Source organism: Eretmochelys imbricata, chromosome 5, assembly GCF_965152235.1.
Source record: "Eretmochelys imbricata isolate rEreImb1 chromosome 5, rEreImb1.hap1, whole genome shotgun sequence".
In the NCBI taxonomy this organism is placed as follows: Eukaryota; Metazoa; Chordata; order Testudines; family Cheloniidae; genus Eretmochelys; species Eretmochelys imbricata.
Window position 1 is genome coordinate 108,939,411 of NC_135576.1, and position 243,793 is coordinate 109,183,203.

The 243,793-nt window shown below is 41.9% G+C and overlaps 3 protein-coding genes and 1 long non-coding RNA gene across 6 annotated transcripts; 2 read left to right on the top strand and 2 right to left on the bottom strand.

The window, feature by feature from the left end:
* Positions 1 to 10,017: 10,017 nt before the first annotated feature.
* LOC144265390 (uncharacterized) lies at positions 10,018 to 15,994 on the top strand. Its single transcript, XM_077818033.1, has 2 exons — positions 10,018 to 10,153; positions 15,393 to 15,994. The coding sequence occupies exons 1-2, from the start codon at positions 10,018 to 10,020 to the stop codon at positions 15,992 to 15,994; spliced, it is 738 nt and encodes a 245-aa protein (XP_077674159.1).
* Positions 15,995 to 33,040: 17,046 nt separating this feature from the next.
* Positions 33,041 to 171,173, bottom strand: TTC39B (tetratricopeptide repeat domain 39B). Of its 2 annotated transcripts, XM_077817670.1 has the most exons (19): positions 170,980 to 171,173; positions 120,205 to 120,239; positions 73,752 to 73,856; positions 68,696 to 68,827; positions 66,098 to 66,174; positions 63,582 to 63,649; positions 61,599 to 61,663; positions 61,342 to 61,447; positions 59,814 to 59,879; positions 57,796 to 57,904; positions 56,605 to 56,672; positions 56,451 to 56,510; positions 55,362 to 55,523; positions 54,118 to 54,209; positions 53,329 to 53,449; positions 52,238 to 52,349; positions 42,511 to 42,628; positions 35,059 to 35,175; positions 33,041 to 33,858 (listed from the first exon to the last, which is right to left on the bottom strand). In XM_077817670.1, the coding sequence occupies exons 1-19, from the start codon at positions 171,022 to 171,024 to the stop codon at positions 33,762 to 33,764; spliced, it is 1,755 nt and encodes a 584-aa protein (XP_077673796.1). In that variant the 5' UTR covers positions 171,025 to 171,173; the 3' UTR covers positions 33,041 to 33,761. The 2 variants fall into 2 exon arrangements, with proteins under 2 accessions (XP_077673796.1, XP_077673797.1); XM_077817671.1 differs by lacking the exons at positions 33,041 to 33,858; positions 35,059 to 35,175; positions 42,511 to 42,628 and adding an exon at positions 51,892 to 52,026.
* A 6,037-nt stretch (positions 171,174 to 177,210) lies between these two features.
* LOC144265244 (uncharacterized) lies at positions 177,211 to 209,759 on the bottom strand. Its single transcript, XR_013346210.1, has 3 exons — positions 209,562 to 209,759; positions 178,556 to 178,789; positions 177,211 to 178,237 (listed from the first exon to the last, which is right to left on the bottom strand). It is a non-coding gene; the product is annotated as an uncharacterized LOC144265244 (long non-coding RNA).
* On the top strand, positions 209,752 to 236,502 carry SNAPC3 (small nuclear RNA activating complex polypeptide 3). 2 transcript variants are annotated; one of them, XM_077817672.1, is made up of 10 exons: positions 209,752 to 210,006; positions 216,444 to 216,534; positions 223,017 to 223,094; positions 225,797 to 225,881; positions 227,254 to 227,358; positions 228,017 to 228,166; positions 230,266 to 230,348; positions 231,912 to 232,076; positions 232,857 to 232,964; positions 235,467 to 236,502. In XM_077817672.1, exons 1-10 carry the CDS (start codon positions 209,823 to 209,825, stop codon positions 235,612 to 235,614), a joined length of 1,197 nt encoding a protein of 398 aa, XP_077673798.1. In that variant the 5' UTR covers positions 209,752 to 209,822; the 3' UTR covers positions 235,615 to 236,502. The 2 variants fall into 2 exon arrangements, with proteins under 2 accessions (XP_077673798.1, XP_077673799.1); XM_077817673.1 differs by lacking the exon at positions 216,444 to 216,534.
* The last annotated feature ends 7,291 nt before the right edge of the window (positions 236,503 to 243,793 follow it).

Genomic DNA, 243,793 nt, shown 5'->3' on the forward strand with positions numbered 1-243,793 from the left:
TGAAAGTTCAGCACGTGCCTGCTTCTCCTTTCTTTACTGTAAGGGCTTTCATATGCCTCCCTTCCTGTTAGTGTTCTTAAAGGAACCCTTTATTCCACCCTTACTGAACGGGCCTTTCCTATGTTTAAGCTGAAATTCTAGATTGCATCCTTGATTTGGGTGAAATCTACAGCTGGATTTGTAGAGGGTCTGCTCAAGGCCACCTGTTCCATTTGAGCCCTGTGATGAGCCTGGGTGATATGCATATTACTTGGCTGCACACTAGGTCCTTCACGCTCCCTACATGTCATAGATGGCGGGCTCCATATTACCTCAGAATAGATCAGTGCAGAAGGGATAATGTGGGTCAGAGTCGCATGGGCCCACAGGATCTGCATGTACATGAAACAAGTAGACCAAAACACTCTCACGGGGAGTGCAAATGGACAGTGGCTGGTGCACAGACTGGAAGAGTGGCTGTAGCCAAGTTACTATTGAGTTACTCCCAGTCAAGCAAGATTTACTCCTACAGTAAGAGCTGATATACCTGCTCTTGGTACCCTGTTTGCAATGGTTTATTAAGGCCCTGTTTACAGAAAACCTATCTGAGCAAATCCTGAACAAATCCCTAATCTAATAGCAGTGGTCTTTAAAAGATGATAGTCAGTGCTAAGTAATTAAATAGATTTGTACACAGTGTGATTATTTGGCTTTTTTCCTGGTGGGCTAAATCAAATCAAGGAAAAATATATTATGTTTCTGAAGTGAATTTTCAAACAAACAATCTAAAATTGGAAGTAATTTGTCACTGAATGTTCTATAAAAACAGGCACTTCTCCAGCTGGTCTAGTGCTTCATTACATCATATTTTATTTGCAGGCCATTTTTTTATTTCTTCTTTCTAAAACAACTTTGCTAATTCCCTTCAATCTTGTAGGAGGCAGCCAGATGCAGTGCACAGAGCAGTTGTCCTAAAGTCAAGACAGACAAATTCTTTTCTTGCTCCTACCATTGATTCACTCTATCACTATGGTCAAGTCACTTAAAGACAAATTTTCCAAAGTAGCTCCTAAGTCCTGTTTTTGAGTGCTCAACTTGAAACACCTGGTGTAAGGACTGATTTTCAGAGGTACTTGCAAATGCAGCTCCCTATTTTGAGGGCTTGAGTGGGACTTACGTGGTGCAGACCCTCTCCACAGGGGGTGAATTTCACACTCCATGTGTCTCACTTCAAGCTACCCCTAAATGGCCGTATTCTAAGTAGAGATGGATCCTAACTGGAATCCCAGATCTAGAGCTGCTGAATAATTGAAAAAAAAAATCAGAATATTTGTTGAAAATAAATATCACAAAATTCATCAGAAATTATTTTGCAGCTATTATTCAACCAGCTCTACCCATATTTGAAATTACTCCCTCCGCTGTCTCTTCTGCCTCCCCCCGACACCCTTCCCAGCCTTTGGGGAAGTTCAGCCAGATCCAGATACGTGTTTTGTGCGTTGGCTCTGCTTCTATAAGAAACCTGAACCAGGATCCAAAATCTGAACTTGTGGAAAGTTCAGACCCAATCTTGACATCTCAAGTCTCTCTCTCATAATACATAGAAAACTCCATGTACTAGAGATTAGTTTGCTTTTAATAGTCTCTAGATTCATGGGCATCTTTGTACCATACATATAATGCTCTCCGTTCATGTAATTGCTAATATTTTCTACAATATCCTGCCCTCACACTGGATGTTGCTGCTTGTAGCAGGCTGATGCCCTTAAGCCAGCTTCTCTCAGTTAGCCCCTTTAAATTAGCTGTACTCAAGCGAGCAGGGAAGTCTTTCAAGCAGAACATAACTCAAACACACATGGATAACAAAGTCCTTTCCTCTCAGGCATCCCTGCTGGGGTGCAGTCTCTTAGGGTTCACCTACACGGCAATAAAGGACCTACAGCACGGTCATTGCTGGCCCGGACCAACTGACTTGAACTTACGGGGCTGTAACATTGCGGCGTGTACATTTCCCCACCCCCCAGAGCCCAGTGCCACATTGAACTCCTCCAATACAATTTTATAGCCTTGCAGCCTTCAGCCCTGTGAGCCTGAGCTGGCTGCCCTTGGCTTGGGGACCCAGTGCCACCGATTTTTTAAATCACAGCGTAGATGTACCATCAATCTTCCCCTCCACCATCTGGAAGCAAAGAGTCAAACCCCCTCAGTCAAGATTGGATTTTTATTTAAAAAAAAAATTAAGAGATTCAATTCATTAGTTCAAAAGGAATTATTCGAGGGCAGCTCAATGGTGTTGTGCAGGAAGTCAAACTAGATGATCACTTTATATGCTTCACTTCATCCCACACCTTGTCCTCATGAGCTGAAAGAAAGGGGAGTCTTGTACTATTCTGCACTGCACCACCAGGCCTCTCCTCTCCTGTCCTAAAATAAAACAAACAAAACAGTAACCTGGGTTTTTCCAGCTACTAACTATTACCCCAGGACCTCTTCCACTCTCACATTACCTGCCTCTGCCATTCCCTGTGCCCTTATCTGCTCCAAAACTCTTGTAACAGGGTAACCTGGCCTCCTCTGGACTTATGCTTCACATGAATATTTAACTGTTGTCCATCCCTCCCCCCTATTTCTCCCTAGGGTTGCCAATTTTGGTTGGACGTATTCCTGGAGATTTCATCACATGACATAATCTTTAATTAAAGACTCATCTTTAATTCCTGGAGACTCCAGGGCAATCCTGGAGGATTGGCAATCCTATTTCTCCCCCGCCAAATCCCTTCTATATGCAGCCAGGAAGACAATAAAATTTTGCAGCTGGACAGCTTTCGTAATCAGTTATTTGCTCTTTTCTGTATGGGTACAATTTCTCTATAACATGGAGTACTCTGGATTCCCCAGTTAATCAGAACATATTCTCAGTAGCACTGACATGTTTCTCTACTTCAGTTATTCTTTCATATCCTACGCAAGAACATAAGAATGGCCTTGCTGGGTCAGTCCAAGGGTCCATATAGCCCAGCATCCTACCTTCCGACAGTGGCCTGTGCCAGGTGCCCCAGAGGGAATGAACAGAACAAGTAATCATGAAGTGATCCATCCCCTGTTGCTCATTCCCAGCTTCTGACAAACAGGGGCTAGGGACACCATCCCTGCTCATCTTGGGTTAATAGCCATTGATGGACCTATCCTCCATGAGTTTATCTAGTTCTTTTTTGAACCCTGTTATACTCTTGGCCGTCACAACATCTTATGGCAAGCAATTCCACAGGTTGATTGTGTGTTGTATGAAGAAATGCTTCCTTTTATTTGTTTTAAACCTGCTGCCTATTAATTCATTTGGTGACCCCTAGTTCTAGTTCTTGAGAAGTAGTAAATAACACTTCCTTATCTAATTTCACTACACCAGTCATGATTTTATAGACCTCTATCATATCTCCCCATAGCCATCTCTTTTCCAAGCTGAAAAGTCACAGTCTTATTAATCTCTCCGCGTACGGAAGCCATTCTATACCCCTAATCATTTTTGTTGCCCTTCTCTGAACCTTTTCCAATTACAATATATCTTTTTTGAGATGGGGCGACCACATCTGCACACAGTATTCAAGATGTGGGCGTACCATGGATTTATATAGAGGCAACATGATATTTTCTGTCCTATTATCTATTCTTTTCTTAATTATTCCTACCATTCTGTTCGCTTTTTTGATTGCCACTGCACATTAAGTGGATGTTTCAGAGAACTATCCACAATGACTCCAAGATCTCTTTAGAATCTTAGAATATCAGGGTTGGAAGGGACCTCAGGAGGTCATCTAGTCCAATCCCCTGCTCAAAGCAGGTCTGATCCCCAATTAAATCATCCCAGCCAGGGCTTTGTCAAGCCTGACCTTAAAAACTTCTAAGGAAGGAGATTCCACCACCTCCCTAGGTAACGCATTCCAGTGTTTCACCACCCTCCTAGTGAAAAAGTTTTTCCTAATATCCAACCTAAATCCCCCCCACTGCAACTTGAGACCATTACTCCTTGTCCTGTCATCCGCTACCACTGAGAATAGTCTAGATCCATCTTCTTTGGAACCACCTTTCAGGTCGTTGAAAGCAGCTATCAAATCTCCCTTCATTCTTCTCTTCTGTAGACTAAACAAGCCCAGTTCCCTCAGCCTCTCCTCGTAAGTCATGTGTTCCAGTCCCCTAATCATTTTTGTTGTCTTCCGCTGGACTCTCTCCAATTTTTCCACATCCTTCCTGTAGTGTGGGGCCCAAAACTGGACACAGTACTCCAGATGAGGCCTCACCAATGTCGAATAGAGGGGAACGATCACGTCCCTCGATCTGCTGGCAATGCCCCTACTTATACATCCCAAAATGCCATTGGCCTTCTTGGCTACAAGGGCACACTGTTGACTCATATCCACCTTCTTGTCCACTTTAACCGCTAGGTCCTTTTCTGCAGAACTGCTGCCTAGCCATTCGGTCCCTAGTCTGTAGCGGTGCATGGGATTCTTCCGTCCTAAGTGCAGGACTCTGCACTTGTCCTTGTTGAACCTCATCAGATTTCTTTTGGCCCAATCCTCCAATTTGTCTAGGTCCCTCTGTATCCTATCCCTACCCTCCAGCGTATCTACCACTCCTCCCAGTTTAGTGTCGTCTGCAAACTTGCTGAGGGTGCAATCCATACCATCCTCCAGATCATTAATGAAGATATTGAACAAAACCGGCCCCAGGACCGACCCTTGGGGCACTTAGCTTGATACTGGCTGCCAACTAGACATGGAGCCATTGATCACTACCCGTTGAGCCCGACAATCTAGCCAATTTTCTATCCACCTTATAGTGCATTCATCCAGCCCATACTTCTTTAACTTGCTGACAAGAATACTGTGGGAGACAGTGTCAAAAGCTTTGCTAAAGTCAAGGAACACCACGTCCACTGCTTTCCCTTCATCCACAAAACCAGTTATCTTTCTTGAGTGGTAAGAGCTAATTTAGACCCCATCATTTTATATGTATAGTTGGGATTATGCTTTCCAATGTGCATTACTTTGCATTTATCAACATTAAATTTCATCTGCCATTTTGTTGCCCAGTCACCCAGTTTTGAGAGATCCTTTTGTAGCTCTTCGCAGTCTGACCGGATCTTAACTATCTTTAGCAATTTTGTATCATCTGCAAATTTTACCACCTCACCGTTTACCCCAGACCATTTATGAATATGTTGAATAGGACTGGTCCCAGAACAGACCCCTGGGGGACACCACTATTTACCTCTCTCCATTCTGAAAACTGACCATTTATACCTACCCTTTGTTTTTTATCTTTTAACCAGTTACCAATCCATAAGAGCATCTTCCCTCTTATCCCGTGGCAGCTTACTTTGTGTAAGAGCCTTTGGTGAGGGACCTTGTCAAAGGCTTTCTGAAAATCTAAGTTCACTATATCCACTGGATCCCCTTGGTCCACATGCTTGTTGATCCCTCACAGAATTCTAGTAGATTGGTGAGGCATGATTTCCCTTTACTAAAACCATGTTGACTCTTCCTCAACAAATTAGGTTCATCTATGTGTCTGACAATATTGTTCTTTATTATAGTTTTAACCAGTTTGCCCAGTACTGAAGTCAGGTTTACAGGCCTGTAATTGCTGGGATCACTTCTGGAGCCCTTTTTAAAAATTGGTGTCACATTAGCTATCCTCCAGTCATCTGGTACAGAAGTTGATTTAAATCAGGGGTCGGCAACCTTTGGCACCCGGCCCATCAGGGTAAAGCCACTGGCAGGCCGGGCCAGTTTGTTTATCTGGAGCATCCGCTCTTTTTTGGTTCTCTCACTATGTTTTTTAATTTGGGGTATACATTTAAGTTGAGCCTCTATTATGATGTCTTTAAAAAGTTTCCACACAGCTTGCAGAGATTTCACTTTTGACACTGTACCCTTTAATTTATGTTTAACTAACCTCCTCATTTTTGTGTAGTTCCCCTTTCTGAAATTAAATGCTACAGTGTTGGGCCGCTGTGGTGTTTTTCCTGCCACAGGGATATTAAATTTAACTCTATTATGGTCACTATTACCAAGTGGTCCAGCTATATTCACTTCTTGGACCAGATCCTGTGCTCCACTTAGGACTAAATCAAGAATTTTCTCTCCTCTGGTGAGTTCCAGGACCAGCTGCTCCAAGAAGCAGTCATTGAAGGTGTCAAGAAACTTTATCTCTGCATCCCGTCCTGAGGTGACATGTACCCAGTCAATATGGGGATAATTGAAATCCCCCATTATTATTATTGAGTTTTTTATTTTAATAGCATCTCTAATCTCCCTGAGCATTTCACAGGTGATTGGTAATATATCCCTACCGCTATATTCTTATTATTAGAGCATGGAATTTCTATCCATAGAGAGTCTATAGTACAAAGTTTGATTCATTTAAGATTTTTACTTCCTTTGATTCTACGCTTTCTTTCACAGAGAATGCCACTCCCCCACTAACACGGCCTGTTCTGTCCTTCAAATATATTTTGTACCCTGGAATTACTGTGTCGCATTGATTATCCTCATTCCACCAAGTTTCTGTGATGCCTATTTTATCAATATCCTCATTTAATATGAGGCACCCCAGTTCACCCATTTTATTATTGAGACTTCTAGCACTGGCATGTAAGCACTTTAAAAACTTGTCTCCTTTTAGCTGTCTGCCATCACACGATGTAATTGAATGGGACTCTTTTTTATTTGACTGTTTCTCATCAGACCCTGACTGTATTTTAGCATTTTCCATCCTCTTGTCCTTACTAGGACATAAAGATATCCTGAGAGATAACTCCGATAGCATTTAGTGTTAGTATCCCCAGTTTCATTTCACAAAGAACAAAATTCTTTTTTCTCTGGGATTTCACAGTTCTCCTTTGTTGTTTGTTGATAAGGCGAGGAGAGGTCCTGGCAGCCATCAGTATTCCCTGGAGTGCAGAGTCATTCTTTTCCATGAAATGTTGTTTTGATTGTGGAGTTTCTGCATTGCTTTCCTCTCTTTCCTTTCCTTCTTTGTAAACAACTTAACATTTTTATACACATACACACACTTTATAAAGAACTTCATGTCCTACAACCCATCCAGATTTCTTAAGTCTTTCAAAAGGCTGCAGATGTTACTCTCAGTAATTGAGAGATGAGAGTTCAAAGCTCAGTACATTGCCAGATTAAAAGCTACTTTAAATTGGAGTTAAATTATTGATTTGTTCTCAATCTAAGGGCAAAAACATTACAGGGATGTTGTAAGTTATCCCCCAAAAAAGCCGTACAAATCCTGGATCTTTAGATTTAAGCTTCCATTTAAAAGAGAGTGGTTTTGGCCCCAGGTTAGATTAAATTGATTTTTAAAGACAAGTTAGATTTTTTTTTCCTGCTTTGTTTCTCTTATCACTCCAGAGTGGTGTTACAGTTTGCTGTGCATTTCCAAGTCTTAACGTGTTTGGATTTCTTTTAACTTCAGCTCTGAATTTCTTGAACTTAGAATGCTTGTTTAGTTCAACACTTTAAAAAAAAAATTGGATGAATGGTAATTTTTTGCAGTTATTCTTCATAGCTGAAAGTTTCTTCTTCAAAGATGAAACTGAAAGGACTAAAGAATAATGTTCTTCAGCAGAGAATTCCATGAAGAACTGCTCCTCTAGCAAAATTGCTGCCAAGTCTCAATGAGACTTGTTACAGATAAACAGATCATGAGAGGGATACTTCTATGGACAGCAAAGAGAAGCTGTCAGACTACCCAGGGAAGGGTCAGATTGGGGACTTTATTTCTAGAGGTATGAGATTTTCCTTTCTCTATTCCTAAGAAAAGGAAAGCCTGCTTCATTGGGCTTTGGAAAGGATTTAGTTAAGGTATGTTATGCAAACCATTTATTTTGTTTTTATGACTATTCTCTCTCTCTTTGTAATACATCTTGTTTTCAAGAAAATTGCTGTCGTACTGTGTGACTCCATGCAGAAATCTACAAGAGATGAGAATCCCAGAAATGGGTAAGAGATGTGGAGCATGACCTCCTTCCCCCCATTTTCTCAGTCAGAGGGGGCATGCCAAGGTGTTCTTTCTCATTAAATTTACCACAAAGGGCTGCAGGTGGTGAATACAAGAGAGAAGCCTAAAGACCCAGGAGGAGACATGCATGGACGGGGTGAGGGTGACACCTATACAAAGAATCTTCAATGAGAGATTCTCTAACATCTCCTCCAACATTCTGTTTGATTTAAGGATACTTTTTAAATCCTTGGTCAGTTTTTGAATACCGTGAAGAAATGGCCAATGACTAGACCCCTGAGATAGTATGAACTCCTACCCTGTGGTCATTCTGCAAAAGGCCTACAAAGTATTAAACTTTATTTTTACTACTGTCAAAATGGCTGACTTACAAGAGCTTCAAAAAAAAGTCAGTGAAATTGAAATCTGAATTTTTAGTCATAGAGGTTTTCACTATGTTCCCTTCTCTTCTGTGTTTGCTTTTCACAAAGATTCAGGAATGATCGCATAAGCAACCAATTTTAAGTCAACGTTGCAGACTATTAATAAAAAGCTAAAGCTTTTTAATATTATATTATTAATATTATATTATATTATATTATGCTAAATATTTGCACCAGACGTCCGATTCTAAATTATGGTCATCCAGTCAAAGAGCAGAAGTGTATTACATGCCCTAGACATCTAATCAAAACAGCTCAGTTTGAATTTCAGATATGGAATATTTACAAAAACTGCTCATGAATAAGCCAGCCGCAGACCAAGAATTTGTTTCAGAAATTATTTGGCAAATTATTTTGAACAGCAAATAACTTTGAAATAATGAAGAAAATCATGGACAATATGGAAACAGAAAAAGCCACAAAATGCATCTGTTTGATTTATCGCTCCAGGAGATGCCCCCAAGGTGTGTGTGCTGACTTACTGTTTGTGAACAAGTCGCACCAATTGTGAAAAGTGAAATTCTCATTTAAAAAAATCCTCTTAAATGTTTAATCTAGGTTGTTAGCAAAACAGTTAAATACATGTGGTTTGATGGTGTAACTGCTACTTTTGAAGTTTATTGTTCAAAATTCTTTGGCCCGTCCATTCCCCCCAACCCTCCCCGCCAAAAAAGCCTAAGAGAAAAGTTATGTTATACTGAAACTAGAGGAGAGTAAACAGGGAACTGAATGATTCAGGGACTAAGTCAAGGGCCTTTTACTTTTGTGACAATAATTAAGAGTCCCAGCTCTAGTACAAAGTGAAATCGATTGAGTGGTCTGAGGTTCTGACCCCCGGTGGGTAGTAGCTAGCTGTACAAACAATGCATAATATTCTGGAAGGATTTAGGACAACTGGCAGTTTGTGCTCACTAAAGACATGGGACTGAGGTGGAATGCAGAATAAACCACCTCTCATGTGTGCAGAGGGTGGTCTTCCCAAGTCAAGGTTAATGGCATTCGTGCAGGGAGTGTGGGAAAGCATGCATTACTGCTACCGTTGCCACAAATGGCCTGTGAATAGATTAAGGGACTTCCGTTTCCATAACAACGAGTCACTTAAACTAAATGAACAAAACTGTATTTAAAAAACAGAAACAAAAATTCTATACATCATCTTAACAACATACAAAATGCTTTTGTCCCAACAGCAAACCAGGGAGAAAGAAAGAGAGGGAATGTGTGTATGTAGTAAACACACATCCTCCAAATGAAGTCTTCTAGGGCTTTCTGTTTACCAGTAATTAGTTTTCAGGACAGTGCCAATGGCACCAAGTCCTTGCAAGTAATTAACTGCAGTTTTCTGGCTGAGTATTATTACCCCTCTGCAATTATAGCTAGAAGACAAAACACAAGGAGCCAGCAAAAGGCTACATTCTGTTTTTTCGCTAAAACTTTGTTTACTCACAGACCCACCATGAGCATTGTTTCTCTGTTTTTAGGACTCATCTGTGGATTGCTGTTGATGTTTTGTTCTTACTTCCCAGGGGCAGGGAAATGCCAGTTTATCTGGGGAAGAGATGAACAGTTAAGCAAGGCCATCCTGGAAATGCTACATATCAATAAGTTATCCATACCTCTCAGAACCAAACCTCACCACTACATGAAGTTAGTCTATCATCTACGAAATCCACCAGCCTTAAACAGTGAAGGGACTCTTGTGCAGAGTTTCAGGAGAATCCAAGGTAGGAAACTGACCACTATTTATTTGTGATTTACATCATATATTGAATAACTTTAAACATTACCATGATAAACAATTCCTAAGCGGAAAAAAATATTGCCATTTTGAAATGCTTTCCTTTTAAAAACAGGTTATCCAATAGATTTTCTTTTTTTTTTTCCTTCTTCTTCGTATCATTAATGACATTGCTTTTATAAACCTATTACTTTACCATTTCAATATTGCTTTATACATTTTATAAGACACAGCATTTGTTTTGAAGGATCTCTCTGCAGTCTCCAAGGCCGGAGTTAAATAAAAAGGGCTAGGGCATCATTTTCTTTCAAGTGACTGCTTTGAGGAAAGAGCAGTTAAGAAATGAGATGCTACCTTAACTCCCAACCAGCTAAACTTCCGTCACCAGTTGAAATTACCTGCACATGTCAGTCTTATGGAGCACTATTTGTCTATTGCCAAGACAAACCACATCAAAAAAAGTCCTTACTCACATTACTAACAACAGTTGATATTTTAAAAAACGAGTTTTTAAAAATCTCATTTACTTGTCACCATTTATCCAGTCTGTTTACTTTGTGCTTGTCATGCTGCTTGGGCAGTGAAACCAGAACGGCATGTGTATGTTGAGAATATAACTATTAAGGCTGATGGTTCAGAAGTCTGGAGATTTTATGCAAGTAACTTAACACCCTAATTTGCACACTTGATGACTATATCTAATCTTGTTACATGAAAGACAGCAAATGGCATGATTACCAGACAGAAGCCTGGCAAGGTTACAGCATAAAAAAAAGTTTCAGGAATACAGAAATCTCTTCAGAGTGGTTCTGGCATCTCCCTGGGTCTGTGTCTAGATAATTCTGGGGCTTATTTGGCTACTTCTTGTCCTGGGCCAAGTAAAGGTCTGTGGTTGGAGTTACCACTACCCCTTGGTCCTGGCTGTTGCTTGCCCTGTGCTGGGGAGGGGAACTAGATGCTTTCTGCCATCAACTGGGGGATGCTCTGGTTGGGATGCTGGCCCTCAGCTGAGTCTCGCTCTGGCTGCTCTTTGTCCCTTGCGTCCTGGCTATAGGGCGTGGAGGGTGGCTCAAGCCCTGGCTGTGGCTCCTGCTTCCTGTTACAGCTTACAGGCCCCTGTACTCGGAGATACTGGGCAGTGCTCTACCCATCTATCACTCTAGCTATAAGTCTATGGCCATGGTGGATTATGCTGTAGAGTATGTTTCTAGGGTTAGAGTCCTGGAGGACTCCAGACAGAAATCCCATGCAGAGAAGCCCTAACCAAAGAGACACGGCTAAGAGTGTCTCCTCAGGTCTCTAAATTAGGATTGACCTCCTGGGCTAAATACAAACATAGTGCTACCTGGAACGGGTAGGCTGGAGTGGGGCTAGCTCCCACACTACAAGTGCCAATGTCCCAAAAGGGCACGGACATCTAGCGTGGAGGTAGCGGTAGGCTCCAGGTCTCCTGCACACATGCTATTGTCAGCAGTGGGTGGCAGGAGACAGCAAGCACTGCTCCATTTTAGAGCAGCTGTTAAAAGCACCGCTGAGCATCCTATGCCTCATTGTTCTGGGATATTGTGCTCTGAACCAGTAAGGGCCCTCAGGCACCCTAGGTAAATAAATGCTGCAGTGATGAGGTCTGAGTGAATAATCTAAGACAAGTGGGAACCATCTGAACTTAACCTGAGTCATAGCATACCTGGGAAAAGAGAAATGGGATATTTACAGTGCCACATGTCTTGGGCTTCCACATGGATGGGTGAATGACATGGATGAGGGAAGAAGGTGAATTATCTGGCAAGGAGAGTCACACATCATCCACAGTCTTCCACATAGTGATTAGTGTGGGCCCTCTTCAGTTTTGGACCTGGCCAAACTGACTAGTCTGGGTCCAGATAGTGCATCAGTCCTAAAAACTGGGTGGGCTTCTTCTAATCTATGGTATCAGATTGGACCCTGATGACCTATAAAAGGACATCCTTTGTGCTGGTGAGGCGGAACATAGTGTCTACAGTGTAAGACTAAGGTCCTGTCCACACCAGGAGCAGAACTGGGCTCTGAAGCTATTTATTTCCTACAAACTCTCTTCCATTCCTGCTGTTGTATCCTAGAAGTTAACTAACTAATGCTCCAACAGTCCATCCCCATCCTGCTCAGGGTCCAGTGCACTGGTTAGTCCTGGGAGAATGCATTTTAAGTAGGGCTATCGCGCGATAAAAAAAATTAATCGCGATTAATCGTGTGATTAACAGTGCAATTAATCGCAATTAATTTTTTTAAACGACACTAGAATACCATTTATTTTAAATATTTTGGATGTTTACAACATTTTCAAATATATTAATTTCAATTACAACACAGAATCCAAAGTGTACAGTGCTCACTTTTTATTTATTTTTGATTACAAATATTTGCACTGTAAAAAACAAAAGAAATAGTATTTTTCAGTTCACCTAATACAAGTACTGTAGTGAAATCTCTTTATCATGAAAGTTGAACTTACAAATGTAGAATTATGTACAAAAAAACTGCATTCAAAAATAAAACAATGTAGAACTTTAGAGCCTACAACTACACTCAGTCCTACTTCTTGTTCAGCCAGTCGCAAAGAGAAACAAGTTTGGTTACAATTTACAGGAAATAATGCTGCCTGCTTCTTGTTTACAATGTCACCTGAAAGTGAGAACAGGCGTTCTCAAGGCACTGTTGTATCCGGCATTGCAAGATATTTGCGTGCCAAATGCGCTAAAGATTCATATGTCCCTTCATTCTTCAACTGCCATTCCAGAGGACATGCGTCCATGCTGATGATGGGTTCTGCTTGATAACGATCCAAAGCAGTGTGGACTGATGCACGCTGATTTTCATCATCTGAGTCAGGTGCCACTCACATCGGTACCTTCTTTGCGTTTTGTCAAATCTGCTGTGAAAGTGTTCTTAAAACGAACAACATGTGCTGGGTCACCATCCGAGACTGCAACAACATGAAATATATGGCAGAATGCGGGTGAAACAGAGCAGGAGGCATACAATTCTCCCCCAAGGAGTACAGTCACAAATTTCACTGACGCATTATTTTTTTACGAGCTTCATCAGCCTGGAAGCATGTCCTCTGGAATGGTGGCCAAAGAATGGAAGGGGCATACGAATGTTTAATATATCTGGCATGTAAATACCTTGCAACGCTGGCTACAAAAGTGCCATGTGAACGCCTGTTCTCACTTTCAGATGACATTGTAAATAAGAAGCAGGCAGCAGTATCTCCCGTCAATGGAAACAAACTTGTTTGTCTTAGCGAGTGGCAGAATAAGAAGTAGGACTGAGTGGACTGGTAGGCTCTAAAGTTTTACATTGTTTTGTTTTTGAGTGAAGTTATGTAACCAAAAAAAATCTGCATTGGTAAGTTACACTTTCAAGATAAAGAGATTGCACTTCAGTACTTGTATGAGGTGAACTGAAAAATACTATTTCTTTTGTTTATCATTTTTACAGTGCATATATTTGTAATACAAAATAATAACATAAAGTGAGCTCTGTGCACTTTGTATTCTGGGTTGTAATTGAAATCAATATTGAAAATGTAGAAAAACATCCACAAATATTTAATAAATTTCAGTTGGTATTCTATTGTTATAAGTGCGATTAATTGTGATTAATTTTTTGAGGTAATCGCATGAGTTAACTGCGATTAATTGACAGCCCTAATTTTAAGCAATGTGTCCTTTGACTTTCCATGCCCAACTGACAATAAGATGCTACTTTTAATTGGCGATCAGATAAGAAACAAATATTCTCCCCCATCTGGGACGATTTAGTAGATTTATTTAGAGCCAAACTCAGCCTGCAGATGTGTGTGCCAATTGTACTGATCTTGATGCAGCTGGCGTGCATATAGCTGAGTGTGGAATTTGGTTCTCAGGAACCTAAGGCACAGATATAACAGCCAGTTTGTATGAAACAAGATCATCTTAGCTTATCTTAAACAAATAAGCATATGAAATAAAACAGAGAAGAAAAACTATTAGCGAGCAAGAGAGTTGCAGGGAAAACAGACAGAAGAGTTTAGTGAAACCCACTCGGGACCTTAGACCTTGGCTGACATCCAAAGTACTGTCTTAAATGAAATAAAAATTAGGCATACACTGACGTGGTTGGAAATCTCTGTTAAAAAATAATAATAAAAGGAGCCAAATCTGAGCTGGCAGCAAAACCAGGCTGCACATCTCTCTCCAGAACGGTTGAACCAGTGAGATCATTAGCAAGGTAAGACCATTACAGCAATGCCATGTTTCATTAAGGGCCTGTAAATATTTCTGTTTTATCAATTGAGTGTCAGGGAGGTACAATTCAGCCATTAAAAACAAACAAAATATGTTGCAAGTTGAAACTTAAGCCCATGCAAACAAATTTGTGACTTCAAACAATTCTTTTAATAGACGTGTTTACAAATATTCACAAAGGTCATACTAAAGTTACTAAAAAGAAATAAAATATCGTCTGGAAATTTACTGATTTCAAGGTCATAGCATGTTTCTAAATAAATACAGATTTTTTATTTGAAGTTACATTTTGCATCAATATTTTTAAAGTTTTACAAGGGTTGGGCCAGATTCACTGGTACACCCTGACTTTAAGCCACTCGAGTGCCTTAAAATAGGTTTGTGGTGACTTACTGTCATGAGATCAGCGCAAATCAACCAGAGCATACTTGGGTACCTGGCCCTTGGATTTCATAATACAGTTTTACTCTGTTCCCGCACGCTTCAATAATTAATTGGTTTTGTAAAATGCACCTACTGAGAATTTCTAGGTACACACACAGAAAGAAAATCACAGTTTAAAGTAAGTGAACTGACACAACGTCAACAACAAAAATCTCATGATACAACAAAACTCAGTCCTCTCTCCCTTAAACAAGAAACTCATCTCCCCTCCCTGCTCTTTCTCAAAAGCACCTCTTTCAACAAATCAGCCTCTTAGTGAAGCAAAACACAAATAGGTCTTTCACAATGCCCTGAATATCAACAAACTTGGGTTCTGTTGAATTATTGGGGAAAGAAAATTCCAGAGCCAAGGGCCTTCATCCTCTCCTTCATCTCCCTCCTTGCCCTCCTGTCTACCCACCCTCTCTGCTCCACTGAAACCACTACCACCACCACTGCCTCAGTTTCCCCTTTAGCTTCCTTGTCTACATGTTCCATGAATGAAATAAAATTTTACATTTATTGTTCTCCTAGATCCAGATTTTGGCATTCCAGGATGGCTGTGGTTTAATATTTCTTACCTGAAACCTTCCATGAGGCTTGCAGAATTAGTTCTTCTCCGGAAGACTCTACACCCAGAATCGCTGACAGTCAATGTTACTGTGCACAGTATCTCCGTGGTCCAGGGAAATATCACAGAAAGCAAAGCCTTAGATGAAAAAGTGCTGATGTTAGATGAGCTACCACCATCTGGTTATGATGTCTTTAACATTTCAGCCATTTTGAATGAGACCACCTCAGATGTCATAGGCTTTCGGCTACGATTCACGGATGACAGTGGCAGCTTGGTTCTCCATGAAGCTCTGACTAAGAGCCTGTACTGTTTGAACAGATGCACCCAGAGTGAGCCCTTACTGGTGGCTTATCGCTTCCTGGTGACTGAGCTATATGGTGGAAGTAAACAGCAGGCCACTAGAGAATGCCAACACTGCGCTACAGAGAGAAGGAGAAACTTGCCAGAAGATTCCAGGCTACAACAGTGCAGCCGTCAACAACACTATGTGAACTTTCAGACAATGCAACTGAGCCACTGGATTCTGGAGCCTCCTGGCTTCTTCACAAGTTTTTGCAAGTAGCCACTTTTTAAATCTCTTCAATGAAGTAGGAATGTGCAAGAGTTCCAGTAACTGTTGGCTATGGGAAGTCCACTCAAATGATTGGAAAGTCAGTGTGTACCAGGTATGTCCAGCAGCACATTTGCTGGATATACCTGTTACGTTTGGCATTTAGAGTAGGAATTGGGGGTTAAAATGCCACATCTTTTCACCTTGAGAGAACTGGGTTCAGATTTGGTCACAACAGTTCAGTAATATGCTCTCAGTGTGGGGCCAAATGGGCAAATATAGATGTCTTAATGAACCCACTGTTTAGCAGGGTTGTCAGTGTTTAGAAACCAAACACTGGAACAGCAGGGTGTGACAGCAGTGAAGTTCTGATCCGGCTTTAGTCAAGCATCCGCCTACTAGCTGAAACACAGAGTACATGGTATGATTTACTCAAGCGGCATAATTTCTGAGATATAGTGGTCAATGTAGCCACAAAGTGACATGGTTTATAGAGTGGCTGGACATACCAGTTTTGTCTTTAATTTTCTGCAGTAAATCTGTTAAAACTCTTACCTAGGCACATGCATTGTCCTGCAGTAGCGAAAGGGATCAATTAGGCCTAATACTAATCCTATTCATTGCACTCACTTACTGGAAGATAAGAAAAGCAGAAGCTGCCTCTCAGATTTAACGAGAGTATCACAGACTATGCTTAAGCACCTAAATATAGTTCCATTTTATCTGTCCTTAGTCAAAAGACCAAGTGAGTTCACTTCTCTTAACCCAGAATGTTTTAGCTGTCCTTATGTATCTAATCCTAGGTCAATATATGAGCAATGTAGTATAGTTTGTCATAACTGAAACTCTATATTTTTGTGAGGCAAATTCTTCCACTTCAAGGCAGCTGGGGAGAGGGAGGGAGGGAGGGTATGAGGTTCAAGTCACTGGTCAGTCCAATGGAAAGAATTTGACTTTAGGGATGAATGTGAGCCTTTAGTCTACACTTTCAAAAAGTTATTCTCTTGCCCTTACAAATGCTATTTATAAGACTACTTCAGTAAGACAATAATGTCCTCCATTTGGTATATTGGCTAAAACCCTTGAATCATATTATTGAATCTCATGTTATAAAAATACATTCAGCTGCAGCAGAAACTAATATGACTTTTAAAAAACTAACTCTGTATTTGTGGATAATCTAAGCACTATACCCAGATGTACAGACACTCTTTCCCCAACCTATGTATTATATATATATTTTTAATACTAGCTTTAATAAAATGTTTAAATCTTTTCTTTAAGAGGAGAATGCTCTTACGAAGAATCTGGAGAGCTCTCTGAAGCACATCGGGGTGTAATAAATAAAACAGAAAATTGGATGAGGTAATACATTAAATAGGACATAGATACCTATAGCCTTAATAAAAACAACACGGAGCCCAATTCTACAGCTGCTGCGTGGAAGCACGTCTCAATGAAATTAAGAATTGGGTTTATGACATTTACAAATACCAGTCTGTTTGAATAACAGTAGCACAACACAGGGAGAAAAAGTGTTAACTGGCCCCAGAAATAGCTTTAACCTCTAGCTGGAATTTTCAAAGGGGCTCAAGACAGACAAGTGCCCAACTCCTATTGAAAATTAATTGAAGCTGGACACCTAACACCCATAGTTCCTTTTCAAAAACCAGGCTTCAATATTGATAATTCAGAAAATAATTGACATGTGTTTGGACAAACATTACTGAGAGCTGGTAAGAACCAGCAAAGCAACTGGATTTTTTTTTAAAGTAAAGTAATGAGAAACATGTGGGCTATCCTTAAGTGAAGTGCCATTCACAGTAGAAATGGGCACAAACTTCTCAAAGTTTGGGGGGATTCAGTCCACATTTTGGGGTGTGTGGATCTGGAGGGGTTTGTTCTGGTTCAGTTCTAATTCATACATAGGAGCCGACTTCCAATTTTCCGGGGTGGGGTGCTCTCTACCAAAACCCGTCCCCACTCCACCCTTTCCCCCAACGCCCCACCCTGTCCCACCTCTTCCCGCCCCCTCCCCCTGAGGATGCCCCATAGAGAACTGGTGCCTTCCCATACTGGGGGGTATGATCTAAAGGAGAAGTCATGTGTTCCCCCCACATGTTCCACCACTCTCCCTGGGGCCACCATGCTCTCCCCACCATGTTACCTGCAGGGATGGGCGCTCTGTCCTTCGGCTGTGCCTGCCCACCCCCGCCTCTCTCCCTGGCAGGGGAGAGCCACTTCTAATGCCTCCCAGTCACTGCTCTGCAGCCCGGCAGCTGCCTGAGAGAGCAGGGATGGGGAGGTGGCTTCCACTCCCTGCCAGGCTCAGCTGCCCAGGACCGCGGCTGAGCATGCCAGAAACCTGCCCCGGGCGGGGGTGGGTGGGGTGGTTCCAACTCGCCAGGCTGTGATCTGGGGTTTTGGGGGGTGGGAGGGAGCAGGGGAACGATTCATAACTTTCCTTGCTTCTCCAACTGGCAGACCTTTTTTTTTTTTTAAGTAGGTCCTGTAGTGTACAGTAATGTGTGGAAGTAGCAACAGAAATTTCAGGCGAGCTCCTCAGCTAGTGTAACTGGCATAATGCCACTGATGGAATTACACCAATTTAGAGGCCAGATTTTTAGCTGGTGTAATTGCTTGTTTCAGCTCTATAATTTGATATGGCAAATTTGGATCAATATAGTATCTTGAGATTATTTCCCCTCAAATAAAACTAATTTCAGATGTGTTTGGTTTTTTGCTTGCAGTTCCCACTGTGTGCCCCAGAAGCGATCCTCCATTAACGTGATGTACTTATCTCATTCAGAAGACCTTGTGATTGAAAGGCTGAAGGATCTGCGAGTAGAAAGTTGTGCATGTAATCAGATGTTTTGATAAAGTCTAGGTCTCTAGTCATCCCTAAAGATTTGAAGTCTTTGTCACTACAGAACGGGAACTTTATAGTTTCAGGGTGCTAAAATGGAACCCTATAATCTTTGAGATGCCCTGTTCCTCTGTAAAGAGCCAGTTAGATGTGTAGATATCATAGTCTGTACAGCAGATGATACCCAACAAACTAAATGTATCAAAGAATGGCTTGAGATTGCATATAAATTATAGCTAAATGGTTTAACCAAGGAGACCTTCAAATTCACAATATAACATTGTCACTACATCATATTCAGATTACCTTTTGCCTGGATTACTGTGGCATGCCATTGAGAATAAATATATTCCTGGTGACCTTTATCAGTATTTGTTCCAGGTGGAAGAAAAGGACCATGTTCAGGCTTTTTCCACATTAAATTTGAAAACCTCATTATGTATGGGGGAGTAACCACTATCCCATGAATAACTGAAAAAGGACAGGGTACAGCATGTTTTAATATAAAGTGTCATTGTTAAAGTACATCCTTACCACAGGGCCCCCTTTGCAGTGTTGTGCCTTGCAGCAGCCACTTAGCTTCAGTTTCCCAGCTGATCTGCTGCTCCACCCAACCTACCCCACCTTTTGTATCAAAAAGGCTTAGCCCTGAGGCAAGGTCACTTACAGTTCTGACCCTTCTGGCAAACAAGCATGAGCAACACAAACTTTTAAAAACTCTTCCCTTTTCTCCAGGGGGAATCTGCTAAACCCTATTCTCCCCTGTCCCCAGCCCACCTTCTCTCCCACAGCAAAAGCAGCAGCCACCTCCTTTCCCTCCTACCGTCTAGCCCTAACTACTCTCCTCTGCTACAGGTGCCTTCATTTAGGCTGATTGAGCCTTCAGTAGCCCATTAATTCTGTCCAGTGATTTACATGTACAGATTCCCCAGACTATAGGGCCTGATACTGCATCACTTAACACATTGGGAACTCTTCCTATGAATTGAGTCTATTCCTTGCTAGGCAACTCGTTATTAACTCAATTGGGAACTCTGCTTTTCTCATGGTCGATTTTCATAACTAAACTGTGACATGTCTGAGATGTGTTAACAATGTATAGTGTGTATCAGACTTTGTTTAGATGAAATACCTTAAGAGGTATTAAGAAAAAGGAGTGGATTTTTTTTCTGGTGGGGGGTGTCACTTAACTCTGAATATCAGGATAATGTTCCTGTTCATTCTAGAGTTCACTGTAATCCTTTGTAATTACTTACACATAATATTTTTACAAAAACAGGAACAAAACCCAGGGACAATGTGGCTGATGTTTTTCCTTTGTCATACCTGTAGCTCCTCTGACAATGGAAAGGTATTTTTTAAATTAAAGGTTGATTTAGAAAACAAATATAGTCTGATTGGTGTCTGTGCAAGACTGCAAATGACATTTTAGAGATTTGAATGCTGAAGAACCAGGCAGACTTTTAAAAACAAAAACATTCAACTTGTAAACCAGAAGTTAATCTTTTTCAGGAGTATAATAAGATGGTTAAAATGAATGCAGCCATAATAAAATAATTTTATATTTATATAGTGCCTTTCATCCTAAAGGATTCACTAACAGTTTAAAAACTATGGGTCTATCCTGACAACACGTAAGCACAAAAGTAATTTTTACTCACATGAGCAAAATCATTGAAGTCAATTGACCAAACAACAAAAGGCACAAGGGTCCCCCTCCTTTGTTAGATGCTATAAGCAAATTTAAAAAACATGAAAACTCATTCACACTGACCTATAAATCTGAATGTTTAGATTGATAGAGAGATATGATTTACAATAACATTCAAACAAAATACTGCTTTTTGGAATGGAGACAATTTATTACATGTTAAACTTTAAAAATACAATTTACTGTAATTACATCAGCTTGTATAGGTGTATTCAAGTTAAAAATAAAAGCTACTGGAGACTAGAATAAAAGTTAAATGTCAAGACCCAAATAAGTAGTTCTTTACAGATGACAGATACAATTTAACAGAAAGTGAGTTTGAAGTACTGTGGATATAAACAGCATAATAAATGTAAAACATGACTAATGTTTTATGCTAATATTTGTAGGAGACTCTTATTTGATTGCTGTCCTGAACTGATAGAATATTCTAACATCAACCTATCTCTAGTTTTTGCTACTGGATTAAGAGATTTTTCTATTTAAATTGCTGCTAGTGACATCCCTATACTAAAACATACATATTTTAAAATAACTAAATGGCTTTAATTTTTCTAGCAATTTTGTTTAATTCTGCAAATCTTATTCATTTTTTGGTAAGAGGGTGGAGCATAGAAAGGAGAAAAGCACAGGATAAGGTGTTTAACGTTCCATGACTGTGTTACAAAGGCCACTTCCTAAGGGGCCATTTACACTGGAGAGATGTATACTGGCTGCGATTGATGCTTATAAAAATCACATTGATTAGGCCCGCTCTGAGCAGGATTACATGATAATGTTAAAAATGCCAGTTGCAGTCAGCAGCCCATCTACATTAAGACTCCCAATATAGCTAAAATCAGTGAAGCTGAGCCAATGTGAGCAAGTGGGAAAATTTATCCACTGTAGATGGCCCGTATTTGCAGATCTAGATTTTACAGGGAGGGTGACAGGCAAGCGATAGGGTGGGGCTTACTGTGTACATTAATCTGCATGCATAGGTCCCAATCCACAGCCTGAACTAAACAAGACATCTTTTAAAAAATAAACATGCCAATTCCTGCCAAAAATATAATCGTTACCAACAAATAGTAAAGAAAATTGTTTTTAAATTAAACTTTTTCATTTTAATTAGAGAAAAACTAAAATAATTTCTAATTATAATTTTCTTAAAATATTTTTCTGAAAGAGGAACTGTCTCTTTCTGCGAACTCTTCCTCTTTGTGCTCCGGGTGGCTTAGTGAGAAGTCTTCTCACCTGGTGGGGTCTTTAGAGTTCCTTGTGCTCAGATGAGTTTAGGGAAGCTTTAAAGGCCCATCACATGTTTAGCCCTGATTTTACAAGTAGGTCCACACAGGCAGAGAGGTCTGCTCAGGCTGAACTCCTTGCAGGCCTTAGAGGGACAATAAAATAGCCCTTCAGTAAATCCTAAATCCTTGTTCTCACCCTAGTTGGAAATCCCAGTAGAGAAGAGTCAAGCTTACCTATCAACCACCATCAAAGCCCCACCACCCTTTCCCCACAGTTGTCAAGAGACAACTCTCAAAACAAGTTAGGACTCTTTGAGCTTTTAGACTCCATAACACATTTTGGTTGCTTTTAGATTATTTTAATAGCTATAAGTACCACAGCAGCTGTTCTTGTTTTCCTTTCATTTGTCCCCTATAGAAGCACAATCCTGTTATTCACAAACCCCTCCCTGTACAACAGGCCATGGCTTCCCCAATCTAGCTGTGCTGGTAGAAGACCTACTTTCATCTGCTGTTTTTAAGAGGCAGGAGGTAGACACATGCTTTCCTCTTTGAGTTGCATCTTTTCCTCTTGCCCAGATACCCACTACTCTCCTCTCTCATTTCTCTTTTATGTCCCTCTTCTCCTTCCCTTTTGAGGTTTTTCCCTTCCTTTGTCACCATTCCCTTTGGCCCCATGTGCCGAGGTTCTACCAGCTCTAACTTCCTGACATCAGTGCCTGGGTGTTATAGTAATATCTACCCAAATATTTGCTCCCTTCTGTTTCAGCCCCCCTCATTTCTCTCTACTTCCACCCCACTTCCTTTCACCACTTGTCCTCATTTTTTCCCTTTTTTTTTTCTGCCCCCTCTACAGTGTTCCCTTTCTTCCCTCCTAAATTGGGCTAACTGCTGCAGCTGGCAAGGACCAATGGACGGTTCCCTCTGCCACTGCAGCGAGGCATAGGAGCCAACAGTGGACAGTGAGAGCTAGGAAGAGGATGAGACATCTGAAGCCTCCAGTACAGCCTTGCAAGCAGACACTGAAGTTCTGAATACTCAGAACAAAGAGGCAGATAACTGGGACTCTGTCAAAACTCAGGGGAGTTCCAGCCAAATTGAGGCAGGTAGCAAATACGCTTCTCTGGAGAAGGGAACTCAGGTGATGGCCATTTCTTTCCCCGCTATCCCTGAGCCACTTGGCCAAAAAGCTCAGTGGCAACTCATTTATTTCCACTGACTTTTAGCTCTCCTGGGGAGAGCCAGCAATGGGTTGTTTATCTCTCCTCTCATCCCTTTTCTTGGGCAGCAGGTGTAGAACTCAAGCACCGAATTAGGGAGAGCAAGGACAGCGCTGGTGGCCTCCACAGCTGTCTAGAGCATTCCCTATTGTTCTCAAATATCAATTGAGTATCAAAAGTATCTCAGGAGCAGCTTTTATGAATAGAGTCGTTAAACTCATGCATTGAGTGGGTATCCAGGAGAAGAATATATTTTAGGAGTGGAGGAAGAAACTCAAAGAAATTTTGAATGGGTTTGGAGTCATTTTAAGGAAATAAGTACATTACATTTGCATATATTCAAATCTACAAAGCACTACTGGGCTATGATTGACCCAGGCTTTGTATTGGGACACCAGGCCATTCTCTAGAGGCGAATGACTCTTAACCATGCAACTCAAGAAGGAGGCAGGCAAATATGAACCAATGGAGCAAGACAGGCAAATATGGACCAATGGAGCAAGGCAGCCTTTTAAGCTTTGTCTGCATGAGGAAATGTTACCCCCCAAAAATTACTACTAGCAGTTGAACTGGTGTTAACACCTGCACACAGTCTTAGACTCTCCTTTTGTATTTGAAATATACCTAAAGCATCAATTAAATGTGCAGGCAGGCCTCCCTTCAAAATCAATGGGAGCTGTGTACATACATCCAAAGGCAGGAGAGGTAATTGGCATAATCGTTGTGGTGTCAGCATTGAGCAGAAAGGATTTGAGGTCTATTATAGAGTGAACACGAAAACCTTAACATCAGTATCACATGCTCTGCTACAAGACGTATATCAAATAGTTCTTAAAATAAATCACAGGCTTAATTCAGGTTGGTTTGAAAAAAAGTGCATTCTTCACACAAAAATATAAAAGTCAGAATAAATGGACACTTTCACCTAATAAATTTACCTAAAGCATCACAGTTGGTATGTGCACGGAGTGTGATGACACGTGGCCAGATTCTGATTGGCATGGATCCAGAAATGCCACTTATTTCAATGCAGCTATTCCTCATTTACACAAATGTAACTGAGATGTGAAGCCAGTCTATTTATTAGAAATATCCCGAGTCTTTATGTCACTAACTTCTCTTCCAAAGACCCCCAAAGTCGCTACTGTTCAGCAACAATACTCACTATACCTGTTATAGATTCTTCTGCTCACAAACAAACATCAATGAATAAATAGATTTCTAGCAAATTTGTTGTCCTGTCTCCCCAAGTAAATTGACTAGAAGGTTGATTATAAAGTCTCAGTCATAGATAATTGCATAATACAGTATTTCATTGCTTGTTTCTCCATCCACTTTGTCTAAAATCTGTTTATTTGAATTGCCATTAAGAATCAAGTCAGAAAGTATACTATTTATTAGTCTATTAAATAGTGCCCTGTTTTACAAATTACTATCAATTGTAGATATTGCCCCATTAATCCCAGTACAAATGTAACTTCATTCAGCCTTCCTCTCTCCACATAACTCTGATTAAGAATACAGTTTAAACACCTACTGTATGGAAGACTAGCAACAAAAGCCCCTTATGTTATGAGAATAATCCTATATTATTATCAATTCGACAATCATGCAAGTGATGTTTATAGAGGTAAACCCCAAAACTACAGAATCCTTGTGAAACAGAAAAGTGAAAAGAGAACTTGCTTGGAAAATGGAAAACTTAATAGGCTGTCTGCAAAATACAAGGGAAAACACTTTCCCCTTTGGCTTTCACAGGAATCAGTACTTGAACTTTATTTACATGTCAATTTGTATTCTACGCATAGAGATCAAATGTAAACAATTTTTAAATTCCCCCTCTGACCAAACCAATGGAATAATTGATACTTCATGAAAAATAAAACCCCTGAGATCTATTTCTGAAGTGAAGGGTGGCAAGGGGAAATGGAAGTTTTTACTATTATCACATACAAAAAGAATGCAAATTGAATTAGACCATAAAAAGTTTGGATAAGGCCTTTTACAACAACTGCTCTGTCAAAAAAATAAATCTGGATATGGAATTTTTACATAATCTACTTTAAACCATGCATAGGCACCTCTGCACTAGGATGAACGTTATCCATAGAAAAATGGCATATTTTTAATTGAAGCTGAGGTCTACACATACCAATGAATGATCACTGCACTGAAATTTTTATCCTGTTTTTACGAGAACATTCCCTTTAAAATTTTTTGAAACCTTTTTTGGCTAGGGGAGACATATACCGGCTCATCTTTTTAAAAATATGAATGTGTTAAAGGAACACGGCAATTGTATGAATAATAATATAATTCTTTGCTCTTCTATAGCACCTTTAATTCCTAGCATCTCACAGTGCTTTAAAAACATCACTCAATTAAGCCTCAACAAGTAAACTCAACCCCGTTTTACAGACAGGGAGCTATCTGACTCCCATCCCATAGCATCTCAGCATCTTACAATCTTTAATGTATTTATTCTCACAACATTCCTGTGTAATAGGGAAATGCTATTACTCCTATTTTACAGATGAGGAGCTGAGGCACCGAGAGACTCAGTGATTTGGCCAAGGTCACACAGGAAGCCTGTGGCAAAGCAATGACTTATAAATAAATAGCTTCCAAGAGAATGAGGGATCATTTTGATCTAGTCTGAACTTCTGTATAACACGGGCCACAGAACTTCCTCAAAATAATTCCTGCGGTATATCTTTTAGAAAAACATCCAATATTGATTTTAAAATTGCCAGTGATGGAGAATCCAACCAACCCTTGCTAAACTGTTCCAATGGTTAACTACCCTCACTGTTAAAAATTTATTCCTTATTTCCAGTCTGCACTTGTCTAGCTCCAACCTACAGCCATTGCATTATGTTATACTCGTCTCTGCTAGACTGAAGAGTTCATTATTAAATATTTGTTCCCTGCTTAGGTATTTATAGACTATTAAGCAAGTCACCCCTTATCCTTCTCTTTGTTACACTAAATTGATTGAGCTCCTGGAGTCTTTCACTATAAGCTGTGTTTTCTAATTGTTTAACCATTCTTGTGGCTTTTCTCTGAACCCTCTCCAATTTACTTACATCCATCTTGAACCAGTATTCCAGCATTGGTGCACCAGTGCCAAATACAGAGGTAAAAAAACCTCTCTATTCGTACTTAAGATTCCCATTTATGCATCCAAAGATAGCATTGCTCATTTGCCCACAGCATTGCACTGGGAGTTAATGTTTAGCTGATTATCCATCATAACTGCCACCTCTTTTTTCGGAGACATTGTTTCCCAGGATAGAGTTCCCCATCCTGTAAATATGGCCTACATTCTTTGTTCCTAGATGTATACATTTACATTTAGCTGTATTGTTTGTTTGTGCCCAGTTCATCAAGTGATCCAGATCCCTCGCTCTGAATCAGTGACCTGTCCTCTTCATTATTTACCATCTCCCAATTTTGTGTCATCTGCAACTTATATTAATGATGTTTTCATGCTTTCTTCAAGATCATTGATAAATATTGTAAAAGTGAAGGGCCAAGAACTGATCCCTGTGGTACTCCACTGGAAACACATCCACTCACTAATTCTCCATTTATGATTACATGTTGAGATCTATCAGTTAGCCAGCTTTTAGTCCTTTTAATGTGTGGTATGTAGGGCTGTCAAGCAATTAAAAATTAATTTCTATTAATTGCATGATTAAAAATTGTGATTAATTGCACTGTTAAACAATAATAAAATATCATTATTTAAATATTTTTGGCTGTTTTCTACATTTTCAAATATATTGATTTCAATTACAATACAGAATACAACGTGCACAGTGCGCACTGTAAAAAAGAAACAAGAAATAGTATTTTTCAGTTCATCTACTACAAGTACTGTAGCGCAATCTCTTTATCATGCAAGTTGAATTTACAAATGTAGAATTATGTACAAAAATAACTGCACTCAAAAATAAAACATGTAAAACTTTAGAGCCTACAACTCCACTCAGTTCTATTTCGTGGTCAGCCAATCGCTCAAATAAGTTTGTATACATTTCCAGGAGTTAAATTAGCTGCCCGCTTCCTGTTTACAATGTCATCTGAAAGATAGAACAGGAGTTTGCATGGCAATGTTGTAGCTGCCGTCAAAAGTTATTTATGTGCCAGATGTGCTAAAGATTGATATGTTCCTTCATGCTTCAACCACTATTCCAGAGGACATGCGGCCATGCTGATGACAGGTTCTGCTTGATAACAATCCAAAGAAGTGCAGAGCGACGCATTTTCATTTTCATTATCTGATTCAGATGCCACCAGCAGATGGTTGATTTCTTTTGGAGTGGTTCGGGTTCTGTAGTTTCCACATTGGAGTGTTGCTCTTTTAAGACTTCTTAAAGTATGCTCCACAACTCGTCCGTCTCAGATTTTGGAAGGCACTTCAGATTCTTAAAACTTGGGTTGAATGCTGTAGCTATCTTTAGAAATCTCACATTGGTACCTTCTTTGAGTTTTATCAGATCTGCAGTGAAAGTGTTCTTAAAACGAACAACATATGCTGGGTCATCATCCGAGACTGCTATAACGTGAAATATATGGCAGAATGCGAGTAAAACAGAGCAGAAGACATACAATTCTCCGTTAAGGTGTTCAGTCACAAATTTAATTAATAGAATATTTTTAATGAGCATCATCAGCATGGAAGCACGTCCTCTGGAATGGTGGCCAAAGCATGAAGGGACATACTAATATTTAGCATATCTGGCACATAAATACCTTGCAATGCCAGCTACAAAAGTGCCATGAAAATGCGTGTTCTCACCTTCAGGAGACACTGTAAATAAGAAGCAGCAGCATTATCTCCCATAAATGTAATCAAACTTGTTTGTCTTAGCGATTGGCTGAACAAGAAGTAGGACTGAATGGACTTGTAGGCTCTAAAGTTTTACATTGTTTTGTTTTTGAGTGCAGTTATGTCACAAAAAAAATCTACATTTGTAAATTGCACTTTCACGATAAAGAAATGATTAGGTTTTTTTGAGTTAATTATGTGAGTTCACTGCGATTAATCGACAGCCCTAGTGCTATGTTACTTTTATATAGTTCTAGTTTTTTAATCAAAATGTTGTGCGGTACCAAGTTAAACACCTTCCAGAAGTCTAAATATATTACATCAACTCTAATATTTTTATCAACCAAACTTGTCATCTAATCAAAAAGGATATCAAGTTGATTTTGCAGGATCTTTTTCCATAAGTGTATGTTGATTGACATTAATAATATTACCCTAGTTTAATTTTTTATTAACTGAGTCCTGTATCAGCTGCTCCATTATCTTGCCAGGGATCAGTGTAACACGAGCAGGCTTATAATTAACCAATCATCCTGTTTATCTTTTTTTTAGGTTTTGGCACAACATTAGCTTTCTTCCAGTCTTCTGGAACTTCCCCAGTGTTCTAAGAGTTATTGAAAAAGATTCTCCTCAGCCAGCTCTTTTAACACTCTTGGACCTGTTGATTTTAAGAAGTCTAACTTTAGTACCTATTGTTTAACATTCTGATATACTAGTGTAATGGAAAGTGTGTTATAATCATCATAGGCTATGACTACATCATTTGTTTTCCCCCCAAATACAGACCCAAATGAAGGTGTCCTGAGTCTCAGGTTAGTGCCCTAACCATTGGACCATCCTTCCTCCCTCTGAGGCACAGTATGCTGAGATGTTGTAATGACTGATGCTCTATCAATGAAAACAGATTAGAGAGATACATATGACATCAGTTGCACATGTGGCAAAGCTAGAAAGTAAACCCAGATCTGATTCCTAATTTTTATGCCTTAATCATTTTATGATGCTTCCTCTCTTCCTTTCAATGTAATATAAAAGATTACAAGGAGTAAATCATGTCAAAAATATCTTAAACATAAAAAGGAACATATAATAGTAGCTGCCATCTTGACACTCTGCTAAGTTAACAAACAAAAATTCTGAAAACTAATAGAACTTTACTTGTCTGAAAGTCTCCTGCCTTTCTCTTGCATCCAGATACTGAGTAACATTTCTTATGACTCAGGGACTACCTGCTGGGAAGTATCATTAAAATCATAGCTGTCACTGAAACACCAGCATTTTGCATAGTTATGGAGATAATGAACCACACTATGTATAATTTAAAACTTTTGAACATTTATTTTTCTAAAAATATATATTGTCGAAGCCAAATTCTGATTCCATATGTGTGTGAAAAAGATAGAATTTGGCTATTGTTTTATAAGGCAAGGACCTAAAGGAGTCCGGTGCCTAATTCTTATTGAATTTAAGCTCCTTTGAAGATCCTAGCCTAAATTATTTAGCTATCTAAACTATTATCATTAATCAGTAAAGTTTTCCCTTAATTGCACATTTCATAGGAATTCTTTGAAATCTAAATCTACAGCAACTGACGGATTAACTCTTTTTAAAGAAGCACTTTGGTTTTTTTTTACATTCAATATCTCCTCTCCTAAACATGTTTTTTCTCTAGAACATGCACCTTAGTAGGTAGTGTTGGTAAGTAGGAGTTGTGAGCCTGAATTGATGTTTTCAGTGTTGTCTCTGTGCATCAATTTTCTATACTGCCAACGCCCAGCTGTTAGTTTCTAATGCACAACTAATGTCCTGGGCCAAATTCTGCTCTCTGTTACATCAATATGAATCTTGAATAACTCCACAGAAGTCAGAATATGACCTACTATGTCAGCGTGAATTAGTTTATTTCTATATATTTTCAATACCAAAGATACTTCACCTTTTCACCATTCTTGTTCAAACATCTTGAACATGTGCAAACCCCAATATTTTCAAAAGCAAATAAAGAGCACCACCAGTGCAAATATAAACAATCTTTGTTGAACTATGAAGTATAAGAGTTTACAGTAACAAATTACATTAACAGTCAAGACCAGTAGAAAAATAGATGCACTGCATAATTTGGATTTCTGTTACATATATACGAAATTATTATTTTTATCTTTATGCTTGAGTTGGCAAAATGTTCTGAAAACATGCAACAAAATTAATTTTTATATATTTTTCTGGCCATGAGGTATAAATACAGTTGCTGCCCACATACATTACAGCAACATATATAAACATAATTCCTTAATAAGCTTTTTGCTAAAATGTATTTTCTCTTCTTACAGTTTCCATTTAAAAAGTGGTAATCCAGTGCTTAAAAATTATAATACAATATATATAAACAACCCTTCACCGACAGAACGAACACTCAAACAGAAAGCGTAAACACAGTATTTTCACTAATAATTTCAATGCAAAAAATTCCCTACTGAGGTGAAACTTTACCTTATTATTTTGCTCATGCTGATGAACTCTCTCTTCTTTAAAAAAAAAAAATCACACATCTGCTGTCCCTTTAAGGATGAAGATTACTTTATTCATAATGCTACCATTAATGCTGAGCCCTGCTGTCTAAACGTAGGGCCTAATTGTGTTCTAGGATGTGAGTATATATCTCCTACTGTGAATGGAAGCTGTGTCTTTGGAATACATCTCAACTTTGCTCAGAGACATTAAAGTCCCACATTACTATTCAAGAATACCATTGGCATGAGCATTTGAGGGGAAGATCTTGAAAATAATGAGACTAAAACAGTATTATAATTAAGGCCCCACACAGACTTTTCATCATGATTCTCCTATAAATGAACCTCATAGCCTAATTTGGGGAAAATGTACTAACTAACAATGGAATCACAATGGCCTGCATAGTGCCAACTCAACTGGAAGCATTTACGTTTTCTACTATCAATGGGTAAAAATGAACTGTCTAAAATGAAGCTAGGAAGACCTGCTCCTTCAAGATTCTAAAACAACAAGCTAAGAATTTAGCAAGCGACAATATGTAAATGGCAGTTTATTAGAGACTAAGGGCATCAAAAAGTACAAAATTGTCTTTATATGCCTATTCTGTGTGTGCATGCAATATGGCTATCTCCAACAAGAGACTATTAAAAAAAGAAGCTATTTTAATCAAAAACATCATAATCATAATTACAGTGGGGGAAAAAAACTTCTGGTCATGTTGACTTTGGAAGGCTTCACTGAAGAAACTGGGGAAGCTTTCTTGTATTCCTGCAACTGATATTATTACTAATGGGACGTTTGTGCCTAATGTTCTGGAACAGGATATTATCATATTATACACTAAACATTTCAAGAAATGTCCTCCTTCCTGATGTAGCACACTTTTTGATAATTGCAACTTCTGACCTGGGCAACAGCACCAAGGATTACACTATGTTCAATGTAAATTCTCCATAAACTGTACCTACTGAAAACTTCCCAATCTCCATCCTGAGATGCCGTACTCACTTTGCGCAGTTCTCTTTAGTTAGCTATCTAATTGGTTTGCCATAAAGAACATGCCCATGCTTTCCCAGCATTGTTCTCACTTTCAAACAAAAGTTAAGAGATCATGCTTGTCTGAGACCGTTCTGTAGTGCAAATTAAATTGCAGATAATAATGTGTAAGCAGCTTGCAGTTCTTTTAAAATGGATTGTCTTATTCTAATTTCCCATCACTTTTGCAGCTGATTGTGAAAAATCACGAGTGTAAATGAGGTATGGTAAATGAGAGTAGGGGAATAGAGGTTCAGTTAACAGCCATTATGCATACTCTCAATCTGAGTTGTTAATAAGTAGCAGAATTTAGCCCTGGTGTAATTTAGCTGAAATCAACAGAGTTACACAGCAATGACCGTGGTACTGTATATTTCAAGGTAACAGAATGCATTCTGGTAGTAACTACCATTACCATTTTTGGGGTATGATCTGAAAACACCTACATGCATAGTTTTACTAAATTCATACATGTGAATAAAGTTACTCATGTTTACAGGTTCAGACTCTAAGGGCCTGAACCGAAGAGTCCACTGAAGTCAATGGAAGTCTTTCCATTCACTGATTTCAAAAGGCTTTGGATCAGGCCTCACATCTAAGGCCAAGCTCTTAGAGCCACGCTATTTGCTCAGATAGAGGATTCTTTACTGTTGCTGCAGCTCTGAAAATTCCTTTGTAAAGAATACATACATTTATGTTTAACTAAAACTTTACTAACACCCTTAGTTCTTTTAAGAAGGTCTACGAGGAGAAAACTACATCTTAAAAAAATCTTCTATTAAGTCTAACTATAAAATTTATATTAATTACTTACTTTTAATTAAACTTCTAAATGAATCTTTCATTGCCATTAAAAACCACTAACTGAAGAGGTGTAAATTTGAAAAAAGTTTTTTCACCTTGGTTATTTTCTTTCTTCTCCCTAACATTAAGTCACATACAGTGACTTTATTTGTGTATTCATATACTTTGACTGAAACCCAACAAGAGTGGGAAGGACTCCCTGCAATCACTTATTTGGAATGAAACACAGTATTGCAAGGCAACCATAACTGTGGCTGTGCCTAATTTTGTCTTGAAGGAGATTTGTAAAAATATTTCACTGAAGACAAAATTAGTGTTCTTGAGGTGAATTTAAGTCCTTCATAGTTATTTGACTAAAAATTATTGTTTCTTTGATACACAAATTTCCGTTCCAGATGTTTGCCCAATATGTGACTGAGGCTACTAGTAAGCCAACAAATTTGTTCCAAGGGCACAAAGGTCCTAATAAGTGCATTGCAGAAAATCAAGTTCCCATGGAATGCTGAAACTATGACATAAAATCATCAAACAGCTTCACTGCAGAAACAACATTAGTTTTCACATTAAAAAAATAAAGTGTTTGAATTAGACTTTATTGCACCAGCAACTGGCTTTTAAAATATACCCCATTCAAGTTAAACATTAAATTATTTTATCAAACAAAATATAAGATCTTTCTTTAACGTATCACACAGAGATAAGATATATGCACCTTAAGTAAGGCTAAGTTTTTGTCATGGATATTTTTAGTATTTTTAGTAAAAGTCAAGGACAGGTCACGGGCAATAAACAAAAATTAATGGAAGCCCGTGACCTGTCCCTGACTTTCACCAAAAATATCCCTGACAAAAGCGGTAGGTGGGTTCAGTATCCACCCCTGCTGGGGCTCCTGGGTCCTGCACTGCTGCAGTAAGTGGGAGCTCTGGGATCCCCCACCACTGTGGGGAGTGGGAGCTGCAGGGTCCCCTCACCCCGGGGCAGCTGGGTGCTCATGGGGTCCTCTGCCACCCATCATGGCTGGGAGATGCAGGGTCCCCCAGCCGCTCACCATGGCTGGGCAGCTTCGGGGGGTCTCCTGCCGCCCACCACAGCTGGGTAGCTGCAGGGTCTGCGGGCCGCCAACCGCAGTTGGGCAGCTGCTGGGAGTCCCCCACTACCTGCCACAGCTGGGCAGCTGCATGGTCGGCTGGCTGAGGAGTCCCCGCTGCCTGCTGTGGCTGGGCAGCTGCTGGGAGTCTCCGCTGCCCGCGGCTGGGCAACCGCAGAGTGCCCCCACCAGTTCGGGAGCTGCGGGGGAGGGGGCTGGGAGCTCCAACCCGGGGCAGAAAATATCAGAGATAAATGGAAGTCATGGATTCTGTGACTTCCATAACCTCCATGATATAATCGTAGCTTTAACCATAAGAAAAAACAGCCTAAAAGGACGACAAACATCAAATCACAGATGATAGAAAATATAATAATTAGTTATTTCTTTTTCATTCTGTCATTTACATGATTTTTTAAAAACATTCAACCAAGATCATGTAGACACTTGAATTCATGGAAAAAGATCACCCTTCAGCTAAGTCAAGGCGTTGAAGCTGGAGTCACTTTCAGGCTGTCAAGTGCTGCATGAATCCTGAAGTGTAACCTGGACTCCATGGAGTATTCTTTGTAGTTGTTTCTGCAAACACCAAAATTACTTCATCAGCCAAAAAAAAAAAAAGAACAATAACCCCTCACCATAAAACCCCATCCATCATTTAATCTCTCAGTTCTCTGCTCTCTTCCCTTCACTTTATATTGTCCTTTACAACAGCTCTCAGGCCTTTAGAAAAGATGAGTCATGCCCAACACGAAGATGTGAACAAAAAAAACGTATGGAAAAATAGCATATTAGTATACTACTGTCAGCTGAAAAAAAAGTGTGGCCAGCCTCAAAACACAGCACTCAAAGTGTCAGTGTAATTGTACAGAAACCAATCCAAAGTACCCAGCAGGGTACAGGAAATGGCATTATGGGAATCCAAAACCTTTTTAGCTAATGGTGAAATTGATCTTTAGGTCTGAAAGGTTTTTAGGAGGCTGCCATTGACATATACAGTACTTCCAATACCATTTAGACACTGTTAACTTTTTTATAAAAATGTTAAGGGGCAAGTGCTGCCCTCAGCCTACAGACTGAGTGAATGGGCTGTGCTCTGAGAAGATCTGCTCTCTACCTCCCTGCTCTGGGGGATTCCTGGGGAGTGGGGAGGTAGCGGGGAGAAGAGGAAATCGGCAGTGGATAGATAGATACACGTAGCCACAGATCCCGTAGCTGCTCCACCCCATCCTCACTCAGCCCATGAACTCTTCCACTGCACCATATAGGGAGGCCCATTAAGCTGTTCTCTGTGTCACACAGGAGGTATGGATTACATACACTGGCTCTCCAACTCTCCCCGCCCTCCATGCAGCAAAGTCACACCTTTTTTTTTGCTTTCTCTAGGGCCCTCAGCACCCATAAAAGTTTGAGTGGGAAGGAGACAGGATTTGCCCTTCATACTGTACCCCAGCCAGTGTGGTTCAATTCAGCATACCATGTGTGCAACATATGGCAGAGTAGAAGTACTATATCAAAGAATTGGTACACTTTAAAAATTCAACTCTATTGAAAAACATTTTCTAAGTCTTGAATATAGAGTTATAATAAATAATTTATCATTTTGCCAAGTTGCTAGTGCAGTTGTGTAGAAACTGTAATGTTGCTTCAGCTGAATTTTGTAAAATTATTTAAAAAGAGATAGAGAGAGGAAGAATGAGAGATTCCTTTATTGCTTGGAGTGCCTCAGTTACTCTGAGTCTTAATGAGTGCACAGAGACAAACACGAACTCTACTTACTTTGCAGTTTCTATATATCTTATTGCTTTCTCTCTCTGGTCCTGCTGTTTGTATAGAAGTCCCAACTCATACAGAGTGAATGGCACCAAATAGTTATCATATTTTATCTGCTTCTCACTAAGAAAACAGAGAGATATGAAATTGGTTAAATATAACAAACATATGTTGTCCTGAAGTTATATGATTATTAATTTAAATGCAGAGCATACGCCTACCTAAATTCATATTTGACCACTTGCCTGATTTCCAAAAGTGCCGAGCATTGAATAGCTTCCATTGACTTCAGTAGGAGTTTCAGTATTTTTTAATATCAGGCAAGCACCTAATAATGGTTTTAGAAATCTAAATTTAGGCTTTAGTTTTGAAAACCAAGACCCTAGTGGCTAAAAATTTTTCTGTGGCTTAGTCAAGACAGTACAGATAGTAGATTCCTCCTCACTCAATCTGATAGGCAAGAAGACAACCAATCGTCATATAGGACTACAATCACCCATCAATGAATTGATCCCTCCAACTGGATCAATCCAAAGATCACCAGGGTTCACCAGCAAATTACATCAATTAAAACACACAGGCAGAAAACTAGAACATTAGTGGCACAAAATCCTCTTCACATCTGTGATGGGGTGTACTGGCCCCATACTGAAGCGGAAGGGGATAAAGCAGCTGCAGTGTAAAAGGGAACGCCTAGCTCAGTCTGGGCTGGCTGCCGAGGAGGAAGGATGCACCTTGCTGGCTCCAGCCAAGGATCAGCCAGGATCCCAGACCGTGGGAGCAGGAGACGCCGAGGCCCAGGTACTTGCGGATGCCCCAGGGAGATTGCAGTCGCCATCTGAGGAATCCAGAGACTCCGAAGACACCCTGACTTCAACTGCAGGAGTCATGGTAGGAGGTAGCCCTGGGAGGGACTAGCCAGTGTCCCAGCAGCAGCTGGCATGTTTCGGGTGAATTCTCTGCCGACTTAGTGGTGAACCCATTTGCCACTACCAGGGCCCTAGGCTGGGACCCAATGGAGCAAGGAGGGCCAAGGTCCCCCTACCTGGACACCTCCTTTGGAAGGCAGCCCATGGAATCACCTCCCACTGACTCTGGCCATTAGGCCGTGCTTCCCTGCAGTGCAGTGGAATCCTATTGACTCTGGCCAGTGGGCCGTGCTTCCCCGCAGCCAAGGGGAGCCCTATTGACTCTGGCCATTAGGTCGCACTTCCCTGCAGTCCAGGGCAGTCCTATTGACTCTGGTCATTAGGCCATACTTCCCTGCAGTCCCTGGGAATCATATTAGCTTTAACAGTGGACCTGCCCCACCCTTGCTCTGGTGTACTGGCCCTGCAACAACATCTATCTTTCAATAACAAAAGAATTTTTATTTGACTACTCTACTGCAATACAAGAAGCAGTGAGAACCCTCTACTCCACTGCCACCATCAAAGCTGGCTGACAAAATCATGGCTGGCAGAGCTTTTTGGTGTAGTGAACTGGCTAAATTAACCTAAATTGCATACTGCATACTCTGGACCCAAGGACTGAACCCTGAGACAATTCTCACCCTATGTTGCAACTCCCATCTTCTCATGTACTGTAATATTTATACTGCTTTCTATATTTTTCACTCCATGCATCTCATGAAGTGGGTTTTAGCCCATGAAAGCTTATGCCCAAATACATTTGTTAGTCTCTAAGGTGCCACAAGGACTCCTCATTGTTTTCACTGACAGAAGAAACCTGGAAATGGACCAGATGGCACTGATCACTCCTCCAATCCTGACAAAGCTCAGACCCGGAACAGACAATGAAATACTACAAGCCTAAGGAATATTCCAGATACTACTGGTGAAACACAAAAGTGCCCCTCAGTCACAGTCTGGCTGGCCCTTTAAGGGAAGAAGGGATCAACTTTGTGCATATAATGGAGACTTAATTAGAATGACCTACTCCAACTGCAGGGGATTGGAACGATGATTAAATAAGCCAAACTGTGAACTCAGTCTGGGGAGAAGCCCCAGGAGAGAGGGGCAATTGGAGTTTACCTTCTCTGGGAAGTGTTTGGTAAAGGCAGGATGGAGAGAACCACAGGGAGCAGACCAGGCTCCTGTGGAGGGCCTTAGGATATGACCAGTAAGAAGCCAGGGAGATCCCTGAAGGAAGCTGCTGGAGTCCCCAAGGAAGGTAGGCAGTGGAGAAACCTTCTGGGAAGAAGCAGCCTACAAGAACACTGCAGGGCCCAGGAGTAAGAGCAGAGAACTTCAGGGTAGCACAAGAGGGGTAGAAGAATTATTGGTTTGGATGTTTATTTCCATTTACAGTTAGATTTTTGTTAGCTCAAAGGGTGACTGACCTTAAGAGGTGGCCTGGCCACGGAAGATGCAGACAGAAACAAGACAGCACAGGGCCGAAGAAGTGGTCAATAGGGGGCATTAGAGCTGAAGCCTCCTGCAATGCCCCACACTGACACCAGGGAGTATACCTGTGTGAGTACAACTGCTTATACCCTGCTGGTTGGTGAAAGCCAGCAAAGGACAACTGTGCCCACTACTAATGGAAATCATCAACATTTCCTTACTAAAAAAAGGTTTTGTATTCATCAAAAATACATTTATTGAAACAATAGAAGAAACCTGAGAATTAATCCCTCAAACCCTTTTAAAGTATCTCTCGGAGGAGAGGTTAATGGTCTCCTGGCAAGGTTATGCAACCACTCGATAATGTATTGATCCATTTCTGGGAGGAAAAAATTGGGGTACCTCTTCCTCAGAGTCCAAAGCTGCCTCGAGAAAATCCTCTTTCCCCATGGGAGAGCGTCTCTCCCTTGATGGGGTGTGGTTTTGCTTTTCACAGCCCCGGAGTCCATCTCAGCTATTCTCTAATTTTGCTGTTGCTTTGGTGAGAGCCTCTGCCTATATGACAGGTTTCAGAGTGACAGCCGTGTTAGTCTGTATTCGCAAAAAGAAAAGGAGTACTTGTGGCACCTTAGAGACTAACCAATTTATTTGAGCATGAGCTTTCGTGAGCTACAGCTCAATCGGATGAAGTGAGCTGTAGCTCACGAAAGCTCATGCTCAAATAAATTGGTTAGTCTCTAAGGTGCCACAAGTACTCCTTTTCTTTCTGCCTATATGGATGACCTTCACTTTCCCTTTAGGCAAGTTAAACAGCTGTTTGACTGTCAACACTTCAGAAATGGTTTCAACTGCTGCCTTGCTCTGCTAAGGTTGTGGAAATTTCCTCTCCGTGAGAGCAATAAGAGACCACAAGGACCACACTGGAAAGGTCTACTTCAAGAGATACAACTGATGTGTATGGGTGTGTCCCTTTCATTTTTTCCCTTTCTTTTTCTTCTGACTTCTCTGGATGAGAGACAAACAACATCCTGACATCGCCATGGAGGTTGCTGTGAGCTAGGCAGCAATCAAATGGAAGAAGCAAAGGAGGGAGCCCTAAAGAATGGGAAAATCCTGGACAGAGACTGGTTATCGGCAAGTGAAGAGAAACCCAGTGTCCTTGCTGTTGTAAACTTAACCACAGAACCAGATGCATTATTGTCTGGGTAATTCAAATGTTTAAGAAAATTAATTTCTTTTTCATAATGGATGAAGATGATCCGTAAAGACACATCAGTTAATCATCATAACACTCCTTTAAGGTATCCAACATATCTAAAGGGCACCAGATAAGTGCAAATTATTATGATTAGCTCACTAAGTCATAGAAAATTATAAAATGGCTTTAGAACTGTCCTTCTAGACTAATGTATTTTAAAAACAGCTGCTAATTGCTCTTTGGACTTTATATATTACCAATATGTTCACACTAAAATCACCACTACCACACAAATTCTAAATTCATTTTCCACAGCTTTGATTTACAAAGCAAGCAACATAACTGAAAAAAGGAAATCAAATGTACATTCCTCTCCCCCCTTTAACTAACCACATTTTATTTTATGGAGACTGTTAGGAGATGCTGCAGATCAGTGGTTCTCAACCTTTCTGGACTACTGTACCCCTTTCAGGAGTCTGATTTGTCTTGCATACCCCCAACTTATACCTCACTTAAAAATTACTTGCTTAAAAAATCAGACATAAAAATACAAAAGTGTCACAGCCACACTATTGCTGAAAAATTGCTTATTTTCTAACATATGTGATGAAGCGGGACTGTTCTTAATGTTTCCTCTGAATAGTGTGGAGGTGCCTCAGTTTCCCCTATGCAGTTCTTAAGTATCTAGGTGGTGGGATAAGGGTGTATGATCGTTGAAGAGCCCTAGAGGGCAGGTATGCACAGGGGTCTGGACACAGAGAATGGCCAACACCCTGTTTCCTGGCAACTGATGGCCTGGGCCCTTCCCCCTGCAAGTTGAGAGCTAAAGGGTTGGAGAACAAAGGAATCAGGTGACCTCCTGACCCGGAAAGGGACAAAGCCCAGAGGATGAGGGGCTGAGAAGGAGGCAGTTTGGGGCTGGCTGGGGACATGGAGTGAAGTGCAGACGTGGTTGTCTGGCTCACTGCCCCCCAAAATGGACCCAGCTGTTCTCTGTACCTACAAGCTCTGTGTTAGACCATGTTCCTGTCATCTAATAAACCTCTGTTTTACTGGCTGGCTGAGAGTCATATCTGACTGCGGAGTTGGGATGCAGGACCCTCTGTCTTCCCCAGGACCCCACCTGGGTGGACTCGCTGTGGGAAGCGCATGGAGGGGCAGAGAGGATGCTGAATGCTCTGAGGTTAGACCCAGGAAGCTGGAAGCTGTGTGAGCAGTGTGTCCTGCAGACAGTCTGCTCACAGAAAGGAGACTTCCTCAGAGTCCTGACTGGCTTCGTAGGGAGCAGTTCCAGTGCCTCGCCCGGGGACAAAAATTACTTGCTTACAAAATCAGACATAAAAATACGAAAGTGTCACAGCCACACTATTGCTGAAAAATTGCATATATTCTTATTTTTTACCATATAATTATAAAATAAATCAATTGGAATATAAATAGTGTATTTGCATTTCAGTGTATAGTATATAGAGCAGTATAAACAAGTCATTGTATGAAATTTTAGTTTGTACTAACTTTGCTTGTGCTTTTTATGTAGTTTGTTGTAAAACTAGGCAAATATCTAAATGAGTTGATGTACCCCCAGGAAGACCTCTGTGTACCCACCCCCCTACGGGGTACACATATCCCTGGTTGAGAACCACTGCTGATGATTAGAGAGGTCTGAACTTTATAATTAATGTATTGCACATGGGGTTAGGTTCCTATCCAACTTACCAGTTTCCTGGAACTGACCTTCATTGTGTTACATCAGTGGCTTAAACTCAAAGCAAAAAATGTTGTGGGAGAACTGTATTTCCAAACAGTTGAATATCACACTTTGTACCTAGCTTTTTCTTAGATGACTGCTATCACCGTATCAAGAGAAGTGCACCTAGAGTGGAACACGGAGAGGGACTACAGAAGTGTCCAGACAGCAGTCACCTGTCTCGGGGCAGGGATCCTTGTCCCATTTCTTCTAACTGGGGATTTTAAGGCTGCATAGCACCCTGCTGTACACTGTGGTATCTCCAACAAACCAGTCTGCCTAAAGTCCAGTGCCTGTGCTTTGATTTCTCTCCAAGGTGTATTGCCAGCAGTTACCAATTACCACACAGATCTTTCTAAGTTAACACACCTATCACTTTTATAGGGCCTTATTAGGCCAAAAGTCTTTCCAACTCTTCTGCAAGAGTTGGAGGCCTCCCTTGAACAGAAGGTCCTGTTTGTTTGCTGGATTAGAAAGAAGGGCCAGAGTCAGTTCAAGATCACCTTTTTATACCAAAAGCCCTTTCTTTGTCTCATAGTCTCTATAAAACCCAGCTTGAACCAGTATATGCAAACCGTTCCACCAACATCGATCTTTTCCTGCAGAACATTATTTTATTTCAATGAAACCCCATTTTCCAAAGGGAAACTGTTTAAAATTTTTCAACCAGTCCTAGTCCTAAATCCTGACAGTATGCCACAAACACTGCACCCAAGAGAGAATTTTAAAGACTACATTCCTTGAAATTGGTTACAGCCTAGAGACAATTATGGTACACCTTACATACTCTCTGTCTGAGATATGGTAGCAGAAGGCCGTATTCTGAGATATGGTAGTAGAAGGCCAGATATCACAGAGAAAGGTGGCAGAGATATTAGAAGCAAACTTATTCACTGTTCCTTTCTTAAATGTGATTATTTTTCAATTATCATTTGATCTTTGATCTTTATTAATTAGAACTGAACAACAAAGATATTTTCTATTTCTGAAAGTATATGTGGGTTTTCAAAACTACTCCTCTACAGCATGATAAATCTCTTTGGGTGAAATCTCTCTACCCCACACACCCTCCTTGAGGAATTCTATTTCATGAAGGAAATGCCATGAGTTTTCTGAAGAGACAGAACTGACTCTTCTCCCCAAGTAGTAAGTAGGCCATGGAGTTACATATGTAGCCACTCCATAGCTTCAGCCAGCACTCCTCCATGTCCTTTTGGGGAGCATTTGGACACTAGATCTGCATAAGAGGAACCTTTGTAGGCACTCGCTGGCTTGTCTTCAACTGCCCTCTCTATACTGACCTATTCAGGACCTACACAGAGCCCACATCTATCCCACACAATGGGTGAAGTGGATCGCAGTAGAGTTTAAGTGGGGTAAAAGCCCTTGTGTGGGCCCTGTACATGTGGGTGAATTTCATCATGAGGCCTTTTAGATGAGGTAATAAAGTAATTAATGTAGTTTAAAAGATGATCTGATATCCTGTTGTTGGATTTCTCATTCTTCCGGTTATTATTTGCATTACAGTAGAATCAGTGCCACATGTTCTCGGTACTGTACCGATATGTACCAAGGAGCATACAATCTAGCCTAATGATAACACACAAAAGGTGAAAGGAACAGGCTAAGGGGTGTGAGGGAGCAGATGAGGTAACAGTAAAATGAGCCTGTTTTACACAATCAGCACTAACAGTTCCCCACCTGCCTAGCCTTGTGGAAAGAAATAACACTGCTTTAAAAGCCTATTTCTATTCCACAAATTTATTTTTGAGTTTTATTGTTATTTGAAACTCTAACTGAATTTGCAGTTAGCACCTGTGCATTTGCACTCAGTGGGCTAAATTCAGCTCTAGGTGTAAATGAGTATACCTCCATTGGATTTGACTGGGGTTTTGTCTTCCTACACCAGGAATGAGAGCTATTCTGTAGATTAAGATTTCTTAAAGTTGCTACCACTTTCACTGGCAAAATTAAGAATCCAATGTTTTCTTCATTTTACTAACTACTATGAATGTCAGCTCAACGCTTATCCAGACAGATTTTCTTTAATTTATAACATTAACAATCAACTGCTTATCATTTGTTACTGCTAGCCCATCAGTATTTTATTGTTAACGGTATATAAAGCTAAAATATAAGGTTACTATAGCTTTGTTTTATTTTTTTACCTTTGGATAACTTGATTAAAACACAGTTCAGCTTGCAAGAGTCTTCCTAGGTGTTTCAAACAAAGGCCTTTTAGTAACTGCAGCAAGCACAAGTCATCTATAAAATATTCAGTGTGACCTTTAAAACAAAAAAACAGACAAATTTCAGAGATACATGGAAATAGAAAGGAAAAGGCTACAGGGATTAGCAGTGAGGGATATATCCAAACTTCAAAAGTTTTGCCTATCAAATTTTGCAGCCAAACAAGAACATACATAATCCTCTAAACAAATTTTGAATAGTGCCTAATAAAGAATTGAAGAGCAAATTCCAAGCATATCAATAGACTGATTCTTGAAAATAAGAAATTGAAACAGTGGTCCTGATTCTCCACGGTCCTCCATGTTGTGAAGTCATTTAAATCTATGCAAAGTAAACACAAACTCTTATCTAATCAAAATGGAAGCATTTTACACAAACTTTATATTGGGTACAAGAAACTGCAGAATCAGCCCCACAGTTAATAAATCTGAAACTCTGCACACACCACAAGTTACTATGCAGGAATCCAAGGTATCAATCTATTGAACAGCAGACTGCTGTACTGTAATGTACCATGTGAACACTGCTACAGTGCAGTGAAAGTCTATGGGTGCAGCCTAACATAGAATCATAGGACTGGAAGGAATCTCGAGAAGTCATCTAGTCAGTCCCCTGCACTCATAGCAGGACTATTACCTAGACCATCTCCAACAGGTGTTCGTCCAACCTGCTCTTAAAAATCTTTAATGATGGAGATTCCACAACACCCCTAGGCAATTTATTCCAGTGCTTAACCACCCTGTCAGTTAGGAAGTTTTGCCTAATGTCCAATCTTAACTGCCCTTGCTGCAATTTAAGCCCATTACTTCTTGTCCTATCCTCAGAGGTGAAGGAGAACAATTTTTCTCCCCCTCCTTGTAACAACCTTTTATGTATTTGAAAACTGTTAGCATGTCCCTCCTCGGTCTTCTCTTCTCCAGACTAAAAAAAACCCAATTGTTTCAATCTTCCCTCATAGGTTATGTTTTCTAGACCTTTAATCATTTTGTTGCTCTTCTCTGGACTTTCTCCAATTTGTCCACATCTTTCCTGAAATGTGGCGCCTAGAACTGGACACAATACTCCATTTGACGCCTAATCAGCACAGAGTAGAGAGGAAGAATTCCTTCTTGTATCTTGCTTACAATACTCCTGCTAATACATCCCAGAATGTTTTGGGTTTTTTGCAACAGTGTTACACTGTTGACTCATATTTAGCTTGTGGTCCACTATGACCCCCAGATCCCTTTCTGCAGTACTCTTTCTTAGGCAGTCATATCCCATTTTGTATGTGTGCAATTAATTGTTCCTTCCTAAGTGGAGTACTTTGCATTTGTCCTTATTGAATTTCATTCCATTTACTTCAGACCATTTCTCCAGTTTGTCCGGATCATTTTAAATTTTAATCTTATCCTCCAAAGCACCTGCAATTCCTCCCAGCTTGGTATCGTCTGCTAACTTTATGAGTGTACTCTTTATGCCATTATCGAAATCACTGATGAAGATATTGAACAGAACCAGACCCAGAACTGATCCCTGCGAGACCATATTAGATATACCTTTCCAGCTTGACTGTGAACCACTGATTACTACACTGAGAGAATGGTTTTCCAGCCAGTTATGCACCCACCTTATAGTAGTTCCATCTAAGGTTGTATTTCCTTAGTTTGTTTATGAAAAGGTCATGTGAAACAGTATCAAAAGCCTTACTAAAGTCAAGATATACCACATCTACCACTTCCTCCCTCTCCATAAGGCTTGTTTCCCTATCAAAGAAAGCTATTAGGTTGGTTTGTCATGATTTGTTCTTGACAAATCCATGTTGACTGTTACTTATCACCTTAATATCTTCCAGGTGTTTCCAAACTGATTGCTTAATTATTTGCTCCACTATCTTTCTGGGTACTGAAGTTAAGATGACGGGTCTGTAATTCCCCAAGTTGTCCTCATTTCCCGTTTTTATAGATTGGCACTATATTTACCCATTTCTAGTCCTCTGGAATCTCTCCCATCTTCCATGACTTTCAAAGATAATTGCTAATGGCTCAGATATCGTCTCGGTCAACTTCTTGAGTATTCTAGGATGTATTTAATCAGGCCCTGGTGACTTGAAGACATATAACTTGTCTAAGTAATTTTTAGCTTGTTCTTTTCCTATTTTAGCCTCTGATCCTATGTCATTTTCACTGGCATTCACTATGTTAGATGTCCAATTGCTATTAACCTTTTTGGTGAAAAAATGTAACATACTACTACTTCAAAGCTCAGCATGCTCTGCTAACCCACACTCCAGGACATTCACTGTGCTGTAGCTGGGTCCACATGAATTGGTACTGTGTGTCCAGTAGATTCACACCCTGGCTTGCTGCGCAGTAATTCACCACGTGGATACGTTTTTTCTTAAAATCTCTCACCATTCCAAACTATTGGTGCAACTCTACCAGAGCCAACAACAGGAGTGTTTGTGTATATTGGCTGCCATTGTTTTTACTATCCGCTCCTCTAGAATTCTAAGCAGGGTGACAAGATATGGTAGTTAAAATGCTGGAAGCCATTATTAGTGCTCCCACCATTACCACCACTGGAGGAGCTGCATTAGCAGAACTCCAACAGCGAGTAAATTTAACAAAGAAGATTTATGCAGACGCAGCATCTGTGCAACAGGACCAAAGACATCACATGAAGGAGTTTTGTGAAGTGTTTCATAAGTAAAGTAATAACAAGTGCAGTCCCCTTTCTTGTTGCCTTGGCTTATAATATTTGTTGGCTGCAGTGAAGAAAAGGAAAGAAAACACACATATGGACAAACAGATGGCTGCACATACATCAATAATTCAGGAGACAAAACACACTCCTTTCAGATCATCTTGTTTACAAATAATTACCAATTCTCTGAGGTTACATCAATTTCTTAAAAATGGTCTGCCAAATAAAACTATACAAACAGTTCTGAAAACATGGAAGACAAAAGCAACTTGAAATAAAATATTTTGCACTGTAAGATTATTTGTCTGCTTTTAAATATGAGTTTTGATTCCTTTATATAATGATGCAAAAGTCCATGTTTTTCACTAGCAGGTACATGTAGGTATGGTGAGGTGAGTTGGCTATTTTGCATTCCTTTGAAAAACTGAGCAGTGATCAAATGTCAAAATCAGGTCAATGTCTCCTACAGGGACTGATTTCTTGCAGTTGCTGGGGGCAGATACTGACTGCTGTCAGTCTTCACTGTCTTTATTTCAACTGCTCTGTTCCTGAAATTTCCTCCCAGATATAAAAACTAGTAAGTCAAAGTGCTACCATTATAATATCACTTGAAGATTACATTAAGTTAATACCGACAGTATGGCAATAAATGGAAGACAGAACCTTCTTGCAGTCTGGCTGTATCTATGTGAATTCTATTCTGAGTATATAATAAAGCTGCCAGACCATCACCCAAAATATTTCAGATTTTCTTTTAAATTATGAATACATTATTTTCATTTGAGAAAGAATACACGGGAATGATGGTGGATTGGTAGAATGTCTCTGCAAGCCATTTCACAACTTCAGAAATTATATTTTCTTTTTCTCTGTCTGCTCCTTCCTATGAATTTTAGTAACGTTTTGTTGTGCAAACAGAACTGCATACAAATATTCAAATAAAACTTTTATATATGTTATGAAACAAAGTACTCTGACAGACCATATGCTTTTCTTTTCAAGAGACACGTTCTCTAATTCAATTGATTATGAGGGACACATCTTGTCTTATAGCTTAGTGTCCAGGTCTGGATAGTGAACAAAAAGATTGTACAAAAGAATTCATCATATTAACATCATTTTATCTGCAAATGTCTGTCTTAAATGTATTTGCATTTTGGTTGTAAAGTGGCATGCAACAGTAAATAAATCACTTAAGATCTGAGTGGTCCGAGACTGATTTGGTAGAAGATGAACGTTTTGACAATGGATGAAGGCGTAACAGTGGGCCACATTCAGACTGTGTGTAGTCAAGTCAAAAAACTATATTTACTAGATTTTATTGTTGAAACTTACTAAGCATGTTTTTAATCTTTAAATTATATACTTTAATAGCTATATTAATTTCCTAATGGTTACAAATTATGAACTTTCATGTCACACTAGCAGATTTATGGAATGTATCGCATTTGTCTACAATATGCAGAGGGTTCTATTACCCACTGAATGATTCAGGTGACTATACATATAAAACAATCCAGGCTATCTGTGTGATTTGCCTGCTTGTCCTTCACCCCATCCTTCACTGGTCAGAGCCCTGCTGAGAGCTGGATGCCAACCCTTGCCTTTCACCTACACAACTCTTACTTCATAGATAACATCCTAGGCTGAGCCAAGACAATGGGTAAAGGGTGTCATGCTAAGTGCTTCCAGGAGAAAGAGAAGAGACTGAGGCATAATGTTATAAAGTAAGCAATACAGGAGGCAGTTTACCTGGAGAGAAGGCTCAACACAGAGAAGGAACACCTCAGCTCAGGGAGAGAAAGACATTTTAAAATAGTAAGATGCAATTGAAAAACCACAGAAATTGGCAGGAGGACTCAAGGGCAGGTGTAAGACTTGAAATTTCTTTTAAATCTTTAATTGTCCATTTCTAGGTGACAAGGTCCCTTTATACACTAACATACAGTCTACATTTCAAATGTGGGCAAGTCATAACTGGAGACTCTTGAGTCATAACTCTGAAAGACTTTGGGGAAGCAAAAAAATAAAATTATAGTTTCATATTTGCCATGCTAAATCCGTAGGTTTATGGTAGAATTCCAAATTTTAGGGGTTTATGTCAGTAAAAGAAAAAAACAGAGCACAGGATCATAGAAAAGTAGAGCTGAAAGGGACTTTGAGAAGTCATCCTGTCCAGCCCCTTGTGCTGAGGCAGGACCAAGTAAGCCTAGACCATTCCTTGCTGTATGCAGTGTTGTTGTAGTTGCATTAGTCCCAGATATTAAAAAGAGACAAGGTGGGTGAGGTAATATCTTTTATTGGACCAACTTCTGAGAGAGAGAAGTGTTTGAGCTTACACAGAGCTCTTCTTCAGGTCTGGGAATTGTACCCAGAGTGCCATACCAAAATACAAGATGGAACAGATCGTTTAGCAGAAGTTAACATGTATTTCAAGGGACGCTTCAAGGTGAAGTGGCCCGTTAACACCCCTCCAGTCATAAACCATAAATCCAGTGTCTCTGTTCAGTCCATAATTTTTAATGTCTAGCAAAGTTATTAATCTAAGCTCACAGGCTCATCACCTGTGGGTGAACACTTTTCACTAAGCAATAACTCTATATCAGTCCTCATCCCCAAAGGAAATCTGTACAACACTTTCAAAAGACAAGCCTGTGAGCTTAAATTCATAACTTTATTAGACACTAAAAATCATGGACTGCAGAAAGACACTGGATTTATGAGTTATTACAACAATCTATAACTCACTAACAACAACCCCAGCTGCCTTTCCCCGCTGTGACTGGAGGGGTGTTAACAGCCACTTCATCTTGAATGATCCCTTGAAATATGTGCTACGATCTGGTCCACCTTGCATTTAGCTGTGATTCTCTGAGTACGTTTCCCAGACCAGAAGAAGAGCTTTGTAAGCCTGAAAACTTGTCTCTCTCACCAGCAGAAGTTGGTCCAATAAAAGATATTTAGTCCTGCACCTTGTCTCTCTATTGTAGACCATCCCTGACAGATGTCTCTCCAACCTTTTCTTAAACCTGGAACCTCCCCGGAAGCCTATTTCAGCGCTTAACTATGCTTATAGTTAGAAAGATTTTCCTAATAAATAACCTAAATTTCCCTTGCTGCAGTTTAAGCCCATTACTTCTTGTCCTACTGTCAGTGGACATGGAAAACAATAGATCACAGTCCTCTTTAAATCAGCTCCTAACTTATTTGAAGATTGTTATTAGGTCCCCCCTTTATCTTCTTTTCTCCAGACTAAACATGCCCAGTTTTTTTAACCTTTCCCCACAGATCAGGTTTTCTAAACCTTTTATTATTTTTATTGCTCTCCTCTGGCCTCTCTCCAATTTATACACATCTTTCCTAAAGCATGGTGCCCAGAATAGGATACAGTACTCCAGCGGAGGCGTCAACAGTGCCAAGTAGAGCAGAACAATTACCTCCTGTGTCTTACATACTACACTCCAGTAAATGCACCCTAGAATGACATTAGGCTTTTTTTGCAATTGCATCACACTGTTGACTCATTCAGATTGTGATCCACTAAACTGCCAACATCCTTTTCAGCAGTACTACCACTTAGCCAGCTATTACATATTTTGTAGTTGTGCATTTCATTTTTCCTTCCTAAGTGTAATACTTTGAATTTGTCTTTATTGACTTTCATCTTGTTGATTTCAGACCACCTTCCCAATTTGTCAAGGTCATTTTGAATTCTAATACTGTCCTCCAAAGTGCTTGCAACCAGTCCCACCTTGGTGTCATCTGCAAATTTTTATAAGCATACTCTCCACTCCATTATCCAAGTCATTGATGAAAATATAGAATACAACCGGACACAGGACTGACCCTTGTGGGACCCCACTACATACATCCTCCCAGTTTGACAGCAAACCATTGATAACTATTCTTTCAGTAGAGCCTTTCAACAAGTTTTGCACCCATCTTACAGTAATTTCATCTAGACCACATTTTCCTAATTTGCTTAAGAGAATGTCATGTGGGACTGCATGAAAAGGCCTACTAAAATGAAGATATATCATGTCTACTGCTTCCCCCATATCTTTAACCCTATCAAAGAAGAAATTAGGTTGGGTTGGACATGATTTGCTCTTGAGGAATGCATGCTAGCTATTCTTTATAGCCCTATTATCCTCTAGGTGCTTACACATTTAAAGTTTAATAATTTGTTCCAGTATCTTTCTAGGTATCAAAGTTAGACTGACTGTTCTATAATTCTCCAGGTCCTCTTGTTCCCCTTTTTAAAGATAGGTACTAAGTTTGCCCTTCTCTAGTCCTCTGGGACCTCACCTGTTCTCCATGAGTTCTCAAAGATAATTGCTAATGGTGCTGAGATTGCTTCAGCTAGTTCCTTACGTACCCTAAGATGAATTTCATCAGGCCCTACCTATTTGAATACATCTAACTTATCTAAATATTCTTTATCCTCTTCTTTCCCTATTTTGGCTTGCATTCCTTCCCCTTGCTGTTAATACTAATTGTGTTGAATATCTGGTAACCATTAACTCTTTTAGAAAAGACTCAAGCAAAATAGGCATTAAGCACCTCAGCCTTACAGATCATTAGTTATTATCTCTCCTTCCCCACTAGAAGACGTACATTTTCCCGTGTCTTTCTCTTGCTCTTAATGTATTTAAATAGCCTCTTCTTATTGCATTTTATGTCCCTTGCTAGGTATATTGCTAGGTATAACTCATTTTGTGACTTCGTCTTTCTGATTTTGTCCGTACATACTTGTGCTATTCATTTGTACTCTTCTTTAGCAATTTGTTCATGTTTCCACTTTTTGTGGGATTCCTTTTTGATTTTCACTTCGTTAAAGAGCTCCTGTTGGAACCATATTCTTCCTATTTTTCCTTCACATTAGGAGAGTCTGCACTTGTACATTTAATATGGTCTCCTCTAGAAACTGCCAGCTGTTCTGAACTCCTTTATCCCTTACATTTTCTTCCCAGGGGACTTATGTAACACTTCTCTGAGTTTGTTAAAGTCTGCTTTTTGAAGTCTATTGCCCTTATTCTGTTACTCTCACTTCTCCCTTTCCTTAGAATCATTTAATCTATAATTTCATGATCACTGTCACCCAAATTGCCTTCAACCTTCAGATTTGTAACCATAGTGATGGGTATTTCCTCCACTGCATTAGAGTTATTTTGTTGAAAATACAGTATGATATTTAGGGACGGAAACTAGAAAAAAAATCAACCCTCAGGCAGAAAGTCAATGCTTTACTTTGGTTAAACTCAGTGAGAGAGAGGCATGTTTGGGTTTGCTTTGTCTGAAAGAGAAGTATTTAGAGATGGGATAGTGGACTTGCCTTTAATATTGATTTCTGACCTGTTGTAGATGGATTTTTGTTTGGGTGTCTTTTCTCTATTCATTAGGGATTAAAATCTCATAGGAACAGGTGGTGTAATTATTGATACCATTATTTAGAGTATAATTAGAATTTGGGTTCACATGCTGTCCACTTACCTCTTTGGTTTTCTTTACTACCCAGGATATTATATTCCTTCCATTTCCTGCTTTCAGACTGTTTTGCCATCTCTCCCTGGCTATTACCTGTAGCCCAGAGTTCAAAGGACTGTTTATAGTTCTACAGGTTAGCTTCTCCAGGTTGGGGCTTCAGTGCTTTTGGCTGCTTTACTAAAGCCTTGGCCTGGCTGAAATTTTATACCTTAAGGTGGAGGTATTTTGGCATTATTTTTTTTAAATGTAGGGGATTTTATTACTAGCAGCAATTAGAATGGGCTTATACGATAACTGAGGATCCTGAACACCTCTGAACTCTGAGGGTTTTACGGTTCAGGTACAAACTTTGTGACCCTATGTCTAATAATATTATTAGTTAGCACATCTATAGTGCTTTGTATTTTCAAAACACTGTGCACACATTAACTAATGATATATTACTTAATCACAGACATTTTTATCTGGGGGTGGATGGGGGATTTCTATTATAAATGACTGGAAAAAGTGTGGTTAAAATCTTGGTGTTAAACAAGGATTTTTTAAAATAGAACATTAATGAAGAAATAAACAAACTTTTTATTTGTTTGAGTAGCTAAGGTTCATGAGAAAACTGATGTGGGGTACTTATATTCTCCATACAATTCATTTTAATACTAGAACTCAGTAGAAAGGTGTACTGCTGAGGCAAAACAGCAATGGGTGAAGCTGTGTTGCTTGCCTAACAGGCAAAAGTGTCCATCGGAGAAAACATGAGTCAGGGAAAGTGAATACAGCCATTAGCTTTTGAAGTGCATGTGTTATTTTTATATGCCTTTCTTTTCATCTTATATAATTATTATTAATTTATGAACCAGCTGTTTGAGTCTGAAAGTATTTATTTTGAATATTCACACTTCCAAGAGCCACAAACTCTCTCTACAGTCAATAGCTAAATTTTATTGTCTTTTAGTACTCATTGCAATACTACTATTTTTAGCTTTCTTGTGGGTGTGGCAGGTGACTCCATTGATACTGCCATGTCATTTACTATTAGTCAAGTTCCACTCATCATCCATCAGTGTCCTCCACAATGCAGTTACACTATGGAAGAATGTCTTGAATATGAGTTAAATATTTTCAGACTTTTCCAGGGAGATCAATTTGGTTCCTTTTCTAGAGATCACTCCTCAGAGATAGAATTCTCTCTCTGAGACCAAACATCATCTTGCCAAAATATACCCAAGTTCCTCGGTTTTCCATGCTCTCCTTTTGGAGTCAACCTGATTTTGAAAGACATTTTAGAAGTACCAGTAAGTAAAGATACTACTGTGAACCATAATTACAGCAAATATTACATTCCATGAGATCAGCCGGGGAGTTTATATCCAGAGCCAGTTCTTTCCTTGCAAGACACATGAACATGGTACAAAAAACTTAACTAACAAGGTTTCTGAATAGCTTTTTACTTTCTTACCCTAAATGACTACTTACTAGTTTGATTCTGTAAAGCAGTTTCTTCTTTCTCAATTGTTATCAGTAAACTTTCTGTGAGGTCAGCCCTTTTGCCTACAATTGCAAATCCATTCCAGACATACATCATTTCCTGACAAAAGAAACAAGAACAATCCCTTGGATCAATATGTACATTTAGCCAACAGTATAATTTGGATGGCTGCTAATGATGTCTTTTTCAGCACACATGCCCACACTATATATATAATTGTAAAGTTAATAAGTGCCAGAATTAAGGTTGCCTGGACACATCGTAAATATGGAAAAAATACTATATGATCATGTAATTAAAGACTTTATCATAACACTTACACACAAGAGAGGCAAATCAAGGTTGCACAGGCAACCTTAATTCTGGCAGTTCCTAAGTTATGAGTGCTTGACATTGCAACCTTAACAATGTTAACACAGTTTGTGTGTGTCGTTCCCTAGATTTTTTTTTTAAAAGGAAAACTAAAAACCCAGAAATTCCATCATTTGGGATCATATGAACACCCAGATGATTCATCAGCAGTGTCAGAACCCGTAGATTCACCATGCAGATTTCCCCTCAATTTGGCTCTTGTTCCCTCTGTATTTGAATCAGTCAGCTTCCTCATCCACAGTGAGTGGGTGCTAGCAGAGGGTCGCTGAGAGCGACTGTCTGTGCTCTCAGTTCCAGTGACCAGCCTGGAGCAGTTATGTGGGGATGGAACATGCTCAGTCCAGTCAGACATGGAAGTTGTGAGGGACTAGAGTGTGCCCAGTTAGGGTGGAATCTTCAGAGGTTTTAGATGCTGAATTCTAAGAAGTCACTACTGAACATATTTGAACTGAGATTTTTCAAAGGTTTATAATTTGGCCAGTTTTTGGTGGATTTTCACATGGATGGCAATGGCCACCCCCACAGCCAAATGTGAAATCCTTTCTCCATATGATGATGGTGCCAAAGGTTCTCAAGAGAAAAGATAACCAGAATTTTAACAACACTGAAAAACAACACTTTCCCTGAAAGTTTGTTCTTTTTCCTATTTGATATAAGTACTTATTCTGTTATTTAAACCAAACTGAAAGAAGGCAGCTTTCAATACCAGGGCAGGTAGTATGAGCTTCACCGGCTGAGCACCAGTATAGCGTCGAGCTTTCCTCACTGCTAACTTTTCTGTTGGGATAGATTTTCCTGCAATTCTTTGTCTTAGACCATCCACTTGTCTGTATGGGGAAAAATAGATAACAAACAAAGTAATAATTATAACATGTTTCTCTATTTATAAAATAGAAACACTCCAATTCAACACATGAAGTAGTTTCTATTCCCGTGTCTTTGACAAGTGGTTTCCAGCCAATGATCAGGATTACTATGGTAAAAGTGTCTCACCTAGAAAGCAACATCCAAAAAAAGTCGTAAAACATATAAATTAAACAAAATAAAATATATGTAAATAAAAATGCAAGAACATGAGTGATAATCACTTCATTTAATCTTTAGTTGATCTTTACTTCTTTTCACTAGATTTGCTAACTTTTGTATTAAAAGTTTAAGCATAAACCTTTACACCAAGTTTAACACCACTTAACCAACAGATGCTGGCTAAATGTTTGCTAATATTATCCCAATTAAACAGCTGTCATTCGTATTCACTATGATTGAGAAAAATCAGTTCCTCAAAAGGCGTTCCAGTTAAACTGATTTCCCAAATAAATGAATCCTGATTAAGCCCATCATACTATATTAGCCCAGAGCTTCAGCCTTTTGTCACTGGTTTTCTAGGCCTTCCACACCTTAACAATGAGCATCCACGTGGGACCACACTATGGCACTCACTGTTGCTATATATGTCCAGCTGCTCTACCCGTTTAGTAAGAATATAAAAGTTTACCTGAACAAAGATACAATATCTTCTCCAGTTGTTTTCACATCCTCATCTGGAAGCATACACAAAATTGCAGCTTTCTGGAATACATATATTGCCTACCCAAAACAAACAAATCCCACCCCAACATTATATTAGGAAATGATTTGCAATATTAGATCAGAGCATTGGTTTATCAAGCGTGGCATCCTTCCTTCAGCAGTGAGGCAAGAGAACAATTGTAACACACACCCACACACACCACGCCGCAGGTTTCCTTTTTCTTTTGATTTATACCAAATTCCATTTTCAACAAATTCATCAATGATTAATATTGACAAATTAAAATAAAATATTTTAAGAGAGCTTTTTCTTCCAAACATGTAGATTAATTTATTATGTAAACTCATAAATTAAAGAAAACAGCCTCACTCCACAGATGACAGACCAGCCTATTCCATAGTTTGGGGGTGTTTTGATTCAAGGATTTTGTTAGGCCCATCTCTCAACATACCCCCATGAACCCATATCCAAGCAGGTTGTCTGTCTAAGGAACTTCACTGGAAAGAGCAGTAAGTGGAATTTGCAATGAAACTTGTGGAAATTCATAAGTCTCCTATTCACTTTCAAAGGATGAAACTTGTAAGCTTCACTTAAGTATCAACTGGATATAGTATTCTCTTCATTTTTCTTGGCAAAAGCAAGACAGACACCCCAAGCAGAAGATAGTATTCAGTTTTGACAAAAATAAAAGACGTATGTTCAAGTATTTTCTGAATGTTGGCTTCATTTTTGGTTTTCATTTTGAGGTGTCTATTTGCAAGGAAAAGGGTAAGAGACTTTTTTTTTCTTTTTTTGTGCTGGAGCTTCTTATTTTAAGCTCATTGACGCTGACTAGATGTTTGGATAGTACTATTTGATTAACTTTTTAGTAACTTTTAAAATAGGAGTTTAATCAACTAACTTTTGTTCTTGTACATTAGATCTTGATTAAATTAATCCAGTGAACTTTGTTTTTCCCTCTCTCTTTTTTTGGTCTCTGGTGAACATCTCAATTTATATGGTGTTGAAATTCACAAACTCGTTGTTTACTAGTTTACTTCAAATTTGAGAGCAAAAGTCTACCTCTGCCACACACTGAACCTAATATTTTTAAGGCCAATGTTCTTTTGTTTATGGATTTAAATTGGGCTCATTATGGAAACTGAAATTCACCCTTAACTACGGAGTGGCTACTGCCATGTCATCATAATGTCCACCTGCCCATTTACCTTAGACCACCTGCTCTCTTTGCAGAGCAGGTCTGCATACCGATATGCTTGAAGCCATTTCTGCTGGAATGAGTAGCACCACATCAGTTCCCAATAACAGAGGTGATGAATCTGTTTCCACTCTTGCTGAGCAGCAATGCATTCTTGAAATTTTGACTGTGCCTACAGTTCATTTCAGTAAAATAGAATAATGACAGAGGGAAATGATAATTTTACTAATTACAGTACAACATGAGAACTATAGCTACTTAGCTAACTAATGAGCCAAATTCTCTCCCCAACATCTTGGACAAATAAATGGGCTAGATACTAGAGAAGTCACAAAGGCAAGGCAAATTCATTCATCACCCAGACTGTAAAAAGAATACAGACCTAAAAGTGGCAATTCTTCAACAAAAAAACTTCAAAAACAGACTTCAACGAGAGACTGCTGAATTGGAATTAATTTGCAAACTGGATACAATTAACTTAGGCTTGAATAAAGTCTAGGAGTGGATGTGTCATTACACAAAGTAAAACTATTTCTCCTTGTTTATTTCCCCTCCTACTGTTCTTGTAAAGTGCTGGAAATGGCCACCTTGATTATCACTACAAAAGGTTCCCCCCCCACCCACCCCTGCTGGTAATAGCTCACCTTTCCTGATCACTCCTGTTACAGTCTGTATGGTAACATCCATTGTTTCATGTTCTCTGTGTATATAAAATCTCCCCACTATATTTTCCACTGTATGCATCCGATGAAGTGAGCTGTAGCTCACAAAAGCTTATGCGCTAATAGATTTGTTAGTCCCTAAGGTGCCACAAGTACTTCTTTTCTTTTTACAGATACAGACTAACATGGCTGCTACTCTGAAACCTGTCACCCAGACTGTGAAACTGTTCCACCACAAGGGCTGGAATAAACTCTACTGTACCATCGTTTCCCAAACCCAAATGGAGAGAAAACCAGAGAGATCTATCCAATTAAAATCAATGGGACGACTAAGCTGAGCAAGGCAAGCACTGAATTTATCCCAAAGTCTTACATAGTACACAAATCTAGAACTACGATAATAAAAAATTAATAATAAATGAATAACAATTAATTACCTTTTCAAAATTTCCTTTCAGTATATCTATTCTGGCATCATAAAACAAAATGATGGAACCCTTGAGAGGAAAAGAAAAAACAAATAAATAATCCCTACTTTAATCATGGGAGTATTTATTACTTGTTTTTGTAAAATATATCAAGAGTACGCACATTTGGAAACTTCTGGAGGTAGGGTTCAAGAAGAGTCTCTGCTTCCTGAAGGTTGGCTTCCCCTATACCTACAATCATCACAAAAGAAGCTCAGTCTCACCAGAGCAAAGCAGATTTTTACAGATTAATCTCCAAATTACATTACAGTTTGACTAGAAGATTTGTGAACAGTCTTTGGCTATATAAAAGGGGAAATTATTATTTTATTATATTGAGTTTCACTAAAAAACAAAATCACATCCTCGAACCATTAATCACCTTTAGGGTAATAAATGTCCCCAGTACAAATGGAGCAGAATAAACAAACAAACTGTCTTAAAATGAATTTCTTCATTAGGGCTTTTTTTTTTTTTAATACAAACAACAATCCTAGTTTAATCTTGTCAGAAAGTTAGGAAAAACTTCTTCATTCCCCTCACTTCCTAATTTTCATCTCAATAATCAACAGCAGATGGCGAAATGACAAATTTATAAATTTCCTGACAAGTCTAGAAAAATGGGAGGAATATTCACAAGTTCAAAGATGCAAATATACATCGGGAACACAGGTAAACCTAATTGTGACTTTAAACCTAAGTGACCTGACCAATTTTATAGGAGCCTGAAGTTCTAAGGGCTTCATACCACATACATTCCTGACCTTCTAGCTAGAGTACCACCCCAAATTCCCAGTCTCTGGTCTCATCAGGCTCTGCCTTTTGGTTCAGCATCTGGCTTGTATGCCCCAGCAATCTTTGTGAAATGTGTGTGTTTGACAGGTATGAGCTTGAAGATATACTTCATGGGGGGCAGGGGGAGCGAATACAAATAAAAGGTAATCATCTTTGTGTTTCTTCCTCTCCATCCCTCCTGTATTTTCCCTTCAGATCTAGGGAGGCCTATAAACAGACAAAAGTATACACATATACACAAATATGTATACATGTGTGTGTACACACACACACAGAGAAAGAGGCAAGCAGATAAATGTTTAATATAGTAGTACACATTTGTTCCCCTACTTATTTTTCAATATTTTCAGCATTAAACTATGTAATGTCCTAATATAAATTTAATAATCCCATTATTCCAGTTTTTTTCTAAACAGTGAGTCAATAAAAATTTACAAAAGAGTATGAAATATTTCACATTTCATATTTCACAATATGTTTACAATGTCACATAATCCAGGAACTATATTCCAGTTCTTACCAAGGATTAAAGAGACGTAAGTATGATATACCAGCAGGGTAAAAGTACATAGTATGGCCCTCAAACTGGTACCAGAGGCACCTTCCCGCAGCTGATGGAGGCCCAAGTTCTATAGAAATCACAAATATTTAGAGATTTAGCTATCAAATAGATTAAAGGTGATAATTTAATAAAAATGATATAATTTTAAGCAGTCAAATTTCAACAGAAATTTCAATCATTTCATTTTTCCTTTTAGGTATACTGATCTCTTAATTTATTACCTGGCACAAATCCTGAATGACCCACTCTCCCAATGGGAGGAACAATGGGATAAATCAATGGGACTAGTCCCCTTCTTAAAATTAAGAATGTGCTTAAATCCACTAGTAGAATGGGAACAGAGCACTCATTGCCTTGCAGGATCAAGCCCTTGGTGTCCTTTTCCTTTCTCGGCCCCATCCACTGGCTGGGGACCTCCCCCAACATTCCCATTCACACCTGTACCCCATATGCATTCAGATAGGAATCCCACACACAATGAAATACTTCCCCTTTTCACCTCTATCCCTAGGCAGAAACCTTCCACTCATGTTCACCTTTCTCACTGACACACTTTGGCAGAGACCCTCCTCCTATCCACCCTTTTGCAGCAGATCCTCCACAGACCCCTGAAATATTCAACCCTCTTCCACCATCAGATAATATTTTGGGAGGCCCTCATTGAACTGCTATCCCAATAGATTACACCCCCCCACACACTTCTATGCCCCATTTGCAGCAACTCCCAATGTCCTGTGAATGCTGAAGAGAAGTATTATAATCTATGGAGACCATGTCAGGGAGGTAGGGAGGTCATTTATATAAAGTCTCTGCCCCACCTGCAGTTTCCATGGTTCTGACTGTAAAGAGTCTGAGCAGCTGCTCCCTGCCCATTCCATGCCTGCTCAACTCTCTTTAGGAGCAGTCAGGCTAGCTCAGGGCTTTTCCATACAATAAAGGGCTCTTAGAATATGAAATCCAGCATCCGTGTGCACAAATTTGACTTTAACAATTTTGCTTTTTGAACTGGTGTTCGTTTAAAAGGAGTTCTAAACATCTAATGTTTCGATGCTTGGTACAGTGCCTAAATTTGTTCTTAACAAGTTGTGATGATAATATGTCAAAAGGGTTCAGCTTTGATTCCTTCTGGATTATCAATTAATTAATTAATTAATTAATTATTCTGATAGGACCCTAGGGTGTACTTTGTCTTTTTATCTGTTGTTGTAAAAACCAATTACCAGTCATGAATAGCTTACATTCTCATTTTACATATCACAAGCAATAGCTGTGGGAAAGGTAACAGTAATACGATCCTGCAGTGACTCAGCTGTGTCCCATGCACATTTCAAAATTTAGCTACCTGATATTTTTTATATTGTTTATTTAACCCATTTCTTGTAGATAGCAAGGCAGAAGGGAGTTTTAAAAGGAATGTACATGAGGAGAGGATACGTACATAAAGGGCTAGATGATGACTTGGAGTACTCTCCCACATGGGGGGAAAGGAGTAAGAACCTTCCTTATGCCTCTGAGTAGGCCCCATACTCTTGGGATTGGGCACACATGAGTAAGGTAGAGCTGTGCACTCACAAATCTTTCCTCCCAGAGCAAGAGGGATGGGAAATAGACAGGGCCTGGGCTACACTTCTAATGGCTGGTGGGGAAGATGTAGGAATTTGCTGCTAGTTTAGGCCAGCAGAAAATTACTACCCTCTCCTTGAGGGCAATGGGGAAGTAGGAAGGAAACTGTGCCTCAAAGGCAACGTCTCCAAGGGCTAGTCCTGGAGTGGTGGAATTTATGCACCATCATTTGTTCAGTGTGTACCTAAAGGAACAATTTTTACCTATCATTAATATTTTTGATGGGCATTTAAAAGACCAAACGTAAAAAAGCTGACTTAAATGTACCGTACCTTTCACTTTACACATTTAAAATTAAATCCTTCCACACTCCACCAGAGAAAGCACTAACATTTTAAAATCAAATTTAATACCCTATTGCCAGAAAACCCAATAAATTCCAGAAGTCGGAGAATCCTTCCTGGTAAAAGGGACAGCATCTGCAATATCAAACAAAGAGAAAAAAATGAGAGTTTAATCAAATATACAAACCTTATGTGCAATATTCAAAAGAAAACAAATTCTAAAAACTGCTATAAATCTACAACCATTTCAATAGCGTGAAAAATATCAAAATACAAATATAAATACACTTTTAAAAAAATCTTGAAGTATACATGCATGATCAGGCATCATGCAACCACTTTACATGTGTGACACCATTTCAGCTCCCACTTGGTCTTGCATCATGGAAGCCACAAGACCACACCACACCGTGCTTTCTCAAGATGATGACTTCTTATTTCAGGCTGATTTGCAATGTCAATAAATTGTGGGTTATTTTGGTGAAATATTTTAATATTGACTATAGTGCCTATATTATTCTTTCTATTGTGGTAGCACCAGTATCTAAATAGTCTTTTTTTTCATTCCTCCTTTAAAAAACATTTTTAGCATTTCCAATCAGATAATTTAACACTGTCACCTTGGAAAGTTCCCTTTGTGCCTATTTTGTAAGGATGGAACTAGCTGTCCATCTTTGCCCCACATGGAACACAATGGAAAACTTTTAAGGTTAGCAAACAACTTTTTAATAAACATATCAAAAGGAAGGTCTGGTTGATGACCAGTGTTGGAGAGGATCAGTTCAGTTTAGTTTATAATTGGTCTGTTTGTCTAGATAAGACTTTTTTTTCCCCTTCAAATTTCCTACTGGGGAACCTCCACTGATGGTAACAACAAGGAATGCTAGTATAATCAGGCTGCCACTGGTTTCTTGTATTTTAGGACTATATTGTCTAGTCCTGCTTTAAATAGCATTAAATGACATAGTGGTTAACATGGGAGCAACTAGTCTACATTAGTACTCTCACTGTTATTACCATGAGTGGTAATGCAATGATCAGACATTTGAAATAAATTACTAGTGCAGACACTTAGATTTATAGATTGTAAGGCCAGAAGGGACCATTGTGATCACTGCTTAACTCAAAAGGAGGGCATCTAAGGACAGGATACAACAATAAAAATATTAAAATACAGATGTCCATATTAGCTTATCTAGTGATGGCTGCAGTATATTGCTTTTATATATTGTCAGAAATAGTATTTTTTCTTTAACAGTAGCTTCAGCACACAATGCAGACACCGGAGTTTCTATGTTCAATATGTTTTTTTTAAAATAGGTTAGGAAGTTGTAAAAAAATAGCAGGCATGCAAGAAGAAGTCACCACCTACTACTGCCACTTTGAATAAAGGTTCTACAAGGTCACCACATGAGCCTGCAAAATCCACCCATTCTGCACTACAAGACTGTCTCATTTATAAAGTGATGGCACTTTAGACTAAACTTTCATTTCCGCAAAGTAAGTAACCTAATATAGAACATTATGTCCACATAAACTCCAGTAAATTAGATTCTACCTAATGGTCTTTTTACAGTTTCAAATTCTAAAAACATACCAAATTGAATGCTCCTATTCCAAGTTTTACTCCTCCTTCAAACTGATGGTAGGTTTCATTTTTTTTTTTATTGCCCTGAGTCATCTGTAGCACCTGATGGCATTCTCTTAATTCAGAGAAGAAAAAGAAAATACAAGTGAGAGGTGATGACAACAAAAATTAGACCAATGTAATTTTTTAAAAAGAATATGGCACTAATGAAATTGCACCTGCTTACCCCAGGGCTAAATGTGACCACATGTATTGTAACAACTTACTTGTATATTTGATAACTTGTCCTAATTTTGAGGCCACCTTTGATAAAGTTGATCATATTTTCATCCTGGAAAAAACAATTTGTGTGTGCAAAATGTGCAATTTGTTTTCCATTATGAAGTTGTGCACAACATATTTCTAAGAAATTGTTTCCTTTTAAGTAAATCTTTCTTTTGACAACTAATAAAGATAATAATAAATATATAAAAATAAATAATAAATATATAAAATTTAAAAAGCAAAAAAACATTTTTCAGTAATTAACTTTAGTCTTACAAATGATTACACAGTATATGCTGAATTGTCCAGGAGACATTTTTCTGTGTATTTTGAATGACATGCTTTAAATAAAAAACAAGTTAAAAAGAAGTGAAAATCAACAAAAAATAGGGCTAAGAGAGAAGAAAGCACTTCAGCAACATATTGACTGAAATAAGAAATTCTCCACCAGATGGTGCTACAGGAACTTTTTAGAAAGAGTTTCTAAAGTGTGCGCTCTAAAATATGTATACATGAGCAGAGAACAATACAGAGGAGATCCCAAAGCGTCCCCTAACCAGATGAATTCCACGGGATGATCAGTAGCAACTCCAACTTGCCTTGGGTTGCTGTAGGACAGCAAACAATAGATATTTCCCAAAACATTATATGTTACTTTCTGTAGAAATGTAACTATACCTACTCTTTATTTTGAATTTTCCCACAGAAAAATTTCATTCTATAAAGGCTTAACATCCAAACTCATTTAGCTTTTTAAGATTCACTCTTCAGTTAAATCCACTGATGGGTTGCTGGGTGTTTTGGTTTAGTTTTATCTTTTTCTCCTTAATTAATATTTATTTTAAGACCTTGAGCCTGCTAACAGTAATCCCACTGGAGTTGGGGGAAATGGGGCAAATAGGCTAATGGAGAAAATGTGAGAATTTTAAATCACTCCCTCCCCTTAAATGTGTGGCCCTTTCAGCCAACTTAACTCATTTTCTAGTGCAAAAACTATATTAGTACAAACTAATTTATATTAAACAAAGCTAATTAATGTTGGCTTCTGGGTGAAAAAATTGCTTCTGAAATAGCTGCTGAGCTTTCGGAGAAGGGCTAGGGGTCCAAATGGAACCCGATGACGTTTAAAAAAAAAAGAGAGAGAGAGATGAATCTACCCACAGCCAAATATATTCAAAATAGTAAAAAGAAGGTATTTACAACCTCTCCCTTATTATTTTCTCATCATTTTACTAGGAATTGCTTTTCATTATGGAAAGATAGAACCTAAAAGTGTTTTTTACAAAAGACTTATGAGCCATTTTCTAACAGTTATAAACCACTTCAGGGTGGGTATTAGTAGACTAGTGATGCAAATTGCAGTTGGTGAAGTCACTTGGCTTCAGGATATACACCTCATAATAAACCCAACATGAACACAAATAGCTTATGATTGTAATACATTCCTATAAGGTAGCTAGCACTGTTTCAGCTGTATATGAACCAGAGAACAAAAAAGGAAATGCTGCTATGTGATCAGCACCAACTGAAATACTGCTAGTCAGAAAGGAAGTTCCCATCTGCTTCATCTATGTGCAGCAATGCACTGTTGATAGGTGAATCACAGGAATGCTCCACCCTCCTGATACTCATGAGTAGTGACCAGTGTCCAGTGACCAGTATACTTAACGACGGTCCATCAGTGTCATGAACTGATATAACAACATGTTTTAGACCACAGGACAAAGGGATATGAGGTGAGCAGATATATTATTTAAAATATATCTATGTATCTAAATGGAAAACAAATTGTAGGGTAGGATAGCATGTTGAATTTTCATTTATTTCCTATTAAATAAACAAACAGTTATTCACTGTATAGCCTTTCTTTCCCCGCAAAAATATTACATCTTTTGTGAGTGGAGTGCTCTTGTTGGATGATTACTAGCATCTTTCTGCTAACCTGCACATTCACAGAGAGATCTGAAGTGAAGAACAGACATTACCTGTACAAATGTGAGTGCTGCTTTCTGTAGCAAACATTCAGCATAACAGATTTCTGCATGCATTTCCTCTATTAAAAACAGAAAGAAAAGGAACAAAGGAAGCCTCAAATTATTTATTGCAGATACAGTATTTTTGTTCACATTCAAATGCCGTATTTGTCAATCACTAAAACAATTTTGACAACAAAATAACTGGTTTTGTTGTTAATTTTCAAGCCACTCAAACACCTGTCAAGAAAATTAGATGAAAAACTAGCTAAAATTAGTCTTCTATGTCACCTCTCTTCAGCCAACAACCTAGATCCCTTCCAATCAGGCTTCAGCACAGGTCACAGTATTCAGACATCACTCATTGCTTTGATATGGTATGGTACCACTGCAAGGTAAGTATGTCCATTCTCATCCTGCAGCATTCGATACTGTTCAGCAAATAGTCTTGTACTCCCTTCAAGGGACTGCAGGTTGGGGTGGGCTGGCAGGGTGCTGAAGGAGAGGGAGGCTGAGGGGCCCCAAGGATGGACTATGGGGGGCTGGAGGGGAAAGGAAGATTGAGGGGACCCTACGGGTGGAGGGATAGACTCTGGGGAGATAGAGTCCACTATTTCAGCAGTGGACTTGCCCTGTGTGGCAACTGCAGACTTGTACTGCAGTAGTGAGCTGTAGAAAAATTGCATCCTTAAAAACTAGGAGACCATCATGTTCATTTTCAGTTATAATGTCTGCCAGCAATCACAATTTGAGCCCACTTCTTCATCATCATTACACCAACTAGCGCATTAAATGGAAAGCAAGTGGGCATGAATAAAGAAAGATTCAATAATTAGAAGTCCCTTATCTTACTTAAAATCTGATTACAAGACAGACATATCATAAAATTAAATTTTAAACAGTATGAAAGTATTGAAAGAAGCAAAATTCTTACACATGCACTTAGATCCCATAGTAGTAGATGCCTTAGAAAGGCAACAAACAGAGATACTACACTGCAGTATGTGTACTCCACTTATTATATAAATGAAAAATAATAAATCTCTATTTGTCTCTATTCAATATTTTATTATACTGCAATAATTATATCATCAAAAATTACAAAAACACTTCCTATAATATTCTGAAGCTCAGAACATTTCATAAATCAGAACTGTTCTTTTAAAATACTATTCCTGGTAAATCCTGTACATTTATGATCATATATAAATTTCTCCTTTTATGATACAATTTTTAATTTGTTCAGGGAAATAAACAAGGCAGCTGGGATTTTAAATGAACGTAACATCTACCAAATGGTGAGTGCTGTATTATATGCTGAATCTTTGGAAGCTAAACTCAAAACAGGCTCTACTTCAAGCAATTAGGTATTTAAGAATGTAAACCAAAATTACAGTGAGGAAAATTAAATAATGTATTGAAGCTACACACTGAGTTCACACACTATTATTTAGATTAAGTGACAATTTGACTTTTAGTGATATTCAAAACACATACACCAGGCATGAAACTCAACATGGACTTTTTATTGGTGTATGGAGACCTAGGGCCATCTGTTTCCTTTAACAGTCAAAATTCATACTTCAGAGGTAAATCTCAAGCCTATTGAAAGTTCAGGGGTATTTGAGTCAACACAATTTCTATGATAATGTGTATTTAAAAGGCTAAGAGATTGTAAACCATCTACCTGAAAAATGAGCTGTACAAGTTGAATTGCATGACATTTATTTCTATGAAAAAACTGTTGCAACCAGCAAAGGACAGGATACAAATATCCATAACAAGCGGCCAAAAAAACCTAACACCTTCCTGTGTTGAGGATCACTGAGATATTACATATATAGCTTTTTTAGCAGAGGGCCACAGCTTTTAGCCAAGGACAATGCTTAAATTAAGTTTGCGCAGCCTGAGATAAAGCCCCCACTCAATGGGGGAGTGTGATTAAGAAAGTTGTTACAGTGCATCCAATTAAACATTTCCAGGACGATCACATGATTTGCTGAAGTACCATCTTCCAAAAGCAATACTTCTGGGAATGATGAAAAGCAACAGGAACACAATATTACAATTGCTGCTAATACACACACATATTAAAAACTCAAACTCATAACCCTTGAAGATTATCAGATGTTATTCCAAAACTTTTGAAAATTGAACCCCACTTCAGGAAAATTAAAATAATCACTTTCCCCTTCTACCCTACCATATATTGTAAAAGGCAGATCCATCTTAATTTATGCATCTCCAGGGCCTCTCCAGTAGAATCATTAGCACCCCCCACCCACCCTCATTTTGTGAAATGCTGCATTAGAGGAACATGTGTATATCAAAATATCCACCTTGAATGAGTAACTTTGTTATTAGAGGTGTCCCCAATATTTGGATATGAGGGGGGAAAACTTCACCTTTTCTACTTTTTTTTTTATAGAAGGTGACTTAAATCACAAAACTGCATCTATTTGTATGTTGTTTTTCACAAAATGGTTATTCATATATGTTTTTCAGAAAATGTCTCTCATTTCTCTTACCTTCACTCAGCTGTTCCATTGACTGTTTGGAAACCAGACTGGACAAAGACTCTACCACAGTGCTTCTTTTCCTGAATCTATGTCAGCCAGCCATGGGAGAAAAACAACAACATAGGATAAGTGAATTTCAACAGGCATTCACATTTATCTAAATACACTGTGATTATTAACACCCCCAAACTTTAGAGAGAGATTTTATAGTCATTCTTTAAAAAAAGGAATGTTACTTACTACCGGGACTACAGTTTTAGTATATATTCCCATTCTTGACATACACAGAAGCCTAGGAGTCCATGCAACCTTAATTTGCCCCCGTTGTGTATATGCATTATGATACAGTCTTTAATGACATGAACACACACATTTTTTTCCACAGGACCCCCTCCTTCTTCAATGCAAAGAACTGAAAATGCTCTGGGGATGAATCAGGGTGTTGTAATAGAGATTTTAATTTTGCATGCCTCAGTTTCTGAGTGCCCAATCTGAAATACCAATATGGGCCTGATTTTCAGACGTGCTGAGCACATGTAGCCCCCAATGAATTCATCTGGAAGGGTGGACACTGAACACATTTGAAAAACAGGTATTAGGTATCTAAAGCTGGGAACTCCAAACTGTGAACCTTTGAAAATTAAGGCCTACTTGCACAACGTGACGTAAGTGCTGACACACATAACAGAAAGCAGACTCCTTCCTTGACAATTCTTGCTTCTTACTATTTTTCCCCAATGAAGACTGCCTTCTTATGGGAACACATTTCTCATCATGCCTTTCTATGGGTTTGCTCTTTAAATTTGGCAAAGACAAGAAGCTGCAGCCCTAGACTGGATGTTTTGCAGCTAGCTGTTGTAAATGTAAACCTATGTTTCTCTCAGTTTTCTTTTTCTTATTGCTGAGAGGACTAAACACTGTTACACACCAAGCTGACAAATCAAGTCCATGGCAGAGGCAGAAACAGAGGCTACATTTCTTGATTGTTAGTCCTATACCCTAACTATAGGGCCACAATGTCTCCATAGGTTCAGCGAAGAACATAAATTCAGAAGTTTTTTAATCTGAAGATGTATCAACCTCTTGTCTAGATATTTTGCAAAATCCACCTCCCGTGAAAAAACTCCAGTACAGTAACTCCTTACTTAAAGTCATCCCGGTGAACGTTGTTTCGTTGTTACATTGCTGATCGATTAGGGAACATGATCGTTTAAGTTGTGCAATGCTCCTTTATAACGTCATTTGGCAGCCGCCTGCTTTGTCCACTGCTTGCAGGAAGAGCAGCCCGTTGCAGCTAGCTCGTGGGGGCTTGGAACCAGGGTGGACCAGCAGTCCCTTCCCCCTTGCTCCTGCACCCTGCTTACCATCTCCACAAAGCAGGGGGGACACACATGACATGACAGGGCTCAGGATGGAGGGAGCTTCCTGGCAGCAGATGTGGTCTCACCTTGCTGATTAACTTAACAAGGCAGTGTACTTAAGAGTGGGTCAGCGTACTTAAAGGGGAAATGCGCATCTCTCTCTCTCACACACACACACACACACACACTCACTGTGTGTCTCTGTCTGTCTGCCATGCTGTCTCCCCTCCCTCCATTCCTGCTGCCTTGTAGAGTGTGAGGCTACATTAACAACAGGTTAACCCTTGAGGGCTCAGCCAATTACTAGTTCGTTATTTAGCAGTAAGGCATTCCCTGGGAAATATCCCAGCCTCTGACTTCACCACCTCAACCAAGATCCACAATAATCATTGCTGTGTACAGTATTCAATTGTTTGTTTAAAACTTATACTCTGTATGTGTGTGTGTGTATAATTAATATAGTCTTTTGTCTGGCAAAAAAAAAGTTTCACTGGAACCTAACCCCCCCATTTACATTAATTCTTATGGGGAAATTGGATTCGCTTAACATTCTTTTGCTTAAAGTCGCATTTTTCAGGAACATAACGACAACGTTCAGTGAGGAGTTACTGTAGAGGACAGCTTTGCTCAGGTTACTTCAGTCCTCCCACTTCCAGTCAAAACCAGGAAGCAAAGAAAGGCACAAAATAGTTAACTGGAGGGGGACGGTGCACGTATGTTTACTGTAAAGGAAATTAAATGTTTGAAATTTCAAGACCAAAAAGGTGAGTTCATTTTTGGGTGAAGGTTCAGGTCAGCTCTTAATTTTTCAAATATATGGTCCATCTATGAACACAACAATACAAGAGGATCGGATTTCCATAATGACACCAGGAAAAACACTGAATACCATATTTTCAAACAATCAGAAAATAAGGGCTGCACGAAATCCTGTGCCCAAAATGCGTACAGAATTACTGTAACTGCATGTAGAAACTGCCTATTTGCTTGTCTACATGGCTAGTTAGATACTTAATTAACATTTGAGTCTACAAATACCTGATCTCGATTGAGTCTTCAGGATTTACCAGAATACCTAGTTCCATAATACGCTTTGTTCTGTCATACCCAACTTAATCTCCCATCATGCTTGCTCCATTCTGGAACGGTGGTCAAGTACTGATTTGTGCTGACAAAGCAGAAGCTTGACATATACGAATGCCTATTTTATTTAATATCTGTCAAAATGTAAATTGCTTAGGCTTACCTTTGGCAGGTGTGTAAAGCTTCCTTCATTGTAGAAATCCCCATTTGGATATCCTGGTGCTCGAAGGTCATAGCAGCCTGCATAACTAAAATAGTGCTGTAGCCAAGGGCATGGTACATGCTGTCTTTAGACCTGGGGCAAACATACAAATCTTATGCATTTTAGCCAAACAAACAAATTAAAAAAAATACATCATATTCTTCAGCACCAAAAAGCAAAGTTAAGTTTTCTCAATGGTGTCTTGTGTCCTTCCAGAACATTGTGACCATCAAAACAACCTCTGAAAACCAGGAAACACATAGTAAACACAACTTTAACTCTGGCCTACCTGGAGATGGCAAATGCCATCCACCTGCATCAACTGGTGGGGGAACTTGATGGGGCAGTGAAAGAGGACAGTCCAGTAGCAAGTGAGGGAGACACTTGCCAAGGGATAATAGGTAGCTGCTCCCCTGCAAGTCTCTGGCACCCACCGGCTGGCTGGGGAAGAAGAGTATTGATTGGCTAGCATTTTCCAGCTCCCAAGATTTTCCTCAGCGTAGGAGCCATGTGGAGCCTCTTTTGGCTCTGTTCCAGCAGCCCATCCTACCCACCCAAACTAGGAGTGGGAACCCAGTCTGATAGATGCTGAGGATCTAGAAGATCACCTGTTTAGAGCGTCAGGAAGGAATTTTTTCTCCCATGAGTCAAATGGCAGAGGACCAGGGAATTATTTGCCTTCCGCACAGCACTTTCAAGCCACAGCAAATTAAGTAGGAATGCACTTGGGACCTAACTAAGGTGCTGGGGTGGTGTTTATTTGTCGCAACTGCAGCCGGTTTCCAGTGCAGTTCAGAAAATCAAATGAACAGTTCTCAGAGGTAAAAGACCTGGGATGTTGATGATGGGCTTTGGGCTCATGTGATAGGCTGAGCCTTGTGGGCCAAGGTCGGACCTTGTGGCCCTTGCAGTACAAGGTCCGTACCCTGATTACCCTCTGATCCTCATTGGGATCATCATGGTGTGTGCTAGAACTCAGAGAGAGCTGAGTCCTGAAGGTAGGCTAAGGAGAGCGTATCCTGCATTATGGATTATACTGTAAGGAGCCCTGTAGCCCTGGCTCTAGTTATGGGTTATATGGTAAGGAGCCCTATAACCACTGCATTGGAACCAATTAAATACCTGGTGTAGGAGAGTATGGGTGATGGATAGGTAGCATCCCTCTCCTGTCATAAAATGTAATAAAAGTTGCAGCCTGCTGTTTAGTTCCATGCATGTGTCTGTCCTCATTTTGCAGCTGTATCCACATCAATAGCCACTGGGAACTATCAGTGTGCATTCCACCTGCATTAATTGTGTTAAATATAGCTGTACTGGATAGAAGCATTCATTCGGAGAAGTTTGGCAGAGCTGAGATTGTGATATCTGGGGGACCCTTCTTCTCTGGGTGGGGGGGGGGGGAGGGGGGGAGGGGATCTGAGAGCCTCATTGCCCTCCTGTGTGTGAACAAAGGGAAGAGGTGTATGCATACCTGGAGAGATCCAGTATGCCTCAATTCAGCACTGAGTGCTGTTATATCAGTAGCATTGTACAGGAACCTCTTTGCCATGCAGATTATTACCAGTGAGATGGGATATGAGAGTACTCTCTGGGTTTAATGTTGGGTAAATTAAAATGTATTGTCACATGTAATTCTGTGGTAAGAGTGAAGAGGCTATAAAAGGGGATGAAAAGGTTGTAATATGTAGCAAGTTAGTTTCTGTGGGGCTGGCTCACTGTTTGAGTGTAGGACAGGTGTTTGTAGCTTCTGTTCAGAACAGCTCACCTAAACATAAGTTTTGCCTTAGCAAAGACAGGGCATTAAATTCTGTGCTATCGTGGTCATATACCCTATTTCCTGAGTAATTTGTACTATCTGAAAGTGCGAGAATGTGTGTTACGGGCGTATTAGGGCATTGCTCAAAGAGGGCTCAGTTAAGGCTGTGTTGGTATCTCTAGTGGGATGGCTACCCCAATCCAGGAGAAAATGGGTTAAAGTAGGCCAGAGAGGCTGCACAGATGGGCAGCCAATCAGGGCCAGGCTGAGCTCTATATAAAGGCTACAACACAGAGGAGAGGGGAGTCTCCCCCTGACCAGCAAAGGAGGAGGACTGGCTCTTCGGAGAAGGAGCAACCAGCAGATGGTGCCACAGTGGTGAGCACAACCCATTACAGTATCTAAATGAACTCTATTTCCTGGTTTTCAGAAGTTTGAGTTTTGCTGAACATGAAGCTCTGGAAGGGCACAAGACAAACAGGCAAATTTACCTCTGCTTTAACAAAGTTTTTTGCCAGTGAATCTCCCACTGTTTTGAAGTTTGGAGTTTTTGTTCATCTGGTGTTACTTTTGTAGGAGTTAGGCTGTTTTAGTCTAAAGGTAAAGAATGATGTGCGATTCCTAAGCATTCCTCCTCACTCCTGTACAGTTTGCTCCTGTGGAAGGGTGATGATGGTTATGCTTTGAAATGTTTGGAGTTGCCAAGGGGACAGGGAGAGAAATCACAGACATGACTATTACCCAAAATCTTGGCAGTTTTATTCCACATTGGTTACAATAATGGGTCTCAATCTTTCCAGACTACTGTCCCCCTTTATTTGTCTTATATACCTCCCTTAAAAACTACTTGCTTACAAAATCAGACATAAAAAGACAAAAAAGTGTCACAGCACACTATTACTGAAAAATTGCTTATTTTTCTCATTTTTGCCATATAATTATAAATCAATTGAAATATAAATATTGTACTTACATTTCAGTGTATAGTGTATATAGAGCAGTATAAACAAGTCATTGTCTATATGAAATTTTAGTTTGCATTGGTTTCGCTAGTGCTTTTTCTATAGCCTGTGGTAAAACTAGGCAAATAACTAGATGAGTTGATGTACCCCTGGAAGACCTCTCCGTACCACTGGTTTACAGTAACTTTAAGCATTTGAGATAAGACCAGTGTATCTCTCTTCTCCTTTAACTCCTTCCCTCACTATCCTCTGCAACATATAGGTGACACACCAATATTTTCATAACCCTCCCTTTCCCATCCAATTAAGCCATTAGCCCATAAAAGTTGTTCCTTGGGCCGAGCACCTTCTGCTGTTGCATACATATATCACAGGCTGCAACTTATTAGGGAGTCACACACTTCTTTGGTTATAAAGGTTGAGCTATACATCCAGCCAGTGCCCTCACTGTTCTCCCCAGCAGACCCTTCCCCTATTCTGGCCAGGCCTCCGCAGTCATGCCCTCAGCCCACCCAGTCCTCCCTGACTCCAAGCCAGCCCCCACCCACTCCACCACACATAAGGGCAGCATGTACTTTCAGTTTGTATTTTCTAGTTTTTGGATGTTTAAATCTGTTACTTTCAGGAGCCTCTCAGATCGCAGCTCACATGGGGGAGGGTGAGTAGGGCTCAGAGTCCCCCTTGAAGGACAGAGATGCCCAGATCCTGGAACACATACAGGGAGAATGGCTCAGATTCTCTCCCATAGAGCCAGGGCACACCCAGAACCTGGCTTCCCTGTGGGGAGAGGGAAGAGAGAGGGACTCAAGTAGCAACATGCCCAGGAATCACTCATATATCTGCACAGAGCATGTGTAATTTATTATCTTTCAGAAAAGTTACCTATACCTGTTAGCTGTACAAATTAGCAGGGCACATTTCCAGAAAACAAAACAAAACAAAAACCCTTGAGAGAGGTCAATTGTTGACATGTGCATACATTCAATCTCCGATTTCTGCTAAGGATAGGATTCAAATTTACAGTGCAGGGGCAACTCAGCGTCAGTGACCACAGTATGTTGCACTGAACCACCAAATTACTGTGACAACTGGCTGCCTGCAAACCCTCTTGTATAGTCTTGCTACACATGTACATCCAATCGCTTTGGGGTGAGAGTGTTTGGTACATACCATTCTAGAGAGCTGAACTCTTTCTTTAATAAGGTTTTAAATATTGCTTTCCCAAAAGGGGCAACGAGTGCCATGCACTAACTAAGATAAATGTCAAGCAACTGAGATCAGTTGGAGGACAAAGTCATGGGTTGAGCCCTGGCTATGTGCAAAAATTTACAAGAACTCGTTGATTTTGTAAAATACTGTTTTTTGCCGGGGGCTGTATCTCAGGAACCCCTTGGTCAGATGACTCCAAATTTGGATCACCAATCCTATCTGTACCCTCATTGGGTGCAGCAAATTTCAAGATAACTGAGTAAGCTTGCAGATTTTAGAGCCCTCAAGAATCATCCTTTAAACAGGAAGCATTCCCAACTTTAAGTATATTTTACATGCATGCACTCACTCATATATAAACAAAAGCATCCCCATTTCTTTCAGATATTCCTTTCTAGTCAAAAGATTGTTCCTATTATCGTTAAAGGAGGACCCATGTGGTAAATCATCATACTACAGGAATAGATTTATTTAATAGAGAAAATCTTTCTACTAAATTAAGCCTTTATAATTGTACTTTCATGCTGATTTTCTTGATGGGTGGAGGTGGCAGGGAGGAACAGGGAGAACTAGAAGGAAAATAAGTTTTTCAAAAGTCGGAGTTAAAACTAAATCCTGCCAACTGCTGTGCTGTAAAGGGAGAAGAGCAGCTCATCTCCAACTTCCAGGTAACACATATACCACCATCACGGAAGTATCAAAGTGCACTCCACAGCATTCCTCTATCCTGGCCTATTTTTTGAAAAACAGCCATATTTTGCAACAAGTCTTTTGTAACACATACAAGATGACAGAATTTCTGCTCTCCCCCCTTCCTTCACTGCATCTGCAAGGACTTGATTTAGGCCTTAGAATTACGACTAAAATAAAACAAAGTCCCTGGGTTGACTGACAGGGCTTTTAACTTCAGTATGTTTAAACAGAGACAGTATATACTGGGGAAGCAATGCAGAATTGCTTTGGTCAGGAGAGATAAAATGGAAGTAATGAAAGCTACTATATTCAGAGGTCTTAGATTAGTGCTCAGCAACCAGATGGCATGCCTTACAGTATCTGTCCTCATTAATTCTAACAAACAAAATGAACTCACCATGGCCGAAGTAATTCCAGGGCTTCAGAAAATTTATTATTTAGAAATAAGTTCAGTGCCATTGAACATTCTTCCAGCGCACACTTGAGATCCATCTTGGATGCCCTAATAAAAACATACAAATAATAAAAAAAGGGGAAAGGATAAGTATTCGAAACTGTATTCAATAGTAATCTTTGCTTTCAGAGCTGAACACAAACTGCATCACAGCCCAACTGTTCCCTAATCTTTTATGCTTAGTATGTTACTTTAAATTCCTAAACAGCTGTTTAGGATGTAAGTTGCTGCAGAACTGTTTGCATTAACAGATTCCTCTAACCCTTTTTTAAAATGAGAAATAATCAAAGGATAGAAATTAGTTAATTTCAGAAACTAATTAATAGCTTCTTTCCTTTAGATTTACAGTATGTGTTCCAAAAGCCATGTAGGTAGCTATTTTATAGTGGTTTTTTAAAAAAACTTATTTATAATAATTGACTCTTACAAAAATGTTTTGTATCAGTTTTCTAACAGCCATTGCTTTTATTCTGTGGGTTTGTTTTCTTGCTGTAAGGATGCTGATGATCTTCTTTGTTTACCATGACATATGTCATGCCTTCCTGGAATTAGCAGTCAATATGAAACGCAATCTTTTATCAATTACTATTTATACAATACTGTAAATACACAATACTTAACTAGTCCAAGCTCTGAAGAGTTTGTAGCCTAACTCAGGAGAAATACAATACATAGCACCACATTCTATATTTACTGCCATGTCTATGAAGGTATGATTTTTTTTGTTAGACTGAAATCCCTATCAACTGACAAAGTCTAAAGGAGTTTGGTCTGAGTAAGGACACCAGATTGGGCATTACAGTGGGCTTCACCTGAGTAAAAGAGGTTAAGCAAAAGAGAAGGCAGCAATCATGTCAGTGAGATTAACTTCAAGCAGTAAACAGAAAAAGAGGACCTTATGGAGGAATTCAAAAAAGAGATTTCTTGGTGCACAGGAATTGTGTAACTGTTATAAACACAGGCATACAATGTATGGATCAGGAGAAAGACAAAGGTGAAATGTTTGTTGGTGTTTTTTTACATATCTCCCTACCTGAAAATCCAGGTGTTCTTACTTACCATGAGTCTAACTGTGAAGGAAGGAAACCTACTTACTTCTAATAATGGATGAAAGTAGTTAAGAATCTAATGATTTTTAATTGTCTTATCCCAGACCCTTTTAGGGCTATGACCAAGTATTGGGTTCCATTGGGAAGTCGCAAATTTCCCCTTTCTGCTGATATAAATCTCCCATTTCTTTTACTGGAAGGTCACAGGACAGTTTAAAACTGACATCTTTATTAAAATAAAACCTGTATCTGCTCAAAGGCCAATTCCTACCTATTCTGGGTCTTGGATCCAGTGTGATATCCAAGTGTTATAGTTTTTGAGCCCCAGCTATGTGCAAAAATTTTCAAGAACAGTGTGGCCAGTGTGATATTTTTCTGAGTGAAATTCTATGTTTATGAAGAAAAGAAGGAAATGTACAATTCTTTGACTGGTTTTTAAAAAATATTAACCATTTGAAGATGTTCAGATGTTTGGAATGTTAGAATAAATTGCGGGGATATGGATTAATGAGCAGAGCACAGATCTAGTTGTTAAAAGGTACAAGATAAATTAATTTATCATATGGCTCTGCAATTTATTATATAAATATCCCTTTCATGTGTGTGCACTTAAATATTCTACCAAATTATTAAATTTCAATTGAATAAGGTAATAGTTCTCCAATACAATTAAGAGAACTATGAAAGAAAATAAATACAGAGAACTGACAGGAGGGAATTAAGCTAACAAATAGATAAGATATAGTATAAACAACTTATAAGTACTTTAGCAGAAGTACTCCTCTGATTCAACTGTTCCAAGAATGAAAGCCTGCTGTAGTCCAAGACTCTTATTGACTTAATGAACTTTAAATCAGGCACTTTGACATTATGCTGTTGGAAATACCTTATGTAGCAATAAAAGTTATCTCCTTGGCAACATGTTGTGTGATTTTACACATTATATGGTGTTACCCTCACAAATAACTTGAGACATCTACCACACTGTTCACAAATTCTGAAAATGTTATTTCCCAAGGAGGCCTGTGATATTTATTAAACATTCTACCTTTAACTGTACGTCTGACTTTAAAGGAAAATTGATACAATTTTCTTCATGAATCATGCTTTCCTCTTTCAAAATATGGTTAGTTTGAGCTCCCAGCTACATGCTTCTCAGATGCATCCTAGAACTACTATTTCCCCCCACTATCAGTTGACAAATATCATACAGATGACTTTAATATATTATGATCATCCTCAAATCTTCTCCAAGTCTTTTATTCTCTTGTGATGTCGTTATTTTAATTAACTATTAAAATTCTGCATAATGACTGCACGAGCTTCTATATTCTACCCCTCAGAAGCCAAATTTTCCTCTCAATTATATCGGTATATTGAAATTGCTCTGGTATAAAAGAGAGTTTAGCCCTATGTATATTTGTATGTAATACATATATATGTATATATCCCCTGTCACAGGAGGAATGGAACAAGGTTTGAAGGAAAAGAGGAAGAATTGTAGACTGCACTGATTGGTATAAATTATGCTTCCCACTCTACTGCTATTATATCAGTCATTATGGACCCAGTATTACAGACCACAATCATTAAAAAATCACAAGGCCATCCCCCTAAAAATCATGAGATCAGCTTAAAAGTCATGAGATTTAAAAGAATTAATAAATCTATTCTAGTTATCTAATGTACTTATATGACCTCCATTTCCATAGTATCTGAGCACCTCTTAAACTTTAAGGTACTTCTCCTCACAACACCCCTTTCAGGTATGGAAATGCTATTATCCCCATTTTTCAGATGGGGAACTGAGGCACAGAGAAATTCAGAGTATATCTACACTGCAATAGAATACCCATGGGATGGCCCCGGCTGACCCAGGTCAGCTGACTTGGGCTCACACAGCTTGGGCTGCAGGGCTCTAAAATTGCAGGGTCTAAGAGCTCAGGCTCCAACCAGAGCTGGAATCTTTATACTGCAATTTTAGCTCTGCAGCCTGAGCCCTGCAAATCCATGTTAGCTGACCCGCGCTCTGAGATTCAATGCCGTGGGTTTTTTATCAGTGTACACGTTGACTTGCTCAAGGTCATGCAGCTAGCCTGTGGCAGAGCAGAGAACTTAACCCTAGTCTCCCAAATTGCAAGCTTAGTGCTCTACCCATTGGATAATCCTCCCTCTCACTTTTTCTTTGCCTTCTGGCTTTGTAGCCTTTAGGGTGATCTCACTTCACTTTTTCAAGCTTTTGTTCAGCAACCAGGAGGATTAGGAACTTATTTTTTAAAATGAAAGTTGAAATTCCAACTACCCCATGATTCCAGCTGCTTGGGCTTTAAGAAAAACACTAAATTACTAGATGCATGATAAAAATAATGCGTTAGCAACACTGTGGGCTCCAATCATGATCCCCAAGCTAGACTATGTGATAATACTTGTTGTCGTCGTCAGTTGGAAAATGGTACCATCATTCTAGCAACCCTGAGAGTCTCAGGCAATTTGGGATTTACTATAAATAGCCATCAAAATAATCATTCAGAATTGGAAGAATACTTCAAAAATTCAGATAAATTATTTTATTCATTCCATTTTCTTGCCTCATAAATTTGGGATGTTACGCTCTTAAATCAGATGTTCTTTATCTTCTGGAGTTACAGTAGATCAGCCTCTACCTCCACAATAAACTGGGGTACGATCATTATTCTCCTGGTCCTCACTGGAAAAAGAGAATGGGAGGGAGCTGAGACCCAAAATGGTCCCTCTGCCCCTCTCTTTCTCCTTCCTATGAAGAAAGAAAAGAGGAGGGAGATGACTATCCACTCTCTCTGCTGAAAGGTGATAGGCTATGTTGACAGGCACTGAGCTGCAGCATTGGGAGCACAGAAACCATTGTGGTGCCATGGACAGCATAGGAAGTTCTTGCTGCTGCTCACAAGGCCTAGCCACAACTTTGCATACTTTGTTAGAAGACAGTAAGGGTACGTTTACACTGCAGCTAGAGCATGCCTCTCAGCCCAGACATGCTAAAAACAGCAGGATGGACGTTGCAGCACGGATGGCAGCTCAGATTAGCTGCCCGAATCCAAGACCGCCTAATCCCCTTTGTCCAAGTTTGGATGGCTAGCCTAAGCCACCACCCATGCCACAATATCCACGCTGCTATTTTTAGCACACTAGCTCAAACAGAGCTAGCATAAGTCTAACTGGACTGGGAGGTATAGTTTGAGCTGCAGCGTAGACATACCCTAAATTTGCAACACAAAAGGATCTTCGAGTCTAAGAGCACAATTTTGCAAGTCATTGCCCACACAAGTAGAGTGCAAGGAAAATTATTTATGTGAATAAGGGCTACTAATGTGAGGAAAAAGTGGCAGAATTGGAGATTAAATTAAACAAAATAAGGGTAGATTTTCAGAAGCGCAGGGCCAGATTTCAACATCCTCAATTAGGGCCAGTTTTGAACAGAGCCCAGCTCCCATTTAAACACATAAATTAGAGCCACATTTCCCAAATGCTAAGCCAACAGCCATTCTCATTATGACAATTAAGGCTAGATTTTCAGAATTGCTCAGTACTTCTGAAAATCTGGTCACTTATTTTGGTGCCTAAACAGGAGCTAAGCTCTTCTGAAAACCAAGTCCCAATTATGGGTGTCAAGCTCTTTTAATAGCCTGACTCATAAAGGAAGAGTGAAAATAACAATATAATGTGAATATGCATTGCTATAGTTTGGCATCTAATAGTTCCAGAATTTACTATTTTTGGTATGCTCTGTTCAAGAATTATGCTTAACCTACAGTCTTAAATAGAGTATTTGGTTTTACAACAGAATTTCTTCAGTGTTACTCATGAGTGTGAGGGCGCATCTCTCTCTCTGAATTCAGTGGGAGATTTGCACAATTAAGGGCTGCAGGAGCAGACCTCAGTTTAGGCATGACAGCAGGCTGCCTATAGTTCCATTCAAAGAACTGCTGCTCCCATTTAAATTAGTAAGTGTTTTACCATTCCCTTCAATAAGAGCCCGATGGACAGTCTCAGTGACTGGCCTCCATTGATGGCCTGATTCTGAAAGATATTGAGTGCCTTCAATTCCAATTCAGTTCAAAAGTACTTACAATGTTGTATTAAATATAAAAAAAGTGTTCACTGCATTTCATCTTTATTGCTTTCCCCTTTAATTTTTATTTGGAAACTTCTTTATTAAGACAAAACAAGAATTTCATACTTATTTAAAACTTTGCTAACCACTTACCACCACCTAAGTGCACGACATAAACTAATACTGTTTCACGATTAGCAGCAGCAATTACAATTCATCATTAGACTGAAAACAGATCTACTGGAAACATCCCAATCAAGAGACTATCCCATTTAAGTGCAGTTAAGCAGGGCATCATGCTTTCCATGGTGCTCGAATATGGAATCACAATTTTCCTATTCTGCATAGAAGCATGAGACTCTCACTATTAGGCAGTCCAGAGAAATCTTGCTAGTTAGTGTTTTATTCCCTCTGCTAACAGACCTTTCCCAGTATGGGCTGATGTGCTAAAGCTGCCAGATCTCAGAAATGTTCTCCTTCTGTAGCAGTCAGAATTAAGGAAATCAAAAAACATTTCAAAACTTGGATGTTTATTGATCCATGGAGTATAATGAACTCCAGAAAAAACAGAGGGTCTTACTCAGCACTGTTTTATTCAGTGTAAATCCATTAAAAGACTCAGGCCCATAATAGTTATTGTATTATTCATTGCACTAGTTAAATAAAAACCTGTGTTTTGGAATATTTTTCCATGTACAGAACTCATGTTGCAATATTTGTCCATATACTACTGAAATCTGGAAGGGTTGCCAAATTGATGTACAGAAAGCTAAAAGATGCATGAAGACTGCCCATTGCATGTATTGCACATATGGTGGTATGGACATTTAATGAAGTATCATTTTGTAACACAACAGCAGGGGCAGAGTTAAAGCTGCTGTTAGTAATCTACATCAAGAATCTGAGTACTTTCATTGCATAATTCATTAGAATTAATAAATTGGAGTTTGCATCTGAAAAGTTATTAATTCAAGAAGGAACACACTATACTAAACAGAGTGAGGAAGGCTTTGCAGTCTAATATTTATCTTTCATTATCATTAGATGGTCACCATAAAGAGCAAACTTTGATGGTAATTGTTTAAACTTCAAGTATTTAGTTTTTTCTTGGCTTTTCAAAAAGTTTATTATCCCATTTCCTTATTATTTATGGCATTTTTTTAAAAAAAGAGCCTAAACTATTCCATAAACGTCTTCTCTTGCTAATTAAAATATACAAAGCAGAGACTTTGTTTAGTTTACACAATAATTTAAATTTCAAATAACATATTCACTTCCCTGGGCTTACTACAGAGTTACACGAGTTTAACAGATATCAGAACTAGCTCTTTTGTTTTGGTTTAGTATATTTACCGTTACAATACACATACACTTTCTTAGAACATTACATAAACTCCCAGATAAAAACTGGTTGAGGGTACATATCATTAATTTACAGTGAGAAATCTATGGGGATATTATAATTACCCCAGAAAATGTAATAAACCCAGGATATTCAAAGTTAAGGTTAAATTTAAAATAAATCTAAGCACATTAAGGTTTATCAATTCAGTGAAGGCACCCAAATAACCTTAATTCTGCCTGTGACACACTGGCACCCCACTACTCACCGTTGTCATGTAATTAGGGATATGTTTTGTACAAAGTAGGCTTTGTGAGGTATCATTCTAAAAGTCTTGATCTGCTTGACATTAATATCTCATTGGATTGTATGTGCTATCATCGTATGTGAAGTTAACAAGTTTGGCTATTTATGTGTTACGGAAACATGTTGTGAGGTTGAAAACACCCACAGGCAGCCTTTCAGGTACAACAGTAAAAAGGCCAAACAATGTTAATGGCTTATTGAGGAAATACACATAAGCACAATGATTACCCAAGGAACTGTGTACAATGTAAACCTCTCAGATAGCACTACACAATGGGAACTGTTTCATAGAATATTAGGGTTGGAAGAGACCCCAAGAGGTCAGCTAGTGCAATCCCCTGCTCAAAGCAGGACCAACCCCAACTAAATCATCCCAGCCAAAGCTCTTGCCAAGCCAGGCCTTAAAAATCTCTAAGGGTGGAGATTCCACCACCTCCCTAGGAGGAAAGTTGCAATAGAAGTGGTTACACCTTAATACTTCCTTCCTGTATTTTACATGCTAACCAATACCCTTTCTATAAATTATTTATCATTTTAATATATCTTAGTATTTAGAAAGACTTGCAGCTTTCTTTCTTTTTTTGGTCTGAAAGGCGGATATTGGGCCAAAACTGCTTTAGACATGTGCCCTTGTCAGATTATAAGGATAAACAAATACATTTGTTCGCTATGGATTTTAGTGGTTTTGCATTGTGAGGTATTGTCTTACTGCTTTTAAAAAGCTGTGGCTTGTACAAAAGGTGACACTAAGGAGAAGTGTACTCTCTTATCTCTGTGTTCATACGTTCAATACAGAAGAATAGAGGGATTTTCAAAAATTCTCCTATAGGAGGTAAACCTCAATGATGCAAAAATAATAAAATTATCATAATATATGCTAATGTTAGGTTAGAACATGCTTGCCTGCACCTTTACTAAATTTTAGTAAATATTTACCTTTACTTTCATACACAAGGCTTGAAATAAAGTTGCTCACATGCTTATATTTTTGCTTAATTATATGAACTGTTCAATTATATGATCCTTAGGAATTCTGTCTTCTGTCAGCGTGACAGGCTTCCCAAGGATCAAGGAAAATAACATGTTTGTTATCCCCAAGAGTGTTTACAGAAACTCTGCAGCTTTATAACTTTTATTTCACTTTAATATTCTAGACTATTTTCTTTTATAATATATTTTGAATGAAGTACATAAGTGTTATTCTGATTACTACTTTGTATAAAATCTATGATAGGAGTCTAATTGCAAATCGTAAATGTACTGCAATTAGTGAAGAACTTTTGATCAGAAAGGCAAATAACCAACAAGACTATTGTACCAAAGACCAAGGGTCCTCCCTCTAATATGAGATACCAGTTTGGTATAATAAAACTTTGTAGTGTATATACATAGCCTAAGTTATAAAAATGAGCTTTTTCACCCTTTCTGCTCTTCATAGAGAAAAGCCTCAGTTTCAAACTCCTCCACATGCCATAAAGAATTATAGAAACATTGAAATTATTAAAGGTACTCTAAAGTCTTCATTTATTTAACGTTAAGTATAACATTTATAGTTGGGAAATGTTTTGACCACATCTAACCCCCATGTTTCCACTTGCAGGTGAAAACCTTTGTTTATTCCTTAAATATTTGAGATGCCATACGTTTTTTTGAGTTGTATATTTGCAAATACTTTATATCCAAATGCAAGCTTCATCTAACTGTCTGATACCATTACTATGTGAATAGTAATATGTTTTATGTACAAGCATAACAAGATCATTTGATGCTATCACTGTTCACCAATATAAGAAAACACATAACCATAACTAATTCTCCAATTAACATCAATCATTTTTATCTAACAATGCTTTAGCCACCTCTTACTAAACACAAAAAAAACCAAACTACCTTTCCAAAAAAGGAGAGACTGAGCCTTCTATAATGACCATTCAAGTTTAAAGATTGTCTTTAAGAATCACAGAGACAAGGTGGGTGAGGTAGTATCTTTTATTGGACCAACTTCTGTGGGTGAGACAGACAAGCTTTCAAGCCACCCAGAGCTCTTCTTCAGGTGTGGGAAAGGTACTCCAAGCATCACAGCTAAATGCAAGGTAGAACAGATTCATTAGCATAAGTAATGAGCACGTATTCTAAGGGAACATCTTCACTGGCAGCAGCACTTTCATGTGGCTTGTGTAGTGGCAGCATAGTGCTGGGAGAGGGCTCTCCCAGTGCTCTAAAAATACCCACCTCCACAAGGGGCGCAGCTCCTAGCACTGGTGCACTGTCTACGCTGCCCTGTTACAGAGCTGAAACTTCCAGCGCTCACAGGTGTGTTTTTTCACACCCCTTAGTGAGAAAGTTGCAGTGCTGTAAAGTGACAGTGTAGACAAGCCCTCAGGAACCATTCAAGGACTTTCCCAGACCTGAAGACGACCTTGGTGAGCTGGAAACAACAAAAGTTGGTCCAATAAAAGATTATCTCACCCTCCTTTTCTCTTTTATGTCCTGGGACCGACAGGGCTACAACTATATTTCATTTAAGAATCATGTTGTTTGCAGTGTTATTGTAGCCATGTTGGTCCCAGGACATAAAAGAGAAAAGGTGGGTGAGGTAATATCTTTTATTGGACAAACTTCAGTTGTGAAAGTGATAAGTTTTTGAGCTTCACAGAGCTCTTCAGATCTGGAGAAGGTATCCAGAATGTTTGAGCTAAATACAAGTTGGGACAGATTGTTAAGCATAAGCATACATGCTGTAGAAGACCATTTAAAATGAAGTGGGCAATTAACACTTAGCAGGCATTAAGATGTGTTCTAAATTGTTGTAATGAGCCACGAAACCAGTGTCTGTTTACTTCATGATTTTCGATGTCTAGCAGAGTAGTGAATTTAAGTTTCCAAGCTCATCTTTTGAAGGTTTTGTGCAGGTTTCCTTTGAGGATTAGGACTGAGAGGTCTGATCTGGAGTGTTTTGTTTTGTGAAAAAGTGGTCACACATGGGTCATATCGTGGTTTTGTCTTTCATCAATTTCTATGAAAGTTCATTTGAGAGCACAGTGATTGTCTGGTTTCACCCACATACTTGTTGTTGGGGCATTTGATGCATATTTCACACCCAGTTTTTTTCATGGCACAAAAACTGTAATGATCCAGTGGGTGGTTTCATTCACTGGGGGATATCCAGTCATATGATTCTTTTTCCTTACAACTGTCGGTGAGAGTTGTGGGTGGTATCATCTTTGTTGTGACAGACTTCCTTATGGTGGAGTTGGTGCAAGGATTCTTCTAGTTCTCCAAATATTAGTATGGTATCAGGTTCTGTGGTGGGCAGACGTTCAGTTCCTGGGAGAGTGCAGATACTGCAGTTCAACTGAAATCCTTAACAAACATTACATCCACCACAATTTCTCTTCCGCTGAAAGGACAGTGATACAGTCCCTGAAATTCAACCACCAGATAGCGATCAAACCAGCAGACAAAGGAGGTGCCATTGTAGTCCTTTATCATCATGACTTCATCAATGAGGCCAACAGACAACAGTCTGATATCACCTACCATGAAGAAATCAAAGACGACTGCACACCACAATTCATACAGGAATTTAGTGATACCATCAAATCATTCCCCAAACAATTCCAAGAAAAAACTTTGCAACCTCATCTTCTACGAACGCAACCCAGAGATAGCTACATGCTTTCCAAAGTACACAAACAAGGGAAACCAGGCAGATCCATCATATCTGGCCATGGCACACTTGTCAGGACTCATAGAAACCATTCTCAAACCACTCACCACATAAAGGGCCAGCCTCCTCAAAGACACTACCGACTTCCTGCAGAAACTCTGAAACATCATCAACCTCTCCCAGAGCACCATGCTTGCCACCTCCCTACACACCAACAACCCTCACTATGACGGCATTGCTGCCTGCCTCAAATACCTATAAGATAATACACAATGCTAGGAAATCCACCCTAAACACATTGCCAAACTCATCTATTTCTTCCTGAACCACAATAACTTTACATTCAACAACACTTTGTCCAAATCATGGGAACAGCCATGGGTACTAAAATGGCTCCCCAGTATGCCAATCTCTTCATGGGCCACCTCAAGAAAGAACTTCTGGAAAAATGCACCATGAAACCAATAATTTACCTGAGATACATTAATGATTTTCAACCTTAGGACAGATGACCTAAACTCCCTCAGATTTCTACCATGACTTCAACAACCACCACAAATTCATGAAACTCTCTAGAACACTCCCAAACCAGCATCAACTTCCTGAACACCAGTCAGCTGCAACAATGGATCCCTACAAACAACTACATACAAGAAACCCACAGATAACCACCCGCGACACCAAGAAATCTGTTATCTACAGCCAAGCACTCAGATACCACAGAATTTGCTCCAAAGAGAAAGTGGGGGATAAACATCTTAAAACCATCTTCACTAAACAAGAACACGCCAGCAGAGAAGTAGATCGCATCACGGCACAAGCCAAATACCCCAGGAGAACCTACTTTAACACTGGAGGGGTAGAGGGGGACAAAACCACCACTGATTGCACATCCCTACTTGTCACCTACCATCCTATACTGGAACTCAGGTGGGATATCATCAAAGAAACCATTACAACCCATGGGACCACATCCTGAAACAAATCTCTCTAACACCCTCTTCTGGCCTTCAGAAAACTCTCCCACTTTGCCAAGCTCTTCATCAGAAGCAAGCTCCCCACAGACCAGGACACACTAACTCAAAGCAGCCCCAGACCCTGACAGAACAACAGACATAAAACATGCTGACATATCTCCATTGTTATGATGATCAATACTCCCCACAATACACCTTTCAAGACCCATGGTTCCTACACACGCCTATCACAACATGTTGAATACCTTAACCAGTGCCCCAAATGCCCCAGCATCAACAATGTGGGTGAAACTAGATACCACTACATTCTCAAATGAACTCACAAAGAAAAATGTTAGACATATGACCCCTGGGCAACCACTTTTCTCAAAGTGATCACACTATTTCTGGTTTCAGAGTAACAGCCGTGTTAGTCTGTATTCGCAAAAAGAAAAGGAGTACTTGTGGCACCTTAGAGGCTAACCAATTTATTTGAGCATGAGCTTTCGTGAGCTACAACTCACTTCATCGGACACTATTTCACTTCACTATTTCTGACATCTCAGTCCTCATCCTCAAAGGAAACCTGCACCATTATTTCAAAAGATGAGCTTGGAAACTTAATTTCATGACTCTGCTAGATGCTAAAAATCATGGACTAAACAGAGACACTGGTGTTATGGCTTATTATAAAAATGTGTCACACGCCCTATCGCCGGCAAAGCCTTAAGTAAGTGTTCTTGTACAGTATGTGTGAACCCCTTGTGCTTCACCGTTTGTTCCTTCCACCAACAGAAGTGGTCCAATGAAAGATATTACCTCACCTACCTTGTCCCTTTAAGAATAATTTAAGTTTTAAAAGACTATTTTGAGAGCCGGAAGACCATTATATGGAAATACAGTAAGCATGTTTAGATTCATCTGAAGCAGAACTTCAACTTCTATAAACAGTTTTAGTTATCTAGGATACACAGACAGGACTCCTACTAACTTGGAAGAATAATATACTTTGGTCTTAACTTACCTAGAGAAGAATGGTCCCACCAGAGGCAGGCCCACTCTAAGGTGCAAACTTTGTTGAACACTGTCCACAGAAGAGTGTGGCATATAGAAGAGACTGTAACTGAAGTAACCATTGTTCATTGCTTGTTTGTTTTCTGTTTCATTTTGTTTTTCCTTTCTTTAATAATAAAATAGTCAGCCAATAATTATATTTTACTTGTCTTTAATTGTAGAGTCCCCTAAGAAATGCCTAAAATGTGTCACATCCGTGAACTGTCATTAGAAGAGACAATTAAGATTTAGCCTAGCATTTCTTGTTTTTCTAGCCTACAAAATTTTAGAAATATGGAGTATAAAGTTCTTGAGACTCAACAATGTAAAAATACCCCTTTCTGCTACACACTCCACTTATTTAAATCATGTGAATCAACATGTTAAAAATGAACGTACTACTTTGGTTATACCTTGTAAGAAGTACAATTTTATCTTTAACACTTTGTATTTAAGAGGTACAACTTTTGTGAAGTTAATATCTTCAAGATCTAAAATTTTTTAGAGATTGGTCTAAAGTAACTGCTTTCGCTCTGGCTCACAGACTCTCAGTTGACCTCGGCCCTTTATCCTCAATTTTCTGCAGGTGATGAGAACAAAACTGATTTCTACAGAACACAATAGTCCAATTTTTTCAACAATAATTTATTTATAATTTACAATTATAAACAAAAATGAAGGGCCCAATTCTTCTCCCACTGAGGTCAACTGCAAAGCTCCCATTGACTTCAATGGGAACACAATTTGGTCATATAGTTACAAACAAAATCCAAAGGCAAAAAAATTAACAGCGCAAAGTAAATTTTGAAAAAGCTAAATTTCCCAGAATTCTTTGATAAAACTTGCTGTACAGATTCACGTCTGCACTTTTAAACAAAAACACTTTTCCCTTGTAGATTTTAAATGAAGACTGACACCTGTCGTCATAGTTCCGTGTCTCTAAAATCAACAAAATTCCTTCCTTCCTACCCCTCTGCAGTGCTCTTGAATTCTGCTGGTTCTGAATAAAAAGCAAGGAACTGGAAAAATAAGCAGAAGTAACTATAATGTAAGGTGGGTTTACTTCCTTATATGGAGAAAGTCTAGTTTTTCACAGTACCACACAACTGCAGATCAATACCAAATAAACATACCAGATGTGGAACTAAACCAAATGCGTTAAAATGTATGTTCTTGTGAGAGAGAGCATGCCAAAACAATAAAGACTTACTCAGAGTCTTAAAGGGAATCAGTGTATGAGTCAGCACTTCAACAGAAATCCAAGCAACTGTGCAATGACTACGGTCTGTACATATGAAGTGTCACTCTCCCCATCTAGGCATTCTTCTTATGTGTACACAAAGAAGATTCCCAGAGCTGATAAAAACCCCCACCTATTTTATCATCACTAGTAAGTGAGTTCCCAGAGTCTTCTCTCATTTTTATTGGTGTAAATCCAAACGAACCATTAATGTCAATGGAATTAACCTGGATTTACACCAGTATAAATGAGAGCACAATTCAATCCTGAATAGTAAAAGGAAAGAGAAAAAGATACTATATTCAGATTCTCAGTACGTAGGTGGCATTCCTTCTATAAAATGCTACTATGCAAGTGTCCAGTTACTTTAAGGATGACAACTTTAGAAATTTGTGTAACAATAAAAATATAGCTTCCTCCTTCAATTATTTCAAAATCTTCTGAATATTGTTGAATAAACGTGTGTTTTGAATGATCCTAATTGATCATATGTTTCAGGCCTGAGCTATGTACATTTCCTTAGAAGTAAGTGATTATTTTCATTAATAAGGCACTGAAGTTCAGATCAGTTTAAGTAGCAGTTTTAGTAAGATGCTATAGTCAGGTACTTTTCAGTCTGTCTTTATCTTGCAAGTTTAGGTGAGTTTGGTCTGATTTCTGTTACATGTAGCAGACTATTCAATTATTGACTTACAGTAAAATGACAATCCTGACATAAAAGCTTGAGCATTAAGAGAGACAAATAATTAAAATACTTTGCAAGTTAACCCCTTCTACTTTTTACAAAAGACTTAAAAGGAATTAAGCTTTGCAACCATAACAGAGGACTGTTAGCATAAAGTAAGCTTCAGAAATGCAAATGAAAGTGTTCATTGGAACACTTCCTCGGAACGCTGCTGGAAATTCTTTCAGGGGAAACAGTTACTCAGAGTCCTAGTACTTCACACAATACACAGTGACCTTTCATCAGTGTAGTTCAGATATGAGAGAACTCTGTTAAAAGGCAGGTTGTACTTCACTACAGTTAAATATAAACGTGGAAGACTAGGCTATACCAAAACTAAATGTTTGTGGGAAATTTAGGCAACATCTCGTGCAATTATCCTTCCCCCACAACCAACCAACCAGTTCTGCTCAGAAGAGAGGGAAACTCAAACAGGAAGATTTTGTGCAAGTCTCCTTTTATTTTCATTCTATTGCTCAGCATTTTAGCTGAATAAAGCTAAATCTGAATTTTAAAGACCAGATTCTGCAACCTTTGTTCACTGAAGTTAATGAGACTCATAAGTACTACTTAACATGAGTAAGGATAACAGAATCTAGCCATTTTACTTTTATTAGAACACAGACTTTCTAAGAAATTAGTTATCAGCTGCTTTACCACATAACCATAATTACCACTATTCAGATCAACAGCATTTAGTTGTCTTGTGGTGGGCGGTCGACAGGGCTTTTCCTAGTTACACTAGAAACTGTTTTGGGATACTTCATTTCAAGGACTAGTGTACAACATTAAAAGATACCAGAATCTGCCCCATAACTATATTTTGGTTTGTGAATCATTACAATGAATCTTACAAATTTTGTCCTCAGGGGCAGGATGCTCACCTGAAGAAAATCAAGGGTTTCACAAGTTCTATTCATAACATGTTTTCTACAACATATAATAGACATTTACAGATATTCCCCTATAAACCCCAAATTTAACTTAGTGCTCACAAGCTAAGCAAGTATGGGCCTGGTTGTATACAGATGAAAGACCTTCAAAGAAAACACAATATACTACAGGAAATGTGTTTGTGATTTAGCAGCAGTTTTTCTTCTTGTCATTAATAAAGTATTGTTCCAGCTGGCATTGTGCTTCTGAAGGTGATGTCTTTAGAAGAACTCATAAAAATTAAGTCCTAGCCATTGAATACTTTTCCTACAAATGCTCTATAAGAAAATTACCTCCTAACTACAAAAATTCACTTCCTGTTCTCAACTGCAGTATTACTCAGCACTTATACACTGCTGTCACCCTCAACTCAGGTTATTGTATTCTGGGAGAATGGTAGTGTGAAATGACTGATAGGGGGTGTGTACATATCCTACACACACAATGTATTTCTTACATGCACATCTATTTTCCATTACAAATTCTGTATTGAGTCAGCATATGTAAATTCCCTTTTATGTATATGGGGATTTCAGACACAAAAAATGTATGTAGAAAATATAAACAGAAGTCTGCAGTGCATATTCAAAAAGAGGAATTTTATCAATCATTTAAATGCTTTGGTCCTGGAAGGTGCTATCACAATGTATGACATTATTAACAAATCATAAACCAAATTTTGAAACGTAGTTACTTTTTTCTCTTAAATACATGAAAAAGCAGGGCTTGGAGTGAGCCCACACTGTTTCAGCACTTCACTGGTAGCCTCAGCAGTTTCTTCCTATTTTAAGCTTTCACTTATCAAAAATGAGATTCTAGCTCTCATAGTTGTGAAGATAATATTCCAAATGTGAACCAAATCAGTGCTTTCTTTCCAAGTCTGCAGACAGGCAAACAATAGATCTGAAACCGTATAAAACTGTGCCCCATTCAACCCTTCGAGTGTTGTGTTATCTACAAAGCCTAATGATGACAATTTAAGTTTCAACATTATCTATTTCACCAGTGGTTATTTTAGCAGAAATGTCACGCTAATGTTTTCATCCTCTGTGGTTGCATAATACAAAAGTTAAATCATATTATCCATCCTCTGGAGCTACTGCAGGAGTTTTCTCATCAGTGTTTTAGCTAGTCCATTTTTCAAATGTCCCACAGGCCTAGTCTACACTATGAGTTTGTTGGATTTAGCAGCGTTAAATCGAATTAACCCTGCACCCATCCACACAACGAAGCCATTTTTTCGACATAAAGGGCTCTTAAAACCGATTTCTGTACTCCTCCCCAACAAGGGGATTAGCGCTGAAATTGACATTGCCGTTTTGAATTAAGGTTAGTGTGGACGCAATTCGAAGGTATTGGCCTCCGGGAGCTATCCCACAGTGCACCACTGTGACCGCTCTGGACAGCACTCTGAACTCGGATGCACTGGCCAGGTGTACAGGAAAAGCCCCAGGAACTTTTGAATCTCATTTCCTGTTTGGCCAGGCAAGCTCATCAGCACAGGTGACCATGCAGAGCTTATCAGCACAGGTGACCATGCAGTCCCAGAATAGAAAAAGAGCTCCAGCCTGGACCGAACAGGAGGTACTGGATCTGATCGCTGTATGGGGAGAGGAATCCGTGCTATCAGAACTACGTTCCAAAAGATGAAATGCCAAAACATTTAAAAAAATCTCCAAGACCATGAGGGACAGAGGCTACAGCATGGACGCCAGACAGTGCTGTGTGAAACTTAAGCTCAGACAGAAAGCATATCAGAAAACCAAAGAATCAAACGGATGCTCCGGGACACAGCCCCAGACATGCCGCTTCTACGCTAAGCTGCATGCAATTCTAGGGGGGGCCGGCACCACTATCTCACCCCTGTCCGTGGACTCCAATAATGGGGTACTCTCTGCCATGCCTGAGGATTTTGCGGACGGGGCAGATGATGCTGATGAGGACAAGCTTGAGGTTAGCACATTACACACCGTTCTCCCCGACAGCCAGGATCTTTTTATCACCCTGACTGAAATACCCTCCCAACCAAACCAGAGAAGGGACCTCTGCTGAGTGTACCTTTTTAAATATAATACATGTTATAAAAGCAAGTGTTTTTAATTATTAAAGTAGCCCTGCGGACTTGGGATGCATTCATGGCCAGTACAGATACTGGAAAAGTCTGTTAACGTGTCTGGGGATGGAGCGGAAATCCTCCAGGGACATCTCCATGAAGCTCTCCTGGAGGTACTCTAAAAGCCTTTGCAGAAGGTTTCTGGGGAGAGCAGCCTCATTCTGTCCTCCACGGTAGGACACTTTACCGCGCCATGCTAGTAGCAAGTAATCTGGTATCATTGCATGACCAAGCCTGGCAGCGTATGGTCTTGGTGTTTGCTGGCATTCAAGCAACATCCGTTCTTTATCTCTCTGTGTTATCCTCAGGAGAGTGATATCGTTCATGGTAACCTGGTTGAAATATGGGAATTTAATTAAGGGGACATTCAGAGGTGGCCATTCCTACTGGGCTGTTTGCCTGTGGCTGAAAAGAAATCCTCCCCGCAGTTAGCCACACGGTGGGGGGGCGGGGCGGGGGCATTGGCGCTGAGCTGTTCACGTTAGGCTAGCAGGGGTCTTCCCTGATATCAGCCATGCGTGGGGTGAGGAGTAAAGCAATCATCCCAGAGAACTGGATGGTGGGGGAGGGGTGGTTAGTTTGGTTTCTGCTGCTGCCCGTTAACAGGAAAACCACAGCACTAAATGGCCAACTCAACGTGCTTTGCTTGGTATGGGAGAGGCTGCTGTTATGAAGGTTGCAGAAGCCGAAAGACTATGGCTTACCATGGCCGCCTGCAAGCCAAATTCTGTCGCCAGGCACTGCGTGTGTGATCTCTAACACCAAAGCCCCAGGCACTCAATATAAGATGCGAAGTGTGACCTTGTACCAAAAATCACATGTGCTACGTAATGTGAATAGTGTTGTTCACCATGAAAGAGTATAGCCATTGTTCTGTAAAATGTATCTTTTTAAATACTTCACTCCCTTTTTTTCCTCCCGCAGCTGCAAATGTTTCAAGCCTCCCTCCTCCATCCCAAAGGCTATCCCAGATAAGGTGGCGAAAAAAAATGCACGCACGATGAAATGCTCTCTGAGCTCATGCAGTCATCCGGCACTGACAGAGCTCAGCAGAACGTGTGAAGGAACACAACAGCAGAGTACAGAAAAGCAGCCGATGAACATGAGGAGAGATGGCAGCAGGAAGATCAGAGGAGGCATGAGGAAACGGGGCTACTGAGGGATCAAATGGACATGCTCCGGCGTCTGGTGGAGGTTCATGAACGGCAGCAGGATCACAGACTGCCGCTGCAGCCCATTTAACCACCCTCTCTCCTCCCCAAGTTCCACAGCCTCCTCACCCAGACACCCAAGAACGCCGGGGGAGGCTCCAGGCACCCAACCACTCCACCCCAGTGGACAGCCCAAGCAACAGTAGGTTGTCATTCAACAAGTTTTGAAGCGGCTTTTTCCTTCCCTCCTACCCTCCTCCCACACCCCACCCAGGCTACTTTGTGAGTTATCTCCCTATTTTTATACTCAATTAATAAAGAATACATGGTTTTTAAACGACAGTGACTTTATTTCCTTTGCAAGCAAGCTGTGATTGAAGGGGGGGAGGGCAGGTGGCTTACAGGGAATTTAGAGTCAACCAAGGGTGTGGGTTTTCATCAAGGAGAAACAAACAGTCATGAAACTGGTTTTCAAAGCTTCTCTGATGCACAGCACTTCCTGCTGTGCTCTTCTAACCGCCCTGGTGTCTGGCTGTGCATATTCAGCAGCGAGGCGATTTGCCTCAACCTCCCACCCCGCCATAAACGTCTCCCCCTTACTCTCACAGAGATTGTGGAGCACACAGCAAGCAGCAATAACAATGGTTTCGCTGAGGTCTGAGAGAGTCAGTAAACTGCACCAGCAACCCTTTAAATGTCCAAATGCACACTCTACCACCATTCTGCACTTGCTCAGCCTATAGTTGAACAGCTCCTTACTACTGTCCAGGGTGCCTGTGTTCAGCTTCATGAGCCAGGGCGTTAAGGGGTACGCTGGGTCTCCAAGGATAACTATAGACATTTCAACAACCCCAACAGTTATTTTCTGGTCTGGGAAGTAAATCCCTCCCTGCAGCCGTTTAAACAGACCAGGGTTCCTGAAGACGCACGCATCCTGAACCTTTCCCGGCCATTCCACATTGATGTTGGTGAAACATCCCTTGTGATCCACCAGTGCTTGCAGCACCATTGAAAAGTACCCCTTGCAGTTTATGTACTGGCTGCCCTGGTGATCCGGCCCCAATATAGGGATATGCGTTCTGTCTATAGCCCCACCACAGTTAGGGAATCCCATTGCAGCAAAGCCATCTAGTATGACCTGCACATTTCCCAGAGTCACTACCTTTGATAGCAGCAGCTCAGTGATTGCGTTGGCTACTTGCATCACAGCAACCCCCACAGGAGATTTGCCCACTCCAAATTGATTACCGACTGATCGGTTGCTATCTGGCTTTGCAAGCTTCTACAGGCTATTGCCACTCACTTCTCAACTGTAAGGGCTGCTTTCACCTTGGTATTCTTGCGCTTCAGGGCAGGAGAAAGCAAGTCACAAAGTTCCATGAAAGTGCCCTTACACATGCGAAAGTTTCAGAGCCACTGGGAACCATCTCAAACTTGCAACACTATGCTGTCCCACCACTATGTGCTTGTTTCCCGGGCCCAGAATTGGCGTTCCACGGCATGAGCCTGCCCCGGTAACACCATGATCTCCAAATTGCTGAGGACCACAGTTTTAGAGAAATCTGCGTCCATGTCCTCATCACCGCGCTGTCATTGCCTGGTGTTTCAGGTACTTGTTCTGCATAAACTGCACGATAATGCGTGAGGTGTTTACAATGGTCATAACTGCTGTGGGGAGCTGAACAGGCTCCATACTTGCCATGCTATGGCAAGTGGGGAGCTGAACAGGCTCCATACTTGCCATGCTATGGTGTCTGCTTGGGCAATCTAGGGAAAAGGGTGCAAAATGATTGTCTGCTGTTGCTTTCACAGAGGGAAGGAGGGAGGGTTGACTGACTACATTAACCCACAACCACCCGTGACAAATTTTTGGCCCCATCAGGCATTGGGAGCTCAGCCCAGAATTCCAATGGGCAGCAGGGACTGCAGGAACTATGGGATAGCTAACCACAGTGCACCACTCAGAATGTCGACACTTGCCACGGTACTGTGGATGCACACCGCCAAATTAATGTGCTTAGTGTGGACGCATGCACTCAACTTTATGCAATCTGTTCCCAAAAATCGACTTCTGTAAAAATCGGAGTACTTTTGTAGTGTAGACATGGCAATACAATAGGACTTTCAATGCTCCTCTGGTGAGAATGTTCCACAGTCTAATAGATCTAACCATTAGGAAGTTTTTCCTAAATCTTTGGGACTAATTTTTTCTTTTAAAATCCCTCCCCCCCCTTATCTTTACTTGTCTACCACTGCTGCAAGACAGACATCAGAGAAAAATGAGAAAGAGGGCCAATAGTGACCAGAGGAGGGAAGGAGAGAGGAAGCATCCATAAAGAAAAACAAAACAGAATAGCAGAGAGGGAGCCCTCAAAAGAAGATGGAAGCAGGGAAGGAACAGCTGCCATCAGGGGAAACAATAAGGGAACAGAAATAGAGCAGGAAGAGGAAGGGGTAGCACCCTCCCAGGGACAGAAGAAGGGGAGATGGGGCAGCACACTACAGCAATAAGGGAGGGAGCCAACTAGAGAATGGGAAGATGAGAGGAGATTACCATTCTCTGTCCCCTGCAAACTTCAAGCCTTACAATAAAGTATCAATAATATTGGGGAAGGTTCGGTTGTTACAATACGTAAGAAAGCAAGGGAAACAGTCTATCTGGATCACAGTTCCTTCTGCTCCCTCTCCAACTTCGTTTCCTTCACCCACAAATCCCACTGTGCTTTCTCCCACATTATCTCTTATGCTGGGAATACCTGTCCAAAATCCATCCATCAAATCTCTCCCCATCGCCACATTCAAATCACTTCTAAAATCCCACTCTGGCAGGGCTGTGAATTCAACAAAAAGTGAATGCACTTGTATGACGCAAAATAAGATTAAATAAAACTTGAACCACCAAGACATAGGAATGCCTAAAATGAGCAACTGTATACTGTATTTATAATGTGTGCCCTTTGCCCCTCACTTATTTGCCTGTCAAATAATTGAGACTGTCAGTTCTTTGGTACACTGGCTTGTCTTCAATATGTTTTTGCCAAGTGCCTAGCACACTTGGGGACATTATGAAATAACATAACAATGCAAGACTGAAAATACAACAAATCTGTGCCATTAATTAAGATCTAAAATATTGCCTATTTAAAACACAATTACCAGTCACAGCACGTCACAAATAAAGATTGTAGCTGGAATTTCCATACCTAAAGTTAGGCTCCTCCAGGAAAAATTAAGCATCTAAACAGAAGAGGGGTGGTTTTCAAAGGTGCTGAGTAACCACAACTATAGCTATCTTCAATAGGATCTGTTGATGCTGACCACTTTAATGAAGTGCCTAATTATGGATTAGGTTCCTAACCAGAAGTGTGTAGAAACTGGAATTTCTATTTCCAAAGCACAACGAAAGCAAAATTTTGAAAATTCCCATAGAATAATGTCATTCTGAGTCATCTGAAACAGTCCATTCAGATTTTGGCTTTTTAAAATTTTTATATTTATAATTAAGGCTACGTTTTAGTCACAGGTATTTTTAGTAAAAGTCATGGACAGGTCATGGGCAGTAAATAAAAATTCATGGCCCATGACCTGTCCATGACTTGTACTATACACCCTTAACTAAAACTTAGACCAGGGGGCCATGGGTGCTCTGGGGGAGTGACCCCCGCTGGTGCAGGGTGTGTGTGCGGGGAGTGGCACCTGCTGCGGGAGCAGCACGTGAAGCGCCTGGCCCCTCCACCTAGGAGCTGCAGGGACATACTGGCTGCTTCTGCAGAGCCTTCCCAGTCCCTCACTCCGGCGCCCTGTCCCAACCTTGAGCACCCTCTCACACACAAACTTCCCCAGCAGCAGGAAGTCACAAACTTCCCCAGTCAGTGCTGCTGGACCAGGGGCTGCCTGATCTGCTCAGGCAGCCCTGGAGCCAGCCGCACTGGCCCCTGCAGAAGTCACGGAATCCGTGATTTCCGTGATAGACACGCAGCCTTATTTATAATATATAAAATAAAATTTTTAAAAAGTAATTTTGAAACAAAAAAGTCAAAACGTTCCATTCCAATGAAGTAGAAACGGGTCATTTTGACTGTGTCAAAATACTTCATTTTGATTTTTTTTCAAACTGAAATTTCACCAAAATCGACATGTTCATGTGAAAAATTTTGATTCTCATGGAATGAATTTCCCATCGAAAAAAAACCAACTCAACAAGCTCAATTCCTTACACAAAAGGCACCTTGGTATGGAGAAAAAAAAATTATTTCAGGATTCAGTTATTCCCCCAGTGGCACCCCCAGAAATATTTCCCATGACACACACTGTCCATCCCTGTGGAACCATTTCCACTGCTGCTACTGGCCTCAGGGCCTTACCCACCAACTCTGCACCATGCTCAACCCCCACCTTCTACCCCAAACCACCCAGATGGAGTGTCACTCCCTGAGAGGGGTCATGGGCAGCTGGAAGTAGGGAGAGGCCAGGCAGGCACCCAGAGTGGAGCTCTAGTGCAAGAGCTGGCTCCATGGCAGTAGCAAGGAGGAGCAGCACTGGCCATCCCATCGCTCTGTGACAGAGGAGCGACAGAGCAAAAACTAAGTGAGCGACATTACAACCTGGTGCACTGGAGTCATAGTAGCACCACTCAGGTTTGGACCCAGGCTCCCCCTATTCATGACAGAGGGCCAGCTGGGCCAAACCTGAGTGGACAGTGGTGCAGCCAGTGCTGCTACTCCTCCACAACACTCAGCACATATGGCTGTGGTTCCCATTGCCATGGGCTGTCTGCTGCAAAGCAGGAAGAGGAGTGTAGCTGTGTTTATAGCATTGCCTGCTTCCCTACTGGGCTCTGACAGGGCAGGCCAGGAGCTTGACTGGTCCTGTTTCAGCCTATGGGAGCTCCTGGCTAAAATGGCTCCTCTCTTTTGCAAGGGACTTACAGGTGGTTTCAGCTCTCTTCTACCTACTTAGTGGTGCCCACAGGGCAGAAGAGGATAGAGAATTTCCCTGAAATAATATATTCCATCCTCGTGTCCAAAAGTTTGACACCACTAATACACATCTCCTCTCCTTTATTTTTTTAAGATCCTAATTCTCTCTCTTCTGTATTTTAACCTAAAAGTGCCATGATTTTCACCCAAGGATGGTGTCTTCATTTCAGAAGTTAGTATTATACATACCAATAGAAGTACTAATTGTTCTAATGTAAAATTATTATAAAATATATCTTTGCTGAAATATAACTTTGGACACTTCTTTTGCGTATGAAGATGACAATCCAGGGGAATCTACTTTCTTCGATGGCCCCCTCATGACAGTATGTGAACATCTTCATAATATTAATGAATTTATCATCACTACCTCTCTTACTCTGGGGGCATTCTGTGCCAAAAAATTAAAAATTCTGTGCACAATATTTTAAAATTCTGCAAATTTTATTTGTCAAAATAACACAAAATAATCACACCAGTTTCAATTATTTTGGTAATTATTTCAAAATATCTGTCAACAAGTATGTCTATAACAATACAGACACACAAAAAATTTGCCCATGAACAGAGAGTTAAAGAAACCCTTACGACAAACCAGTTCCTGTTTCTCTACCCCCTTTCCCACAGAGCCCAGCTGTTGGCCAGATACTCACACCCCCTCCCCGCAGAGGCCAACTGCGGAGCCTCCCCCGGCCCAGAAACTCACCCCCACACCCCCTGCAATGACCAGCCCAGACGCTCTTCCTCCCCCAAACCCTCAGCCCACACACTTGCATCTCCAACCCCCCCCAGGCCATCTGCGAGGCCAGCTATAGGTCAGCTGCGGGGCCTCTGCCGCCCAGACACTCACACCCGCTACCCTCCCAGAGCCCAGGGTTCCAGAGGCAGAAACAGTCTGAGGCTGGGTCCCAGGCTTGCATGGAGTTTCCTGTGCGCTGCTGCCTCCTTCTTTCAGGGCATGCTGGAAACTGCAGCTGCTGGAAACCCTCCAGTTCCCTCCCCCTCCCTCCCCCTTGTCTTCTATTTGTGAGCTGGGCTCTGCTGGGTCCAGCAGCCCATAATGGTGGTCAGCAGCACGACAGCCCATTTCTGTGGGGAAGAAAATAAATTCTGCATGTAGGACATTAATTTCTGCAACATTCTGTGTGGCTCAGAATTCCCCCAGGAGTAAGACTCTCTGCAAAGTAGGGGAGTATCAGTAGCCTCATTTTAGAGATAGCAAACTGAGGCACAGAGAGACAAGTGATATGGTCACACAGGAAGTCAGTGACAGAGGTGGGAATTAAACCGGGGTCTCCCAAATGCCTTAACAAGAATAACCTCCTTCAGGAGAGAAACTAACATCACAAGATAATGAGAATCTCCCAGCATTCTGGAAACTGGAAGATAGCTATCTGAGCAAAATGGAAGTGCTGCAGCACTTTGGTTGCTGATTGGCTGGAGAGGAGCTCCGTGAGCCAACAATGAAGTCATTCTATCAGTCGGGGTGCTAAAACTGTTAAATGAGACTATCATCACTTTCTTCAGAAGTCAAGCGCAAAAAGTCTTATAGGCTTAGTACTAAACATGCACAATAAGCAGGATCCAAAATTTTCCATTAATGAATCAGGCATATAGTGAGAAAAATCAAAACATGACAAGTATATGGATAACTATTTACTTATGTAAAACACCACATGCATATTTCATCCCTGGTGTAAGTCAGTGGAAGTTATGGAGTAATTTTATTGAAGTCAATTCACTTACACCAGGGATGAATTTGGCTCATTATCTTTAATTCAATGGTACAGCTAGAAGTTACATCAGGCATTTCAGGGCTTCATATTTAGTAGCTAAATTCAGATTAGCAGTACTTAAAAATGACCCACTATTCAAGAGAAGAAAATAAAATAAAAACCATGACAGGTGTTTATCTGCAGGTGGGAGAAAAATCTGTTTTACACTGCTGGAAACTAATAAAAATGCTAGCATGAAAAACCTGTCAGGATGCATGATAGTCCAGTACAAAATAACAGAAGGCTACTGTTATCAGGTTTGTTTGGTAATCAGAAAGGTCAGTAATTTGATTTATTAAAATATCTGCAAAAAGAAAAGGAGGGACCTGTGGCACCTTAGAGACTAACAAATTTATTTGAGCATAAGCTTTCGTGAGCTACAGCTTTAGTGAGCTGTAGCTCACGAAAGCTTATGCTCAAATAAATTTGTTAGTCTCTAAGGTGCCACAGGTCCTCCTTTTCTTTTTGCTGTAGCTCACGAAAGCTTATGCTCAAACAAATTTGTTAGTCTCTAAAGTGCCACAGGTCCTCCTTTTCTTTTTGCGGATACAGACTAACACGGCTGCTACTCTGAAACCTGTCATTAAAATATCTGTGTCCAGTAGTGTTAATCAGTCTTTACAGTTTAAAAAATACCAAACATATAATTTAATATAAGAATTTCCATAATCCTAAAGGCTGAGGTCCAGATTTTTATATCCTCACTTACACATAGAGATACCTTACTCCATGCGTAGTCAGACTGAAATCAAGGTTAGGTGCTACTCAGTGTAAGAAAGCATATCAGAATCTGGCGAAGAGCAATAAGCAATCCCAAATTACTGCCTAATCTTTTCACATATATAAGACAAATTTGTTAATATGTACTTTACAGAAAGAGTTTGCATAAATATAAGATGGCTACTGAAAAGCAATAAAGTTGAAAACAGAAATCCTTCTAAAATAAAGTTAAACTACGGTTTAAACTGTACATAGTTAAAAATATGGTAGTTCACTGATAAAGTTCTAACAAAATAAAGCAAAATTTATTTTAAAATTTCTCTAGGAAAAAAAATCCAATCATCCAGCACGTAGGACAGCAAATAAGGCCAGATGTTTATGGTACTATGACTGCGTCACACAGATGCTGGCTCTAATCCAAACACACAATTAGGACTGAGTGGTTCCTACTGTTAAAACCATTTTTCTTAACTTCACAACAATTTATTGGGATGTGTTATACTGAGAGCTGATATATTTAATGTTGCAGATCTTAGATTACTGAGCAGCCTCTAAAATCTAAAAATATTCTGCATAAGGTTTGGTCATTTAAAATACATTGTTATAGTTAAGCCAAACATATATAGTAGTAGAAATGGTTAAATGATAACAGCTGCCAGGACAGGGAAAAATATCAGCAAATGCAATAAGCCACCATAACACTGATATCTTTATCTTGCCAATTTCAAAAGGAGCATCCAAAAATGCACACCTTGCAGTATTCTGCAACCTACAGCATTCTAGCTGATTAATCATTGACATCAGCAGGGAAACTCATATTCACTAGAAGCAATGTTCACCACTGCTAAGTACGGAGGAAAAACAATTACTTCATAAATCATTCTGAATACATTTTCCCCCTTTGAACGTACAGTCAGCATGTAGAACAAACTCCATCTAAGCTATAGATGTTTTCAATAGAGTACATTTCTACAAAGGCAGGTTTCCCCAGATAAACACCCACAAATATGATTACTGCAATCATGATTTCCAGGATTACTATACGGAGTCAATGTACTTACAGGATGAAATCAGCAGATAACTTCAGGTGAATAAATGTAGTCCTCCCAATGCAAGGATAAGTCTCTCTTTTCTACCAGACAGAAAAGCTAGCAAATAGCTAGCAAAAAAGCACAGAGAATATTCAATTTTCTCTGTTTTATTTCTCGGTACCCATGAGGTTCTCATTAATTAGTTATCAAGCAAAAGAAAAAAAAGATAAAGTTCACAAGACAGCAGCTGGCATCACAGGAGCTCTCCATATCAGAATTTAAAAGAAATGTCAATTAGAGTGGCAGCAGCTACAGTCAATGCTAGTTGCTGATGCCTCTGCAGGAAGAGGATGCTGGGAGATTTTCCCAATCTGTACTGCAGCCTAATTCTAATCCATCACTGCCTAACTGCAAGGAGAAAATGGAAACAAGAGAAATACAAAAGGATTTACATTTAAAGGGACCAAAAAAAAAGTTACCTCAGTGTTTCTCACTTGAACAACTAGGTACCTTAAAAAGTGACCTTAAAAAACACATTAAAAAGGTTTCCTTAAAAAAAGAACTAGACAAAAAGGAAGTACACACATGCAAAAGCAGTCTGCATTTGCTTTTAGTAAAATGTACAAGACAGCCTGTAGCAATTTACAGTTTGACTAACAGTAACAGGCTTCATATTTTATTTTGCCCTATTCTACATGGCCCTAAAACAAACAAAATCACTCTGAGGTTATAAAATATACAGTATATATTACTCTGAATTTTTCTCAAAAATCTGATGTGATGATAACAACTCCTCCTCATATGGCCAAAAACTAAAGACAAAAACAAAACAACAAACCAATAGCACACACAGAGACGGGTAAAATATACAAGATCAGACATCATTACTGATGTCCTAACAAGGTCAATGAAAGACAGTAGCAGTCAGCAGCAAGAAAACCAGAAAAGAACAAAAAACAAAACAAAAAACCTGCAGCTCTTTGGGAGCTCATCTCAAGAGGCTGGTTCCCTGTCAGAGCAGACCAGTACCAGCTGAAAAAAACCCTCTGAAATCTCTCCAGTTGGTTTGAGTGTGGCTAATCCTACACACACACTGAAGACCACTACTCTTGTGACAGGTGAATAACTTTGGAACTTTCTTCAAAAGAATCGTTCTTAGGGCATGGTGGAAGGCACAGGACCCTCCTCTGACCAAATTCCTGCCAATAAGGGAGGAAAGACTGCTTTCTCATGGAAAGGCTAAATCCCAGAGACCAATTCACTTCTTAACTACTACTCTTGACAGATAGGGGCTTTGGTGCTCTCTCTCTCTTTCTTGCAAAGACTATTTCTTTGAAAAAGGAGAACATGCCACAGAGCTCTCCGCCATGTAGTAATATGATTCTCGCAGTGAAAGCAAAAAAAAAAAAAAAAAATCTAACAGATTAACATAATTCTCAGCAACTGTCTTCAAGGACAATGCCAGTTTGGAAAAAAAAGTGCGCTCCAACTTTAGACAATACACTATTGTGGAAGGGTTGGCCTCTGGGGTGTTCCTTTGCAGCCCAACATGGCACTACTCATCCTATCCTGGGTTTCTGAAGGCGAAGTCTTCACCACCTCTAACGAAGTCTGGCGCTGGAGAGCCTTAGCTTTCTGGCTAAGACACTCTCCAGTTCATTCCTTCCAGGGTATCAAAGTCCCAAAACGCAAGGGGAAAAAAAAAAAAAAAGAGGGTTGTCTGACAAGCCTTCAGCAGGACCTTGCCCTTTCCTTCAAGGCCTGTCTTCAAATAAATGGTCAGCCAGGCAGTCTCCTGACACTCAGTTTTTCCATCCACCGGGAGGCCGACCAAGCTAACAAGCTGTCTTAGGTTCCTGGCTGCAACCACTTTTAGCTCTGTGAAAGAAGCCAGGAGGTCTCCTCTCCTTCTGGATCAGCCACCAAGCAATCTAACTACTCTCTCCACTCCTGACACCTACTGCAGATAAACTGGGGTGGATTGATTGGGCCCACAAGCCCCTGTTAACCCACTCTTGCTCAGCAGGGGATTTGTCTAAGCCATCACACAACCTCCCACTCAGGATCATGCCTGGGGTACTAGTCGATCAGCCCCCATCTCAGGAGGAAAAAAACAGGTACCACTGCATGAACCATGGGTTGGTGTCCTTTATGGTGCTCAGCCACTACAGGGCATGATCCATGACCAGGGTAAACACATTCTGAAGAAGGGAGTATCAGAGCACATCTACAGCCATTTTGCCACCAAGCCTTTTTTCGAAACCAAATACACTATCTCTCAGGGGAACAGTTTTCAGCTAAGGTGGAGGACTGGGTACTCCCTCCATTGACAAACTATGATGAGACAGGTTTCAGAGTAACAGCCATGTTAGTCTGTATTCGCAAAAAGAAAAGGAGTCCTTGTGGCACCTTAGAGACTAACCAATTTATTTGAGCATGAGCTTTCGTGAGCTACAGCTCACTTCATCAGATGCATACCGTGGAAACTGCAGCAGACTTTATATATACACAGAGAATATGAAACAATACCTCCTCCCACCCCACTGTCCTGCTGGTAATAGCTTATCTAAAGTGAGCAACAGGTTAGGCCATTTCCAGCACAAATCCAGGTTTTCTCACCCTCCACCCCCCCACACAAATTCACTCTCCTGCTGGTGATAGCCCATCCAAAGTGACAACTCTTTACACAATGTGCATGATAATGAAGTTAGGCCATTTCCTGCACAAATCCAGGTTCTCTCACTCCCTCACCCCCCTCCAAAAACCCACCCCCATACACACACAGACTCACTCTCCTGCTGGTAATAGCTCATCCAAACTGACCACTCTCCAAGTTTAAAACCAAGTTAAACCAGAACATCTGGGGGGGAGGGGGTAGGAAAAAACAAGAGGAAATAGGCTACCTTGCATAATGACTTAGCCACTCCCAGTCTCTATTTAAGCCTAAATTAATAGTATCCAATTTGCAAATGAATTCCAATTCAGCAGTTTCTCGCTGGAGTCTGGATTTGAAGTTTCTTTGTTTTAAGATAGCGACCTTCATGTCTGTGATTGCGTGACCAGAGAGATTGAAGTGTTCTCCGACTGGTTTATGAATGTTATAATTCTTGACATCTGATTTGTGTCCATTTATTCTTTTACGTAGAGACTGTCCAGTTTGACCAATGTACATGGCAGAGGGGCATTGCTGGCACATGATGGCATAAATCACATTGGTGGATGTGCAGGTGAACGAGCCTCTGATAGTGTGGCTGATGTTATTAGGCCCTGTGATGGTGTCCCCTGAATAGATATGTGGGCACAATTGGCAACGGGCTTTGTTGCAAGGATAAGTTCCTGGGTTAGTGGTTCTGTTGTGTGGTATGTGGTTGTTGGTGAGTATTTGCTTCAGGTTGCGGGGCTGTCTGTAGGCAAGGACTGGCCTGTCTCCCAAGATTTGTGAGAGTGTTGGGTCATCCTTTAGGATAGGTTGTAGATCCTTAATAATGCGTTGGAGGGGTTTTAGTTGGGGGCTGAAGGTGACGGCTAGTGGAGTTCTGTTATTTTCTTTGTTAGGCCTGTCCTGTAGTAGGTAACTTCTGGGAACTCTTCTGGCTCTATCAATCTGTTTCTTTACTTCCGCAGGTGGGTATTGTAGTTGTAAGAAAGCTTGACAGAGATCTTGTAGGTGTTTGTCTCTGTCTGAGGGGTTGGAGCAAATGCGGTTGTATCGCAGAGCTTGGCTGTAGACGATGGATCGTGTGGTGTGGTCAGGGTGAAAGCTGGAGGCATGCAGGTAGGAATAGCGGTCAGTAGGTTTCCGGTATAGGGTGGTGTTTATGTGACCATTGTTTATTAGCACTGTAGTGTCCAGGAAGTGGATCTCTTGTGTGGACTGGACCAGGCTGAGGTTGGTGGTGGGATGGAAATTGTTGAAATCATGGTGGAATTCTTCAAGGGCTTCTTTTCCATGGGTCCAGATGATGAAGATGTCATCAATGTAGCGCAAGTAGAGTAGGGGCTTTAGGGGACGAGAGCTGAGGAAGCGTTGTTCTAAATCAGCCATAAAAATGTTGGCATACTGTGGGGCCATGCGGGTACCCATAGCAGTGCCGCTGATCTGAAGGTATACATTGTCCCCAAATGTGAAATAGTTATGGGTAAGGACAAAGTCACAAAGTTCAGCCACCAGGTTAGCCGTGACATTATCGGGGATAGTGTTCCTGACGGCTTGTAGTCCATCTTTGTGTGGAATGTTGGTGTAGAGGGCTTCTACATCCATAGTGGCCAGGATGGTGTTATCAGGAAGATCACCGATGGATTGAAGTTTCCTCAGGAAGTCAGTGGTGTCTCGAAGGTAGCTGGGAGTGCTGGTAGCATAGGGCCTGAGGAGGGAGTCTACATAGCCAGACAATCCTGCTGTCAGGGTGCCAATGCCTGAGATGATGGGGCGCCCAGGATTTCCAGGTTTATGGATCTTGGGTAGTAGATAGAATATCCCAGGTCGGGGTTCCAGGGGTGTGTCTGTGCGGATTTGATCTTGTGCTTTTTCAGGAAGTTTCTTGAGCAAATGCTGTAGCTGCTTTTGGTAACTCTCAGTGGGATCATAGGGTAATGGCTTGTAGAAACTCGTGTTGGAGAGCTGCCGAGCAGCCTCTTGTTCATATTCCGACCTATTCATGATGACAACAGCACCTCCTTTGTCAGCCTTTTTGATTATGATGTCAGAGTTGTTTCTGAGGCTGTGGATGGCATTGCGTTCCGCATGGCTGAGGTTATGGGGCAAGTGATGAGACAGCTCCCAATCAAAGTTTAGAGGCAGCAGTTTGGAGGATAAATTCCTTGGTGAAGTATGGGCTGTACAGAATAGATTCCCCACATAGTTGGGACTTAAGAGTCTGGAAGGATTTTTCACAGGCCCTCATCCAGTGAACCTTTCTAGATCCGCTGTCCTTAAGCAGATCCATGAGTGGCTGGAATGAAAGATAACCATGGTACAAATCTACAATAGTATTCTGCCAGCCCCAGGAATGTTGTACCTGTTTCTTCAAGGATGGGGCAAGGCAGGCTCTCAAGGCCTGGACCTTATCCACAAGTGATCAAAACTTGGCCTTTCACCAACACAGGCACCTCATCCCATGCTTGCTTAAGCAGCACTTTTTAGGGATTGCTGTTAATCCAGCATCTTCTAAGAACTGGAGGATGGCAGCTGCCTGTTTCAGGTGGTCCTACCAACCCCAATCATAAATAACTACATCATCCAGGGAGGCCGTGGCATAATGGCCCAGGGGATGGAGGACCCAGTCCGTCAGCCATTGAAAAGTCACAGAGGGCCCATGAAAACAGCATGGTTCAGCACTGATACAGTCTGTTAGGGAGTGGCAAAAGCTGTTTTTTTCCACTGGGTCTCTAATGTGATATGCCAATATCCCTTTGTAAGATCCAGCATGAGATGGTCCCCAACAGATACAGATCTTGTAGAGGGGGTTCTGGATATCTGCAGCCCTAGCTCTGGTTCTGGAGAATATGCAGCAATGAACAAAACCTCTGGTGACTTCTATGGCTTTAAGAAATTAACATGATACATTTGTTAGTTTTCTTCTTGGTAAATTGCCTAATCTTGTAATTTACCAGTCCTACTTGGTATGTAATTTCACAGGGCTCACTGTCAGGCCAAAAGTTTGGACTCCATTTGAGAGAGTAATATGAGCACCTGATCTGCAGGGTTAAACACTCAGCAGTGGGCCCCTTTGTTATATGCATGGTGCTGGGCCCACTGGGCATTAAGAAGATTTTCCCTTATGCATGTGCCTGAGGCTTTGAGCCTTTCTTTAAGGGTAGGCACATACTGTAGAACATTTTAGTCTCAGAGACCCTATAAGTAGTAGTAGTAGTTCTGTAGTACCTAGGAGCCCCATCAAGAACCAGGGCCCCACTGTACTAGGAGCTGTACAAATACAGAACAAAAAGACAGTCCCTTCTCTTTCCACATCCTCTGCACTAGGATCAAAATCCGGCACAGTTGCTTCAAGAGTTCAAAAGGGGAGAGGCCTATGGATGACTGGGATACCTCCTACACCATAAATGGCCTGAGTGTGGTTTGTCTACCAGATCACAGCTACAGACCAGTATTTCCCAAAAGTGTGAAGAGTGCCCAAATGGTGGGACACAAAGTACAAGCCAAGGGACATGGACAGATCTCCAAATCATTCCCCCTAGTCTCAGCTTTCATTTTTTAAAGAGATTGACTAACTGTTATGGCTGCAAAGAAAACTTCAAAACTTCAAAAAAGTGAGGGCATGGCTACACTAGAGCTCTCTAAGGCTATGTCTGTACTATGGACCTTACAGCAGCACAGCTGTACCACTGCAACTGTGCCGTTGTAAGGTCTCCTGTGTAGAGCTCTCCCGCTGGCATAATTAAACCACCCCTAACGAGCGGCGGTAGCTATGTTGGCAGGAGAGCGTCTCCCTCCAGCATAACACTGTCCACCCCAGCGCTTTTATCGGTGAAACTTTTGTCAGTCAGGCATGTGGTTTTTTCACAGCCCTAACTGACAAAAGTTTTACCGACAAAAGTGCTAGTGTGGACAGAGCCTACAGTAGCCACTCTAAGATGATGGGAGAGATGGGACATAACACTGTCCGTACCAGCACTTATGTCGGTGTGATTTTTGTCACTCTGGGGGATGGTTTATTCACACCCCTGAGCAACATAAATTATGCAGGCAAACTGCAGTGTAGACATAGCCTGAGTATCACCAATGCTCTTTAAGTTTGCAGAGAGTCAGCCAGACACTAAAGCTCTGAGGTGTAAACTTCCTCATTCATTTCAGTGGGTGCTAACTTTAATGCCAATGACAATATTTTAAAAGTAAATAATTATTTTGCTGTTCAAAACACATAAGAAGAGAGAGAACATAGCTATAAAGGTCTACACAAATATTTCCCGAAGTGGTGGAGGGCTCATTGGAAAAAGTCAGAGGCCAGGTAGAGCAGTGTGTAAAATGTATAAATTAAGGCACGTAAGCCTTTAACACATGGCAGGGCTATGCAGTGAAGGGGGAATGAGCAACTGGTTTCATCTTCCTGAAGAGGGCACTCAGCTTTTAAAAGTTTGGGGATAGCATCTATAGACAATCTCGGGAATATTTCCTTACAATAGTTTCCTAATCTTGCCTTCAGAGCCAAGTCAACAACTTACCAAAAACTGTTAATAATTTGCTATTTTAAAATCAAGATTAGACTTTTTTTAAAAGTCAATTTTGCTCTGGTTCAAAAGAAATTATTTTGGGGAAGTTCTATGGCTTGTGTTATACAGGAGGTCAGACTAGTTGATCAAAATGGTCCCTCTGGCCTTAGCAGCTATAAGCCAGACAACTGACTTGATTCTACAATCCTTATATTTGAAAATGTAGAAAAACATCCAAAAATATTTAATAAATTTCAATTGGTATTCTATTGTTTAACAGTGCAATTAATCACAATTAATTTTTGAGTTAATTGCATGAGTTAACTGCAATTAATCAACAGCCCTAAATATTATGTATCATTTTCCCCAAAACAACAGTCTCCAGGCCCAAACTGGGCCACTTCACCATTTCCCTGACTAACTGGCTCCTCAGACTGACCGATTGCAGGGCCATTCAGCACCTAGTCCAGGGGTTCTCAAACTTTTGTATTGGTGACCCCTTTCACATAGCAAGCCTCTGAGTGTGACACCCCCTAATCAATTAAAAACACTTTTTTATATATTTAACACCATTATAAATGCTGAAGGTAAAGTGGGGTTTGGGGTGGAGGCTGACAGCTCGCGACCCCCAGGTAATAACCTCACAACCCCCAGAGGGGTCCCAACCGCCAGTTTTAGAACCCCTGATTAGTCCCTGTGCAAATGCATTGATGCACTGTTTGGAAGTGATAAGTGAAGGCTTCTTTAGACTGCTGATGGTGATCTGACTCACTGCAGTACACAATGCAGCCATCTGCTGTCAGCTGCTTTACACTACAATCCAGGGTCTCCAGTCAACCACAGCCCTGCTTGCTAGCTCAGATTTGATTCTTCTCCAGTCAAGCAACCAGCAAAGGAAGCATGGGACCGCTATGAGAGGACACAGACGGTGAAGCCTCCTGAGCTCAGGATGGACCTGCAACAGTCAGTGGGTAATGAGGAAGTTTTGTTGAGTAACTGAGTCTGCTCCACTCCAGAAACTAGCAGCAATTTGCCAACCTTCCATGCTTCTTCTCTGGCCAGAAGCCCAACCTGCCACTCCAATCCAATCCAAGTCAGAAAAGAGACTCCCTCAGACATGGAATCTTGGTGGTGAGAAGCCAGAAATGCAAGATGGAATTGCTGGGTAAAACCAAGAGTGAAAGTCTGGCAAGAGCAGCTGGGGAAAACAAGAATGATTTGGGAAGGAGTAATCTAATGTTTTGGGGAAGGGGAGAAACTATGGGCTTGTCTACACTTACAATGATGCAGCTGCACCGCTGTAGTGCTCTAGTGAAGAAACTATCTATGCTGATAGGAAGGTTTCTTCCGGGAGAGGCAGTAGCTACATCAACAGAAGCCCTCCCGTTGATATAGTGCTGTCTACACCTGGCATTAGATCACTATAACTACATCGCTCAGGGGTGTGGAGTGACGTAGTTATACGGACATAAATTCCTAGTACAGACCAAGCCTGAGTCTATTTTAGGAGAAATAGGGGAAAGAGAACTTGGTTCATAAAGATATTCCTGAAGAGCTTTTTATTAAACTTTAGATCCCTCCGTATTGCAGCAATTGCCAGGTGCTTAAAAAATACTAGTAAGGGAGGTATGCCTCCAGAACCTTCTTACAAAGGCCTTATACACTCTGCAAACACATCTGGACCACCTACCCTTGACTCATTTTCCATCTCTTCCCCAATTACTAAAAATTACTCCATTCTGAGACCGCTCCCATGAAATGCTGAGGATTTCCTGCAAAATAATTAAATTATCGGAACTTTGATTTGATTGGAAATTGTACTTTATTAACTATGAGGAAACATGATTTCCCTCCAAAAAGAAAGGAATGTCACCAGGACAAAGAAGAATTAAATCCTCTTAATCTTCCTCTTCTGAGGCACCTTTAATGCTGCACAAATAGACTTTTATATATATTTTTTTTTTGCTAAGATCAACACGGAAATTGTTGACAATTTAAATGTTAATATTGGCTATTTTTATATTTTAGAGAGAACACCATAACAAGATAAGGAAAATTCAATTTACTGAGGTGTGACATCCTCTTTCAGTGTGCCTCCAGATTCTAGAAGTTTAAGTCTACATTGGTTTGCCCTTTTCATAATTAAAATTCCAGTCTCTGCCCCAAGAAGAAAAGACAGGCCTAGCTAAAATCCAGAGGTAACAAAACATCCATCAGCTCTTTCTCCTCTGTGGTACTCCAGAGCAGATGGGGAGGAATGAGTTCAAGAAGAGTACTTAGGAGAAGTGAAAGGGCAGGGAAAGGAGAGCCTACCCAAACACCTTCTGCTCCCTATAGATCTCCCAGTCTGCCGAATCGTTCCTGAAATAAAAAATCTCTTACAGCCTATTTCCTGTAGGTCAAATTATTGCTCCTCATTCACCCCTCTGGACTACTTCTCACAGAATTCACAGGTTTGAAGTGGTAAGGTCCATACCAGACATGCTGGGCTGAACATATGCCCAAAGGACCTAGCACCCTCTTTCAGAGAAATTTAAGATGGGAAAAAAAGGAAATAAAAAGTTAATTAAAGGAAAAACTGAAACACCAAGAGAAACAGAAAGGCAGATGGTAGGAGAAATGAAAACAGGGAAGTGAATTAAAGAATTAATAAGAAAAGAAAACTCAGGAGACATAGCAAGTAAAGATATCTGTTTAGAAAGTTCAGTGTCAAAATATTACAATGAAACACACACTAATGTTTGATTTAAAATTCAGAGGATAAAATAGTGGAAGAAGAAGCTAGAGACATCTAGTTTTGGAATGGAAATGAGCACAGGAGCTCCATATTCTTAGGCACAAGGGAAGGGGGACGCGCTTTGATATTTTTAAAATTTAACCGTCTAGTAGTGGTATTTGGCATGTTTGATGTGCATCTCTGATGGAAGTTAACAAATGTAGTCGGTGCTTTCGTGCACATTTAAAAAAAAAAAAAAGGCAACAAAAACAGAGACAGACCAAAGTTAAATGGCAGATAAGTTAATACTTGTGCGAGTGTCTAAACCTCTCTCCTCAAAGATCTTCATCTTCCAACATTCAGGAAATTGCATGGGGTATTTTGATATTTTCCAGGGAAGATCCCCCAGGCATATATAGTTTTTACTCCAAAACAGACTCTTCATATTGATCAAGTTTAAATAAAACCTGTTATATAAAAGGTGCTCCCCATTGCAAAGGATGAACAAAGCTCCTCACTTGCACATGCACAAGTACTTTGTTATGTCTGATTGTGAGCATGCCTCAATGCATGCAGTCCTTTCAGATGCATTTCTTCTCTTGGGGTATGTCTATATTACACGCCGGATCAGCGGGCAGCAATCGATCCAGCGGGGGTCGATTTATCGCGTCTCCCATCGACTCCTGTACTCCACCGCCACGAGAGGTGCAGGCAGAGTCGACGTGGGAGCAGCAGCAGTCGACTCACCATAGTGAAGACACAGTGGTGAGTAGGTCTAAGTACGTTCACTTCAGCTACGTTATTCACGTAGTTGAAGTTGCATAACTCAGATCGATCCCCAACCCCAGTGCAGACCAGGCCTTGAACTGGTTTTTTCCCCTTGTGGCAGCCTGACACCACAAAATGATACTATGCTGAATAAAAACATAGGCCCTATCGAAGTTTGGATTGTGAACTCTGGGATTATAAAACTTTGTTCTGTGTATTTCTGCACATTTCACTGTTATTTTACAGAAGCCGTACACACACACTATTTTTAAACAGGTACCTATTTTAGGGGCAAGTTTATAGCCAAGATATAGGAAAATTTTATGGCTGTCAAGCAATTAAAAAAATTAAGCATCATTAATCGCACTGTTAAACAATAGAATACCATTTATTTAAATATTTTTGGATATTTTCTTCATTTTCAAATATATTGATTTCATTTACAACACAGAATACAACGTGTAAAGTGCCCACTTTATATTTATTTTTGATTACAAGTATTTGCATTGTAAAAACCAAAAGAAATAGTATTTTTCAATTCACCTCATACAAGTACTGTAGTGCAATCTCTTTGTTGTGAAAGTGCAATTTACAAATGTCGAATTTTTTTTGTTACAAAACTGCACTCAAAAACAAAACAATGTAAAACTTCAGAGCCTACAAGGTCACTCAGTCCTACTTCAGCCAATCGTTCAAACAAGCTTGTTTACATTTGCAGGAGATAATGCTGCCCGCTTCTTGTTTACAATGTCACCTGAAAGTGAGAACAGGCTTGCACATGGCATTGTTGTAGCCAGTGTCGCAAGATATTTACGTGCCAGATGCGCTAAAGATTCATATGTCCTTCATTCTTCAACTACCGTTCCAGGGGACAAATGTCCATGCTGATGACAGGTTCTACTCAATAACAATCCAAAGCAGCTTTCTTTTTTGGTGGTTTGGGTTCTGTTGTTTCCACATCAGAGTGTTGCTTTTAAGACTTCTGAGAGCACCACACCTCATGCCTCTCAGATTTTGGAAGGTACTTCAGATTCTTAAACCTTGGGTTGAGTGCTGTAACTATCTTTAGAAATCTCACATTGGTACCTTTGTGTTTTGTCAAATCTGCAGTGAAAGTGTTCTTAAAATGAACAACATGTGCTGAGTTATCATCCAAGACTGCTATAATATGAAATATGTGGCAGAATGCGGGTAAAACAGAGCAGGGGACATACAATTCTCCCCTAAGGATTTCAATCACAAATTTAATTAACAGATTTTTTTAAACGAGCATCATCAGCATGTCCTCTAGAATGATAGCCGAAGCATGAAGGAGTTTGCGCATGTTTAGCATATCTGGCATGTAAATACCATGCTACAAAAAGCCAGCTACAAAAGTGCCATGCAAATGCCTGTTTTCACTTTCTGGTGACACTGTAATTAAGAAGAGTGCAGCATTATCTCTGTAAATGTAAACTTGTTTGTCTTAGCGATTGGCTGAACAAGTAGGACTGAGTGGCCTTGTAGGCTCTGAAGTTGTACATTATTTCGTTTTTGAGTGCAGTTATGTAACAAAAAAAATTCTACATTTGTAAATTGCACTTTCACAACAAAGAGATTGCACTACAATATTTGTATGAGGTGAAGTGAAAAATACCATTTATTTTGTTTACAATTTATATGCAAATATTTAGATTAAAAATAGTATACACTTTGATTTCAGTTACAATACAATATATATGAAAATGTAGAAAAACATCCAAAATATTTAATAAATTTCAATTGGTATTCTATTGTTTAAGAGTGCGATTAAAACCGCAATTATCACGATTAATTTTTTCAGTTAATTGCTTGTGTTAACTGCGATTAATCGACAGCCCTAAAAATTTTTCTTAGTAGATGAAGCAACAAGCATATCTTTTGTGCAATTGTTCTTTAAAAAAAAAAAATGCAGAAAGCTCAAATGGTATAACTTCAGATATAAATAAGGCCAGCTTAAATTGTTTATTTTTCGAATTGTTTAACTTGGTTCCTCTTTTAGGATTCATGAGCCAAATATGGTTTCTCTGAATTGGACAAAAGTCCAAGCCAGCTGTCATTTTCTAATGTGCTTATTTAGTTAGATATCACTTCCTTTTAAAACTTTACTTATAAACTTGACTTTCATGGACTTGTAATGTTTTAAAATGTCTTCTTAATGATTGATTTTCTACTTGACCGTGAACAGTCCAGGTACCAAACATAAGAAAAAGCTTAAACTGCTTACAGGTATGCTTGACAATCTACTTTTGCAGCACCCCCTGGGAAAGTTTGAGGATTCCCCCTCCCAGCAGGCATGGACTTTCCTAAGTATCTTAGACAAGACCTGTATTTAGGGTCTTCCCCGTCCCCCTCATCTCCAGCTGCTTCCCAGTGCTTTACCCACTGACAGATAAACACAAGTGCAGGTATAACTGAAACATTAACCACACTTCTGAGATTACAAGGATAACCTTCTAACTTCTTTAAACACTTCTGGCCTTTAATCTATTACTCCAGTAATACCGTTCAGAGCAGCTTTGGTAGGATCACGGATTAGTAATATCCAGCTTTGGGTGGGGAAAGGAGAGACAAAAGAGGGACAATAACTGATACCAGTAAATTATGTTTCTCCCTACTGGCACCTCTAAAATTAAGAGCCACTGACAAATTTAAGAATTCTTTTCAAAATCCTTTACTAAAATTCATATAATTTTAAGTCTTCCTTTCCCACTTTTTCCTTTCTGATCATTGTTTCAGATAATTTAAAAACTAAACCACCCTACATTTTTGACATTCAACTATGCCACAACCCAGTGTTTCATATCACAAATTGCTATAGAAAACTAATGATTAGGGAACTTTCTCTATGGGCATGGCTTATTTCTAAGAGGTTGGATTCTAGACATGCATGCTACTGTACTTCCTCCCAAAGACAATCTAAAGGTAATCTACAGGGTATTTTTATGGCCATACGTTTAGGTGAAACTGAGGGAATGGTACATAGGATGAGAGACAGATAATATTACTATAATTAAAGAGAATTCTGTACAAGCTCCTAAAGGAGGAGGACTGGGGGGTGAGGGGTGGAAGGGGGAATCAAGGCCAGCTGTATGTGCTAGTCTATATCAGGCTTTGGCACAAATTTGGGTGGGACCATGAGATTTGACTTTTCCGCAATTTTTAATTTAATCTAATTTTCATAATAATTAAAAACCAAGAGCTTCCAAATTTCCAGAGAAAATTCATTTGAATCTGGGAGTAAAAGACATGGATCTCTAACTGCCCTAGAGAAAGGGGAAAAAAGTTTGTCAATGATTCAAGAACTGTTCAGCTCAAGGAAAAGCAAAGATGATGGCAAAGCATATGAATGAGGGTCAAAACTGCAGATGTTAAAGGTTAATTTTACTAGATAATGAAAACATAGAAGATAGACTAGGTTTTCATAAACTTATAAGAAAAGTGAAGCTTTCGGTCAAGAATCAGTAATATAGACATAAGGTAAATGTGTTGCATTCTTTTATTTCAGTCCTTTGTCTGAATTATGTCTATTTACATTGAGATTTCTTTGAGATAGAGGACAATATTATGTTTGTACAGCACTCATTATGTTTTTGGAAAATATTAAGTGCAAAGATCTTAAATTGTCAATGGCTAAATGTACTGTGGAAAAAGACATTGGAAAAAGACAAAAAACTGCACCGTAAGGGGCAGAGACTTAACTGCATGGAGTCACAAGCAGGGAGTTGTCTTCTTCTGTGTGGAAAAGGGTTGGGAAGAAGTAATCTGTAATGTCCTGAGCTCATGCTGAATTTAGTAACAGTCAGAGGCTTGAATTGTCGAAGAAAAAGGAAGATTAAACTCCAGTCACAAGTGAGTAACTGGTCATCTTTGCAGTTACACTCTTGGAACATGGTGACTCTTGATAGTTGTGTTTACAACAAGTGAAGTTGTGATGATTAGGATCACATACATGCCCCTTTTCAAATTTGAACATTTGAGTCCTCCTGGCTATATAAGGAAATGTGTCGGTCTTTCCACTCAAAGTAACAAGAAATGAGCTTGATGCAAGAGTCACTTAGAGAAATTCTATGACTTGAGTTATGCAGGAGGGTCAGACTATGATGATCATAATGGTCCCTTCTGGTTTTAAAATATATCTAGAGAGCTGTATAATGACAGTCCCTTAAAATGCCTATGAAGGAGACATTTCGGGCATGCCATAAACACAGCTTTATGTCTGACTGACTAAACCTTTCACCCCTGTGGTACTGAACATCTATAAAAGATCCTTATACAAGAATCTGGATACAAAATCTATTTAATCCATTTAGCCAATCTGAACAGAGATTGGCTTCCCCTTGGACTTGTCCTCAAACACCACAGCGAGCCCTGGAGATTTAGGGAAGGATTTTACCCTCTTAGATAACTTATCACCCATTTAGCATCTAACATATGCAACCTGGTTTCTCCTAGTAAGCTCTGACGTTTAGTGAATAATGCCAGATAAAGAGGAACTTGTTTTGTTGGAAACTCTCCTGATAGAAACTAGTGGTGTGGACACCAAGGCAGTTTATCCTAACAGAACACTGTATATACAGGATAAACCACCAGGCCTGATCTCATTCATTCTCTTCAGGCTTGCACACCTGAGAAAGTTGCACCAGTATAATTTTAATCAGCTTTTAAACTGATCTAGTTAAACTGACTAAAACTAGGTGCAAAAGACTATGTGGACACTTATTTTGATATGAGTGTTTTATAGAAGTTTAGTTAAACCTGTTCCTAAATGACTTAGGCCTGGTCTACACTACGTGGGGGGATCGATCTAAATTACACAACTTCAGTTACGTTAATAATATAGCCGAAGTCGATGTACTTAGACCTACTCACATGGTGTCTTCACTACTGCTGCTGCTCCCCCGTTGACTCTGCCTGTGCCTCTCGCAGAGGTGGAGTACAGGAGTCGACAGGAGAGTGCTCGGGGATCAATCTATCAAGTCTAGACTAGACGCAATAAATCAATCCCTGCTAAATTGATCGCTGCCCACCGATCCGGTGGGTAGTATAGACATACCCTTAAACTAAACCAAAATAAGACATTCTTATTCTGAAATAAGAGTGTCCATGCAGCTTTTTCCACCAGTTTAACAAGATCAGTTTAAAATTTATATTTTAAGTTATACCAATGCAAATTCCTCATGTAGAGAAGCCCTTACTGCATGTTATGACCACCAGTGACAGTTGAGGAACTGGATACATAGGAAACATTTCTCAGAGACACACGCACAATAGCTCAAAGGATGCCCCTACTAATCTTAATATTAGGTTTAGTTGTTAGGAAGGGAGAGGCTCTAGTACATGTGAGTAGACATATCATTCATTGAAAGAATCTTTTACAGTTAGTATATTCAAAAACTAAGCACTTATGTTCTATACGGAAGATGATATGCATGTATGGCTTCCAAATGATTCCTTAATAACCCAGAATTTCAAATATATCCTGTGTACTACTTGATCATGTTGCAGTTCTTTGCATTCCAGGTCAAGAGTCTTGACTCAGTCCTATAGATTGAGGAATGATGAATTCCAAAGTCACCATATGGAGCCTAAAACTTGCATAAAATTCATATGGAAATTGGCATGAAAATCTTCTCTTTTTGGCTACTGGAAATATCAGCAATAAAATCAGTTTTTCATAAGAGGGCCCCTTAAAAAGGGATGAGAAGAGAGAGAGGACTGGCAGCAGCATGAAACTGAACTGTTTAACTATTCCACTATTTCAGGCAAACCACAGTTCCAAATTCCTTCTACTCCATGACATAAAGAGTCTCAAGAATGACTATCCCTACAGGGCAAAGGGAAAGAATGACAATCCCTACAGGGTGAAGAGAAAGAACAGCAGCGTTCCATTAGATTAAGAGAAGGGTCCCCTCTGGTGCCCCATCAAATTTGCTGTTTGAAAGCTGAAATCAAAGATAGTACTAGGGAAGCTGAGACTGAAGACTTAAGTAAACACTTTCTTTGTCAGCGGGGCTTTTGAGTACAACTGGTATTAGACAGATAAATGCATCCAGAGTGTCTGAAGGACTTCTCATCCTGGAAGATGGATTATAGAAGCCCAAGGATCTTGAACCTCTCTACCATGAATTGGAGATCATCTTGCTGAATGGATCCACGCTCACCTCCTCTCTCAAATTCTCCAAAAGGTGGCTGAACAAATGAAAGAGCCTGCCCCAGGCACAGAACTTATATCTACCCACAATTGCCTTGAAGTTGTCTAAGCAGAGAGCAAGTTGCCAATGAGTATGCCTTCAGCTCAGATGACCCCATTTATTTTTATTGCTCTATTGTCCATAAACTGAACAGAATAGCTTCCATCTTTTATCTTTATCAGCCATGGTCAATGCTGATAGAGAACCCAGAAAAGGGTAGCTATTCAAATACTCAGTCTCCTGCCACAGCTGTCAATATAATCAATTGGCTCTGAATCCTAGCAGGAAGAGGACAGAGTACACCACTAATAATTTTCAGGGTCTAGCAGACATTCATCAATGGACCACTTTCCCATTCTGCCTCACCTCCAAACACATTGTAGAGCTTATGGGCTCTCTCATGTATGGTTGACATGATGATATTTAAGGCCTATACAAAATTCACCTACCAGTTGGAATGCTCTGAAATAGTCTAGTAATGATAGCAAGATAGCAGTAATGGTGTCACTGGTAAAAAACAGATAGCTTCAACAGCCCTGCGATAATGAAACATCCTGATACTCATTTGTGCCAATAGCTGGTTCTGTAAGACAGGCCTTCAAGATTAGCATGTTAGACCCAGATGCTCAGTGGTATTTAGGATCCTTTGAGGATCTGGACCTTAGTCCGTAATTCAATTAATGCTTAGGATGTGTCTGTGTCATATGCCATTCATCTGATTGGTAAAATGAACCTGAAGAAAAAAAAAATCCAAGATTACTTGCTATAAATCATGTGACAGGAGTGCCACCTGAAACTCCAACTTTTGCAGCATTCTCTTATGCGGTATCAAACTCTAGTTCCACAGCTACACCAACAGTTTTTAAACACTGTCTCCTGTGGGATCAGTAACTTATCTGGTGTAGAAGTTCTCTAAACTGAAGAGCGGACGTCTCACATATGAGGCCTGTCAATGGATTTATGAACTTGAATCATGAGCCTGGATCCTCTCACTGAGTCTTTGATGTTGAGGAAGCTGCAGTAACATTGGTCTGAGCATCCTTCAGTCCTGCTTGAATGCCAAGAAACACAAGAGGCTGTGGATCCGGATGTGAACTGTAGTTAAATGGGACACCAAGTCTGAGGAATGACAATGTGGACGATTGCTTAATTCTGTGCATGTCTGTTCACTTAGAAGACAATGGGGCCAGTCAGTGAGTTCAGTACAACAGTTACTCAAACTGCATTCTCCTAAGCTTAGTAAATAGTAGCTCTTCCTCCTTGGTTCTGAGTAGTGCAGCCTTATCTATCACTCGCTTCAGAAGGCATTATACTCTTCTCGAGAGCTCAGACCCATGAAGGATGGGATCAGAGGCTCATCCTGTGAGCTCTCAGATTTGTGCATTGCCTAACAAAGTTGGCTTTAGGATTAAGGCACCTGCCCAGTTCAGGTCTGATTCTCCTGAAACCATCGATACAGACTTCCATGATTGGTATCAGAATTTAAGAGCTTTACCGTCTTAAGTCTCTTCTCCAGTGTAAAGGAGGCCTCTGCACTGCCCCAGTCCTCATCCCTTTCTGCGATGGACTGTTCCCCCAGTATAACTTAGAGCAGCCTTAAGACTGGGCTAGGTCATGCTTCTTCCACCACTCCAGCTTCACCGTCTACACTAGTAGCAGGGCTGGAGGGTGGTATAGAGGCCATAACTCCAGCTCTTTAGCACTGGAACTTCCACCTACAGTCCTCTCAGGGATGGCTATGCCAGAATCTGTTGACAGTGCAGCTGCATAGTAAGAGAGATCATCAAATGTGCTATTGCAACACTATTTAATACAGCAACAAGAAATGTTAACTCTTATGTAGTTCCCATACAGTTGGAGGGGAACTGATCACTTTTCTTTATGTGCAATCTTGTGCCACTACTGCATGTAACCCCACTTCCATCAATGCATGGAGAGGGTAAGTCTGCACACAGTCATGCATGGGTGGAACAATCCCTGCTCAAGGTCTTTTGCTTGGCCAAATATGATAAAGAAAGATAGGGCCTGAAAGTAATTTCCATCAGAAGACTATCTAATGGTAACTTTTCTACTGTTCATACTGCACCTCTTCATGAGATTCTCCAGAGCTGTCAGTATGGCGCTGAACTACTTTGCCAACAAATATGAAAATTATAAAGGAGGAGTGTAAGGAAACACCAAATGCTTTATAATCACACATACACCAAGGCTGAGGCATCCTTTAAGAGCATCATTGGTTTTGGAAATATAAATGGTCACTATACATGTGTACAAGTGAACAATAGCTGATTTTACCAACACACAGAAATGTGTGGTGCATATTAGGCAACAATAGTTTAGCACTCTGTATGACTCTATATTTAAAAATGGAAAATATAAATAGTAAAATTGCACTTACACTGGGATGCTTTCAAAGGCATCTTCAAAGTTTTCCTGCAAAAAAATAAGCCAAGAATGACTTTTCAATAAATAGAAAGGGTGCGTGTGTGTTGTTTTTTAATGAAGTGATGCCAAAAAGCCACACAGCTACAGAATCAGATTGATTTTATTCTACCACTAGAGAAATAACTCACAATTGGGTATTTATTAGTAAGCTACTGGTGCATGCTTTGGTCACAACTTTAGCCTATTAACCAACACCTACCATAGTTTATTGCCATTAGAATATGGAGTTGAACTAGTGAGACCTCCCATTTTCATCACACCCCACAAGCAGAGCTGTCCTTTCAGCTGAAGTTTATGGTCCAGTGGTCACCTTAGGCTCACACCTTCTATTATAAAAACTATACTTGGGATAAATAATATATTTAAGATAATAACTATAAAAGCTTCACTGGAAATACTTAATAGAAAATTGGAGCTAAAAGTGGCCTACAGGGCAACTGGATTCGTTAACTAGTGAAGAGGCAATTTAAAACTTGTACTCTCCCCATCAGTCTTTTCTCCGTTCTTTCCCACAGTCACTTCCTCCTCCTCTTCCCCAGTCCTTTAAATCAAGCAATCATAGAAACGTAGGACTGGAAAGGACCTCAGTAGGTCATCTAGTCTAGTCCCCTGTATTCAAGTCAGGACTATGTAATAATTAGACCATGACGGACAGGTGTTTGTCTAACCTGTTCTTAAAAACCTCCAATGATGGAGGTCCCACAACCTCACTTGGCAATTTGCTCTAGTGCTTAACGACCTTGACAGTTAGGAGCCTGCCTTAGCCCCGTTGCCATCCCGGAGCCACTCAAGGTTAAGCGATGACGGGATGGAGCCTACACCCCGAACCCCTGTCCTGAGCCCCCTGCTGCACCCCGCACCCAACCTCCTGCCCTGAGCCCCCTGCTGCACCCTGCACCCCTCCTGCACCCCAACCCCCTTCCCTGATCCCCTGCCCCACCCCGCACTCCTCTGGCACCTCAACCTCCTGCCCTGAGCCCCCAGCCCCTTGACCTGAAACCCCTCTCATACTCCACACCCCTCCCTGCACCTCAACCCCCTGCCGAGCCCCCTCATATACCGTGCACCCCTCCTGTGTCACAACCCCTTGCCCTGAGCCCCTTCCAGCACACCGCACTCCCTCCCACACCCTGCACTCCCTCCTGCACCCTAACCCCCTGCCCCAGCCCCTCATTCATGGCCCTGCATGCAGTTTCCTCACCCTGATGTGGCCCTTGGACCAAAAAGTTTGCCCACCCCTGATCTAGGCTGTATTTCCCTAACTTGTTTATGAGAAGGTCATGCGAGACAGTATCAAAAGCCTTACTAAAGTCAAGATATACCACACCTACCTCTTCCCTACTACCCACAAGGCTTGTTATCCTGTCCAAAAAAGCCCCTATTAGGTTGATTTGATACAATTTGTTCTTGATAAATCATGCTGACTGTTACTTATCACCTTATTATCTACTAGATGTCTGCAAATTGATTGCTTATTTGTTCCATTATCTTTCTGGATACTGAAGTTAAGCTGACTGGTCTGTAATTCCCTGGGTTGTCCTTATTATAGGCACTTATGATTGGCACTACAGATTCCCTCTTCCAGTCCTCTGGAATCTCTCCTATCTTCCATGCATTTTCAAAGATAATCACTAATGACTCAGATATCTCCTCAGTCAGCTCCTTGCGTATTCTAGGATGCATTTCATCAGGCCCTGCCGACTTGAAGACACCTAATTTGCCTGAGTAAGTTTTAACTTGTTCTTTCTCTATTTTAGTCTCAGATCCTACCTCATTTTCACCCATGTTCACTATATTATACGTCCAATCGCTACTAACCTTTTTGGTGAAAACTGAAACAAAAATGTCATTTATCACTTCTACTATTTGCACATTTTCTGCTATTGTCTTTCTCCCACCTCATTGAGAAATGGGACTACCCTGTCCTTGATCTTCCTCTTGCTTCTAATGTATTTGTAGAATGTCCCAGTCTCAAGCCGAGCTACCGATCCAGTAGCTTCCTACAGTCAGAAACCATTCTAAGCCAGTGGTGCAGATATGCTGAATGAGGAAGTATCCTTTTCCCTCTGAAGTGCCACTAGAAACATGTCATAAGGAAGTAGTTCAAAGAGGACCTAAGGGAAAAGACTGCTGTTATAATTGGAGAAACAGCAATCAGAGGAAGCAGCCTGGGTACTACAGCAATTAAAGTCTTCCTTCATCATGGTTTCTGAGAAGCTGCCAATGCCAGCAGTCTGGCTGTAAATGGGTCATGACCCCTTAAATTAGCAGCCCCATGAATGTCTCTGTTGCACCCTTCCCAAACACACTCATTGCCAAGGCCTTAATGGAAGAGAAATAATACCCAACTTTTCACACTGATCTGAGTGGACAAAAGCAAATTTGCCTCAGAGATGGCACAGTACTTGTGAGAAATAAACTGTCAGATGAAAATAAACCAGCTACCCAAAGTTCAACCCAAGTCAGACAGATGGAATAGTGGTAAAAAAGAAGCAACTTGAGAAATGTGTTAAACCCATGACTGCATGAAGATATCCACCCATCCAAGCTTCCCCACCTCCCAGTTGTCAAAGTAATGCAAAACCTTGGAATATTACCAGGGTTTTTTTGTTTTTGGGTGGAGTATAGATAGCATTTTAGATGTATACTACTGTGCATAAGCATGTCATCATGTGACTGAAGTTATCATACAGTAACAATCCAGGAAGTTGGGCCTTTATTGTATGAACTTTTGATTTCTTAGTGAATGCTTATTAGAAATGTATCTGACAAGTAACTTCAAATGCTATAATAAATTGCTAGGTACTAATTTTAACTGCCACATGATAACTTTGATTTGCCTTTGAGTAATAAATTACACTAAAGTCCTCCAGTGTGATGTTAACACATGCAAATGCCCAAATATGTTATTTTCCTTTAAGTAAAAAATGTAAGTTATTTTCCATTCAGGAAAGACAAAATTTCAAGTAAGGAAACTAATTTTATCATTTGGTATCAGCGGAATCTTCTGCTCCATCAAGCTTCACATTACTGAGAGAGTTGGAACCAGTGAAACACTATCCTCCAATCACTGGGAGTAAACAGATGAATGCAATTAAAATTGAGGTTGTATTGATGGATCATTTGGAATCTACTATTTTCTCAAGAGAACCAGCTGGCTGCCATAATCCTGGAACTGGAGAAGCAGAGAAAGACCAGAACAGAAAAAGACAAACAGCCAAGGACTTGGTCACGACAAGCCCCTAAAACAGAGGCTGGGGCGAACTACAGCCCACATCCAGCCCATGGTACTGTCCTGACAGGCCCTTGAGCTCCCGGCTGGGGAGGCCATCTCCCAGCCCCTCCCCTGCTGTCCTCTCTCCCCTGTAGCCTCAGCTCGCTGTGCCACCAGCCCTCTGGGCAGCGGGGCTGCGAGCTCCTGCCAGGCAGCACGGCGGTGGGGCTGCGAGCTCCTGACAGGCAGCACGGCAGTGGGGCTGCTGCTCTGAACGGCATGGTAAGGGGGTGGGGAGCAAGGGGGTTGGATAAGGGGCAGAGGGTTCAGGGGATGGGGATATAGTTGGATGGGGGGGTCCAGAGGGGGGAAGTTGGGGATAAGGAGCAGGGGCGGTTGGATGGGTCGAAGGTTCTGAGGGGGGCAGTCACAGGGAGGGAAGTGGGAAGGGGTGGATAGGGGGCGGGAGTCAGGCTGTTTGGGGAGGCACAACCTTCCCTACCTGGCCCTCCATACAATTTCAGAACCCTGACGTGGCCCTCAGGCCAAAAAGTTTGCCCACCCCTGCCATAAAATAACCTAGTTGAGCTGAGATGGCAGGCTGCTACACATGGAGCTGAACACACGAATATAAATCCTTTGATGTTGTTACCTGGGCCTCACTGAATTGCTGGGGGGGGAGGGAGAGGGCTCTACTACTGAAGCTAAAAGTCCCCAGGCTTCCCTGAACACCCTCTCTTTGTCAGACTGAGGTCAAGCTGGAGAAAGAAGAAAATGGCAAAATAGCTTAAGAAAAGAGCACTCTTTGAGAGCTTATTGAGGAAACCTCTGCTATAGTGTAGAAATAAGCCTGGTGAGCAAGACTCATGCAGTTTACTAGGTGCCTGTAAGAAGGTGCTGTCAGAAAGTCTGTACCAAGATGGGAAAGTCCAAAAGCGGAACCTCTTGCCTACTTCTAACACTTGTAAAAGACAGAAAAACCCAGAAGTCCCAACCCTGACAGACTAGCAGATTCCAATGATAGGTGAAATGAATTTTTAAAAAATTAGAATACCTTTGTCTAGCTCCTGCTTCTGTCTGGCTGCCACTGGGTTTTGCTCCATTCTGTTCATTCTGGCTGAGCTAAGCACATGCATATGCATTTGCAAGATCAGGACCCAAAGTATAGTGCTATCATTTTTGCCCTCTGTCTACACTCATGGATAAATTGCACAATCAGGACCTTTCTGGAGAGATTATATAGCTCCATATAGCTGGTGTTCATAAGGAAGTTACATTCAAGAAGGTAAAAGTGACTTTTTGTACTATGATTGAAAAAGCATATTTTGTTTGTATAACATTCTCAAGGTCTTTCTGATATATATCACTTTTTATATGAACATATTAGAGGGTTTTCAGTTTGACTCTTACTGTCCTCAATTGACTGTTCTTTATGAACAACAGTCACAGAGCAAAGGAAATAAAAAAACTTTTTCTTGTTTCTATTATTTAAAACTATAAGATAAGAATGAACAGCAGCCAAGGGAAACAAGAGTGGAAAATATTATACATATACATGCCCCACATGTGCTAACAATATCAATGATAAATATAATTTAACATATGCTTTTGGCCACCACTCATCAACTCTAATTCAAACAGGAATTATTTTAGGGAAGTCCTTATGGCCTGTGTTCTGGCTTTGGAATCTATGGAACTGTGTCCACTAACCCAGCTCCCCATCTACATGTAACATTCTAAACTTCAGAGTAACTCCAAACAGCCATCATTAAAAAAATAAAATAAAGCCTGCCACAGAATGTTCTCCTTTCCCACCATAATTATACTATCTATGGTACAAGGACAGGCAATTTTCAGCCCAGAACCAGAAACAGGTTTAAGACAGATAATATCATGACCCTGCAGAGATACAAATGGAAGCTTTATACAGTACTATTAAAACAAGTTGAGTCCCCAGATTGCCAGTGAGACATACAGCTCTTCCTTCTCACCCTAAGAAGTTGTGAGAGAGAGATTTGACTCCATAAATCATAACATTTGATTGGCTATACAAGAAGAGGAAAAGCACCTGAATATTTTTTTTAAAAAAATCTAAAATAGTACTTCTGTAATATATGTAGCATATTCCAACTGATACATGATATTATGTGAAGTATAAATTTTATTGGCATTCATTTGGGGTGACACAGCTCCTGAATGATGTGTGGCTATTACAAAATCACAGTGATTAAAATGTTAAGCTACATTAACAGTGTTTCTACACACATATAGACATAGGACTTGCACTGTTTACGTACTATCTACTAGTCAGAAGACCAGCATATGGCCAGAAGTGGAACTGAAAGGGAAAGAGCATTGTTTCCCCTGTGGGCACCAAGAGAGGAAAAGGGAGTGACTTCAAAAAGCCTTTTCACTGCTGCAGGTCAGTGTACACCAGGCCCATTCTATCCTCTGCACAAATGATCTCATTTCAATGAGATATCCCATGAACCACCAAAAATAGTGGGGGAAAAGGGGGGGGTCCACAGCATGTGTGGGGGAGTTGGTTGGGTTTGATTTCTGGTTTTAATTTGTTGATTTCTGGATTTTTTGTTTGGTTTGTTTCATTTCATATGGGAGAAAGGAGACACACAAAAGGGAGGGCAGGTCCTTCAGCTCCTAGGGACCCTGGCTGATAGACCCTCTTTGTGAATTAGTAGCACACAGAGTCCAGCAGGGGATGTCCACCAAATATCTTTATTGCTGTTTATGGGTTACGTACATCAAAACATAGCAGCGTTTTATACTGCTTGGTTTATTCTCAGAGCTATCCTGCTGGTGAGCTAATTACCCGATTAACGCATCAGGCTCCCTATAAGTGCAAGTGATCCTTTCTACCCTTCCAAACCCAAACTACTTTAAGTCCCTTCTACTCTAACTACACTCAGTGCCCTGGGTGTTTTAAGTGACATGGGTGCTGGCTTCCAAAAGGCTCACATTATAGCGACTATCAGCACCCTTTCACAGTGTGATTAGTTACTACAATGTCACCCAGAAGCCCCCTCCCCACACACACACCCACCAAAGAAAGTGAAAAAGCAGTAAGAGTAGCAAAGTAGTCTTCTGCCCCAGCCCTGGACCATGACAGTAAAGATACCTATCCCACATTAAACTATCAGTAAAGGGAGTGATAGTGGGGGAATCCAAAATAACTCTTTCCAGATCAGATTTAGGGTTTCTTCACATCTCTGCCTGATTATGCATAGTTTTTTTTAAAATGCGTTGAGGTGCATTTATATTACATCTTTCTTCAAGTATTAAGTCAGTTATCATTTACCAGCAACTGAAGTCCTGTTCAATAGGTGGCAAAATTAAAAGTGAAGTGTTATATAACAGATACAATTCAATTTGAAGCGTTAAGGCAATCAGCAGATAATCATATTACAATTTTTGCTGACATCTTCACATTACATACAATTCAATGTGAAAGATAAAAGTTGAACAGTCAGGTACATTGAAATAATAAAATCCATACATCCCCAAAATCATCCAGCTATTTTAAATGCATAGGGCAACACAATCATGAAATGTTATTATAAATACAAGTGCCATGTGAAACATAAGGTCTGAAAATGAGAATGCTCAGTACATGATTTTAGTTTATGTTGCGACCCACAGATTTTCATTGGTTCTTATTTGGAGAAGAGCTCAACTCAAGAATTTAAATTTAGAAAAGGATAGTTGTCATAAATATAAAGGGAATGGTAACCACCTTTCTGTATACAGTGCTATAAAATCTCTCCTGGCCAGAGGCAAAACCCTTTCACCTGTAAAGGGTTTAGAAGCCAAGGTAACCTCATTGGCACCTGACCCAAAATGACCAATGAGGGGACAAGACACTTTCAAATCTGGAGGGGAGGGACAAAGGGTTTTTGTCTGTCTGTGTGATACCTTTGTCAGGAACAGATCAAGGATGCAAGTTCTCCAACTCCTGTAAAAAGAAAAGGAGTACTAGTGGCACTTTAGAGACTAACCAATTTATCTGAGCATAAGCTTTCGTGAGCTACAGCTCACTTCATCGGATGCATACTGTGGAAAGTACAAAAGATCTTTTTATACATACAAACCATGAAAAAATGGGTGTTTACCACTACAAAAGGTTTTCTCTCCCCCCACCCCACTCTCCTGCTGGTAATAGCTTATTACCTTTTGTAATGGTAAACACCCATTTTTTCATGGTTTGTGTGTATAAAAAGATCTTCTGTACTTTCCACAGTATGCATCCGATGAAGTGAGCTGTAGCTCACGAAAGCTTATGCTCAGATAAATTGGTTAGTCTCTAAAGGTGCCACAAGTACTCCTTTTCTTTTTGCGAATACAGACTAACACAGCTGTTACTCTCTAACTCCTGTAAAGTTAGTAAGTAATCTAGCTAGAAAATGCGTTAGGTTTTCTTTGTTTAATGGCTTGTAAATTCGCTGTGCTGGAGGGATTGTGTATTCCTGTTTTTGTGTCTTTTTGTAACTTAACGTTTTGCCTAGATGGATTCTCTGTGTTTTGAATCTGATTACCCTGTAAAATATTTACCATCCTCATTTTACAGAGGTGATTCTTTTACCTTTTCTTTAAGTAAAATTCTTCTTTAAAGAAGCTGATTGATTTTTCATTGTTCTTAAGATCCAAGGGTTTGGGTCTGTGTTCACCTGTACCAATTAGTGAGAATCAAGACTTCTCTTGGGAAGAGGGTGTAGGGCTTGGGGGAATATTTTGGGAGAACAGGATTCCAAGTGGTCCTTTCCCTGTTCTTTGTCTACAACACTTGGTGGTGGCAGCGTTTTACCTAATCCAAGGGCAAAGACTTTGTGCCTTGGGGAAGTTTTAACCTAAGCTGTTAGAAATAAGCTTAGGGGGTCTTTCATGCCGGTCCCCAAATCTGTACCTTAGAGTTCAGAGTGGGGAAGGAACCTTGACAGAGTAAATAAAGTCTCAGAGATTTTTTTTTTATTATACAATCACATTAAGTGTGGTATGCAAATAAAGTTTCCAACAGGTGATAGCAGTAAACGAATTATATTCTGAAGTTATAACATTCCATTTGGACGCTGGAAGAAGAGATTTGTTGGAAGAGAAGTGGATATAAAAGAAAATTTTAGATGAGTTCACCAAACTGGTACAAGTGTAAAATTACATCAGACACCACAATGACAGACAGTGTAAGAACAAAAATAAAACAGATTAGAATCCCACTATCTTGGTAGTGAGGGAGAAATTTACACCAGAAAAAAAAGGCGGGGGTGGGGGGCAAGGAATGATACTGCTATTCACCCTTTTCTGGCACTTTTGGGACTGCACTAGCATCAGATTTCACTTCTGCTTTCAGGTCAACTGAAGTTGGCATAAAACCATGCTGAATAAGTTTTTAAAGTAGTCTGGCTAAGAAGGAGAAGTTTAATTACAAAGTGTCCATTAAAACATTAATCAAATCAAGAGGTAGAAGAGACCTATCCAAATCCAGCCAGTATGACAAGTATATTCTTCACTACTGTACATTTACTAGTATTTTGTTCAATACAGTTTTAGTGTGCCAAACTTCCACTATTTGCCTTGGTTGTTACACAGGAAACTTTCCTAAAACCAGCTCTTAACCTTTTTTAAAATTCCATCTCATATTTAAATTGTAAGCTCTTTGAGGCAGGGACCGTTTACTACTCCACATTTGTAGAGTGCCTAGCACAATGGGGCCTCATTCTTCACTGGCCCATCAGCAAAACAGTAATAAACATGAATAATAATTATTATTCCTCATTATAGCCCATTAACCTATATTTTAAAAGGTTTGTGTTTATATCTTTGAACCCCTTAGCTGGGGTTTGAACCCCTTCAACATAGTTTCTGCTTGGCTACAACATACATATTTAACTCTTTTACTCTTTCCTCTTAAGTCAGATTTGTGGGCTTTGTGCTGCCTAGGATGTAGCATCCTAGATGTAGATCTCTAATAAAGTATTCTTTAAACCTGTCCTGGTTATTCTAGGAGCCTTTGACAAAACGCAAAAAGCCTAGGATAGCTTCAAACCCACTAGCAGCTCTCAACAGAACTCCCATAAATCACTTGCATCACTTTTGCCCATGCCCTGTCTTTCCCTGAAGAGGTTAAGGAGAACATTTTTTCTCCCTCCTCCTTGTAGTAATCTTTTATGTACTTGAATATTGTTATGTCCCCTCTCAGTCTTCTCTTCTCCAGACTAAATAAACCCAATTTTTTCAATCTTTCTTCATAGCTCATGTTTTCTAGACCTTTAATCATTTTTGTTGTTCTCCTCTGGACTTTCTCCAGTTTGTCAACATCGTTCCTGAAATGTAGCACCCAGCACTGGACACAATGCTCCAGCTGGGGTCTTATCAATGCAGAGTAGAGCAGAAGAATTACTTCTTGTGTCTTGCTTACAACACTCCTGCTACATTCCAGAATGATGTTTGCTTTTTTTGCAACAGTGTTACATGGTTGACTCATATTTATCTTGTGAACCACACTAACTCCTAGATCCCTTTCCACTGTACTCCTTCCTAGGCAGTCATTTCCCATTTTGTACATGTGCAATTGATTGTTCATTCCTAAATGGAGTACTTTATATTTGATCTTACTGAATTTCATCCTATTTACTTCAGACCATTTCTCCAGTTCGTCCAGATCATTTTGAATTTTAATCCTATCCTCCAAAGCACTTGTAACTCCTCCCAGCGTGGTATCATCCACAAACTTTATAAATGTACTCTCTATGCCATTATCTAAATTGTTGATAAAGATATTGAACAGAAGGGGACCCAGAACTGATCCTTGAGGGACCCCACTTGATATGCCCTTCCAGCTTGACTATGAACCACTAATAACTACTCTTTGGAAATGGTTTTCCAACCAGTTATACACCCACCTTATAGTAGCTCCATGTAGGCTGTATTTCCCTAATTTGTTTAGGAGAAGTCATGTGAGGCAGCATCAAAAGCCTTACTAAAGTCAAGATATACCACATCTACCGCTTTCTTACTACCCACAACGTTTGTTATCCTGTCAAAGAAAACTATTAGGTTGGTTTTGTCAAGACTAAATTGTGTCGAACCATGTTGACTGTTACTTATCACTTTATTATCTTCTAGATGTCTGCAAATTGATTCCTCAATTATTTGCTCTATTATCTTAGATAATATCTAGAGCTATTCCAGGTACTGAATTTAAGTTGACTGGTCTGTAATTCCCTGGGTTGTCCTTATTTCCCATTTTTATACATTGGCATGAAATATGCTTCTTTCCAATCTTCCAGTTTTGTTATTTTCTGGCCAAATTTCTATTCTGTATAGGTATATTTGTATTAGTTCTTTGTTCCTTCTGGTGTTGGAAATTATTTAGTGAAACGCTATCAGATGCTTTACAATCAACTGTTCCTTCATCCACTTATTTTGCAGGTCTATCAAAACAAAACTGATATTTGCTGAGACAAATCGGCTCTTTATGAACTCTTTATTGTTCTTGTACTGTTGGTGTTCAGTGAGTACACTTGTAACATTTTACTGCAGAGTTTAGATTTACAGGTTGGTGAATGGTAGGATAAGCCTTCATTTGCACTACAAAAAAAATGAGAAAATTGTGAGTTTCCATTGCATGGTGTGCGTGGGAGGAAGCACTATCAACAAGGCAGTTGGGTGTTACCTTTGAAAGAGAAAGCACTACCTGTACTCTGTTGCAGTGCTTGCTGACTCCTTCCCACCTACTACTCCGCTTTCAATACTGCTTTCCTAGTTATGAAATACTTTGTACTTCCAGTTTCATCAACAGCTTTTGATTCTACCTTTTTAAGATCCTGACTGAAGAGGAAGAGAGAGTGTATACATGAGCCAAGAAAGCACTACTGCAAAGAAGGAATAACTAGGTATGAGTAAACAGGGAAGAAAGTTGCTTTTAAATCCCTAGTCTACAGGCTCTTGAGCAGTTGCTCACATGGACCAACAACAGAAATCCAAGGAGACTGTAAAAAACTGCTGGACCCTATGGGAGGATGTGTGTGTGGGGTGGGGTGGGGGTCAGTGAAGAAAAAAGAGGAAAAAGAAAAGCAGGATAATAGCTTAAAAGACAGATCAAGTAGTTTCTTGTGAATTTTTAAACACTTACGTTATCTATTGATTTTTAGTATTATTGTCTTCTCTCCTTCCATTACTATTTTCCACAATGAACATATATTTAAGAGAATCCTTTTTGATTTTTTTTTTTAAATCTGATTTTCATAGAACTGTATGAAGGAATGGCAGAACATGTTTCACTGGTCTATTACTACTGGTCTTTACTAGTTGGAGGCCTATGGCATAGAGCCTTGTGTCTAATAAAACACCAGAGTTGCATGGCAATGGGCCAATAAGACATCCCCTGGAGTGTATTAGTGCTATAAGATTAACTTAAGTTTTGCCCTGGATGCATAAGATAACCACAGCTTTAACAGTAATAAAAATGGTTTGCTATTAGTAAAAATGGCTAACTAAAAAAAATTATTAGCAGCACAAAACAGGTATCATTTTTAAAGTTGCATTCAAGTGAATCTAAGTGTGTCTGATAGCGTGGTTTTGTGAATGGTGAGAAACTATTTTTACAGCAGTTCTGAGGAGTAAAGAAATAAAATAGGTAAGAGAAAATTCTCCTGACATACTTCTTCACTATCACTTCTCCCCAGTAAGAAAGAGGACACCAATGAGGGAATAAATGAATGCAACAATACCTTTCAGTAGAATACTGTTAGCAAATATTTGGGGTCTGGTAGGTTGTTTCAGTTACGGGGAGAAACTGATGATGGAATCAGATTTTTTTTTTAAATGTAATCCTGTTTATTTACAAAGTCCCTGAACACAGTAGAAATTAGACAACTAGAGACAGTTTTTTCTCGCAATTCCAAGACCCTCTCCCACCAACACTTTGCCCAAAAGCGCTCTCTCAGTTTTTCCCAGGGTCAAGCTACAAGTGCTTTTCTGTCATTGGTGCCTTCTTAGTCACCTTCTCTGGGTTTTCTGCTGTTTCTCCCTCTCACACATGCACTTCTCCATCAAACAATACCCATCTGCCTACATTTGCATCCTGTGAAGACTCCTTCCACAAAGCTCAGATTCCTGACTGGTGTACGTGGACCTGTGTTTTGCATCATGGCTCTTAATGTTTTAGCTATCTTATTCCATGTTTCTTATGCTTATTCTGAATGAGGGACAGCTGCGCCCACCAGCCTCAACAAGGTTTCACCCAAACCCCAACACAACACATCATTTGAAGTTAATAATGTACACTAAGAATCAATGTCAGACCACAAGAAAGCTTGAATGTATGCTGCAAAGTCATATTTACTTCATAGTGTTCGTTTAAAGTAGGGATGTCAATTAAGTGCAATTAACTCATGTGATTAACTCAAGAAAAATTAATTACAATTAATCATACTGTCAAACAACAGAATACCAATTGAAATATTTAAAATATTTTTGGGTGTTTTTCTGTGTTTCTCTAAAAATATACTGATTTCTATTACAACATAATACAAAGTGTACAGTGCTCACTTTATATTATTATTCTTATTACAAATATTTGCATGTAAAAATTATAAACAAAAGAAATAGTATTTTTCAATTCACCTCATACAGGTACTGTAGTGAAATCTTTATTGTGAAAGCGTAACTTACAAGTGTAGTTTTGTTTGTTTGTTTTTTTTTAACATAACCGCGCTCAAAAACAAAACAATGTAAAACTTTAGAGCATACAAATCCATTCAGTTCTAATTCTTGTTCAGCCAATCGCTAAGACAAACAAGTTTGTTTACATTTCCGGGAGATATTGCTGCCTGCTTCTTATTTAAAATGTCACCTGAAAGTGAGAACAGGTGTTCACATGGCACTTTTGTAGTTGGTGCTGCAAGGTATTTACCTGCCAGATATGCTAAACATTCGCATGCCCCTTCTTGCTTCGGTCACCATTCCAGAGGACATACTTCCACGCTGATGATGCTCATCAAAAAAATGTGACTGAACTCCTTGGGGGAGAATTGTGTATCTCCTGTTCTGTTTTACCCACATTCTGCCACATATTTCATGTTATAGCAGTCTCGGATGAGGAGTCAGACATGTTCTTTTTAAGAACACTTTCGCAGCAGATCTGACAAAATGCAAAGAAGGTACCAACGTGAGATTTCTAAAAATACTACAGCACTCAACCCAAGGTTTAAGAATCTGAAGTGCCATCCAAAATCTGGGACGAGGTGTGGAGCATGCTTGCGGAAGTCTTAAAAGAGAAACAGTCCGACGCGGAAACTACAGAAGCCGAACCACCAAAAAAGAAAATCAACATACTGCTGGTGGCACCTGACTCAGATGATGAAAATGAACATGCGTCAGTCCGTTCTGCTCTGGATCGTTTTCTAGCAGAACCAGTTACCAGCATGGACACATGCCGTCTGGAATGGAGGTTGAAACATGAAGGGACATATGAATCTTTAGCGCACCTGGCAGGTAAATATTGTGACGCTGGCTACATCAATGCCATGAGAATGCCTGCTCTCACTTTCAGGTGACATTGTAAACAAGCGGGTAGCATTATCTCCTGCAAATTGTAACCAGAATTGTTTATCTGAGCGATTGTCTGAACAAGAAGTAAGACTGAATGGACTTGTAGGCTTTAGAGCTTTACATTGTTTTATTTTTGAATGCAGTTTCTTTTGTACATAATTCTACATGTGTAAGTTCAATTTTCATGATAAAGTGATTGCACTATGGTACTTGTATTAGGTGAATGGAAAAATACTATTTTATTTTTTACAGTGCAAATATTTTAAATCAAAAATATAAAGTGAGCACTGTACACTTTGCATTCCGTGTTGTAATTGAAATCAATATATTTGAAAATGTAGAAAACATCCAAAAATATATAAATAAATGGTATTCTATTATTAACAGCACAATTAATCACAATTTTTTTTTTTTTATTGCTTGACAGCCCTAGTTTAAAGTATTTATCCCAAGGACGGGACTTCAAAGAAGAGCCTAAAGCAGGCTCTAAATCTGTCCTAGAAGCTTCAAGAGCTTGACTCTGTCCAGGGATGATGGAAAAAATCACGGGTGATAGTAGTAAATTTTAGTAAACTGCAAATTAAACTACATTTACTGGGTAAATGCTTTTCATCTAAAGCAGCAAATAAATCAGATATAGAGGTCTGTTAGACACCTTACCCACAACAAAGAGGGCAGGTTTGAAATCCAGCTTTCTTCCAAGGCTCTGCCAGCCCAGTAGAAAACAAATCCCAAAAATTTAATTTTGGGGAGAACTTAAGTTTTAACTACAATAAAAAGCCTCCTGACAAAGAAAGGAAAACAGACAAGAAAATGACTGACAAACAGGGAAGTCAAGAAAATGCACAGGGTTTCAACTTGCTGCTTCAGCAGCCAGAAGTGTCAGAGTGGGTGCTTGAGATACAGTTGAAACCACCCGCAAAGCCCAAAATCTTTGAAGAGGGCTCTGGGATGTGGTACCCTTTCATACACCATGAGAGTGGGAATCTGTACTGAAGTAAAAGTGTAAATTATATAATTATGGAAGTACCCTACGAGTGACTTAAGTTAGGGCTGAATTCTAAAAACGGACTTAAAGGGTGGCATATAACTTTAGTTGTCTTTAAAAATACATGGCCTTTTGGTGTAATTTTTCATGCATGGCTTTTTAGTTCCTTTAAATTTTCTATACAGCTTCAGTTTGGTTTCTGTTCTGATATTTTTAATAGAAAGACTGAATTTTGGCTCTAGATAAACATTTTTCCTTTTGAGGCCATCCTTCCATTGAATCGTAGATTAGTGCTGGAACAGACCTCAGGAGGTCATCTCGTCCAACCCCCGGCTCAAAGCTTATTGCTCATTGTTTATCTAGAAAAAGTTTGTCAGAGAGGTTTATCTTGAATAGATTTGGTGCAAACAAGGAGTTTTTATTTTTTTTTAATTGGATTTCAGATAATTTTTTCCAGTTGTTTGACATCTGTAGTTGCTGATGAGTAAGGTTTTTTTGTTCTATATGAGAGAGTGTTTTTATTACAGCTCCTGACACATAAGCTGTGCAAAAGCTGCTAGTGCATAAAGTTGTCTTCATCAGCTGTTGCACTTACATCCACCCTACAGGTCTACCCCTCCCCCCACCTTTGTGCAGTGTCAAACTTCAACCTAAGCATTAAGGAACAAGGAAATTAATATACGAAGATCTTAATTGTGAAGCACTTTTGGTTACTACACACCTAACATACCCAACACAAACCCACAAAAAACAAAACTCTATTGTGACTCAAACTCATAACCTTAACTGTGCCCTACTAGGCATGCCAGTCTTCCATCAAACCCCTTTACCAAACTATCCCTTCACAGAACACTACCACATCAAACATCCAGAGCAATAGGAAAGAGTAGTTTGGGAAATAAGTATATGGAGAAAGGAATGCTGAAGAGGGCAGAGTTATGGTTGTGGTGTCTATGGTATACACTAGTTAATGTTAAGCTGTGTGCCTGTGGTTGAAGATGTTATGTCCTGGCCCGTTAGATGACTTACTTTTCATTCCCTTGCTTTTGTGGGTTTGGGTCAGGTATTGTGCATATAGTTACCCTAACTGCCCCACACAGTTTTGTATATTATTTTATTACCACCTTATATTTCAGCATCAATTTTTATTCTTTAAGCCAAACTTGAAGATGTTAGAGAAATCTATAAAATTAGTCATTTTTAAAACTAGCTTACTGTGGTATTATTAAAAGCAACAAGAGAGCCTTCAAGTAGTTTGTATCACAATGACTAAGTAGACAGCATATCTTTTGTATAAGGAGGATTAAAAATGTGAGGAAAGAAGTCTGCATTATGTTCTACATCAGGGGTTGGCAACCTATGGCACGCGTGCCAAAGACGGCACATGAGCCAATTTTTAATGGCACGCTGCTGTCTGCTGGACCCTGGCAGACAGCAGCGTGCCATTAAAATTCCTGCCCGGCCCAGCCCACTCTTTTCCACCCCCCCGCCCTCTGGCTGGCAGGAGCCGCTCAGCCCACTGCCGGTCTGGGGTTCTGGCTACCAGCCCCTTGCCAGCCGGGGTCCCGGCCACAGGCCCCGTTCAGCCCGCTGGAGGCCTAGGTGAACAGAACTCCAGGCCGGCAACAGGCTGAGCGGGCCGGCGATGTAAGATCATCATTTTAATTTAAATTTTAAATGAAGCTTCTTAAAACATTTTGAAAACCTTGTTTACATACGACAATAGTTTAGTTATATAATATATAGACCTATAGAGCGAGACCTTCTAAACAATGTTAAAATGTATTATTGGCACGTGAAACCTTAAATTAAGGTGAATAAATGAAGACTCGGCACAGCACTTCTAAAAGGTTGCCGACCCATGTTCTACATAGTTATATTTTTGCATATCTGCTGCTTAAAGAATGTCAAAGATGCTTTCATGTTGTACTAAAAGTGACTCCCTTTCTGTGAAAGGCAGGCATTGAAAACCTGTGGTCAGGTATGGAAGTACAGATCTTGAGAATGTCCAAGACAATCAAACTTCCATGAACACCAAAAGGACACAAGTGGTCAAATTAACACCTTGCACTTACATACCACATCTTACTTCCAACTGCTATAGTAATATGAACCAATTATTCTTTACTTTTAGCCAATTCTTTAGTCAAATCAAAGGAAATAGTTTAGAAGAGATGTGCTTGTAGTTTATTGGATGTTTGAAGTTGGAGAAGGAAAGTTTAATGCTGCTTGGCAAAGAAATACGAAGATAAGCACACAGGCCTAAGCTGGGATTTGTTTTCATTTTAAATGTGAGAAATACGATAATGTGTCTACAGATTACTGGGACTCTAATTAACTTCTTATGAACATAGGATTAACTTCTTATGAACATAAGCTGTTACCGACTAAAAAAAGAAAAGCAATTTGAGAACTTGACCTGTGAAACATAATCGTTATGGACACCTTTTGTCTATGTGCTAACAATCCAATGATTGGGTCACACAAGGACAGAATTCAACTGTTACTTAAATGGGCAGTGACAGGAAAACACAGCTATTCCTGACTGCTAGTTTTACTTATTAAAAACAAGTGTTAAGAAAGGGTGTGACTCATATGACCATGGTTTTCAAATGTCCCATTTTACTTTGGAATGGAATAGTTTGCATCCTAATTTTCCTTTGTTAAAAAAAATATATATAAAAAATTTTTGGTACTATCCCACTTTTCTGAATATCACTCAGAATATCAGGCTCCAACACTTCTGTTGCAAAGCGTCCAAGATAAAAACTGAAATGTATTTTGAAGGGCTGTTTTACTTCATTTGGTTGAATATATAGCCAGCAAAAGTTTATCAGGCAAAAGTGAGTAGGTTTATCTAGATGCTAATTCTTGATTTTCCACTTTAAAACAAGCAGAAGGAGGAAGAATCTGGACACAAAAAAGCCCCATCTGGATTGGCTACTTATTGCCCGAGTGTTGTGACAAATGAGAGAAGATACATCCCAGTGTTGCCATGCCATGGAAAACAAAGAAGAAAAAAGAAAAATTATGTCAAGCTCCAACATGATATAGACTCTGATTAGCAAAGTCCAGCCCAGGGATGGGACTACACACTAAATACTTATGCCGAAGTGAAAGGGAGCAAGAAACAATATAAAAGTAAGGGAAACAGGAAGAAAACTATTCCCTGCTCCCAAAAATAGCAGCAGCCCTAAAGCTCCTAGGACTATTCTGAGCACTCTCTGCCCAAATACTGTTTCACCCAGTGCAATTATATCTAGATGCAATAGCTCAGCAAGAACATAGCTGCTCTACAGAGTTGGTCAGAGATTTCACCACAGGGCCCAGGAAGTAGCAAATGCCTTAGTGGAACAGCCCTAATGATTTAAACTGGTATGGGAAAACCAGTAGAGAGACATAAACAGACTAGCACATCAGCACTACTCCAACTCACTGAGTTTTAACTGAGAAATCTCATCATCTCCCATACCCCAAAGCTACTTAACCAGTACATTTTGCATCTTTTTTTCAGAGTTTAGAATTACCATTACCAGAGCACTGATATTTTTTTAGAATTCAAGTTTCCTGCTGAAGCCTTTGCACGATGTGTCTGAGGCAGTGGAAGATATTCTAACAGTTCATGTGGAGAGCCAAAGATGGAGATGTGCAGCTCACAGAGTTGATCATACAGCAATCATAGACCCTCACTCTAGTTGACTTGTGCATTGAACTGGAATCTTTAACAAGTGGAACACCACTCTGGGATCTGGACTAACTCAAGACTAGTAGGACCAAGCTGTACTAGAGATTTATGATAGGTAATGGTAAAAAATGTTACCATATCAAGCACCAGTGCCAGAAAATTTTCTGTAGTAGTACCTATTGGGGTAGCACTGCACATCATCAAGCTCCAAAGCAAGGGCGTAAATGACAGAGTCAACCCTCCCCTCCTTTGATCTCTTTGCACCAGAAGCCATGATAGACTCCGATGAATCAGGGAAGGAGAGTGGGTCATGCAATGGACACATGCAATACTTCTCAAATAGTTACAAGAAGGCAAGTAATCATTTTTCCCTTTGAGGGGGTGCATATGTCCATTACAATGTAGGTGACTACCAAGCTGTTATGTCCTGGGGCAGAGCTCAGAGTTTCATTGGAAGTGGGACTGTAGGACAGCCTTGCCTACATTTGCATCCTCTCTTGATTCCGCAGATCGTACATGATGTCTGGCAAAAGTATGACTCAAAGACCATGTTGCTGCTCTACAGATGTCAATTATTGGGACATGTGCCACAAAAGCTGCCAAGGTCAAATGCGCTTTGGTCAAGTGCCCTGTGACTCAGTCAGGAAGCGTTACTCCTTTGATAGTATAATATATTGTAATGCAGCTAATGATCCACTCAGAGTCTATGAGTTGCGATTGGATGACCTCTCATACATTCTCCATAAGAAATGAAGAGCTGGGAAGAAACCGCAAAGGGTCCTATAAAGGTTAAAAGCCAATGCTTTAATGTCTAGGGAAGGGAGTCTTCACTCATCCTTGTGCATATGTGGCTTTGTGAAGAAAACTGACAGGTAGACAGACTGGTTCAGGTGGAAATCAGACACCACTTGCAGGAGAAAAAAAAAAACAACACACCTTAGGGTGGTTAAGCCAGTGGTTGCCAAGTGGGGTCTAGCCATCATCAGATGGGGTTGCAGTGATCCCAAGTGTGTGGAGAATGCCATTTTGCGCTACAAAATAGCATCCTCCATGTGGTGTGACCTAGCATATATGAGGTCATGCTGTGAGGAGGACACCATTTTGCACCTCAAAATGGTGTCCTCCATGCTGTCTGGTGTCCAACAGGAAATACGACAGTAAAATGGGGTAGTGCTGGCAAAAGTTTCGGAACCCTTAGTCTAAACTGAATCTTGTCTTTGCAGAAAGCTGTATATGGTGGATCAATGACCAATGAATTCATCTCTCCCACCCTCCTGGCAGAGGGGATGGCCACTAAAAAGCTACCTTCGCTGACAGGTGTAGAAACAAGCATGATGCCAAAAGGCTTAAAAGGAGGGTCCATATACACATACCATACCAAATTCAAATCCCAGGAAGGCAATGGGTATTTGACAGGTTATTTCCACCTGTCAAATACCCATCTAGACCTTTGAGGAAATTGGTCATGATATGGTGAGTAAAAGCTGTTTTACCATTTATGGAAGGGTGAAACACTGTGATGGCCACCAGATGTACCCTAATGGAACTGAGTGCTAGACCTGACTTCTTAGAGTGAAAAATATGGTCCACGAATGTTTAAATAGTGGACTGAATTGGGGACACATTGTGGGAGGCCACCCAGATAGAAAAAAGCTTCCACTTACTTAAGTAGGTAGCTCTTGTGGAAGGTTTCCTGTTAAGAACATTCTGGACTGCCACTGAGCAATGTGCCTCCTCGGCATTCAAACACTAACAAACCATGCTTTGAGATGCAACATTTAAGGATTCGGGCGCAGCCAACCACGGTTCTGTATCAGGAGGTCTCTGGTTAATGGTATCAATTAGGGATCCCGAGTGAACAGTTTGGGAAGATCTAAATACCACGTCTGTCTCAGCCAGGCTGGAGCCATAAGGATCATTCTGCCATGATCTTGCTTGAGCATGACCCAGGGAATGAGGGGCACTGGAGGGTATGCACAGAGCAGGTCATTGCCCCATGGAAACTGGAAAACATCTGATATTGGTCTGGGGCTGAACCCACCCTGGAACAGAACTGGGAACCTTTCCCGTTCTGCTGAGCTGCAAACAGGTCCATGATTGGAAAAACCCCTATGCAGAACACCATGCTAGAATGTTTATGTTTAAGGACCACGTGTGGTCCAAAGTGAAAAATCTGCTAAGATGATTTGCCTGGCTATTTTGAACCCCTGGCAGGAGAGACGCTGGTGAGTGACCAAACTCTGACTGCACAAATTCCACAACTTGACTGCATCCTGACAGAGGCTGTCTGAGCTTGCTTGTTCACATAAAAGACCACTGTTGTAATGTTTGTGAGCACATGAACAATTTTGCCCTGAATGTGAGGCAGGAACTGCTGACATGCAAGAAACATTGTATGCAATTCAGCCACATTTATGTGTAGCTTGGCTTCATGGGCAGTCCACAAACTTTGAGCTTGAAGGTTGTTCATATGCCCTCCCCACCCCGTGACTGAGGCATCCATTACCAAAGTCATGGTAGGAAGAGGAGAGGAAAAAGGGAACACCCTTGCACAGGCTGTCTTGGCTTATCCATCAAGTCAGACATGACAATACCCTGTCTGGGATGCATACTGGCTTATCTAGATGGTGAATCTGAAGACGATAGGCTGACCAAAGCCATGCCTGCAAAGATCTGAGGTACAGCCTGGTGTGAGGACTGAAATATCTACATTCTATCATGTGACCCAGGAGCTTAAGATAATTCTTCACAGTGGTCGGAGGATGATCCTTGAATGCACAGAGGCCCCTATAGTCTGAAATCTGGAAACAGGAAGAAAGGTCCTGGCCAAGGTTGAATAAGAACTGCCCTGATGAATTCTATCCTTTGTAGAGGCAATGATGTCTGTTCTTTGTTTAATTTCAAGACAAGGGCACCAAACGGACACAGGGCTGGATGGACAGAGGCCTGTACCTCATGTCTGGAGTGACCCCAAACAAGCCAGTTGTCCAGAGAAGGTTAAACATGAATGTCTCTCTTGTGGAAGTAAGTGGCCACTACTGCCATGTGCTTGGTAAAGACCTTGGTGACTATGATAGGCTGAAAGGCAGGACAGTGAAATGATAATTGTCTTCTCCTATGAAGGGTCTCAGGAACGTCCTGGGGTCAGGATGCATTGCCACATGGAAGTATGCATCCTGTAAGCCAAGGTCAGCACATCAGTCACCCCAATCTAGGGGAGAGGTAATTGTAGCCAGGGAGACCATGCAGAACTTTATCTTCATGATGTACTTGTTTAAGTTTCGAAGATCAAGGATGGGTCTATGGTCTCTTCTGGTTTTGGGTATTATAAAATATTGGGAATAAAATCCCTGCCTCTATAGAAGGGGCAACTCTTCTATGGCTCCCAAAGTATGTAGGGGCTGCACTTCTTGTCTTAGTACAGATTTGTGAGAGATCCCTGAAAATGTGGTGGGGGTAGAAAGAAACTGAGGATATATTCCAATTCCACCATGCTTAGCACTCACTTGTCCAAGGTAATGAACTGCCAAGCATGTAGGAAATGAGATAACCAGTCTTGGAAAAGTGGGAAAGTGCCAGTGAGATCCAGGCTGAGTGGTTTGTTGTCGCTGACTTAATAGTCAATTGGCTACTTCTACACCTGACGCCACCAAGATGAAGAGACTCTGTAGGAGAAATAACTCTGTAACCTTTGTCTTCTCTGGACCGATCTGCCTGACAGAAAGGGTACTATTGTTGCCTAGACTGGTTTTGAGGATGACATTTTGTCTTCTTCAGCACTGGAGTATAGAGACCCAAGGACCTCAAAGCTGCTCTCAAGTCCTTTACCATATGCCAAACTTCATCTGGTTTAGACAAGAACAAAGCACAACCTTTGAAAGGGAGGTCCTCTGTTGTACGTCCCCAGGAGTTGCAGAAGATTGCAACCAGGAGAATCTGTGCATAGTCACTACAATGACCCTGGCCCTGGCCCTGGCTGCGGAATCTGCCACATGCAAAGAAGCCTGTCGGGCTGACTGAGAAAGGAGGCATACCTCAGCAATGAGCAACTGGAATTGCTCTCTGGAGCTCCTCTAGCAGCTTACTCGCAAACTGAGATGCCTCCCAGATAGAAAATTTGTATCTTGACAACGGATCATTGAGATTGGCAATGTGAAATTGTAAACTTGTCATTGACTAAGTTTTCCTACAAAAAAGGCAGAGCTTTTTGGCATCTTTATCCTTGGGAGAGTAACCCTGCCCCAGTAGCTCCTCTCATTTACTGCAGCCTCAGCTAACAACCAGGTGTGGAGGTAAATAAAACTGTTCAAACCCTTGAGATGGAACCTGATATTTACATTTTGTTCTTTTGGGTACAGGTGAAATGGAGGAAATGGTTTGCCACATTGTTTTGGCTACCTGCATAACAGCCTCATTCATAGACGGGGCAACCTTCCCTACCGTCATGGGATGCAGGACGTCAAATCAGCTTGTGGGTATTTTCCTCCAGTAGCAGCACTTGAATACTCAGGGAAGCCGTCGTTCTCCTTAGTAGTACCTGATACACCTTGAAGTCATCCAATACCAGGGAGGATGCCTCTGACACAAGGGCCTCCTCAGGTAATGAGAAGGAGGCATGCAGGGAGGGCAAAGGTAAAAGCTCCTGAGGCTGCTCTTGTGGTACCATGACAGGTTGTGGCTCCAGAATAGCTGAGTGTGCTGAGTGTGTTGTAACAACTGCAACAAGTCTATCAGTACCAGCAGGAGAAGGCTTCATCTTGAAGATTGACTTGTATGAAGGATTAGCAAAGTAGATCTGGAGGCTCGAGGCATCCATTAGGGCCAGTGAGGCGGCTGGTATGGTATGGGCCCCACATATGTCTGACCCAAGCACCCCAATCCTTGACTGAAGTCTTCTCAAATCCATATCAGTTATGAGAATGGGATCAGGGGAAAGCTCTGGACTCATGGTACCGAGATACCCAAGACCCAACCTTGAAGACTGATAAGGAGATCCAAGTATTCTTAGAGCCAGGGTGAAGCAGTACAGGGAGAGGTCCTCCACTGGTATCTATATATTTGCATCAAGGACACAGCATTGGGGGAAGGAAGGATGGCTTTGTAGCTACCAGTAATGCACAGCATGGAAGAGCTGGTACCAGCTCTGGAGATAGGATGCAGTACTAAGTCTGACGTTGGTGGTGCCAGAGCAGACAGTTCCAGTGCTGATGGTCTCAAACAGCCACACCAGGCCCAGCTGAGAGTCCTCAGCATGAAGCAAGGGTAATGGCAGTACCAAGAGGCACAGCAAATGCATCCAGTTGCAGCAGAAGCCTCGATCATAGATGGAAGACATCTGCAGTAATCAGGGATGACTGCTCCATAGCAACTGAAGGGATAGCCAGTCTTAACAGACCCTGTAAGGGCACCAGAGTTGACGGCTCATGTCTGTCTGTATGAGCTGGTATAAGGGAGCAGTAAGCCAAAGGGTGTGTTCTACTATCAGGACTAGACCAACCTTTTATAGAGGAGTCCCCCAAACTGCGCACATTGAAGGACCTGATACATTTTGAAGGACCTGACACAGAGAGTGCTCTGAAGTCCTGGGCCTTGAAGACGACGGGCTGGTGACAGGGATCTTACTTCAGCCCAGGTCTGCTGACAATGCTTGGGGAGCATTTTGGGAGGGAGTCGTTAAAGAACTTGCCTTAGATGACAGAGGGGGTTCCAACACAGTTCCTAGGTGGCTTCCAGCAGGAGGCAACAGAGACCTTCCTCCCTCAGTTTCTTTGTCCTGGGCTTGAAATCACAACAAACGGCATACCTGCCTCTAATGTGCTCCTCACCCAAACAATGGAGACTTCATGAACGAGGGTCACTAACAGGCATAGGCCTTTTGCAATCCACAAGGTCTGAAGCCTGGTGACCTTGCCATAGGCTCCCCTGATAGTTTCCTGAGTTTAAAAAAAAACAACAACCTACTAAAATTTATTTTTTAAATAAGAAGCATGACCAAATAGCTAGTGAGCCAAAGATTTGTCAGGATTTTAAATAACTGGAGTTCCTGAACCACGCATGAGAAACCACTATGTCAATTCTGTGCCCCTTCCTGCCCTAATAAGCCCAGGAATACATTAACAGATGGAATTGCTACTCGATGATGATGCAAATCTTACTGGATCATCGTGGGGGAGTAATAAATATGTGTATACGACAGCAAAGCGAAGTGCAGGATTCTAGAATTTTCGAAGATTGGAGTTCTGAACAGCAGGCGGGGCATACTCCATTTCCAATGAACTACATTGACACTCATTGGCATTCCTCCCAAAGAGAAAGTTAAGGGATGCCTTTAGTACAGTCTGTAAGTAGCATCATGGTCTAGCAGTGGAAGCTGAAGCTACACAGATTCAGACTGAAAATAAGATGTACATTTTTAACAAAAATTAACCAACCATTGGAACATTTTACCGAGGGCCATGGTTGCTTTTCCATCTCTGACAATTTTTAAAAGATATGCTGTAGGAATTATTTTGGGGAAGTTCTATGATCTGTGTTATGCAGGAGGTCAAACTAGATGACCACAATGGTCCTTTCTGGCCTTGGAGTCTATGAAATGTGACTCTGGGCATTTTTGCCCTGGGTGATAAAGCCTTTTCCTTACTACCCAAATCTTGAGATAAGCAGACTGAGTAATATAATCTGCAGGTGCAGGATGGTGGAATGCCTATTTGGAAGACTGAAAGCAACATGTAGAGGTTAGTTGGACAGCAACAACTCTTCAGTGAATAAAAATCGTATCGCAGACAGCATTTTGAATATATGAAACCAAAGGCAAAATTTTCAATTAACAGTAGAGTGTCAAGGGAGTCAGATTGATATCAACCAACATGCAGCATGGCAAATATTTCTCCCTATGTTTGCTAACACAGCTTGCAGTCAAATTAGCAATGCTCTGTGCACATTTTCAAACTGATTTTAATGGGATATTAATTGTTGGGTCTTAAAGTGCCCTGTGTGTCCTGCTAGTAGTCATGACATAGTTGCAGGACTGCAAGACGAGCAGGACCTGGGGAAACAGACGCAATCCCTTACATTTGTGATTCCTTCCCAGGAGTCATGCGGTTGTTTATTGACAATGGCTTGTTCATCAGACGGAATTCCCTAGGGGGAGGCAGAACATATCCATGCAAGTATATCCTGGTGAAGAGCTGTGCTGAGAAGGTTACAGGATTTGAGAATGAGGGTTGGTTCCTGGCTGAGGATTCGTGGATGGTGCCGTATCTTCAGGACAGGGCTTTGGCCTTCCTGTTTTTGGTTCCAAGGAGATTTGTGATAATATCAAATCATGAGAAAAATAGGGTCCACCAGAGTTGCCATTGGTCTAAGGCTTTTGCCCTATATAGATACTCCAGATTTTTATGATCAATGAATACGTGGACTAGATGGTGAGCTCCTTCCAGGTAGAGCTGCCATTATGCAAAGGCAGTCTTTATTGCCAGGAATTCTTTGTCCAGTATTTCTTAGTTTAGTTTTGAGGGGGTAAGCTTCCTTGAATAATAAGCACCTGGGTGTAATACTTGTTCTGGACCAAGTCAATGGGAGAGGAGAGCCTTGATCTCTGTACTGGAGGCATCAGCTTCAACAGTGAAGGCTTGCATGACATTTGGCGGGCCAATATGGGCATGGTGGTGAAGGCATGTTTTAGTTGAATGCATGTTGGGCCTCAGGAGACAAGTGGAACTGGACATTTTTGCAGAGGAAAGTGGTGAGGGGCTTGATTGGTTTAAAAAAATTTGGGATGAATCGTTGATAAAAGTTAGTGATGGGCAACAAGCACCACAAGTCATGCACCAAATGGAGATTCAGCCACTCTTGGATGGCCTGGACTTTGCATGGGCCCATCTGGATCCTTTCTGGGGTAAGAATTCCGTGGAGGCCTGATCAGAGGAACACTTCTCGAGCTTGGCATAAAGGTCATGCTGTCACAATAAAGCTTCTGAACATGAATGGCATGCTGTCCAGGGTAGTTGGAGAAGACGAATGTGCCATCCAGATAAATTACTACATACTGGTCTAAAGCGTCTTAGAACACATCATTTATAAAACGTTGGAAGGTGGCCAAGGAATGGGTCACCCTGAAGCACATTACCAGATATTCATAGTGACCATATCAGGTTCGCAAGGCAGTTTTCCACTCATCCCCCACACGGTTGTACACCCCTAGAGGTCCAATTTAGTGAATACACAGGCAGCCCCCAGGGGTAGTGATTCCTGATGGTTATCTGATTCAATCCACGATAGTCAATGCAGAGCCAGAGACTACCATCTTTCTTCTTGATGCAAAGAACTGGTGCGCTGGCCAGTGAGGTTGACGTGTGGATGAACCCTTGAACCAGGTTCTCCTAGAGGTATTCTCAGAACACTTGTCAGCTTGGGTTCTGACATAGCATAAATTCGTCCAAAATGTATTTTTGCTCCTGGCCGAAGTTCCATTGGCCAGTCACAGTCCTGAGGTGGAGACATGGTTTCTGCCTTCCTTTTCTCAAAAACAGCAAAGTAGTCTTGGTATTTCAAGAAGAGTTCTGATGCAACTTCAATGGAAGGTTCTGCCTGGATGGCTGCCCCCACCTGAACCTCTTGGATTTTGGACATTGGGGCAGGCTTGTTGACAAAACTCTGATGGAAAACAGACTTTCTGCACTTGCCATCAAATGAGTGTGATGTGAAGGTCAGCCAGGAAATACAAAGGATCGGGGGAAATGTGGGGAGTGAATCATGCTGAATTGTAACATTTTTCACTGTCCCTGAATCACAGCCTCCAGGAGAGTTGTTTCTTCTGTTACTGTAGCAGAGGAAAAAGGGGAAACCATCAATAGTCTCTATGAGGTCAGGAGTGGCCTTGTGTTGCAGGGGAATCTGAAGGATCCAGGCCACCACTGCATTTATAAAGCAGTCAGCTGTACCCAAGTCAATAAGGGCCGGTAGGACAGGAATTTGCAGGGTCATCCCAGATATGTACAACTGGACTTGCACCCATAAGCAGGGAACCCCAAGCAGAGTTCAGGGTGTGTTCTGGTCAAGACCAAGGAGTAGGGCAGCTCTCTTCTTCCAGGACTCAAGTTGATCCCCCTTAACATACCTTGGCCAGCTGGTTTCATACAGAGAAGCAGTGACCTAACTCACCACACTGCCAGCACCATCTCTGCTTTTAACGTAATCCCTAATTTATGGCAGTCAGCCATCCACAGTCCATATCCACCTGCTTTGGCTCAGTGGAAGGTATTGGTGAACAGTAATAGTATGTAGACTGGAGAGTTGCAGGATTCACCTCTTCTCCTCCCTTCATTCCTATAATAAATTGTCTATACAGATGTTGAGATCCACAAGGGTATCCGGACTCATAGGTGTGTCTATCCAGGCCAATGCATCTTTAATTACTTCTCAAAGACCCCACTGAACTGATACAGCTGCACCACCTAGTTTCAATCGGTAACAGTGGTGAGGCAGCAGAAACATGCTGCATAGGAGGCTATGGTTAGAGCTTTCTTAGGGAAGCCTCCACTATTCAAGTTTTGTTCAGATCATCAAACAGAACTGACAAGGCTTGGAGGAAGGCCTCTCAGTTTGACAGCACCAGGCTCTTGCACTCCAGGAAGGGGGAGGGCCATTCTAGTGCTTCTCCTGACAGAAGGATGATAACCAGGCTCACCTTTGCATGATCAGTAATATAGGACTGAGGAGAGGAACAGGAGGTGACACTGGGTTAATAAAAGCCCAGAATCACCGGCAAGTATTGTCAAACCATTCAGGCAAATGTAACGGGGAACAGGGCTCCGTGGGCAGCGAATGGAGTGCAGCATTTTCTTCACACAGCTGTCTTACCTGCTCCTGCAATAGCTGGATGACATGGGCCTGTAGGGTTGGTTGTCGACCTGAAAGCTGCAGTTGGGGAGCTGGATCCCTTCTGCCATCACCGGGACCACTCCTTTTGCCTATGTGGTCCATGCAAACTGTCATGAATGGGAAGTGGGTGGTTAGAACAAGAGTTGGAAGCCAGGAGGCTGGCAGGTTCAGGTTACCACGAGGTCAGAGTCAGGCAGCAGGGGAGGAGCAGGTAGCGCAGGGGAAGCAGTCCTAAGCAGGGGAAACCCAGTTGCATGGATGACTCCATTTTCCTCTGCTTGGTTGAAATAGACCCCAGGGAACAAATCAAGACCCCTGGAATTCCACCAGTCAGATCCCAGGACTGCACTTCTCTGTCAGAGTTGTGCTTTGAGTTCTGGTGACTTAACAGGTCACTGGGCGGCAGTTTGGAATATACTGCATCCTCAGAGCCTGTGGACCAGGGTTCGTGATCCATGACTCCTGACACAAAGTAAGAGTCAATTCACTTAACTGTTCGCCTGATAGATACCATACAAGTGCAGGGATAAGAGCAGTCATTTCTTATTCTTTTAAATAAAAATTAAAACAAACAGTTCCCACAGGAACAGTCTGTCCTTCCCACGCATACCACTTTCATTCCCTTATCCTTCTCCTATTTGCACATACTTTGCTTTACATTGCTTAGAGGGATTTCACAGAAACAGAATGGATCTAGTCAGGATGTTTACATACATTAAGCAAACTGACTGAAGTAGAATTATTACTTCTGCGCTTTAATCCAGCAAATGGGTCAGCAGACAAAACATAAATACTTTGGTAGAATCCTTGATGAAGCTTCTTGCAATAAAGTTATTTACATTGTGTTATGAAGTCTACCTTCTGCACCTGCTTGTCCCTTATTTTGGGTCTGACCAAGTAGCATGGATCAGAACAGCTACTCTGTCTACCTAGTCAGGCATTTCCATCCGGATCAAGAACAGCAGCAAGCCAAAAGGCTCCTCCTACCCACCCAAAGGGAAATGCCAAGGCTTGAGAACTGCAAGAAAAATCAAACCAGGAGTGACAGGAATGGAATCAGCAACTGTTGCTGCTCATGCTGTAATGGTGAAAAGAGGAAGGAAAATGCCAGACACAGAAGGGCCTGAGGGCAGACCAAGGGAGAAGAGATGTATCTGCCTTTTAAAAATGCTAACATATAATTTATTCCCCAAGCCTCAACCCTACAGGGGTTAGCCCCTATTATTACACTTTATAATAAAAACCTGCTATTTTCTGAAAAAAAGAAGTGTCCCTTATCACCAGATTCCTCCTCCTAAATCAGCTCAGCTGCTGACTGCACAGCAGTATTGCAATACTGAATGACTCCTTCCAAAGAGATCTTCCAATCCCAGCAATTTATCTCCAGGTCCAGCTCCTCATCTGATCTGCCCAGCTCACAGATAGAGGTTTCCTAATCATCATCACTCCAAGTTACACACCACAAGGCACTACCACGTTATCTAACAGGACATTAGGCTGCACGAAAGGGCAAGTCCTCAGGATTCAGCCCAGCTCCTCATAAAATTGGCATGTTTTACCAATCAGAACCAGGATTGATTGCACTGTAGCTGCATACCCAAACAATCCAAATCAAATATGTATGCTGATGAATGGACTAGTCTAATACTAGAAGATATATAGGTCATGAGTACTAAGCCAAGAGATTTCCTCTCTGCAACCTTCCCCTAGAGCCTTGCTAAGGAACTTCAAGACTGATTTGCAGTACTTCTCTGTACAGCCTCGCTAGCAGAGAAACCACCAATTTTATTGTGGAAATAAACTGATTATTTGAAGACCAGACCAGTGCTTGATAGGAACTAGGGTGTCTTGTAATCTTAGTACAATAGAACCTCAGAGTTACGAACACCAAAGATACGAACTGACCAGTCAACCACGCTCCTCATTTGGAACCGAAAGTATGCAATCAGGAGGCAGCAGAGACAAAAATAAAAAAGCCATAGGGTACAGTAGTGTGTTAAACATAAACTACTAAAAAAATAAAGGGAAAGCAGCATTTTTCTTCTGCATAGTAAAGTTTTAAAGCTGTATTAAGTCAGTTTAATTGTAAACTTTTGATACAACAACCGTAACATTTTATTGAAAGTTACCAATATTTCTGAGTTATGAATGACCTCCATCCCCGAGGTGTTCGTAACTGAGGTTCTACTGTACATTAATCCCCTATGCTACCTCCACCCTCTCCACACACTACAGCCTTGATTCTGAGCTGTATCCAACCTGCAAGGAGGCAGAGGGCAAAGGTGGCTATATACAGAATCACTTCATCCATCCCTCGTATAAAACCTGGCTGTTTAAATAGGCTACTTGTATTTGCATTTACTGGGGGAGAAAGTAGCTAATCAGGCATAAGTATTTTTCAAAATTACCGCCGCATTCAGTTTCTCTCTATTAGAACAGTTCTACCTAACAGCAGGTAATTGTGTAAAGGAGTTTCATGAGAGATCACTTATATGGCATGGTATAGATAATGAAACAGTTGGAGAACCAGCTTATTAGAACTTGCTCTTCAGCCTTTAGTTTAAGGCACCAGGTTCAACTAGTCTGACATAATTACAGTTAGTAATCAGGCCACGGTTTGTCACTTTCAATCCTCCCATCTGTGCCAAGGAAGCACTTGTAAAGTTTTTTTAAACATATCCTATTGTACATTAAACTTCTGATTTTTTTAAGCATTGCTTGTTAATACAACTGCTTTGTAGCCCCCCAAAATGTTGCTGTGCTTCTATTACTAATTACTAATGTTAACTTGGTCACAAGTAAAGTCACCAAGTATGAAAAAAGGAGTTTTAATTTTTAATCATTAATTCCTGGTAGTTGCATCAGGTGGTGCACTGTATCAATTAACATACACAGAAGCAAGTTACATAGAAAAGAAAGCTACTACATCACATTATGTGAGAATGATTTCAAGAAATGTCACCTAGGCATACAACGAGGAGGGATAAGGAGATGGTGATTTGAGTTATGTCTTTTGCAACTGTGAATCGAAAACCTGATTTGTAGCATGACATTTGTAGCAAAGGAGGGAGTGGGTAAAGCTGACAGACTACTTCTTGGCAAAAGAAAAGGAGGGTAGAATATAAATAGCTGAGGTGAGGAGCTCATTGCCTGTCCTGAACTTTACACCAGTTAACCAAATTACAGATGCTCACAGTTTCTTTAGATTTCTAAAGCTACCAAGAAAAACAGTAGAAATTACTTAACAGCTGTACATGTGCATCTTGGGCTAAATCTATAGCAACACAAATACCAAGTACCCACAATGACTTTATTTCTCCCTCATGTGATGTATTTGAACACACAAATTTCCTACAGTGCAACCAGCTGGCATTAGAAACTCAGGTTTCCTTTTTAAGTGTACATATGAAAAGACATTTGAGCAAAAAATGTCTGTTTATAATTTTTATTAATACTTTTCAGAGGTAACTGCCAAACAAGAGGATAAACTGACTTAATATGCTACAAGTGTGATTCAGAAAGGATGCCTTTGCTCACGACTGGCAGAAACAAATTGAAAAATCAAGTATGAAAAGAACATTAACATTACTAGCTTAGGTATTGGCGGTCTCCTGTCAAACACAGGAGGCAGAAATAGAAAAACTAAGCTATTTTGTTGATACATGTATCCATAAAAATGCTCTAGCTATATTATTCATCACATATTTAGTACCACTTAGCAGTGGGAAATGCCAGTTCATGGTGCTCAATGGTTTAAACGTTTTTATCCCAGCAATTTTAATTCCTTTAAAAGAAAGGCTTGTCATGATGTAATTCTTGCTGCAATCCTAGTATGTGATAACGATGTCACCATTATGGAGCTTTAAAGAGTCTCTGTAGACTACTTTTTTCTGACCAGCCAATAGTATTGCCTGCAATATTGAAACAGCAACATGCTTAGAAGCTAAAGTTCTGTACAATTAGAGAAGCTCCTTCTAATAAGGGATTAACGTGACATTTGTCCTGAGCCAACCTGTTTACAACAAGATGAAGAGGACAAATAAAACCCTAAAATAACTCTCCTAGAAATGCATAATTAACCTCCACAATGCCACTGGACACTCGAGATTTTATTGGTGGGGTGCAAAACCCATTTAAAAATCAAACTGACACAGCCAATTTTCACAGCGGTAAGGAAAATAATGATTTTATAATCTATATGTACACCTTTTAGAGTGTGTCTTTTCAAGATGCTATTAGAGAAGAATGCCTAATATCAAAAGGTACTGGTGCCCCATTTAGAATATGTAGTTGGTTAAGAGAAGAACCAACTCTTGAGTAACAGAAGCAATCAGCCCAGGCAATAACTTTAGAGCAGAAGCATGGAGAGAATAAAACCCTGTAAGTCCTGCAGACATCCATCACAGAAGTGTTTTTCAAGTGGCATGTAGTTTCAATCAGAAGCATTCCAAAGGCATATGTAATCATATAGATATTGTGTTTAATAACTTATGTTATCAACTTACAAAAATCTATTAACATAATTTTTTATGAGCTCCTGATTTGTTATTCCTGTCCCCTTCACTTCAATTCTTCACCAACTGTGCCCACAAACAGCATAATACATGATGATGCCCCCTCTCTTGGAAAAATACCTTTCATTAAACTGTCACTGATAGCAATTCCTGTTATAGTAAAGATCAAAACATCAGAAATAAATTCTGTGGATTTTCAGATCATGTATCTGCTTTGATTTCATCAGCTCTGTGCATTTAGCTCTGGTAAAGTTAGGGATCTGTGAAACAATCTAGTGTATTTTCTTTTGGCAGGTTTTTAATGCATTTGCTCCCATGTCCTCTTGCTTCTCCATCCACGTAATGGGCAATTCATGTGAGCTCCGGAATCCTTGTTTGAAGTACAATGAACAAAATCAAAAGATATACAAAATTAGTTGCTCTCAGATTCTTCATTATATCCTTGCCATACTCAAAGCTAGTCTGGTGTGCTAACAACATGATTAGGGCTATGTGATTACTTAGATAGAAAATATAACTGTTTGGAAGATTGCTTTCTTTGTGCTTTTACTGCAACAATAGGTTAAGACCTCTGTGACTGTCATATTTTAAAGACGCCAGAATATCCTCACAGAGCTGCTGCCTAAATCCTCTATGTTTTTCCTCTAGTTGAAGAAGAGAGTGGACAGAGTAGATTTGGCCCAGTGGAGGTAGGAAACAATCAGCAGACCTTCTAAAAAATAAGGGGTTTTAAGTCTGAAGATGAAATTTGGGGACTTCATGTCACTGGTAGCAACAGGAGACTCTAACCATCAATAGCCTGCATCATATCAATCCTTTTAGGAGTGCTGTATCACTCCTATCTGGGTCATAATAATAGTTGATACAAAACCTCATGAAGTCCCTGCACCTTTGGACAAAAGTGGACTTGGGGGTTGAGGGGGAAGACTGATATGTCCATCAGCCAGCTGTTGACAATGGGACAGGGAGGGAGTGAGCACTTTTGAAATCATCTTTGGCTCTTCCTAAGTAACAAGGACCTGTTACAGACCAGAGAAACAATACAGTGTAAAACAGAAGAAATTGGTATATGCAAACAAACACAGTTCTTAAAACAGGAAGGAGGAGAAGTAACCTTAAGTTTAAAGGGTGATTAGAGATAAAAAGGAAACCAAGAGTGAGACACCACTACTTAACGTCTATCACAAACATTTCTAGTGTGCCTAGCACTACAGTATCTAAGCACCAAATAGTTGAACAATTAAAGATTCAGGCTATTTGTGCAGTAATTTATATGTCACCTGCAGCAATATGTCTACAAGAAGCAATATCATTGTCAAATTCCTACCTGGCAAATATAAGTTTACTCCTTCCCCTCGCTCACCTCGATTTTTTTTTTTTTTTTTTTAGGTATGGTGATCATGCAGACATTTAACTGTATTAATAATGTAACTGTAGCTTAGAAATGAACTGCACAATATGCTGGTAATGCTGATCAAGTTTATTAGCCTGGACGACTAAAACAGTTATTGAATTGTTTCCCAGCACACAACCCTATGGTAAACTGAGGCAGAGTAGAAGATGGATTAGCCAGAAATTTCAAAGTGATTTTATAACGACTGGATTTGTTTACCACTTTTGTCCTGCCCTTACACTCAAAGACAGTAAGGCAATTCAGAACTATAATACAATTCTTGGACTTAAAAGAACATTGTACAGAGCAAAAAAAGACTTACAAAAAGTATTTTACAATGCAACAAAGATCCAACATAAGATCTGAGGCAAGAGCTAACAGTCCTACCTTGGAGTTCAGTTATATTTTTGAAAAGTTTTCTATATGAAATTTTTAAAATTAAATAAGTTCAGTAGATGTATGTCATGGTATACAGTATCCATTGTATTCAGCATGTCTTGCATTCATTACAGCCACATTATTTTAGATTTGTCATCCTGCTGCTACTTCTGCCAAACTGTCAAACTAACTGCCCTGTGGCCAGTCTATTTTAGAAGAGACAACAGCCATCCTGTATTTTCTACTGATTAAAGCAAGCTGTGGCCATATATAGCTCTTTAATCCAAATTACATTAAAAAAAATACACAGACACTGAGCTGCTACTAAATCTTTCTTTCTCAAGGTTTTAGACAGACTTTGTTTAAGCTCAGTAGAACACAGCTTAATAGTGCCAGCTACTTCAGTGTTAAGTGTCAATTAGCAGCACACAGGCAGATATGTTTAACTGGATTTTTCAGAGTTGCATGTTTTTCATGCTGGAGACCTTCCATCTGGACAATGGATATTTAAACATAGTATACAACAATTTGTTTTGACAGGTGTATGGGGTTTTTTTATTAGTACTCAATGTAAGCTTTATGTTTTCTTAACAATAATTTTGTAGCTCATAACACTGAATTACTATAACACTGCAGTTATGTAAACTTCTGCTTGACTTCTCAAATGTGTGGTTTTTAATGTAGCTTCTAAACTTCCCTGAAAAATCTGATGCAACCTTAAGACAGAGCATGATTCTGGAGTTTAAAAGTGTTATTTTTACTAAAGTTCACAATTACTTTAAAGCCTTCAAATTCTCTTTTTTTCTGGGAGGAGACAGTGCTATTGGTCATATTCCTTAAGGTTTCTAACAGCTGATCTCAGATATGAAAGTTGTTTGATGTCTTATAGCCTTTTACTTTTTAAATGCTTTTTTCATATTCAAATGCTGAAGTCTGCCTTATTATGCTTTTTTCTTGAGCAGGCAGAAGAAAACTTGACAGTTAGTCATCATAATCCTCCTGAAATTCTGCAAGAATCTTTCATGAAGTAATGTTAATAATATCCATTAAGAGAAGCAGCTCTAGAATTTTGCAGTGTGTTGTAACCCTCAGTCTTGGGAATGATGTAACAAATGTTTATTTGTAACACTACTGCAATACAAAAAGGAATACTCATACAGTTTGTGCCATCCCACCTCTAGTTTAAAAAAAGGGTGGGTGGGGGCGGCTTGCTCAGATTATGCAGAGTCTCTCAGATGATTGTTTCTTTGGATATCCTTGTGCTGAGCTGAAAGAGAATGCACGCTTGTAAATGTTACTCCTTTCAAATATTGAGGATACCTTGTGTCTGGTCATTTTTGTTATAAAAAATATATACGTAGATAAAGTATCCTGCCTGGGGATGGCTAATCTTCTGTAATGTTTATTCATTAGAATTTATGGTTTGTCTTCTCAGCTTGGGTGCTTGGCTAGAGTTAGAGAGGAAGTCAGTACTCCGAACAGCTCCACCGTCTGATCATATATTGTGAAGCTAAAGAGGGTTTAAAAAAAAAAAAAAAGAGCCAGTGGAGTCTCTGTGTTTGAAAATGAGGAGGAATAACCCAGCTATACTGTATCATGATCCACCACATGCCCACTTCCAAGATGGAAAAGTTACATATGTGTAAGTAAATTTTACTTCTGTCACTCTGTTCCAACCCTACAGAATTTACTTTTCTTCTCCACTCCGCCCCACGGACAGCAGGAGATATGGGGCACGCTCTTCCTATCTACTGCTCTCCACTGTAGTGCTGCAGTGAGACAGGGAGATTTCAGGGTCAAACAAAACAAACAGCAGGATAAATAGGCTAAAGCAGTCTCAGATCTCTCCAGACTACTGTACCCCTTTCAGGAGTCTGGTTTGCCTTGCGTACCTACCCCCAAGTTTCTCCTCACTTAAAAACTACTTCCTTACAAAATCAGACATAAAAGTACAAAAGTGTGACAGCACACTATTACTGAAAAATTGCTTACTTTCTCATTTTACCATATAATTAAAAAATAAATCAATTGGAATATAAATATTGTACTTACATTTCAGTGTATTGTATAGAGCAATATAAACAGGTCATTGTCTGTATGAAATTTTAGTTTGTACTGACTTTGGTAATGCTTTTTACGTAGCCTCTTATAATACTAGGCAAGTATCTAGATGAGTTAATGTACCCTCTGGAAAACCTCTGTGTACCCCCAGGGCTATGCGTACCTGTGGTTAAGAACCACTGGGTTAAAGCATAACCTTGAGACCAGCCTCCGCTGGTACGAGTTCAGCACTACAAGTGAGAAAAAGTCCAAGTTTCTCCAGTTAAGCAGGGCCTGAAACTCACTACAAAAATTCTGCACCAGTCCAACCCAAGTCAGGAGCATTAGTGAAAGGATTCCCACATACTTCCCCTTGAGGGAAAAAGCTCAAGTGGCACTTGTTTCTCTCTCAGCATCCAGGCCCTAAAAACCTCTCTTTCCCACAGTGACTTGTTTCTCGCTTCTCCGACCCACTGGGGAGGGAATCCCAGCAGTGGTTATTCTCTCTCCCATCACTTTTCTGGGTTAGGGCTCAGCAAGCAAGTTACTTGTGCCTGCCTTCCTATGAGTATAAAGAAGAGAAATCCTAGCATGTAGGATTCTACCGCTACACTTTAAATTATTGTGGAGAACAAGGATTGTAACCAGACTCTAAAGTATCTGCTACTGCATCCAGCCAATGGATAAATTGGCATGCTTTTTGCTTAATTGTTTAGCTAAATGCAATCGGTGTCCGTCCACATTTAAGTTATCATTGTGCTCTGGTGGTCACTTCAACAAAATGAATGGAGCTGTTCACTCTTCAGCTAGGTCTACACTGTGAGCTAGGGTTGCAATTCCCTTGCTCGTGTACACATTCACACTAGCTCTCATCAAGCTAGCATAAGTATAAGCAGCAGTGTAGCCATGGTAGCACGGAGAGTGGCAGGAGAGGCATGGGTGAGCCATGCCGAGTACAATACCCACCTGATTCAGGAGCAAATATGTGTACATGAGCAATGGAATCACACCCCTAGATGCCAGTGTAGATGCCACCTCTCAGAGCCAGTCCATATAGCATGTTTTTATCACGCACCAACATGCTCATACCCTGTTCCACTTGGACATGTTACACCAACATCCCCTGAAAAAAGAAAAATTTGCTATGTAGATGAACTCTTAGAACTAGAGACATAGATTCATTGAACAGGCCAAGCTGTGTTTAGCACAAGTCTGGGGCCTAAGAGACATGTCCATAAGCCACTTTTACAGCTCACCACTCAGTCCTTAAAAGTGAATGTCTATGGCCATAAAAGGTCATTATAGCAGCCAGGCACTTCTTGACCACACTCCTTTTTGGATGGGCACATTTCCTACATAAAGGCCAATGGGAGGTGGCATAGGTGCCCACACATCCCACTATAGAAAGGGAATCTCCAAGTAACTAGTTAAGTTGGCTTTAAGTCTTCTTTGTAATGCCAGGGCAGCACAGAGTAAACTTAATGGTAGGCAAATCTGACCCACTGTTCTAAGCTCTGTCTGGGCAATAGAAAAACACTTCAAGGTTTAAGTGTATCTTTCCAAGTGAGACAGATTTTCATTTAAAAAAAATGAAATCTAATTTCTAAAGATTATCCAACTTCTCTTCTCAGAGAAGTGCTTAAACTATCCCTTCAATATTATATTTTCCATTTTTCATATAGGAGTGTCCAATGTCTTATGATTCTATGTTTTAGTGGAAGACAGTATACAACATGTTCTCTTACAAGTTCACAGATGTCTTATGCAGATGTATACTTTCATCTACAGATCTCTTTTCCAAGTTGTTACACTAGTGAAATCACAACCTAAAAGAAGACCAAATTCCGAATGCTTGGACTTCTGGACACAGCAGCTGGTGCTTGGAAGTCTTACACTTGAGTTCTGGAGTGCTACACATACTTTCCAATATTAGTGTAGTTTTTAATCCAGCCATCTAGCTTCTTGAAAGCCTCTAAAAGACGGGCTTCAAAACCATAAAAACCATCAGCTTCAGGAACATATAATTATTATGTTTTTGAGATAACAGCTAAAATACTAAGCGTTTCCTCACTATTTAGCAGCACCAGAAGAAGTATCGCCTTTTATATGCCTGCTTCCAAACCATGTCAAGGAAGAGACTGGGGCATGTAGGAAGCAAAGTTGTGAGGAACTGGTGCCTGGTATCTTCCTGCTTCCTGCATATATGGCACTTGAAGAAAATCTTGCATTAGATTTACCCTGGACTAGAGTAGGGAGAAGACATCTGCATTTTATACCTGGTCCTTAAAGTAGAACTTTCTCCTGTCAAAGCCTATTTAAGTTAGAATAGGCGGGTGCTTCCTGTTGGTTAAAAAGAAAAAAAAAGATACCATATCCTGGGCTAATAATTTAGAGATGCAATAGAGCATCCTCAAGTTACTAAGAAATTAAATGCAACAAGCTATGTTCACACAGTATTAAAGACACACAGTTTATTATTAAAAAGAGTCAGGAAAATTAACTTCTGACTCGAATCCTACAGCACTACAAGTCTGTCACATTCCACAAATAGTTATAGTTCACACCCCAAAGACTTTCCAACATACTTCTCTGGAAATTAACTATTTACATTTGGGAAATAGCTGCAAACACATATCTAAGGTGGCCACTGTGTATTTAATTTAGGCAGGCTGCTTATCACTCCCCTCAAGCTGGTAAGTACTCAAGTCCTGCATGTCTTCCTTCTTATTTTTGAGAAGGGGACATCTTCATCCACCCTGTTGAACAGAGAGGTGAAGCAGACTGGGCAGGAGAAAAATCCACAAACTTTTGCTGTTATTATCTAGATTATAGACTTTCATCAGTACTGGGTTTATAGAACAGCAACACAACTGTTTATGTTGCTATCAACCTATCTTTGCAACTGTAAAATAAATTCCAGGTACTTATTTATAGAAAGCAGCAGAAGTTGTGGAGAGGGATTCAGGATAAAGAATATGCAAGTGGGGAAAGTAATTCTAATATCAACATAACTCCATTTTTAAAGTTTGCAGTTGATTCTCTGTAACCTTGAGTTAATTTTCGCAAGCTTTTTTCCCCTTTTAGATTTAAAGCCTCTCCGTGATTGATAGGTGCCTTTGCATCCTTTAACAAAAAACAAAAATCTCTTTCACAACGTTTCTGGGCATATATCACATATAACATTTTCTCATCCTTATGTATGAAAGTAAGTTTTGTACACAGACCCCAATATTATGAATTTTGAGACTATTAACATCCACCATTTTCTCAATAAAAAGTTTGTGGGGAAACAGGAAAATGATTGTGTTGTTTGCTCTTCACTGACATATTTACAGTCTGACTCCTACAAACTGTTGAAGCAGCAATCCCCATGCTTGTCAAACTAAGCCCTGGTCTACACTAGGAGTTGAGGTCGAATTTAGCAGCATTAAATCGATTTAACCCTGCACCTGTCCACACGACGACACCCTTCTTTTTGACTTAAAGGGCTCTTAAAATCGATTTCCTTACTCCACCCCTGACAAGGGGATTAGCGCTGAAATCGGCCTTGCTGGATCGAATTTGGGGTACTGTGGACGCAATTAGACGGTATTGGCCTCCGGGAGCTATCCCAGAGTGCTCCATTGTGACCACTCTAGACAGCACTCTCAACTCAGATGCACTGGCCAGGTAGACAAGAAAAGGCCCGCGAACTTTTGAATTTCAATTTCCTGTTTGGCCAGCGTGGCAAGCTGCAGGTGACCATGCAGAGCTCATCAGCAGAAGTGACCATGATGGAGTCCCAGAATCGCAAAGAGCTCCAGCATGGACCGAACGGGAGGTACGGGATCTGATCACTGTATGGGGAGAGGCATCCGTGCTATCAGAACTCTGTTCCAAAAGACGAAACGCCAAAACATTTCAAAAAATCTCCGAGGCCATGAGGGACAGAGGCTACAGCATGGACGCAACACGGTGCTGCGTGAAACTTAAGCTCAGACACAAAGCATACCAGAAAACCAGAGAGGCAAACAGCCGCTCCTGGTCCAAGCCCCAAACATGCTGCTTCTACGATGAGCTGCATGCCATTTTAGGGGGTTCAGCCACCACTACCCCAGTCGTGTTGTTTGACTCCTTCAATGGAGGCAACACGGCAGCAGGTTTTGGGGACGAGGAAGATGATGATGATGATGAGGTTGTAGATAGCTCACAGCAAGCAAGCGGAGAAACCGGTTTTCCCGACAGCCAGGAACTGTTTCTCACCCTGGACCTGGAGCCAGTACCCCCCGAACCCACCCAAGGCTGCCTCCTGGACCCGCCAGGTGGAGAAGGGACCTCTGGTGAGTGTACCTTTTAAAATAATATACATGGTTTAAAAGCAAGCACATTTAATGATTAATTTGCCCTGGCATTCGTGGCTCTCCTAGATATACTCCCAAAGCCTTTGCAAAAGGTTTCTGGGGAGGGCAGTCTTATTCCATCCACCATGGTAGGACACTTTACCACTGCAGGCCAGTAGCACATACTCGGGAATCATTGTAGAACAAAGCACTGCAGTGTATGTTTGCTGGCATTCAAACAATATCCGTTCTTTATCTCTTTGTGTTATCCTCAGGAGAGTGATATCATTCATGGTCACCTGGTTGAAATAGGGTGCTTTTCTTAAGGGGACATTCAGAGGTGCCCATTCCTGCTGGGCTGTTTGCCTGTGGCTGAACAGAAATGTTCCCCGCTGTTAGCCATGGGGAGGGGAAAAGGGCAGGGGCTAGCCACGCGCTGGGGGGAGGCAAAATGCGACCTTGGAAAGAAAGCACATGTGCTATGTATGTAATGTTAACAGCAAGGTTTACCGTGAAAGGGTGTACCCATTGTTCTATAAAATGGGTCTTTTTAAACACCACTGTCCCTTTTTTTTTCCTCCACCAGCTGCATGCGTTTTAAGGATCACAGGATCTTCTCCTTCCCAGAGGCTAGCGAAGATTAGAAGGCAAAAAAAAAAAAAAAAAAAACGCACTCGCGATGAAATGTTCTCTGAGCTCATGCTGTCCCTCCCACACTGACAGAGCACAGACGAATGCGTGGAGGCAGACAATGTCAGAGTGCAGGAAAGCACAAAATGACTGGGAGGAGAGGTGGAGAGCTGAAGAGAGTAAGTGGCGGGTTGAAGAGAGGGCTGAAGCTGAAAGGTGGTGGCAGCGTGATGAGAGGAGGCAGGATTCAATGCTGAGGCTGCTGGAGGATCAAGCTCATATGCTGCAGCGTATGGTTGAGCTGCAGGAAAGGCAGCAGGAGTACAGACTGCCTCTACAGCCCCTGTGTAACCAACCACCCTCCTCCCCAAGTTCCATAGCCTCCTCACCCAGATGCCCAAAAACACGGTGGGGGGGCCTCCGGCCTCCCAGCCACTCCACCCCAGAGGATTGCCCAAGCAACAGAGGGCTGGCATTCAATAAGTTTTAAACTTTTAAAGTGCTGTGTGGCCTTGTCCTTCCCTCCTCCACCACCCCTCCTGGTGCTTCTCTCCTCCATCACCCCTCCCAGGCTACCTTGGTAGTTATCCCCCTATTTGTGTGATGAATTAATAAAGAATGCATGAATGTGAAGCAACAATGACTTTATTGCCTCTGCAAGCAGTGATTGAAGGGAGGAGGGGGAGGGTGGTTAGCTTACAGGGAAGTAGAGTGAACCAAGGGGCGGGGGGTTTCATCAAGAAGAAACAAACAGAACTTTCACACCGTAGCCTGGCCAGTCATGAAACTGGTTTCCAAAACTTCTCTGATGCGCACCACACCCTCCTGTGCTCTTCTAACCGTCCTGGTGTCTGGCTGTGCGTAACCAGCAGCCAGGCGATTTGCCTCAACCTCCCACCCTGCCATAAACGTCTCCCCCTTACTCTCACAGATACCGTGGAGCGCACAGCAAGCAGAAATAACAGTGGGAATATTGGTTTCGCTGAGGTCTAACCGAGTCAGTAATCTGCACCAGCGCGCTTTTAAACGTCCAAATGCACATTGTACCACCATTCTGCACATGCTCAGCTATAGTTGAACAGCTCCTGACTACTGTCCAGGCTGCCTGTGTATGGCTTCATGAGCCGTGGCATTAAAGGGTAGGTTGGGTCCCCAAGGATAACTATAGGCATTTCAACATCCTCAACCATTATTTTCTGGTCTGGGAATAAAGTCCCTTCCTGCAGCTTTTGAAACAGAGTTCCTGAAGATGCGAACGTCATCTACCTTTCCCGGCCATCCCACGTTGATGTTTGTGAAATGTCCCTTGTGATCCACCAGTGCTTGCATCACTATTGAAAAGTACCCCTTGCGGTTTATGTACTCGCCGGCTTGGTGCTCCAGTGCCAAGATAGGGATATGGGTTCCGTCTATGGCCCCACCACAGTTAGGGAATCCCATTGCAGCAAAGCCATCCACTATGACCTGCACATTTCCCAGGGTCACTACCCTTGATATCAGCAGATCTTTGATTGCGTGGGCTACTTGCATCACAGCAGCCCCCACAGTAGATTTGCCCACTCCAAACTGATTACCGACTGACCGGTAGCTGTCTGGCGTTGCAAGCTTCCACAGGGCTATTGCCACTCACTTCTCAACTGAGAGGGCTGCTCTCATCTTGGTATTCTTCCGCCTCAGGTCAGGGGAAAGCAAGTCACAAAGTTCCATGAAGGTGCCCTTACGCATGCGAAAGTTTCGCAGCCACTGGGAATCGTCCCAGACCTGCAACACTATGAGGTCCCACCAGTCTGTGCTTGTTTCCCGAGCCCAGAATCAGCATTCCACATGAACCTGCCCCATTAGCACCATGATGCCCACATTGGCAGGGTCCGTGCTTTGAGAGAAGTCTGTGTCCATGTCCTCATCACTCACATCACCACGCTGACGTCACCTACTCGCCCAGTATCGCTTTGCCAGGTTCCGGTGCTGCATATACTGCTGGATAATGCGTGTAGTGTTTCATGTGCTCCTAATTGCCAAAGTGATCTGATGCTCCATGCTTGCCATGGTATGGCGTCTGCACAGAAAAAAGGCACGGAACGATTGTCTGCCGTTGCCCTGACGGAGGGAGGGGCGACTGACGACATGGCTTACAGGGTTGGCTTACAGGGAATTAAAATCAACAAAGGGGGTGGCTTTGTGAGAAACTGAATGGCCCCCTCAGGGATAGAACTCAAAATCTCAAGGACAGAACTCAAAACTGGGTTTAGCAGGCCATTGGATTTCACAGAGGGAGGGAGGAGAAAATGAATACAAAACGAATCTGGTCTATTTCTTGTTTTGAGCCACTTCATCTATCTTTATACATCTTGCTGGCAGCAGACTGTGCAGTACAACTGCTAGCCATCGTTATCTCCTGGGTGCTCGGCACAAGACGGTGCAATATGACTACTGGCCATCGTCTTCTGCTAGCTGCAGATTAAAAGACAGTGTACTGCCCGTAGGACTGAATCGCCACAAGACAAAACAAGGGAAATGACCTGGCTGAGTCACTCCCATGTTTGCCCAGGTGCCCAGTTAAAAGAGCACCCAAGACTACATCGACGATGGCTACCAGTCATACTGCACTGCCTGCTGCCAAAAGGCAATAAACTGCTGCTGTGCAGCAATGCAGTACCACATCTGCCAACACCCAGGAGACATACGGTGACAGCGAGCTGAGCGGGCTCCATGCTTGCCGTGGTATGGTGTCTGCACGGGTAACTCAAGAAAAAAGGCGCAAAACGATTGTCTGCCCTTGCTTTCTCGGAGGGAGGGAGGGAACGGGGGCCTGACGATATGTACCCAGAACCACCCGTGACAATGTTTTAGCCCCATCAGGCACTGGGATTTCTACCCAGAATTTAAATGTGCGGCAGAGACTGCGGAAACTGTGGGATAGCCACCCACAGTGCAATGCTCCAGAAGTCGACGGTTGCCTCAGTACTGTGGACACACTCCGCCGACTACATGCACTTAGAGCATTTGTGTGGGGACACACACAATCAACTGTATAAAACGCTTTCTACAAAACTGACTTCTACAAATTCGACCTAATTTTCATAGTGTAGACATACCCTAAGCAATGGGGTGAGGGTGGAATGAAGAGAATGGAAGACAAAAAGGGCACATTAGACTCTCCTATTAAAAACAAAACACTCATATGCATCTAACAACTTTTCAATTGCTTTATTATACAAACATCTTCCCTTCCCCTCCTCCCCCAGTTTTGGTCAGACATAGTCCAGAGAGATTACTCATTATATTCAGCAAAAACAACGAGTCCTTGTGGCACCTTAGCGACTAACAAATTTATTTTAGTCTAAGGTGCCACAAGGACTCCTCGTTGTTTTTGCTGATAGAGACTAACACGGCTAGCACTCTGAAACCTATCATCGTATTCAGAGATTTCATAGTTTTCCTACTATTGCATTTTCAATGGGCAAAGATTTATTTTTCCACTTCAAGATTTATAGGGCTACCTGGATTTTCTTCAACTTTCACAAGATTCTTTGGTGGAGAACATACATTGAAAACTTCAGATCAACAGAAGCATTTGGAATTGTGTGCCACTGAATGCAGGATTCATCGAATGAAACTGTTTTGCAAACTTTAGCCTTCAGAGTTTTGGACTTATTTGTTAGTGAAGTGCATTTTCCATCTGTATTCCTGAACTCTGAGGCCATGCCTACACTACAAAGTTTGGTTAATGCAAGTTACGTCGGCATATAGCCGCTGACTTTTAGATATTGCCTGGATGTGCGCGTACACTGGGCTGCTTGCATTGGCGCTACTGCACGAGTGGTTAGGTTGATGAAAACTGCAGAGCACATAGGGAGGTATCCCAGGGTGCTGCGCAACCCCATATGGCACAAAGTCTTATGGGATATTTTCCCATTGCTTTCTGGAAAACCAGCAATTTGCCCAGGGATTCCCACAATACTACTTTCAACATAGCATAGTGCTTGTTCTATCCCATAATTTTTGCATCTTTTTTAAAACTCCCACAGTACTGTATGTTGCTTTTTGGTCTCTGCCATCTCTCTAGCAGAAGTATGGACCTTGCACAGCTCAGCACAATTCTTATAACCGTTGTTAATACAGCATGTGTAATTCTATTGTACTTGCGTACCTTCAATGAGTATTACTACAACAGCGAGTGCGAGGAGGATGAAGAGGTGACGTTCAACCACAATGACTGGATACTAATGGACATAGTGAATAAAAATAGCATGTTGCTGCTGGCATTCCTGGAATAGCTATCCATGGTGGATTGTCACTTCTGGGCCCAAGATACAAGCACAGATAAATGGGATTGCACCATAGGGATCATAGCAATAGTGAAGAACTTTCAGATGAGAAAGGCCACATTCCTCAATCTGTGTTCTGTGCCCACCTCAGCATTCAGAGCAAGGAAACCAGACGGACAACTGCTTTGGCAGTGGAGAAGCAACTGGCAGTCACACAATGCTGGATTGCTATCGGTCAGAGGCTACTCACTTTGGAGTTCAAAAATCCAAGTGTGCAAGGCCATTAAGCATATCCTACTGCCAACGACTGAGACTTTAGGCAATGTGCAGGAAAGAGTAGATGGATTTTCAGCAATGGGGTGCCCAAACTGGGGCATAAACAGTACACACAGCCTTATTCTGGCACCATTCCACCTTGCTAGCAAGTACATAGATAGGTATTTTTCCATGGTTATGCAAGTCCTAGTGAATCAGTGAGGGTACTTCAATGACCATGTGGGCTAGTCAGGGAAAGTACATGATGCTTACATCTTTAAGAACACAGAACTTTTCCAAAAGCTGCAAGCAGAGACACTGTTCTTCCCCAACTGGTGCATTCCCATTGACAAGGCTGAAAGGTTGAAATAGTGATCCAGGGAACCCAGCCTACCCTTTGCTTCCCTGGCTCCTGAAGCTGTACACTCCCCATCTTCACAGCACTAAAGAAAGATTCAACTAGCAGCTGTTGAATGTACACAGCTCAGTTGCCCTGGAGACAATGAATGAGACAGATGTCTTTAGCCTTCTGTAGGACTGTGGACTAGACCCTGAGTTGAGACACCCTGCCCTTGGAGGAGGCTGAGAGGAGCTGCTGGGATTGCCGTACACCACTTACCCCAAGGACACTGAGGACCTGCAAGCTACAGAGCCACATGAATGGACTAGGGTAGGAAGTAGCCCAGGGGAACCAGACCTTGGTCAGGTTGTGCTGTTGCAGTATGAGTCAATGTGTTTTGGCAGGATCCTTGCTGACCCAATGGTGGGATCCCCTGCCACTGACAGGGGCCCTGGGCTAGGACCTGGTGAAGTAGAGTGGGCTTGGATCCCCCTAACTCCTCCTGTCAACCCCAATCCAAGCCCCTAGACTGTATGTGCTGTCTGCCTTAGCCAGGAGGTGAGGCTACAGACTGCTTAATTGCCTACTTTTCTGCCCCACCTGGAAGGCCAGAACCATTGACTGTGTTTGCTGTCTGCCTTAGCCAGAAAGCTAGGCTAACAACTATCTGATTGCTATTGCTCTGTCCTGCCTGGAGGGCCAGAGCCATTGACTGAGAGTAAAAAGAAAAAAAGAGTACTTGTGGCACCTTAGAGACTAACACATTTATCTGAGGATAAGCTTTTGTGAGCTACAGCTCACTTCATCGGATGCATGCAGTGGAAAATACAGTGGGGAGATTTTATATACACAGAGAACATGAAACAATGGGTGTTACCATCACTCTTGTTACAGCGTGTATGGTAACACCCATTGTTTCATGTTCTCTAACAAGAGTGATGGTAACACCCATTGTTTCATGTTCTCTGTGTATATAAAATCTCCCCACTGTATTTTCCACTGCATGCATCCGATGAAGTGAGCTGTAGCTCACAAAAGCTTATGCTCTAATAAACTGGTTAGTCTCCAAGGTGCCACAAATATTCCTTTTCTTTTTGCGGATACAGACTAACATGGCTGCTACTCTGAAACCTGACAGAGTACTGTCCACCCTAGCCAGGAAGCCTGGGCTAGGGACTACAAATTAACTGTTAATTGCCTGACTCAGCAGGTCAGAGTGGCCCCTACATGTGCAAAGAAACAGAGAACAGCACATGGTAAAAACATTTTAGCAGCACTTTAAAGGGGTGACATACTTTAAAAACACCAAATAAACAAACATTCACATTTAGGTATTAAAAACATACTACGATGTTTCATTCATGTTACAAAACATGTTGTGCATTGTGTTTAATCCTGTGGTAGCACAGTTCACAGCAGCACGCGTAGGGGAAAGTTCCCCTGCAATAGGAGAGAAACAAGGCCACCATTCCCAGAAATGTTTGGGAGAGGATTGCAGAGTACCTCCATGAAAGTTTCAGCAAGGTTGCTGAAGAGGATGAGAGGGACAGCCCTATTCAGGGGAACAAAGAACTCCAAGTGGTCCCAGCAGCCTAATCCAATGAGCCAAAGAATGGAAAAGTGGATGCCATCTTTCTTCCACCTCTATCGAAACTGAGGACACTGATCTTAAGTAGATAGTCAGAATTACACAATCCTACTATTTTTCTATATTGTGTGTTATAACTGTGTTGGTTCCAGGATATTAGACAAGGTGGGTTAGGTAATATCTTTTATTGGACCACTTTCTGTTGGTGAGAGAAGTTTTTGAGCTTACACACCTTTTGAAAGCTTGTCTCTCTCACCAACAGAAGTCGGTCCAATAAAAGATATTACCTCAACCACTTTGTCATACTAATTTTCTAACATTTTAAAACTTAAGCGAGCAGTTAAACATCAGTGCCTTTGTTTTCTAAACTTTCAGATGGGACAGATACCATTTTCAAATGGGGAAAGGAGGAAGAGGAGATCAAGGGCAATGAAATGTAAAAAATGCTTATAAGGAACAACATAGGTACACATTTACCCAAGCTCCCTTCCCCTTTATAAGAAGGCTCATCTGTGCTTCCCTAGCAGAACTGCCTTGAAATCCTTGTGACTGTTGTGGTATGAGTAAGTAGGCTGAGTACAAGGCAGGCAAGGGGTTGGGGGAGGAGAAAGAGTATGGTTGAATGGCAAAAGTCAAGAGGTTACACTAGATAGGCATACTTCAGAAAATGAAAGTGAAGCCAATAGAAAGGAATATGAAGTATTATCAAAGTTTAAGCTGGAATTTAGGAGGACTGAAAGGAATTAACCACACAGAAAGCTAACTTGGGCACCCTTGTAGATAGTTCAGTTAAAGCTTTCGCTGAAAGTCAGTGGGAATCACAAAAAGTAGTTAATATTGGAATGTTTAAAGACTGGAATAGAAAAATATTAGAAGAAAATGGCACATCCTCACCTGGAATAGTGTTCCATAATCTCAACAGAAGATACAGAAGACACAGAAGTCCAGAAACAGGAAATAAAGTAATCAGAAGACTGGAGAGGCTGTCTGAAGAGTGTGAAAAAAATTCAGACTATTTAGTTGAGAGGTGGCTATCCAAAGAACAGTATAAACCATAGGAATAGAGTAGGGTACTCAATTAAATTGAAAGGCAATATGTTTAAAACTAATGCAAGTAAGTGCTTGTTTAAAAATACAACTCATAATTGGCCTGCCATGAAATATCATTGGACCAAAGAGCTTAGGAGAAATCAAAAAGTTAGACATTTATTTAGATGAGAACACCTAGTATCACACAAGATAAAATAAATTCCTCCTTACTTCAGGGCATGAGCTAACCACTGACTGACAGGGAGCCTTAAGTAGTACTGCAAAAAGAAGGGAGAATAACAGAACCAAGGAGACAGAGCGCAAACCACAGCAAGACAGGAAACAAAAATTTGGAACAAAGGCTAAAAGCAGAGAAGTCCAAGGTGAGAATTCAGTGTCCACGCCCCCCTGTCACACCAAATCCACCCCTGGTTACAGAACTATGCTCCAGAACTTCAGTTTTGTGTTTGTTTTGAAGTTGTTTCTAGCCCTCAAAATGTGAGCCAAATGAAAACCAATGCAGCGCTGTCCTGAACCAGGAGATTCCAGCAGCTCCCTCAACGCCTATTCTTATATGTTCATACTTCATGTTTTCACAAAAACAGCATGAACATTAAATTAGTAAACACTCTCTGATGAAAGACATAATATTCAGGATTAATAGGGAAGATCCCCACTCCCCTCTTATTTTCCCTGTACCCACTTAGTACCTTTAAAGAGTAAACAGACTAGACTGTAAGTTATAAAAGAGTTGAAAGCCGGTACTACAACTGTTATGGAGTAGCCCTGCCAATTGTTGCATTTATTTATTTCTTGGTTTGCAACGTTACTCTCTGTAGCTCCGAGATGCTCCGAAAACAGGAAAGTCTGTGCAAATTATCATTACTCTGAATAGTCAGTTTCACTAGTCAACAGACCTAAAAACAGGAGAGGAGGAAAGTTACTGCTTATAACAAAACTAGGTGCGTGACTCAGACAGAAGTGGTATTGTTTGCCCACGTCCCTCTCAGCCGCCTACAGAGAATGACAGGGGCAGCGAAACGCAGGTAGTGTCAGTTTCATCATCAAGTTTCGTTTCCCCGACTCCCTCTCTCCGGCTCGCGCTCCCGCTTGACAGCGATTCTATAGCGCCGACCACGGCCACTGACAGAGGCGCCGACCCAGCCGCCGCCTCCTTACCCGCAGCGCCCTACCGAGCCGCCAGAGGAAGCGCCACATCCCCGGGGGGAGAGAGCAGGACGAACGGGGGAGAGGGGAAGCGGCAGCAGGGATGGATAGAGGGAGGCGGACGGGGGAGACCGAGCGTCTTAACAGCCCCTCCGGAGCAGGGGCAGGTCGCGGAGCAGCGCTGCGCTCCCCTGGGGCTGCCAGCTCGCGGCTTCCCCGCTCAGGACTCCCCGGGCCAAAGGGGCCGCCGACGTCGGCGGGCCTCCCCCCGCCTCAGGGCGCCTCCTGCCCGCGCTCTCCCCACCTGTTGGCCGCGCCCGGCCGGCCCCCGCCCTGCCCGCCGGCCGGCCCCCGGCCGGCCCCCGCCCTGCCCGCCGGCCGGCAGCACAGGGCAGCGGCTGGGGGCGCGGGGCCGGACCCCGCTCGGGGCGGGGGGCGCGGAGCCCCGGGGAACCCTACTCGCCGGCCGGGTTACCTCCTCGCCAGCGCCCTCCTCCGCTGCGCTGCCCGCGCACGCCATGTTCGCGCTGCCCGCGCACGGGGCCGCCGGCTTCTCTCAACGGCCGGCTGGCTGGCGGCGGCGCCTCCCTCCGCGGCCGCTTCACTCTCGCGCCAGGCGCTGCCCGCTGCCCCCTTCCCTGCGATCGCCGGCGTGGAGTCCGCGGCCACCCTTCGCCGGCCCAGCGGGGAAGAGGGAGCCGCTCCTACGGCCCTGTCCCGCCCCCTCATTTGCATAGCCAACGCCCGGCAGCCTCCCGTGGCTTGGCCCCTCTCATGCCCTACCTTTGGGACCCGCCTCCTCATTTGCATGCCAAGTCCCTCCCACAGGGGGGACGCTGTTGCTTTGAGTACTTTGCTCCGCGGATGGAGCTTTCCCCCTGCGGGCGCCAGGTCGTTCCCCTCCCCCGCCCCGCGCCGGGCTTAGCCGCCAGCACCTGTCCCCGGACGGCCACCCATGTCCCCACTTCAGCAGCCAGCCTGCAAATCACACAGCCCAGCCAGCCGCCACGGGCGAGCGCCTCGCCTCCCCGTGCTGCAGCTCTGTCCCCTGCGGCAACAACTGCAGCCACGCCGCCAGCTCGCCTGATTTTATCACCACGGGTCTGATCCTCGGGGCGGTTTTTTAAGCCTCAGTCTGCAAGATACTGACGACTGCAGGCCAAGTAGCTTTCGTTTTAAAATGAAAATGAAGTTGCTGGCGCTCATGATTGTAGCCCCCAAACTGTATCCGAAAGGGTCAGAAAGGTCAGGAGAAAAGAAAGATAAGCCAGGTTGAACAAAATCTTCTATTTTAAAAAGCAGTTCCCTGTGAGGTAAAACAGCAGTTCAAGAAGGGATAACGGTAACATATTGCAATTTGCATACCGATAAAATTAGTTTGCATATTAGTGTATGCAGTGTTGTAGCAGTGTCCCTCCCAGGATACGAGAAAGAAGAATTGGGTGAGGTAAGATCTTTCACTGGACCAACTTCTGCTGGTGAGAGACAAGCTTTCAAGCTTACACAGAGCTCTTACAACCCAAAGAATTTCTAAAGTCTGCCTCGTTTACTGGTGGAACTTCCCTGTGGACAATTAAAATAGACTAGTCAGTTTCACTCGTGATCATTCACTTTCAGGCACTTATTCACTCCTCCAATGATAAAATGTTTGGGCTGCTTGTTTAAAATAAATCAGTGACTGCTCCTTCCATTAGAATATGGGGGGCGGAGGTGGAGACAAACTAATGGAAGTATTTTTTACTGGTTTGGGGGATTGAAAACTCCCTCTTTCCATGGTCCAAAATTCTAATGTCCTTATTCAGACCCCAATCTTGCAGTGAACTCTAAGGGGTTGTGCACATGCAAGTAACATGTACATGTAAGTCTAGTATTGTCAACTCTTGGCAATCATGAGTCTTGGAGTATTTGGTGATTTTCTTATAACCAGGTAATTTCATGAGAATTTCACTCTTTAAAAAAAATTCTAGCTCTCATGATTGCAGAGAAAAGCTTTTAACTCTTACAGTTCAATAACCACAAGGCAAATAACATTAAGTTGTTCTGAGTTTCATGTTGCTGCCTGACTCATGACTGAATGCTTGCTGTTAACCAAACCATATCTAAAATGGTTCATTAGCAGGACTACTTGGTAGACTCTCCCACAAGGGGCCAAATCTCAAGATGTTTTGAGCATCTGCAACTCCCTGCAGAGCAGACTGCAAGAGCAGACATCCCTCAACCCTCTGTCAATGGGAACAGAGGATGTATGGAAAAGCCACTCACCACCCAGAAGGCTCAGGTCCTCAGCAGTCAAAAGTAGGCAGGCAGCAACATCCCAGAGAGATGAGATCTGTCTACTCCTAGCCCATCCCAAGCTAGATAAAGCAGAGTTCACTCAAAGTATTGGGGGAGAAGGGGTAGATAGAGAAGTACAGCCCTAAAATGAGCACTTCCCTGCTGCATGACCCCCTATCCCTGCCAGTTGGGCTTCAAAGAGTTCTGTTACCTTTTGTTTTCATAAGCAGTGGAGACCGTGGCTGTCATCTTCTCCTTCTCCCTTCCCCATCCCCCAATGCCTTTCAGATTTAACTATAATCTGATATCTTTTCTTAGATTCAGCTATACACAGGTATGACAGTATGGATGGATAAGTAAACTGCCAGCTGCTCTTATATAGTCTTCCGCGAGAAAGCTTTTGCATCAAGTTGCCAGTGAAAACCCATCTATACCAGTATAGCTCTCTAGGACAGATCTGAAAAACACAGAGTGCTATTTTACTCTATAGATGCAGTTTGCAGGCCCATACATGCCTTCCAGTTGAGTCAGTGCACACAATTTTTCAGCACCATGTGCTAATTGGTAGGCCTTTCCCAGCTCCACCTAAACTTGTTACACTTCATATGCAGAGTACATTTTGCCTTTACATTAGTTACTTCTCATAACTAAACAATTTGTATCCCCTTTTCACAGATGGAGTAACCCCCTTACTCAAATGAGAAGAATGGTTACAATCTAAAGGGCCAACAAAACACAGTTAGATACAGAAGGCCCATAGTTCACCCCAATGGGGTAAGAATACTATCATGGAGAAAGAAAAGGAAGAAAACTGTAAGGAGGAACTGACTAAGTAATTACTACAAGCAGTATACCAGATCCCACAAGGCCATCTTCCCTCACTTCCCCACCCACAATGAATGAGTCCCCCTACAGAAGGGCCAACATAGTAGTTAGGATTACAGTATTTAATTACCCCATTTGGAAAAGAAGAGAGGGGTGCAGAAAACAAAAGCATTATAGATCCCTTCAAAACCATCGGGTTTCTGCACAAGGAGGATTAAAAGTCTACACATGAGGATGCCTCAACATTACCCAGATCACTCATTGTTTCTTTTCTTCTTAAGAACTTGGCTCCTGCTCTAGCAAGGAGTATCTCTGGCCTAGCATTCTCATCTTTCCTCCTGCCCCACAAATTTTTCTAAGGGAGTATGCACAGTTTGGGGTGCCTGGTATGAGCAGAAACTGGCATTTACTGAGGATAAGCTGAGAGCTCTGGTTGAGCCCTCAATTTCCCCCCCAGGGTTCCCCATCTGAAGATTGGGAGAGTCAGCAACATTTTTCCCCTCAGTCTTTTACACCATCTCCCTTTGGGGAAAAGATCCTTGGCTTTTTATTGGTTCAGAAGCTCTGACTTTTCCCAGCTTCCATGGGCTGCTTTCTGAAGAGGTGGGCTTTCATTGCTTTGGTTAGCCTGGGGTTATCCCTAAAGGACAAACAGAACCTGCTGATTATAAAAGCCTCCATTACCTTTTAAATCCTAAGACTAACTCATTCATGTTTCTACATTCACTTGCTTTAGCCTTGTAAATAATTCTGTAATTTTCTCTATTTAATAAATCTTCATATGATTTATTACAGGATTGGTTACAAGCTTTGTCCGTGGTGTGAGATCTAAGGCACAACTGACCTTTTAGGGCTAGGAGTAACCTGAATATTGCTGTGATTCCTTGTCTTAAGGGCCAACTATCTCAGAGACTTGCATAGCAAGATAGACTGGAGAATCCAAGGGGACTGTCTATGACTCTATGTTAAAGCTATTAAAGTGCCTAAGGAGTTTGCACTTGCTGCAGCTAGTTAGTGAAATTTTAGTTCAGGGCACAAATCTCAAATTGGTTGTGAGTTCTGCTTTTTTAAACAGTCTGCCCTGAGGTTGGTACTCACACTCTTGTGCCACTGTTGGGAGTGTCACATCCTGTTATTAATGTGCTGACTAGCATGAGCCTCCTTAGTGTTAGAATATTATTGCAGCTTCTGAATACAGTATCTAGCATTTTTACCCATACAAACATGCATTCCCAGCTTGTGTGCATGCAAAGTTCTTGTGCAACCTACATTTTGAAAAGTAAATGATTTTGGGTAAGCAACCTGAGTGAACTTGAAAGGGGGCTTCTTTATAGTACCTCAGGTTAGTCACCTCAAGATTGACACACTCCAAGTCCCTAACTGTATTTGAAAACTTAGGCCTACACGTATACAAGGCAGCATCTCCCTCATTCAGTGCAAATGGTGCATTAGAACTACCTTGAAGCAAGGTCAGTCATCTTTTGATTAAGACAATACCTAACACTGAACAACAGATCAAATTCTTAATAGGATAGCTAAGTTTTGAAGACATTGCTATTATTAGATCCAATAAATTGCAAGCTTGCATTAGTCATCACACTGCCCACATGTGCAGGTACTTTATCAGGAAATAGCTAACAGGAACCACAGAAAAACTCAATTTAGAACAAGATAGGAAAAAACTCCTGTCAAAATAGTACTCTTAGGGAATCAACAGAAGATCAGCACCTTAAGCTAGACAGAGTAGGGCATCAGTTTCAAAGGGACAAAAATTCTTACATTCCTAGACTTGCCCAATCCCTCAGGGATGTCTTAACAGTCTCTCACATTTACTAGGCTTGTATACAGTTCATACGTCCCTAGCAGAAGAGGAGCGGGGGGGGAAATCAACCGATCTCTAGATTTTCCCTTGTCTTAGGGATACTGGCCAGTCTTCCCCATTACCAAGTCCCTTCACCTCCTGGAAGCCCCACTGATTCTCTCTTCCAGGAAGATTTTTATTTTCAAATACCTAATACATATCCTCCCAGGCATAACAAGAGAATTATCCCACCACTTAGTAAGCCTGCTCCTTCCTTCTTATTTCTTGTTCCTTTGATTCTAGTGGGCAGGGATTGATTTCTAGCAGATGTTAAAGGGAGGAGTCAACCACAGCTCCTGTAGAGCATTAACCCCTTCCCTCCCTGACCCCATGTAGGGTTTGTACATACAATACACCATATCACTTCCCTCTTCAGTTTCCTCCAACCTTTCACACCAAGCACAACTCTGCAGTCCTCTTTTTCCTCTGCTCTTTGTGCCTAGTCACCCCTTTTGTAGCTTCTCCCCACTCTCACCTCTGTGACTTCTTCCATGCTCTCACCTCATGCCTAGTCTCACTTGTTTTCCAATACTGGAGATGTTTACAAACTCCTCTTTCAAGTCTTGCCTCAAAACAGGCTCTTTTCCCTGAAGCATTAGTAAGCCACACAAAATACTAATATTTATTTAGAAATTAAACACTTCAAAAAACCCAGTACTGCACTAACGTGATAAACCTACCTTCTGCTGAAGTGTACGTTATGTCAGACTTTTATATTCTCTACTTCGTGCTTCATAAATTTAATCACACAAATAATTCCATTGATTTCAGTGGGCCTACTTCCATGAGTCAGTGCTCCTCAATGTGAGTACAGAATCAGGCCCTTTGACTGTAAGAATTTTGGGGAAGGGACAGCCTTCCTCTACATTTTGTAAAAGATGGAGCAGACTGTTGCTGCTCAATAAGTAATTTATGACCAGATATGGAAACTCTTTTTGAATCTGTATGGTGAAACAAGTATGATTTAGCATAGTAAAAATTGCTTGTAAAACTCATTTCAGGACATTTCAGCTGCATTTTCTAATGGTTGCCTGCTGGATAACTTTTAGTGTTATGCTCCTTTGTCCGCTACCTTCCTCTTTCAATAGTCTTCCCAAACATTTCCCATAAACTGGAAACACAAGTGATGTTTTGAAACATGGTAGCATTTGTAAACATCAATTAGGACTTACCTAGACAAAGACAATCTTCATCTGGGATTAACCACAACCAACCAACACCTTCATAGACACCATTGCCTTTGTCTACACTATGTGCTATGTGGTGTTTAAAAATGTGTCAAACAGAACATATTAGCTAACACATTTTAAAATGCTACAGCGGCATAACTATAGTGGCACAGTATGCTGCGGTATCCCTGTAGTGTAGACGCAGACTACAGTAATGGAAGAGATTTTCCGTTACTGTAGGAATTCCACCTCCCAAGTGACTGTAAGTAGCTTGACAGAAGCATTCTTCCATCGACCTAGCTGTGTCTACACTGGGGGTTAGATAAGCATAACTACAGTGTTCAGAGTGTGTGGATTTTTCACACTCCTGAGTGTCAAAGCTATGTTAACCTAAGTTTGAGTGTAGACAAGGCCTTATTTTCCCACTGTAAACAAACCCTTATACAAGGCTACCAAACTGGGAAGAATAAAGTGTGAAATTGTATTTCCTCGTTTATTTGCAAAGGGGAGTAATAGGCTGGGACCAACATAAACAAATTAAAAATTATGTCAAAATTGGCTTCAACTAGAACAAATGATCTTCTGTGAGTTATTTCACTGAGATTTCATTGTTGCTATAATGTATACTTCAATTAAGATCTATTCCATCTGTTTAAAAATGATAGTTTACATGTGTGGAAAAAAGTGTCCCATACAATTGTTTCATTTCCTTCTTTATGATCATCAATACAATACAAATCAGATTTCAGTCCTAATGGAATGCTACGGGACATTAGTGTCTGCGAAAGTGCAGGAATACTACAGTCAAGCCGTTCTGTGGAGTAAATATTTCTTAATTACATAAAAGTAAAATTACACTGCCCATGCTGCCTTTTGAATTAATATTTGCAGCTAAGATACTGTCTCAAACACTATGATAAAGATAAGGTTAGTACACCACACACACAATTTGAGGACATGGTTGAGACTCAAACCCACCTCCACGAAGGCCGTACTTCCCAGCACTGTCTACACTGCCACGTTACAGCGCTCAGAGGAGTGTTTTTTCACACCCCTGAGCGAGAAAGTTGCAGCACTGTAAAATGCCAGTGTAGACAAGCCCTAACATTTCAAATTGTCTCATCGCCATTCTGCACAGGAATGAAAGACTACATAAAGCAAAAGGCAGCAGAGAATGAGAATCCCTTTGATTCCCACTAGAAACTAATACTGGCCTTTCTCATGTGATGTTTTTATTAGCTTCATAAAAGGGAGACGTTTATCTGCAAATTCTCTAGTGAGTGGAGTTGACAGGATCTTTAAAACAACATATTTATTTCACTAAATCCTTTTCAGGTATGTTTGTTGCTTGTTTTGTTGTACTGTTTGTATCCAAAGAAAATGAAATAAAGAAAAGGAAAACTAGGCTGACATCACCTGATGGAAATTTTCTGTATAGCACTTCCAAAAAGTAAAAACAATAATAATAAAATGCTTGAGAGGAAATAGCTATTTCATCTCTGCCGCCTGGTTTTGTTTTGTCCTCTCTCATACAGTATGTTTTGAACAGAGCAATCTGAGAAGATGGATGCACAGTCTCCCACATCATCAAGGAATGAAAATGCCTGAATGGAAACAAGACAAAAACCAGACCCAAAATTTCACATGAATGAAAAAATGCTCCACTTTCCATAATGGAATTACCATTAATCTCTATGGATATAACTTCCATGCCACCAGTCAGGTGGCAATAGCATACAAACAGAGGATTTCTTGCCATAGGTTCTTAATTCATATTTTAGGAAGTCTGTTTTTTTTCATAACACTATTATTAATTTTTTAGGTGTTCCAAAATTCTCTGTTCAAACCTTATATATATTGAACATAAGCTTCTTGTAGACAAAGAAAATCCTGCAAAATGGATGTGTGGGAGCATCTCTTACCAGATCATTTTGTTACCGTTTTCAAAAGAGGCTCTCTTTGGTGACAGGCCTGATACCATCACATGCTCCTTGTGGAAGAGAGAGTAAAGACTCTGCCGCTGGAGAAATATAGCAGTATCTGTGCTCTGCAGCCTCTGACAAGACCCAACAATACAAGACTGCAGCAGGGGAACAGGATACAGCCCAGTGACTTAGATCCAAGGGTATGGAGCCAATCCAATGCATGTTCTCTGTCTGTACAAATGATAACAATGAAAACTCTTGGTGCATGTGTACATTTCCACTCATTCCAATCTTTCATTTCAGCCAGTAGAATTAATGACTCTACTTAAGAATGGCTTGAGCTGTTGTACCAGCCCTGACTCATTATAACAGCTATAAACAACAATCATTGATAACTTTGCTTAATTACAACCTATTTTAAAATCACCTATTCAAATAATTTTCCATGAGTTTTAAATATATCCAGCCCTTTATTAGCTAGAAAGGTCTGAAAAAACAAGAGACTCAAATACTAATTTATTTAAAAAGACTTAAAGAGCCCGTCGCAGTTCAGGGCAACTATACTTGTATTTTCCTTCCATGGTTCAGCGAGGGTGCCTACTATCCGCTTCCATCTCCTCTAAGCTGTTGCCTTCCTGGACAGAGACATGCATTTCTCTCCCTTCTGACTGGGGTATTCCCAGGATAAACAGTTCCCTGCCTTCACTGTGTATTGCTCAGCAAAGATACTCTGCCTAAACAGACCTGCTTGCTTTCTCTTCACTTTCAGAGTCTGATAACAGTGTCATTGTTACAGATTAAAGTTATCACACAGTTCTTTCTAAGCAAGCTGACTTTATTCTTAAGGTAAAAAGCATTAAACATATTAAAAACAATAAAAGAACCCACATGCATCCTAATAACCTTACCAGGTACCACCCCACCCAAGTGGTTTCTTTTGCGGTTACAAGCTTCCACTCAGAACAATCACACAATCTTATGAGGCCTCAGTAGCCCAAGTCCTTCCCCCATAAGAAGTGGGGTCCTCCCTGGACCAGGATTCCTTGTCCATTTGCTGGATCAGGAAGAAGGCCCTGTGTCAGGTAAAAACATCCAAAGTATTTTCTTTGCCTGTTGGTCTCTGGAGAATCCAGTTGGAACTAGTACATGCATATCTCCCCAAGAGGGTGGCTTCAAAGGCTAAAAACAGAGGAGGTTCATAAATGTCCCCCTTCCGTACTAGAGAAGGTACATGCAATGCCACAACACATATACATTTTACATTTTTAATACACTTTACCACAATGGCATTAACCCTAATTCAATAAGTTTTCACTTAATTCAATAAAGTTCAATGAGACCATAAGAATGACCATACTGGGTCAGACCTATGGTCCAGCTAGCCCAGCATTCTGTTTTCTGACAGTGGCTACTGCCAGATACTTCAGAGGGAATGAACAGAACAGGTCAATTATCAAGTGATCCATTCCCTGCCATCCAGTTCCAGCATCTGGCAGTCAGAGATTTAGGGACACCCAGAACATGGGATTGCATTCCTCACCATCTTGGCTAATAGCCACTGATGGACCTATCCTCCATGAACTTATCAAATTCTTTTTTGAACTGAGTTATACTTTTGATCTTCACAACGACCCCCTGGCAATGAGTTCCACAGATTGACTGTGTATTGTATGAGAAAGTACTTCTTCATGTTTGTTTTAAACCTGCTGCCTAATAACTTCATTGGGTGACCCTGTCATGCTGTCAACCATGAGTGCCAAATTCCGGGCAGACTGTCAAAAAGCAGGGCAGAAACCCCAAACTGGTTGCATGTTCTATAATTAGATTACAGTAACAAGTGTGAACTTTCTAAAGCACTAGAACGGACAATCCCTTTGGGCATTGCAGTCTATCTTTTCACCTAGGCCAGCTGGATAGGTAGTCACCTTACACCAAAAATCACAACAATATTCAGGTTACTCCCAGTCCCAAAGGACCAGTCATTTATCCCAGCTCAATTGTTCTCAGATCTCAAACAAATACAATGCCTGTAGCCAATCCTGTAATAAACTAAGGCTATGTCTACACTACAACCCTTACAGCGGCACAGCTGTACTTCTGCAGCTGCAACACTGTAAGGTCTCCGTGTAGCTGCTTTATGCCAGGAGAGCTTTCCTGTCAGCATAATTAAACCACCCCCAATGAGTGGCAGTAGCTATGTCGGCAGAAGAGCATCTTCCGCTAACAGCACTGTCCACACTGGCATTTTAGTTGGTGAAACTTACGTTGGTCTGGGTTTTTTCCCACCCCGATCAACAAAAGTTTTACTGATAAAAGTGCTAGTGTAAACAGTGTAAAGATTTATTAACTAAGAAAAGAAAAGAGAGTTATTTACAAGGAGAAAACAGGAAACATTCATATACAAATGAGTTATAGTCTTAGATTTAAAAAAGTATTATAAGCTTCTATAATAAGCAACTCCATTGGTCTTTTAGGGCTGACCCATGCCAAGCAGCATGAGGATCTCTTGCTTATGTTTAGGAATCTTTGCCCCTCAGAGTCCAGACTAACTGGGAAGGTGAGACAAGTTTCTAATGATATGGAAGAGTGTGATGATATGGTGTATAAGAAATATATACACCTTTTTTGTTTTCGTAAAGGGAAATCATGCCTCACCAATCTACTAGAATTTTTTGAGGGGGTTGACAAGCGTGTGGACCAAGGGGGATCCAGTGGTTATAGTGTACTTAGATTTTCAGAAAGCCTTTGACAAGGTCCCTCACCAAAGGCTCTTAAGCAATATAGGCTGTCATGGAATAAGAGGGAAGGTCCTCTTGTGGATTGGTAACTGGTTAAAAGATAGGAAACAAAGGGTAGGAATAAATGGTCAGTTTTCAGAATGGAGAGAAGTAAATAGTAGTGTCCCCCAGGGGTCTGTACTGGGCCTGGTCCTATTCAACATATTCATAAATGATCAGGAAAAGGGGTAAACAGCGAGGTGGCAAAATTTGCAGATGATACAAAACTACTCAAGATAGTTAAGTCCCAAATAGACTGAGAAGAGCTACAAAAGGATCTCTCAAAACTGGGTGACTGGACAACAAAATGGCAGATGAAATTCAATGTTGATAAATGCAAAGTAATGCACATTGGAAAACATAATCCCAACTATACATATAAAATGATGGGGTCTAAATTAGCTGTTACCACTCAAGAAAGAGATCTTGGAGTCGTTGTGGATAGTTCTCTGAAAACATCCACTCAATGTTCTCTGAAAACATCCACTCAATGTGCAGCGGCAGTGAAAAAAGCAAACAGAATGTTGGGAATCATTAAGAAAGGGATAGATAATAGGACAGAAAATATCATATTGCCTCTATATAAATCCATGGTACACCCATATCTTGAATACTGCGTGCAGATGTGGTCATCCCATCTCAAAAAAGATATACTGAATTGGAAAAAATTCAAAAAAGGGCTACAAAATGATTAGGGGTATGGAACGGCTTCCGTATGAGGAGAGATTAATAAGATTGTGACTTTTCAGCTTGGAAAAGAGATGATGAAGGCGAGATATAATAGAGGTCTATAAAATAATGAGTGGTGTGGAAAAAGTAAATAAGGAAGTGTTATTTACTCCTTCTCATAACACAAGAACTAGGGGTCACCAAATGAAATAGGCAGCAGGTTTAAAACAAACAAAAGGAAGTATTTCTTCACACAATGCACAGTCAACCTGTGGAACTCCTTGCCAGAGGATGTTGTGAAAGTCAAGACTATAACAGGGTTCAAAAAAGAACTAGATAATTCATGGAGGGTAGGTCCATCAATGACTATTAGCCAGGATGGGAAGGGATAGTATTCCTAGTTTGTTTGCTAGAAGCTGGGAAATGGGTGACAGGGGATGGTTCACTTGATGATTACCTATTCTGTTCATTCCCTCTGGACACCTGACATTGGCCATTGTCGGAAGATAGGATGCTGGGCTAGATGGACCTTTGGTCTGACCCAGTATGGCTGTTCTTATGTTCCTAAGTGTTTAATGGAACACAGCAGACTTTGTAAAAGGATAGGGCACATAGTCTCTACTGTGATGAGGCAAAGGGAGCCTGGAATGGATGTTGCCTATTAGTACCTTGCAAATCAATCAGTCAGGGATGCCCAGAAATGTTATCCAGCTGACAAACAGGGAAAGCATTTTGGCATCTTAGAAGCGACTTTGATATGTTAATTTTCTGCTCTCTTTCAAAGTTTTCAATAAAGTATTGTGATAGAAATATTCCACGAGTTCTACATGCCAGAGAGTATTTACATTCTGATTTATCCTAAATAACTTCCATTGTTAATTTTTAAATGGCATTAACTCTCAGGATGAACATCCACAAGCCATTCAGCATCTTGTGATTATTTAGGGCAAATTATTAACAAGACAAGATATTTCACACTCAAAAATATATTAGTTTAGCTACATTAACTGAAGTACCCCTAATATATAGCCTCCAAAGAACTGCACTCTTGGGGAAAATCCGACTGCATCCTGTCCCATCTCTCCCAAATCCATGGGTATTTTAAATACTGTTTACTTTATGTATATGATTTCCTGTGGTCCTTGTGACCATAGTATCTAAGCACTTTACATACTTTCATTCAGTGGTGGGCAACCTGCGGCAAGCAGGCTGCATGCGGCCCATCAGGGTAATCTGATTGCGGGCCGTGAGACATTTTGCTGACGTTGACCATCCATAGGCTCCCAATGGCCGCGGTTCAAAACCTCTGCGAGCAGAATTATTATTACCCCCATTTTACAGATAGGGAAAGTGAAGCACAGGTTACCAGTAAGGGAATTTGAGCAAGACACACAAGAAGTCTGTGACAGAGCAAGAAATAAAATCCCAATAATTCTGATGCCTAATCCAATGTCTTGACCATGGATACATGGAAGACCTGATAAGCAGGAGAACAAGTGCCATGAGAAGAAGCAGGCTGTGGGAAGCTAGTGCAGGGATCCTCAGGGTTCCTTGTGCACCAAAGAGGAGTAGAATAGATGTGGGACTTGTGGTTCCCATGACTGGCCCAATCCACCAACCAATCCCTCTTGCCACGGAGGATTGTGCAGAATCTATGAAGGTTACTGCACTTCCAAGACAGCAGTAGAAGTTGCAGAGATGCTCTGCTTCTGTAGCTTGAGGAGATGCAGGGATTCCCTAATTCTTGCAACTATCATGGAACTCCCATCCCCCTGTGCCAAGTCTATTTACCCTCGCTTGGTACAGGACCTGGGTTTGGCCCTGACAGGCTAGGCAGCAGTAAAAGTCTCACAGGAGGATGGCTGAGAAGTAACATTACTGGAAATACTGGGAAAGAATTTGTAGGGCCACTTTCCCAAAACAGGCATCCTCTCTACCCTCAGAATATAAACAATAACACTGACTTTTACAGACTTATTGTATTGCCTTACAAACAGCAAACACTAGTGCTAGAACAGTGCAGGGGCACTAGATTTGGTCTGCAGTTTCTATGGACACAGGCGCAGACTTTTCCTTGTCCCTGGGGGGGGGTGCTTAACCCCCACGTCAGCCAAGGACCCGCCCCCACTCCATCCCTTCCCCCAAGGCTCTGCCTTTACTCTGCCTCTTCCAGCTCCTGCTCTGCCCCTCCCCTAAGGCCCTGCCCTCACTCCACCCTGCCTTTGCTCCACCTCTTCCTGCCCCCACTCTACCCCCTCCACCTGCTGCTCTCCATCCTCTCCCAGCTGCCAAACCGCTGTTGGACGGTGGAGGCGGCAACCCCCCCCATCAGCTGATGAGCCATGGCCAGTGAGTGCTGAGCACCCACTATTTTTTTCCATGGGTGCTCCAGCCCCGGAGCACCCACAGAGTCAACACCTATGTCTATGAATCAAAATCAGGGACTTCAACTGGCAACAGTTCACAAACCACAAATTGTGCTGTTCTTTGAGTTCTAGTTGCAATTTCAGATTTTTGTGAACAAAAATTCCAAATGAAACTGGCGCTAACCTGTGAAACTTGTCTGTTTTGTATTGAAACAGGTGAACTTCGAACCCCCTTCCTATAGCAGTATCTCTGTGCCCATGTGTCTTGTGAGACCCTTCCATTCCCCCTCAAACACAAATGCTTTCCTCTTCAGACCTTCTAAGACCATCCATGCTGCTTCTATCCCCACCTATCTCCCTGTCAGCTTCAACTATTGTGATGGTGAGACAGATTAGACCAAGTCTTGTCCCAGTTCACTGAACCTTGACAAGTTTGGGGAAGTTTTGCTGGCATCATGTTTCAAAATGGAAGTTTTCCCACAATCCTAATTGGAACTTAACCAGAAATGCATTAGAAGCTGGCCTGGTCCTAGGTAAATAGAATTAGAACCTTAAAGGTGATTGTATTTGTTCTAAGTACTAGCTAGAGCTAGTATCAATGCCCCAGTTTCTGTTGAGACACTTATAAATTTTTTCTGATGGGTCTGTCTTTAACGTTTTTTTCTTGCACGATCTCTATAACAGTTCTTTCCTATAAATTTTCTACATACATGGATGCTCAACTGGGTCTTTTATTGTCATGGAGACCTAGATCTTGGTAGGAGTAGCCGTGTCAAATGTGCTTCGCTAATATATTCCTGTTTTTCTCCCCTTTCATGCCCTCTTTTTTAAAATGATGAATTCCAGTTTCATATTATGCTAAAGAGAATGTCTTATTTTGTTTATTTTATATTAGCTATAAATTCATACAGATTTATGGTCCAGCAAAAATATTATTTATACTCGGAACAAGCTTGCAGGATTTATTTTTCCACAGTCACAAAGGGCTATTTTCTGATAACTTGGAATCGGCTGAGAGAGAGAAATAGAGAGGCACTGATTGCCAATATAGGAACGTATCACTTTATACGTCCAAGGAATTCATGATTTTGCTTATTTTTTACACTTGCTTTTTGCCTGGCTATTCATAGTCTGATAACGTAATCTCACTGGAGCAACAAAAGGTGTTTGAGTCAACTAATAAATACTGCCTTAGTAGCATATTTTCCACTACAAATAATGCAAAGAAGGGTTTGAAATATTTGCTCAGAGGATACTGCCTAGTTGGTTAAATCTAAAATGTGAGCCACATAGACATTTATACCAAGAGTGAGTTCCCTTAAGGATGCAACTGATTTCTGTTGCTGGAGTGGGAAACAGATAAAATGCTTTGATTTTCAGTACATCTTACAGACTAACACATGTGGGTGAGTTCTTACTGTAAACACAGATGGCTGTGAGACACAATAGGTCACAGTGAAAAGTCAAGCATTTATGTGCTGGTTTCTTATTTTCCACTGAAGCAAGGATTATCCAGGGGAGAAATATATGCTTATGGTCCTTAAAAGAAGACCTTTTGGACTGGACCATTTTAAAAAATAGGTTGAATTTTAGGCCCAGCAAGGCAAATCTTAAGAGTGAGACTATGTCTGATCCCCTTACTCAGGGGCGGTGAGTTGTATGGGCCCGTGGTGCCCGGGCTTCAGCAATGTTCAGGGCCCGGCGGCCTGGCTCCACCAATGTTTGGGGCCGGGTCTCTCCCCCGGCCCCTCCTGCAACCCCCCCCCCGCACCTCCCCCAAGTGTCCCCGGCCCCCACTTGCTGCCCCCGTGCAGCTCCCCCGGCCCCCAGAGCATCCCTGCCTCTCCCCTGCAGCCCCACGCTAACTTGGCCCTGCTGGTTCCCAGCATCAACTGCTGCCGCAGGATCCTAGTGCCCCCCATCCATTAGTGGCAGGGCAGGCTGTCCTGACCCTGCCCTTCCGCCTAGGACCCTTCCCTTTTCCAGCGGGACCCTCCACCAGCACAGGGGGCCCCCTGCCTTCAGTCATCGCTCCTGCCCCATGCTGGAAAAGGGGCAGCCCCATCCCTCTCCCCCATTGAGGCTACAATGAGGGGCAGCAGCAGGGGAGGGAGGGCACATGTGATAGCAGCCCTCTCTCCCCCACCCCGGCACCCACCACGGGGGAGGCGAGGGGGCTTCCTGGACCGGAGAGGGGCCCATGGAGCATGTGCAGTGACAGCGGTGCAAGGTGAGTGTGCTGCCAGGGAGGAGAGGGGGGTCCCCCCAGAGCTCACTGCTGCCGGTGGGGAGAGGGCTGGGAGAATCCTCCTCTCTGGCCCCAGCCCCGGGGCAGCCTGCCTGCACCCCAAGCTCATCCCCAGCCCTGCCCCACCCCAGAGCCCACAGCTCCAGACAGAGCCCTCACCGCCCCCCCGCACCCATACCTTCTGCCCTAGCCCTGAGCCCCTCCCACACCCCAAGCCCCTTATCCCTGGCCCCAGCCAGAGCCCTCTTCCCCCCAACACCCTAAGCCTCTGCCCCAACCCCTAGCCCCATCCTGCATCATGAACCCTAGACCCCCTCCCCTACCCAAACTCTCTCCCAAAGCCCAACCTCTCACCCCTTTTGCACCCAAACTCCCTCCCAGAGCCTGCACCCCTCCTGCACCCCACTCCCCTGCCCCAGCCCAGGGCCGGCACCCCAGACCTCCTACCCCCACCCAAACTCCCTCCCAGAGCCTTAGGCAGGTTGGGGGAGGAGTTTGGGAGGGAGGGTTCTGGGCACCACCAAAATTTCTACAAACCTGCCACCCCTGCCCTTACTCACACCATTCATGCTTCCTCGCACAAGTAAGGGCTGCAGGATCTGCATCCTTTAAAGCTAGATGTCCCGATTTTAAGGGACAGTCCTGATATTCGGGGCTTTATCTTATATCGGCACTTATTATGTGCCACCGCCTGTCCCAATTTTTCACACTTGCTATCTAGTTACTGAATTTAAATCTTGTATTTAAATGAAGAACATTATGATAGAAACAAAAGGCCAGATTTAGTAAATGTGCAAATCTCTGTGGAAGATTTTATGCCTGTGTGGGCCAGCATAAGAGAGGTACCTATGGCAGAAAATAAGGCAGAAAACTACACTACAGCAGCACAAATGGACTCTAGAGGGGAAGGATGGTTGGTGGTTAGGATACTAGCTTCGGGCTTGAGAGATCTTGGTTTGATTCACTGCTTGGATTCTGTGCCTCAGTTTCCCCATCTGTAAAATGAGGACAACAAAACTTCCCCACCTCACAGAAGTGTTGTGAGGATAAATATATCAAAGGCTGTGATGTGCTCCATTAGTATGGTGGTGGGGGCCATGTAATACCTAAGGCCTTGTCTACACTTGCAAGTTAGAGTGCATTAAATCAGCCCCGGGCGCCCTAACTCCTGAGGTGTCCCCACTGGCACGGCATGTAGAGCGCCCGGACTCCGCAGCTGGAGCGCCCCTGGTAATCCACCTCTACAGGAAGCATAAAGCTTGCTGCGCCCCTGCTGGAGCACCGCAAACCAGTGTGGACGCCCTGGTCTATTAATGCGCTCTGATCGACCTCCAGAAGTGTCCCACAATGTCTGTTCTAGCTTCTCTGGTCATCATTTTGAACTCTACTGCCCTGCCCTCAGGTGACCAACCGTCAGACCCGCCTTTCAAATTCTCTGGGAATTTTGAAATTCCCCTTCCTGTTTGCTCAGCAGGGCATAGTGTGCTCTCAGCACATCCAGGGCCGTCCCTAGGCATATGCAGAATACGCAGCTGCATAGGGCACCATGAAATTTGGGGCACCAAATTCCCGCAAATTACATGGTGCCCTAGGCAGCTGCGTGCTGCATACACAACAGCACCAGCTCAGTGGCCAGCCCTATCCCCCGGCTGGCCCCCCACCACGGCCTGCAAGGGGTAGGGCTGTCCCTAGGTGGGTGTGGGGCCCTGGACAACTCCCTCCATCCCACCTCTTACCCTTCCCCCCTGCTCCGCCCCTGGCCGGCCCCCATTCCACCTCTTCCCCCAGCCTCCCCGCACTCACCAGCAGCGGCGGGAAGCGGAGCAATCCAACCCCAGCCCGCTCTACTCCACCAGCTCCCAGCCGCGTTGCTCCACTTCCCGCCACCGGTGAGTGCGGGGAGGTTGGGGAAAGGACACCCCCTGCCCCACTCACGGGTGGTGGGAACCGGAGTGACACAGCCCCAGCCCACTCCGCTTCCCTCGCCACCGCCCCAGCCGAATCGTTGGTGGGGGTGAGGAGGTGGGTTGGGGAAAGGACTGCCCTCCCGCAGGGGAAGCACAGCGGGCTGCTCCGGCCCCCCGCTAATCCCCCAGGCCACTCTGGGCCTGTGGGGCCCCCCAAAACGCCCCCCCCCATTTTCTGCCTCCCGGCCCCGCAAGCCCTTGAACACAGCCCAGACCCTGGCGGGGCGGGGGGAGGGGGAGAGCAGGGATGGCCCTGAGCTCATCTTTCCAGGTGACCATGCCTCCACCTGCCAGGCGATCCCCAGTATGGAGCAATGGCAAGGTGCTGGACCTCATGAGTGTTTTGGGGGAGGAAGCTGTCCAGTCCTAGCTGCACTCCAGCCATAGGAATTACGATACCTTCGGGTAGATATCAAGGGCCATGATGCAAAGGGGTCATGACCGCCATGCACTGCGGTGCAGGGTTAAAGTGAAGAAGCTGCGGAACGCCTACCACAAAGCCCGTGAGGCAAACCACCGCTCCGGTGCTGCCCCCGCCACCTGCCGTTTCTACAAAGAGCTGGACGCGATACTTGGAGGCGACCCCACCTCCATTCCGAAGGCCACCATGGACACTTCAGAGGCCGTAGCAGCACAGAGTTCAACAAGGCAGGAGGAGGAAAGCGGGAGTGAGGGTGCTGAGGAGGAGGGGGGCCCAGAGCCAGAGGACGGCCTGGCATCCCTAGATGCATGCAGCCAGGAGCTGTTTTCAAGCCAGGAAGAAAGTAGCCAGTCACAGCGGACAGTGCTTGGTGAAGAACGAACAGCAGAGGAGGTGCCTGGTAAGTGGCTTTTATTTTGGGAAGGTAGTTGTTTGGTGCAGGCTCTTGGGGTGAGGCGAATTAGGGCTGTGGGCATGCCTAGATGCAGAATAGGGCGTTGATGTGCTCTCTCACATCGCAGTAATCTGCCTCAGTGATCTCTTCAAAGGTCTCATGCAGAAGCTGGGCAATCTGCTTGCACAGGTTCCTTTGCAGAGCTACTGTGCTCCTTGTCCGAGTAAGGCTAACATGACCGCACCGTGACAGGCGGGGGGACCATTGCTGCACACAGGCAAGCGGCATAAGGGCCAGGGCGGAAGTTGTACTGTAGTAGAAGACTTTCTGTTGCTTCCCAGGTCACCCTCAGCAGCGAGATATCTTCCAGGACGAACTCATACTGTGGAAAATGTGAGGATAGTGTTCAGTATAGGGGCTCCCTGCAGCTGTTGGCTCTCCCCAAGGCACAGAACCAACCCCAGAGGACACTATGGTCCTGAAACACTCAGTCCGCCTTGCCCCTGTGCTTACTCACCATTTTGGGGCTCCTGTGGTTTATGTGCACTCGTTTTGGGACCATCACTTTCTGCTATTGTGTACACTGTACTTGTCTTTAAGTGCGGCCGAATAATTGCTCTGTCAAGTGTGAACAATGCTGCCTCTGTTAAGTGTTGCATTTTGGCTTTACAGATGCAACCTTGAGATCCCAGCCGTTCTTTTTATCAATGGCTGAAAGACTACAAAGAATCAGGAAGCGTACATGAAGAACCAAAGAGGACAGTCCCTTACTGAAAATCAGAAAGTACAGGAGTGGCGGGAGACTGAAAGGAGGCTGCACCAGCAGAATGCGGATTGCCGGCACCAAAGCACGGAATGGCTCATAAGCATTATGGAGCGCCAAGTGGACTCGATACAGGCATTCATAGCACTGCAGATGGAGCAGATCTGCTCCCGCCCCACCCCCACCGTGAAGCCCTTGTCACCCCCCAACCCACTTCCCCCAACATCCGGTTTCTTACTGCCACCAGCTGCCTCCAACACCTATAGCTTCACCACCCAGCCCAGCAAACTATGACCCTTACCCACTGCACTCAACCCCCATCACCATGCATTTTAGCCAGCCTTAAGTGCAACACTCATTGCGCGGCACTCCAGACAGGAAGGCTGAATATGATAACAGGACAGACACAAATCTGTGATTGTCCTGTTCCCCACCCTGCCCCCTTCCCTCCTCCCACACAGCACAGCTGTGTCATGCCCTTTCTGCTTCCCCAGTAGTTGTGTTTCTTTTCAATAAATGATTTTTTTGGCTTTGTAAACATTTTTTACTGCATTAAGTAAAAGATACCGCAGCCCAGGAAAGCAACAGGCACTGCAAGTCAGTGCATCATACGTAGCAAACACAGATACCTACTAGCATTGGAGCCACTGCACTTAACTCCCGTGCAGGGCACCAAAGGTTACTGGTGGCTTTCAGCATCGAATTGCTCCCTCAAGGCATCCCTAATCCTTACAGCCCCACGCTGGGCCCCTCTAACAGCCCTGGTCTCTGGCTGTTCAAATTTAGCCTCCAGGTGTTGAACCTCCATGGTGCAGGGCTGAGTGAAGCTTTCACCCTTCCCTTCACAAATGTTATGGAGGGTACAGCACGCAGCTATAACTGTGGGGATGCTGTTATCAGCCAGGTCCAGCTTCCCATACAGACAGCACCAGCGGCCCTTTAAATGGCTAAAAGCACACTCAACAGTCATTCTGCACCGACTCAGCCTGTTGTTGAACCACTCCTTGCTGCTGTCAAGGCTCCCTGTGTAGGGTTTCATGAGCCATGGCATTAAAGGGTAAGCGGGGTCTCCAAGGATAACAATGGGCATTTTCACTTTCCCTATGATGATCTTGTGGTCTGGGAAGAAAGTCCTGGCTTGCAGCTTCCTGAACAGACCTGTGTTCCGAAAGATGTGTGTGTCATGCACCTTTCTGGACCAGCCTGCGTTAATGTCCATGAAACGCCCTCGGTGATCCACAAGAGCTGGGGAACCATAGAGAAATACTCCTTCTGATTAATGTACTTGGAGGTTAGGTGGTCTGGGTGCCAGAATTGGAATATGAGTGCCATGATCGCCCCTCCGCAGTTAGGGAAACCCATTTGTGCAAAGCCAGCCACAATGTCATGCACGTTGCCCAGAGTCACGGTTCTTCTGAGCAGGATGCGATTAATGGCCCTGCAAACTTGCATGAACACGATTCCAACGGTCAACTTTTCCACTCCACACTGGTTAGCGACTGATCGGTAGCTGTCTAGAGTTGCCAGCTTCCAGATTGCAATAGCCACCTGCTTCTCCACCGGCAGGGCAGCTCTCAATCTCATGTCCTTGCGCCGCAGGGTTGGGGCGAGCTTAGCACACAGTCCCATGAAATGGCTTTCCTCATCTGAAAGTTCTGCAGCCACTGCTCATCATCCCAGACTTGCATAACGATGTGATCCCACCACTCAGTGCTTCTTTCCCGAGCCCAAAAGCAGCGTTCCACTGTGGTGAGCATGTCTGTGAATGCCACAGGCAATCTCGTGTCATATGCGTTATATGAGTCGATATCATCGACAGACTCCTCACTGTCAGTTTGTAGCTTAAGGACTAACTTGACTGCAATTCGTGACATGCTGGTGAGACCCATCAGCATGTTCCTCACAAGTTCAGGATCCATTCCCGCAGACCAAAAGGGAAGACAGAGCGTGCAGTACAAAAAATGTTGGAAGATGGCGCCAAATGTGGATGGAAGCACAGGGGTTGCTGGGATGCGAAGCAATGCATCATGGGGCGTTGGGACAGGACCCAGAATGCCCCGCACTCTCCCCCCCCACCTCCTTCACACAAGCCACAGCACCAGAATACGAAGAGGTGCTCTGTGGGATAGCTGCCCATAATGCACCGCTCCCAATGCCACTGGAACTTCCACAAATGTGGACACGCCACTGCTCTTGCAGCTGACAGTGTGAACACATGGCAGCACTTTCCCTGCTGCAGTCCCTGAGGGCTGGTTTAACTCAAAGCGCTCTACATCTGCAAGTGTAGCCATGACCTAAGAGAGATAGAAACTACTTATATGGCAGCTGTAAGGGGACAGCAGGGGCTGAAAAGTGGGAGGTCTTAGCAGCAGTGGGTTGAGGCCAGACAGTAGATTTAGTTATTCCGTTCCATGCTGTGGTTCCTGCAGCTGGAACTCCTACTGAGCCCTCGTCTATACCACAAACTTACGTCAGTATAACTACGTTGCTCAAGGGTGTGGATTTTCCACACCCGAGTGACGTAGTTATACTGACCCAACCCTTGTCTTAGACAGCGCTCTATCGATGGGGGGGTTTCTCCTGGGAACATAGCTACCGCCTCTCGGGGAGGTGGAGTATCTACGCCAACGGACCCAGCTGTACACTGCTGTATCGTAGGTAGCGTCTTCACTAAGTGCTACAGCAGCACAGCTGCATCGCTGCAGTGCTGTACGTGTCGACAAGCCCTAAATCCCAGCAAAGATTAAAGCTGCCCCACCACCACCCAGGAAAAAAATTGAGACACAGAGATGGAAACAGAACGAGGAGTACTTGTGGCACCTTAGAGACTACAAGTGCTCCTCGTTCTTTTTGCTGATACAGACTAACATGGCTACCACTCTGAGAGGAAACAACTGCTACTTCCCAAAGAGGTGACACCTCTGTGGATAGCCCACCTAAAAGAGAGGCATCATTTCCCATAGACCAAAGCTGTGTTGTCAGATGATGGGAAGTTAAGGAAAAAGGGAGACAGCTGGCAATGCAGCAGCTGCTCAATTGTTTCCTCCCCTTCCCTTTCTGAATCTGGGCACTGACTCAGAGGAGGCATTGTTATATAAGGAGCCTTTGGTGACGCAGAACCAGTCAGGGAGCTAACTGCTGTACACAGGGCATGTTGCCATTGGGAACAGCAGGACAGATTCCAGAACGGAAGCAACCAGAGAGCTAGGAAGATCCAGACAGCCTGGGAGTCACAGATGACATTATAATGATTCAGCCAAGGAGTCCAGGATTCTCAGGGCAGAATCAGAGCAGTTCCCTGAGGGCACAAACCCATCTGCCATCAAGGGAACAAATCCATCTGCAGTCCCCCAGAGCCTTACTCTGATTTCTCCAGCACAAAGGATGGGTTTTTAGCAGAACAGCCAGTGACATGAAGGCATCTACAAGGAATTCAACCCAGCTGAGATCAGTTTAAAAGAACAATTCTTCATCAGAATTGTATGGTTCTACCATCATTTCCATTATTTGACTTATTAAGATTCTGTTAGATTTAGTGGGCACGTTAGTGAGGTGTGAAATTCCAACTGTACCCCTCTATGGAAATATAATGACATTTAACACTGCTTAAGTGTTGGGAATTTTTCTCAAGCTTATAAAAGTTTGTCATATATCCTATGGAAGTTAGAATACAAAGGGTACTGTCTAAGTATGTGCATCATTTGTGATGACTGTCTCAGCTATGGACCTGATCAATTCTTAATTCTCTGTGTGTGTTTTTTATGAGTATGACCCTTTATTAATATTTAGTGTGAAATACTGTCCACAATAGTGTGTTGTCCAGGGACTCTATAACCTTTTCATTTTAAATAGGGGAAATGAGTAAGCTGTGTCTGTTGTCCTGCCCACTACAGGTATTAGCAAACAAAGGGTACATGCAAAATGGCTTGGCTAGTGCAAGGGCAACCCTGGGATGTGTTTTGCACCTCTCTTCACAAGTTTTGATTAATTTGGCCCAAAGTTGGAATTTGTTGAAACACAAATTAAGAAAATGTTGAAAATCAACCACCTGAAAAACTTCAGACAATAAATGAATTTAATATGTTAGTGATCAAAAGGGTACATGTAGCTGGGTTCAGGGGAGAAATTCTCTACTGGCACGACCAGCACCAGAGTGACCATGCTATGCTTTTATTATTTACTACTACTCCGTTGAATAACAGTGTGATAGAGACCTACCACAAAAATCATAGGATCTACACCATGGTGGCTCATCTGCTCATGGGAGACAATCAGGGTCCAGCCATCCCAGAGGCAGAACAAGAGGTCTGAACCCCAAGAATAAGCAATTCAATCAACTGATTGTATACACAATTATTATACTATACTACTCCCCTATGATGAGCTGTTTCTATAACAACATCCTACCCTGTTGTCTGAAATGTCCCCCCCCACCCCATTTTCTTGTCCACTGTCTAGGGTAACTGTGATATTACACCCCATATTCTTCATAGAAATATGGTTATGATATGCATATGGCATATCTAGGATATATTTTATGCAAAATGGCTCATGTAAGGTACCATTGGAAAGGTTATGATTTACTGAATGTGATTATCCAATTTGTATGCATGTATCATTTCTGTATCTAAAGTTAAGAATATTGACTATGTGTGTGTATTTGCAAGACACCCACCAGACAACCAGCCATCACAGCCTTGATGGGCTGTTAGGAAGAAACAATAAGACTGTGAAGATACTAATCTCTCTCCTTCCCCGAGATGCTTCCTGGGAGATAGCTGTGATACTACCAGATCAGGAGATAAGTTAACCTCATACAAAATATCACCTTGGACACTGCTGGTACTTTTTCTCTGTAGGGGATGGGGATCAAACAAAGGTTTCCTGCCTTAGGAAAATCCTTTTTAAGGCTGGGGAGGGGGTTAATCTGGACTCTCCTCCATTGCCTACCCAAGAAGAAAGACTGCTGAAAGTATCTGAAGGGACAAAGGAGCAAACCTGAAGAGAAAGGCCGGGGTGAGTCCAGACTGAGACAGGGGTCCAGTCAGTAAGAAGAAATAACTGGAACTCTGAACCTGCTTAATTCTACAGAACACTCTATAACCTGCTTAATTCAACATTTAGGATGAGAAATGACATTTTGTAACCTGTTTCTTTAGTGAATCAAATTTAGTTTGCATGTTTTGTTTTATTTGCTCAATAATTTGCTTTGTTCTGTTTGCTATCTCTTATAATCACTTAAAATCTGCCTTTTATAATTAATAAATTTATTTTGTTTATTATTAAACCCAGTTTGTGCAATTTCTAACTGGGGGGGGGGAAGAAGTTGTGCATATCTCTCTTCACATTGAGGGAGAGGGCGAATTTTTATGAGATTGCACTGTGCAGATCTTTCTATACAGTGCAAGACAATATTATTTTGGGTTTATTCCCCAAAAGGGGTGTGCACGTGCAGTGCCATCCCTACTTATTCTGGGGCCCTATGCAGCCCCCCTGTGTGTGGGGGGGAAGGCCTCTGCAGGGGGCGGGGGAGAGGGGCTGGCCCCAGGACTCCACGGGGGCGGCTGGTTTAGGGGGCAGGGGGGAACCACCCCCCCAGCACTCACCGGTGGCACGGCTGGGTCTGGGTCGCTGCACTTGCTGCCACCAGTGAGTGCAGGCCTGGCCTTGCTGCAGTCCTCAGGGGCAGGAAGGGGCAGGGCAGAGCAGGGCAGGGGCTTTGGGGAAGGGGTGGAGTGGGGGTGAGACTGGAACAGAGCAGGGCTGGAAGAGGGAGGGCTGGGGCAGAACAGGGGCTGGGGCCATGGGGAAGAGGCAGGGCAGGGACTGGAGCAGCATGCAGCTGTGCAGGGCACCAGGAAATTTGGCTTATGCCGCTGGGTACTTTGCGTATGGTGTCAAAGTTTGACTCAGACTCACAATTTATCAGACCACTCTGTTTTATTAGCAAAGCTGCTCTGCTAATACATTTAGAAGTGAGCCCCCCGAGTGGGGCTTGTGTCTTTTAATATATACAGTTTTTTGGAGAACAAGTTACAGAGAAGTTACAGACAAAAGAAGAAAAAGATTTTAGTCACCACCCTTCGAGATCCCTGAGACCAGTCACGTATCTTCAATTACCTGCCACCCTTAACAATCTCCTTTAACAGCTTCCAGTTAACTTAACTAATTGCCCTTCACACCTTCCATTCTGATGCCTGCTTCTTAGACGTGCTGGCTCTATCTTAATTGCTTCTCCATTCAAAGCTAACTGTCCCTACGTGTGCTCCCTCAGATACTTTGTAACATGTTTTGGCATGCCCTCTCATATACAGTGTATCTAGCATGTCCCCTTATACAACGTTATACTTATACAATGTTATACTTCCACAATGGGTAGGGATGGCCCTGCACGTGAGTACTGTGTGAATCCTCTCACACAGAGCTGACTTCAGTCTGTGTCTGCAGCTTGGTGTGGCCCTACCTGTGTGTGTGTACTGCAAGAGGCCCAAGAGCCGAATTCAGCAAAACAGAGAGGCTGGTGGAACAGGAGGGGCTCAGTGTAACCTCCATGCATCAGGTGGCATCCCAAAATGGGGGTCCAACCTGTCACAGTAACAGTCCCTCAAACTGAAATTCTGGAAATCGAAAGGCAGTTTGGCAAAAAGAAAATGGATTAAACATTTGAGTAGGACCTGACTGAATATGTATTAGGGAATCAATACTGAAGGGTGACTAACACCTGGACCACACAGTCTGCCTAATCAGAGCACATCCTTAGTGAAAGGAAATCCTTAATCTATGAATCTCAGAAACAGTTCATACATCCTAACTGGGGGTTCTCACAATGCAACATCAGAGCGAAGTGTGTCCTGTGGCATCCAGCAGCTTCTTTCTAGAGGTCACTGCAGAGTGAGGGCAAACATGAACAGCAGCACGGCTGGCGCAAGTACAAACAATAATCATGGTTATCTTATTTTTTGTTTGTTTTTCCATTTAAATATTCAAGTCTGCATAAATTAGGTGTTGCAATCAGGACTCCGGCAAGTTACCAGTGCAGGCCTTAGTACTATAAGGTTTGTACACACATACTTCAACATATACTTAAGACTGACTAGGACTATCCCACATCTGAAAGAACAAAACAAATAAATCAACAATTGGGGCTCTCACTCTTGATTTGACACTTGATTTGGAGATGGTCTGGATTATGCATATTCTCATCTTCTTCTTTCCTTTACTTGTCTTTTTATGTTTTCCTGTTCTTGCTGAAGCTCTGTCTACTGTTTCAATAGCCAGGAGGAGCAAACATAGCAGTGAAACAGGAAGCTATGGAGAAAATTTAACCTCTATCTCCCAAGTATTTGTGATATGAAACTATTTGCTGTACTTCAAGGGTAGGTAGCCTCAATCTGTGTGTATGTGGGGCTCAGTACTGGAGAGACAAGGCCAGACTCTCAGCTGGTGTAATCAATATAGCTGGTTTGAAGATTTACATCAACTGACGATGTGGCCCATATGCCTATATCGACTTGTGTGTGCCATCTCCATTTAATTAAAACAGTGTTTTTTCCGGTGGAAGGAAAGAAGAAGCTAATTTAAACACACAATTGCCGATTTTGCATGCCTATGTGATCATCTGTACATGCAAATATAAGATGTGCATGAATAATTTATGCAATCACTTTTGAAAATTGTTCCCATCCTGCTTAGATTTAAGACACTGAACATAATTAGGGCCTTCACATTAAGTCCCATGGATATCTTGTTCTAGGCCTGTTCCCTATTCCAATATCTTTAGGGAAGGATGACATCTTCACAGGGTACCATTCCCTCTTCTAATCCTCAAGGAGATGCACAGGGCTTTTCTCTTGAGGTCCCTCTCTCCCCTGCCTTCCCTGTCTGTTGCTTACCTTCGGTCTGCTATTACCTTTCTGAGTCTCTTACTATAGTTCTTCTCTTATGTTTCTTATTTTAACAAGCTGCACAATCTTTTATATCTGCTCATTTTTAGCATTTTCTAGCAGTGTTAAATCTGATAAAGGATTTTTGCAACCCAGCTGCCAAAACAGGCTTTCGGGACAGCTGGTCAGGAGATCAGCCCACTCAGAGTAGCCTCAGAATTGGGCAGCGTGGACAGTTCAGTGCTCCACACCCAGCTGCACCAAGTGCTCATCAGTCACATGACCCTTAGAGTTTTAAGCCACTTTTGCCACAGATTAGAGCCCTGCCTCTGTGACTGCTTGTTATTTATGTAACGGTTCAAAGGGACTTTGCAGTTGTGCAATGAATAGATGTCTGGTTCTAAATTATCATACAGAAGATAAGTGGAAAGCAAGAAGCTATAATTAAATTGAAATGTGCATGCATGTGTGAAAGCACCCACCCTTCCCCAACTCTCTCTCAGCCAGGAAGCCACTGCTAGTCCTTCCCCAGACCTTGGTTCTGTGATGCTACCCCATAAGAACGGCCATATTGGGTCCAACTAGCTCAGTATCCGGTCTTCCAACAGTGGCCAATGCCAGGTGCCTCAGAGGGAATGAACAGAGCAAGCAATCATCAAGTGATCCATCCCCTGTCCCCCATCACATTACTATCATGATCTAGATAAATGACATACAGATGAGACTAAGTCCAGCTCCGCTCACTGGGTGAGATCAATCTGTGGAAGGATTTAAGTCAATCTCTAACTAATAGAAATTAGAAAGAGTCCTGTGGGGGACTATCCCACATCTTTCTACTGCCGGGTTTTTTGCTTCTCCCTCTAAAGTGCCTGATGTTGGCCATTGCTGGAGATAGGATACTAGACTGGACAGACAATGGGTCTGAACCAGTATGGCAATTCCTGTTATTTCCTCATTCTTACATATGGGGAACTGAGACTCAAGGAGATAAAGGACCTGATTCGAAGCCCATTGAAGGTCAGGGGAGTCCTTCTGCTTACTCAAAGGGTTTTGGATCAGGTCTTATGTAACTTGCTCACAATAACATGGAAAGATGGCAATGAATTTGTTCATTCCCCTTACATCTACAGTTAAAAAAATCTCAATCCATTTTCTTGGCACTGTTAGTTTGTATTGTGATTATATAAACAGAGCAATTGTGTATCTAATAAGAAAAATGCAAATCAGAGGCAGTAACAAGACACTCATGTGGCTTTTTGAGCTGTTGCCAGCCAACTCCTCACTTTAACTTTAGACTGAAAATGGTCTTATTCACAGTTCAAAGAAACTATGAGTTACAACATAAATAAAAGGAGTATTTCAGAAAATAATATATTTTGTCCACAGCCAATTAATTAAGCTTGTGATCATGTGGAATGTAACCATGCCAGGATATGCTTTTAAATAACTTTTACACATTTGGTAAATGTAAAATATTGTGACACAAAAAGAAGAGATTACATAAAAAATATGGAAAGCAGTTGGAGAAGACTGGCAAAATCATAACAAAGAAAAATCAGGAAAGCTAAGGGACAAGAGAACAGTGAAAATTATTATACCAACATTCTTGTACACTTAATGATTTGGACTTCTTCCACCTGAGAATCACGAAACACATTACAATAATTAACTAATCCTCAAAACACTCCTCTAGAATGGGAAAATATCATTATAAATAATTTATGGATGAGTAAACTGAGGCACAGAGGAGTTAAGTGACTTTTTCACAGTCACAGAGTAACTAAATCAGTGGTAGAGATGGGAATAAAACACATAGCTCCTGAATAGCTAAGCTGCATACTTTAACCATAAGACTGTTTCCTACTGTTAAAAAATAATCTTGTACACTCTGAAATATTCCTCCTTGCAAATCCCTAACCAAAATATATATTTTAAAACCGCGAGGAATACTGGAATGAACAATAAGACATATTTATCAAACCATGAAGGAAAACTGGATTGCACACATCCATATTCTCACCTGTGACAGATAATATAGGTAATATTCTTCATCTGTGCTATAATTCAAGGTCAAAATAAGTAACCCAATACAGGACATTAAAAACTGTCTTCGTTTTATTTAATGGTTTCTGAATATGCTGTGTGAGAACAGAACAGAAAGTGCTATGCTTTGGAAGCATTATCTTTTGGGGAGATGTAAGATAAAGGTCCAGACCACTTGCAGCTATCAAAAATCATATACAACTTTTCACAAGGATCAGTGTTAACCCTGGTATCCTGCCTAAATTATATTTTGGTTACATATTTCCTACTTATTTCCCCCTACAGATTCAAATGGATGTTGTATTGTAACTGCCTGGGCCAAAGAGCCAACAATATAGTTTGTGCAGTGGGAGATCATGAAGAAAACAGAACCACATGTATGTATGTTGTCACCACTAATACCTCTGTGTACAAATAGTTCTGACAAATAACAAAGGCTTTGTGAAAAAGACTAAGGAAAAATATATAAATAGAATCCAAACAAATGCAAAATACACTGTTTTTATCAGTACACTGCTGGGCCTTGGGGTTGGATATGACAAGTTCACACAGTTAAACTTAGGAAAGCCATTTAACTTCTCAGTGCCTCAGCTTCCTCCTTCCTTCCTTGCACTGACTTTTAATGAAACTGACATTATCGGATTAAAATATGACTATAGATCATTGTTGCAATCACTATTTATATATTTGCAGAAAATATTGTACAAAGGTTGTCAAGTAAGATGTCTATGAAAGAGTAATGATTTGCCAGTTATGATTATGCTATTTGTATGCATGTATCATTTTTGTATTTAAAGTTATAAGTATTGGCTCTATACCTGGATTTCAAATGTCTGCTTCTTGGGTAACGCCCACAAAGTAATAATCCAGATATGCCAAGTAAGATATCTGCAAAGATGTCATAATTTGCCAGATATGATAATATTGTGTATGTTTGTATCACCTTTGTATTATGAGTTATAAATATGTATGTATGTCTGTATTTCAAAGTTGTGCTATGCTTCTGGGTGACACGCCCAGACAGTTTGGCATCAGCACTGCCCAGCCTACTTGATGGCCCATTAAGGACCATCAGCTATACAATTGAGAGAAAGCAGATACACCTTATGACTCAGCAACGCATGCTGGGAAATGCCTATGGAGAGAACTCTAAGGCTTCCAAGCCATGTGCTGGGCAGCTTGTGTTTGAAACAAAGGAAGCACAGGCCGCATGGCCAGAGACTATAAAAGGCAGCTGCATCTTCTCCATCTGGTCTTCAATCCTGCTTCTTATCTCTGGAGGAACCTTGCTAAAAACTGAAGCTCTGAACAATGGACTGAATGACCCATCCAAGCTGTGGATGTACTCCAGAGACTTGACTTAAGCAAGCAGTTTATTCCATCACTGCTACAAGCATGAGCCAAGAACTTTGCCTTTACTGTATGTAACTGATTCCTTTAACCAATTTTAACTCTCACCTTTCTCTCTTTCTTCCTTTCTTTCTTTTTCTATAAATAAACCTTTAGATTTTAGTTATTAAGAATTGGCTGTAGCATGTATTTGGGTAAGATCTGAAACATTCGTTAACCTGGGAGGTAATGTGTCCGATCCTTTGGGATTGGTAGAACCTTTTCTTTTATATGATGAAATAAGATTTACAAAAATTTTCATCATATTTGATGTGGGTACCTGGATGGAGGCCTGAGGCTGGATCACTTTAAGGGAACTGGGTTGTTTGGACTTCTGAGTAACAAGTAAGGTAATAAAGAAGCTGTTTTATGCTGGCTTGGTGAATCTAAGTATTGGAATATCCACCAGCTTTTGGGGGTTTGGCTGCCCCATTCTTTGCAGTTCACCCTAATTGAGTGACCATAGCTTGTCCCCACTAGGACCCCGGTCACAGAAACTTATGAGAATATCAGAAGAGACTGCAACAAAAGACACACTCAGGGTATATGACAGACTTTCCAGAGTACTGGTAGAATGGGCTGGTGTGTTGCACATATGTGAAAGCAGAGAAGGTGCAAACATTTGAGACAGGTGTTTGGGCTAATAAATCTGCTATAAATACCACCATTTGGGCTTTCAACAAAAAAAGAACAAAGTGTGAGACCTGCTGCCATCAGCTTGCATGTACATATCCCTGCCTTGACATGTAAAAGCCAAAAAAAAAAAAAAAAAAAAAAAGTTGTTTACACTACAGACTCAGGACTGAGTCAGTGAGCAAAGATGGAGTTGGTTGTTAACTTGCATACGAATAATGATGCTTTGCACTCCTAGAGTACCTTCTACCCTAGAATCTTAAGATGCTTTGTTACAAACATTAACTAATATAGTTTCACAACACCCCTGTGAGCTATGCAAGTATTATACCCTCCCTTCACCAGCTGTAGCATGCCAGTGTGCTGGGGCTGTGTCTGTTACTATGATTAACGTTAAAGCAGTACCATGAAATGTGATGAAACATAATAAATATGTACCTCAGAGGGTTAAATACCAGAGAGGAAGAGGAGTTAGTTAAGTTACACAAGAACAAGTTGACACAAGAACAAATGGATATAAACTGTCCATCAACAAGTTTAGGCTTGAAATTACACGAAGGTTTCTAACCATCAGAGGAGTGAAGTTCTGGAACAACCGTCCCAGGGGACCAGTGGGGACAAAAAAAACTAACTGGCTTCAAGAATGAACTTGATAAGTTTATGATATGGTATGATGAGATTGCTCACAATGGCATATAGCCAATCTCCAACGGCCAGAGATGGGACTTTAGATGGGAAGGGCTCTGAGATACTACACAGAATTCTTTCCCAGGTGTCTGGCTGGTGGGTCTTGCCCATGCTCACGTCTAACTGGTCACCATATTTGGGGTCAAGAGGAAATTTTCCCCCCAGGTCAGACTGGCAGAGACTTCTGGGGTTTTTTCGCCTTCCTCTGAAGCATGGGGTATGGGTCACTTGCAGGTTTAAACTAGTGAAATGGTCAATTCTTTGTAACTTGAAGTCTTTAAATCATCATTTGAGGACTTCAGTAACTCAGCCAGGGGATAGGGGTCTATTGCAGGAGTCGGTGGGTGAGGTTCTATGGCCTGCAATGTGCAGGAGGTCAGACTAGATGATCCCTTCTGGCCTTAAAGTCTATGAGTCTATATTTTTGAGGTCTTGTGTATCAACTGTGGAAGGATGGTCTTATGGTTAAGGCACTAGCCTGGAACTGAGGAGTTCAATTCCTGAGTGTTCTTGGGTCAGTCATTTGGGAGCTGGCTTGTCAATGGCTGAGCACCCACAGCTTTCCTTAACTGCAGCTTGAGCTGTGGATGCTCAACAGCTCTGAAAATCAGATCCTTAATCTCTCAGCTTCCCCTCTAGAGAATGGTGCTAAATTTACCAGTGGTGCTAAATCAGATATTTCTTTGGAGGGAGGGGCGTTCCGGCTTCCTCCCCTGGCTGGGATCCCATTCTGGTACCTGGTCCACCTCCAGGGACTCCAGGTCTCCCTCATCTAGAAAGTATTCCCTCTTTCTTACTCACAAAGTGCATAAGCTAGTGCCACCAGCAGTAGAGTTCTCAGATCACAACATCACTTGGTCCAGCTGCCTTGGGTCAAATCTGGGTGGTGCTGAAACCCTGGGTGAGCCAGGTTGCAATGCTACTCACTGAAATTTGGCCTGGTTACACCTCCATCAGTACATTCCCACTGCCTCCCACCACACCTGGCTTTTATTCTTTGCTGTTGATACTGGTATTTTGCAGCTCAGCTACTTCACTGGCTGAGACACAAAGAAACTCCACAATAAAAACAAGGTGGGGATGGAGATGGCTCCTAACACAGTGTATGACCTCATGGTCTCTTTCTTGGTGGGTTAGCACAAGCAGGCATGAGCCCAACAATGACTGAAGAGGGGACAAAGGCAGCTTCTCAACGGCTGCTGGGGCTGCTGACTCCAAAACACTTTCATTCACTTTCCTGGAGTAGGAAGCACCCTCTCCCCTGACCTTCCTCCCAGTGTTACTTCCTAAGAACTTCCCCTCTGGGAGGAGCTACGCTCTTTGGAGCGGTCTATGGATATGCCACGTGCACAGACCCAGTCAGTGCAATAACTTGGTTACAGTTAGGGTACCCGGTAATCCTTTATTACAAGAGACGTGCCATATTTTTTCATCTCTGTACAACAAGATGGAGAGTTGCTGAGTGATACAAAAAGCAGCACAAAACACACCTGGCGAATGTAGGCGAGTACTGCTTATTATTAATAACAACAACAACGATAATAAATAATGATAATAAATATGAATGAGAATGCCGGGAGGAGAGGTGGGGTCGGGGTGCTAAGAAAACAGTCCCTTATTTTTTAAATACAATGTTGGCAACCCTAATTACAATACACTCAACTGAAACAACCCTCAAGGGAGCATTTCAACAGCAAGAACACTGGAGCACTACAGGCTTTAGCCACAGACCTCATGTCTGGAGAGCTCTGTGCCGGCAGAGGAACTCCCTTGGTCTGGCAAATTCCTTGATGGCATTTCTCTTCACCTTAGGGTAGAATCCAGCCCACTGAGTTTCATACCTCTTACTGTGTTGGGTCTTTCGGAGAAGACCTTCAAAACCAATATCCTGTTTGCTCTGCATGGATTTTAAAGATCCAGGGAACTTTTTATAAATTTCCTTGGCCAAAATTTCCCCATTCTGCTCACCACAATATCGTGCTACGTGTTGGTTTTATGTCAGACCACCATCCTCCATCCCAAAGGTGACTATGTTTCAGAGGTGCTGTGTTTTCAGTATGTAGATTATATTATTGTTCATGTAGTGCTGGTGATGTACAATGGGCAATGTGTGTTCAGCAGATAAAAGTGATCTGCATCAAAGAGAACAATACAATAAAGAACAAAGAGTGAGGTGTGGTTTTTGAAACTGGATGAATGACTCATGAAACGTCAGTTTTTTTGGGGGGCGTTTTAACCAGGAGGAGAAAGAGGTAACCTTTAATCAAGAGGCTGTTGCAAGCCTAAAGAGGGGCAAGAGCAGGTGAGTGATGCAACGGGAGCAGTCAAAAAGAAATGATAAGCTATGAACACGGCATAGAAAAATAGGAGGTAAAAGATGTAGGTGAGAATAGAATTTTGCAAAGCCTCAACAATGAAGAGAGGCAAGAGAAGAGTCTTCTTCATGTGGCTGATATAAATGTAGAGCAGCAAACATTTAGATGGTTAACCAAGATAATTACGACTGAAGTAACAGAGTATTATTACTGTGATGCCTCCTTCGAATTTGTGAATTGGGCACTGAGTTATTATATGTTCCATAGTCTGTTTTGGGTGACCACTGTCAAGACATTGGAGAGTCTTTAAAATTTTCATTTATGCAGCAAGTATCCACCTCTGCCAGGATTTGTGTGGATATGGTTTAGGGCTGCCCATGAGCTTTGTGGGCAATCGAAGCCAGGGATCTTCTGCGTTGGGTCTTTCACAAGGTGTTTATATTGACTTCTTGTGAACTCCATTCGGCTTTCTAAGCTCTTTGGGGTTGAAGTTGCATTGATGAAGGTTAAATACGTGGGTCCAAAAGGGCTTACGTGACTTCAAGCAGTGGTAAGGGACATTTTTAAGGTCCTGGTGGATGGGAAGATGTTCATTTTCCACAATCCTATGGAATTCCCAAATGGCTGCGGCATGGCAGCAAATGGATGTGGGAGCACTGGCAGAACAGGTGTTGGGGTTGACTTGAGGGTTCCAGTGATGCACTGCATTGCAGTGTTCAGTTGGACATCAACAAGTCGAGTATGGCTACTTCTGGTCCATACTGGTACACAGTACTCAACTATGGAGTACACAAAGACCATCACTGATGTCCATAACACTGATGCTCTCCAGCTTGTGCTTGCCAGTTTCTGGACCAGGTTGACCCTTGCCTTAGTCTTGGCAGCTACTTTCTTCAGATGTTCATGGAAGGTCAGTGTGTGATCCTTCTTCACTCTGAGATAGTTTGGAGTGGGGTCATGTCACACAGCATTGCTGCAGAAGATCACTTTTAGGGTGCGCTTAGCGTTCCTGGTATCAAGATGGAATGCAGTGATTTTTGTTTTGTGAGGATTTGGTTTGAGCCTCCATTTCTGGAAATATTCCTCCCTGGTGGTTCCTGTTCATGGTGGAGTCGATGTTGCTGAAGGTGCTACTTGAGTTGCCAAGGCCAGGGCAAGATCATCCACATATGCAAATCTGTGTGACTTCATTGGTGGCATATCGCTTGTATAAACACTGAAAAGCATCTGTGTGAGTACTAGCCTTGTGGCAATCCATTGCAGAGGAACCGGGGCAAACTGACTTCATTGCCCAAGTGGACATGTAGCCACCTATTGCTCAGCATCAAAATCACGACTAATGCCATCAACCCGGTGACCAAACATCGATCAACAGTCTACCGGTCTTCAGAACAACAACTCAAGCCACCATAATAGTCCTCTTCATGGCCAATTGAATGCCAGATAGGTTCTGGAACAAGGATCCCCCAACTTAACAATTGAGGGACTTTCCCGGGCAAAGTCCGAGTATCTTACAAACATGCTGAAGATGCATAACATTGACGTCCTTACGCACCAAGAAACCCACGTCACCAATCACCAACAGGCTAGCCGCTATCGTATCCATGGTTACAACCTCACGACTAGCCACTATTATCCAAAATATAGCCTGGCCATTTATGTGAAGAACACCATCATAGATTTTGATGTTTTCCCCTGCAACTGAAAAAAGAAGCCACCGACACCATTGCCATCAGGATACGGGAGCTGCATATTAACATGTATAAAGTCCCTAATTCAAAATGGTCAAGGCCAGCATTCCCAACTGCACCAATCCCAGCCACCACACTATGTGGGGCTATGAAGTAAATGAAGCCGATGCTAAAGACCCCATAGACTGGATGTTCGCAAAACAGCTGGAATTGTTCTTTCATCTCAAGGAGTGAGCAACTTTCCACTCTGCTTGCTGGCAACGCGATTACAATCTGGACCTCACCATTGTTTCCACAGACCAAAGCGGGAGTATGCTTCATGCATCCCGCAAAACACTTCCCAACTTCCCCAACAGACAACATAGGTCCATCATCATCCAGGTCAGCATCAAAATCCCTGTGATTCTGTCAAAATGAATCCCACAGTGGAACCTGGCCAGAGTTGACTGGTATTGCTAATAGGGAATCCATCAAAAAAGTGGTGATTCGAATCCCCATGACACCAGAATGTTATCAGATATGTTAGCCTCCTTACCGCTGCTGCCAAGAAGAGTATCCCCCAGGGCTTCCAGAAAGCATATACCCCCTGCTGGACAAAAGAGATCCAGGACCTGCACCAGCAGTACAACCAGTCAGGCACCCTACAGGTTGTGAAGGCCCTGTTAAGAATCTCTAGATTCAGCCAGATGCCAGAGGTGGATTGAACGCACTGAAGGTCTAAACTTCACACACTCAAGTCTCCTGGGCCTTACTACGACGTCTCGGAGCTGCTACTCTGACAGAATACCAAACATTAAAAGTCCAGCCCAACTTCATAGCCTCCAAATCGGGGAGAGCATAAAAGGACCACTCAACAAAAACACCAAGCGAAAGATCCATTGTCAACTACATCGGACAATGACCTCAATCCCTCCACAAGACCCCATCACCATCAGTACAGATGAAGCGAAAGACAGTTTAGCCACAATGAAGAAAGGAAAGATGGCCAGCAGAGATGGTATCTCCCTGGAATTTCTTCATCAACTAGGCCCCAGGAGAGTCAATGGCTGGCAAAACTGTACACCAAAACCATGGAATCCGGATGCATCCCAAAAGCCTGGCTGGAGGCGATAGTTATTGCCATACTCAAACCAGGCAAGCGCACTGACAACCCAGGAAGTTATAGGCTGATATCACTACTGTGCACTACCTACAAACTCCTGGAATGTATCATTCTCTGGAGAGTCAGTCCTCTCGTCGAGTCAGTGATCCCCCGAAGAACAAGCTGGATTCCAGACTAAATGCAGTTGTTGCAACCAAGTTTTGGCCCTTGTACACGCATTGAGGCCAGATTCCGGAAGAAATTTAAGACTGGAGCAGTCTTTGTAGACCAATCATCAACCATCAATACAGTCTGGATTAAAGGCCTGATGCGGAAACTTGCAAGATCCTGCCGCAAAACACTTCGCCTGCTATGAAGAGAAGAGTAGAAGCCAGTGAAGGAATTGAGCACTGCTGTATAGTTTATAAAGGTGGGTTTTTTTTCTGTCCTTCCTTTGTAGCCTCTTCCCTTTCCCAAAGCTGCAGGACAAACCTCATTGTGTGTCTCCCACATTCCATTCCTTGCCCCTTTCACGTAGTAGTCTCTGTATGGACCCGTTTTCCTGACTCCTTTTGGTCATGTACTCTCCTCTTTCAAGCTGCACTCTAAAATATACTCTTTTCAAAAGGCCTCTAGTTCCTAGTCTTTTTCTCACAGAAGTACTTAGAGTGGTTTGGTGTACCATTCTGATGGAAGCTTGGAAGAAACTTCCTCTATAGGCAGATTATTCCATAATTGTCCACTATGGGCTTTCATGCACCTTCCTCTGAAGCATCTGCTATTAGACCACTGATCTCATATGGTAACACCTAGGTTGCGAGGATGAGGGCGGAAGAGGTCAATAGAGAAAAATAGGCATTAGATTTTTTTTAAAAATCTTTGCTAGTTTAACTGCTCAGTCATTTGCTATTGTATCTCATCATTGTTTTTTGTCTGCTAGGGCACCAACCCTAAACAGTAGGGGCTGGGCAAAAATGCCAAATATAACATTTTCATTTTGTTCAAAATTTTCATGTAATTTTTCACCAAGATAAAACAAAATTATTAATTGTGCCAATAAATACAGAGAATTTTCAAAGGAAATTAAAGTATTGTGTGAAATTTCCTTCGAAACTTTATTTTGACGAACTCTAGTAAACCCATGCAACTGGGAATAAATTTACTACTGTGAGCGGTCCCATTTGTACAACCTGCTCTGTGGGCTGCAATCCTGCAATATGAGCCTCACAGCTGGACCGTCACACTTGTGTGGTGTCCCACCGAAGTCCGCGGGGCTCTGCATGGGCATGAGAGTCCACCCACACAGATCAGGTTGCAGTTTGAGGATTTTAGATTGTAACCTCTTCTCTCTATAACTCTCTGAAAAGCACCTCACTCACTTTAGAAGCTAGCAAAACACACAGACTAATAATAAGTGTTTTGGGATCAAAGGCATTTTAATAGAGGGAAGCTATTATTAAACCTGCGAGTAGTTTTCTTAAAAACTATTCACATATGCAGCGTTGTCTTGACATCCCACATCAGGGCACATGAGAGCCCCCTGCTAGCAGCATTGTGGTGATGTGGAGAGCCTGCAATTAGTGCTGTGCTCATCGTTACCGTTTTTATTAGGTAAGCAAAGAACCTTTTAAGAAAGAGACAAACATTAAGTAGTTAAAAAGAAGTTCGTTTCTTACCAGACTAATAGTCACAAAGGTTTTGGCCGGAGAGCTGTGCTCAGCTGGCGGGGGCTGCAGACTGTGCGCTCCAGTGCAAGGACGCCACCAGGCTGGGTTTCCAGGACCGAAGCCTTTCAATTGCGGAGAGACAGGAGATTGGGAAACTACAAAGCCCAGAATGCCGCGGGGGCTCAGGCGGCCTGTTTCCCGGTGGCCCCGCCCGGGGGGCCGGGAACATGGCTGGAAGCAGCGGCGGGGCTGGCGGCGCGGTGCCGGAGTATGAGGTGCCCGAGTTGCACACTCGCGTGTTTCACGTGGGTTCCTTCGGCGCGCTCTGGAAGCGGAGCCTGCCCGGGGCGGAGCTGGCCGTGCAGGGGGCGGCGGCAGAGGACGGGGCTGCCGCCGTGGCGGAGGAGTTGGGCTGCGGGCTGGAGACCGCGGCGGAGCTCAGGGCTGTGTGCAGGTAACTGCAACCAGAGCAGGGCGAATCCTGATCGCCCGCAACACGCTCCCTTACGAGGCGGGTCCTCCAGGGGAAGCCAGAGCCTTGGTGCTGCACGCCAGGCAGGAGGCCCTGCGAGAGAGGAAGGAGGGGGGTCTGCGTGCTGCGGCGCTGACCCAGAGCCGTGGGAGGCGTTTGTTCAGCCGCAGCAGGAGCAGCTCATGTCCTGAGGGCGAGTCATGTCCTTAAAAGCTTTGCTGGCACAGCTGTGTCTGGGGGGGGGGTGCGCCTTTGCTTTTATGCACCCCCACCCCCTGTCTCAGGGAGCTGCGCCCTGCAAAAGCTCTGGTGTAGGTGCGGTTATGCTGGCGAAGAAGTTGGCTTGTGGCTCTGACTTACTCTGCCTGGGGGACCTGGTTTAAGCTAGACTTGGTGGTGCCAGTTGTGTATCCGTTAGGGAGGGCGAGCAGGTATCGGCCACTCCCGCAGACGCCTTCGAGGGTAGACATGGTCTTAAAGTGCTTTTGTCCGTGTAGCTTACGCTAGTTCCCTGAACTAAATAAACTGCGCTGGCAAGAGTGAGTTTTTGTTTTCGTAACAACAGTTCTGCCCGCGCCCGGGCTCTGTTTGGTATGAAAATGTCATTAAAAAAAACCACCTCTAACCGATAGTACAGGAGTGGCAAAAGTTTTAAGTATAGACTTGGCCTTAGTCTGCCTTGCATGCGGGGCTGGCTTTAAGCACGAGCTGACTCTTTGTGGCCCCTGCATAGACTTGCAATGTGGGTGTGAGGGACAGTCTTACTTTCCCATCTCCATTGTTAAGACTGGTGAGGAGGCATCTTGTAATAAGCTAGTTTAGCCTCACTCCTTTGGGAGCCTCATGCCTGCCTGCAGACCAGTAAATTTTAAGGCTGGGCCCTAGTATCTGGGGAGAGAGTTGTCTAGTGGCCAAAGCAACAGACTTGGAGTGAAAAGTTAATGGATTTTTTAAGCCCAGAAAGCACCATTATTATGATTTTGTAATCTATCCTCCTGCATAAGAAAGGTCACAGAGTTTCACCCACTCATTCTTGCAGGAAGCCCAACAACTTGTGGTAAGCTAGAGTATATTTTTTAGAAGCGCAGCTGAGTTCTGTATCTAGCTCTGTTACTGACTCGATGTGTGGCCTTGGGCAAATTTTGTGCCTCAGTTTCTCTACTTGGCAGAGGAAAAGCTGCTGGAGTGGGGTGGCAAGAACATCTCTTGTTGCAGTTTGAAGACAGGAGATAGTAACGATGAATATAGGGGGAAACTATGGAGTGCTCATTTAAGTGTCAGATCCATGCATCAGGTATAAGTAAGCATTATCTAAGGGCTTGTCTACATTACCCACTGGATCGAGAGGCAGCAATCGATCCAGCAGGGGTCGATTTATCGCATCTAGTCTAGATGCAATAAATAGATTGCCAAGCACTCTCCGGTCGACTCTGGTACTCCATCAGGGCGAGAGGTGGAGTCGACGGGAGAGCGACAGCCATCAGCTTAGTGCAGTGAAGACACCATGGTAAGTACATCCAAGTACATCTAAGTATGTTGCCTTCAGCTATGTTATTAACGTAGTTGAAGTTGCATAACTTATACTGATCCTCCCCCAATGTAGACCAGGCCTAAACATTAGAGCTTAGTAAGCCATTGAGGAAGGCAGGCCTGCAAGGGTCATTCAGATGCTGCAGGAAGGAGTGTCTCTGATTCAGTAGGTGGGGCTCTTCAATCTTGTCTTCACTGGAAAAACATACCAAAAATTCCTACCATTCTCTCACCAGTTGAACTGAACTGGTGTTTGCGCTGCTGGGCGCTCTAATGTAGACGAGTTTCCAGTGCTAAAATAATTTTTCTACTGTTTTGATTGGACTTGGTTTATTGAAATAGAGAAAAGGAGCTCAGATCATTGGAACCTTGCCTATGTTAGGGCTCCTGCTGGTTTTAATACTGACTTAGCAGAACCAGAGGGAATTCTTTCATAAGCCTTCCCAGTGTAGATACAGCCTCTGAGGTTATGTCTACACAGCAAAGAAAAACCCATGGCTAGCCTGTGCTAGCCAACTCAGGCTTGCGGGGATCGGGCTGATGGGCTATTTCATTGCTGTGTAGATATCTGGACTTGAGTTGGAGCCCAAGCTCTGGGACCCTCCCACTCCATAAGTTCCTTGAGCCTGGGCTCCAGTCTGAGCCTGGAGGTCTTCTCAGCAGTGAAACAGCCCTGCAGCCCAAGCCCCACAAACCTGAGTTGGGTGGCACGGGCCAGTCATAGGGTTTTTTTTGCCGTATAGACATACCCTGTGTCACAGCATTGTGCTAGGTGGCACTGTGCTACTAGAATTGTGATCTTCTGGATAAGACATGCAGTGGACGTAGCTTGTAGTTAACTTTAACAGAAGTAGAGTGTCCCTGGCCAAATTTCAGTTTGCCATATTCTGCCTACCTAACATGCCCTGTGTAGTTTCAACTGGACACAGTATTCTTCACTTCCTGTCTTAACTAGATAGTGTGTCTTTGTGCTGTCAAATAGCTTTTGTTTTTCATCCCAGGAGTGGCTGTGCTACGGTTTATATTTTGTCATGTGTTTTGGGATCTGTCAGAATGAGAGGAGCTTGTCTGTATATTCAGTATATATTTCATCGAAGGAAAATTGATAAATGCTTGCTACTGCTATGACCACTAAAGAAGAAACAGATCATGGCGTTACACTAGATTATCTGAACTCCGACAGCCAAGAATGATGGCCATGCACATTTTGACCAGAGTGAAATATTTATGGAGGCTGAGATCACAATGGCCTGTGCATGCAGGAATTGAAGACAGGAGTGCTGGGGGTAATGGCAGGACGGTAATCCTTGGGTTGGTGACAAAGACAACGTTATTTGCTCTAGACCGTACTTCTCCATACACTCCTATGTGAAATTGTTCATGTAATCTCACCCTGATATGATGATGAACTCTAATGATTGGGTCTTGACAAGCAGGTTAGGTGAGGGATAGAGGCATCTTCTCTGCAGGTTGGGGAGAGGCTGTCAGGTTCACCAGGAATGGTCAGTAAGGAGACTTGACATCTAGAGATAAGATTTTTATTTTCTTTGTCTACCACTCCAATGTTACAGAACAGCATTCACTTCATGTTGTCTTGTGCAGTGCAGAGAGCCGTGAACTCTAATGCCATCTAGGAGACAGGAGTGGGAGAGAACATGGGGAGGCAGAAGCTGTCTGGGGTAGAGAACAAGTCACCTGATAGCAGCCCATTGGTCTTGTAGCAGAAGGAAGGCAAGTGTGCATACCCGGGAATGGTCTGGCACTGCTGCAAATTGGCTCCCAAATCTCTAATGTTGTTGTTCTCCTCTCCAAATTAAGCAGTCCTAGTTTTCTGAATCTCACCTGATACAGGCCTTCCCAACACCCAAGATTGCCTCTGATTACTTTCAATTCCTTTCCTTGTATTTTTTCTGTCCCTCTTTCTTTGGGATGAGGTGACAACTTGAATGCATTCTTCAGTCTGTATTAGAGAGAAGCAACAGGCTAAATTCATCCATCTTGTAACCCTGACTTCACAGGACTTCTACTTGAAGCAGATGCATCCTGGATTTAATCAATTTTGGTTTTATCTACAATTACTGTTCTCGTAAATGAAAGTGATTTCAATTAAAAAAGCGAATTTATCCCCCATTACGCTAATATGTGAGGGAAAAAGGGAGAAATACTCCTCCCTTATCCCCTTTAAATAGCAACAAAAAAGATAATGAGAGCAGCCTGTTTATAATGGGCTGAAAAAGAATTCATAGTTAAAACTTTATAATTTCCATAGTTAAATCCTGTTAAAATACATGACATGGTCAAATGTCTATTCTTGACAATCTACCTTATGAAATTATCTGACATTAAGAAACAATCAAATAATATTTAACTTGGTGCATGTTCTAGCATCCTATGCCTATACTAAATCTCTTAAAAGACCTATTAAAGCAGACAAATTAGGGTATCCAGTTTCCACACATGTCTGGTTTTGATTTGGATATCAGTCAAATTTCACTTGCCTACCTACTAATCTTATCAGGTTATATGTGGAACTGATTTTTATAGATCCTTCAGTTTCTCCTGGATTATAAATTAACTCATATAAAAAGCTATGCTTATCCTACAGATGTCATGGGCAATTATTGTTTTGCTTAGATAACCATTGTGGGTTGCTGTTCATGTACTTTGGTGGCGATGTTCCAACTTCTAAGTGTTAAGAAATTAATTTAGAGATTAAATAGTTAATGTTGGTCAAGTGCTTTGAAGATGGAAAGTACTAAGCTTCATTATTCTAGTTTACCTGCTGAATTATTCTTTGTGTAAGTGTACAGCAGGCTTAGACTCAAAGATCAGTGTGGATTTTAGGTAGGTCAGGGGAGGTGTGATTGCAGGTACCTTATTTCACTGCAGCCCCAATTAACCTTCTTGTTTTATTAGGAGGTGTAGTTGTAAGTATTTCCAGGTATGTGTTATAAAGCTGTATTAAGCTAGTATTAGTGTCTTAAAGTGTTAGTACTTAGTGTCATTAGTATTAGTGTCTCAAAGATGATAAAAGTACTGTCTTTACCCTTTATATTACATATCTTTTCTTAATTATCCAATTACAAGGAATAAATCAGATAAAATATTAAAACATGTTCTAAATAACTTAAAAAATTAACAAGCGGAGTTTGCTGCAGTGGTTATCCAATGTAAGTAAGGTCACGGTGAAGGGATGGCTTAGTGGTTGTCTATTTCCAGGGACCACAGGTCCAACTTTGTGCAAGTTTGACTCAGCTTTTTATCTCTGGTATTATTTATACCATTCTAGAGTATCTTTCCAGAGGAGAGCAATTGATTTCCTGTCACAGACCTAGTCAGATGCCTCCTCTTGGGCACTTAAACTGCTGTGAGTGGATCCAGCCATTGAATCACTGGGTGCTTTAAGACTCCAGCATCTGAACAGACACTACCCTGTCTTAGGGCCCAGACCCTCTGTCTAGCACTCCCCTTTGAGAGCTGGATACCGAATCCCCAGACACCGAACAAAGCTTAAACACATGCTCTCCCAAAACCGGGTGGGTGTTCTGGGTCCACTCCACAGGCTGACTCTTCAAGGGCATGTGGTAGGTGTAACACAAAACACAGAGACAGACTGCACAGGATTCTAAACCACCGTTGCTCTGTACTTACCATTGCACAAATACACAGATCTGTACAAAAATAATATACCCTACATCAGTGGTGAGCTGGAGCCAGTTCGCACCGGTTCACACGATCTGGTTGTTAAATTTTGAACCAGTTTTAGAACCAGTTGTTAAAAATTGTTACGGTTCCCTGAGCTCCTGGCCGGGGAGGCTCCCCCGGCCCCTCCCTCCTCTCGCAGAGCCTCAGCGTGCCGCGCTGCCGTGCTCTGGACCGCTCCTGGGCAGCTCTGCAGCTCCTGCTGCTTTAAGCAGCATGGTAAGGGGGTGGGGCTGTGAGCTCCCGTGGGCTGCGCGGTATCCATAAACGCTGCCCTGAGCAGCATGGTAAGGGGGCCAGGCCGGGGCTGGGAGGAGGGGTTGGATAAGGGGCAGGGAGCGGTGGGAAGGGGCGGAGGTTCTGGGGGGGGCAGTCAGGGAATGGGTGTGGGGGGTGTTTAGGCGTGGGAGTTCCGGCGGGGTCTGTCGGGCAGGGCTGGTGCAACCACTAGGCAGCCGCCTAGGGCTCCAAGTGGTTGGGGGTGCCGAAAAGCAGTGCCCCCAATTTTTTTTCAACAGCGGAGCACAAGGCTGCCGCTGCTCCCCGCCTCCCAGCTCCAGAGGGGCCACCCGCGGCACGGCCAGTCCCTCCCCCCGGGGGAGCAGCAGGCAGCGGAACTCCCCGCTGCCCCCAGGGCTCTCAGCAGCTAGCTGCCACAGAGAGCCCCGGGGTGGTGCGGAGCCCTGCTCGGGCGCGGGGGGCCTGCCTGCGCCGCCGCTGAGAGCTCCGGGGGCGGCGGGGAGCCCGGCTCGGCCTACAGCGCGGGGGAAAAGGCGCAGTTTCACTTTGGGTTTCATGCGTTAGCCCTTGAACAAACAAGGAGAGTGCTATATTATACAACATCTCACAGATACTTTCTATAGTTTTAAGATCATACATTCTGAACTCTGCAGACTTCCTACACAGCAAACAAAACAACAACTAACATCCTTAGCCTAGCAGAGTTTCAGTATTGGAGGACTGGATAGCATGGAGATCCGTAATGGAATATGGAGCCTTTCGCTTCTAAGATACTGACTCAAATCTGATCCATGTTAGTAGTGACAGAGAGCCTTTGCTGTAAGACAGCTGTTCATTGGCCTATGTAAAACTTTGTGCCCACCAAAAGAAACGGGCCATAATAATTATCCTCCTTTGCTGCGTCTACACTAGACCTTTTTTTTAATGTACCCCCTTTTTCCCCACAGCTGTAGTTCCATCAGTGTGGCAATGGTGGGAAAACTGTCAAGTGGCTGTCAGTATTTTAACTACCACGTTGTCTGTCTATGCATGGAATAGGTCAGTGCACCTGGTGGTTGCATTTCCAGTAGCCACTTTTGGCTAGCACTTGTGGTGGGTGGGAAATTTTTAGGACAGGGTGTATAGACTAGACCAGAGGTCGGCAACCTTTTAGAAGTGGTGTGCCAAGTTTTAATTTTATTCACTTTAATTTAAGGTTTCACGTGCCAGTAATATATTATAATGTTTTTTAGAAGGTCTCTCTCTCTATAAGTCTATATGTTATACAACTAAACTATTCTTGTATTGTAAAATAAACAAGGTTTTCAAAATGTTTAAGACGCTTCATTTAAAATTAAATTAAAATGTTCATCTTACACCGCCAGCCCGCTGCTGGTCTGGGGTTCCGTTCACCTAGGCTGGCAGTGGGCTGAGCAGGGCCTGCGGCTGGGACTCCAGCTGGCAAGGGGCCGGCAGCCAGAACCCCAGACCGGCAGTGGGCTGAGCGGCTCAGCCCGCTGCCGCTCAGGGGTTCCATCTGCCAGCTCCTGCCAGCCGGGATCCCAGCTGCTGGTCTGGGGTCCCGGCCCTGCCCACATAGCGTGGGTACCTATCTTCTCCCTGGTTCTGGCCATTCACTTCCTCTCTCTCTGCACTGCGCTGAGGGTGGGAGTGCACTGAGCACAGGGCTGGGGGTGAAGGAGCAGGCTGGGGGTTGGGGCGTAGGGTCCGGCCAGGAGCTAGAATGAGGGAGGGGGCTCAGGGTTGGGGTAGGAGGTTTGGGTGTGGAGCGCTTACCTGGCAGCTCCCATTTGGTGGGAGGGGTGCAGATGGGCATGGTGTGTGGGGGGGAGGTGCAGCTCCGTTTGGTGCTCAGGGTGGGGGTGGGGATGGGGATGTAGGGGTTCAAGAGTCAGGATGTGGGGGGTGCATGGGGTGTGGGGGGGCTGGGTATGTGTGGGGGTGCAAGAGTCAGGGCTGGGGTTGTGGGGGAGGTGAAGGAGTCAAGCCGAGGGCTGGGTGTGTGTGCGGGGCTGCGTACAGGGCTCAGGGCAGGGGCCTTGGGGGGTGTGCGGGGCTGCAGGGCTCAGGGCAGAGGGCTGGGGGTGTGTGTGTGGGGGGGGGGTCAGGGCAGAGGGCTGGGGGTGTGGGCTGGGGTCGTGGGGTGCTCACGACAGGGGACTGGAGGGGATATGCCCCACTTCCCCAAGGCCCTGCTCCCGCTTCTTCTCTGCCTCCGTCCGTGCTGACTTGGCTCCTCTCCCACCCCCTCCCTCGCAAGGGCTGGCAGGGAGGGAAGGAAGAAGAGGAGGAGGAGGGGCAGGAACTCAGAACACTGCGGGAAGAGGCAGGGGAGCTGGCAGGACCAAGCTTCTGCCCCTTGCCCCCTCCCCCCGTGGGCGGGGAGCGGAGAAGAGCGGGCCGGGCTGGGCCGGGCCGGATTTTTAATGGCACGCTGCTGCCTGCCAGGACTCCGGCAGGCAGCAGTGTGCCATTAAAAATGGGCTCGCGTGCCATAGGTTGCCGACCCCTGGACTAGACCAATTATTGCCAGTTTTTGCAGAGGCACCAAAGGTTGAATGGTAATGAAAACTGAATTACTTTTTCCCTCTTAGAGATGACTGCTTCTAGTCAAGTTTGAGACATGATAACAGTATAGGAAAACTTGCACTGTGACTACTGTACCTGCTGTATGGGTAGAGAGCTACGTACTCCTTCATGTGTCAACCTGAGCAGTACGAGAATAGTTCGTGAGGATAAAAGGCTCTTATTAACTAAGAGACCATAAAGTGTAATGCTTTTAGCGAATAATAATAATGACAGTGGTGAATCCACCAGAAAATTCCTACAAGTGTCTTGCACCCGCATGTGCTTGAGCACTTAAACATTTTGAAAGGCAACTTCCAGTGATATTTTTATTCAGAAGAGTCTGCATCATCCTTATCTTCACTGCTTATTAGCCTTAGGGTGTGTCTACACTGGCAGAGTTTCTTCACCAGCAGTTACATCGGCTCTCAGAGAGCACTGAAGGGAAACCGCTGTTGTGTGTTCACACTGTCAGCTGCCTGTGCAATAGCATGTTCACACTTGTGGCACTTGCATCGGTATTCGGAGCAGTGCACTCTGGGCAGCTATCCCACAGAGTATCTCTTCCTCTTCTGCCACTAAGTGTTGTGGGAAGGTGGAGGGGGTTGCCGGGTATCCTGGGTCCTGTCCAGTGCCGCGTGAGGCATTGTTTTGCATTCCAGCAATCCCTGTGCTTCCGTCCACATTTGGCACCATCTTTCAATGGTTTGTGTACTGTGCGTCCTGCCTCTTCGGTCTGCAGGAATGGATCCTGCACTGTTGACCAATATGCTGCTCATTCTCACTAACACATCAGGAGTGGCAGTGGAGTTATTCCTTAAACTATAAGGCAAGATGAGGAAAGCCCACTTTCATGGGACTGTGTGATGAGCTCATGCCAGCTCTGCGGTACAAGGACACAAGAATGAGAGCTGCCCCATTGTTGGAGAAGCATCTGGCAATTGCGCTGTGGAAGCTGGCTACTCCAGACTGCTACCAATCAGTCGCTCACCAGTTCGGAGCGAGAAAAGTCTGTTGGACTCATGTTGACGGCAGTGTGCAGGGCCATTAATCGCGTCCTGCTCCGGAAGACTGTGACTTTGGGCAACATGCATGACATTGGGGATGGCTTTGCACAAATGGGCTTCCCTAGCTGCAGAGGGGCGATAGATGGCACGCACATTCTGGCACCAGACTACCTAGCGACGGAGTACATTAATCGGAAGGGATATTTTTTGGTGGTTCTCCAGGTGCTTGTGGATCACTATGGGCATTTCATGGACATTAACGCAGGCTGGTCCAGAAAGGTGCATGAAGCACACATCTTTTGGAACACTGGCCTGTTCAGCAAGCTGCAAGCAGGGACTTTCTTCCCAGACCAGAAGATCACTGTAGGGGAAGTCGAAATACTCATTGTGATCCTGGGAGACCCTGCCTACCCCTTAATGCCATGGCTTACAAATCCATACATGGGGAACCTTGAAAGCAGCAAGGAGCGGTTCAACAACAGGCTGAGCAAGTGCAGAATGACTGTTGAGTATGCTTTTGGCCATTTAAAGGCCCGCTGGCGCTCCCTATATGGGAGGCTGGACTTTGCCGATGACAATAGTCCTATGGTTTTAGCCATGTGCTGTACGGTTCATAATATTTGTGAAGGGAAGGGTGAAAGCTTCACTCAGAGCTGGACCGCTGAGGCTCAGTGCCTGGAGGCTGAATTTGAATGGTCAGAGATCAGGGTTATTAGAGGGGCGCAGTGCAGGGCCATAAGGATCAGGGATGCCTTGAGGCAGCAATTTGAAGCTGAAAGCCACTAATATTTGTTGCTATGCTCAGGAGTGCAGTGCTTGTAATGCTAGGAGGTGATTGTGATTGGTGCAGACGATGCACTGTGAAGGTTTAGGAAAATTGCCTGTTGCTTTGCAGGGCTATCTTTTCTTTCAGTTAATAGAATAAAGATTGCTTTCAAACCAAAACAACTCTTTTATTAAAAAAACCACAACTGGAGGGGAGAAACAAACAAACAAACAAAAAAAAACATCAGCACTGCGGGGGATGGTGGAAGGGAGCCTCACAGGAGGAGGTGGGGTTCTGGGACGATTAAAGATTTGTGTATGTCCAGGTATCATATGCAGCCATGTCCTTTGGAGTACAGTGCAGCGGGTGCTGTACTTCAGCAGGGCTAAACTGCAGAGGGATGGGTGTTGAGTGCAGTGGGTACTGGGAGTTCGCAGGGCTGGACTGTGACGGGGCAGGTGTGGAATGCAGCGGGTACTGACTGGAGCAAGGATGTTGACAAGAATGTGTTGGTGGTGTGTGGGGGGTGCATGGGAAAGAGTTTTGCGACAGTGGCTGCAGGGGAGGGTGGGTGCGGAGCGGCTCGGTTTGCAGTGCTAGGAGTGCCTGAAGCACGTCCGCTTGGCACTCCATAACGTTTAAGAACCGCTCCTTGACTTCATTCTGGCATGTCACATTCTCCTTTCGGTCCCTCTTCTCGCTGTCCCGCCACTCCTTCAGTTCTTGTTTTTCTGCTGCAGAGTGCAGCATGCAGAAGGTCCTCTCTACTTTTTTCGTGGCCACTTCCTAATCCTGAGCAGCTGTTCAGCTGGCAATAACAAAGAGGGAGGGTCGGCTCCCAAGACCATATCTGTGAAGCCAAAATGCAACATATTACAGAAGCACTATTGTTTGCAACACACAGACCACTGTATCAGTGTTTTAGAACACAACCACTATTCACATACCTGTCACTAACTGGCTGACCCCAGGCAAGCACACGAGACACAAGTCCCCCAAAATGGTGAGTAGCTGCAGGGGCATGCGAATTCAGTGTTTCAGGACAGTACTGGGCATGTGGCTTTTGGGGAAAGCCAGCACTGGGGGGGGCATTTAAAATCATTACTGTCCCCACATTTTCCACAGGCTATATTCATTAATGAAGATATCTCGCTGCTGAGGGTGATCAGAGAATTAAGGGAGGGTCTTCTCCAACAGTGCCACTTCCGCCCTGGCCCTTACAAAGCTCGCCTGTGTGCGGCAATGGTCTCCTCCCCAGTGATGGCAGAGTGGTGCGGGAAAGTTACCCTTAATTGGGCAAAAAACAAAGCAGCTCTGCCAAAGAACGTGTGGCAGCAGATTGCTCAGTGTCTCCATGACAGCTTCCTGGAGATCTCTGAGGCAGATTCCCATGAAGTGAGGGAGTCAATCAACACCCTGTTCCACTGCTATGACTAGGCATGTAGTGGTACGTGCATCACACAGACACAAGCCTGCCTTCTGCAAATCCCTCCGTGCAAGCTCAGCACACAGAAAACAAGACGGCCTTCTGCAACCCTCCTTCCCCCAACAACTTGCTTCAGCGATTCTCAAAATCAGAGCCACTTACCAGGGGCCTCCTCTCCTGTTATCCGCTTTGCCAAGCTCCAATTGCTGTGTCTGGCTAGCCACTTCCGGGGTAAAGAAGTGCTCCTGGCTGCATACATCTCTGAAAACCGAGTGGTCCTCTGCCTCTGGGTCCCCGCCTCGTCCACATCCTCGTCCAAGATTTCCTCCTCTTGGCTTGGTCCAATCTTGACTGGCACGCAAGCCCCTGAAGTATCCTCAGGGCTCTACGCTCTAGTGGAGGTGGTGTCACCACTGAGTATTGCATCCAGCTCTTTGTAGAACCGGCAGCTCATGGGTGCAGCACCGGAGCGGCAGTTTGCCTCTCGCACCTTATGGTAGGCCTCCCGCAGTTCCTTCAGTTTGGCCCTGCACTGCATTGTGTCCTGGTCATGGCCCCTTTCTGTCATGCATCGTGAAATCTGTCCATAGGTATCATAATTGGTACAGCTGGAGCACAGCTGGGACTGGACAGCCTCCTCTCTCCAAATACTGATAAAGTCCAGCAGCTCGGCATTGCTCCAAGCGGGGGATCGCCTGGTGTGCGGAGCAGCCATGGGCACCTGGAAAGATGTGCTGAGACCACGGCATGCATTGTGAGCAAACAGGAAGGGGACTTACAAAATTCCCAAGGAATTTAAAGGGTGGTGTTGATGGCTGGTCACCTGAGGGCAGAGTAGTAGACTTCAAACCAATGACCAGAGAGGTGAGAACAGGCATCGGTTTGAAGTCTACTACTCTGCCCTCAGGTGACCAGCCATCAACACCACCCTTTAAATTCCTTGGGAATTTTGTAAGTCCCCTTCCTGTTTGCTCGCAATGCATGCCGTGGTCTCAGCACATCTCAGCACATCTGGCACCGCAGCGCTGTTGCCCCGGCGCAGAAAGCTGTACACCTCTCGTCAGGGTGGCTTTTTTTACAGCACTGCAACTGTGCAGTTTTTGCGCACAAAGTGGCTTCCCAGTGTGTAAACCTCGGGAGTTTCATCGCAGAAAGCTGCATTACTACACAAAAACTTGCCAGTGTAGACGAGGCCTTAATGTTGTTCAAATTTTTGCACAGATTTCCTATCTCAAAACAGGGAGGTTTTATCATTTATACTTGGTTCATAATTTAGTAAACTTTTGGAAGACTAACCTGGGGTTCAGGAGAGCTAGGTTCTTTCCAGTATTCTACAACTGACTCACAGAGTGGCCTTAACTCAATCACCTGTGTAAATCACTAAGAGATCCTCTGACGAAAGGCACAAAACCAAAGTAATATTTATTTTCACTTCCAATTTCAACAAAAACTTAGAAGGAAAGCAGGAAACTGGTTGATTTGGCTAGGCATGACTCTAAAACAAATACTAAGGAACTACTATGAACTAATAATTCTTTGGACTTCCTTAGACTTTTTCCTCCCAGGAGCTCAAAACACTTCATAAAGAGTAACACATTTACCTTTGCAACATGCCTGTAAGATAGGTAAGTAGTACGTCCCTTAGTTTACAGATTGGGAAACTGAGGCATAGATTGTACAACTTGATTACAGCTTAATTGATTTTTTATTATGAAAGAAGAATGAAAAAATATGTAACCACTGTTCTTATTTTCAGTATTGACATGTTAAAGTCCCCTGATAAAGAAGAAGATCCAGAGATTATTTCTGAAGACAGCAGCCTAGTAACTCTTCGGTATGTTGGATTTTGATGCCCTTATCAGAACCTGGATAAGATAAATTCTTTAACTGCTGTAGTACCACAATGTGTGTGGTGTTCAGGCAGTGGTGTAATTGCTGGGCAGTTTCTAGTAATACATTAAAGATCTGGAAACCATTTTAGGGGTGCATAGGTTGCACCAACCCACTGCTTTATGTGCTTTATGTCTTACCTATGTCTGGGGCAAAAAAATAGAGATTTTTTTCATGCCATCTGCATTGAAGGATCTCATTCAATAAAGACTATCAGTTATAGTACACGAGATTCTGATATGGCTGCTGAGCTCGAACACCAGATGCTTTTGGACTGACTTTTAGAGATTCTTAGAGTATTAGGCCAGAAAGGACCATCAAATCATCTAGACTGACTTTCTCATGTCACAGGTCACCAACACCACCCAGCAATCACATACTAAACCTAACCGCTAAAATTAGACCAAAATATTATAGGCCTCAGGAGGCTAAATTATTGTGTGCCATAGAGAGAGAACAGGGGGGACTGAGATGTGACATTGCCTGAGGACCCTTCAATGGCCCAGAAATTGAGATATTCCCAGATGATCCTGGCAAGCGATCTGCACGCCACCCTGAAGAGGAAGGCAAAAAACCCTAAGGTCACTGCCAGTCTCACCAGTTAGAGCCTGGGGCCTGGGCTACACTTGGGAGTTGGGGGGTTGAACTAAGATACACAACTTCCGCTATGCTATTCGTGTAGCTGAAGTCGAAGTATCTTAGTTCAACTTACCTGGCCGTCCTCATGGCGGCGAGTCGACCGTTGACTCCGCCTGCCGAGGTGGAGTACAGGCATTGATTTGGGGATTGATTTATCGCGTCTAGATGAGATGCGGTAAATTGATCCCCAATAGATCGATCAGTACCCGCCGGTCCGACGGGTAGTGAAGACATACCCTGAGCGTGTGAGCAAGAACCAGCCGAGCAAGAACCAGCCAACCAAGCACCGAAGAGAGAGAATCCCCAGTACCACCTCAGAGTACTGGCTTATTCCGTCCAGGGTTCAGTCGACAACTGTGGCCATCTCTAATGCTACAGAGACAAACAAACCACACCTATAGTGGGAGTCGAGGGGTAAACAATCCCTTTCTGACTCCTGCAGGTGACCAGCTGAAGCATGAGATTTTATAGATTCATAGATACTAAGGTCAGAAGGGACCATTGTGATCATCTAGTCTGACCTCCTGCACAACGCAGGCAAAAGAATTTCACCCACCCACTCCTGCAAAAAACCTCTCACCTATGTCTGAGCTACTGAAGTCCTCAAATCATGGTTTAAAGACTTCAAGGAGCAGAGAATTCTCCAGCAAGTGACCCGTGCCCTATGCTACAGAGGACGGCGAAAAACCTCCAGGGCCTCTTCCGATCTGCCCTGGAGGAAAATTCCTTCACAACCCCAAATATGGTGATCAGCTAAACCCTGAGCATATGGGCAAGATTCACCTGCCAGATACTACAGAAAATTCTTTCCTGGGTAACTCAGATCCCACCCCATCTAACATCCCATCAGGCCTATTTACCATGAATATTTAATTACCAAAATCATGTTATCCCATCATACCATCTCCTCCATAAACTTATCAAGTTTAATCTTAAAGCCAGATAGATCTTTGCCCCACACTGCTTCCCTTGGAAGGCTATTCCAAAACTTCACTCCTCTGATGGTTAGAAACCTTCGTCTAATTTCAAGTCTAAACTTCGTGGTGGCCAGTTTATATCCATTTGTTCGTGTGTCCACATTGGTACTGAGCTTAAATAATTCCTCTCCCTCTCCGGTATTTATCCCTCTGATATATTTATAGAGAGCATCTAAGTCACCTCACTCAAGGCAGCGGGTTCCCATTCGTGGATCACTAGGAGGGCTAGGTATCTCCTTGCAGCCTGGATTTAGGTGTCTATCCCCAAGAGAGGGACAGGGTTTAGTACACGCCCCTGTTGTCAGCATCACTCTTCAGCTAGCTTTGGTGGCTCCTTGCCTAGCATGCTGGCTTTTGTGGATTGCATTCGTAGGCACCTGTCTCTTCCCTTTTTATTGTATAGGGAGCCTAGGTACTTAATTTGGCCTTGTGGACCACAGTGGTGGTGTTTTGATTTTCTAGGTGTCTGAAAGTTACGCACTGTGATGCTCAGCATTGCAACACTGGACTCCCTTCATGGATTCCACCCTGGATTTTAACCCATTTAATATTCTTTGTAAACTTCCATGTACATTGATGGTTTGATGTACAAAGATATACATCCATACAGTGTTTGGCTGAAATCTTCTAGAACAATCTAGATGTTGAACTTTCAGTTAGTTCAGTGAGTTTTTCTGAACAGGTGGCATTAGCATGAAGTAAAATGAGTGATCAAGACATTTATATAGGCTTGTTACACCATGATGTAATCAAAAAGATAGGCTTCTGCCTACATCGGAACATTATTTCTGGAATATTTGACCATGGTCAAATAACAGGTGGTCAAATGACTGGTCAGCTGACATTATTCAACTGGTCAGTTGACCAGCTGGCCAAGCCTCATCTCTCTGGAAGTGTTCAGTTTATTCCATTTTAAACCAGCATTGCAGTTCCCATATCATTTTAAAATCTGTCTAGTTACAATAAACAGCAGGCTTTGTAATGCCATTTTGCCTTGTGTCTCTCTCTTGTTGACCCCAACCCTATCAAGAATTAGAAAGAAGGCCCTGGAGAGGCGAGAAGAAACCATAATTGTAGATCGCACTTGCAGACAAGAAACATTTACTTATGAGATGGTAAGATTCCCCCCTCTTCTCCTTCCAGATTCTCAAGACAATCAAACCATGTCAAGAAAACAGCTCACAAGGGCTTCGTTTGCTTTTTGTTTTTGATTTGCTGGTGAAGCCATGTATATCACCACACTATTGTACTATGAGTTTGCAAACAGTGACTAAGATGACATATGCTCCTATAAGAGGGTAGCCTACACTGCAACACTTTTGGGGAAGGGACTGTCTCACTGTGTTTGTAGAGTCCTTAACACAATGGGATTCCAATCTTGGCTGGGGCTTCTAAGCATGAACATAATATTACTGATAACATGAATACTGTTCTGTATAGGTGCCCCAATGTGCTGTACAGACATGTAATATGATCAAGGCATAGGCACTATAGCCATGCCGAGAGCTCAGGAGTCATGGGATGGGGTCACAACCTCATCTTTAATTTAAAACAAAAATATCCACAACCATAAGGGACAGACTTTTTTTTAAAAATGAAAGGTGAAATCCCTAAATTTCCAGCTCCTGGAATCAATTGGCTATACAAGAAAAACACCAGACATGATGAAAGTTAAGAATTTCCCTGTGTGGCCCTCCTTATATGCGCTTAACGCTGCTGCCTCCCCTTGCCTTGTCCTGTGTGTGTGTTTTAACATTGTGTAGTATACATAAGAAACAAATCAAAACCAAATGGGGGGTAAGGAGTTGACACAGATATTTTCTAGAAAACAGTAGGAGCTACTTAGCAGTCCTGTGAGCCAAGCTCTTTAAAAAGAAGGCACATGTCCGGCAATTGATGCTCTAATATGGCAATGTCAGTAGTTGCAATGGAATCTATTATTGTAAGTAAAACATACTAGACAGTCTGAGTTTTGCTTACATTAGCAAAAGAGACTCCAGTGATAGAGTCCAATTAGCTTGCACTTCAAGGACTAGCACTTATCTCTGCATGGGGCTACAGCAGCAGCAAGCATGTCTGCTCTTAAAGCTAAAGAGCACTTTGTGGTGGCCAGATTGCAGTGAAATCCTTTTTCAGCCAGAAGTCTGTTTTTGTTTGGGGCAACGTTCCCCAACTGTTAGAAAAGGGAGAAATTACCTCCCTTATTCTGTTTGACAGCTTGGGGTTCATCTTAAGGAAAGAGCATAACAAAAATGCTTTCAGCTCATATCCAGAACGTGCTAGTTTGTACTATAGGAGGATGAGAGGCATGGTAGTGCTGGCTTCTTGGCTTGGATTTGCTTGACATTTGGGTTGAGTAAAGTAAATGTACATCATTAGCAAGAGTCTCTTGTTTTCGCTCACTTCTCCCATGTTTAGTTTCTAATCCGTTGTACAGTTTGCAACAGAATGCACTCAGACATGTGTATTAACATTTTCTCTTCTTAGGAGTCTCATGCAATTGGAAAGAGGCCAAAAGATCCAGCAGATCTAATTGAGGAAGGAGAACTTTTCCTAACTCTGAACATCTTCTATCCTGTCATATTTCAGAAGGTTGGTATTAAAAATTCTCTGGGTCAGATTCTGATGTTTTTTCCCACCTTGAATAGTTCTCACTCCACAAGCAGTCTCACTGAAATCACTTCTTATTTATCAGTTAACCTGTAGGTGCTACTACAATTTATCCAAATTCCGGGTCCACTGTGCGAGACACTGTATAAGCGTACCATAAATCACACTCAAAGGCTGCTAGAGACTGGCTTTCTGTGATTCTAGGTGGTAGTTGTAAAAGTTTCAGACTTTTCTTAATGGTTCAGTAGTAAATTCATAGTTTTTCTGTAGATCAGAATGTGTAGCATGTAGAACTAAGGTGAGCTCTGTGGGGCTGGCCAACAGTTGTACTCAAGTTACTTGTAGGGTTGCCAACTTTGGTTGGACATATTCCTGGAGATTTCATCACATGACTTAATCTTTCATTCCTAGTTATTTGCAGCCATGAAAAACTTTGAGTCTGTGCTTCAAATTAGTTCCTTTGCTCTAAAAACTGGCTGCAGCTTTACAGGGGCTGTGGAAAGCTGATGTCAGCCTTTTATGGGGAGGAGTTAGGCCTTGTGCTGCTAATGACTCCAATTAGTCATTCTGTAGCGGTGCTGGTGGTAAAGACATTCTGGCCCTGTTGTGAACTGAAGGCTGCTCACTGTTTCTTTTGTAGCATAAAGATCACAAACCTTATCAGACAGTGCTTGTGTTGGGGAGTCAAAAACTCACTGAGCTCAGAGACTCCATTTCCTGTGTCAGCGACCTTCAGATGGGTGGTGAGTTCAGCAGCCACCCTGACCAGGCACCAGAGCACATTAGCAAGGTACAGTCATCTAATGTAAAGGGGTTGAGTGTGTATGTGTTTGTGCTTTGTTTCCGCCCCCCCCCCCCCAACAGTAAAATGTAATGGTGAAGTTAGATTACATACTTCTGTTAGTATCCAGATATCATGGTGGGAGGCCAAATTTAATACCAAGATACATCTGTAATCTGAGAGAGATTTACTGATCTTTGCAGAATGCTTTTTGAGATGCATGGATAGAAGATGCGCTAGTATAACTTTCAGAATGCTTTGAAGATAAAAAATGAGTGTTTATCTATTATTAGGGTCTATGAAATGCCTCACATGTTTCTGAGCACTAGAACATAACCATTACAGCTAAAGTTAGTTGCCAGAAGTCACCAGATGCCTGTCAAAGTGAGACATCAGCTCTTCTGTTTTCCTTGGCAATTAAAATATGGAAAAATCTTTTGCACACTCTGCACTTATTGTGACTTCTTAAAATTACTGTTAAACTTTGTAAACACATGCATGTACATACGAAGTGTATATACTAATTGTATTTTATAGCTATGCACAATTACACATATAACATATATGTAAAACTTTCCTAAATTACAACAAAATTATTTGAAGAGCTACATTCTTAAAATATGTTTCTATATAGAGTCCGGCTAACATCCCAAAGCAGCCTTCAGCTTTCTTTACAGAATTTTACTTTTGTAAATTAAAAAGTTATTAATCTGAGAATGAATAGATCAGTGCTTAAAGTTTTTTGAATGGGGATAAAAGACTACCTTTCTCTGTCCCCATTTAAATGATTATTTAAAAAATAACCACAGGTTCTCCAAAAAGTAATCTATAATTTACTGTGGAATGCTCCTAAGGGGAAATTGGCATCTGCCTTACTTATGCAGTGGTTCCCGCTGTTCCTTAATAATATATATATATAAACTTCTCTATAGAGAGAGAGACCTTGTGCAGGCTCTTCACTGACTTTCAGCTATATATTTGTGAGGTTAATCTATTTCCTTTTGTGTACCTTTCTATTGTTTTAAGTTCCCAAACCCATAATAAAAAAAATGCTTTATGGTATGACTGCATTTTCTATTCATATAAATACTACTTGCTGCTAATTTTAGCCTGTCCACGTGTACAGCTCTCCATGTATTGTAAAGCGCAGCTGATTAACAGAATAACACATGGTTATTTTGCCAGATAGTTTTTTCCTCTTTTTTTTATTTGTTCCTGCCTAGTTGATATGAATAGAGTTTAGCAAAGGAGCTCACTCTTTTATATAAGAGTTAATCTACACAGCCTTGTCACAGAACTTGTGTAAATAGTGGATACTCATTAGCTAGCTTCAATAATTTCTAGTGATGCAGAATTCTATGAGCCCTGTTAATGCCGATATGAATGGCATAAAACATTAATTATCCTTTGTGAGAAAATGTGTGGTACAAATGGCCTATCTCTGACAAATTGTGTAATTAAAGAGAGCATTTTGTGGGATGCTGGATCTCTTCAGAGCACCCAAAAGGGGGATGATTTGACCTTCCAAATGTTTATGGAGGTGTGAGTAGTCACTATTGCCACATGGCTACCTTTTAATATATGTGTTTTGTCTGCAGGATTGCAGTAGAGTTGATGACTTGGCATCCTGGGGAACAGCGGGCCTTGTGGCACAGCCTGCTCTGACCTTGCTAGTTTTCAGCACCTGGAGAGTTGTGCCTAAATTCTGTAAATGATGCTCATGGGTTTTTAGAAATCTGTGAGTAGCAGAATGGGGAAATAATAAGAAAAGAAACATTATTACAGCATGATCAGTTTGCCGTCAACAGAATAACTCTGCCCTAAATTTTAGTTCTGTATTGTTTGCAAAAAATCACACACTGTAGCCAGTGACTATGCAACAAGCCATATTTTGACATCAATATTTAAGCTGAACTCCCCAGTGAAACCAATGGGGAGCTCTGCTTAAACACTGACAGAATGATACAGCCAAATATAATGTACATCCATAAAGAGTACCACAAATAAGCTTAATTTTGCAAGGTTTCTGTTGTTTAATCTATTGTTTTGTAGTACAGTACTAATGTTGTGTCTCTCTCTCTCTCTCTCTCTCTCTCTCTCTGTCCAAGGATCTCTACAAATCTGCTTTCTTTTATTTTGAAGGCGTTTTTTACAATGATAGAAGGCACTCAGAGTGCAGAGATCTCAGCAGGTATAGTATGCACAGTCCCTTAGTGGGAGGAGACCCTTAGAGAAGAGAAATTTGACTGAGTCTGCTGCTGCTATGTGATGTTTCTAGGAACAGGAACTTTTAATGCCTATGTGGAGCTAAAATAATTCCCCAGTTAGTACATTTTAAAGCTTATCCTCCTTGCCTGCCCTATTCTTTGTACTCACCTTTTCTCTCCTTCTTGGAAAACCCCCTAATTTCTCTCCCCTTCCATAGTCATCCCCAGCACTGAACTGATCTTCCTGAAGATCTAAAACTGCTTCCTCTGTATGAGCTGGGTCCATTTATTTGTTGGGAACGAGTTCTATGAAGGGGAAAGGACTGGCAGCTGCAGTTTTGCCTGGACTAGACTTTAAAATGCCCTGACTATTTACAAAGGGCTTGTCTACACAGTGCCGTAAGGTGTTCTACAGGGGTGTGAATTGTAGCGCGGGCTACCTGCCCCATGTAGACCCTGCCAGTGCAAACTAAAAGGTGTGCATTGATGTAATCCCATTTCAAACAGGACTATGTCAGTGCGCACTAGGTAAGTTTTAGTTTATGCCAACGTGGTCTATGTGGGTCAATCAGAGTGCTCTGTATTTCATGCCCATGTAGAGACTACTATGGTGCCATGTAGACAAACCCAAAGACTGCTAAAGGGTGCCTCAAAAAAGAAAAAAAAAGAAAAGGGGAAATTGGCAGCTCAGCCACAAATTAAAAATGTGCTGTTTTTGTGAATCTAGCAACCCCTAGTCTCTTCCTCCCATTACTGAGCATACATTGAATACTTTCTACACAAGTGCTTCCTGGAGTTGGCAGAGAGAAGTTATGTGATCAGCCCTGAGAAAGGAGAGGGGTCGAGCTACGGTGGCAGGTGTCTTTGAAACCATTTCAAACTGTGGTTCAATTTTGAAAACTTACTGAATTAACCAGTCAATACCTGTTTATATGAAGGCCCTACGGCCTTTGTCGGGAGCTGCACTGTTATGGTGGTCAGTATAGAAAACCCTCACAGCTGGATTTGGTTCCTTACTGTGCCACAGACTTGCTGTGCAATGTTGGGCAAGACGTATAATCTCTGTGCCTCACTTCTCTGCTCACAAAATGAGGATGGTCAAACTTTCCTAGCTCAGAGAAGTGTGAATAAATGCTACTTGTGGTAGTGGAACACCTCATAGCGATGAGCATGTTCTAGAAAATCCAATAAATGTGAGCTGAGCTCAGAAATAACCATGCAAAAGGTGATTGAGGCTTGGCATGCTACACATCACATGACTTCCATGCATGGCCAGGAAAGTCCTCAACTTTACTTGGATTTCTTTAGAAAAACGATTGGCATTGGATTCTGGGCAGTCTCAAGGCACAGTGTATAACTCTGTGGAAACGTGGTGTTCAGCAAATCTCGACACACATATGTAAGAAATGTTGGTAACTTTTTTTTTTGTAATCAGTGACCTGATGAAGAGTTTGACTCACCTAAAATACTAGGTGCATAGCTAACTTTCATACGTTTTCAGCTTCTAATATAGCAATCCTAACTATGGTCTGTCCATGAAATTTCAGAACAATTATTGAGTGGTCAGAATCTCATGACCGAGGCTATGGGAACCTTCAGACTGCTAAAATGGAGGACTACACGTTTAATGACTTGTCCATCAAAGTTGGTTTTCCATACCTCTTCTGTCACCAAGGAGATTGTGAGCATATCATTATCATCACAGACATAAGGTAAATTATTACTATTTGGGAATGCTCATGCAGTTACTATAAGTGCTTTGCTTTCTCTCTTGATGTCAGAGAGTGCTTGATAAACACTAATATCAACACTACTTCAGAAAGCTGAAATAGAATAATTTCTACGGTATAATAGTGTAATTTTTATGCAGAATTGGCTTAGTAAAAAAGATTTTATTCTGTATGCACCTAATCCTTTGCAGCAAGGAAGGAGATAAACAGAAGGGAAATGATAGACCATCATGTAGTAAAACAGCCATAAAACTAATACTGGATTGGCCCAGGTCCTGCACTCCTTTGCCTTTTGTTAACAGCCTGCTCCTGCAAGATACTCAGTGTCTCCCATGATTTGGTGAGCATTCCTGTTGTCCTCAGTAGGAATGCTCAATGTATGGCAGGCAGGAGTACTCCTTCAGTTCTCTCACTTATAGAGGAAGCCAAAAAGCTTTTGTTCCCATAAGCCTGCTATACCTAGGGTTTGCACTGAGCGTCTCTTAGGTGGCACTTGACATCTCCCAGGATAGGGCATTACATGTCTAATGGAGATCAGCTTTACCACTGACCCATATGAGTGAGTCTGTAATATGATGCGACTAGTATTCATGTCTTAAGATTTATGTCTGTGTGCCAGTCTGAATATGACTTTCCCTAGTCTGCACTGGCCTCTAAATTGTGAACAGCATTGTCCTCTAACCTGCCTGTCCGTGACGGTGTTCAGACACAATAAAATGATGCAATGTAGCCAAGCCCTTATTCTGTTCCTCTCTGTGCAAGGCTTGTTCATCAGGATGACTGCCTGGATAGGACCCTGTATCCCTTGCAAATCAAGAAGCATTGGTTATGGACTAGAAAATGCTTTGTATGCAAAATGTATACAGCCAGGTAAGTGGCCAGTGCTATTTGGTTAGTGTGGTTTCTTCATCCATCTATGACTTCTGTTAACAGAAATCTTTCTAGGTGTCTTTTTTTTTTTTTTTAAATCAACATCCTCTGTCCTTGTACTCCAGGTGTTTGTGTCCATATAGAACTAATTCAAATTATTAGCAAGGCACAACACACTTTTTTGTTGTACACAAATCCTCAGTTACTGTCTCATTTTCTGAAGAATGTCCCTGTCATGCCCATCCTACAGATTATTGAACGATAGGGGAAACTCTTGTAGGATAACCAAAAGAGAGTGGAAAAGAGGGTGGTAAACTTCTGGACAGCTCTCTTATGTTTGACACTTAGAATATGAGCACAGAGCCCAGATGTATTTATTTTAAGGTTTTTATAGAGCAAAATGCTAGATTAAAACAATGATTATAACAAGAAAAATCAGAGTCTCTTTTTCAGGAGTCCATGTGTTGTATCTGTTTTAAAAAACAGTGTCTGCATTAAAGTATAGATAGTAGAGGAATAGGAGTAAAGCTAACACCCTGATTTTACTATACAGCTTTAAGTATTTCAATGCAATAATTTTAAAGGTTAAAAAGACAAAAAATGTAGCTTTTCTCCTCAGCAGTTTACTAGGTCAATCCCCCGTCTCTTTAGGCTGTGTATGCAGAAAAATACATCTGTGGCCATTTGTGCTAATCCACACACAGGCTTTGCTAGCTGTTTGTTCTAATTAGAAAGAACTGTGAGCAAACCCTCTGTCCCCTGCAATATTTTACATTCCATTCATCTGGTCTTACGAAAAGCCCATCCTCAGGCATGGTAGAAATATCTGTATCAGGAAAGTAAACCAGACCCAAAGGCTAGGTATGACACCCTGGTGTTTTATCGGGTTTTGTCTAGGTCACTTCAAAACCAAGTTTTGGCTGGTTGCTCTAAGTGAGCGTTCATGCCCCTTATCCCAGTCTGATACATGGATTGTGCTCCTTTATCTTCAGTATTTTGTCATTGGATCACTCAAAGATAATCAGGCAGAATGCTGTTGGGACAGCCCATCTTGGCGTTCTTAGCAAGTCCCCTGGATGCTATCAGACGTGGCCATAATCCATCTGAGGAGTCTGACCATAAGGGCAGGTGGAGCCAAAGGATCAATGTCGGGGAAAGACAGGGTGGGGAATGCATTACCAGAGGTGATGTTCTCTAACTCCATTATATTAAAACCAGGATTAAGCGGGGAGATGCTGAGCCCCAGCTGGCCAGAACAGCTTTGGCTGGACATCTCTGCATGTTCTAATCTGTGTTGGATAGCATCTTCAGTCACTGGTTTTTTAATGAGTAGCAAAGGCCTTGTCTACAATGCAAGTATTTGCACCAGTGTAGCTATGTAGCTATAGTTCACTAGTGCAAACCCCCTAGTGTAAATGTGTTGCACGGGTGCAAATAGTGACTGGTAACAGTACAGCTTACCTTTCTCTTTTGCAAGTCATTTCTTGCATTAGTGCAGCCCATCTACACTCCGGGTTTCTACTATGTTTATATAATACCTCAGTACACTGGGTGTGGGTGTCTTTGATCTGTGACAGGTTCTCTAAGTGCTACCATATAATTATTTCGCTGCACGTCTACCGTTCCTCATCTTGACATCTGTATTGATGATAACTTCACCTCTGTTGAGAGGTATAGAGCTGCACCCTCCCTATTTAACCCAGTCTCCCCTGCCTCATTCAAGCCTGTGATTGAAAGGAAAATATTGTGCGTCCGTATATGTAGGTGCACCATGTGTAAACAAAATTTCACAAGTGACCAAACTGCATCAAAAACAATGCAAGCTCTTAAATTAATATATAATTAAAACTGCCATTCGTCAGCTAATTGACAACAGTAAGTAAGAGAACTTAGATTAAAAATTCAATTCTAACGACCGTGAGGAAAAGCACTAGACTTTGGATGGCAGTGTTCAGTGTCAATCCCAATTATCTCAACCTCGGTTTCTAACAAAGTGTGTCTCCCCATTCAGTTGATTCCCAATTCTCTGAACAGGTTTGGTTGTTGCTCAAGCAGTTTGCATAATTGGGGAAGCTATTGTACATCTACAATCCTCCCCCTCCCCAGGCAAATAGTTTTAATTTGTATTAAGTTGCCAGGCAATGAATGGGAGCTTCATACTGTATTTTAATTTGAGTACCCAAAAGTTTGCTAAGAGCTTCACAGAACAAGTAAGGACACAGCCCATGCTAGATGCTGCTGCTGTAGCAGCAAGTTTGTGGACGTGATTAAAGGAATGTGGTTCTTGGCAAACAGGTTTGGGAAGGAGCTGCCTCTGCTGGGAAATGGAGTAAGATGGCAAGGATAAGACTCACCACAGTGGGTTATGGTATCTTTCATATTTCACTGCATGTACAGGTGTTGAATGTAACGAATCTAAGAATAAGATTTTGATGGGGGTGTGTCCTATACACATTAAATGTGTCAGTCTAAAGTGAAACACCTGTGTTTTAAAACCTGCAGGTGGGTGACTAATGAGGACAGTCTCGCTCCAGAGGACCCCTGTTTCTTCTGTGACGTTTGTTTTCGAATGCTCCATTATGATGCAGAAGGCAATAAACTGGGAGAGTTCCTTGCTTACCCTTACGTTGACCCAGGGACTTTCAACTAAGGCTTCAACGAGAATGAATTCAGTGAACTGGAACCGTGAATCTGCTGCAGTGGCGGTTGGGTGGTTCTGAACAGATGTAGTCTGAAATACTGCTGGGGTTTGGGATAGGCCATCATTCCTTTGTTCAGAAGGGGGGTTCCTGCGCACATCAAGTTTTTGAATCTTGTTGGTAATCCAGAAAGGGAGAATTTACTTTTACACAGTGGATTAGTGTGGAGGAAACAGCCTCAGCCACGCTTCGTTTTAACTATAAAAATGTAAAAAAGTACTGCTTACTTTTTTTTTAAGTACCTGTAGCACATTAAATGTGGAACTATAGACTTCTAGGCAGAGAGACTTACACTTATAAATCTGGGTGTCCAAAGCTAGGGTCCTGAATAAAAGAAATCTGATCTTTAAAAGCTGAGCACCTATGGCTTCCATTAACTTCAGAGGATACTCCATTTGACTTGTAGGCACCCTGGTTTGAAAATTCTGGCCATAGTCTCCTCTGAACAAGGGCAGATGACTTTCATTAACTCTGATGGCAGTAATCCAAACCAGTCAAGAGGAGAGAATACATCCTAAGAAACCAGTCACAGAGTGCTAGTTTATTTCCAGGTCTCTTAGCTTCAAGCAATGGCTGCTTGTTCATCTCAACACATTCTCCTTTCTTCTTTCTCTCTCTGAAGGAATAGGCATTTGTGAAGAGTAAAATATGTTGCATTTAGCAGTGCACAGTGCCCTACATTTCAAATGAATTTCATGTTTATTTCAATTCCTGTGCTCCTGAGTTTATCATTTATAGTTCGTAATGGGCATTATTGGTTGCAAGTGCATTTTTGCTATTTTAATATTACTTGACTTCTCTATATTGAAACTTAATAAAGTCCTATAGTCTAATTAAAATGTGACCTGTCAGCCAACTTTATTTTGCTCATGCAGTATTACATAAGTAAGAGTACCTCTGCTTGCCAAGATATATTTCAATCTTCCAGGGAGCCTAGATGTAGAGTTTTTTTTGTTTTTTAGTAATCTGAAATTCTGGGAAGTTGAACAGAACAGACCTCTGCTGTTTGGTAAGAGTAATAGCATGAATTGCTCTTCTCTTATAAATTTCAAAAGTCCATCAGCTTTCAAAAAAAAAAAAAATCTGCTTTGCTCAGCATGGAATTGCCTTCACCCTGTGTAAATATGAAAAAGGTTTGTCAGAACGGATTCTGTATTATTCAGGTTTTTATATGCCTCAGTCCTGCCAACACTTGCACATATGCTTAACTTCACTATTGTGTGTAATCCCACTGACTTAAAAAATTAAGTATCTGTGTAAGTGTTGGCAGAGGATTGGGGTCACACTGTGTCCATCACTTTTGTATCTGAATGCCTTCCTGTGGCACGTTAAGCATTGTGACTAGGATCAGTCAGTGGTGCTTTCTCCCTTCCTCTACTGTGAGAAGAATTATGTGAGGTTTATTTTTATTTTACTCCTATATCTGCTGTGGTGTATGTCCTTTGAAAATAAGGTCAAAGAAGTGCACCTTCCACTTGGGATGGAAGGTGGGGAGATTTGTGGTAGGTCTCAGTGTCTAAGTGCAAGTGTGTGGTACATTTAGTGGTGATTGATCCACCAAACTCAAACCGTCATTATCTTAGACTGAGTATTAATGGGGGAGAAGCCAGTTAGGTGAAAGCAAGACTGTAGGAAACATTTCACCAGTATTCCAGCTCTGCAATTCATCCAATTTTTTTCCTTAAAAGGTCTTAATAGAGGCAGAGCTATTTCATGGCTGGTATCTAGAATGTGGATGGGTGTGAGTAAAAAACACATTTGAAATATGCATGCTCTTGAGCCCTACCTAGTGTTCTGTCTCTTTTCACAGTAGGCTGGTTTGTGCTGCTATAAAGGTTTTTCTAAAAATTCCCTTTGGAATGCAACTTTTATTGCAACTTTCATGTTTCCTTCAAAGAGTAGCATTCCAGTGATGCTTAGCCCCTCTTCTTTGGCTGCCTTCTATTAACATATGGGCTTTCCAGTCCTCTTTAGCACTGCAACTGTGATTAGATAGACAGCTGGTGTAATTTCTAAAGCTACTGTTTTGTTGTGTGACAGCTTATCTATCTGAATTCTAAGAGGCCAATCAGTACAAGTTTTCTTACAAAAAGAATAGAAGAAAAATTCTGAGATGAGGAAACCAAAAATTTAAGTTTGATCTATAGTTTTAATAATAAAACTCTTTTCTATCCTGTTTGCTCTAAATAACCTGGCTAATTTACCACTTCACCCTCTCACCTCTGCAAGGCAAAGTCTTAGACAAACTTATCTTAAAATGACTGGTTTATATAGGTTTAAAAAAAAACAAAACAAAAACAACTTGCTAGAGCCAGTCCTCTATTTATCTGATAATGCTCAGAGATACAAGTTACAGCTCTGGTTGTGAGAATTCGCTATATTTATGTATTTTCACAGGGGAGATAGAGGAGTGCTACTTATGTTGTATGTGTTGTACGCTGGCCCTATCACATGCCAAATGAAGTGACTTGAATGCTACATTGAGTAAAAAGATCACACGAAATTATAGTTTGAAAAATCCTTTAATTCCTTGAGTCCCAGGAGCTGTCACAGGACAGCTGTGTCTGGTTTTTGGTTTAGTGTTCTCTTCTGAATGAGCCCGCTGAGTCAAACCCAGTAATGGCCCCAGCTGTCCATTTATAATTAAATTTGTAAGATACCGGCTGGGTTTTTGTGTTTTGGCTACTTGTTTAATGATGTTAGCATTTAAATTATCGTCTGTTTCACACCCCATGAAGATAAATGAGAAAAGATCATACCTTTTTATATTTTCTGGCTTGCTCTGCTTTTCTTGATGAGTGACTGACGTTCTGAGAGGGAATGAAGCTGACTTGTGGCTGTAGTGTAGACGTAGCCTTACAGCAGCACCGCTGTAGCTACACTGCTGTAGCACGGTGCTGTAGACGCTTGCTGCAGTGCTGAAAGGGGTTTTTCCATCACTGTGGTAAATCCACCCCTCCTCCCCCCCCCCCCCCCCCCAAGAGGCGGGAGCTAGGTTGACAGAAGAATTCTTCCATCGACCTAGCTGCACCTGCAGTGGGGTTACTGTAGATGTACGAGTTGTGAAATTTTCGTAGCCCTGAGTGAAGTAGCTAGGTCAACCTAAGTTGTACATGTAGACCAGGCCTTAGTACCTAGTCTATGTACCTAGTGTTTTTAACAAATACTTTGTTTCTTATGAATACCTATTATATGAAAAAATGTTACACGGTTGGCACTAATTGCACTAGGGGCAGGAAATGCAGAATTAACCTCAATTGTGTCCTCTTGGCACCTAAGCATTACAATAGGGGTTTTATTACTTGATAACATAACATACGTCCAGTGATGCATATAAGCATCTAAAGCTTCCTATCAAAGTACTGACAAGTTCTTAAAGCCTATATTGTTATAGATGCAGGCTTGTGACTTTTTTGGATGGTTGTATTGACTGAAGCCCTGGGTCCTCGGAAAATAAACGCAAGAATTGAAAGCAGGGCTCTTGCACAACATTGAAAAGCACTACCGCCACGTGAGCACGCAAGAAATGCACGGGTCTCTGATCCAAAAGGCTTACGGACTAAAGAGAGTAGGTGAGCAAAGCCTGGGACTGGAAAAAGAGGCACAGAGACTTGCTCAAGGTCACACAGCAAGTCAGCTGAATAGCTGTGTAGAGAATTCAGCTCTCCTGAGTCCCCTTCCAATGCCCAATCCACTGGACTGCAGCGTTAATTTTTTTATATATATTTTTTAAAATTATTTTTTAAATCTCCACCTGATACCAGTAGCTGTTGCCATGACAGAGATGTAAAAACTAGGCATTGTCAGGGTGGCATGCATCTAGACACACAGCCTCACTCCTACTCAATGTCTAAAATTAGACCAAATTGGGCCTCTTCAAAACAATAGTCATCTGCTTTCAAGCATCAGTCACTGCCCCTGATATTACATGTAGCTGTGACTCCTGCATCGTGTGCATCTTAAATCACCTTCCACATATCTGTGCCTCGGTTTAGGTTTGTTAGAGTTTTAGAACATAAGCTATGAACAAGTATGAGCTCTGCACGTAGGTGACAAAGGGCAACTTCAGGGCTTGTGGTTGAGCAATGGCCGTCCTACCTAAAGCATTCAGAGTCTGGAGAGCCGCTTACTCTAGGAGATCCCCTTGCCTCCTCTCAGGAATAGAGAGCGTGCATGTACAAGAGAGCTCTTGCAACTAGTTCTACCTGGGATCAACCAGGGCAGTGGCTCTCAACCTTTCCAGACTACTGTACCCCTTTCAGAAATCTGATTTGTCTTGCATATCCCCAAGTTTCACCCCACTTAAAAGTTACTTGCTGACAAAATCAGACATAAAAATAGTGTTGGCCACACTATTACTGAAAAACTGCTTACTGTCTCATTTTTACCGTATAATTATAAAATCAATTGGAATACAAATATTGTACTTACATTTCAGTGGACCTGGACACATTTTGGGGAAGAGACCCCTCGTGGTGACCTGCAAAAGACCTGCTCAGGCAGTCTGCCAGAGTATTTTGAACTCCCAGAAGGAGTTACATTTCAGTGTATAATATACAGAGCAGTATAAACAGGTCATTGTCTGGATGAAATTTTAGTTTGTACTGACTTTGCTAGTGCTTTTTATGTAGCCTGTTGTAAAACTAGGCAAATATCTAGATGAGTTGATGAACCCCCTGAAAGATCTGTGCCTACCCCCCACAGGTACACATACCCCTGGTTGAGAACCACTAGAAATTCATCAGGGATGCTTTTTTTAGCCTCTGAAGTTTTTTTAAAAAAAAGAAAAAATCCACTAACATCGTTCTTGTTGCTAGATCTCATGAATAAATCTCTAAATAGGTAAAACTTGTCTTACCTCTAACAAAGTAGTCAAATGGGAATACAAACTTGACTGTCTGCTGCCAAGCAGAATCCATTTGTATGTAATGGAAATTGCAGACCAGAGATTGTGACATTTGCTAATGGTAATGTTCCCAAGTGGGCTTAGTGGCCACTAGAATGCCTTGGAGCAGGATCAGAGAGGATTTCTTGTCCTCAGAGACATGACCCATGCTCATCTTTCTACTATAGACCAGCTATGACCATCTCGCACGGGCCTGTCCAACTGTCCCCTATGTTCCATGCTGCTGGTTTCTGAGGGAGAAGGAGGTGCGCACTGAAAGAGCAGAAAGAATAAGATGAGAGCTGGGAGTGGATCCTTGCCAAGAGGCTGGTTGCTATGTTGGCAGAAGCCTGTGAGAAGCATGAGGCTTTTCATGTCTTAGAAGAGGAGTGAAGCCCTCTGCTTCTCAGTGGCCCAGGGAAGGGCAAATGGGTCTGGTGAAAAAATAGTTTTAAGGCACCCACTTCTTGGCACATACAAACTTGCCGTCTCAGTCCTACTGTGCATCAGACTTCAGTTCCTGCAGGGAAATGCATGTGCTATGAAAATGGGGCACTGAGCCCAGGTATGGTACTGATACAGTGACAGAGATTGCTAAAAAGTATTTAGAATGATCTTCACCTTTTATCCATGTACTCCAGTTTTCTTTAAGGAAAAGAATATTTTGTGCTGATACATCATGTTTCACCCTGAGCTTCTCAAGCACTTCACAAGCGTGAATTAATTAAAACCTGCACATTGATGCAGGTAAGTTCTAAAGGAGCAAACTAATGTCCAAAGCAGCTGACCTCATTGGCCAGGTAGCAAAACCTAGCTACAGAATCCAGTTATCTTAAATCTCAGTTCCTAGCTTTGAGTGTTGTGAGGAAGAGGAAGTGGTTAATCTGTTAAACACGAATAATATTTATTTCTAAACCAAGTATTTTCAACCTTGCCAAATCTTTGGGCATTTACCACCCCATAATATTTAGCACTTTGCCAGCACAATGGTGAGGTAGACCTTTGCTTCTCACTTTGAGGGAAAGCTGGAAACCTAGTACACCTTAGTTCCTCCTTGATTTTACTACTGGTGTACAGTCTTACAGTAAAAATTGACTTGAACAGAGAAACATTGCTTTCTAATCCTGCTCAGGCACTTGAGTTTACTTCACAACAGCACCATTTTGCTTTACAAAACATCTAGTTATATTGCCCAATTGCATGAACCCTAGTAAACTTGTGGTTTGAAAAGTAAAGCTGTAACTAAACTTATTCTGTATTCAATTTCACAAGTATAATTTGTGAGAAATCAAGAGTTCTTCTCACCTCTGTTAGAAGAGTTTGGCATCCTGACAGTGCCTTGATTATCTAACCTCCATTTCATGAAAAGGATTTGGAAATAGTTTGTTCCTGGGAGAATAATAGAAGGTTGATGTCTTTCACCCAATTCCCCTGAGTTCCCGGAATGCATTTTCAAATCTCCCACAAGATGCTTCTGGAGGGAGTTGTTCTTGGGAAAAAATGGTTACTTATCTTTCCATAACTGTTGTTCTTTGAGATCTCTTGCAAATGTACATTCTATTGTACGTGTGTGGGCACACCTCATACACAGTTGGAGATTTTCCCCTCAGCAGTACCTGTCAGGGTAGTGTGATTGGTCTCAATAGAGGACCATGCTGCCTCCGACCCTTGTCTGTTCCTTTCTAAGGAAGACTTCTGGAAGGAGGGTAGGTTGTGGAATGGGAATGTGCAACACCTCTCACAGAATGACAGTTATGGAAAGGGAGGTAACTGCTGCTGTTCTTTGAATGATTGCACATGTCCATTCCATTGTAAGTGACTCACAAGCACTTTGAACTGGAGGTGGGTTCAGCGTCTACTTATACAGTGATTGTAAAACCACCTGTCGAAATCTGGCATCATCTCTAGATTGATGAGAGATGGCATAGTGAGAGGCAAAGGTACGGACCGATGATCACGTCGCCGTCTTACAAATCTCCAAGATGGACACATGAGCCGGAAAAGCTCAAAAGCTGCCCGCGACCTAGCTGAGTGAGCTACAACTTTACTTGGAGGAGCAATATCAGCCAATCAGTAGCATAAATGAATATAGCTGGAAATCCAAGCAGAGATCCTCTGAGTGGCTACTGGGTGGCCCTTTACTCTGTCTGAAACTGCAATGAAGAGCTGAAACAGAAACCTGAATGGCCTAGTCTGATCCAGGTAAAAAGCCAAAGCTCTTCCAACATTTAGAGTATGGAGTTTTTCTTCCCCTGTACTCAAATGAGGCTTTGGAAAGAAAGTTGGTAAGTAAATTTCTCTATTAATATGAAAATCAGAATCCACTTTAGTCAGGAATTTTGGGTGAGGTCCAAGGAAAACCTTCTCTCTAAAGAAAATTTTATAGGGAGGCTCTGATACTAAAGCTCGTATCTCCCCTACTGTCCTGACTGAAATTATAACTACCAAGAGAGTCACCCTTATAGATAGGTGTAATAGAACAAGTTGCTAGCAGCTCACAGGAGGAACCCATCAACTTTACTAGAACTAAATTTAAACTCCACTGTGGAACTGGGCTGTGAACTGAGAGTATAATCAGTGCAAACCCTTTAGAAATAAGATTTGAAAAAACAGACTGGTTATCCATGGGAGGGTGGAATAGTTGCCTGGTGGACTTGGATGAAACTAAGAGCTAACTCTTGTTGTTTCAGAAACTATAGTCCAAGGTATGGTAAACTGGAGGTTGAACTGCGGTGACACCTTTGTGTAGACCCAACAGAGAATCTATTCCATTTTGCAAGGTAAGTAGACATAGTTGAAGGCTTCCTGCTACTCAGCAGAACTTTCTGCACTCCCTTAGAGCAATCTCATTCTGAGTTGGCGCATCGACACTGTCTCAGGTGCAGGGCCTGAAGGCTGGGATGAAGGAGGTGGCAAAGTCCCGGGAGATCACATCTCTCAGGAGCAACAGTGGAGGTTTGACTAGTAGAGTCCAAAAACAATATTGACTGGGCCATGCTGCAGGTACTAGAATAAGGTGAGAGGAATTTTGCTTGACTTTGGACAAGACTTGGGGTAGGAGCAGAACTGGAGGGAAGGCATACAACAGGCCTTTTGACCAGGGTAGGAGGAAAGCACCTGTCAGTGAATCCAGGCTGTGATTTGCTCAAGAACAAAACGTGACATTTTGTTTGCTCTTATTGCAAAGAGGTCTACTCAGGAAGTTCCCCACTGCTGGAAAATGGACCTGGACATATTTGGAGGAA

Bases quoted from the DNA above. Each gene is read 5' to 3' on its own strand.
- LOC144265390 (XM_077818033.1), top strand. From the start codon at position 10,018: ATGCTACATATCAATAAGTTATCCATACCTCTCAGAACCAAACCTCAC. The intron at 10,154-15,392 runs GTAGGAAACTGA...TTGTTCTCCTAG, and splicing joins GAGTTTCAGGAGAATCCAAG to ATCCAGATTTTGGCATTCCA.
- TTC39B (XM_077817670.1), bottom strand. From the start codon at position 171,024: ATGGCGTGCGCGGGCAGCGCAGCGGAGGAGGGCGCTGGCGAGGAG. The intron at 59,880-61,341 runs GTATGTTTTTAG...TTGATATTGCAG, and splicing joins GAATAGGAGCATTCAATTTG to ATGCTGTCCCTTTTACCAGG. The intron at 54,210-55,361 runs GTAAATGGGCAG...TGTTTTGGGTAG, and splicing joins AAGAGAGCAGGTGGTCTAAG to GCAATATATGTATTCCAGAA.
- SNAPC3 (XM_077817672.1), top strand. From the start codon at position 209,823: ATGAGGTGCCCGAGTTGCACACTCGCGTGTTTCACGTGGGTTCCTTCG. The intron at 223,095-225,796 runs GTATGTTGGATT...AACCCTATCAAG, and splicing joins AGCAGCCTAGTAACTCTTCG to AATTAGAAAGAAGGCCCTGG. The intron at 228,167-230,265 runs GTACAGTCATCT...TCTCTGTCCAAG, and splicing joins CACCAGAGCACATTAGCAAG to GATCTCTACAAATCTGCTTT.